This window comes from Cadophora gregata, assembly GCF_030347475.1.
Source record: "Cadophora gregata isolate MNR1 chromosome Unknown scaffold_3, whole genome shotgun sequence".
NCBI classification, from domain to species: Eukaryota; Fungi; Ascomycota; class Leotiomycetes; order Helotiales; family Ploettnerulaceae; genus Cadophora; species Cadophora gregata.
Window position 1 is genome coordinate 213,278 of NW_026695926.1, and position 271,725 is coordinate 485,002.

General features: G+C 36.5%; 47 protein-coding genes across 49 annotated transcripts; 21 read left to right on the forward strand and 26 right to left on the reverse strand.

Annotated features, from left to right (window-relative positions):
* Window positions 1-18,776: 18,776 nt before the first annotated feature.
* On the reverse strand, window positions 18,777-20,449 carry ONS95_008661 (uncharacterized protein; the record flags this gene model as incomplete). Its single annotated transcript, XM_058502204.1, has 4 exons — window positions 18,777-19,107; window positions 19,168-19,610; window positions 19,682-20,060; window positions 20,121-20,449. 4 exons carry the CDS (start codon window positions 20,447-20,449, stop codon window positions 18,792-18,794), a joined length of 1,467 nt encoding a protein of 488 aa, XP_058361131.1. The 3' UTR covers window positions 18,777-18,791.
* A 1,656-nt stretch (window positions 20,450-22,105) lies between these two features.
* Window positions 22,106-22,837, reverse strand: ONS95_008662 (uncharacterized protein; the record flags this gene model as incomplete). The annotated part of the gene is made up of 1 exon (XM_058502205.1): window positions 22,106-22,837. The coding sequence occupies one exon, from the start codon at window positions 22,835-22,837 to the stop codon at window positions 22,106-22,108; it is 732 nt and encodes a 243-aa protein (XP_058361132.1).
* Window positions 22,838-23,404: 567 nt separating this feature from the next.
* ONS95_008663 (uncharacterized protein) lies at window positions 23,405-24,204 on the forward strand. The gene is made up of 3 exons (XM_058502206.1): window positions 23,405-23,499; window positions 23,571-23,822; window positions 23,878-24,204. The coding sequence occupies exons 2-3, from the start codon at window positions 23,580-23,582 to the stop codon at window positions 24,073-24,075; spliced, it is 441 nt and encodes a 146-aa protein (XP_058361133.1). The 5' UTR covers window positions 23,405-23,499; window positions 23,571-23,579; the 3' UTR covers window positions 24,076-24,204.
* Window positions 24,205-58,242: 34,038 nt separating this feature from the next.
* On the reverse strand, window positions 58,243-60,080 carry ONS95_008664 (uncharacterized protein). Its single transcript, XM_058502207.1, has 2 exons — window positions 59,930-60,080; window positions 58,243-59,860 (listed from the first exon to the last, which is right to left on the reverse strand). The coding sequence occupies exon 2, from the start codon at window positions 59,526-59,528 to the stop codon at window positions 58,716-58,718; it is 813 nt and encodes a 270-aa protein (XP_058361134.1). The 5' UTR covers window positions 59,529-59,860; window positions 59,930-60,080; the 3' UTR covers window positions 58,243-58,715.
* A 1,945-nt stretch (window positions 60,081-62,025) lies between these two features.
* ONS95_008665 (uncharacterized protein) lies at window positions 62,026-62,346 on the forward strand (the record flags this gene model as incomplete). Its single annotated transcript, XM_058502208.1, has 1 exon — window positions 62,026-62,346. One exon carries the CDS (start codon window positions 62,026-62,028, stop codon window positions 62,344-62,346), a length of 321 nt encoding a protein of 106 aa, XP_058361135.1.
* Window positions 62,347-85,615: 23,269 nt separating this feature from the next.
* Window positions 85,616-86,526, forward strand: ONS95_008666 (uncharacterized protein; the record flags this gene model as incomplete). Its single annotated transcript, XM_058502209.1, has 2 exons — window positions 85,616-86,029; window positions 86,290-86,526. 2 exons carry the CDS (start codon window positions 85,616-85,618, stop codon window positions 86,524-86,526), a joined length of 651 nt encoding a protein of 216 aa, XP_058361136.1.
* On the reverse strand, window positions 85,834-89,193 carry ONS95_008667 (uncharacterized protein). The gene is made up of 2 exons (XM_058502210.1): window positions 88,857-89,193; window positions 85,834-88,797 (listed from the first exon to the last, which is right to left on the reverse strand). The coding sequence occupies exon 2, from the start codon at window positions 88,774-88,776 to the stop codon at window positions 86,803-86,805; it is 1,974 nt and encodes a 657-aa protein (XP_058361137.1). The 5' UTR covers window positions 88,777-88,797; window positions 88,857-89,193; the 3' UTR covers window positions 85,834-86,802.
* Window positions 89,194-89,571: 378 nt separating this feature from the next.
* On the reverse strand, window positions 89,572-90,519 carry ONS95_008668 (uncharacterized protein; the record flags this gene model as incomplete). The annotated part of the gene is made up of 1 exon (XM_058502211.1): window positions 89,572-90,519. The coding sequence occupies one exon, from the start codon at window positions 90,517-90,519 to the stop codon at window positions 89,572-89,574; it is 948 nt and encodes a 315-aa protein (XP_058361138.1).
* A 194-nt stretch (window positions 90,520-90,713) lies between these two features.
* Window positions 90,714-92,245, forward strand: ONS95_008669 (uncharacterized protein). Its single transcript, XM_058502212.1, has 2 exons — window positions 90,714-91,238; window positions 91,301-92,245. Exons 1-2 carry the CDS (start codon window positions 91,146-91,148, stop codon window positions 92,078-92,080), a joined length of 873 nt encoding a protein of 290 aa, XP_058361139.1. The 5' UTR covers window positions 90,714-91,145; the 3' UTR covers window positions 92,081-92,245.
* Window positions 92,246-95,586: 3,341 nt separating this feature from the next.
* Window positions 95,587-96,599, reverse strand: ONS95_008670 (uncharacterized protein; the record flags this gene model as incomplete). Its single annotated transcript, XM_058502213.1, has 2 exons — window positions 95,587-96,236; window positions 96,434-96,599. 2 exons carry the CDS (start codon window positions 96,597-96,599, stop codon window positions 95,587-95,589), a joined length of 816 nt encoding a protein of 271 aa, XP_058361140.1.
* Window positions 96,600-98,541: 1,942 nt separating this feature from the next.
* ONS95_008671 (uncharacterized protein) lies at window positions 98,542-100,540 on the reverse strand (the record flags this gene model as incomplete). Its single annotated transcript, XM_058502214.1, has 3 exons — window positions 98,542-98,900; window positions 98,946-100,440; window positions 100,490-100,540. The coding sequence occupies 3 exons, from the start codon at window positions 100,538-100,540 to the stop codon at window positions 98,542-98,544; spliced, it is 1,905 nt and encodes a 634-aa protein (XP_058361141.1).
* A 566-nt stretch (window positions 100,541-101,106) lies between these two features.
* On the reverse strand, window positions 101,107-101,567 carry LSM3 (U4/U6-U5 snRNP complex subunit lsm3; the record flags this gene model as incomplete). Its single annotated transcript, XM_058502215.1, has 4 exons — window positions 101,107-101,147; window positions 101,219-101,255; window positions 101,303-101,395; window positions 101,445-101,567. 4 exons carry the CDS (start codon window positions 101,565-101,567, stop codon window positions 101,107-101,109), a joined length of 294 nt encoding a protein of 97 aa, XP_058361142.1.
* Window positions 101,568-101,765: 198 nt separating this feature from the next.
* On the forward strand, window positions 101,766-104,355 carry ONS95_008673 (uncharacterized protein). Its single transcript, XM_058502216.1, has one exon. The coding sequence runs from the start codon at window positions 101,946-101,948 to the stop codon at window positions 104,292-104,294; it is 2,349 nt and encodes a 782-aa protein (XP_058361143.1). The 5' UTR covers window positions 101,766-101,945; the 3' UTR covers window positions 104,295-104,355.
* A 2,485-nt stretch (window positions 104,356-106,840) lies between these two features.
* Window positions 106,841-108,398, forward strand: ONS95_008674 (uncharacterized protein). The gene has a single exon (XM_058502217.1). The coding sequence runs from the start codon at window positions 106,889-106,891 to the stop codon at window positions 107,993-107,995; it is 1,107 nt and encodes a 368-aa protein (XP_058361144.1). The 5' UTR covers window positions 106,841-106,888; the 3' UTR covers window positions 107,996-108,398.
* Window positions 108,399-108,914: 516 nt separating this feature from the next.
* ONS95_008675 (uncharacterized protein) lies at window positions 108,915-110,238 on the reverse strand. The gene is made up of 2 exons (XM_058502218.1): window positions 109,739-110,238; window positions 108,915-109,598 (listed from the first exon to the last, which is right to left on the reverse strand). Exons 1-2 carry the CDS (start codon window positions 110,120-110,122, stop codon window positions 109,101-109,103), a joined length of 882 nt encoding a protein of 293 aa, XP_058361145.1. The 5' UTR covers window positions 110,123-110,238; the 3' UTR covers window positions 108,915-109,100.
* A 5,938-nt stretch (window positions 110,239-116,176) lies between these two features.
* Window positions 116,177-120,164, reverse strand: ONS95_008676 (uncharacterized protein). The gene is made up of 3 exons (XM_058502219.1): window positions 117,031-120,164; window positions 116,680-116,952; window positions 116,177-116,529 (listed from the first exon to the last, which is right to left on the reverse strand). The coding sequence occupies exon 1, from the start codon at window positions 119,148-119,150 to the stop codon at window positions 117,288-117,290; it is 1,863 nt and encodes a 620-aa protein (XP_058361146.1). The 5' UTR covers window positions 119,151-120,164; the 3' UTR covers window positions 116,177-116,529; window positions 116,680-116,952; window positions 117,031-117,287.
* A 90-nt stretch (window positions 120,165-120,254) lies between these two features.
* On the reverse strand, window positions 120,255-121,807 carry HNT3 (aprataxin-like protein). Its single transcript, XM_058502220.1, has 2 exons — window positions 121,287-121,807; window positions 120,255-121,236 (listed from the first exon to the last, which is right to left on the reverse strand). The coding sequence occupies exons 1-2, from the start codon at window positions 121,372-121,374 to the stop codon at window positions 120,485-120,487; spliced, it is 840 nt and encodes a 279-aa protein (XP_058361147.1). The 5' UTR covers window positions 121,375-121,807; the 3' UTR covers window positions 120,255-120,484.
* Window positions 121,808-122,624: 817 nt separating this feature from the next.
* On the forward strand, window positions 122,625-124,704 carry ONS95_008678 (uncharacterized protein). Its single transcript, XM_058502221.1, has 3 exons — window positions 122,625-124,147; window positions 124,252-124,387; window positions 124,440-124,704. Exons 1-3 carry the CDS (start codon window positions 123,732-123,734, stop codon window positions 124,638-124,640), a joined length of 753 nt encoding a protein of 250 aa, XP_058361148.1. The 5' UTR covers window positions 122,625-123,731; the 3' UTR covers window positions 124,641-124,704.
* Window positions 124,705-126,246: 1,542 nt separating this feature from the next.
* Window positions 126,247-128,587, forward strand: ONS95_008679 (uncharacterized protein; the record flags this gene model as incomplete). The annotated part of the gene is made up of 5 exons (XM_058502222.1): window positions 126,247-126,309; window positions 126,399-126,532; window positions 126,608-126,876; window positions 126,924-128,070; window positions 128,149-128,587. 5 exons carry the CDS (start codon window positions 126,247-126,249, stop codon window positions 128,585-128,587), a joined length of 2,052 nt encoding a protein of 683 aa, XP_058361149.1.
* A 901-nt stretch (window positions 128,588-129,488) lies between these two features.
* Window positions 129,489-130,587, forward strand: ONS95_008680 (uncharacterized protein; the record flags this gene model as incomplete). The annotated part of the gene is made up of 4 exons (XM_058502223.1): window positions 129,489-129,755; window positions 129,803-130,134; window positions 130,213-130,360; window positions 130,408-130,587. 4 exons carry the CDS (start codon window positions 129,489-129,491, stop codon window positions 130,585-130,587), a joined length of 927 nt encoding a protein of 308 aa, XP_058361150.1.
* Window positions 130,588-130,645: 58 nt separating this feature from the next.
* On the reverse strand, window positions 130,646-132,237 carry ONS95_008681 (uncharacterized protein; the record flags this gene model as incomplete). Its single annotated transcript, XM_058502224.1, has 3 exons — window positions 130,646-131,405; window positions 131,904-131,946; window positions 132,003-132,237. The coding sequence occupies 3 exons, from the start codon at window positions 132,235-132,237 to the stop codon at window positions 130,646-130,648; spliced, it is 1,038 nt and encodes a 345-aa protein (XP_058361151.1).
* A 612-nt stretch (window positions 132,238-132,849) lies between these two features.
* ONS95_008682 (uncharacterized protein) lies at window positions 132,850-133,773 on the reverse strand (the record flags this gene model as incomplete). The annotated part of the gene is made up of 1 exon (XM_058502225.1): window positions 132,850-133,773. One exon carries the CDS (start codon window positions 133,771-133,773, stop codon window positions 132,850-132,852), a length of 924 nt encoding a protein of 307 aa, XP_058361152.1.
* Window positions 133,774-134,545: 772 nt separating this feature from the next.
* On the reverse strand, window positions 134,546-135,310 carry ONS95_008683 (uncharacterized protein; the record flags this gene model as incomplete). The annotated part of the gene is made up of 3 exons (XM_058502226.1): window positions 134,546-134,819; window positions 134,882-134,952; window positions 135,011-135,310. The coding sequence occupies 3 exons, from the start codon at window positions 135,308-135,310 to the stop codon at window positions 134,546-134,548; spliced, it is 645 nt and encodes a 214-aa protein (XP_058361153.1).
* Window positions 135,311-136,975: 1,665 nt separating this feature from the next.
* ONS95_008684 (uncharacterized protein) lies at window positions 136,976-138,892 on the reverse strand (the record flags this gene model as incomplete). The annotated part of the gene is made up of 3 exons (XM_058502227.1): window positions 136,976-137,793; window positions 137,845-138,245; window positions 138,300-138,892. 3 exons carry the CDS (start codon window positions 138,890-138,892, stop codon window positions 136,976-136,978), a joined length of 1,812 nt encoding a protein of 603 aa, XP_058361154.1.
* A 422-nt stretch (window positions 138,893-139,314) lies between these two features.
* ONS95_008685 (uncharacterized protein) lies at window positions 139,315-142,641 on the forward strand. Its single transcript, XM_058502228.1, has 3 exons — window positions 139,315-141,267; window positions 141,374-141,572; window positions 141,663-142,641. Exons 1-2 carry the CDS (start codon window positions 140,049-140,051, stop codon window positions 141,451-141,453), a joined length of 1,299 nt encoding a protein of 432 aa, XP_058361155.1. The 5' UTR covers window positions 139,315-140,048; the 3' UTR covers window positions 141,454-141,572; window positions 141,663-142,641.
* On the forward strand, window positions 142,303-143,159 carry ONS95_008686 (uncharacterized protein; the record flags this gene model as incomplete). The annotated part of the gene is made up of 3 exons (XM_058502229.1): window positions 142,303-142,437; window positions 142,496-142,641; window positions 142,751-143,159. 3 exons carry the CDS (start codon window positions 142,303-142,305, stop codon window positions 143,157-143,159), a joined length of 690 nt encoding a protein of 229 aa, XP_058361156.1.
* A 1,839-nt stretch (window positions 143,160-144,998) lies between these two features.
* ONS95_008687 (uncharacterized protein) lies at window positions 144,999-147,073 on the forward strand (the record flags this gene model as incomplete). The annotated part of the gene is made up of 4 exons (XM_058502230.1): window positions 144,999-145,077; window positions 145,153-145,294; window positions 145,350-145,644; window positions 145,694-147,073. The coding sequence occupies 4 exons, from the start codon at window positions 144,999-145,001 to the stop codon at window positions 147,071-147,073; spliced, it is 1,896 nt and encodes a 631-aa protein (XP_058361157.1).
* A 2,107-nt stretch (window positions 147,074-149,180) lies between these two features.
* ONS95_008688 (uncharacterized protein) lies at window positions 149,181-153,578 on the forward strand (the record flags this gene model as incomplete). Its single annotated transcript, XM_058502231.1, has 5 exons — window positions 149,181-149,513; window positions 149,559-151,225; window positions 151,281-152,750; window positions 152,798-153,240; window positions 153,328-153,578. 5 exons carry the CDS (start codon window positions 149,181-149,183, stop codon window positions 153,576-153,578), a joined length of 4,164 nt encoding a protein of 1,387 aa, XP_058361158.1.
* Window positions 153,579-153,948: 370 nt separating this feature from the next.
* On the forward strand, window positions 153,949-154,366 carry ONS95_008689 (uncharacterized protein; the record flags this gene model as incomplete). Its single annotated transcript, XM_058502232.1, has 2 exons — window positions 153,949-154,007; window positions 154,057-154,366. The coding sequence occupies 2 exons, from the start codon at window positions 153,949-153,951 to the stop codon at window positions 154,364-154,366; spliced, it is 369 nt and encodes a 122-aa protein (XP_058361159.1).
* Window positions 154,367-155,393: 1,027 nt separating this feature from the next.
* ONS95_008690 (uncharacterized protein) lies at window positions 155,394-156,220 on the reverse strand. Its single transcript, XM_058502233.1, has 2 exons — window positions 155,838-156,220; window positions 155,394-155,785 (listed from the first exon to the last, which is right to left on the reverse strand). The coding sequence occupies exons 1-2, from the start codon at window positions 156,013-156,015 to the stop codon at window positions 155,490-155,492; spliced, it is 474 nt and encodes a 157-aa protein (XP_058361160.1). The 5' UTR covers window positions 156,016-156,220; the 3' UTR covers window positions 155,394-155,489.
* A 4,223-nt stretch (window positions 156,221-160,443) lies between these two features.
* On the forward strand, window positions 160,444-160,800 carry ONS95_008691 (uncharacterized protein; the record flags this gene model as incomplete). The annotated part of the gene is made up of 1 exon (XM_058502234.1): window positions 160,444-160,800. The coding sequence occupies one exon, from the start codon at window positions 160,444-160,446 to the stop codon at window positions 160,798-160,800; it is 357 nt and encodes a 118-aa protein (XP_058361161.1).
* Window positions 160,801-162,015: 1,215 nt separating this feature from the next.
* MEP5_3 (Fungalysin/Thermolysin Extracellular metalloproteinase 5) lies at window positions 162,016-164,463 on the forward strand. Its single transcript, XM_058502235.1, has 3 exons — window positions 162,016-162,531; window positions 162,581-162,972; window positions 163,027-164,463. The coding sequence occupies exons 1-3, from the start codon at window positions 162,175-162,177 to the stop codon at window positions 164,396-164,398; spliced, it is 2,121 nt and encodes a 706-aa protein (XP_058361162.1). The 5' UTR covers window positions 162,016-162,174; the 3' UTR covers window positions 164,399-164,463.
* Window positions 164,464-164,552: 89 nt separating this feature from the next.
* ONS95_008693 (uncharacterized protein) lies at window positions 164,553-169,122 on the reverse strand (the record flags this gene model as incomplete). Its single annotated transcript, XM_058502236.1, has 5 exons — window positions 164,553-166,049; window positions 166,101-166,639; window positions 166,715-167,417; window positions 167,627-168,449; window positions 168,614-169,122. The coding sequence occupies 5 exons, from the start codon at window positions 169,120-169,122 to the stop codon at window positions 165,099-165,101; spliced, it is 3,525 nt and encodes a 1,174-aa protein (XP_058361163.1). The 3' UTR covers window positions 164,553-165,098.
* Window positions 169,123-171,002: 1,880 nt separating this feature from the next.
* ONS95_008694 (uncharacterized protein) lies at window positions 171,003-173,102 on the forward strand (the record flags this gene model as incomplete). The annotated part of the gene is made up of 1 exon (XM_058502237.1): window positions 171,003-173,102. One exon carries the CDS (start codon window positions 171,003-171,005, stop codon window positions 173,100-173,102), a length of 2,100 nt encoding a protein of 699 aa, XP_058361164.1.
* Window positions 173,103-173,490: 388 nt separating this feature from the next.
* ONS95_008695 (uncharacterized protein) lies at window positions 173,491-173,820 on the reverse strand (the record flags this gene model as incomplete). The annotated part of the gene is made up of 1 exon (XM_058502238.1): window positions 173,491-173,820. The coding sequence occupies one exon, from the start codon at window positions 173,818-173,820 to the stop codon at window positions 173,491-173,493; it is 330 nt and encodes a 109-aa protein (XP_058361165.1).
* Window positions 173,821-175,699: 1,879 nt separating this feature from the next.
* ONS95_008696 (uncharacterized protein) lies at window positions 175,700-177,548 on the reverse strand. The gene is made up of 2 exons (XM_058502239.1): window positions 177,106-177,548; window positions 175,700-177,052 (listed from the first exon to the last, which is right to left on the reverse strand). The coding sequence occupies exons 1-2, from the start codon at window positions 177,238-177,240 to the stop codon at window positions 175,886-175,888; spliced, it is 1,302 nt and encodes a 433-aa protein (XP_058361166.1). The 5' UTR covers window positions 177,241-177,548; the 3' UTR covers window positions 175,700-175,885.
* An 11,703-nt stretch (window positions 177,549-189,251) lies between these two features.
* ONS95_008697 (uncharacterized protein) lies at window positions 189,252-192,371 on the reverse strand. Its single transcript, XM_058502240.1, has 2 exons — window positions 191,568-192,371; window positions 189,252-191,518 (listed from the first exon to the last, which is right to left on the reverse strand). The coding sequence occupies exons 1-2, from the start codon at window positions 192,253-192,255 to the stop codon at window positions 190,134-190,136; spliced, it is 2,073 nt and encodes a 690-aa protein (XP_058361167.1). The 5' UTR covers window positions 192,256-192,371; the 3' UTR covers window positions 189,252-190,133.
* A 2,388-nt stretch (window positions 192,372-194,759) lies between these two features.
* On the reverse strand, window positions 194,760-198,044 carry AGC1 (mitochondrial aspartate-glutamate transporter agc1). The gene is made up of 3 exons (XM_058502241.1): window positions 197,328-198,044; window positions 196,062-197,255; window positions 194,760-195,999 (listed from the first exon to the last, which is right to left on the reverse strand). The coding sequence occupies exons 1-3, from the start codon at window positions 197,514-197,516 to the stop codon at window positions 195,250-195,252; spliced, it is 2,133 nt and encodes a 710-aa protein (XP_058361168.1). The 5' UTR covers window positions 197,517-198,044; the 3' UTR covers window positions 194,760-195,249.
* Window positions 198,045-201,506, reverse strand: ONS95_008699 (uncharacterized protein). 2 transcript variants are annotated; one of them, XM_058502242.1, is made up of 3 exons: window positions 201,163-201,506; window positions 199,929-200,996; window positions 198,045-199,757 (listed from the first exon to the last, which is right to left on the reverse strand). In XM_058502242.1, the coding sequence occupies exons 1-3, from the start codon at window positions 201,172-201,174 to the stop codon at window positions 199,182-199,184; spliced, it is 1,656 nt and encodes a 551-aa protein (XP_058361169.1). In that variant the 5' UTR covers window positions 201,175-201,506; the 3' UTR covers window positions 198,045-199,181. The 2 variants fall into 2 exon arrangements, with proteins under 2 accessions (XP_058361169.1, XP_058361170.1); XM_058502243.1 differs by having other exon boundaries at window positions 198,045-199,167; window positions 199,218-200,996.
* An 862-nt stretch (window positions 201,507-202,368) lies between these two features.
* On the reverse strand, window positions 202,369-202,731 carry ONS95_008700 (uncharacterized protein; the record flags this gene model as incomplete). Its single annotated transcript, XM_058502244.1, has 2 exons — window positions 202,369-202,376; window positions 202,431-202,731. 2 exons carry the CDS (start codon window positions 202,729-202,731, stop codon window positions 202,369-202,371), a joined length of 309 nt encoding a protein of 102 aa, XP_058361171.1.
* A 1,211-nt stretch (window positions 202,732-203,942) lies between these two features.
* ONS95_008701 (uncharacterized protein) lies at window positions 203,943-209,127 on the forward strand. Its single transcript, XM_058502245.1, has 2 exons — window positions 203,943-205,608; window positions 205,675-209,127. The coding sequence occupies exons 1-2, from the start codon at window positions 204,652-204,654 to the stop codon at window positions 206,887-206,889; spliced, it is 2,172 nt and encodes a 723-aa protein (XP_058361172.1). The 5' UTR covers window positions 203,943-204,651; the 3' UTR covers window positions 206,890-209,127.
* A 1,594-nt stretch (window positions 209,128-210,721) lies between these two features.
* Window positions 210,722-214,772, forward strand: ONS95_008702 (uncharacterized protein). Of its 2 annotated transcripts, XM_058502247.1 has the most exons (8): window positions 210,722-211,624; window positions 211,684-212,353; window positions 212,509-212,600; window positions 212,650-212,823; window positions 212,892-212,913; window positions 212,973-213,114; window positions 213,171-213,387; window positions 213,487-214,772. In XM_058502247.1, the coding sequence occupies exons 2-8, from the start codon at window positions 212,089-212,091 to the stop codon at window positions 214,300-214,302; spliced, it is 1,728 nt and encodes a 575-aa protein (XP_058361174.1). In that variant the 5' UTR covers window positions 210,722-211,624; window positions 211,684-212,088; the 3' UTR covers window positions 214,303-214,772. The 2 variants fall into 2 exon arrangements, with proteins under 2 accessions (XP_058361174.1, XP_058361173.1); XM_058502246.1 differs by having other exon boundaries at window positions 211,604-212,600.
* Window positions 214,773-215,440: 668 nt separating this feature from the next.
* On the forward strand, window positions 215,441-217,154 carry ONS95_008703 (uncharacterized protein). The gene is made up of 3 exons (XM_058502248.1): window positions 215,441-216,171; window positions 216,229-216,306; window positions 216,399-217,154. Exons 1-3 carry the CDS (start codon window positions 215,902-215,904, stop codon window positions 216,900-216,902), a joined length of 852 nt encoding a protein of 283 aa, XP_058361175.1. The 5' UTR covers window positions 215,441-215,901; the 3' UTR covers window positions 216,903-217,154.
* Window positions 217,155-217,290: 136 nt separating this feature from the next.
* ONS95_008704 (uncharacterized protein) lies at window positions 217,291-220,803 on the reverse strand. Its single transcript, XM_058502249.1, has 6 exons — window positions 220,356-220,803; window positions 220,011-220,306; window positions 219,892-219,960; window positions 219,494-219,841; window positions 218,530-219,443; window positions 217,291-218,476 (listed from the first exon to the last, which is right to left on the reverse strand). Exons 1-6 carry the CDS (start codon window positions 220,497-220,499, stop codon window positions 217,584-217,586), a joined length of 2,664 nt encoding a protein of 887 aa, XP_058361176.1. The 5' UTR covers window positions 220,500-220,803; the 3' UTR covers window positions 217,291-217,583.
* Window positions 220,804-222,499: 1,696 nt separating this feature from the next.
* On the reverse strand, window positions 222,500-223,381 carry ONS95_008705 (uncharacterized protein; the record flags this gene model as incomplete). The annotated part of the gene is made up of 1 exon (XM_058502250.1): window positions 222,500-223,381. The coding sequence occupies one exon, from the start codon at window positions 223,379-223,381 to the stop codon at window positions 222,500-222,502; it is 882 nt and encodes a 293-aa protein (XP_058361177.1).
* Window positions 223,382-224,603: 1,222 nt separating this feature from the next.
* On the reverse strand, window positions 224,604-225,298 carry ONS95_008706 (uncharacterized protein; the record flags this gene model as incomplete). Its single annotated transcript, XM_058502251.1, has 2 exons — window positions 224,604-224,905; window positions 224,965-225,298. The coding sequence occupies 2 exons, from the start codon at window positions 225,296-225,298 to the stop codon at window positions 224,604-224,606; spliced, it is 636 nt and encodes a 211-aa protein (XP_058361178.1).
* Window positions 225,299-226,042: 744 nt separating this feature from the next.
* Window positions 226,043-228,138, forward strand: GPI12 (N-acetylglucosaminyl-phosphatidylinositol de-N-acetylase; the record flags this gene model as incomplete). The annotated part of the gene is made up of 4 exons (XM_058502252.1): window positions 226,043-226,262; window positions 226,352-226,454; window positions 226,537-227,420; window positions 227,485-228,138. 3 exons carry the CDS (start codon window positions 226,043-226,045, stop codon window positions 227,069-227,071), a joined length of 858 nt encoding a protein of 285 aa, XP_058361179.1. The 3' UTR covers window positions 227,072-227,420; window positions 227,485-228,138.
* Window positions 228,139-271,725: the final 43,587 nt, after the last annotated feature.

A 271,725-nucleotide genomic window follows, 5' to 3' on the forward strand; every position in this document is an offset into this window, starting at 1 on the left:
TTAGGACTAGTATATAAAATAAAAGTGGGTCTGATTTTTTATATTATATAAGGTATATTAGTAAGCTTACTAAAAGCTTTAATAATACTAAGAATACTAAGAATATTAAGGATACTAAAGATACTAATAAGGGTATACCTTATAAGAGGTATTATTAGGCTTATATCGCCTAATTAGGCAAGGCGGCGGCTTACCTCTATATAGAATTTACCTAAATTAAGCTAAAAACACGCTAGCGAATTTTTAGCGTGGATATTTATAGCGTAAGAGCTTTAGTAAAGCTAGTTTTAAGGATATATATAAAAAGTATATATCTTTTTAGATTCTTAGTTAAAATCTATATTAGTCTAACTATTTTTAGTTAGTATAAAATCTAAAAATAAAAATAATTTTTAATTTTTAATTTTTAATTCTAGTTATAAATATTATACTTTTCCTAATTAGGTTTAACTTATATATAAAAGTAGATCTTATAAAGGGCGCCTAGGGCATATAAGGCAGCCTCTTATTTTTTAAGCTAATATATAGCGGCCCTTTATATTTTAAAGCCGCTTTAAGCGTAAGAGGCTATTAAATAGCAGAAATAGCGAAAATAGCAGGTAGCATATACACTCGGCGCTAGAATTTTTAACTAACAAAACTTTTAACTTAAGAGATAATAATAACTTTAATAATAGTAAATTATTTAAAGATAATTAAAATAATACTTCTTAAGTATTAATAGAACTTATTCTTATTTATTAAAGATATTATAAAAGACTTTTACTTAAGTAGCGTATTAATATGTTCTCTAGTACCTTTAATAGCTTAAAATAATATATTTAATCCGCCTTAATAATTAGTAAGCTAGATATTAATACTAATTATTACTTAAGTAAGAAGGTTTAATAAGTTATATATATAATTATACTAAAAGCTACGCCTAAAGTTATTTACTTTCTTATTTTAAAGTTAGTACTATAAAACTTTTTATAAATATTAAAAAAATACTTAGTTACCTTAGTAATATTTATAAAAACGCTTTTAAGTAATAAGACGCCGAGATAGTCTTAAATAAGCTTTAATAATAGCGATTAAGTTATTTATTAAGTACTACTTAAAGTTTTTAAAGCTTATCTAAGATACTTATATCTTATTTATTAAAAGTCTTATTACTTATCTCTATAACTCTTTATATTTAGCATTTAAGTATTAAGTAGTTTATAAGTTTACTCTTAATAGAAGTTTTTAAAACTTTATATTTATAGTAGATTTTTTAGATAAAAAAGTATATTATACTTAAGAATAATATTAGTAGATTATAGTAATTACTTAAGCTCTTATACTTATAATTCGCCTTTTAACCTTTACTTTGCTAAAAGAAAAAGGCTTAGTTACTTTTTCACCTTTTAATAATATTCTTATTTTTATTATTCTAACTTTTATAATTATACTTAAAGTAATTCTTTTACCTTTTAAAGCTATTACGTATTATAACTATAAAATGATAAGATATATTACTAAAAGCTATCTAAAGCCTTATATTATAACTATTATAAAAGTTAAAGTATTAGAATATTACTTTAATATTAGTCTTTTCTTTAAAAAAGAGAAAGCTAATAACTTTAAAAAATACCTTTAAAGTTAAAAAACTTAGAACTTTAAGAAAAAACTTCTTTTTAAAGTAAATACTTAATCTTAAGGATATTAATATATATTATTTAATAAGTAATAAAAGTTTTATTATCTTTTAAATGTTATTTTATAATAATATAAGAATTCTCTTATTTATACTTTTTAACTTTAAAGTAAGCGGTTTTATTTTTATTAATACTTACTTTACTAAAGATCTTATAAGGAAATTCGATATAAAACTTACTCTTTTACTTAATTATATATAAGTAAAAAGCTATAATAGATAAGCTAATAATATCGCTTTTTATATAATCCTTTTTAATATCTTAATTAATTAATATATATAAAAAAACCTGTTTATACTTTTAAATCTAGGAAACTACGACATTATCTTAGAGTAAACTTAAATAGCTTATTTTAATATTTAGTTAAATATTAAAATCGTTATCTTATTTAAATATATAATAAGGATATTCTTAGGGTTCTCTTTTAACTAATTTAGTTTTCTTAGGATATCTTACAACTATTAGACTCGTTATAAATATAAGCGGCTAACTAATAAGACGTATTCTACTAATAAGTTATTATAAATATAAAAAATATTAATATACACCCTTACTATTAAGTAATAATTCAAGTTATAAAAGATATTAAAAAAACCTATTCTTTTAAATACATCTCTTATTAAGTTTTAATACTTTTCCTTATCCTTTTTAATATATTATATAATAAAACAAGAAGCCTAAAAAAATACTATCAACTAAAAAAAATAAGACTAATAATATTAAGAAAAGTAAAAGCCTATCTAAGAGCCTTTTACTTCGACTTATAATAGTTAAATATAAAACTTAATCAGATAAATAGAAAAAGAACTATACGACTTTACTTTATATAAGTCTTTTATTATAATTTTAAAAGATATTATATTACTTTGTTAGTATCTTATCTAGAAAAGAAGAAACCTTTTAAAAATAGATATTACCGAGATTAATATTATAAGATTCTATTATATTATATAGCTTTTTAGATCAGAATTCTTTATAGTAATATTAAATATATTAGTAAAAAGATCTAGCTCTAGATAGCCGCCGGCTAGCTGCTATAGGCGCTATTTTCGCGATTTTTAGCCTAAGTTATATATTAATAAATTCAATAACTAATAACCCTTAAAGCTATATATACTAATTTAAATTAATAACGTAGGCGCCTAGGGCGACTAAGGCGCTATAGGTGCTTATAAGCCTAATTAGGACTAGCGTATAAAATAAAAGTGAGTCCGATTTTTTATATTATATAAGATATATTAGTAAGAGTATACCTTATAAGAGAGTATTATTAAGCTTATATCGCTCGATTAGGTAAGGCAGCGGCTTACTTCTATATAGAATTTATCTAAACCGAGTTATAAGTACGCTAGTAAATTTTTAGCATGAATATTTATAATATTAGAGACTTAGCGAGACTAGTTTTAAGGATATATATAGAAAGTATATATTTTTTTAGATTCTTAGTTAAATTCTACGCTAGTCTAACTGTTTTTAGTTAGTATAAAATCTAAAAATAAACATAATTTTTAAATCTTAATTTTAATTAATATTATTATATCTTTCCTAATTAAGTCTAGCTTATATATAAAAGTAGGTCTTATAAGAGGCTCCTAAGGTACCTAAGGTAGCCTCTTATCATTTAAGGCCGACGTACGACAGCTTGTTATATTTTAAGGCGCCTTAGGCGTAAAAAGCGATTATTTAGCGAAAATAACGAAAATAGTAGATAGTTTATATACTCGGCGCCAGGACTTTTTACTAATATAAATTAATAAGGCTATTGACTAAGTAGCTTAAAAAGCTAAATTATAAGAGTTAATTAAACTTAAAGGATTATATAAGAATATCTTAGAAAAAAAGCTCTCTTATTAATATAAAAATTTTATTAATATCTTTTTAAAAGTAATTATTAACTCTCTCTTAGATTCTATCTTAAGTTTAAATTATAAAATTAAACTTAAAAAAGCTATTAATTAAAAGTATAGACCTTTATATTAATAAAGTAAGCGAAGCTTTAAGTAATAAAAAAGTACTTAGAGAAAAACTTAGATAAAAGCTTTATTATCCTCCTAAGTTATGTTTTATTTACCTACTTAACTCTCTTTATTAAAAAGCTAAATAAAGGTTTATATTTTTATATTAATATAATAGTTCGGTATTTACTTAGTATAACTACAGAAGGCTATATTTAATCTCTAATAATCTAGAAGTAGGTATATTATATAAACTAAGAAGATAGTTACTAAGTATTAGAATACTATTTAAAGTTAAGTATAAAACTCTTATGTGATAGTAGATATATTAGTCTTATATAGAATCTTTATTTCTATTAGATCTCTTAGATCTTAAGATCTATTATATAACTAAGCTATAACTTTCTATAGTCTAATTATTATAACTTATAATACTATAATAATAAAATACTAAGTAATATATATTCCTTAGACTTAATTAGCTCCTATAAGTTCTTCCTCTAGGAACTACCTTCTTAGGAGTATATCTACTCTTAGAATATTTTCTCTTAGGCTCTAGTAGGCTCCTAAGCGCGTTCGTAATAATTAACTATTAAAAGCTAAATAAGATTACTTAAAAAGATAAGTACTTCTTACCTCTTATTAATAAGGTATTTATATAGTTAAACTAAACTAAAAAATTTACGAAAATTAATATCTAAAGTATATTTTACTAAATCTGTATAGATCTTATTTTTAATAAATATATTACTTTTTATACTTATTATAAAAGTTATAAATATAAGGTAATATCGTTCGGCTTAATAAACAGATTAATTGAATTCTAATAATATATAAATAATATACTCTTTAACTACTTAGATAATTTCTATAGTATTTACTTAGATAATATTATTATTTATTTGAATAATCTCTTAAAATATAAAAAATATATTAAAAAAGTACTTTAGTACTTATAATAATATTGACTTTTTATAAATATCTAATAAAAATAAGTTCTATTCAAAAGAAATTAAGTTCTTTAGCTTTTATATTATTATTAAAAAGATTAATATTAACCTTAAGGTAATAATATAGATAAATAACTAAAAACCTTTTAAAATAATCCGAGGTATTTAGTTATTCTTAGGATTTTATAACTTCTATTAGAAATTTATTCCTAATTATAATAAAGTTATACTATGCGCGATAGTATTAAAAGCTCTTCGAGTAACTTGAATTAATTAATTCTGTTCTAAAATTATATATAAAGGAAATAAGGGAAGTACTCCCTTAGGTAGTATAGAATTACAGAACCGAATTAGGTATAGATCAAAAGCAGATAGCTATTCTTATATTATATACCTCTTAAGTAAATAATAATAGGAGCGCTACCTATTATAGTTAGCTACGCTAAGCGAGAATAAATAATTAAGCTAACTTATATAAAGCGTAAATCAGGTAAATAATCTGAGTAATATAAAGCTACGTCTTTCTACCTTTATAAACCTTAAGCTTATAATAAATTTCTAACTCTTAATCTGCTTTTACTAATTAAAATCCTTTAAATATAATAATAATAATACTATTACTACTAAAAGTAATAATAATAGCCCGCACTAAGTAACTTATTAGTAGTTATACTACTTGTAAGTCTATAAGTAAATCTTCGATTTATATTTAAAGCTTTATAAAACAGTCTTTTAATTATAATATAAGCTCTATTAGTCGCTTCTAAGGCTATCTATAAGGCTACTACTTTAATACTAGCTACTTATATAATTAGAATTACTATTATAATTCCAGCTGTAGGTACTTCTAGTCCTACTAAGGCCTTCTCTTAAGGTACTATAAAAGTAGCTACTTATTATAGCTATATAAAAAGCGCTATATAAAATAAGAGTTTAAGAGGCTACTTTAATATAATTAGTAGCTTTCGCTACTTTAAGTGCGCTAATAATAGCTATAAGTATATTACTACTCTTACTAAGATTATTTCAGCTTTTAAGGCCTATTAGGATACTCTTATTAGTAGTACTACTAAGGCAGTAAGTAGCTTTCTCTATAATAAGCTATAAGCTTTTATACTAATAGCTCTTATTAGGAGTTAACTTTACTTCGCTAGGCCTTTATTAAGGTAAAGAAAGATTATAGTATTATTACTTATAAGAGCGATAAGGGAAAGAGTAAGGCTAGTAAGTAGTTGTTTTATAGATTTTTAAAGGTATTTACTAATTTAATTACTTTTAGTCGAAGTTAATAAAGATAATAATAAGAAGGGAGTTAATTCGTAGCTCTTACGTGATTTAGAGGCTTTATTTATAGGTAAGAAAGTTAGAGAGAGCTCTAAAGGAGCTACTACTACTACTAGAGGAGTAACTAGCTATAAGGTTAAAAGCAAAGAGGAATTAGTAGCTACGGGTGCTTGTATTAATGAGCTTTATAGTATTATTAGTAGTACTTTAGCTGTTTTAGTTAAAGAAGCTACTAGTATCTTATACTAGTAAGCTGCTTCCCTTTAAGCTTATAGGCTTAAGAACCTAAAGTTACCCTTTTAAATTTTAGTTATATTTATAGTTATTTAAGGGCTTAAGATCTTAAAAGGCTCCGGTTAAATTAATAAATAATTTTCGAATATAAATAGAAATCTAGATACTCTTATAACTTATTCTTTAATTAACCCCTAGCTTAAGTGCTTTTAAATTAAAAGAAATCAGATAATTATATAAGAAACTTGATTTAAAATACTTAGTTAAAGAAATATAAAGGAAATATAAAAGAGTATAAGTATAGAAGCTATTTTAAAATAAGCTCTCTAATTAAGTTACTCTAGTTAAGAACGTATATCTATTAGATTAATAAGAGTAATAAAAGCTTCGAATTTCTACTAAGAAAAGTTTTTAGTAAGTCTATCCGTAGGTATAAAAGTAGTAAGTAAGTACTTTATATTAAAGCTACTTTATTAGAATTCTTATTATAGCTATATATTCTATATATTAATATAGTATAACTTAGTAGAGATATATTTATTCTTATTAATAATTAGCTAAATTATTTATATATTATTATAGAAAATAGTTTAAAGTACTTCTAAATCTAAATATAACTCTATAAAGAAATATCTAAGAGCTATTATCTCTTTTACTATTCTTTTTACTCTAAGTAGCTTAGCTTAAGTAATAGAAGTAGTAATAGTATCTTAATAAGTTGCTCTCTAAAGGATTAAACTTCTAAATAAGATAATAATATACTTTTAAGAAGAGTATCTTATTTCTAAATTATTAGCGAAAGAAGTATCTAAAGCTATAATAAGCTAAGAGCTATATAATTGATAGCTATAGATTATAGCTAAAAAGCGTATATAAAAGAGATATCGAATCGTCTAATTAATAATAGCTAAGTGCTCTTTTAACAGATTTATAAGAAAGTATAAGAGCTTAGAAGCTATAAATATTATATCTGCTTATAATATAATAGCTATATAAAGTACTAATCTGACTTTCTCTTAATATTCCTTAATTTCTCTAGGAGTAACTTATTTAAGGTTTTTAAGAAGTTCTCTACTTAAAAGTAAGATAATTAAGTAATTTCTAGTGACTAAATCGAATTAAAAAATAACTTTCTTAATATAATTATTATATACTAGAGCTATTATCTTTACTTTATAGTCTTTAATTATTTAAACCCCTAAGAACTACTCTATCTGCTTTCCTCTTATAAGCTTATATATCTTCTTTAAACTATTTATAATTATTTATACCTCTTAAAGTATTATAATATAATAAAGAACCTGAATATTATTAATATAAAAGACTATAAAAATAGTCTATTACTTATTAAAGAAAATATAAAGCTCCTTCTTATATAGAAGTAACTATAAGATTCGTAAAGTAATTATAAAATCGCTAAACTAGAGAGTAAGTAAATCTTATAGATTATATAAAGCTCTATTAACTTCTATAAGTATCTTATCTTATTTAAAACTATCTAAGAGGTAATATTATACTTAAGTAACTGAATTATCTTATTTAGTATTAATAAAAGTATTAACTATATTAAACTAAATTATTTCTAAATCGAATTATATTATAAGCGCTATAGTAATTCTAAAAGAATAAGTAGCTAAGGTAGTAGTATATATTAATAAGATTAATAAATCTGACTATAAATTACTATGAATTACTACTTAAGAGTAATACTTAATTAAGTATCTATCTATATCTACTTTATAAGTAAAAACCTATTTAAGAGGAATCAGCTATTCTATTATATATAAGCTCTTAATTACTCTTTAGTAGTTATATAATTCGAGGTTTTTAATCTTTATAATAGCTCTAGCTTTAAAGTACTCTCTAAAAGAGTAGTTTTTAAGGTCTCTCTAATTAAGTAGCGCCTTTAGAAGTTATGATTAATAAATCCGTAAAATCTTAACTAGTTATTAAATATTAATATTATTAAGAACAAATACTATAATTATAGTATAAACTACTCTTAAATCTTTACTATTATTTTATACTAATTCCTTACTAAGCTAAAAGGTAGCTAGAAAGTCCTTTAAGTGCTTATAGTTACTTATTATAAATAATACTTCGGAAATTTAATCTTTTATAGTAGTAAAATATATATTATAGTCTAGCTATATTAAAGGTTTTATAACTCGAGTCTTTCGACTTTTACTACTTGATTATAAGTATTATCTCTTTTTTTTTAGTAGTTCTAGGAGCTCTTAATCTTAATTAGATACTAAGAGTAATAAGTATTATTCTATTCTTAAACTCTAAATCTATAAGATCTTTAAAAGAATTCTCTTTTTTAGTTACTTAAAGGGAAGCTTTTATAGTCTTAGGGTCCTTATAAATAAGTACTCTTATAGACTTTTTTAGACTTCGCTCTAAGTCGGGTAGCTCTTAAGCTTATAAAATAACTTATAAAATTAATTTATATACGCTTATATTAAGACTCTCGGGGTTATTATTACTATATAAAACACTTCTTTTAGTTACACTTAAGCTACTTAAGCTTACTACTAACTATTTTAGTATATTAATACTCTTAATTAAGACCTAATTAAGGTACTCACGAGTTAGAAGTCTAGTACTTTTCTATAGAATTACTCCTGAGTTCTTATTCTTAAGTACTTATATAGAAGGCTTAACTACTTCTATAAGGTTTATATTTATTAGCTCTATTGAAATAAAAGGAACTAGTTACTTACTTTTTAAAGCTATAGGATTAGATTTAACTATAGAAAGTAATTTTACTCTCGAGCTAATAAGCTCTTTTACTTTTATAATACTTAAGGCTTTACTTAGTTACTCTCTTTCTAGTAAAGTTACTAGTTAAATTTCTAGCTATATATTATCTATACTTAGTTTATATATTAAATCGAATTTAGCGTCCTAAGTACTTAATTTATCTTCACTTAGTAACTTAGCTACTTCTTTAAGTTACTTATATAGCTAGCTAACTACTCTTTTAATATTAAAAGATATAAAGAATAGGCTTTTATTAAAAGTAATATTCCGAGTAACTATTATATACTATAATTAAGGCACTTAAATTTAGTATATATTAGATAAGATATATCTAATTAAATAACTGATATACGCTCTTAGATTAACCTTAAAAAGCTTTCTCTTATAAAGAGCTTCTTAATCCTTTACTAAGAGGTATACTCTTAAACTTTAAGTATATACCTTACTCTAATTAGGTCTTAAATTAGTAGTAAGCTTAAAAAGCAGTTATAAGTTATACTACTTGAAATATTATTAAAACTATAATTAAAGTACCTTATTTAAGCTCTTTTATTCTTTTTAAGCAGATAGACTTATATTATATAAGTAAATTATAGCTAGAATCACTTCCGACTAAAGATATTAAAGAAAATTAGCTTATAAGTATATCTTAATTAATTTTTTGATTATCTTTTTACTAGTACACTCTATTCTCTTATTTAGTTTATATATATATAAAGAGGTAAGCTCTAAGTTGATTCTGTTACTCTTTACTTAATCTTTGTATTAAGTTACTCTTATAAGGCTTATTACTAAAGTATTATTATCTTAGCGGATTTTATAAATAAAGAGGCTATATTATTATTTAGTTTACTACTTGAATAGTTCTAAAGTATTATAAACTACTCTTAAGCTTTTACTTTTTAATAAAAAGCTAAAGAAAACTCTACTATATTTATTTTTAATTAAGAGGACTTAGTTACTTTTATCTTACTTAGATTCGAAATTAAATAGATTTTAAGATATTTAATAAAAAAGATAATTTACTTTCCTCTTTAATAATTATTAACTAATAACTTATTACGCTATTATAAGAGCGTAATACTTATACTTTACCTTTTTAAAGCTAAGTATTTCTATATTATAAGTATTTTCTACTAACTTTTTAAGTGCTTTTTTCCCTAAGTAGCTTACTTTTAAGTACTATAATCAAGTGTTATTAAAGCGTAGCTTTAAATATTATTAAGTTAATTAAAAACTTTAATAGATACTTCTCTTTAGTATCGGAAATATTAATAAGCTAGTCCTTATATAATTAAATATAATATAAGCACTTAAAGGGACTAAAGAGTAATTAAAAGGCTTATATTTAAAGAAAGCTAAGTTAAATTAATATTCTAACTTCTTAAGGATCGAACTACTTTCTATAGGCTTAAAACGTAATATATAATTAAACCTATTATACTATACGCCTTATTTTAAGAGCTACGCCTCTAAGATTATATTAATATTAAATCCCTTAACTATAGCTACTTTAGTTAATTTAAGATTAACTATATTTAAGCTAGCTACTCTATTAAGAGCACCTTTAAATAAGTATATACTCTTACTCTTAATTAAATAACTTGAAGTCCCGGCTTTAATTATATTATTAATAGTTACTTTTATAAAGCTTCTAGGAACTAAAAGCTCTACTAAACTAACTAAGTAAGTAACTACTTTATTATTAAATAAAGTACTTACAGAAAGTAAGTAGTATTTGAAATCCTATACTATATATACCTTAGAGGTAGCTATAATATTATTAAGTAACTAAGGGCTAATTATTACACTTATAACTTTTATAAAGTATATAAGATATAATAAAAGATAAGTTAATTATAAAAGTATAAAAGTAGAGGAATTTAAAGGAAGTGCGTTTAATAAGCTATTTATAGATAAGCAGTATTAATTTCACTTATCTAAGGAAGAGCTAGTAATTTAAGAGACTAGAAGTATCTTCTAACTATATCTATTAGCCTTTATATATAATTAAAGGAAGCTTATTTAAAGGGTATTATATATTTCCTTAATCTTATTAGTAAAGAGAAAGTTTCGAAAGTTACTCTTAGTAGAACTATTAAAAGTATAATGTAGATAATAGTAATTGATTAGCTTACATTAATAATTTCCGATTTTATATAAGTAAATTCTTTAAGAGCTATTAAAGTTATTTTAAGAAGAAGAAGAGAGATTCTTAAGAGTATCTGATCTATTACTTAAGGTAGTATATAAGCTAATATACTTCTTTCTAGAGGAGCTATACTTTACTTAATTAGTAAGTACGCTAATAATATTACTATAGTTAATTAAAGATAGCTACTTTTTTTCTCTTCCTTTAACTATAATATTCTTCTAAAAGCTAGTAATTTCTAATTATACTTACTCTAGAGTTATCTTCTCTTAAAGTACTTCTAAGAAGTTTAAAGTAGCTATAGAACCCTTAATTATATTAAGCTTATAAAGCTTAGCTTTAAAATAAGCTACTCTTTATTCTTAAATTTATTCCTAAGGGTTTACTTATTAAGAGTGTACTTTCTTTAAGATATTAAAGTAAGCTTATTACGCTCTTAAAAGCTCTAATAGCTTTAATAGTATAAAATTCTGTTTTAATACTCTTATAAGCTATTAAATAGTTCAATTACTACTATATTCTAGCTTATATTTAGTAACTGCGCTTATATAAAGAGAAGTCTTTATATATTCTTAAACTTACTTTATAGCTACGTTATATCCCCTTATTTTCTTAGTTTAAACTATATTTAAAACTAAATATTCTATTAAGAGTAACTTAAAGCTATTTAAGATATTTACTATTAATACTTTAGTAAAAGCAGCTTAAATCAGCTTTATACTCTTATTTTCTATAATATTCTTTTCTTATTCTACTTACTTTTTAACTAATATAGTTACTTCTTTTTTATTATTCTTATTATTAAGAAACTTCTAAATTATCAGAGGCTTTAGTTAGCTATTAAGAGAGCTAAAAGTATCCTTTATATTAGAGTTAAGTACTTCCTAAGTCTTATTTAATTAATAAAAGTCTTAAAAAGCTTAAAACTACTTAAGCTAAGTACTCTAATTATTCCGAAGAACGATTTCAGTTAATATTTAATCTAATATATCAAATCAGTTACTCTTGAGAGCTTAAAAGGGATTAAAGAATTAAAGAATTAGTTATTAAAGCTTCTTAAAAGAAATACTCGCTCTTAAGGTTAAATTAAAGAAGTAGTATAGAAAGTAGTAGTAAAAAGTCTTATAATAAGTACTTAAGAGCTCTAAGCTTAATTCTAATTAGTAGGCGCAGATTAAAGAATACTAACTTAATAGCTTTATTATAAAGCTTATAACTACTATACGCGATAGTATTAAAGGCTCTTTAAGTAACTTGAATTAATTAATTCTATTCTAAAATTATATATAAAAGAAATAAGGGAAGTGCTCCCTTAGGCAGTATAAAACTATAGAACCGAATTAGGTATAAATCGAAAGCAGATAGCCGTTCTTATACCACAAGTTATTAAACTACTAATAAAGCTTATTAAAGCCCTAGTCTTATTTAAAATAATACTAGTTTAACTAGTTATATTTTAAGCTTTAAAAGATATTATTCTATCTCTTATTCACTTTAAATACTATAATATATTATAAGAAATATAAATTAAAACTAATACTTCTAATAAGGTAATCTTAAAAGTATTATTATAAAAATATAATAATAATTAGTATTTAGTTATATTATTATTTAAAACTATAAACCTTATTAAACTTAACTATAATATCTATAATAAGGAAATACTAATAATCGTATATTCCTTAACTTACTAAAAAGTAAAGTTAATATTATAAATAGGATATTAATAGTTCTAAGTGTTTTTAAACTATGAAGTACTAGAATACTTTATAACTACTAAAAAACTTATAAGATAATAAACTTATTAATCGGAGATTTTAATAAACTTCTAGTTTATTATTATATATCGCCCTAAGAACTAAAATATAATAATAAAAATATTATTATAAAAAGAATAAAATATTAATAGATAAATTAAGATAAAAAATAAATTATATACTTAAACCCTAATTTACTTAAGCTAGCTAGAGTTATATATCTTAAATAAACTAAAAAAGCTTCTAGACGTATATTATTTAGCTTTAGTTAAGTTTAAGTTAGATAATAAGACTAACTTAGCTATAAAGTTTATTTATATTAACTAAACTTATAAAATTCTAATAGTTTAATAAGAAAAATTAAAAAAAAACTAACTTATAGTATATTCTTTAAGAAAATAGCTTACTATTATTTAAAAGTCGATTATAAGTCCTTAATATAAATAACTTATATATACGACTTATTTAATATATTTATAACTAAGTCTTTATAGCTTATTTTAAAGAGTCTAAGACGTTTAACTTACTTCGTACTAAGTATTACTAGCTAAGTATATTTAAAAATATAACTAAGTTATAAGAATATACTGAGGTATACTAAGGAATCTAGGAATAAGCTAAAGGATCTAAGTAAGATAAATCTAAGTAAAATATATACTAATACTTATATTCTAAGGAATCCGGATAAAGTATATACTAAGGGTATATACTAAGGAATCCAGGAATAAGCCGAAGGATCCGGATAAGATAAATATAAGTAAAATATATACTAAAACTCGTATTTTAAAGAATCCGGATAATAAGATATATACTAAGGGAATATACTAAGGAATCTAGGAATAAGCCGAAGGATCCGGATACCTAAAATACAAGGAAATCGCATGTGATATAGGGATCCGGATATAGATATATAGACTCAGTTTCCCCTTGAATATTAGACTATTATCGACACCAATTTACATAGGTTTATATTAAACTACTTAGCTTATAATCGTATAAACTATTAATAAAATAAGATACTAAAGTACTTTTACCTTTTATTAATTTTTTAACTACTTATAGTAATACTTAACTATAGACTTTAAAAGTATATTAAAAGATAAGTTTAAGTATAATTCTATACTTATTATAATAAACTATTTCTCTAAAAAAAAAAATATTAATCTTCTACTTTTTTATACATATAATTTATAACTTAGCGTAGTTATTTATTTTTAACTATTAGAAGTTTAATAGACCTTTGGAAATAATAATATTAAATAAAAGCTTATAGTTTATTTTCTCTTTTTAAAATAAGTTCTACTAGATCTTTAGTATTAAAGTTAAACTCTTTATTATTTATTACGCTTAGATAAATAATTAAACAGAGATTATAAACTAATACTTAGATTAATACCTTTAGCTTTTTATTAACTATTACTAAAATAATTAGTCTAAGCTCCTATGATATAAGAACAGCTATCTGCTTTCGATCTATACCTAATTAGGTTTTGTAGCTTTATATCGCTTAAGAGAGTACTTCTCTTATTTCTTTTATATATAATTTCAAAAATAAATAATAATTGATTTAATTACTTAAAGAGCCTTTAATACTATTGCGTATAGCAGCTCTTACTAATAATAAATTATACTTAGTTAACTTTATTATATAGGTCTTTAGAAATATCTTCGTACTAGTTAAAATAGAAGTATAAGCTAAAAATAAGTTAAGATAAAAATAAGCTCTAACTAAAGGCCGAGTAAATAATTACTAAGAAGTTAAATATTATTAATATATAAGTATTCACTTATAATTATAAGTAGGTCTAAAGGAAAGCTTAAGAGTTCTTTTATAACTAATAAGGAAAAAAGTAATAAGATATAAATAAGTTATATTAAGAAGTCGATTAAAAGTTAAGTAATTCTATATAAGTTATAATAAGAAATTAGAAAATATATTACTTAAAGAAGAAACTAGATAATTAGTAAATAAGCTTATTTATGTAAAGGTAGTGGTAACCACTTCTTTACTATACCTGATTAGGAAGAGTCTAGAGCTCGGTAAAGCTCGGTAAGACTCGGTGGAGCTCGGTTAACTCTGAAGGGGTTTACTGACAGTTACCCACTTAGTTATACGTAAAGGGAAATAGCTCTACGCTACTACAGGAGTTTACGTTAAGTTTTACGTTAAATATAATTAGTCCTAATCGGGAATAGCCCGGGGAATTTGTCTATATAGGCTCGAGCGCCCTCCACGGAATCGAGGGCTCCTTAGCTTGATATTCGCGCTAATAGAGAGGTTATCACCTGATCCGTGGTTATTTCGCTCACGTGCTAGCTAATGCTAAACCGTGCTATTATAATTTAAAGTCTTTAATAAAGAAGGTTATTTATTTTATTTAGATTTCCTTACTTTAATTAATATCTATCTTATTTTCTCTATAGATAAACTTTAGTAATATAATATTAACTCGCTTTTTAAATAAGTACTTTCAAAATAAAAACTTATTTAAATAAACGTAGAATAAAAGTAAGAAGTCTAAAATATCTTAAAAGTATATCTTAAGTAAGATAAAACCCTATAGTACTAAGTTAAATAAAAAGGATTAAATCTTAATCTTAAATTCTACTTTACTAGAGACTTTATAACTTATCTATATAAACTTCGAGATTTCTATTAAGTTTACCTTATAAAACTAAGACTTTTTAAGTTACTTTATAAATAGTTAACTATATAAGAAGTAAAAAATAATAATATATATAATAAACTAGTAGATAATACTATAATATTTAAAGTAAATTATAATAAATTTTTTTATAGTTTAAAGATAAGTCTTCCTTAAAGAGAAGAATAATATAATAGACTAATTATAATAAGCTAATCACGTAAGTAAAGCTAATATTATAAGGCTATAAAGCTAGAGTTATATAGCGAACTTAAGATTAGCTTAGTTTATTAATAGTTATATTTCTTTTATTTATTCTTAAGGCTTTTTAAAAACCTCCTTTTCTTATTATCTTTTCTACTTTATATTATAGCTACTAATAAATATTTATTATATTATTATATATACTATATTCTATATATTCTATATATTCTATATATTCTATATATTCTATATATTCTATATATTCTATATATTCTTTTAAAGGGTAAAAGGGAGGTGTCCTATATATACATAAGATATAGTCTATGTACGATCACGTGACTCGGAACGTAACAGCTATTATACTAACACTTTATTTCCTTATATTATATTTATATTTTCTATTTTATTTCTTTTATAGTTATTAAAAACCTTTTGTTTTTAAAAGAAGTTTTACTAGTATTAGTCTATAGACTTATATTATAGAGATATAAGAGGTAATTAAAAGAGATAAATAATCTTAGTTAAAGGATAACCCTCTTTTAAAGGCTAATTAAGGGCTATTTAGGAAGTAGTATATATTCTAACCTTTAAATACTTTTTATAATATATATTTGTAAATGTCTTTAAACTAAACCTTTAATTTTAATATATATTAATATATACTTCTTATTTATTTACTAGTATAATACTAATAGTAAGCTTAAGTAGAAGGTAATTAAAAGGTAAGTAGTAATCAGATTATAAGATTTCAGTTTAAGATAAGATATCTAGGTAGTAATATATATATCGTTTAAGATTGTCTTAAAATAAAGAAACTATTCTAAGGCGGTCTGAGGAACCTTTTTTAGACTAGAGACTGTTCTTAGAAAAATCTATCCTAGGAGCGTTAGGAGATAATCCATTTGCCCCTACCTTTACCTCTAAGGTACCTTAGAGGTAAACGTAAAGGTAAAAGAATAATCCTAGGATTATCTATAGATAGTTCTTTTTTAAAAAGCATTCTCTTTTATAAATATTCCTTGGATTATCTTAAAATAGTTATTTCTTAAGAATACTTCTTATTTCTACTTTTAAAGTAAGAGCTTTTTTATTTATTTTAAATAAGGGAATAACAGTTGATTTCTCTTTACTTTAATTAAATACTTAGTACCTCTTATATAAGATTAACTCTTACTTTTAGTTTTTAAAAGTAGTAAAATTAATCGATTTAAGAAAAGTTCACTTTATAAAGTTAATATATAAAGTATAAGTAGATATAGTTTAAGAGAGGTTCTCTGATTAATAAAAATTCCACTAAGTGCAAGGCACCTAAGTAGTAATTTTAAATCGTCTTAAATCGTCCTTAAGTAAAAAACCGTCCTAAGGTAATCTCAAGACTATATTCTTAGTAAAAACTGTTCTTATAAGGAACTGTCCTAGAATCGTCTAGGGACGGTTCACTTGCCCCTGCATTTTCCTCTAAGGTAGGAAGATGAAGAGCCGAGGCGCGACGTAAATCCAACCAGTCTCAGTGCTATAGCCAAGTGGCTACCTACCTAGGTAAGGTAAGGTACCTTATTTTGCTATCGCAGCAACGTGACCTGCCTGGTCAGGTTCAAATTATGAATGATGAAATGAGCGAGCGATGAGAATCAGGAGGACACCAGTACTGGTTTGAACTCACTGGATAGTACTTGGAGCTATGTTGTTATTTCTCGCATAGGGCGACGTAGTTTTAAGTGTCCTTTTCGGTTGATATTTCTTAGGAATCTGAACCAGTCACGAGCTATGATCACTACCGTATCCTATAACTCTCTTTCATCTCTTTGAGAGCTTATATAGGAGCGTATCTCGTTTTTCTGTCTTCGGGTAGCCCCTTACATTGTGAGTTGACTCTCGTTAATATTGCGCGTGCGGTAGCCCATATTTCTTCTGTTTGCTTCATGGCCCAGACAGTCGTGCCTACGACCCAACTGGGTAGATTCAATCGATGAAAAACATAATCAGATCAATGGTACTTTCTAGAGGATGGCAATCTTCGTTGTCCCGAACTTTCTGGATACCACTTAGCTTGCTGTGAGGTTGGAACGGTCTGGTTCGATGGTTGTAGTTTCGTGATTCCTGAGGGTAACATTAGACGACAAGATATATTTCCGGGGAAAACCTAGGTCTTTTGGAAAGTGCACAGTCTTTATAGCAGTATCCGCATGCTCTGAGTTGTCGTGTTAAGATGGGCCCGCCTTTATTACCTGCCTTATCCGAAAATCCTTTTTACCTATATCTTTTGATAGTAGAGGCCAGAGCACAGTTTTGGGTATCTCTAAACTCGCAATTATTCTATATGTACGATTGTAAGACCACAGACCTTCGGGTATCTGGTAGTCGACACTAGGGACTAGCAACTCGATCCTCGCTAACAGTTCAAGAGATATAGCCGCTCCTAGAACGAACCTCACCACTGTTGCTTTATTATATACTTTTCTCCTTCTAGGTTTTTGTATATATATATATATAGTAGTGATTAAAGAATCTACTATAGTGTCTTTGGTTCTTTACAGTGTAGGGATAGGGTTGTATAGCTCTCGAGTAGCTTACCCCCTCGCTGTCGAGAGCTCAAGGCACTAGTTCCTGCCAAACACCTTGTTTGCCTTTTTGAAGACAGATAAACGCACAATTAGAAGAGTCCTATACTAATATTAAGAGGGACTACATATTTATTAATCGTGCCCCTAGGGAGATCAGGGAGGCCCACAAGAAACTCGGCTAGCAGCTTAAGGCTGCGATAAAGAGCTTAGAAGATAACCTCTAGACCGAACATAGGAAGGATTACTTCTATACCCATAATGAAATGATGAGGAGGCAGTTGAATAGGCTGCTGGACGAAACAGCGGAGGAGGCTGCTCAGCCTGACATCGAACATCAGCTCGATCAGCAGCACAGATACAATTGCAGCTAGTCCTTTGCGATCTGTCCAAAAACCTTAGTCCTCAAGCCATCCTCGCTCGAAAGGTCTCTGCAATAAATCTCCAGATTACGCTCGCCTCGCGAAAAGAACTCATAACCCGCCAGCGACGATATAATAATCCGTAATTTATAGGAGTGCGATAAACCGAGTTAAGATGTCATCAAATATACACTATCGTCGCCTGCTCGAAGAATTCCTCATCGAAAATTGCGCTTTCCATTTCAAAGCTCATCTTTCCCAACTGATATAGCATCCTCAATACTCCTTTGCTCCGGTTCTATAAGAGGTGCTATTTGCTCATTCACACTGTTCGTGCTGATAAACCTAGCCAGCTGCTCCTCAGTCAGAAGCTCGAAGAATGTACCATCAAAATGCACCTCTTTGTTATCACCAGCACGAAATAATATAAGCGTAGGGTACCCAGTAATTCGCACCGGCACATCATTAGAATTGACATCAATCTTCGCCAACGTAACCTTGTCTGACATCTTGAGTTGAGCATATCTTTGTCCTAGCTTATCCATAACTTTGTGCAGACTATAAATCTCAATTAGCCATGCCTGAGCCTGCAATATCTTCACGAGAGGAAATGCTTACGCCAAGCAATAGTCGCACCATGGGACGGAGAATTCGACAAGTACATCTCTTGACTCGTCCATAACACAATCTTCGAAGTTACTGCCTACCAAAGTAACCACGGATGACGACTCCGACCATAGCTTTGGCGCCGGATCCGATCTTATAACGGGACTCAGTGAGTTGTTGAGGTATTGCTGGACAAAAAGTTCTATGGAGATAGAAGAAAGGGTATCTACTAATAACGGATATACTCGGGTATTCTGTACATCTTCAATTGCAAATCCGCGAGTTGAGGTTTCTCCGAGCCCGAGGACTTGTCCTCTCTTGGGATAATCATTGGTGTTCACTGACAAGAACGTGATTTTATCTTTGGTTCGGTTGGCTAAAGGATAGAGTTGCTCTACTAAGTCGTATTTGTCGTCCAGGGAATTGGTGAGAATGAAAGCAAGTGGCTTGCCAACCTTTAAGAAACTTTTGGTCAACCACTAACCACTCCAAAAGATCAAATATGTTAAAGTAGAGATATACGTACCTCTACAAGGTCATCATACAAAATTGGGTCCATCTCTTGGATCAAGGGTGTGGTCGCTTTTTCCAGGAAGTTCTCAATGGCTTCCTGTGAGAATGAGTCTGTGTGGATTGTTTTTTTATCGTCAAAGGGCTTGTAAACAATAATAGATGGCAGAATAACGCTTTCTAACTTGGCAATGCACTTAAATGTACACACAGCGAAGGCGTAATGCGTGCGCAACTTCGCGGCAACTGTTTCAAACGTGGCGCGCGAAGCAGCATCATCAGCTTCAAGAAGAGCTACAACAGTGATGGCAGTGGGATCTTGGAGATCATAGCCTTTCAGGCCTGCAAGCTCCGCGACAGCTGGGCTAAATTGTCTCTTCATGAAAGATGTAACCCTATCTCAAAATAGTCAGTCTAACGAAATGATTGGCCTAAGGGGTTAAAGATATTCATACGATAGACTGTTCAAGCGTTCACGATACTTGGTCATTGTACTATCACCGACTGAGAGCATCAAAGCAGGGACAGCAAAGATGTGATTTTCGTCACAGATGACCGGATCCTCGGCACAATTGACCATGCCGATAATAACTTCCATGTCTAGTTGTGTCTGCTCCAGCTCATTCACTGCAACATCACACGCTGCGCATCCTCCAGCAGTGAAAAGGACCAAACTTGATCCCCCATTTGATACAAACTCCTCATATCTCGTCTGGTCGATGGAGGTGAGAGCTGCGCTAGCAAGGGACGTCAGAAGACACAAAATGAACACAGAAGCAAACATTCTGATACAACACACAAATGATTTAGAATAGAGATAATGAACTATGTAAAATAAAAAGTATCTCAAAGTGGAAAGAGGCGATGGAATATTAGTTACGTATAAATGAGGGCGGTTTGAATTTTTTGTTTATCATGAGGACCAATTCTTCGTCGTTTGACAACAATTCTGTACTTCTGGTTGCATTATTCTCTCAATACGAGCTTCCATCCATAGAACTTGATTCCTAGAGAGCTTCCCAGCGCTTGAATCACCCACGTGTGAGAGTGAAACTTTCCAGACCCTAGTCGAGGCTGGCGCGAATTCTCCCGAGCCAGAAAGTTTCTACTATCAATGGATCAATTACTAAACTGCTTTAGGTTCCGAGTATGAATATGCTTTAGCTATAAAGTATTTAAAAATTCTTTGAAGATCTGTTACATAGCGCGTTGTTGATCATTTAGGTTTCACAAGTGGCACAGGATCAAGCATACTTTTTAAAAACAAACGTTATTCAGTGTGCCGTATGCGGCAATCTTAGTCGAGGCTCTTAGTTAAGTTATTCTTCGAGATCAAGTCTAATCTTAAACCTTTACTTACTATCCCTCCCCCTAAACAAACGTTAAAGGTGGACTTTTGTAGGCTAAATACCTGGAAGGCGTATTCTAACTAGTAGACGACTCTAGCGATACTTAGAGCACGAGCTAAATTCTGGTTAACTATAAAAGTAAGGGTAGCCATAGAAGGTTCGAGATAGAGTTAAAGCCTTACTTAAGGCTTAGTATTAGTATCCTTATTAGATAGACGCCTTAGCTAACTACCTATCCCTTCGTCCGCTGAGATACTGCCTAAGCTAGCAGGGAATAAGAAGTAGGGGTTTCAATTGATCACATCACTGAACGATAGTTGAGCCTCATCTCCCGGCGAATAAGAAGGCCTTGTTCAGCTTCCCCTGCTAGCGCAGGCAGTGTGACGAAGGCATACGAGGTCTAGTTTTCATAAGGTTTAACGTTTGTTTAAAGGGGGGATAGTATAAAAAAGAGTAGCATCGCTTGTTTTAAGTTTAAATACTTTTATTGTGCCAGTAGAGCCAATGAGATATTTCCACTATTAGCAGGAGCAAAGCGAAAAGTTATCTAATGAGTTTCTAAGCGAATGTGTAAGGAGCTTCATTATCTGCCGAATAGCAGCCCTCGTCTGACTACCTGTGCTAGCGGTGGAAATGTCTCGGCGGACGACAGGATAAGTCCTCATTTGCTAGTGACATCTCTGTGCGAACGATCTTAGCAGCAATAGAATACGAACAAACTCAAATAGTCAAGCACGCATTGAGGTTGAAACTAGTCTATGGCTGACAATAGGTATTTTTTACGCTCATTAGGTACCGACGCCGGCCGGTGTGGAGCTAGTTGCTACCTGCAGACCAGCGGGCGGTTCCCCGAGGTTATCTACTGGATAGCAAGTATGAATTGAAATCGATTCTGTAGCTTATTGAACTAAATAGGTTCATCACCAAGAAAGAATGTATCCGCTTCAACCGCAATAACTACAACAATGACTCAGGTAACAAGTTTGCCCAAACCCTGCTTGCTTCCGCACCACGTGCCTCCTCTCAACCTTCTGAACCTCAACCAGCCAGTTCTTCCTCTCCAAGTTCCCTAGACTCTGGATCCCAAGTCATCAGGGGAGACCCCCTTGACGACACGCAATCTTGATTCCCTTGTCGAAATAGACCCCAACACCAGGAATGAAGCTGGCAAGGGTTTCGGCAATGGCACCAGCCTTTCCACAACCACCTCCCCCGTTACTATTGCTTTCAGACGAGAATCGTGCCTGATAAGCGTCGGCTCGGAGTGATCCATTGTCATTATAAACGTTGATTCGGACAATGGAAGGGATCTTGTGACCCCATTGAAAACCCTGACATTCCAACGGACCCGCGCCTCTACAGCGGCCATTGCTAGGGCACAATACACGGGCCCTTGGCCCACAGGCGGCCCCCGAGTTGCCAGGAACTGATTCCTGCCATGTAAATCCAGAGCAATGATTGTAGACAGGGTAAGACTGCTGCTGACCCGCAACTTCAACAGTGCGCCACATTGACTTGATCAGGGCGTCGCGCATTTGCCAACCGTTGACCCGGCCAACAGCGCCCCACTGGCCGTCGAGGATGACCCGTGTTGAAATTTGAGGCTTCTGATGGTCGCTGTTGCAATTCCAGTTGAAGACCTCACGAGTGACGTCGGAGAGACCGCCACGCGAATCTGACATATCGTACATCCTGTTCCAAACACTCCAGAAGGTGTCCAGGTCACCGAGGTCAACCAGTGCGTCGGTAAACGATGCAGTCATTGAGAATTTCGCAGAAATTATGGTGGCGAAGGCTAAGCAGAGGGCTGAGGTGAGCTTCATGATGTAGTTGATAGGAACTAGGAAGATGGCAAGTGAAATATGCTCTGGTGGACTGACTTGTTGACGAGTAAGTCACGGAGAGCGAGGTTGGAAGCATACTTAAGCATTATTGAATCCTGAGCTCAGGAGCCACAGAGTTTGCATAAAGATGTGGATTGTAGGGAGACTACGGAGGCCTTCCCCACGCCTGACTTTGTCTACGTGCCTCCCTTATAGCCGATAATTGGACGTCTCCTTTCCATGCTTTCTTCTAATCAAATAAGTCTTTTTAAAATAGTTGCCTGCAGGGTTTAGAGTATCATCCATTGTTCTCAAGGTATCACCCCTCAGTCTAGACTTGTAGCTCATGCAACAAACAAGGCAATCTCAGCTGGTGTCTTAGACACTCGAAATAAACTTTGTAATATTGTAGAAGACTTCTAAAGAATCACGCGATACGACGATAGTCGGTCGATGTAAAGTTTTCTGCGGAAATTGGTTGATCTGAGACGAATAAAAGGAAAACGTGCCAACTCTCTTATCTCAAATAATGTCGGCGAGCCCGTGAAAGAGAGATCAAACAGGCCCGAACAGACCAGTGTTAACACTAAATAATTTCGACTATTCGAGATGTGAATATATAAGTCATTGATTCTCTTATCTCTTTATAGTGTTCCATCCGAGTAAGTCGATAAAGCTTCGAAATAGACATTGTCCCCGAGTTCCTGAAACTTATCCTCACTTCAAAGTACAGCTTGCCACCATGACCCCTCTGTCTATTGCCTCAGTCCTTCTGGCTGCTGTTATCAGCGCTTCTCCTGTCGTTGAGATCCGACAAACCTTCATTGATACACAATCAATCAAAACCCTTCAAATTACGAATATTGATTGGCAACGAAGCAACAGCACGATCAACGCTGTTCAATTCCAGGCTACATTACCTGATACAGGTGAAACATGGAGATGTACTAGTTCTGATAGTGCCAATACTGAAGGATTCGTTCCGGTATGAGGCATATCATGCCCCTATATGTGATGTTACACGGCTAATGCGTAGACAGACGAATATTGATCGCTGTGCCAAGGGAAGTCCCATGACTTTCACCTGGGATGACAATCATCTGCGCATTTGGTTGACGACTGGGGATAAATCTTATGCCGGCAGCGTCGAAATTAGCCCCCTCGGCGCCGACAAAAAAGTGGCGTCCTTGAATGAGATTGAGGTCACGCCAACTACTACTCCCAATGTAGATTCATAAGCATCTTCATCGCTTTTGCTATCAACTTTTATATGCAGTCACGTATCATGAATCGGGGGATTGGGCTTTTGTATGCTAGTTATTAACGGTTATTAATGGAAAGAACTGTGAATCGTTACTACATGATGATTACAGGTCACAGTGCTTCTTAGTAATATCCAAGATGCAAAAGTTCAAATACAGGTCCAAAGTCTGTCAGAGTGTGCCTACTGCGAAAGCGTGAAGGATGTTGTTGTTGTTCTCCTATCCCTTTAAGTGCGGTAAACATAGCTATCCAGGCCATGCCCCTAAAGAGAGTTACTAGAGTAATAATCACTATAGTATTATTATAAAGGGAAGAGCACTATACTTAGTAAAGCTCAGGCCCTAACAGAGCTATAGACTTACTAAGCTAAGGACTAGATTCAGGCTTATCTATAGCGCTCTCTAAGCTATATTCTAAGCCGCACTTAAAGGGATAGTCTTATAATCTGATCTAATAAGAATATATATATATATAGTCACTTTAACTAATCTTAATCTACTAACTTTAAAAAAGAACTTATTATTAGTCCGTAGACCTATACTATAGAAATATAAGAGGTAATCAGGGGGTATAAGTAATCTTAGTTAAGAGGTAGACCCTTTTCGGATATAAACCGGGAGTTATTTAGGAAGTAATATATATTCTAACCCTTAGATATTCTTTATAATATATACTTTTAAATACCTTTAAACTAAACCTTAGATTTTAATATATATTAATATATACTTATTGTTTATTTATTAGTATAATACTAATACTAATTAGTAGTTATCTTATACTATAGAATAAATAAGTTAAATATAATAGAATTAACTCTTAAGATAAAACACTAAATCTACATTAGTAAACTCTTATTAATAAGTAGAGTAAGCCTTATAAAATAACTAATAAACTCTTATTAATAAGTAAAATAAGTTCTATATTACTAAAGAATAATAGCTACTTTATAATAGTTATTAAGATATCCCTAGAGTTATTTAGTTAGATATTTTTAGAATATAGAAAATATCTCTAGAATACTTATAAATCGCTTTTAATATAATAATAACTCTAATAGACTAAGTTATAGAATAATCTAAAGTAAAAGTTAAAAGTAGTGAAACCTTAATATAAAATTGAATACTAGCTTTTAAAGTACTTTTAATAAGTCTTATAAAAACTAATATTAATAGTTTAGTTTAAAGATTTATAAATTATTCTATAAGGAAAAATATCTAAAAAAAGATACTATTCTAAGACTTCTAAGAGTACTTTCTAAATTAAATAGTAAAAGACTTTAAGAAATTAATAAATAATTAATAATAGAAACTATAGAACTATCTCTTAAAGAACTAAGTCTATATTTAATATTAGAAAAAACTATATATTACTAACGCTTTAATAATAGTAGTTTAAGTATAAGAGAATACTTAGCTAAATAAATAAGAAACTAAGCTATTACTAGATATATAATTTAGCTCTTTTTTAAATAAGATTTAGAATTATAATTAAGAAAGGAACTAAATATAATAAATACTTTATTAAAACTCGCTTAATATATTATCTTTATCTATAGAGATTATAGCTTCTAATAATATAAAAATAAAGTATTAGAATAGCTAAGGGAGAATATAAATAAGCGATTTCTTAAGAGGCTAAGTTTTATTTTAGTATCTAAGTACTTAAAGACCTTTATATATTAAACTCTTTATAAAAAGTAAAGATCTCTATAGAGCCTCTTCTCTTATTAATATTAAAAGAGAGGAATTATTTCTAATAAAACTAGAGAGATAATATACTAATTAGCCTTTAGTATAAAAACTAAAAGATAATAATTTACTAGATCTTACTTTAGCTCTTATAATATACTTAAGAGATAAAATATTACTCTTTTTTTAAGTACTTAACTAAAATAGTTTATATTTAGAACTTATTTAACTAAGTTAGTATATTATAGAACTAATCTCTTTAGAATAGGTAAAATTACTTATAAGTCTTAATAATATATATACTAAGGAGCTTTAATATAGTAAAACTAGAGATTATCTTAATAAGAAGCTTTATATCTTTATTAATCTTTACTAATAAGTATTAGTAGAGTTTATACTATAATATAAGGTATTTCTATTTATACTTTAGGATAAAGCTTTATTATACTACTACTAGTACCTCTAGAATAAGAGGTACTTATTTAATAAGCTAATATAAGCTACTTATAATAATTATAAGATAAAGGAGAGAGCTAATTAATACTTAAGTCGATAGTTTAGTATAACTTTTTCTATATTTTAAAATAAGCTACTTTAGAAAGGTAAATTAGCTCTAATATAGTTAAAAAGCTTTATAAGAGAGCTATAAAGTATCTAATTAGGTCTTAAGGATAATAGTATATAAAATAATAAAATATTATATAATAAGCTAGTATAAGGAGTTTTAGGGAATCCTTTATTTAAAATAGCTTTATTTAAGTTACTTCTAATATTTCTTATACTAATAAATAGCTTTTATATAGCTATAAGTATAAAGATAATATAAGATTTCGGATCTAGATCTAGGAGATATTCTAAGAATAATCTAAATTAGTTCTAAGTATATATTATAAATAATAATACTTACTACTTAGATTAAAAGATAAAGTTCTTCTTAGGAAATAAATAAGAGAATAGATTTAAAGTATTCTTAAGTTATATAAGATATATTATCTATAAGAAGATAAACTACTATAGTAATTATTACTCTAACTAAGAATAAGTAGCCTTAAAAGTAAGGTATTTTATAAAAAAGAAAGCTAAAAGTGTTAAACTTATAGAAAAGTCTTATAAAGTATATATAATATACTTTAAGAGTAAGAAGTTAGACTCGGAGCTTAATCAGGACTAGTTCAGAGGACTTAGTAAAAATTATAAAAAGGATAATTCTAATACTTTAATAAAAGATAATAATAACTATTCTGATAATACTAAAGTAAATATAAAAGATAAAGATAAAGTAATATACTTTATTATTATATTCTATATATTAAAAATAGAATATAATATAAGGTAAGTTCTCTAGTATCTTAAGGAGCGTAGAGCTATTTATATCCTTTAGAGTATAATTAAATAACTTAAGCTTAAGATAATAATAGAAGCTTTTATTACTTAGTAGTTTAAGATAGTTTTTTAAGGCTTTTTAATTAATACTAAAGTATTAAAGAGAAATATAAGTAATCTTAATTAGTTATAAGCTTTATAATAAATCCGGAAAGTTATATTTAATAAAAGAGAAGTAAGATATTATTAGATCTAATTCGGAACTAGTATAAGAGTTATATTAGGAACTATTATAATTAATATACCTATTAAATAAATGGAATTTATAATTATAGATATTAATATACCATTCTTAATATACTTTTAATAGTTTAATTAACTAAGGATTTACTATAATAATCTTACTAATACCTTAGTTTAAGGGGATATTAAGCACTTAATTATCTAAAAAAAAGTAAGTATATATAGCTTCTTTTAGATTAATATTACTAATTATTAGAGTATTCAGATAGAAATTTATTAGCTTATTATCTTATAGAAATAGAAATTTATAGACTCTATAGGCGATTTAGATACTTATTAGTATAATATTTATAATATCTTTTAGATTAAGTAAGTTATATACTAGATTCTAATATTATATAATAAGTAAAGAAAATATATAAGTATTACTAGAAGTATATAAACACTTTATATTAGTTCTAATTTAGACTCTATAATAATATTAACTTTAACTATATAATTTATATTAATATTATAATATTTAGCGATTAATATACTTTTTATATAGTTAATAAAGTAATAAGATTCAGGGTAATAAAATAGCTCTGAAAAGAGTCCGGTTTAATATCTACTTAATTTATATTTAATATATATAAGACTATATAAATCGATATATATTTAGAACTACTTAACTTCGTAGTTTATAACTATAGAATGAACTTTAACTCTAAGGAGTTTCGAAGCTTACTTAAGTTAGTTAGAACTATTCTTAAACTTATTCTAGTAGAAGTATATTATTCTATTAATAAGATAGAGAAATATTACTATTTATTCTACTATACTTATAAAATTATTATAGAAAAATATAAAGATCTTAATACTAAGAAACGCTTATAAATAGTTATTAAAGCTATAAATAATATAACTAAACTTAATAGCTTAGTTCTTATATTACTAGTTTTCAGTATATATCCTAAGATAATAAAATTAAACCCTTCTAATCTATTAGTTAAATAATAAGTAGTTATTATTAATAAAGCTATAAAAGCTATATATAAGCTTTATATTATATATAAAGTTAATAATATATTAACTACTTAAAATAGCCTTAGAACTACTTATATTTATAATCTTCGGATTAATAATAAGGTTCTTATTTAAAAGGAAAAATCTAAGAAATAAGAGAGACCTTATAATTTCTTAGGGATAAATAATAAGGATTATAAAATTAATATAAAGAATAATAGAATATATATATTCTATTTTACTTCTATTTAACTATTTATTATAGATAATTCTAATATTAAGCTATAAAAAGAAAAGTTACTAGAGAATTCTTAATATTAAGAATAACTAACTTAAAAGATATCTGAATTAGTACTAAAACTTATTTATATTAAGATCCTATTTATAAAGTAAATTAATAGACTACTAATAATTAATAACAATTATAATACTAAGATATATATAATATATAATACTAAGGTATTCTTAATAGAAAAGAAAATAAGGGATTAAGAGCTTTTTATTTAGTTATAATCAGAGAGTAAGATTATAACTTTAAGACTACTATTCTAAAGATCCTATTAAGTAAGATATAAAGCTTTTATTAAAAAAGGTATTTTTATCTTTATTTATAAAGATAACTCTAGAGTAAAAAGCTAGTATATCTTTAAGTCTAAAATAGTAGATAAAGTTAAAAATTAAAAAAAAATAAGCTTATATAAGAAATCTAAGCTTATTATTTAATACTTTAATAATAAAAGTAAATAAAAGATCTTAACTTAATTACTAATAATCTAATAAATTAATTAAAGACTTATTATATACTTAGCTATAGTACTTAGCTATTTAGAATATATCTAAAATAAGTCTAAATTAAAGCTAATAATATAAGATATTACTTAAGCTTATACTTAAGTAGTAATAAAGCTTCTTTATAAGATATTTATATAGCTACTAAAAGAGATTACTAATAAGTTTCTACTTAGAATAATATTTATAGTAGTATTTCTATTATATAATATACTTAAGTTTAAAAACTACTAGTTTAATATATACTATAAGTATCATATAAGAAGCTTTTAAATAAAAATATTAACTTATAACTTATACCTCTTAGTAAGTACTAAAGAAACTAATAAGTTCGGAGTTATAAGAATATAAATAAATAATACTTTTATTCTAAGAGATAAGATATTCTTAGTAAGAGAATAAGAAGTAATTAATCGAGCTAGCTTTATAACTAAGCTAATATAAGTCTTAAATTAATTTGAATCGCTAATATTTAATAAATATATTATTTATATAAAAGAAGATAGCTTCTATATATCTTAGAAGAGTTAAGGTATAAAGCTTAAATAAGTTAATATTACTAAGGGAGATTATAAGAAAGCTTATATAAAGTAATAAGCTTATAAAGCTTACTTTATAATAATCTATTAACTAGAAGCTATATTTAACTTATTAGTAATAGTATAGTATTAAAATCTAATACTTAATAATATTAAGGCTTTAAATATATATCTTAAGTAGTAAATAGAGAACTAAGAGAGAGGTTTATAATATATTCTTATAGACCTAAATTCTATAAAGATCTACGCCTTTATTAATAGATCTTTTATAAATAATAAAGACCTTAGCTCTTAGATTAGTTTTATACTAGTAATTAGAACTAAATTAGAGAAGTTTTAAGAGTTCTCTTTATTTAGTAACTTAATATATATAAGTTCTATAAAGTATAAGAGAGTTATTTAAGTAGTACTTACTTCGGAATTATATACTATAGTAATAGGGATTAATATATTAATATCTCTAGTGACTATAGTTAATATAATAACTAATAAGTTAAGCTTTCTAAGGCTTCTTACTATAGTTTATACTAATTCTCTATCTCTTTATAAATATATTATTAAACTTAATACTATAAAGGAGAAGCGTTTAATAATTAATATTATAGTAATTTATTAATTATATAAGTATAGAGAACTAATAGAGATATAATAGATTAATAGAGTAAGTAACTTTACTAATGCTATAATAAAGGCTAGTTTAAATAAGGCTCTTTAAGAGTTTATTAATACTAACTAGTTAATAGTAAAAGTAAAGGGATAAATAAAGAGATTAACTAGAGTTAATTCGGACTTATAGTAGAAGTATTTTAATATATTTACTTATTTTTCCTATATTAATTTCCTTATAACTCTCTTTTATTACTTATTTATTTCTTTATAGTTAAGTAAGATATAATAATAAGAATAACTTTTATTTTAAAATAATTACCTTTTAATTTAAAGCGCTAATAAGTAGCTTTATAATAATACCTTAATAGGGATTAATTACTAGTTTTACTATAGAGAGCTATTCTCATATAAAAGTATAGAAAAGATACTATTATAAAGAACTAATTATAAAACTAATCTAAAATAAAGCTGAAAACTTCTTACTTTTATATACTATTCTCTCTAGGACTATTATTAGTAGTTTCTCTTTTCTCTTAAGAAGAAGGAAGTAGAGAAGTTAGATTAGATACTAGAATATTATTATTACTCTTCTTTACTTTAAGAGGCTAATTAATTAGTATAAAGCTAGAAGAGCTACTACTAAAACTAAAGTTAGAACTAGAATTACTAGGACTACTAGTTATACTCTCTTTTAAACTACTTTTAAGAGTCTTATAAGTACTTATCTTTTTATAACGTTTTAATAGATCTGAATTCTTTAGTAGAACTTTTTACTTCTTATTTATAATTCTTAACTACTATAGTACTATAAGTATTTTTTATAATATAAAGTATTAGATTATATCTAATAGAAGAAGGTAAAGAGATTTAATTAAGAAAAAAAAATACTTATTATATTCTATTTAGTAATTCTAGCTATCTTCTTATATATAATATATATCTCTACTAATATAATTTCTATAGCTAATAGTATATCTTTTAGTATAAGAGTATTAATAATAGTAATAATATTCTAAAGAGTAGTACTAGCTTCTTTAAGGATATCTTTATCTCTATTAGTAAAAGTATTAGTAAAAGTATAGTATTTAGTAGTTATATATATTAGGATCTACTTTCGTTAGTTGTAGAAAGTTATTATTAAAGGAGTTATAATAGTAATTTAGATAGAGGATACTTATAAGTTTATATTTATTCTTATTCTTAGTATAATACTAGTATTTCAAGCTTATAAGACTAAGGTATTTATATAGCTTTAAGTTACTATTCTTCTAATAATTAATATATCTTTAGTATTATATACGAAATATAACTAAGAGAGCACTAGGAGAGTAGGGAATTAGCACTAATTAGTATTAGTAAAGAGCTTTATTACTATACTAGCTCTTAGAATAAGATATATTTACTCTTAAATTACTTAATTTATTTAATATTTTTTAAAGAAATCTTATAGTTAGTAAGAATCTCTAAGGTAAATATTATTAATTCTAAACTTATAATTATTATTATTATTATTATTTAATAAAGAAAAGAAGAGGTTTTAAAGGAGAGGTTATTTTTATATAAATAGATATACTTAATTCAAGCCTAATTTAGATATAATATAATATTATTTATTATTATTACTTAGCTATTACTATTATCTTCTACTTCTATATTATTAACTACTATTAAGTGAAATATTAACTCTTTAACTCCTTAGAGCCTTATATTAACTTAATAATAATATTATTTAATTCTCTATAAGTTTATATATATTCTTTATATTCTAAGATATTATTTAGTAGTAAATTACGATTTATTTATATTCTTACTTAATAGCAGAAGTACTTTCAGATAATAACTAGAGATATTCCGGCTATTAATACATATAAGTTAGATATTTATTATTTTATTATATCTTTAGTTCTTTTTACTATATTTATATTCTTTATTATATTTCCTTTATAATTATTAGAAACTATTTATTTCTAAAAGAAGTTTTACTAATATTAATCTATAGACTTATACTATAGAAATATAAGAGATAATCAGGGGGTATAAGTAATCTTAGTTAAGAAGTAGACTCTTTTTAGATATAAACCGGAAGTTATTTAGAAAGTAGTATATATTTTAACCCTTAGATATTTTTTATAATATATACTTTTAAATACCTTTGAACTAAACCTTGGATTTTAATATATATTAATATATACTTATTATTTATTTACTAGTATAATACTAATAATTAACCTTACCTTACTATATAATTTTATACTATAGGGTAAGGATTACTTATATTAAGGATAAATATATATATATACTTCCTAAATTACCTCTGGAACTAGAAATTAAAGTTATTCCGATTAGTAAAGGGATACTTTAACGTAACTTAGTACTTACTAAGAAAACTTATATTTTATTAGTATATTAGCTAGATAGTATTAAAGATATTACTTTAGTTACTACTATAATAATATAATAAGAAGTAATTAGTAGAGTTAAGGTATATATAAGATATAGAGTCTGATAGATTAGTATAGGTGCCTATGGTATATTATATATAGTTATTTATATAAATTTTAGTAGTAATAAATACACTTTTTATTTTAGGCTCGCTTAATTAGCGTATGGCGGTTTAGCGATTTCCGTATAGCGATTTAGCTGTGGCCCTTTTATATTATTTATATAAGATAAGGTAATATCCGAGATATAATCTAGTAAGACTTTATAAATAACTTAGATAAATTAAGTAATTAAGTTTATAACTCCTTATAAAAGCTTAATTATTCGTAGAAGACTAATAAGTATATAAATAGGGCTATAGCTAAATCGCTATACGAAAATCGCTAAACCGCTATACGCTAACTAAGCGAGCCTAAAGTAAAGCATATATTTATTACTACTATAATTTATATAAATAACTATATATAATATATAATAAGTATTTTATACTAACTTATTAAAATCCTTATCTAAATTAAACTCTATATCCTAGGTATATACCTTAACTCTTCTAATTACCTCTTATTATATTATTATAGTAGTAATTATAGTAGTATCTTTAATACTATCTGACTAATATACTAATAAAATACCTTATATATAGGCTCTCTCTTAATAAGTACTAGGCTTATATATATCCTAGTGTCTAAGGTCTAGCCTCTGTATTATAAAAGTAATTAAAGATAAGTTAGTTTCTACTAAATAGCTTACTTAAGAGATATAAAAGCAGAACTTAAAGGTAGTTTAAAAAATAAGAGATTCTAATAAGTACTAGAAGAAGCTATATATAAGTCTCTACTAAGAGCTTCCTTTAGCTTTCCTTTACTTTTTACTTTAAGAGAGTTTAAGAGTAGAAGTATTTAAAGTATAAGTAAAGACTTAAGAGAAGTATCTAATTCAGACTGATTATAGTACTAATAAGAATAAATATCACTTAAAAGAACTACTTTACCTTCTTACCCTCTCTTCTAAATAATATAAAGGTAAGGAAGATTAAAAGCTTATTATATAATATAAGTATAGCTATTTAAAGGTAGCCCTTAGTATAGTAACTTGCTAATTTCCTAGGTAATTCTTATAAGAGCTTAGCTATAAATAAACTAAAGGATAGTAGTAAAAAAAGGAATATTTATATTATATCTTAGTTATAATTACTACTAAGTAATAGTTAAATAAATACTAATATACTAAGTAGTTTAAAAAAGCTATATTTTAAGAAATATACCTTTAAGATCTATATACTTATACTATAAATATAGCTTTAAAGTAGTATAATAACTCTTAATTAAACTAGAAATAATAACTCTAAAGTAATATAATTAGTTAACCTAAAAGATTATAAGCTTCTTTTTCTATAAGAGCTAAGTACTTTTATAATAGCTTATTACTTAGAGTAAGAACCGGACTCTTATCTCTTCTAATTATTTATTATATTACTTCTCTATTATACTAATAAGTAGTATATTCTAAGAGCTAAGAAATACTTGAAACTTCAGATAATATACTTACTTCTTATTATCTTCTTTAATAAAAGTAAAGAAGAACTTGTTAGTCTTTATTAATATATTTATATTAATATACTAATAGTAAAGAAAGTATTAAGAATTAAAGAATTATATATCTAAACACTTAATTAGAGCTAGTTCCCTATCTATTATAATAGAAACTAGCTCTATAATAGTATTCTTAATTATTAAAGACTAAAGTTAACTAATTATCTAAGAGTAGTTAGCTTAAGTCTCCTTAGATAAAAACACTAACTCTAGCTAAATAATTATATTATTTCCTATTATTCTATAGATATTTAGTAAAGATATATTAAATCTATTTATTTTATATATATAATCAAGTAATAAAATATCTGAATTCTACTTCTAAAGCTTAAGAGAGGTAAAGTAAATAAAAAAGAGTTATTATAAGAAGCTACTTTAAGAGTAGTATTAAGGATAAAAATCATTAGCTTATAACTCTTATATAAATTATTAGCTTTAGAGTAGTTACTTATTTATAAAGTATTATACCTCTATTAACTATTAAATAGGTATTTTCTTACTCCATTATTTTATATACTCCTTTAATATAAGATTCGAGATATCTTTAGAAACTAAGGTAATATTTAAGTCCTACTTATATAAAGTTAATAAAATCTAAGTATTTAGTATACTAGCTTTAACTAAGGTATTAATAGAAGCACGAATCTCTATAGAGATAGAAGTAATTCTATATACTAGATAAGTAGTAGAATCTACTAAAGCTATATAGTTATATATTACTTCTAATACTTTTACTTATTATTCGCTAGAAATCTTATCTTTTATAAGTATAAGATATATCTTATAACTATACTTTTTAGACTTAGTATTTTATTATCTTTTAGAAAAATAAATATTTTTTTACTTTTTTCTTAAGTTATATTTACTTATATGATTATAAATAAATAATATACGAAATAGTTTTATATCTTATATTTTAAGGGCGTAACTATTAGCTTTTATATAAACTTAGTATATAGTAAATCTAGTAGTAATATTACTATAAACTACTATAAGAGATATAGAGCTATAAGCTTAAGACATAGAAGCTATAATTACTATAGAAAAAGTAGTAATAATAGAGTTATATTAAAGTATTTCCCTTAGTAGTTAGAATAGCTTTAATTTTCAGTTCTAAGAGTAATTAGGTAATTATATAAATTTATTCTTTATATAAGTTATCCTTACCTTATAGTACAGAATTATATAGTAAGGTATAGTTAATAAATAATACTTACTAAGTTACTAGAATTTTAGCGTATAGTAGTTTAGCGATTTCTATTTAGCGATTTAGCTGTAGCTATAAATAGCTATTATATCTCTAGATTTAAAGGCTAGCTTAAACTAGTTATACTTAAAAAATAAATTAATAAGAGATACTATTATTAATCTTATAAACTTATTAGAGAATTAATTAATATTTAATAATATATTTATATCTTGAATTATAACTTTATTTATCTTTATTATAGTTATAATTAATTAATAGGACCTCTTCTTTTTCTTAGTTACTAAGAACTATTTATTTTAATAAGATCTATAGTAAGGTTTAAAGATTCTTTATTTAAAGTATTTCTTTAGTATAGTATTTATTTTTTCTTATAAAGCTTTTAGAACTAGAAATAACTTCTCTTATTATACTTTATAAGAGATAATTTTAATTTCTAGTAGTAATAAGACTTTATATTATATTTAGCTAAGTTTTATTTAATTAAAGACTAAAGTTATTTCTCTATTTAAAGAAAGTCTAAAATAATAACTCTCTTTCTTATAATTATAAATATTTCTTAATTATTAGTAAATTAAACTTTTCTCTTATAAGTTAATTTCCTTTTAGTAAATCTGAAAACTATCTAGTAATAAAGTCTCTAAATAGCTCTCTTAGTACTAGTAGTCTTACTTTCTTATCTCTTTTAAATTAATTATCTACTTTATTAAGTTTATTTTTATTCAAGTTTCTAAAATTAATAAATTAATTTTTTTTATATAATATATTAATTTTAACTAATTAATCTTATTATATTTATCTTTCTTTCTTTTACTTTCTTATTAAAAAAGAATATAAAGTCTTTTTTTTAAAAAAAAATATATAAAAATCTTTAACTTTTATTCTTATAATCTTAGATTATAAGTCTTTTTCTTTTATTTTTACTTATTTTTTTTATTTTTTTATTTTTTTATAAACTCTATAAACTTCTTAGTACTTAATAAGAACTAGTAATCCTAGCTTATTAGTTTCTAAATTAAAATAGAACTCTTCTAAGCTTTCTTTTATATTAGTACTTACTTTAATATTATATATATTAGTTAAGAGTTTTCTTAGTCTTCTTTAATCTTTATAATATCTCTTATAATAATAACTTATTTAATAGAATCGCGATTAGAATTTATAAATATTACTATTATAACTCTAGTTCTTAGGTATTTAAATATAAGCTTACTTTTTAAGATAACGAGTATACTTAGAAGAATATTATAAAATACTTCTTCAATTATTATAAAATCTATATAATTCTTAATACTACTAATATTAATTAGTAGTATATTCTTATTTAACTTAGAAAGCTAAAAGTATTACTAGTCATAGTTATAAAACTAAGAGCCTTTTATATTAAGATTAGTAGTTAAGTTATTTTTATTATATATTTATTTATAATATTTACTTCTACTCTATAGTTAATTATTACTTAGGTTCTAAGCTTTACTTTTATTATAACTTAAACCTTAAGTATTTATATTATAAACTCTAAGTAGTTTTAAATAATTTCCTTATAATAAGAGATAACTATAAAAAAGATTTTTAATCTTCTTAATTCTTTACTAAGGAATTTAATAAAATAAATAGCTCTAGTAATAAATTAGTTTAAGCTTTTAGATATATTAAATCTAATTCTAGTATTACTTATAAGTATAACTTAAACTTCTAATTCTTCTTTATATAGAACTAAAAGTATATTATAATTAAGTATCCGATCTTATTAAGCTTAAAGTTTAAATAAATCACTTATTTTAATTCTAAGTTCTTATTTTATAATATTAGCTATTATATCTTATTAAGTATTAACTAAGATATAAGTGTTTAGCTACTTTTCTTATTTTAGAATAACTAAGGTTTTAGTTTTTATTAGCTTTAAGAGATCTTATAACTTTATTTCTTATATAATCTTAACTATTTATATTAAAGTATTATTACTTAGATTATTTAGTATTATCTTCTTATTAGCTTCTTTAACTTAGCTTAACTCTTAATTAGCTTTTTTAAGGATAGTACTATAGTTCTCTTCTCTTTTAGTTTAATTCTTTTATACTTTTCTTAGAAAGCTTTATTATTTTATTTTTTCTAAAATAACTTCTACTAAGACTTTTACTTTTTTAATTAATAGTTCTAAAGGTTTTAAAACTATAATAAGATTAATTTTTATTTCTTTAAATATTATAAGTTTCTTATTTTAAAGTATAATAGTTACTAGAGTATTAGCTAGTTTATTTATAATCTTATACTTCTTTTAATAAGCTTTTTTAGCTTTTAAGTTTAAGTTATATTTAGTTCTAATAGTACTTAAGTAAATAGTAGTAATCTAAGATTATCTTACTTTCTTTATAGCTAATTAAGTATCTTCTTAGTAAGAGTTAACATAAATTTATCTATACTTATTAATATATATAATATTATTATTTATATAGTATTTAAAGATTAAATAGTTATTTTAGTATTTATAAGAGAGTACTTTAAGTTAGTTATTATAAAAGTTATAAACTAGAGACTTATTATATTCTACTATTCCGATTCTTATAGTTCCTTTAAGATTAACTAGCTTTTTACTTCTTATATCTTAGAGGCTATATTCTATATAATAGTCGCGATTCCGTATAATTCCCTAGCTTTTTTATTTAAACTTAAGTATATAAGAGGTATTACTTAGTATTTATTAGATTTATTAAAGCTTAAAGTTTATAATACTAATCTTAAGTTCTATTATTTTAGATATTAGATCTTTAATATCTTTCTTTTTTATTACTAGAGCGCTATAATTAATAAATAAAATAATAGTTAGTTATTTCCTTATAGCTTTTATAATAGTTAGTACTTAGGTATATTTTTTAATAAGCTTATAAATCTCTTTAATATATTTAGTAGTTAGCTCTTTCTTATATTATAAGGCTTTAATAGTTTACTTACTCTTAGTAGCTTTAAGAATAAATTCCCGGAAAGTCTTATAATCCTTATAAATTTAAAGCTTAAAATTATTTACTTTATAATTCTTAATAACTTTAGCTCTTAGTTTTTTAAGTAACTTAAGAAGAAATAGTTATTTTTAATTTACTTTACTAAGAACTTACTTATTAAGTAAAGCTTTTAATACTTAAAAGTAAAGATAATAGTATCTTTTAAAATTAAATATATTTCACTTAGTTATAATAAATTCTTAAAGGAACTTTATAATATCCTGAATTTACTAATAATTATACTTCTTAAACTCGACTTTTAGTATAATAACTAAGATAGCTTATAACTTTTAGTTTTTTTATTTAGGAATTATTCTAATAATATTATAATAGATATTATTATAATAATAAAGGAAATAATTAATATACTTAGATTCTATAATAAAGTAATTATTATAAATCTCTTTGTATCTTTTAAAGAAGTTCGAAATATTAGCTTTATAAAAGAATAATATCTCTTTTAATTCTAAGAATAATATCTTTTCTTTAAGAAATTAGTTAAAGTCTTAAGTAGTAGATAAATTAGCTATATTCTTTAATATTATACTAAAAATAAGAATTATAGATTTTCAAGTATTTTAAAATTCTATTAATAAATTAAAGGTAAAGGATATATCTAAAGAGATAAAAGATAAATTAAAGTAAGCTTTAATTAGTTCTAATCTTATTTTCTCTTAAATTTTTAAATTTTTAAAAGAGAAGAATAAAAACTATTTAAATAAAGAAGATATATATTAATTCTTTAATATTATTATTAGAATTTATTACTATATTTAACTACTATCTAACTTATAATCTTAGCTTATAAGTTACTTTTAGTATTTACTATTAGTCTTATTAATATAAAAGATAATCTACTTCTAATTTCTTTTTAGCTATTTATGAAGTAAGCTAAAAATAAGTAGTATTATTAGTAGGAACTTTAAAATTAATAAATTAAACTACTAAAATACTTCTTTTTATATTATGTCTTAGTTTTCTAAGTTAAAGCTCTTTATAAGCGGATTCTTAACTAGATAATATTACTAAAATAAGAAATTCTATAAGCTTTTAATTATTAACTTTAGTTTCTATTATTATAAAATATTAAGCTTAATAGTAATTAAAAGATACTAAATAATCTAATAAAATAATAAATCTAACTTTAGAAATAAATATAAAGCTATTATTAGATTTCCTAAGGGATTTCCTTATTTACTAAGGTTATTTATTCTCTTTAAGTTAATCTAAAGTACTATTTATTTTTAAAAGTATTAATATAAACTAGTAATAATTATTTTATTAGTTTAATAGTAGGGTAATTTAAATAGGTTAAAGAGTTATTATAAAATTATATAAAGATAGAATCCTTTATAATTTATCTCTTTATATTAATTACTAATATAAAAGCTATATAAAAGAAGGAAGTCTAAGGAGGTAAAATAAAGAAGTATTAAAATATACTTAAGTTAGAATGAAGAGAGAAAAAGTCTTCGATTTTTTATTATAATATTAAATAAAGGTTCTTATAGATAATAAATATCACTAACGTAGAGTCCAACCTGAGGCCTTAAGGCACTAACTAAAGTAGAATAAAAGCTCGTTCTATATTACTAAAGCGTATTCTAATATAAGTTCTTTAAGAAGATTTATAAATAAATATATTTTTACTACTTATATAATTACCTCTTGATTAGCTTATTCTGTTATACTATTTAGTTTATATATAATAAGAAAAAAGAGCTTAAGCTTAATACTAAGCTTATTTACCTATATCTTATAAATCTTTAAATTATAATAATTACTTTCTCTTAATTATATTTAAATTTATAAATTAAAAGCTTAAACTAAGTATATACTTAGTACTTAAAGCTTTTAATACTTTTAAATACTTTATTATAACATTTTAATTAAATTTTATAATTGATAAGTAGTTTATTATACTTATATTTAAGTATTAAAAGCTAAAAGCAATTTCTAAAGTATTTTAAGAAGTTAAATAAATTCGAATTAATCTTTTAAAATAGCCTTATTAATCTTTACTTTAATAAGTAATAAGATATAACTTAAGTAATATATATTAATATATAATACTTATATTTTAAGTGTCTTATAATATTAGTTATTTTTATTTCTTTTAAAGCTTCTATTAGCTTTTAAAAAGTATATAGATCTAATTGTTTTAACTATAGATATTATATTATTTCCGAATCTAAGCGGAATTTACTATAATTATAAAATAAATAAAATACTTAATTTCTCAGATAATTTATACTTATAAATACTATAATACTAAATTTATTAAATAAGATATTATAAAAATTAGAAAAGTAAATTAAATATCTATTCTATTTAAAGAATATAAAGTTAAGTTTATAGATAAGTTATTAGACTAATAGTTAATCTTTTATAAGTTAACTCTTATTACGCTATCTAAGTATATAATCTATTCTATTCTAAATATAAGCTTTTTACTAGTATTATACTAGTAAATAAATAATAAGTATATATTAATATATATTAAAATCTAAAGTTTAATTTAAAAGTAGTTCTTTTCTTAACTAAGATTACTTATCATTTTTAATTACTTTTTATACTTTTATAATATAAGTTTATAAACTAATACTAGTAAAACTTCTTTTAGAAATAAAAGATTTCTAATAATTATAAAAGAAATAAAATAAAGAATATAGATATAATAAAAAGAATTAAAGATATAATAAAGTAATAAATATCTAACTTATATATATTAGTAGTTAGAATATCTTTAGTTATTATCTAAAAGTATCTCTCTTATTAAGTAAAGATATAAATAAATTATAATTTATTATTAAGTAATATCTTAGAATATAAAGAATATATATAAACTTATAAAGAATTAAATATTATTATTATTAAGTTAATATAAGATTCTAAGAAATTAAAAAGCTAATAGTTTATCTAATAGTAATTAATAATATAAAAGTAGAAGATAATAATAATAACTAAGTAATAATAATAAATAATATTATATTATATTTAAATTAGGCTTAAATATAATACACTTATTTATATAAAAATAACTTTCTTCTTAGAAACCTTCTCTTTTCTTTATTAAATAATAATAATAATAATAATAATAATAATAATAATAATAATAACTATAAGTTTAGAATTAATACTATTTATCTTAGAGATTCTTATTAATTATAAGATTTCTTTAAAAGATATTAAATAAATTAAGTAATTTAAAAGTAAATATATCTTATCTTTAGATATAATATAATAATAAAGCTCTTTACTAATATAAGTTAGTATTAATTCTCTACCTTTTTAATACTCTCTCGACTATATTTCGCGTATAGTATTATAAATATATTAATTATTAAAAGAAAAGTAATAAAGAACTATATGAATTTAAAAGTTTTAGTAGCTTAAAATATTAGTATTATATTAAGAATAAAAATAAATATAAACTTATAAGTATTTCTTATCTAATTTTTATCTATAACCCTTTTTTTTATAATTTTAAGTTACTAATAAAAGTAGATCTTAATATATATAGCTAATAAATATTATACTTTTACTAATACTCTTATCAGTAAAAATTAAGCTATTATTAAAAAAGCTATTACTACTTTTTAAAATATTATTTTTATTACTAAATCCCTTGTATTTAAGATAGTACTATTAGTTATTATAGTTATATTAGTAGAAATATATTTCTTTTATAAGAAGTTAACTAGAATTTTAAAATAAAATATTATAAGTATTTCTTTTACTTTAATCGATTTTTTTTACTTTTTTTATAAGATATAATCTAATAGCTTATAGTATAAGAGACTCTTATAGCTTTATAATACTTAAGAACTATTAATATAAAGCAGAAAGGTTTATTAGATAATTCGGCTATTATAAAGCGTTCTAGATTAAAGATAAGTACTTATAGTACTTTTAAAAGTAGTTTAAAGAGAGGTTTAAGTACTAGTCTTAGTAGTTTTAGTTTTAGTAGTAGTAATAGCTTAAGTAGTAGCTTTTTTAGCTTTATACTAATTAATTAGCTCTCTAAAGTAAAAGAAAGTAATAATAATACTTTAGTACCTAATTCGATTTCTCTTCTTTTATTTAAAAAAAAGAAAAGAGAATCTACTAGAGTTAGTAACTTTAATATAAGTAATATATAGAAGTAAAGAGTTTTTTATAATACCGCGTAGTATATAAAGTATAAAGATCTCTCTTTTACCTCTAGCTAGCTCGGCTATAGCTATCTCCTTTAGGAAGTACCTTAGCTAGCCCTTTTTCTAAAGTATATAGCTTTAAGGGCTTTTAAGCCTTTCTCTTTTTTATAGCTTTAGATTCTTAAGAAATAACTTTTATCTTTATATACTATTAATTAATATATAAAGTAGTACTTCTTATAATATCTTATTTTTATAATACTAGTAGTTATATTATTTAAAGCTCTCTTTTCTATATCTAGGAAAATAGTAAATATCCTCTTTTTAAATTTATTTATAATATATTACTATAAGATATAATACTATAATATTTAAGTATAAGTTATTATAAAGAAGCCTTATATTAAGCTTAGCTTAAAGAATAGTATTCTCTTTACTTATATTAACTTTAATCTCTCTTCTTCTAATTCTTCTAACTTCTTTTAACTCTTTTATTATAACTTAAGTCTTAAAAAAGATAATACTTCTTTTAAAGAGCTTACAAATAAAAGATAAAGTGCTTTAGTAAGATATAAAAGAATAAGCTAATAAACTAGTTGCTAAAAGTAGTAATATAATATACTTAAGATTTCTTAAAGAAATAGTATAGCTTTATATAAAAGCGTGAGCTTATAAAAATAATATAACTTCTTTCTCTTTTCTTATTATTAAGATTAAATATTTATAAGTTAAAATAGCGAATATATAAGTATAATATAAAGCTAAATTATATTACCTTTATAAGAATAGCTTATATTAAGCTTACTCTATTACTTTTAAGTCTCTAGACTCTTATAATAATAGCTCTTTAATAAACCGAACTTTTATAAAGATATCGCTTACTCTTAGTAGCTTCTCTTAAATATTAGTTACTATATATATTAAAAAAATCCTTAACCTCTAGAATTAACTTTCTAATAAAGTTAAATATAGCCTAAGGTTATAAGAAGCTTAAATATAAAATAACTTTTAATATTAAGCCTCTTATTTTATAGATACTAACTATAAGAAGGATTAGCTATTAAATTAAACTAAAAGTATAATAAGAACTTACCTTAAGCTTATATTTTTAAAGCTAACTTTTAATAATAATAGTACCTTAGTAGAAACTAAAGATCTTATTAAAGAAGTAATCTCTTTTCTCTTAAACTTTTATAAGTAATAGATTACGTAAAATAACTATAACCTACTTATTATAAAGCTATTTATAAGTTTCTAAGAATTCTATTACTAATTCTAAATATTAGCTTAAACTATTAGAATATTTAATAAGACTATCTTATAAATAAACTTTTAAGATAAGCTTTTATTTAAACTATATTACTAACTATACTTAAAATATAAGTATTATAATACTTTTAGAGAGTAAGTAATAACTATTTAAGCTAAGAACTAAAGATAGATAACTAAACGAATTATTTATATTATATAATATAAAGCCTTAGTTAAAGCTATTAAAACCTTAAGACTTTTAACTTAACTTATTATAATAAATACTATCTCTTATTAAGTTAACTCGAATTTACTTATTATACTCTTTTAACCTTATACCTTTCTTATATATACTAAAATATTATATATTTTAACTCCTTTAGTTCTCTTTTAATACTTTATATTATATACTTAGTATATAATTACTTTAGCTATAAATACTATTAAAGTAAAGACCTCATATTTCGATAAAAGCTTTAGTAATAATAAGGAAATATATAAAAACACTATAGTTAAACTACTTCTTCAGTCTATTACTTAAGGAAAAGAATAAGCCTAAGTAAAAGCTTCTTCTTAGATCTTATATAAGATATATAATATTTAGACTTAATAAAGCTCTTTAAAGATAAATCTTTTATTATTATAGTAACTCTCTCTTAGAATAGCTTATTATATTAATTACTAGTATTTCTTAATTTTAAAACTAATAGATATTATTTTATTAATTCTTTTTTCTTAAGTCTCTTTTCTTTTTCTTTAAACTTTTACTTTATTATTTATTAACTTCTATTTTAGTTAAAAGATATAATAATACTTTTAGTAAAGTAATTTCTTATTATACTATATTAAACTTAATTATAAACAAGTATTTATAAACTTATACTTCTTTTTTTAATTACTTATTTAAGAAACTATAAAGTTATCTTTAAATAAGAATAATTAACCTAATATAAAGTTCTTATAAATACCTTATAAAGATAATTATATTAGCTCTAGAACTACCTACTTATAGTCTCTTATAGTTATAATATTCGAATATAAGATTTATAATACTAGCGAGCTTAATAATAATACTAGTAAGATATTAATTACTAGGACTAGAAATTAGATAAGTATTAAAGTACTTAATAATAATAGACCGCTAATAATTCTCTTATTATTATTAATATTCTAGTAGCTTTTTAGTTAAATTCCTATATAAACTAAAAAGAATAACTTTTAATACTAATAGAGCCTTTATTAAATTCTTTATAAAATAAGGAAAAGATAAATAATTTATTCTTTACTTTTATAAAAGATAGCTATAATAAAATTTTACTTCTATAAGTATTATATTATTACTCTTATAATTTAGCTTTAAGCCTAAGTAAGTTATAAAGAAAAAAGATTAAAAAGAGCGAAGATATCTTTATATACTTTTTAAAAGAGGTAATTACTAATTCTTTCTCTCTTACTCCTTCCGGGAATTATATCCTTTCTATAAATATATCTATAAATCATATTACTTCTCTTATAGCTTCTCTTTTAAATATAGCTCTTCTAAAGTTAATATCTATAAATTATATCTCTTCTCTCGTAGCTTCTCTTTACTAAATATAGTAAGAGCTAACTAATACTATACTTATATCTATATCTATAAAAGCCTTATTCTTCTTTTAACTAAGATATTTCCTTAATAATAGTACTAGTTAATATAAAGATAGTATTATTAGTATATTATAATTAGTTAGTTTAAAAGTATATATTATAAGTATAATTATATTTTATATAATATATAAATATAAATCAAATAATAAAGTCTTTATAATTATTTTATATAAAATAAACTCCTTACTTAAGAACTTAACTTTATAAAACTAATATACTACTATTATTTCTAAGTTAACTATTAACCTTATCTCTTACTATTAGATATTATTATAAGTTACTTAATAATTACTAGAATTAGATATAAAGCCTCTTATTCCTGCGAAATACATAATATATATATATATTTTCTTTAAGTTAAAAAGTAACTTTCTTCTTTTATATTACTTATATAATTATAAAATTAAGCTTAAAAAAGAAAATAAGAAAGGCCTTAAGTATTTCTTTTTATATAAGATATCTAGTAATAAGCTTAAAGCTACTAAGAAGTATATTATAAATAATTTAAATAAAAGCTTTATTAAGCTGTCTTAATCTCCTTCTACTACTTTTATTCTCTTTATTTAAAAAGCTAATAACTCTTTTTACTTATATATTAATATTAAAGTACTAAATTCCCTTACTTGAAAAGATTAGTACTTTTTACTTCTTATTAATAAGACTCTTATTTATATCTTAAGTATTAAGATCTTTATAAAGTTAGATATTTAATAAGCTTTCTATTATATTTAAATAGACTTAGCCTTTAAAGAATATATTACTTTCTATATTTAATATAAAGTATATAAGTATAAGATTCTTTTCTTTAGCTTTATAAATAGCCCTACTATATACTAGTACTATATAAATAATATACTTTTTAATTACTTTAATAACTTTTATATTATATACTGAAATAATATTCTTATTTATTTAAATAACTCTACTAAGTATTACTTCTATATAAAGAGAGTTCTAAAAAGACTTGCTAATATTAGCTTCTAAGTAGACTTAAAGAAGAATAAGTTTAATATTACTTATATAAAGTACTTAGGCTTTATTATTTCTATTTCTAGCTTTAAAGTAAACCTAAAGAAAATTACTATTATTTATTAATTGTAATACTCTTAAATTATAAAAAAATATATAATTCTTCCTTAGCTTTTATAACTTCTATAGATACTTTATTTAAGACTATAGAATTATAATAAAACCTCTTATTTAACTAATAAAGAATAATATTCCTTTAATCTTTTCTATAGACTATTAAGCTACTTTTAATTATCTTAAGTATACTTTAACTAGTATATCTCTCTTTTAATATTATAAGTAAGACTTACTTTACTTTCTAAAGATAAATATAAGTAATAGTATAATTATAAGTATACTTTCCTAATAGTATAATAAAGATTAGTTTCTTATTACTTTCTTTTTAAAGACTATACTTTTAGTTAAGCTTAACTATATTATTTATAATAAAGAGATACTTATTATTATTCGCTCTTTTAGCTACTAGTATATAGAGCTTACTAGCTCCTCTTAATAGATTTATATACTAATAGATTATAAGGCTCTTAAATACTTTATAACTTTAAAATAGTTAAATACTAGATAAGCCTACTAAGCTAAGCTACTTATTAACTATAACTTTATAATTACTTACTATCTAAGTATATAAAACCTCTTTATAAATACTCTCTTATAGTAAAATAAGAAACTAGATATATAGAATATTACTAAGAGAGGCTAGCGCTTATAATAGTTTCTTTAGTATAACTAAGTTAACCCTAATCTCTTAATAGTAAACCCATATTTTATATAGCTTACTAATACTATAATCTTCTCTTTAAATATTATAAACTTCTTTTTATTTATCTCTGTAATCTACTAAATCCTTAAGATAAATAAAGCTACTATTTCTTTTTAAGCTTTATAAAAGTAAGCTCTTTTTAATACCTTAGATAAGCTTACTCTAAAAAAAGACCTTCTTCTTTATAATAGCTACCTTATTATACTTAATATAAATTACCTTTAGACTTTTCTTATTTAAGAGATATATAATAGAATTAAGATAATATATCTTAGCGCTTAAAAGATATTATAACTACTATTAACTTAATATTAGTAATATAATATACTAACTACTATATAATACTATTATATGAATTATTATACTTACTATTAAATATAAGTCCTTAGAAATAAGAAGATTAGCTTCCTTTACCTCTTATTAGTACTTACGCGCTCTTAGAAGTATAAAATTATAAACTTTTACTTATTCTTTCTAAATAAATATAGTTATAATAATATACTTATTATTATTAATAAGTTTAGTAAATAAGCTATTTTTATTCTCTATTAAAAAAGTATTAACTCTTAGAAGCTTATTATATTATATATTTATTATATTTATAAGTATTTCGAAGCTTTACTTAGTATAACCTTAGATAAAGAGCCTTAGTTTATTTCTACTTTTTAGAAGTAATTCAACTTAATCTTAAGCTCTTAATATAAGTTATTAATAGCTAATTACTTATAGATAAATAGCTAGACTAAAATATATAACTAGTACTTATAATAATACTTTTAGTTTTTTATTAGCTACTATTAAGATAACTAGTCTGAATTCTTACTAATTATAAACTATACTTAACTTATATTATTATATAACTCTTTTAGTAGTTTATTCTCTCATAAAGTAGTCTATAATTATACTCTTTAAACTATATAGAATTAGAAAATCGACCTCTTAGATTTAGTTTCACTAATAAATAAGCTAAATACTTATTAAGCTGCTAAATATATCTTATATTATTAAAAAGTATAAGATATAGTAAAATCTTATTTATTTTAGGCCTAAGACTATATATTTAGAGCTTATAATAAATCCTGTTATATTATAGACTTTAATATAAGCGACTTTATATAGCTTAATACGCGGTATTATAATATACTCCGGCTTTCTTATTAGTTAGATAACTTTACTAATAGTTCTTTTAAAGTCTTAGAAAAAGTATATAACTTATATAAGTTAAAAATTCTATTAAGTATAAAAATCTATAATATCTTTCCCTTTAATAAGTTATATTAGTACTTAAACGACTTACTCTTAAGATAAGTCTAATAATACTTACTACTTATTAATATAATAGATAATAATAAATAAGAAGGTAAAACTATATTAGCTTATTAGAAATAATATAATAACTTATTATATAAAGTCTCTTAGTTAAATAAAGATATTAACTTTATATAGTACCTAATATTTAACCTTAAATATATATCTTATAAGCTCTATGAATTCTACTTATAATATCTTAAGTAAGCTAGCCTCTTAGTTATACTCTTAAAGTAGATAAAAGCTTAAGAAGATAGTATTAATAACTATAATAAGTTAAATAATAATAAGAAATTAAATAGATACTTAAGGATAAGCTTTTTTAAATAGGGAATTAATATAATACTACGTAGTATATAAAGTATAAAAATCTCTCTTTTATTCTTAGTTAGCTTAGCTATAGTTATTCCTTTTAAGAAGTACTTTAGCTAGCTTTTTTTCTAGAGTATATAACTTTAAGAGCTTTTAAGCTTTTCTCTCTTTTATAACTTTAGATTCTTAAGAGATAACTTTTATTTTTATATATTATTAATTAGTATATAAGGTAGTACTTCTTATAATATCCTATCTTTATAGTACTAGTAGTTATATTTTTAGTCTTATTTCAGATTAGTTTTATAATTAGTTTTTTATAATAGTATTTTTTATACTTATTATAATAAAACTAGTAATTAGTTCTTATTAAGGTATTATTATAAAGCCGCTTATTAGCGCTTTAAATCAGAGGGTTATTATCTTAAAATAAAAGTTATTTTTATTATTATATTTTACTTAATTATAAAAAAATAAATAAGTAATAAAAAAGAGTTATAAGGAAATTAATATAGGAAAAATAAGTAAATATACTAAAATACTTCTATTATAAGTCTAAATTAACTTCAGTTAATCTTTTAATTTATTATTTTACTTTTACTATTAACTAGTTAATATTAATAACTTCTTAAAGAGCTTTATTTAGATTAGCTTTTATTATAATATTAGTAAGGTTATTTACTTTATTAATCTATTATATCTCTATTAGTTCTTTATATTTATATAATTAACAAATTACTATAATATTAATTATTAAATATTTTTCTTTTATATTACTAAGTTTTATAATATATTTATAAAAAGATAAAGAATTAATATAAACTATAGTAAAGAGCTTTAAAAAGCTTAGCTTATTAGTTATTATATCAACTATAATTATTAGAAATATTAATATATAATTTCAAAGCGAGTACTACTTAAGTAACTCTTTTATACTTTATAAAACTTATATATATTAAGTTACTAAATAAAAAAAACCCTTAAATCCCTTTTAATTTAGTTTCAATTACTAGTATAAATCCGATTTAGAAGCTAAGGTCTTTATTATTTATAAAAGATCTATTAATAAAAGCGTAAATCTTTATAAAACCTAGGTCTATAAGAACATACTATAAGCCTTCTTTTAGTTCTCTATTTACTACTTAAAACATAGATCTAAGGCTTTAATATTATTAAAAGTTAGGTTTTAGTATTATATTACTATTAATAAGTTAAATATAGCTTTTAGCTAATAAATCGTTTCAAAGTAGACTTTATAAGCTTTTTTATAATCTCTCTTATTAATATTAATTTACTTAAGCCTTATACTTTAACTTTTTTAAAATATATAAAAACTATTCTTTTTTATACTAATTATATATCTATTAAATATTAATAATTCGAATTAGTTTAAAACTTATATTAGTTTTATTATAAAGCTAACTTAATTAATCACTTTTTATTCTTTTATTAAGAATATCTTATCTTCTAAAATAAAAGTATTATTTATTTATATTCCTATAATTATAAACTTATTAGTCTCTTTAGTACTTATTAAGAGATATAAGTTATAAGTTAATATTTCTATTTAAAAGCTTTTTATATAGTACTTATAATATATATTAAACTAATAGTTTCTAGACTTAAGTATATTATATAATAAAAGTACTATTATAAATATTATACTAAATAGATACTTATTAGTAATCTCTTTTAGTAGCTATATAAATAACTTATAAAAAAGCTTTATTATTACTTAAGTATAAGCTTACGTAATATCCTATAATACTAGCTTTAACTTAGAGTTATTTTAAATATATTATAAATAACTAAGTACTATAATTAAGTATATAATAAGCTTTTAACTAATCTATTAGATTATTAATAATTAAGTTAAGATCTTTTATTTACTCTTATTATTAAAGTATTAAATAATAAGCTTAGATTTCTTATATAAGCTTATTATCTTTTTACTTTTAACTTTATCTACTATTTTAAACTTAAAGATACGCTAGCTTTTTACTTTAAAGTTATTTTTATAAATAAGAATAAAAATACTTTTTTTAATAAGAGCTTTATACTTTATTTAATAAGATCTTTAAAATAGTAGTCTTAGAGTTATAATCTTACCTTTTAATTGTAGCTTAATAGAAAGCTCTTAATTTCTTATATTCTTTTTTATTAAAAGCGCTTTAGTATTATATATTATATATATCTTAGTAGTCTATTAATCTATTTTATAAATAAGATCTTAATATAAATAGTTTTTAGTATAGATTTAAGTATTTTTTAAGTTAATTATTTTTAATATTAAATATCTTTTAGTAACTTCTCTTTTTATTATTTAATACTAAAGTTATTTATAGTAAATAGTCGAATAGAGATAAAATAAAATATATATATATTACTATTTATTATTAATTTAACTTTGTAATCTTTATTATTTATTTTTAAGAAATTATAAGGTCTCTCTTATTTTTTAAATAAAGGTTTTTTTTTTAAAAAAAAACCTTATTATTAATCTGAAAATTATGAATATAAGTAGTTTTAAGGCTATTTTAAGTAGCTAATATATTATTAACTTTATATATAATATAAAACTTATATATAGCTTTTATAGCCTTTTTAATAGTAACTACTTATTATTTAACTAATAAATAAAAAGTATTTAATTCTATTATTTTAAGGTATATACTAAAACTAGTAATATAATAACTAAACTATTTAGTCTAGTTATATTATTTATAACTTTAATAGCTATTTATAAGTATCTTTTAGTATTAAGATCTTTATATTTTTTTATAACGATTTTATAAGTATAATAGAATAAATAGTAATATCTTTTTATTTTATTAATAAAATAATATACTTTTATTAAAATAAGTTTAAAGATAGTTCTAACTAACTTAAGTAAGCTTTAAAACTTTTTAAAGTTTAAGTTTATTTTATAATTATAAACTATAAAGTTAAGTAGCTTTAAATATATATTAATTTATATAGCTTTAAATATATTAAATATTAATTAGGTAGATATTAAACTAAAGCCTTTTTAAGCTATCTTACTACCTTAAACTTTATTACTTTATTAATTATATATAAAGTATACTAATTACTATATATTATAATATTAATATAAACTATATAATTAAAGTTAATATTATTATAGAGCCTAAATCGGAACTAATATAAAGCGTCTATATACTTCTAGTAGTACTTATATATCTTTTTTACTTATTATATAATATTAGAATCTAGTATATAACTTACTTAGTTTAAAAGATATTATAGATAATATACTAAAAGGTACTTAAATCGTTTATAAAGCTTATAAATCTCTATTTCCGTAAGATAATAAGCTAATATATCTCTATTCGAATACTCTAGTAATTAGTAATATTAATCTAAAAGAAGCTATATATACTTATTTTTTCAGATAATTAAGTATTTAAGATTCTCTTAAACTAAAGTATTAGTAAGGTTATTATAGTAAATCTCTAGCTTATTAAGCTATTAAAGGTTTATTAAGAATAATATATTAGTATTTATAATTATAAATTCTATTTATTTAATAAGTATATTAATTATAATAGTTCCTAATATAACTTTTATATTAGCTTTAAATTATATCTAATAATATCTTATCTCTTTTTTTATTAAATATAACTTTCTAGATTTATTATAAAGCTTATAACTAGTTAAAACTACTTATATTTCTTTTTAATACTCTAGTATTAATTAAAAGACTTTAAAAAACTATCTTAGACTATTAAGTAATAAAGGTTTTTATTATTATTTTAAGCTTAAGTTACTTGACTATACTTTAGAGGATATAAATAGCTTTACACTTTTTAAAGTATTAAAGCACTTACTTTATATTATACTCTACTTTTAATATATATATTAGTAAAAAAGTCTAATATCAAGTATATAGACTAACTCGCTATTTCCGCTATTTTCGCTATATAATCGCTTTTTACGCTTAAGACGGCCTTAAAAACTAAGATACCGCTATATATCAGCTTTATAAGCTCTGGGCACCTTATAAGTTATATATAAGACATACTATTATATATAAGCTAGGCCTAATTAAGAAAGATATAATATAATTAACTAGAATTAAAATTTAAAAATTATTTTCATTTTTAGATTTTATATTAACTAAAAATAGTTAAACTAGTGTAGATTTTAATCAAAAATCTAAAAAGATATATACTTTTTATATATATCTTTAAAACTAGTCTCGCTAAGCCTTCAATTAATACTATAAATATCTACGCCGAAAATTCGCTAGTATATTTATAATTTAATTTAAGTAAATTCTATATAAGAGTAAGCTAGCACCTTATTTAATCGAGCGATATAAGCCTAATAATATTCTCTTATATAATATTATCTTACTAGTATCCTTAGTATCTTTAGTATTTTTAATATTACTAAGGCTTTTAAGACTTTTAAGCTTACTAATATACCTTATATAATATAAAAATCGGACTTACTTTTATTTTTATACGCTAGTACTAATTAGGCTTATAAGCACTACTAGCGCTAAAGGCGCCTAAGGCGCCTATATTACTAGTGAAAATTACTACTAATAGCTTTAAGAGTCGCTAGCTATTAAATTTATCGATATATAACTTAGATTAAAATAGCGAAAATAGCGTCTCTAGTAGCTAGCCGGCTATCAGATAGAGCTAGAATTTTTTACTAATATAAAATATAATAATAAAATATATTACTTTATTTTTATCTTCTCTTTTTACTTTAGTATTATTAGAGTAGTTATTATTATTTTCTATTAAAGTATTAGAATTATCTCTTTTATTACTTTTATTAAGTCTTTTAAATTAGTTTTAATTAAACTTCGAATCTGATTTATCCTTCTTAAAGTATATTATATATATCTTATAAGTACTTTTTTATAAGCTTAATATTTTTAGCTTTTAATTTTATAAAGTACTTTACTTTTAAAGCTACTTATTTTTAGTTAAAATAATAGTTATTATAGTAATCTATTTTTTATAAATAATATAACTTATATATCTTAGAAAAGCTTTAAATTTATTTTTAAATTTATTTCTTAAAAAGAACTTTATCTTTTAATCTTAGTAGTAAGTATTACTATTTATAATATATACTTAAGACTAATTCGGATTATTTTCGAAGTATCTTTTAAACTTAAATTTGAAATCTTATATAGTTTTTATACTTATAGCTACGCGAAGATTATTTATTAATATAAAGAATATTAGAATCAGCTTAAATAGAGTTATTGTAAATAAGAAATTTCTTAAAACTTCTTATATTAGCTTATTATATAACGTTTTATTATTTTATATACTAGTACTATTATTTTTAAATCTAATTAAATACTTTATAGCTCTCGTGCGAAGCTTTTTAATTATATTAAAGTTAATTTACTTTTTTAAAGTAACTTATTTTAAAATATGAAAAAAGTTATATTAAATTATTTACTTAAGTATTAATAAGTTTTCTTTTTTATCTTAAAGTATAAATAAAAATACTTTATATTATAATATAAACTTTACTAATAAAAATTAATAAAAATTAATAAAAATTAATAAAAATAAATAAAAATTAATAAAAATTAATAAAAATTAATAAAAATTAATAAAAATTAATAAAAATTAATAAAAATTAATAAAAATTAATAAAAATTAATAAAATTAATAAAGATATAAAGCTTTTTATTAAAATAATCTCTAGCTTTACTATATTAAAGCTCTTTAGTATATATCTTATTAAGACTTATAAGTAACTTAGCTTATTCTAAAGAAATTAGTTTTATAATATACTAACTTAACTAACTAGGTTTTAAATATAATTCGTTTTAATTAAGTATTTAAAAAGAAAATATCTTATCTTTTAAGTATATTATAAAAGCTAAAGTAAGATTTAATAAACTATTATCTCTCGGTTTTTATATTAAAAGCCGATTAATATATTATTTTTCTAGCCTTATTAGAAATAATTTCTCTTTTTTAATATTAATAAGTAAAAAGGCTTTATAAAGATTCTCGCCTTTTATAAAGAGTTTAATATATAAAAGTACTTAAAAGCCTAAATACTAAAATAGAACCTAGTTATTTAAGAGATTATTTATTCATATTTTTCCTTAGCTATTATAATACTTAATTTCTATATTTTTAAAAGCTATAATCTTTATAAATAAAGATAATATATTAAGCTAGTTTTAATAAAGTATTTATTATACTTAGCCTCTTTTTAGATTATAATTCTAAATCTTATTTAGAAAGAGTTTAAATAGTAAGTCTAGTAGTAGCTTAGTTTTTTATTTATTTAACTAAGTGTTCTCTTACGCTTAAACTACTATTACTAAAGTATTAGCGATATAAAGTTCTTTTTAATATTAAATATAAACTTAGTTTTTTTTTAAAAAAAATAGTCTTATAGTTCTTATTATTACTTATTTATTAACTTTTTAAAGTCTTTTACTATTTAATTTAGAAAATACTTTTAAGAGGCCTGAAATAATATCTTTTTTTTAATACTTTTTCTTATAAAATAATCTATAAATCCTTAAACTAAACTATTAATATTAGCTTTTAGAAAATATTTTAAAAGTATTTAAATACTAGTGTTCTATCTTATATTAAGGGTTTACTACTTTTAACTTTTACTTTAAGTTATTCTATAACTTAATTTATTAAAGTCGCTATAATATTAAAAGTAATTTATAAGTATTTTAAAGGTATTTTTTATATTTCGGAAATATCTAACTAAATAGCTTTAGAGATATCTTAATAATTATTATAAAGTAGCTATTATTTATTAGTAGTATATAAAACTTACTTTACTTATTAATAAGAGTTCGCTAGTTACTTTATAAGGCTTATTTTACTTATTTATAAAAGCTTACTAATATATATTTAATATTTTATTTTAAAAGTTAACTTTATTATATTTAACTTATTTACTTTATAATATAAAGTAACTACTAATTAGTATTAGTATTATACTAGTAAATAAATAATAAGTATATATTAATATGTATTAAAATTAAAGGTTTAATTTAAAGGTATTTAAAAGTATATATTATAAAAAGTATTTAAAAATTAAAATATATACTATCTCTTAAATAGCTCTTAGTTCGTATTTAAAGAGAGTTTATCCTTTAACTAGAATTACCTGTTCTCTCTGATTACCTCTTATATTTCTATAATATAAGTCTACGGACTAATAATTATACTATATAGTCTAGCGATTTAATCTACTAGACTCTTATTAACTAAATCTATATATTATAAGCGAGATCTAAGTCTAGCTATTAAAGCCTCTTCTATCTTTAATTAGTTTATATTACTAACGCTAGATATCTATACTCTAGCTAAGGTAACTTAAAATAAGAAAAATAATTTAGCTCTATTATTAACTCTTAATTAGTTCGATTTATCTTAATTTTCTATAAAAGTTATATTTCTACTTAAAGAGCTATTATTATAACTACCCTAAGTATTATATTAAGAACTTATAGTTTATATTATTAATTAGCTACTAAAATCATAAAAATCAATTAATATTTAATTAAGATATTATCAAGTAATAGTATAAGGTTTTTAAAGAGTAAGTTAATTATATAAATAACTCCTTTAGTATATAAGCTTAATAAAAGCTCTTTCTACTATTAGAATATAAAATAGCAACTTTTATATTATATACTAGTATATCTTATTCTATTATAAAATAATAACTATTATAATAAGTACTAAAATAACTCTTTTTAGCGTTTCACGCTATAAGTTAAATATATATATTTAAACTTAAGGATTTAATTAGTTCTTTTAAGAAGTCGCGTGTATTAAAAAATAAGAGCTATAAAAACAGTCTTTTTACTACTACTAGAAGTATACTAGTAGACTCGTTTAGCTTCTCTAAAGTAGCTCTTATTTGCTATTATAACATAATAATATTTTTAAAAGAGATATTAGCTCTTATAATACTAGCTAATAGTAAATAAGATACTAGTCTAAGTTAGAAGTATTTTTAATAACTAGTATAACACTTAATACTTAGATTATATAGCTAAGTTCTATGACCTAGTTAGACGTTTAGAGTTAATATAAGTATATTAAGTAATAATAAGCACTTATCTGCTTTTAGCTAGTCTCGCAATTATAACTAATAATAAAGCTAAGCGATTCTAGCTTTCAAATAATACTAAGCTAAGTATAGTCTTATAACTCTATATAAGTTATCTATTGTTATATATAAGTAAGTAGCACTAGTAAGGTAATAATAGTAAGAGTTGAAAAACAAAGACTTACTTAAGTAATAAGTATAAGTCGTTAGGATATTATTATATTATTACTAGTAGTATAATTTAAGCTTAATATAATATAATAGTATAGTTTAGCATTAGCTAGTATATAAGTGAAATAACTACAGATCAGGTAATAACCTCTCTATTAGTATAAATATTAAGCTAAAGAGCCTTTAATTTTATAAAAGGCACTTAAGCTTATATAGATAAATTCACTAGGCTATTCCTAATTAAGACTAATTATATTTAATATAAAGCTTAATATAAACTCCTATAGTAATATAAAGCTATTTCCTGTTATATATAATTAAGTAGATAACTATTAGTAAACCTCTTTAAAGGTAACCGAGCTCTACTAAGCTTTACTAAGCTTTACTAAGCTTTAGACTCTTTCTAATCGAGTATAATAAAGAAGTGGTTTATTACTACCTTTATATTATATAGCTAATAATATTTTTTTAGAAAGTTTACTAGTAAAAGAATTATAAGATATAATCTATCTTTTTATACTTTATAATAATAAGAATAGTCTTAGAGCTATATAATATAAAAAACTATTTTAAACTTTAAATAATACTTTTAAAAAGTATTAAAGGTAGTTCTTTTACTTAGAAGTACTTTTAATAAGGATAGTTATTAGATAATATCTTTAACTAAAGCTACTCTCATGTTAGGTTAGTCTATAAATAGAGATAGTCTTTTATTTTAGACTATCTAAAGAGTATTATTTTATTAAAACTATAGTAAGATAATTTAAATACTCTTACCTTTACTTTTAAAATAGTTATAAGATTAAGATCGGGTTTTATTATTATAAGATTAGTAAAATCAGCTTAAACGTCTTATATTATAATTATACTTATTTTAAGTAGGGTTCTAATAAAGAAAGATACGTTTGTTTATATCCTTTGTTTTAGTAGGGGCCCGCCAAGGCGCTAAAAGACGAGACTGCTACTCCAGGGGGTATATAAAAGGTATATATATTCTCAGGCATGCAATGATTTTATCACTGCCTTACTGACATCCCGACGTTGATTGTACGTAGTCTAAACGCAAGAGAATAAAGTTGAAGACATCAACTAACACATGACAGAGACAATGAGACACTTTCTAAAATTTACATGTGTATCTTAGAAGCTATCTCATGGACGGTTCATATGTGGCGGAATCACCCATTTTCAGCCTGCAAGCAGCAATCTGGGCCGTCTTGATGCCAGTCATCTCGAAAATTCGCTCCAGGCACTGCACAACCCAGTGTAATAATTCTGGTGCAGCTTCATTCATGGAGCCAACTATTTCCAATGGCCATAACCACCAATACGTCGCCCCAAGCCGGGGAACGTCCGTTTGATCGAAATTCACGTTTACAGCTGAAGGACGATAGCACATGGGAACCGTTGCACAAATATCTGCGACCAGCTTGTGCATCTCTAAAATTGGAGTTTTGTCGAGAGTGTCTTAGTACAAGACACTGCCATCCGCGGCTTGCAATGGTGGCAATCCTCTCATTATGCCGTCAAGAACAATCCGCGAGGCTCTCACCTTGTTCCAGACGTGCATTGTGAAGGTTGACAAGTAGATATCGCAGCGGGAATCCCACCAATGACTTGACTGGTGTTTATTTTGATGCTCCGAATAGGTCCAGCATGGTGAACTCGACTGTGCCCATTTACGGAGGTCTTTTTCAAGGGAACTCGCGTCCAACCGCAATTCTTCCTTGCTATATGGCTTGCTAATTCGTGCTTGGATCTCGCACAGGCGTACAAGCAACATATCCGCTTCGTCAGCCTTTCCAAATCGTGTTGGTACCGAACGGCAGTCGGGCAAGCTTTTAAATACTCCCGAGACAGACACTTTGGTCTGTAGGGCATTGACAATAATCTGACTACGAGTTTGTCGGAAAATGCGGGCGCCAAACTCAGTACGCAAATATTCCTCTCCTCGTTGCTCAAAGAGGCTTCCGAGACCATACAGATGTGCTCTCCATGCCTTCGGACAGGAAGCATCGTAGCATGCGAGTATTTCGAAGAAGCAGAGGAAAAGAATGGCAATGAAAGTGGTGTCCTGGCCAGCTGACCCGCCAGTCTGCCATTGTTGGGCCAGACCGAGTACTGCTACTCCGTACTTTTTCTGCGCCTCACGAAGAAAATATTGAGATCTTTTCAAGCGTGCAATGGCCATGGCCCCAGCGCATTGTACGCTGAGCTTCGCGCAATCATCTTTTAGCAAGTCATTGAAGCTTTGTGGAATCCAGAAGAGGTTGCTTCTCATTTCTACGGCGTCATTGCAGGTGAAATTATTTGCAAAGAAGTCGACCAAGCCGGTCTCCTCGCAAGTTCTAAGCGAACGGCTCACCGTAGACTCATCAGACAAACTGCAGCTGGTAGCTTTGCTTACACTGGTGGCGTTTAAGGCTTGTGATATAGAGTCATGTCTTGTGCGTGTGGGTGTGGACGCTGTGGTTGAACATGCGCACTTTCCTGAGCCTTAGCAATGACTTTTTGAGACTGATCTTGAAACATGAGCTCCGTCACATCACGATAACCTTCGCAATGTCGATTCGCTTTCTGGCATTGCTGACAAGTTGGCTGCCCACGATTGCACTGCAAAAGCCATGTTATCGCGTGTCTCTCTCTTGATAATTCCATGAGTCGCTGCTATAATGGACATACCTTGATCTTCCTCCGGATACAGGTCAGGCAGCCCTTACTCGGACCTCCGACATTAACCATACTGCTATTGATCCCAAGACTTGTTTTGCTGTTATCCCTTTTTAATTTGGGGAGCGAGCTGTCAAGAATTACTCAGAACATAGCATCGAATCCTTCCCAAATTCTACGTGAAGATAAGCCCGCCATTAGTGCTTACCTTCACGTAATTTATACACGCACGGTGTCCAACCCAAAGACCCAACTTGATTTGGGGGTCCAACTTCTTAGCTTTCAACAAGTCAAATAATTCAAACGAGAATCTGCATAAGTTAATTTGATTGTTTCCTTCCCCGAAAAGCTATTGGAGTTAGGAGGTTCTATTAATACACGACATGACTGGCAAAGTGCGTGGAGCGTCTCGACTGCACTGTGCTCTATTTGTACGAGGGCACCGGCAGGAGTGGATCCTGGACGATGTCAAGAGTGACAAGCTCTCGCCTTCTCGTGATCATGGTACAATCCATTGTGAATAAGTAGTTGATACTTTCCATTCAGACATCTTGCTAGTCGCTGAGCTTGCGACACAATCAACCTCGCGTACAGTACTGAGGCATGATAGGTGTACGTGAAAAGTAATGCCGTATGCCCTCCGGGGTTTTGTATACAGATAGCAACTGTATCCTGTCTGCAATGTATCTATATTTGCAATAATAATATAATACAGACAAAACTTGTATAAAACCTCTAGTAATTTTGTTGGAAAAATACAGATAATTAAGATTTTAGTAGCTCAGATCTTTGCATTGCCTTCTTGCTTTTTCATGTTTCACTTGAAATACTAACTACCTACCTTTTAAATTACTCGAAAGAGGGGGAAAAATAAGGAGGAAAATAGAAGGGAGCGAGAAAAGAAAAGAGGGGGAAAGAAAGGAGGAGGGGGCGGGGGAGGGGGGGGGCGGGGGGGCAGAGAGCTTACCTAGAGGGACAGAGAAGAGAAGGAAAAGGGAAGGAATGTAGCTTCATTAGTTATTAAATTCTAATAAATACAAATAACAGCTGTGCTTTGTTTAGGTTACAAATAATATCTAGACTTTTACTTTGATTCTTCAGATAATGATTAACGCCTGATACCCTAGGTAGAAAAAATACAGATAGTTGAGTAAATTAAAGGCAAAGACACGTTAAAAAGGCCTGTTTATAGATCGTATTTGTACAAACTATAGTCTGTGTCTATATAAAAACCTCATAGGATGTCTCGATCCGGTGTTTGCCTACCAAAACTGAGCCACAGTAGGTCAAACCTGTAGCACTAGTAAATCTGAGTGATCATTTGGCTATTTGTATCCAAAGCTGCGACCAGGGAGTTCAAATGGAAGGTCCCCTAGTACTAAAGCGTGGATTCAAGAGCGGCGAATGAAGGGCGGTAGCGAGTTAATTCACTCCAATGCACTCTCTGGATGGTACATGTCGTTAAAAAGAGAGTTCTGTTGTGCACATTTTAAGATGTGCCTTGGAAGAGACTGATACGGAAGTACGATTAAGAGAGAGAGCGAGCCATATTCTGCTAGATACACAATCTCTATCATCAAAAATATCTCGCATTTAAGAGGGCTTTGGGGTGCGATACTCCATGAGGCTAGCCATGCGATAGAAACCTGGTGATATTGCTCTGGCGGATTGATTAATAATAAAGATAGCCATTGATACGCTCTGTCCCTACTTACAAGTCCCCCTTGTTTTGCGCGGGCTGGTAGCGGGTTACTATGTCAGAGCTTTACGTACTGTGTTGGCCATAAGCTGGAGACGGACAAGCAACCTCTCCAAAACCGCTCCACCCCCCGCTTATGCAGAAGGAAGAAGATATCCATTCCAATAGCAAAAATCACTGGACGTAAACATCCTTCAACTTTTTCACCTATCACAGGCTAGAATTAGAACAGACCTCCAGTAGTGCGAGTGCAGCTGTGTCTTTTTACTGGCGCAGTCGTCAGCACTTCTTGGACGATAAATATCCACAGGTAGCACTCACCACGCACTCGAAATTCCAACTTATCCCTCTCCGTTTACATGACCTGCTACGTATAGTTGATCTTGAATCCATATCTTCGCAGATCAAGATGTGCTCCACCAATTTCGCTGCGTACATCGAAGCCTTACGAGCACATCCTTTGGCAGTGAAAGCAGCACCCATGCCGCCCTGTCCACTGGCTAATCAAGTAACGATTAAAACACATTCCATTGCTATCAATGGTGTCGATCGCATGATTCAGCAGACGGGCATGATAGTCCCAGAGAACGCCTACCTATTCATTCTTGGCAATGACATCGCTGGAGAAGTCGTCGCGGTTGGTAGCTCTGTTTCAAAGGTCAAGCCAGGAGATCGTGTTGTTGCTTATGTGGACAAGGGATACTTTCAATTATTTACCACAGTTGAATAGGCGCTCGTGGCTATCCTACCCACTATAGTAGCACGGGTCTCTATTCTTATGGAAATTTTCTTTATATATATAGAGAGATCTCTATAGAAAATCTTTCTATAAGAATAGAGACTTGTTACTTATAATTATAGAGAATATTTCTATAATTATAGATTTTATACTATATAAAATAAAATATAGAAATATCTATAATTCTATAAATATAGAAATCTTTTCTATTAAATTATTATTAAGCTTTTCTTTATATTTTTAGATATATATAGAATTTTTATATTTATAAATTCTTAGAACTCTTATTTTAGCTCTTATATTTATATACCTTATTCTATTAGTCCTTATTATTAAATAACTAATTATAATCTAATTAATCTTTAACTAAGTAAACTTCTTTTTATTCTTTATATATTTTTTTAACTTTAATAACTTACTTATTTCTTTTTTTCTTTACTAATTTATACTTCTTAACTTTCTTTTCTATATAATTAACTAATCTTATAATTATTTCTATTAGTAAAATAGTAATTTTATTTTCTATATTAGTATTATATCTTATTTTATAATATTTAAAGATATAATACTTTTTAATTAAACTAATAATATATAGTTGAATTAATACTATCAGTATAAGGTATTATTAAACCTTAGTAAATATTATTACTTAACTAAAGTAATAAATTACCCTCTCTACTAGTAATATTTAAGTCTACTAAATAAATATATTCTCTTGTTTATTAAAGAGTATATTAGTAGAGTTAAAAGTAGTTCTAATAGAAAGCTTATAGTATATATAGTATTTTTAGTAAAAGATAACATACTTAGTAGAAATTTCCTCTTTTAGAGCTTAAGAGTAAAGGCTTTAAATTACTTATAACTAAGTCGTTAGTATTTCCTTTTTTAAAAGTATAAATTTAAAGTATTAAGTTTATAGAATAGATATATTTAGTAAGTAAGAATAAATATCTTTATACTTAAAGTACTCTAGAAAGTAAAGAAGAGACTTTCTTTTAATTAGTATATTATTAAGATATTTTATTATAATAAGTTATTTAGTTAGGCTACTATTAATATTAGACTTTAACTTAACTAGCTATTTAATTATACTAATATATCACTTAATAAGAATAGCTTATTAAGTAATTATAAGTCTAAGTCTTCTAATATAGTTAGTTATATTATTATTAGTTAATAGCTAGAGATAGAATATAAAATATACTTAAGTAGAATAGAGTATAGAAATTAATAATATAGTTCTCTAGTCTTCCTTTCTTATTATTATAGTATAAGTCTTAATACTTAAATATAAAAGCCTTATAGTTCTATTATAACTATTATAGTTATAACTTAGAAATATCCTAACTCTATACTTAAATATAGATATTACTAAGTAGTTTTAAATTCTCTAAGTATAATATATATTCCTTACTTAAATATAATAGTATAATTATATAATTACGAATTAATTATACCTCTTATTTTATAGCCTTAAAACTTATATAGTATTTAGAGATATTATAAGGTCTTTATTTAAGTAGAATAGGAATTTAGTCACTTATTATTTTAAGTTATTCGCTAATATCCTTCTATTTATATATAAGAATAAGAAAAGTAATATTCTTAGTATCTTCTAGTAAAGTTCTAGTATATTTTATACTAGTAGTAATATAAGTAGTTATAGTATTTCGAATCTTCTTAGCTTTCTTTTTAATATCCTTATCCTTAGCTTCCCTTAGTATCTTAAAGAGTTACTTTATAATATTCTTAAGTACTATATATATTAAGTCTAAAGGAAAGCTATTATTAAAGTATAATATCTTAATTTTTAATAAGCTAAATATAGAAGTTATTTTATATTTTTTCCTTTTTTTATTCTTATAAATACTTTCTTTATACTTATCCTACGTAATAATAAGCTTTTAATTATTTCCTTAGGTCTTAGAGTTCTTTTATTTATCCTTACTAGTTAAAATATAATAAGTCTAAGAGCTAGGTCCTCTTTTTCTTAAAATATAATAATATAAGTAGAAATAATATAAATTACTTAGTTATTTTATTCTACTTATAAATACTAAAGCTCACTTATTAGTTAAGAATATAATAGGGAATATTTTAAGGATAAAAATCTTTATATTTATTAAATTCTAAGTATTAAGAATACCTTAACTTAAGTTATAGATCTTAGTATTAGCTGAACCTAAGAATAAGTTAAAGTTCTTATATAGTAAGAGACTAAGAATTAAGAAGAGTAAAAGCAGATTCTTATTTTTATATTATAGCTAAAGTAAGAGATTATAATTAACTAATATAATAAGATAAGACAAATAACGATTAGATATCTTTAGTATTTATTTACTATTAGCTAGAAAGCTTAATATAATATCTATTAAAGTAGTAATATATTAGAATTAAGCCTAGTATAAGAGAGGGTATATATATAATACGAAGAATCTTTTACTCTTTAACTCCTTATATTATTCTTTATTAAAAATATCTATACTATTAGTTTCTCCTCTTATTATTCACTTATTAAATATACTTTAATATATTAAGAATATAGACACTAAAGGTCCTTTATATTATAACTATAGTTACGTAGTTAATAGTATATATAAGAACTGTTTTTATAGTATACGCTTCCTTTTCTAGAGATAATATTAAGGCTTTATATAGTATAAGTATTCCTTTAAGTCCTTATACTTATCTTTAGTGTAGCTTATATAACTTAAATTATAATAGTTGTACTACTCTAGTTTAATTTTAGTATAAACTTAAAGCTTCTCTTTAAGTCTTTATATAAATAGAAATTTTATACTATAATATTTCCTAGTAAATATAACTAACTATTTTTTTTATTTAATAGTTATCTCCTTAATACTTTTAATTTAGTTAAGTATTTATAATATATCTATTCCCTTTATTAGTATATATATTTTTAATATAGAAATATACTAACTATTAGAGAGATTATAAGGAGTTTTATAGACTACTAGATTATCTTTAAGTTCTAGTCTACTAAGAGGTTTATTACTATTATTATTTTCGTTCTCTTTATTATCTTTATTATTTTCGTTATTATTATTATTATTATTATTATTACTAGTGTTAACTCCTAGATATATTTCTTATTTTTACTTTACGAATCTCCTTATTTTATTAATTCTATCAAGCTATAAGTCTCTCTTATCTTCGGGAATCTATCTTATTATATTATTTAATATCTATTAGAAATTAGTCCTTTTATTTATATAATAAGATAAGTTATCTTATATATTAAATATATATCTACGTTTCTTGTTTTTTATATAATACCTCTACTTAGTTATCTAAGATATAATAGTACTTAGAAAATATAAATAATAGTAGCAGATCTAATATTCCTAAGTATTAAATCTTATAACTACTTAATTCTTATTCTAGTAAGTAATAGCTATTATTCTCTGTTTAATACTACTTTTATACTTAATATAAAAGTACCTAGAGTAGTTAGACCGGTTTAATATCTTACTTATTTTACTTTATTAGTAATAATACTATAGTTCTAATAGTATTTAAGTTAAGGCACTTTATTTTATATTTAAGGATTAGAAGCTAGAACCTAATAGAGCTTAGATACTTATAGATATTACTAATAGCCCCGCTACTAAGACCACGGTATTAGAGAGGATTCTTTTTACTATACTAGTATACTCTAATTTAATATAAATTATTATTATTACTAGTAAGTTATAAGTAATTATACACTTAAGCCTGTTTTCTTAACCTAATATATAGTTCTTTCGACTTCCGAATACCTTTACTCTTATATAATAGCTTTCTCTATATATTACTACGCTATTATTAGTAAATAACTCTTCTTCCACTTTTTTTTTAAAAAATAGTCTTTTATTATACTAAAGGACTTAATAGTAAAACAGATTTAGTTAGTATCTTTATATAACTATTTTTTAGGAGCTCTTATAATAATACTTAGAATACTTTTTTATAAAATCTAGAGTACTCTTACCTTAATTTATTAGAGTAGTATATCTTTTAAGATTAATAGATTAGTATAATTTTTACTATTTCTAGAATTAATAACTAATATAAGATATTAGTATAAGTCTTCTTATTAATCTATCTAATATAAGAAAAGTTATTCTAGATAATAGCTACTATAGGCCCTTTAATATATTCTGATATATTAATATAAATAGAGTAGACTATATTCTTTTAGAAGAAGTTATATTTTATTAAGATATCTCTTAGTTTTTTTCTTATATTAGTAGTATTACCTAAGAGTAGTAAGTATAAGTTATTTAGTATATATTATAAGATTACTAACTAATAATATTATACTATCCTATCTTAGGTCTTAATCTAATAAAAGTATCTATTTTATTTAAAGTAGCTTTAATATATAAAGGACTTTTTAATAGAATAGTTATCTTCTTTTTCTTATTAAGAAAAAAGTCTGCGAGTTATAAAATACTTTTAATAGTTTATTTTATTTTACTAGTCTTAATATTAATAGCCTTTAGTAGCTTTATTATATAGACTTTATTAATATACTTCCTCTTACTTTTTACTTAGATTAACTTTAATATTAGTAGCTTCTACTACTTTTGCTATATTAATTAGTAGTTTTACTATATAAACTTTATTAATATACTTTCTCTTAACTTTTCACTTAGACTAACTTTAATATTAATAACTTCTACTACTTCTACTATATTAATTAGTAGCTTTATTATAGAGACTTTATTAATATACTTTCTCTTAACTTTTCACTTAGACTAACTTTAATATTAATAACTTCTACTACTTCTACTATATTAATTAGTAGCTTTATTATAGAGACTTTATTAATATACTTTCTCTTAACTTTTCGCTTAGACTAACTTTAATATTAATAGCTTCTAGTAGTTCTACTACTTAATTAATATAGTAGTATTATTTAATTATAAGGATCTTCTTACATTTAAGCGAGATATCTATATAAGGTATTTATACCCAAGCTTAGTAAGATCTAGTAAAAAAGTAGAGCTCCTTTAGATATTAACTAGTATTATTCTCTTATAAGTAAATACTTACCTTATTATATATTAAAAATATATTCTTACTTTACTTAGTATATCTTCTTACTTAAAAAGAACTTTGATTTCTAGTCTAAGTCTAACTACTAGACGCTTTAAAATATTTCCTTACTTAAGATTAAGTAAAATAAATGAGTTTATATAAGTCTAAACCTTTCTTATATAGTTTAAATATATCTAAGCTTACTATAAATATTCTTTAGTAATAAAGTCCTTTTTTAATATAGTTATTAGTATAATTAAGGTTTTTATAAAAGAGAAGTATATAGATCTATAGAATAATAATATAATAATATAATATTAAATATCTAATAACTTACGAGTTAGACTATACTAAGCTCTTAAAGCTATTAATTCTAATATTAAAATATTCTCACTAAATAGCTAGCTAGTAAAAGAAATATATAATTATTACTCTAAGTTCTTTAATAGCAATTAGGTTAATAATAAGCTAGTATAAGAGTCTATAAATATCGATAATATAAACCTATTTAAGCCCTAAGAGCAAGTAAAAGCTATTTAAAGTAGTACTAATAATAATAAAAAAAAAAGTAAGTTCCTTATTATATCCTATTTTATATATTATAGCTAAGCTATATAGACACTTATATAAGTTTCTTTATACCCTAGCGTTCTTTATAGAAAGTTAATTATAAGATATATATCGATCTTATAATACTTATTAAGGAAAAAGAGTTAAAGCTTAAACTTCTCTAACTCTACTTACTATAGAATAATAGTTCTATTACTTTAAATATATCTTTTAGCTTAATATTAAGTAAAGTAATATCTACTCTAATACTAGTACTAAAAGAAAATTAAGTTAAAGTAGAGAGTATCTTAATTTCTATAAAGCTATATATTAATAAAAGTATAAGCTATAATAACCTTAGAAATATTTATATTAATATAATAAGATAGAAGACTATCTATAAGTAGTATTCCGAGAATAGAAAGCCTCTTTAAAAGTCTATTACTAAGAAACGAACTACTATAAAGACTAAGAAAAGGACTACTATAGAGTAAGAGAATAAAAATACCTAGAGAATATTATGGTAGAGTAGTATAGTTCCGGGTCGGAAGATAGTTAGCCTGTTCTATAGATCGTATAGATAAGCGTAATAGCATGTAATAAATATATTATCTTCTCTCTCTTACTCTTACTACTTATTTAGTTAGTAGTCTTTTATATCCCTACTTACTATATACCTTAATAGTACTACCCTACTTCTTTATATTAGTAATTAATATAGAGAACTAAAAGTAAAGTAAAGGAATAGTTAGGATATAACTAGGCTAATAGTAAAAGTAAGAGTTAGAATTTTATCACTTAGTAACTTAGTTATAGTAATAAATAGATACGTAAGAAGTAGCTAGAAAAAAAGAGCTTTAAGAGCTCTTATTTAATAGGTAAGATATTAAGAAATAGCGAAATATAAGTAAAGAGAGCTAAGGAAGTATAGAAGGGAAAGTTATTATAATAAGCTTAGAAGATAAGGTTACTATAGTAATAAGAAAGGTTTATATAAAGAAAATAAGTAAGAAATAGATAAATATAAAAAGAAAGCAGGTCTAATATAAAAAGAAAGCAGGTCTAATATAAAAAGAAAGCTTACTATAGGGTATAAAAGAGATATAAAGAAAAAGGGTTAAAGAAGTCGAAGCTATTAAAAGAGTTAAGTCTAGAAGTTATAAGGAGTATAATTACTACGCTTTTACTAGTAACTCTAGCACTTTTAACTCTAGTAATATTAAGTATACTATACCTTATAAGTAGATACTAAAGGTTTAAATCATTTACTGAATTCCCTAATATAACTATATTTCTAAGAGATTCTAAGAACTAAAGAACACTAGGTATAAAAAGAAGCGATATAGTAGAATATATTTAAGTCCAAGAGGAGAGCTATTAAGAATTAAGAACTATAAATTCTAAGATAGCGGAAGTCAGGTATATCTTAGTTATACTAGCTCTAGGTATACTAGGCGCGCTATACTTTAAGAGAGCTAATATTACTAAGTTCTTAAAGTAATATACCGATTAGTGTAATAATACCTAATTAAAGGATATAGACTAAATTAAAAGGCTCCTTTAATATTATAATCTTACTATTAGTTAGTATATTAAGATACTACTAGAGTAGATAAGTAAGAATTAGGAAGAATTAATAGTCTCTTTATTAGAGGAATATAAAGATTAAGATACTTTTTAATAAATAAACTCCCGATTATTCCTTAAAGCTTTAAAGTTAAAACTATAGACTATAGAAAGTAATATAAAATAGTTTATTTAATAATTTACTATAATCTTAGTTACCTTAGTAAAGAAGAGCTAGTTAGAAAATTATACTTAAGGAGTATAGTTCTTAAATAAGTTACTAAGAGATATTTATAAGAAAGTTATATATAAGAATAAAGTTAATATTAATAAGCTAGATATAATTAAGTTTAATAACTTAGTTAAGATAGCTACTAAGATTTATATATCTAATAAAATAGTCTAAAGGTTTTTTAATAATCACGTGAAGTAAGAGGGCCTTAGTAAATTAGTAGATTCACTTAGTTAAGTACTTATTACTTTTAAAGCGAAGAGTTAGCTAGTTCCTTTTATTATTAGCCTAAGGATTATATCTATAGAAGTAGTAAAGGAGATAACCTAAGTATTTAATACACTAGCACTAGCTATAAGAGTGTTTTAAGTTCTATAGGGTCCTAGGGGAAGATCAGTATTTAACTTACTTAGTAAGGGAAATTAGTTAAGAGCTTACTTAGTAAGACCTAGTAATTAAGTTAATCTGTCTAAACTACTATAAGAGGCGTACTTAAGCTAACCTTAGTATTTAAATAACTCGCTAATTAGAGTATATACTATAAAGACCTTTAGGGATCACTAGAATTAATATTTCTACTATTTAAAAAATAAGTACTTTTATAAGAATTACTCGGATTTCCTAATAAATATAAAGAGAGAGCTCGTATATAATTATTAGAGCTAGATATATTATAGGCGCGCTAGTAGTAAGAGATAGTTAGTCAGGTAATGTAGGAGAGTCCTAGTAATAGAGGCTATATAAGTTAATTAGAAAGGAACCTTGATATAAGGAACTAGTAAGAGATAAGTTAAGAGAAGTAATTTAATAGTACAGCTAATATAGGTACTATAGTACCTTATAAATAAGGCTAAACCTATAAAAGTAATAGTAGTAAGAGTAATAACTTAAAATAAGTTAGATATTAAGGAAAATAAAAGAGATTAAAAAGCTATAAGAATATTAAAAGCTAGAAGTAAAAAACCGAAGAGTAGAAAGAATAATAAGTAAGTAAACTTAAGGAAAGTATTAAAAAAGCGAGTTAAGAAAGAAAAAGACTTAATAGCTTTAAAAGTTCTATAACTTAAAAAGTAAAAGTAAAAGGATCTAATTAAAGAGGTATTAAAAGAGAGAGTATAGTAAGAAAAGATTATTAAAGAAATAAAAATAAATAAAAAGTAGACTAAGAAGTTAAAGAAAGTTAGTCTAAGAGTTACTAGGAAAATAAAGTAGTACTTAAATATCCTAAAGTAAGAGGTATAGCCTCTAGAGCTATTAAATAAGGTCCTAAATAACGAACTAAAGGGTATTACTAGTAGAGAAGTATTTATATACTTTAAGCTTTTATAGAAACTACTTTTTAAAAATATAGCTATAGTAAAGTTACCTTAGACTACTAAGAGAAGAGTTAAGAGTAATTAGGCTAACTTAGTATTAATAAAGTTAGTAAAAGTAGAGAAGATATTAAAGGACTCTTAAGTCTTAGTAATTAAAAGCCTAAAGGTTAGGGTCTAGTTAAGGTCTTTAACTATAATAGCGCTTATTAATTATAAGTTAGAGGCTAATCTAATAACTTCTATAATTACTTTAAAAGCTAAGCTCCCTATTTAACCTGACCTTAATCTTAGAATAATAAGCTACTTAAGAGAGTAAGAGAAGTTCAAGAGGTTATATAAAAGAGTCGCTATAGAGATTAGAAGTATCTCGATAGTAGGGAGTTTCTTTACTTTAGTATAAGTAGAGAATAATATAGTTTTAAGATAACTTTTTATTATAGTAAGTCTCTTATTATTTTCTTATAGTAGAGGTTATTAGTTTATTATAGTTATAAATAATAACTAAACTAAGTAAGTTATAGTAAAAGTCGCAGATTTAATAAGGTCTTATACTAAATTAGATATTTTCCTAGAAAACGCTTAGCTAAGGCTATAATAGTAAGCAGTTCTAGTGATAAATCTACTAAGAAGAGAGGTAAGTTAACTAGTGTATTTAACTTACTTAGTAAAGGAAAAGTAAAGGTATTTTTAGCTATAGTATTTACTAAGTTAGATAAGAAAAGAGATAAGAATACGATTCTTTTAAAAAGTATAGATTTAGTTATACTTTTATAAGTAAAAAAGGTTTTTCTTACTATTAGAGTTTAAAGTACTTATAAAAAGAAAGCTAATAAGGTTATTCTAATTTAAAAGAAGATTTCAGATAAGTTAAAGCTAAGGAGAAAGCTAAACTAGAAGTAAAGGCAATTAGAATAAGAGAGAGTTAAGGGGCTTATTAAACTATCTTATAAATTCGATAAGTAGATAACTCTAAAGTTCTTAGAGTTATTACGTAAGATAAAGTTAATACTAAAAAGAATAAAAAAGATAATAATTAGAGGAGGATTATAGCTATAAGAATATAAGCTTTTAGAGAAAATACTATATAAGCGCGAGGTTATAATAGTATTTAACTTCTTTAAATATAGAAGAATATATAAAGATATCTACTTACTATAGGAAATTCGTATTATTCTATATAAAGCTTAATAAGCGCTTAGATTCTTAGTATTAAAGTATCTATAAGAATATATTAAGGATATACTTATAGAGAGGCTTAAGGCTAGTACTTTAAAATATATCTATAGACTATATAAGAATTAGTAGTTTTTAGTTAAAAAAAAGAGTAAGGCGTATTAGATAGTAAATACTATAATAAAGTATAATATAGTAATAATTTAGAACGCTAACTTATTACTTAATATTAAAAAAATATCAGAAGATTTTACAAGGTATATAATTACTTCCTTAATAGACTTCTTTTTTAAGTACGATTAAGTTACTTTATACCTAAATAGTAGAGACCTAACTGTATTCTAAATATTACTTAGTCTCCTTTACTATACTACTTTAGTTTAAAGGGTAACTAACTTTATTATATAATTTTATAAGGTTAGAAAAGTAATTCTAAAGGACTATAAGCTTAAGAGAGCTAGGATATTTATTAATAATATTCTTATTTTAAGCTTTTACTTAAAATATAATAATAAAGAGGTTAAGCCTAGTATTTAAAGATATATCTTAAAGTACTTTATTAATTTAAATATAGTCTTAGCTAATATAAAAAGAGTAAGAGCTATAATTAGCTTTAAGTTATAGTTTAAGGTTAATAACTTAAAGTTAGTAAGTTATATCTATACTATAAAAGGTAAGTTACTAGATAGTAAAAAGGTAATAAAGATACTTAACTAGCGGGAATACTAAAATATAACTAAAGTTAGAGTGTTTCTTAAAGTCTATAGCTATTATTATATCTAGATTATTAATTACACTAGAAAAGCTAAGCTACTATACTTTTTACTTTAAAAAAAAGCGAAGTAGAAATTTAAAGATATTAAAAAGTTCAAAATAAATACACTAAAGTTAACTTTAATAATAGCCTTAACACTAGTAAAGCTAGATATCTTTAAAGGAAGTAGCAAAGTAATTCTAGTAGTAGATACGAGCTTATAAGAATAAGAGATAGTCTTAATATAACTAGATCGTAACCTTAAGTGTTATCTTATTAAGTATAATAGCAGAGTATAAATAGTTATTAAAAGAAACTATAATACTACTAAAAAGAAGTATTATAAGGTTCTAAAGGCGTTAAAGAAAGTCTGCGAGGTTCTAATTAGCTACTACTTTATCTTAGAAATAAATACTATAGTTCTAGTAGCGTAGCTTAATTAAGAGATATTAGACTTACTTAAGGCTTTAGTTATAAGATAGATTACTTAGATATACCTTTTCGATTTTAAAGTACACTATATACTAAGAATAAAATATACTATAATAGATAAGCTATCTAAGTAACTAACTACTTAAAAGGAGTTAGATATTAAGGCTCTAAAAGAGGATATTAATAACTTTATAAATACTTAGTTTAGTTAAGTTAAAGTTAGTATCTAGATTAAGAGAGTAATACCTTACTTATAAGAGGTATAGAGTTTAGATTTTAAGCTTATTACGAAGTATCTTCTTATACTAAAGTAACTAAGTAAAGTTAACCTTAAGGACTTTAGGGGATTTAAGTAGTAAGCCTTAAATTACGCGATTTAAGATAGAGTTCTATATTATTATACTAATAAGGGTCTTCTAATAAGATAAGTCGTAGATAGGAAAAGGAAGTAATAAATAATCCTTAAATCCCTCTATAAGGATATAAGTTATAAAAGATAAGAAAGTACTTACTAAAAAGTTATAGAAAAGTATTTCTAAGATTTACTATACTCGGATATAAAGGCTTATATAGTGATATATAAAGCTTATTAACTTCGGGACTCTATAAGAATAAAGGAAGCGCTTTATTCTATATAAACTAGCGCTTTATAAGCTAAAGTAAAAATAGATATAGTATATTTACTACTAAAGTAAAGAAAACGCTACTTAGTTATAATATAAGATAATCTATCTAGATAAGTTAAAGCTAGAGCCCTAGCTAATATAACTTTAGTAGCTATCGCAGATTTCCTCTAAAAAGATATAATATATTACTATAGAATCTTTAAGAAGCTAGTTATTAATAGAGAGCTAGAAAATAAGAAGTAGATAAAGAAGCTTACTTAGAAATATAGAATCCGAAGAGTAATAGTATTAGCTTATTATACTTTAGTAAACAGAATAGTAAAGAGAAGTTATAAACTTATTATAGATGCCTTAGTGAAAATAACAAATAAAGGAATAGGCGATTAGGTTAGAAATCTATATACATCAGCAAAAAAATCTAGCTCCAGGTAGCCGCCGGCTAGCCGCTAAAGGCGCTATTTTCGCTATTCTAGCCTAAGTTATATATCGATTAATTTAACAGCTAGCGACCCCTAAAGCGGTATATACTAATTTAAATCGACAACGTAGGCGCCTAGGGCGACTAAGACGCTATAAGTGCTTATAAGCTTAATTAGGACTAGCGTATAAAATAAAAGTAAGTCCGATTTTTTTATATTATATAAGGTATATTAGTAAGCTTATTACTAAAAATACTAAGAATACTAAGGATACTAAGAATACTAAGGATACTAATAAGACTATATCTTATAAGGGGGTATTATTAGGCTTATATCGCCCGATTAGGCAAGGCGGCGACTCACCCCTGTATAGAATTTACCCGAATCGAATTATAAGCTTATTAGCGATTTTTTAGCGTGGATATTCATAGCGTCAAAGGCTTAGCGAGACTAGTTTTAAGGACGTGCGTAGAAAGTATAGGTCTTTTTAAATTCTCGGTTAAAATCCACGCTAGTCTAACTGTTTTTAGTTAGTTTAAAATCTAAAAATAAACTTAACTTTTAATTTTTAATTCTAATTAAAAATATTATATCTTTCCTAATTAGGTCTAGCTTATATATAAAAGTGGGTCTTATAAAGGGCGCCTAGGGCGTATAAGGCGGCCTTTTATTATTTAAGGCCGACGTACGACAGCCTCTTATATTTTAAGGCGCCTTAAGCGTAAAAAGCGACTAAATAGCGAAAATAGCGAAAATAGCGGGTGGCACGTGCACCCGGCGGCAGAATTTTTTGCTGATATATTGTACTTTTAGTAGATTACTATACTATTAAAAGTATAATAAAGTATTTACTATTTTAGATATAATATAAGTTAAAAGTAGTTCTACTAGTAGAAATAAGAGTCCCTACTTAAAGAGTTATAGATTAAGAGAATACTTAGATAAAGGTAAAGACTCTAGCTTTTTATATAAAGTAGATTTAGATTAAAGATAAGGATTTAAAGAAAGTAACTGTAAAGTAATATAAGATATAAGTAATAAGTAAGAATAGGTTTAATACTAATTATTAGATTTACTAAGCGGAAATTAAAGTAAGAGATATTATTCTCTTATATAATACTAAATAAAAGGTTAATATATCTTCTAAACTAAAGCTTAGCTACTAATAGCTTAGCTTATATAAAGTTAATATAGCTATTACAGAGAAAGGAATATATATACTCTTAAAACTCTATAACACTTAACTTAATAGCACCTTTTTAAGGAATTAACTTAAGGTCTTTCATAAAAGGGACTTTATCTAAGAACTAGTTAAAGTTAATAAGGGATTTAATAAGTCCGAGCTCGAAAGTCTAAGTAAAAGAGAGGACGTAGTAGCTAGTAATATAAAGAGCGACTTAAGGAGTGATATCTTAAGTACTACACTAGTAATAAGAAAGTAAGCTAAAGTAGAAAGTAACTTCTAAGAACTAGAGGAAAGGTAAGTAGTAATTCTAAAGAGTAAGTATATAGCTATTATAATTAAGTAGCTAGGCCGTGAGATAATTTAACTTACTTAGCAGGGGAAATAAGATAACAGGAGTTCCTAAAGAGGCTAGGAAATATTAAGTAAGGGAGATAAGTTATATTTACTTATTAGGTAAAAGAATAAGTAAAGTTAAATAGTATTAATTCTTATTTATTAATTACTTATAATAATATTAAAGTCGAGTAAAGAGAAAAAGAAATAAGTAGTATTATAAGCAGTACTTAAAGTAGTTATTATATAAAGAAATTAAAGGAAATAATTACTCTAAACGCTAAGTATACGACTAAATAAATCGATACATATAATAAAAGTAGCTAAAGGGACTTATTAAACTAAGGGGGCAGTATCTTCAGCTATTTTATTATTATTAACTTCTATTTCTTTACTACTTTTACTATTACTATTATTATTAGTACTATAGCTAGCTAAGAGAGGAAAGTACTTACTAGTAATAGTTAGATAAGCTAAGGGAAAGCTACTTAATCCGCTACGCTAAGTAATAATAGACTTAGTAACAATTTAATAAATATATCCTTTAAAGTAAGTTATATAATAATATTTACTATTAATATCTTAAGTAAGAGCGCTACTAATATAACTAATATACTTAAGATTAAAGTATATCTAATAAGTAATAAGGTAAGACTAAGTATTAGCAGGGTTAGAAGTACTCTTATTATAAGAGTATTACTAGAGATACTTATTAAGAAGTAACTTAATCTTAGGAAAATAGTTAATAATAAAAGTAAAGGTAGTTATAATAGCTTTATAATAAGAGCGAGCTTAGTATAATCTAGTAGTAGTTCTGGAAGTAGTTTTAAGAGCTTAATATTTAGTAGATCTTTTCTTCTTCTTCTTCTTAGAATAGTTACTATTATCCTTATTCTTAATATTATTAATATTAGTATAAACCTTAGTATCCTTATTACTATTAATAGCTTTCTTTAAAGTAAGAGTAGTCTTAGAGGACTAAGTAACTTAAAATATAATTTTCTTAGAGGTTATAAAAGTAAAGGCAGTAGTAGTAGATACGGACTTATATTTAATAGTAGAGGTATTACTTTTATTAAAATTATCTTAATCTAGGGCGTTATCTATATACTTATTAGTATCTTTTGACTTCTTTATAAAGAGAGTCTCTTTCTTAATAGTATTCTTAACGCAGATAGCACTAAGAGTAAAAGAGTCTTTAAAAGATAAGCTAAGAGTCTTTATAAGTAAGTTAGTTAAAAGCTTAGACTTAATATACTTCTATAATTCTTTCTTTTTATAGTTATTAAAAGAGTTACTACTACTAAATAAGTGCTTATTATACTACTACTTATAACTATTATACTCCTTTATAGAGATAAAAGTTAAGTCCAAAGTATCTGCGTTAGATCTTATAGTAATACTACTATAAAGAAGTATATTATCGAACTCTATAATAAGATTATCTAAACTAAGAAAAGTATAACCTATAGACTTCTAACTAAAGTATATATAAAAATAAGAGAGAAAATTAATTCTCTATTTATTAGATACTTCTATCTTAGTAAAAGCTTACTTATTAAAAGTAAGGATTAGAAAGCTAACTATATAATCTAATAAATATATAGTCCTATTAGCTCAGATAGCTACTATAATATCCTAGATATAGATTATACTAAGAGTTAAGCTATATAAAGAATACTCTAAAATATACTAAGTAGAGATAGTCTTTAAAAGTAGTACTATTATAATAAAAGTAATAGAGGTATAAGTTAAAAGTATAGAAAGCATAAGGAAAGTAATAAAGTACGAGAATAGTAATAATAGTATAAAAAAGATAAGTAACTATAAAAAAATAGTTATTAAAAGAAAAAGGAAAATTTAAGAAAATAAAAGCACGAGAAAGTTTTTTATATTAAGTAAGTAGTAATAGTAAAGCTATAGAGTAAGTGAATTTAGTAAGAAGAAGTATAAAGTAGTAGATAAAAAAGTGAATTTTAAAGGGAAAAAGTGAAAGATATAGAGAAGTATTAGTTATTTATTATATATTAGTTACTAGTAAGTAGTATAATAATACGATTAAAGAAATAGTAAGTTATAAGTTACTAAGCGAGGTATAAGAGCTTTTAAAGAGAGATTTAAGGCGTTAAGGATTTTTCTAATTCGAAACTTTTTAACTTTCTTTAAAAATAATAACTTCCTTATATTTCATACTATAATAATTAGATCACTATATAGATATAATAGTTCGCTATAGATAATAGCAGAAGTATAAGTATAAGCTTAGTTAAAGTACCTGCGGAAGATAGATTACTAGCTTTTACTAACTTTAATAAAGTAATTATATACTTAAATAAGATCCTACTATAGGACTAGTATAATACCTAGTTAAGAGTCTTAAAGAATATAATAGTATATTATAATAGAGCTAAGGAACTTATTAAGTAGGTATATAAATACATAAAGAAGTTAGAAGTATTCTAGATCTATATATTTAAAGATAAGTTTTATTCGTCTTAGATAAAAGTTCAAGTTATAATTATTAATAATATAAAGAAGAGAAATAAACTTAGTAAAGCTTATAGTAGTATAATAAAGAATTAGATAGACCCGGATTTACTAGCCTAGCTAGCGATTAAGTTAAGAGAATTTATAAGTTACTACTAATAAGTATCTATAAAAATATCTATTAAAGAAGCTAGATTATAAGTTAACTTAAAAGTCTGGAAAAGAGTCTTAAAGCTATTATATTAAAGTATATCTAAAGTAAAAGAAGTTACTATAATAGATATAACTTATATAATAAGCGCGAAAGTAAGAGAAAAGGAAGTAAGGAAATTAGTAAGAGAGAAATAGAGAGGTATTAAAATATAAGTTAGTATAAGAGGATTTATAAAAGAAGAGGTATTTATAAAGGAATTAAAGAGTATACTTATAGCTATAAGTAAGAAGGGAGAGAGCTCTAGTAGCGCTAATAATTTAACTCGCTTAGCAAAGGAAATTATTATAAGTAGTATAATAGCTCTAGTTCTTTAACCGCGTTAGTCCTAGCGTTAAAAGGAAATAAGCGAAGCTATGAAAAAGTTTAAGTTTATATATAAAAAGAGAGCTAAGATTAATAAGGAAGAAATCGACCTAGTTAAGAAAGAGCTAGAGGAATAAGAGAAGTAAGAGATAAAGAAGGAGGATAAAGATATATAAAAGTATAGTTATAAAAAGAATATAACTACTAGTTAAAAAACTATAATAAAAGAAAAGAAAGTTCTACTAATTATAATAATAATAAAGCTTTTAAGTAGGATATTAGGATTTTAGCGAGTTTACTATAGTTACTTATAACTGATAGTAGGGTATATAAGTCTCTATATAAAGCGACTTTTAGAAGGTTTAGCTATTAAGAGGCTATATATTATATATAATAAGAGATTAAAGATCGAAAAACTAAAAATAGACTTAGAGACTTATATTTAGTTTTATATAGCTAATCGCTTTTCTCGCTTATTAAATAAGCTTAGACCTTATAAATTTCACTAAAAAAAAGAGCTTAAACTATTTAACTATAATTAGAAGCTAATTTTAAATAGTTAAGATCCGATAATCTTACTATAATAAAAAGAGAATAGATAAGTTATTCGCTACTTTTTTAAATAGTAGTTCTACTCCCCTCTTAAAAAGTAAATCTATAACGAATTAAATATATATTAGTACTACTTATAAGAGATAAATAAACGTAAGAATATCAGATAGCTATAGAATATATTCTTTTTAGTAACCTAGTAACTTATACACTAAGACCTCGCCTACTATATATTATATACTACCTTTTATCCTAATAAGAAATAAAGGCTAGTTAGTTACTTTTACTACACTAAATATACTATACTAAGTAATAAGACCTTCTTCTATTATATTAATTTAAATATTAATAATATACTTACTACTAATTATAGCGCTACTATAATTTAAAGTAGTATCTTACTAAACTAAGAGAATAAGGATAATTACACTTTCTACTATCTAGGGATATAGTATAAGCTAGGTAAGTAGTAGGCGTATATTCGTAAGTAAAAGTAAGATATGAATTACTATGTTTACTAAATTATAGACTAAATATTTACTTAAGAGGATATAGAGGTCTTAAGAGTAAATTAAGTTAGAACTTCTTATAGCCCTAGAGATATATAAATTATACTACTAAAAATTCTATATAAGTTAACTAAGCCCGTGATAAAAGTTCACCGGACTATCTTACTATAATTTATTACGATTTAAGATAATAAGGAAACATTAGAGGTTATAGAAAGTAAGACTTAGAGAGACTTAGCTGACTCTTACTAAGATTTCACTATACTATTAGCTACTTTATTAAGCTTTATAAATTAGTATAAAGTAATTCCCTTTTAATTTACTACTATAATTAAGCTTTCTGAGTTAGGGGCTCTATCTAATACTCTAGTTACTTAATAATAATAAAGTTCTCTAGTAGTAATAGCTTAGAGAAATATTCTATTAAGGGAGGATTAAGTAATAGCTTATAGCTTTATTAATAAGTAGAGAGCTAAGGTACTAGTCGTAGCTATAAAGGCTTTTAAGATAGTAAGAAAAGTAGAGAAGAAGGCGTTTAGAGAGAAGTCCTTTTATTACTTAAAGGAAGCGTTTAGAGAGAAGTCCTTTTACTACCTAAAGGAGGTATTAGAGGCTATAGGCGTCCTAATAAGAGAGGTAGAGTGCGACGCCAATTAGCTAAGTAAAGAAGTAATAGAGATCATATTAAAGGAGGGCTTATTATTTATAAAGGAGGCTAAGGAGTATTTAGCAGTAAGTATAGGTAATATAATAGAGATAGATAGTTAGTAGGATTCTTAGTATATATTTCCTTTTATTTATATAATACTTCAAGGGATATAGTTAAAAGGCGACTACTTATTTAAATAGAGATATATATAGTAAGGTAGTGTAGTTCCAGGTCAGAAGATAGTTAGCTTATTCCGTAGATTATATAAATAGGCGCGATAGCGTATAATAAATATATTATCTTCTCTCTCTTACTCTTACTACTTATTTAGTTAATAGTCTTCTATATCCCTGCTTACTATACACCTTAATAGTACTACCCTACTCCTTTACAATATAAGAAGCTAAAAAGCTTAAGAAAGACTAAGCTACTTTCTTAAAGGAATAAAGAAATACTATAAATAATAAGATTATTAATCTTATTAATAGGCTACTTTTACTACTAATTATAAAGGAATATAAAAGTATAAAGAGTAAAAGTATATAAAGATAAGAGAGTACTAATAGTAAAAGTATTTAGAAAAGAAAAGGAAATCAGAAGAAGTAATAAGAGGTTTATTATATAAGTTCAGACTAAGTAAGAGATACTTTTAAGTTAGTTTATACTATTATATTTATATTTTTTTTTAATAGGAAATTAAAATTATAATCTAAAGGTACTTAATATATCAGATATCTAATTAACTGCTTAATTCCCTTCTCTTTATAAAAAAGCTCTCTTAAGGAACTAATTTATAATAGGAAAGAAACCCTTTTAAGAAACTGATTTATAAAAAGGGAAGTAGTAAGTATTACTAAAACTAATATACTAAGGCTAGTATTAGGATTATAGTTATAATTATCTGATTTAAATATAGTCTTAATTAATACTAAACTTAGTTAAGACTTTTCTAATAGTTCTAATAGAATACTAAAAAAGTATAAAGCTCTATTTATTTAGACTACTATAATAGCTCTCTTTTACTATAACTTCGATAGGATTACCTACTCCTTAAAGGAGAGTAAGCTTAATATAGCTATTATATTAAAGTTACTAGGAAAAAGGGCGTAGAGCTCTACTTATTTAGATTATTATAGTAGCCCTCTCTTATTATAACTTTAATAAGATTACTTACTCTCTAAGGAGAGTAAGTTTAATATAACTATCGTGTTAGAGTTATTAAAGAATTAATAAGTACTTAAGTATATTAGTAAAGCCTTAAGTATATTTAGCTTTAGATAAGATTAGTCTATTTAACTACTTAAGCTATTAATAGAACTAGTTTATATAATTAAAGTTAAAGTCGAGTATTAGTAGTCTATAGAGAAGTAAGAGCTTACTCCTTTACTAAGTAACTAAGCTCCTTAGCTGCCTCCTAAAGCTATTTAAAGTTAGAAAGTTAGTAAGTTAAAAGGTTAGTATATAACTCTAATAATAAATAGAGATAGTAAAGGTGATAGTGAAAGCGATAGTAATAGTAAAGTTATAATAAGTAATTACGTTATAGCGATATATCTTATAGTACGATTAGCCTGATTTAGTTAATCTTTAGCGTAAGCTTATTATATAAGTTAACCTTATCTAAAGCTTATTAGCTGTTCTTAATATAAGTTAAAGGTAAATAATAATACTTAGCTAGATAAATAAAGCTTATAAGGCTAGTAAGTAATAGTAAAAGAAGCTATTAATACTCCTTTATAAGGTTAAGTAACCTCTTTATAGTAATAGGAGGTTAAGATTACTTATAGTACCTTACAAAAGGATAATAAGAGATAATACTTCTAGTGTTATTATAAATAAGCCTTATAAGTTATTAATATGCTAAAAGGAACTAGTGAAGTAGTCTTAGATTAGGAAAGACTTACTTTAAATAGTAGTTAACTTAATTAGGAGGTAATATAAAAGAGTACTTCCTAGAATAACTATAGCTAAAGTAATTACTCTTCTCTCTTTATTAACTTCCTCTCTTTTATATTATATAGTTATAAAGTCGGCGAAGTAGCCTTGAGTTATAGAATCATAGAGCTAGTAAAGTAGTCTTAGGTTAATAAAAGAGATAAACTTATAAGAGTAATTAGCTTAGTTTTAAGTTAAAGTAAGAGATTACTATATAAAGTAACTATAGCTAAGTTAATTACGCTAAGTTATAAAGCTATTATAAAGTTATAGAGCCGGCGAGGTAGCTTTAAATAATAGAGCTAGTAAGGTAGCTTTAAATAATAGAGCTAGTAAGGTAGCCTTAAATTAGATAGTAGTTAGTTTAATTAATAAATAAAGTAAGAGAGAACTTCCTAAGTAAGCTAAGGCTATTAAGTTAGTAGTTTATAACTTAATAGAGTTAAATAAGAATATTCTTAAGAGACTTTTACTCTTTTACTTATTTTCTAATAATATAAAAAGATCGCAAGGAAAATAGAGTAGCTTAATATTAATATATAAAGTATAATATTTCTTTATATTACTTTTAGGATATAATAATATAAGGCTTTTAATAGTAGAGTTAATTATTTACTAGAGAGTAGTAAGAGAATTAAATATTAAAGAAGATCTATTAATACTTCTATTTAGTATAAGAGCTTAAGTAGATAAAGAGAAGAATTATTAACTAACTAGCTTAGAAAAGTTAAGTATAAGAAAAAGAAACTAAAGGAAATATAAATTAAAGGAAGAAAGTACTTAGCTTACTTTAGAGTTAACTTTATACTAAAGTAAGAATTAAATCTCTTTAATTATATATAAGGCTAAAGTTAGTAATATAAGAGACTATTATAAAGAAAAACTAAGAGCTAGCTTAAAGTTAGCTAAGTTAAAGTACTAAAAGTAAGAGAGCTTACTTATAGATATTCTTAAAGTTAAAGTTAAAGTTAAAGTTAAAGTTAAAGTTAAGATTAGAGTTAGAGTTAGAGTTAGAGTTAAAGATAATAGTAAAATAAGTACTAAATATATAGGAATACTATTTAGATAATAGTAAGAGTAAGAAAGAAAGTAGAATAAAATACTAAAAGTTTAAAACTATAATAGAAAAGGAAGAAGGAAATAAAAGTAGAGATTAACTATAAGGTTAAAGTATTATTAAAAGAAGGAATAAAAGTTAAAGAAAGAGGTAGAGAAGGTCTTTATATAATTATAGAGGTAGTAAAGCTACTACTTTAGTACTAATAAAGTAGTAAATAACTAAACTTATAATTATAACTTACTAAAGTAAAGATATCTTTAACTTAAAGTAAACTTAATTAAATCGCTTATAATACTTAAATCCCTTTATATATAATAATAGAAAACTTATATATATATACTTATAGTATTTAGCTTTTATTTAATATAAATATTACCTTTTTCTATTATTAAGATATAAAGTTATTAAATATATAAGACTAACTTATCTAAGAGAGTTATTTATAAAGTCGCTTTAGTTATAATTATTAAGTTAGCCTTATTTAATAAGTTATTAAATACTTGCATGCCTTTATATTATTACAAATTATAAAGTACTACTTTCTAAATACTCTTATATTAAGAAAGCTATATAATATTATTTTCTAGTATATTATATTAGTATAATCTCTAGAATCAATTATTTTATATTATTTTATATTTCTTAGTTAAAAAATTATATCTATAGTATATTATATTATTATTTTAGCTGTTATATTTAAACCTCTTACTTTTAATTTTACCTTGTAACTTCTATATCTACTACCCCTTTATATTATCCCTTTCTACTAATTTCTATATTATTATATTATAAAGAATTTTAGAATTAATTATTTTATATTATTCTATATCTCCTAATTAAGAAATTATATCTATAGTATATTATATTATAAAGATATCACTATTTCAGTTATTATATCTAAAGCCTTTACTTCTATTTATAGCTTTAGCCCTATATCTCTTATATCTACTACTTCTTTAATATTCTTCTTTTACTAAGTTTTTATTATATTATATTATAAAAATTTCTAGAATTAATTATTTTAGTTCTCTTTATATTTCTTAGTTAAAAAATTATACTTATATTATTCTTTATTATAAAGATATATTACTTTAAAAGTATTATTCCGTATAGCTACTAGCTACGAACTACCTTATATATTATATCTACTTTTATATTTCAGCTTATATATAATAGAAATCTATTTAAAAATACTAAAAAAAAATATATATTACTTAGAATTTTAAACTTATTAATAAGTCTATCTTATACTTATAAGTAAAGTAAGCTAAGTAAGTAAGCTTAAAATATTAACTCTTTAACCTTAGGTTTATTTATTATAATAATATATTAGCTAATTAGTATAGCTACTAAGTTATACTACTAGTTCTTATTATTTTTACTTAAATTATATAACTTTACTTTATATTTAGCCTAAGAAAATTCTTATTATCTTAACTCTTTACTCTTTATATTATTATACTAATAAAGTATAGTTATATCTTCTATTAGTTTTATATTATCTTATATACTCCTAGGATACTCTTTATTTAATTTTATATATTTATATACTTATATATATCTATTCTATCCTCTTCTTATTTCCTAGTTAAGTTTCCTTTATATTATAGTATATATATACTAGACTATAGAGATTCTTTCTATAATTATAAACTTTTTCTCTATAGTTATAAAAAAACCTCTTATAACTATAGAAGTTTACTTTATAAGATAGGGTTTTATTTATAAACTACTCTTATACTATCTATATAATAGATCGCACTTTCTATTAGTATAGAAGGAACTCTATTAGTATAGACAGATTCTCTATACTAATAGAGAGAATCTCTATACTAATAGAGACGTTACTACCGTAGTGACCTGAAAACATCATATGCACCCAAGGAAGCGTCCTGCCGCTTACTCTTTGTACAACGGCAGTGATGTTGTTCCAGCAAGACACGCTGGCACTGGATTTCCCTCGAGTCGAGCCTGTTCCAAACGGCAAAGTCGTTCTCGTATGGGGAGGTGCCTCAGCTGTGGGAACCAATGGTATTCAGATGCTCAAAGCAGCTGGGTACAGAGTCGCTGCTATTGCAGGTTCTAACAATCAACAATACTGTACAGACCTGGGTGCAAATTACGCTTTTGACTATAGAAAGCCAGGTGTGGTCGCCGAGATTATCCAAACCCTTAAAAACGTCCCATTCGCTGGAGTTTTCTGTGCCGTTATGGCGCCAGAGACTATAAAAGCTTGCGCTCGAATCGCTTCTCAGCTAGGCGACAATTCCAAGAATAAGGTCGTAGTAACTTCCTTGGCGCACTCGATGAAGTTTGAAGGCGAGGTTCCTGAAGGCGTAACTATTAGCTACTATACAGTGTACCCCCCTGTCCTAACGTTAGTTTACTACTCGTGCCTTAGCAGCTGCTTTTACAGTGCTAAAGGAGCTTCTCCTTATAATTGCTCTATTAATATATTAAAAACGCGTCATGCTATCCCCTTATTACTTTTTAAAACAGTATGAAATCCTTCTCTTTTAAATATAAATAATAGATAGCGTCGCCTTATAGTTTAACGTTAGGACAGGGGGGTACACTATAAGTCTGATTCATCCAGTTTCCTTCATCAGCCCTCGTAATGATCGGAAATCTAGGCTGGGCCGACTCGTTGAAGGACAATGAAGTCGGACCTGCTATCTGGGACAGATGGCTCACGCCCGCACTCGAGAATGGTACCATGAAGTGCAGACCTGAGCCTGGGGTTGTCGGTAAGGGCCTAGAGAGTATCCAGGGAGCATTGGACCTCCAAGCCCGAGGGGTCTCCGCCAAGAAGCTTGTTGTTGAAATTGTCTGATTGGCAGAGGCAAATTTCATGCTATGTACATTTGTAGAATCTACATTCATCTCTCAAGTCTGATAGCAGACATCCGCCGCGTTACACTACTTATGTATGCTGAAGTAAGCAGTAGTAAACATGGCGTGCTGTTGGACTGGAGCTATTTTATTAGTTGGCAAAGCGCGATATCCAATTAAATTTCATTCCAAAGTGTTTGTGAAGGACCCGAACCAAGTAAAAACAACATCAAGCATACAGATTTTTAGAACTGTTATGATAATAAAAGCAGGGATATCAGAAGTTCGTGCTTTCTTGCCACTGTGACGTGAGGAAGTCCAGGGTCGTAGCTGGGAAATCTTGCCATGCTTCATCAAAAGTATATCCGAAATCTGTTGGGGGTGATCCATTACCAATGGAAAGCGTATTGGCGGTCTCCGATTGAATTAACGATGCGGTCATTGTAGAGTAATCGTCCTGCAAAGCTGGCGTGACTATAGCCTGGCTCTGTTCGTTTCCTTGAAGACTATGTCTCGGGTCTTGCAAAGAGAGTTTGAAGGAAGTTAACATCTTGCTCAGGCCGCCTGCGATGTGTTTGGTGAGATGCTTCTCACTAGAAACTGCATGTTGAAATAGTGATATTACCCTTCCCACGAGATCCTCCACTGCGTCGGGGTTGATGCAGAGACCTGCTAAGGGAGAATCAGAGACACTTTGAGTCGGACTAGCTCTCCATTTCAATGTTACTTTGAGGAGAAAGACGGCTGAGAATGTCAGCATGGTATGAGCGAAAAGTGGCACGCCTATGATGTTATTTCGTATATCCGGCTCATCGAGGACGAACGATAGGGTTGATATTGCAGACGAGATAGCGAGATTGGCAGACTCTTTACGAGAAGTGGAAAGAGCTGCCACGCTCTCAGGACACATGGCACGGAGGGCTAGAGAGTTGAATTGGAACTTGGCAAAGTAGTAGTGCAGTGTCACACCTTTCGAAGGATAAGAGTGAACATATTGGTTGCTAACACAGCGTGGTGCCCAGGTATTGCGCCACTGATCCAATTGTATGTTATATTGACGAAGATGCTCGAAATCGTCCTCAATAACTGGTTGATCGTTATCTGTTCCGAATCGTCGAAACATGGTGGAATGAAGGATGAATAGAGCGACTTGGGACATGAGTCGTACATCCCCCGGTATGGTTGTAGGGTATTGAAGAAACGCTTCAAACCCAGTAATAGCAGCGTCTTCGTAGATCATTGGTGGCCTCCCGTACGTAGTGCTAAATTGGTGATCACACACATACAGTAGCAACCAGAGCTGAGGTCGCTCATAGCTGTCGGATTTGCCGCGAGAGATTCTTAGAAGGCTTTGATGAAGCCCCATCTCCACACCAAGCCGTACAGCAAGTCCCGACAGCCTCCAACTCAGATCTGGAAGCCAGAATGCGCCAATACAAAGTCCACGGATGTCGTCCATGGTACATCGTCGTTTGATCGTAGCTTTCTCGACAAGGGAAGTGTACTCCTCGTAGCAAGCTTCTAACGCACCGCTTCGGCCAGGAATATGCAGAGCCGCAACCGTCAGGATGGCAGCCGATAAAAGAGATGACGATCTCCTAGCAGATTCGAGAGTTGAGTGTTTCATTACCACTCCACCCCAGAGAAGTTGATTCATGGTATGGTTGAACGATTCAAACAGACTCTCAGCGACATCAAGACCAAGAACACCCCTAGCAATGAAGTCTGATTCAAGCAGATTGTCCTTCTGAAGAGTCTCGCACGGCTGGTCAGTTCTCAGGGTTCGAATTCTCGTTACTTCATACAGGGCATCCGTTGGAGCAGAAACAATCCGGCCGCCATCAAGATCTGGTTCCCTGGAATTTTCTCGAGTTGGCTCTGCTGTCTCAACCGGCCGGCTCGTGACTAGTGGGCGGTTGCCAGATCCATACTTCCCGAGGTTTGGAAGACGTAAGTGGCGGAGGACATCTGACATTGCAGCTTCAAGTCTCGAAGCTTGAGCTGTTGCCGCATCTTTCCACTGAGTGTCGTCATCGACGAATTTCTGAAGAGAGTTGTTGGTCACGCAGGGGAGGTTCTGACGGCGACATCGTCGACATTTGCCTTGGTCGTCATCAATCTGGCACTTGATCTTGTGCTTCTTACATTCAGAACAGGCTCGGCTCTTGGTCTTGATGGGAATGTCGTTCCCAATGCCGTGGTCGTTCAAAGATGAGGGCTCAAGGTCCGCTTCATTGAACCGCCGCTTCATAATGGCAAGTGGAGCTGAGTTCTTGGGAGTGGATCAGGATATAAGAATGGCAAGAAACCGATCTATACCGGAGCACCTACGACATTCTGGTCTACTATGGTGTTGTCAGAAATGTGGTCTGGGGCTTCGAGGTCGTCTCGGGATCAGGAGCGCGCGTGGGATTGGGTGGAGATGTATCGTTGATGTCGAGACGGGTAGAATCCCGAGGTTGGGCAATGTCTCTTTTAGGTGAGATCTTATTCCCGTTGGCGCGATCTTTGAGAAGACATAGAACCTCTTGAAGCAGGTGCTTTGTCGCAGGGCAGGGCATGGTCATGCCACTTCAAAGATTGTGACAGTGGGGGAAGCGGAGTCGGATATCCCCTACGCTGCCGTTCGGAATGGATCCAATAGGTATAGGTACATTTTAGGTACAGGTACTAAAGCTAGCGCACGTGCCTTGTAGTATAAGTACCTGACAAAAGTGTGTTAAAAGGCAGCTTAGGTAAGATAGGGGTGGATTAGTGGCCCACGATGCTGCCGTTCGCTAAAACATACAGTACCTGGTGCTCCAGAGAGGAAGGCTGGCCATGGACTGAAAATTGCTGCACAATAGCACACATCCATGCATTGCTCGGAAAGTACAAGATACCTAGTGCAACGTTCTTCGGAACTTGTTGATTATATTTCAAGGTATCAACTGGAAGGGTTCATTCTACCATGTACAATAGATACCTGCTGTGATCCTTCCTATTGTTAGTACGTGTCTTCATCCTGTCTTCGCGGAGTCTGCCCTTTCCTTCCTTCTCTCCACGCCTATCCCAAGCTTTTCTTGTAATCCGCCACTGCTTGTTCACACGAACCATCAGACTGGAAGCCCAAGCTATATGCATACTTATTATCAAACTTATCTGCCCAACTCCTCAAGATAGCCTCAGTCGCAGGATCAGTTTCCTCCTTAATATACTGCAGCCTATCCGACCCAGCCACCTTCTCCAATGCATTCATCATATCTTGAATTGTTACAGACAGCCCAGGCATATTGACCTCTCGCACATGAGCCGGCAGCTTTGAAGACTCAAGCTTCAACGCATGCACGAGGTTCAGAACCAGCGTTCTCGGCGAGCATACCCATGACGCAAACGAGCGATCTTTCAGTGGAATGACGCACTCTTGTCCATTCAAAGGTTCTCTGATCATCCCGCTCAGGAAGCTACTCGCCGCAGCTGAGGGCTTCCCGGGTCTGACAGTGACGGTGGGAAAGCGAAGGACAATACCATCAATGAACTTCCGGCGAGTGTAATCGTTGACGAGAGTCTCGCAGACGAGTTTAGCCGCCCCATAGGATGACTCTGGTGTTGGTCTGACCGTCTCATCAACGACCTTGGGAAAGGGACGGCCATAAACGGCTTGACTTGAGGCATAAATTATTCGGATTCCCGGCTTTACAGTTCGGAATGCCTCGAGAAGTCTCCGAGTTGAGTCGAGATTGGCCTTCATGCCAAAGTCGAAGTTGGCTTCTGAGCCAGAAGACATGATGCCATGGAATACAAAAGCTGCGTCTAGCGAGTCGTCGACCACTGTGCTTGTGTCGGCACAAAGATCAGCTTGGACTGCTTTGGCATTCTGAGGATATTTGACACCCTTTGGAACGGGTGGCAGGACGACATCTGTAAGCACAACGGTGTAGGATTCATCGTTTAAGAGCACTTCAGCTAGGAGCTGCCCTATAAATCCTGCTGCGCCTGTGATGAGGACTTTCATTTTAAGAGACGAGTTCTGAAGGTTGTGAGTCGGGTGGTAACGATGGACCGATGAAAGATGAAGAACCGACGGTGGTGAAATCTGAGCCTGAAGATGTTCTGCTTAGGAAAGTGTTTTAGTCTCCTGTAATATTCGAAGGGATTTAAAAGAAATTGGAGTGAGTAAATGAACGGTTTCATTGCATATCTCCGCATCACATCTCATGTCGTGGTGTAAAAGCAGAACCTTATCGGGAGAACGCCGATCCCCACCACAGTATTCGGCATCCCTCCGCCCCGTGCCCCTCACAACCTGATAGACCCTCCCTTACGGGAGGTATATACCCCTCTTTTGTGGAGGAACATCGTCGAGTCAGCCTGCCCACTCGGAGGAAGTCCGATTTGTCCCAGTTTATGACGATGCTTCCGCGACTTTTGATTCTGTTGTTGGATCGCATTTGTATTTTGAGTTTTAATTCTTGATGTGTGTAACCTTTAAAAGTTCCTCTCAATCCTCTAACCTATTTCTCCCCTCCTCCTTCTTCCTCTTTGTTTACTTCCCAATCTCATCATTTCATCCCGATTCCGCAATATCACTTAAATTTCTTGGAATTCGGCCGAGGACTCGAAAATCCATGAATCCTCTTCATGGCTACCACCAAACCACTCTCCGAGAACAAAAGTACGGCTATCCTCGATGCAGCTGAAAAGGGGGGGTACGGCATCATAGCTGTATGCTGCGTGAGTCCATCATTCCTCCCCATATCAAGCACACCTCCAGACTCAGCTAACCCCAACCTTAGTACAACCTTGAAGAAATCGTCGCCACGGTTCGCGCCGCAGAATCCAGCTCCTCACCAGCAATGGTCCTCCTCTTCCCCTGGGCCATGCAAAAGTTCTCGCACCTGCTCGTCAACCTTGCCGCCGACGCCTGCCGCTCAGCCAAAGTCCCCATCTCACTGCATCTCGACCACTGCCAAGACGTCGAGATGGTGAAATACGCTGCATCGCTCCCTTTCGACTCTATCATGATCGACATGTCGCATTATGAGAAAGATCAGAACTTACGCCTGACGAGAGAATTGACTGCGTATTGTCACGAGAGAGGTATTGCGACGGAGGCTGAACCGGGACGTATTGAGGGCGGTGAGGATGGTGTGAAAGATACGGCTGAGCTTGAAGGCATCATGACGACGCCTGAACAAGCTCAGGAATTCATCGACACTGGGATCGATTACCTCGCTCCTGCATTCGGTAATGTGCATGGTGCGTACAGCAGTAAAGGACCGCGTGCACATCTACAGTTCAAGCGGCTCGAGTCTGTACAGAAAGCGTCGAAAGGGAAGGTACGCTTGGTGTTGCATGGAAGTGGGAGTTTTACGGAAGATATCTATCGGGATTGCATACAGAGAGGAGTCTCAAAGATCAATGTTAATGCGCAGTTGGTTGAGCCGTGGGCGGAAATGATGGAAAAAAGGAAGACTTTCACGCCTCTTACGGAGTTGGTGGAGGATAGTATTGAAATTTTCCAAGAGGAGGTGGTAAAGTTGATGAAGATGGCAGGCAGTTGTGGGAAGGCTTGAGAGAGTGGTGTACCCATGTAGGACATGGTTCAATAAAAGTTGGGACCGAAACCGAGAAGTGTTTTGTCGATATGCTTCTAGCTCTTGTTGACGTCTCGAGTCCCCTGTGTAGAACAAAATAGTACTGCGCCTTGAGTAAATGAAAAATACGGGAAGCTAAGCGATACAGTATTGCTCGATGTTGATTTCAACCGAAGCGAGGTGAGAATGTTGACAAGGGGTGTCCCAATCAACGTGCGGACGCAAATCCATCTCCAGAATATTTACCATCTGAAGGTGCCTCTAAGAGCTACAGCTATAGAAACCCCCAGAGCCCAATGCCACAACAAATCAGCTGAACCTATTCAAGTAGCCCTGGAGACAAAATTACCTCACCTGCGACTATGGCATCAATTGCCAATATGCCAGAAGCAGAGCCAATTAGTCCTTGGGTAACGATTAAGCAAGCCATTCAAGAAAATGCCGAAAGCAGCACATGTTCTCTTCAGAGGAAGGCAGTCTAGTCTTTACAGCACCTGGACTGATTGGGATGTTCAGATGAGAGGATTTTCGAGAACAAGCAGCTGGGTTACGAGATACTCAAAGATGTGGAACGGGCATGGGCGGACTGGGAAGACCAGGGATTGAGGGACGCAGAAGCAGCATATCAAAGGATCGAACATGGCTGAAGTTCTCATTCTGGAAGCACCTCCAAAAGTCAGACTTTCAGAAGAGCAAGAAGCAGTCGCACAACTAGGCCTCCTTGGCCACAACATATTTCTCACGGGCGCGGACGGCTGTGGGAGGACCGTCACAATAATGGAAATTATTAGGCTCGATTCAAAGAGCGAGGTACCAAATATCAAGTCGCATGCCCGTCAGCGATTGCCGCTCTACCGTTTGAGGGCCGAACCATGCACTCCTGGATGGGCTGGAAAACTGATTCCATGCGTACGACCTCAAGAGTCTTGAAACCAGCTCATTACACCCCAGAGCGGCTGGAGGCATGCTTTCAAGTTCGAGGTGCTCATAATCTGAAAACTTTCTGTTAGAAATATGGGGATTGTAGGCGTAGACTTAGTACTGTAGGCTATACTACTAAGCACGCTACCCCTTTTTATAGGAGATTCTCTCTCTCTGTAGTAGCTCCTTATACAACTGCAATTCTGACACTTTCAATGGCTGAAAATCAATTTCGGAGAGGACGAATCTTGTTCTACAAGAAGTTATCTTCCTTGGCGATTTTCACCAACTGCCTCAGTCTTGCCGTTCCAGTTCTGTCTCAGATGTGGTAAAACCATGGAGGAGTTGAAAGCAAAATTCAAGTGCAGATGTAAGCTTTCCTTAAAAGTGTTTAAGGAGGGCGACAAGTGGCCTTTAAAGCGCCAGTTTGGCAACAGTTGAAGTTGAGACATATTCTACTCGAGAAGATCCACAGACAGACAAGTGCTGTATTCAAGAACATCCTCGACCAGATTTGCTACATCAAGGGTTTAGGAGAAGAAGAGTGGAAGATCTGGAAAGAAAGAAACAGCAGCCGCTGCATATCCGCGCAGTGAGGCTGATGCCCAACGACAAAGCTGTCGATAACATCAACCAGCGTGAAATTGCTGCCATAAAGAGACCATCTTTGCAGTGGGTCGCGAAATATCGGTACGTAAGGTGGTATACAGCTCTCCCTGGTGACAATCATACCGATCCGTGGTCGGGGATCCTCTCCTTCAGACGATATCGATTCCCGGGATCATTGGAGCTGAAAGAGGGCGCAAAGGTCGTGCTTCTAGAAAACATCAACATCAATAAGGGGCTCATGAACGGCTTCCAGGGAGTAGTGATAGGATTTAAAAACCATCAAGGCAGTGTAGTTAATAGTTTTGCTATTCTTAGTAAAAACATAACTAACTAAGGTTTGTTTTATAAAGACTTAGTAAACTAACTATAGTTTGTTATTAATAGTTAAAACCGAGGTTTGTTTTATTAGATTCTTAAAAACGGGTTAGTTTATAAAATAGACTGAATTTAATTTTAATTTTTTTTAGTTAATTTTTTTTATATATATTTAAAAAGATTATTATAAAAATAAAATATATAATATAAGACTTAATTACTTTATATATATAAATAGTATCTTAAAAGATTTATTTAATATATTTATTATAAAAGATTATTAAGATAATATAACCCTAGCTTTTTATAAGGTAAGTATTAAAAAATATATTAATATATTTTAAATCTTATAATAGGAAATAATTTATTAGATCTTATATATTATTTCTTCTGTTTTTATATTTTTTTTAAATACTTTTTATTTTAATTAGAAGTCTAATTAATAATATATTCATAATTATTTTATAACTTAAAATACTTTAATTAATATTATTATATTAAACTATATATAAATAAAAGGTTAATTATAAGATTTTTATTAATTATATATTTCTTTTAATATAATATTTTTATAAGAATTTTATAAAATTTATACTATATATAGTTTAAAAGTTAGTTTTTAAAAACGACCTCGTTTCATTCGTTTTATACTTATTAAAACGGACTGTAGTTCGTTTTTAGCTTATAAAACTGGCGTTAGTCTATAAAGCTAAAAACGGGGTCGTTCAAACGGCTGTAAACTATTGACTACATTGCATCAAGGCGTAGAATACCCGCCCTCTTCCAGTCTCGTCACAGAGAAAGCCAAACAACGCGGCCCTGGCCCTGCAACTAGATACGAGACCTTGGCGCCCCTGTTGTCATGTTCGTGAACGGGGGCATAATCCCAGTCAGAGCAGTCAGTCGAATATACAGCCCAATCCGGAACAAATGAGCAGCCGTATCTAGCAAGTCGTATCAACATCCTGCTGAAACAGGGGGAGGGAGGGACGCACCATCCATTTAAGGCCAGGCATGACTTTGAACTACATCTTGGTCTCCTCAAATGATATGTTCGAGAAAGGTCAGCTTTATGTTGCCTTGCCGAGAGGAACAAACATCGAGGGCGTGACTGTGACTGGAAAGAAACGCTAATAACTGTCTTCCGACCAGAACGCGATTGAATTTCATCGGAACACTAAATGGGAGACTTTTTGGAAGCAGGTGCTGAGGTTTGCTCACTTGGCCTGGAGGTCTCGAAGGAGACCCCGAAACTCGGAACATATCAGTACCCGCCAATGGACGACGAGGTGATGTTTTGGGATCCTCTACTTCTTCCACCTTTTAAAACTGGAATACGAAGTTGGTGTGTGCACTTGGTCGAGCGAAAATCCTTGAAAGACCACATTTCATAGATTGATGGTCTCGACGCAGAGGATTTACTGGGCAAAGTTTACGGTACAGAGGCATCCGAGGAGCCGGAACACATGGAGACTTCCAAGTACTTCTTGGGAGGCAGATGAACGGCAATGACCAAATTATTCTATTCTTAAAAGTACACCATTACAGGTTCCCATAGAATCCAACTCAAAAAAGATCAGAGGTATCATTGCAGTCAACCACCAGTCACAATCGTAAACCTACTCCTCGACACATCCCATCTAATCCTTATGCTTATGTAGCTTCTCTTTAATCTTCTCCTTCAAACTCTTCTTCTCCTTATCATGTCCACTCCCAGTCCCATCCAAACTCTTCTTCCCCTCACTACTTGTACTTTTTTTGGGGGTACTCGTCTCTCCCACCTTCGGCTCAGACACAGATGCAGGACTAACTCGCTTCTCTTCCAGCAAGCCCGAACTTCCTACCTTCTCTTCACGGAGTCCTCCGTCTCTTTTTACTGGTGCGCCAGTGAGAGGTGGTGCTGTGCTTGAGCCAGTAGTACCGGTCATGCCATTCTCAGCACTCTTCTCATCAAACCCCGTCGTACCCTTCACAGCACTGGCTTTCTCCTCTAGACTAATATCCTTATTCTCGCTGCCAGCCCCAACAAGACCAGTGGTACTGCTATCGGTAGGATCACTCTTGCTGAATGTCAGAGGCTTAGACTCAGTCGACATGTTCTCTGAGGGGAGCTTTGCTTGATCGGCTGTAGCGAGGAGATTTGAGGGGGTTTCGCGGGATTGGCATTCTGATTCTGGGAGGAGGACGGCGGCTTTGGGCGGATCAGCTGAAGAGGACTCGGTGGTAACGGGTTTGGGGTTAGAAGTTAGGGTTGATTTTGAGGGGAGGGAGGTATTGGCTGTTGTGTCCTCTGTGAGGACGGAGGGGTATTTGTTAGCTATATATCCTTGATTTCTTTTGAGTTCTTAACTGTAATAGGCTGGAGCGTGAAGTCATCACGATTGGGCAGCGGTGATCATATAAATAAGTAAGAGTCACTTTGAAACCGAAGTCAGCGTAGCTCTCTCTTCTCAAATGGTTCCTCAAGGGCAAAGGGGCACTCACTACCGACGTTTCCCCTGTCATAAGGCTCACCACTCTTCACATCACCCAGCTCTCCAGCAACAGGCTCTTTTCCCAAAGTGTCATTCCCATCCTTCTTCTCATCTGGGTTTGTTCCTTCACCCCAAATAGCACGGGACGCAGCAGTTGTGATGTTGGTTATGGTCTCCATTTTCCTTCTTTACTTGAATGTCCTGAGCATGCAGGAGCGAGGACGCGTATTGCTAATTAGCCTTGTGATCTGGTATTTGTTGTTGTACAGTGAGGTAACTTGTTCTCGGTTTTGAGGTTGAGAGAGAGGTTGAGGTAGGAATGAGAATATGGAGTGCAAATGGAAGAGAACTGCTCTGCTTTATGAACGAAAACGAAAACGAAAGGGCTCTTATCATAGCCTGTCGCTATGGCCATTCACGCAATCAAGGCCTAGGTACAGTAAGGTAAGGTAGTAACGTAGTGGACAACGGAACTGACGTCGTTGTGGCAGGTGAGGTGGGGTCAGTTCCATCTTTCGCAAGGTTCCTCCCCTCCACTCGCACTTCCCGTCCCTTAACTGCCCAGTGCCCAGTGCCCAGTGCCCAGTGCCCAGTGCCCAGTGCCCAGTGCCCAGCCGCAGTTGGGGTGACATGGCCTCGCATGGGCAGGCGAGGCAGGCTGAGGTCCAGCAGTGGTGATCGAAACAGTGGAGTGCAGGGTAGTTCCCGTTAGGTTGGCTTGGGCGAATTTGCGACGTGGATGTGGACGTGGCACATGTCCAGGACCCTGATCCTACCTCCTAAGGTACAGTACTGTAAATTACCTACAGTACTCGTACCTTCACCGAGCCTCCCACCCAACCCAGTTGCCATGATTCAACCAGGGGAAAGTTGGCATCGGGAGCCAGACCGAGGCGAAAACCCAGGTGGATCCCTAGTACACACATAGGGAAATATATATATATATATATATTAATTTTAATTAAATACGATCGAGAATCCTGGTTTGTCGATACTTGGCTGGGGTTGGATGTCAAGCTCAGCTTATCTTGACCCTGCGATAGGTAACGTTAGGTAGGGTAGGTACCTTTTAGGTATCTGCCTGTCTGCCCCTCCAAGCTCTATCCAACTCATCGCCATGACACAACTTTTAGTACCTAGGTAGCAGTGCCTATACCTACCTACCTACCTACCTATGTTATTCCAAATTATGTCTATGCATCTATTTACCAGGTAACAATTAATGGCTTTATTTCCATGTACTGTACTGTAGATTGATGGCTACGCCGACTAACAGAATTTCCCCGCAACCAGGTCTAAGGTAAGGAAGGTCTCAGGGCACTACGACTCCGCTCCGTTTCGTTTCAACATGTACAGTAGTCGAGACAGTACAGTACAGTGATGCATCCTTGAACAATGACGCACATGCACCCTCGTCATAACACCGTCATTCCCGCGCCGGCATGCTGTACTACTGAACGCCACTCGAGCCACTCGAGCCACTCTACCGCCTACGCCTGCGTAGAGTATTAACCTTACCCCACGGTCCACGGAGTAAATTATTCCAGCTGTGGCTGTGCAGGACATCTGGGCTCCCTCCCTGGACTCTTCCATTGTTCTTGTTTCGCTTTCAGACAGACGACAGACTGACATAAAGACGTCAATATGCATGGCTGTGAGCATGTGAAAGACGTATTATTGCAGGAATCATGGACGGCATGTGATGGAACGGCCCGGCCACATGTCAAACCGCAGACTTAGGCAGACATTAATAGCATACTCGAAAACGGTTTCGTCAGGCAACGGGTCGCATCAGTGGTTACTGTCACACCTACATTAACTAGCGGAAGTACAGTAGAGGTGGAAGTCTGGTTCAGTATCAGATGCAATAATGTAAAGAAAGCGTAGAATTTAGAGGCTACGAATTTTACTTGGACGGGGCACTCCCGTCATACAAGAAGCGCCACGCCCACACCCATGCAAACCTACCTCTATTGCAACTCCAAAACTCCATGTCCGTCAGCTGAAATCTCCATGCAATGAACTATAGCACTGTGTTGCCCATGGCTTGACACGGCAGCAATAGCGAATGCGCTCCAATCGCCAAATAACAGGAAAAGAAAATAACAAAGAAGATACTCCTCATGCCCTGCTTCCAGCCTGCCCAAGCTGCTCCTCAGCAGGCTGCCCCTCCTCCCAATTACCGCCAACTTTGCCGTTCTGATCCTTAACAGCATCGGGGTTCAGTGGCTTAGTAAAGTCATACCCGACACTTTTCACGATCCCTAGACCTTTCGTCCGGCCTTCCCTAAAGAGAAGTCGGTCGCCTGGAGCGAGGTACTCCGGTCTCTGGACGAAGCGGAATGCGACGAGTGCTCGGTCCCCAGTTCGGATGTACTGGCGATCAATGTCGATGATCGCACAGGTCTGTGAGACTGGGCCGACATGGAGCATAGCTTGGTATTTGGTTTTAATGGTGGTTGCGTGTGAGAGGATGAGGACTGTTGATCATTAGTGATACTTGAGAAGCCGGGTTTTAGTCTTACCTTCAGCGACGAACTCTCGGTACACCTTGGGAGCGCTCTGCTCAAGTTTTGGCAAGACTACCATCCCCTTTCGCACATCTTTCCGCCTGACACGTTTCAGCGCGAAAGACGCAGACTGTCCCGCTGATGCAGCTGGCACTGGTATTCGTTTCCGCTCGATGGATCTGATACTGGTAGTTGTGAACTGGCCCAGGGAATCTGGACCGATCAAGACCGTATCGCCTCCGTGAATGACTCCGCTTTTGACGATACCAGAAACAACGGTACCAACGAATGGCACCGAAAATGTATCATTGACGTGGAACTCGAATGGAGCTTCAGCATCGTAGTGGCCATGATGTGGGAGAATATTAAGGAATGCTCGTACGAGATCCAGAGACTCTCCTGTGACATTGGAGACTTGGAAGATAGGGCATATCCGCTGGGACACGAACTGAGTAGCGGTATTGATACACTCTTCCTTATTCTTGATGAATATAGGGATTTTCCTCGCTCCAGGACTTTTCAGAATCTTGGTAATTTGCTGCACAGTCTGCTCTAAGATTTGTGGCGGACAGATATCAATTTTGGTGATCACAACCATGACTGGGACATTCAGAGCCAAGGCGATACCCAAATGCTCTTTGCTCATACCAATGAGACCGTTGTTGGCAGCCACCATCAGTAGACAGTAATTCGGGCTTGATGACAAGAGCCCAAAGACTGTGGTTCGAAGGTAACGCTCATGACCAGCCAAATCAGTGAAAGTGATGACTTTGGCAGCGCGTTTGCCAATCTCCTCCCAAGAGAGTTTTCGCCCAGGGACTTCAGCGGTGATAACCTTGCCCAGAGTGTCGAACCCCATGATCTCCATTCCGACGGAACTAGTTCTTCCACTCTCAATCTCATGCTTGTGGCGAAAAAGGTTGACACGAGCTTTCCCTCGTCCATCATCCAGACCTCCTTTGACTAAGACTCCCAACATGGTACTTTTCCCAGCATCAACATTTCCCACGACTGCTATTCGAGTCTCAACAACCTCTTCCACAGTTGCTGGGTGCTGTCTGACCAGTATTTTCCCACTGCAATCCTTCTCCTTCTCGTTGGCCGCACTCTCTGCTTCCTCCTCCCCACCAACGTGTTTCGTGAGTAGAACCTGGCAATCCGACCGTACTTCCTTCGCAGCTTCCTTTAGTCTCTTGACAGCAACATCCCACTCATCTTTCGTCAAAGCCATAGACTCTCCATTGTTCTCGAACCCAATTTCAAAAATAGTCTCGCCATGTCCTTCTTCTATTCGTCCTTCTAGCAAGTTGACCAGTGTTGTAAAAGGGTCCTCGTCGTGGTTTAGGAGGAGCTCTTTTAATCGCACAGCTGGAGAGGCATCTGCCAGGTCCAGGGAGTCTAGGATGTCGAGCTCAGAGTGCTCTTCAACGACTGTGGACACGGTTGATGCGCCGGGTGGGTATCGCAGCTTCTGTTGTTTCTCGACGTAGTCTGCGAATTCGCTCAAGGCCTGGGTCCTTGTTAACTTGAGAATCCTCAAATCGAGTAGATGCAAATACCGTCTCGCCTTTCCGCCGCTCATGTGGAAGGTGTTTGGCCTTTGTTGCCATGGTGGGGTAGTTTGATACTTTAGTCTTCGTATCCAGATGTTTGAGTGGCTCTTTAGTGTATGTGTAAGATCATCTGGCTGGTATGCAGTGAACCCACTTGAATTCAGTCTTAGGGGAATATCGATGTCTATAACTTGCGAGCGTGGACGAAGAGGGGGGATGTTGGGTGTTAATATGCTTTAGGATGACTCTTCCGGGGAAGGAAAAGAGGAGAGCTTTATCGATAACGCTGCAGGAGTCGTTGAATCATCACATGGAGCTTGAGTCACTGGAGGTATTTGAAACATCCTGGGACTGTGCCCTATTATCATTCATTTAGTTGTGTCTTCTGATTTCCATTCATGCTAGATGACTGTTTATGGGCCTCGATGGAAGCTCATTGTCTCTGCATTGCATGCAGTACATTGACATGCGAAAGAACCGTTGGTGTACCCCGCCATCCACTACCATGCATCAACAACATGCATTATGCGCCTCCAATGGTATTTTTCCATGTCCTTGAAATGCACCAAAGTCTATTACCACTTCTTCTTCCCATTTTGCTCGATTTTCAATGCAGGATGCGATCATGATGGTCCTTGAGGAGAGATGAGTACCACGCTGTCGCCTATGCAAACAGTCAGTAAATACTGCTCAATTTGGCTCGCTGCCCTGAAGCACAACACCATTTGAACATACCTCTTACGAACAACATCTCGGACTTCTTGTGAATTGTCTATTGGTGTACTTTAGCAAAGCCCCCCTGCGCATTTGTTGTCGTACCTTGACGGTCTCCTCTTCATCCTCGTCCTCTTCCACGACATAGATCGTCTCCTCCACATCTCCTAGTACCAGATTGCAATGGCTGTCATATGCCTAAGCTTCATCAGCAGGTATTTTGGCCCTTGTGGATGGCAATACTGACATGGAGTCTGCCTTTCAACTCTCTGTCTCCCCTCAGCTTTACAAACACAATCTCGTCCAAGCACAGGCGCACAAGATCAAGTGGCTCTGCGGGGGCAGAAGCTCCGTCGTCGGCGTCAGCCATCCTGTATAAAAGTGGCGGAGGATTTTGATTAAGGCTGTAGTTGTGGTAGTTGTGTTGACCTGGCTTGACTGATCTAGAATCCAATCCTTGTGCTGCAGCTCAGCTCACGCGTAAATTTCGAGATGTCGGTGGTCGGCGTTATGTGCCCGATATTTGAGGTGTCAACTTTGCGAGTTCATCGCAAGTCAAGGTTCAAGTTCTCCACCGAAGCTTTGAACTTCATCTGAATATCAACACGAACTCAATTTGCTCTTCTCCACTTGAGATCCACTCTCCCCTCTCCACTCATCTCCTCCACTTCCGTCTCCGCCTCCTCAATTTCCCCGGATTAACAATTGACTTCAAAGTCAAAATGTTGATACACCACAATCAAAGCCCATGAGCGCGTTCCTTCTTAAACTGGAGGCAATCGAGTCTCGAATAGCTTCATACTCCTCTCCATGTGGTATACAAGGTCGTGTCCATGGTATTCGATTTCGACAATGTCTCCACAAGTACCGGCTTCCAGCTGTGAATTCACGACATTCATCTGCAACTAGACCGCCAGAGATTAAGATACGCAGATACCAAAGTCAAGCTGAAGGAAGGGTGGAAAGCCCTTGGAAACCTAAGTTTGATGCTTCAGGGACAGACACTGTGGCATACAAGGACCGGGAGAATTTTAGTTCTGGCTTCAAGGAGCTCGAAGGTTCAGCAGACACTCTTAACGGCAGTGAGGAGCCTGTAAGCAATAACCCTGGATCGGTCTCCATTGAACCCATTCCCGGCCCGGTGCGAAAAACATGGCAGCGAGGCATCGGCTACTATGTTAAGTCACAGGTACGCCCGTCAAGGAGGGCAGAGGTGGGTGCTACTGGTGACGTGTTACCAATACTGCCTCATGGAGCTCGAGATGTACCTACAGCCAGCATTGAGCAACAGAAAGAGGCTCTTTTTTCGGCCTTGCGGACCCGAGATCCTCATGCCGTCATGAAAGTTATGCTGGAGTTGGCTGCATTCGATAGTAGGGAGCCGTCGGCACTGATGTCACTGCCCCCGTCAGCTTTTTCCGAGGTTCTGCGTTGCATGGATCCGAAGCACTTTCTCACCCGTCATTCGCAAATCTATAAATCAGCTGGCCCATACACAATGAAAGTTCTCGGATTGGATCACCATTTCCAGAAAGAAGACTATTACTACTTCTGCAGCATTTTTTTGGCTCAAGTCAAGGACGTCATAAATACTCGAAGGCCATGGTGGCCGCTAGCTTTATCGGATTACAAGTACCTACTCAAGTGTGCCTGCTCCATTGGTCATGCAAAAGCAGCAGAGGAAATCTGGCGGAGCATGACTCTGCCATATACGGAGTGGACGGTTGATGGAACACAGATCAAGCGAGAGCCATTGGATCCAGATTTGGAATGTTACAATCTGTTTCTGACCGTGATGTGTTGGCGAGAAAATAATAACCCAACTCAGAGATATCGACTGCGAGTAATACCGCTCAATCTTGCTCCACGCCACCGGGAGGATATTCCAAATGAGCTCAACGGCCATCGCGTTGGGTCTAATCATGGTATCAAAGCCCAGGTATCTAGGGTCTTTCGGAGAATGGTTCAGGCTGGAATAGCTGGCAACGAGGAGACTTTCTGTTTGTTGATGACTGCGTTTGCCCGCGAGGGTGACATGCTCGGTGTTGAAGCGATTCTCAAGAAGGTTTGGTCGATTCATGTCCCTGCTCTGATGGCTGGGAATGAGGCAGAACTTCTACCGGCTACGAACTACCTTTCAAGCTCACCATTCTACCCTTCGAAACACTTTCTATTCACCATCTGTCACATATATGGCATAAACAACCGTATCCCAACCGCTCTATCGCTCATCGATTATATCTCGCGCCAATATTCACTACCAGTGCCCCTCGAAGCTTGGGACGAATTGCTCGAATGGACTTTCGTCCTATCCAACAAGACCATCCTTCGCCGGAAATGGCGAGGTAGAGATGGCATCTCACGAGACATCGGCAGGCAAATCGGTGAGCTCCCACCCGAAGCCGTGAGCAACCTCTGGCAAACCATGATCTCCGAACCATACAACGTCCAACCAACCATGGAAATGTACGACAGGTATATGACGAACCTCCTGTACCGCCAACGCTTTGGAGAAATGCAGACTCGCATGGAAGAAGCCCGGGAATTACTAAAGAAAGATGTTCGCAACTTGACAAGGAAGAACATCGCTTTCAAAACTTCCATGCGACGATCTACCTCAAGTATCATAACCGAGAAACGCGCACGAGACGCAGTCTTAGCCCTTCTTCACGTGAACCGAAATCGCCAATATATCAAACGATGGGTCCGTCTCCTCCTCACACGGGGCTCCTACACACTCAAGAGATCCGATTCTTGGTCTTCGCAAAATGTCCCTACTATTCTGGAGAAATGGTCGCTCTTCTTGCCCAAGCTAGTGAAATACTCCATACAGACAGGTCATGTGGTTCTTGATACGCAGGTTGAGGGGAATCAGCGGCGCAGGCATATACGACGAATCAACCGCGGCCTGGGATTTGGGAGGAGACCTGTTTCCAGGACCAAATCTTGGCATCAAAAGGTTTTCAAAGAGAGGAGGATTTTTTCTTTTGGGGACCAAGGGACTGTTGAGACTGGTGACGCGAAAGATAGTGGTGGTCCTGCTGTGCAGAGTACGAGTGCACATGGTCTTGATGATGAAGACGATGATGAGGATTGATGCATATACCGTGTATATATCACTGAAGTATAAGTGTTAATAAAAGTACAGTGTACAGTATAAACTCTAGCCTCTTCCGAGCACTTTCTTTTTCGTCCACGTAATGCAGCACCAGTGGAATCCTCGTAGAGGTTAATTGCACTCCACAAGTCCTGGTTTCTGCGAGGGCTGCCTTTGCTTGCTGTGTAGCCTGAATATCACTCTCTGATTGAGTATCTGTTGCTTGCAAACCCCAGTCTCGTTGCCATCGTCAGGTCACTGGCATGCTCCTCAGAGCAAAGCACTTCTGGCCCAGTCAATACTTGAAACCCCGCTATGCCTTCATTGATTCTTCTAGAGCAATTACTCCAGCAGCTCAGGAGAAGTGCATCAACAGATCGTAATAAGAATATCTTCATGTCAGTGTGGCAGTCAGCCTGCCAAATGGCCGAGAAACAGATACGAAACTGGCTTTCGACTGTCAAGTTGGCGGTAACACGCCATCTACGTACTGAGCCCTGAGCCACGGTCATAAGAAACCGAGAGGATCCTCCTCAAATTGTGATCAACTCGCTGTGCTTCTGTTGGCATGTTGCAGAAAGCAGAGTGTGTCTCAAGCTCGCAACACATCCAATCCGAAATGCGAAATCGCCCTAGGATCAACCCCCCATGAATTGTATAGCTCGATATCCCCAGGGTACTGGGTTTACAACTGCAGCATCCTATCCGCAATCTCCGCATCAGCGGTACTAACCTCCCTATTAACTGTGTGATTGTTGCTAATGTCTTCCGCCATAGCAACGATTTGAGACTCTTCGGTGGCTGAGACGTCAACTTCTTGGATTGGTTGCGAGACTTCGGTCTTCTCAACCACACTGGTGACGATGGGCTTGAGATCGCTGCCAAGTTCTTGTCAATTACTTCCGTGTTTTTTCTACAGTTCTGTATTATTCTGGTGAAGTTGGAGGGCAAGGACGAAGATAATATGTGGACCTATGATAGAGCGCTATGTACTCCACGATTTGCTTGCCAAGATCAGTGTTTAGACAAAGTAGAGAGCGCAAGGTCGATTGATATCAGCATGCAGTGTAACAAGACTTAAGTACTTTCCAAAAACCTGCTAAAGACACTTTCCGCAAACGAGTATCATTTCCAAAGAATATTGAACAACTCTGAGTCTTCAGTATTGGAAGGTGTGAATACTCTTAATGAGATCGATGAAGTTTCAATATAAGCACAGGGATAAGTGCCTGATCTGCCCGTCTGGCAGTATTGTACCATTGATAAAATTGTTGGCTTCTGTGGGCCGGTACTTGCATCATTGCCAGAATGACTCTCAACCACAGGGAGATACAGAGAGACGTAAATCTAAAACCATCCCACTCTGGGATAGTGTCAAATCGTTCGATTAATTAATTATAAAGGCTTGGCGGGGACTGTCCTCGATATCTTACAGTGTGGTTTGAGCATTTCAGCAGTTGGCGCAAGTTGCGCTACTCAATGTCCTTACACTCAAGGCTGGTCAGTTGATCATAATGGCGAGCAAAGTTGAAGCCAAACTTGCCATTGGCATCTTCAATGTAAGGTATGGACCACGTGAGAGCTTCTGGACTAACCCGAGCAAGAAAATAATCCAATAAGTCAGCAAGATCAAAACGTCGACACTCAAGCTCCTGTGATACCGACGAATGGGCGTTTGATGATAATGCCATCGAAAGTTCGCATTTAAACACGAATATCGACACATTCCAGCTCTAGAAATTCAACAGTATCATAATGAGATTGAGGATCTCGATGCGCCAAGAGCAGTCCGGCACTGCTAACTCAGCTCGAACCGCCTACGAGCTGAAGATTATGATGGCTGCGTACTCATGGGCAACCATGCTGAGGGTGGTTTTGATTCACATTATATGCCTGTGCTAAGGAATCACCTCACACATGTCTACAAAGTTTTAGCATCTATGAGTAATGACCGGTTATGGGATGTAAGCTCGACTCAACCACGAGGCGATTTATCGACATCGAAACAAGCACCACCTCAGCTCCCCGCCCGTTCAAGAAATAACTAAAGCACAATACCAATTCTTCAAGAGTCTATGATGAGCCCAATGTAAGTGTTTGAAGCTGTTTGGTTATTTGATGGCAGTGTTCCAAGCGGTCCACTCGCGATCCGTTTTTTGAAACAAGCCTGGAACTCAAACTTCTTTCGCGAAACTCTTGCGAGCTCAAACAGCGGTGATGCTTGCAATTCGAAGTAGTGATGACACCTACGTACGAAAGAATAAGACGAAAAACAAAAAATTCCCTGTACAAATTCGAAGCTTTCTACACAAGCTCAGGTTTCATTCAGTCAGTGAACGGCCCATATTTTGCTCGGCTTTTTAGCGAGGATTAAGCGAGCAAGCCACGCGGCCATTGCGTTGTTTGGACCAAAGAAATCACGATCTTGACTTGACCAGGTATCGTAGCTAGATAAATTGCCGAGGGGCGTGGGGCGCAACGTGCCGAGGGACACATGTGATGCCTGCATGAGGCAAAGGCGTCTAGTTTAACTATAAACCAGTTATCAACAGCAAGTCTAAGATCGCAGCACAACATGTCAACACACCATAAACATGGTGGCAAAGACTTTCACCACAGCCTCAGAAGCGGGTAATGTTACTACCCATATGGGCACAACTGTCTCTCAAAATTCTAAGGACTCGATGAAATCAACATGGAGAACGTGGGACAGGAAAACCTGGAATCGTGAACAAAAGATTATGGATCTTCTCGGCTTGCACCCGACTGATCTTAATCGGGACGTGCCAGTCTTTGCGAAGACCGACAAAATGGCCTACGTTCCTCATCTAGAGGGCCATAAATGGATTCTATTTCACGCTCTGTGGCCTCTCTTAGTCCACCAAACATATATTTACATCACGGGAAAGAATATGCACTGGCTCGCTGCCTTTGCCTTCTACTCCATAACTTACAAATTCAACGCAATTCGCGAAATCCACAAGATGCGAGAGTTGGGTCATCAATACGGCTACCTCGATGGTGACAAGCATGAGCGAGACCAAGTTCCAGATTCTCGCACGAAAGAGGTACTTCACTCGCTCACTTCCACTGCAACGATACGCCCAATCGTGAGTTGTTTCCTGGCATACGCAACGAGTCAAGATCCCTTGTCGACATTCAGCTGGTATCTTCCTCTGGAGATCGGTGCGTACGGGGTCATATTGGATTTCTGGTTCTACTGGTACCACCGTGTTATGCACGAGAACGAGGCCCTCTGGCGATTCCACCGAACTCACCACCTCACCAAGCACCCGTCACCACTCCTCAGTCTCTACGCCGACTCGGTACAGGAGGTCTTCGACATCATCGGCATTCCGATAATCACATACGGGACAATGCGTTTAATGGGTCTGCCCATGGGCTTTACGGACTGGTGGATCTGCCAACAGTACATTGTGTTTACCGAACTATGGGGTCACAGCGGTCTAAGGCTGTACATCACGCCACCTACGACTCTCACTCCTGTGCTAAGATTGTTCGACGCTGAGTTGTTGACGGAGGATCACGATCTCCACCACCGCAAAGGATGGAAGAACAGTCATAATTACGGCAAGCAAACTCGACTTTGGGATCGTTTGTTCGGTACATGTCACGATAGAATCGAAGCAGTGGAGAGCAATATTGACTGGGATACCGCAGTATCGTTGTCACTTTGGTAATATCTTTGGGCTCGATTCTTTCGGGATTATTGCTTGGTATGGCTAGGATTTGGCTTCCTGTTGTAGCTGCATCTTCGCCCTACGGGCAAAAGGGAGAGATCTCCAGGGGAAAATGTTTGGATTCTGCGTTGGTGTACGCGGGGAAGCAGGGTGCAGCCATGTGAAGCCGAGGATTGTGATGAGTGCTGGCGTTACAGTAAATGATGGGTCGTGGGGCAGCGCTGTCGATCATCTAATTGGGCATGGTATGTATTTGGTGTATGGGACAGAGTGTATCAAATTTAGCCGAAGCTCGGCACCTGCATTGTTTTGCTTTGTATACTACCACCACGAGTACCCATTTTGTAGTGATTATAGCTATTGAACGATATCATGGTTACAATACACTATATCTATTATGGCGGAAATTCGCGAAATTGGTGAGACAAGAAGGAAAGAATGTGTTTCGAGATGAATCCATACGTGGGAATGTTTAGACAACTAGCATCTTCTTCTCTTGTAAGACTCCGCGAGAAATCGGCTTTGTCCGAAGTTCATTATATCGAATTCCGACGTAAATAAAACAATGATACCAGATTTTTTCATACTTCAAATCCACACATATTATTCTCTTACCTTTTGATGGAAGCCTCTCATTGTCAAATGTAGTTGGGCATTTTGAACATGGTAACAAGCATTTATTGGTATGTAGCTCGTCACCTCTGAATGATTCTTCGCGGTCAGTTCTATGGGGAGTCCATCGAGGAAAATATGGCAGGGGCTTATGTTCACCTGTTTCAATCAGCAGCTGCATACCTTTCCGACTTGTTAGGTGCTGGTTCTCGGATTTTATTCAGGCATCCTAATCTACAAAAGGATAACCCAGAGAAAGCTCATTCAGACACCATTGTCACTACGAAATATCAATAAGCTGCTTTGATTTCAAGACAATTGATTTCGTTCCATTCTTGTTCCTATCTAATAATGCCCCGTTAAACAGCCCACTAAAGTCCTATGACACAAAAGTAGTCATGTAACAGAATCAAAGTATGTGTCCGACATGTTATGATATTAATCTGATTAACATCCAAGTTTCATGCACCATTACATCCATTGCAGACCAGATTTACAGGAGAATGGCGAGAGCAAGAATGGCAAAGATACCAGTCAAGCCAACCTTGACGGAGGCCCCACTGTTGGGGCTGACCTGAATTGGACCAGTGGACGTGGGATAAGCACTTCCTGTGCTAACAACAACAGGTGCACTGGTTGTTGTTCCAGTTGGGTATGGAACAGCAGCTGTTGACTCAGCACTCTTGGTGGAAGAGACAGCGGGAACGGATCCCTTCGAAGTGGATGGGGATGTTTCTTGGGGAGCCGAACTTGAAGGAGCATTTGTTGCTGAGGCAGACTGGGTGGAGGACTGGGAGGCTGGTGCTGAGGTAGAGCCTGATCCACCCACAAAAGTGACTGAGCTGGCGCAAGAACCGTCAGCGGTCTTGGTAGCGATAGCAGCCTCGAAAGCAGCATCAATGCAAGAAGCTGCAGCATTTCCCCCAGCTTTAGCTCCCTCGGGGGACCCGGCGATCAAAGCAGCGGCGAAGTCGGAGGATTCAGTTCGGAGCTATATGTGGTATCAGAATTGCAACTATACAATAAACGGTACTTGAGAACATCTCAGTGAGTTAAATAAGTGAGGTAGATAGCTACCCTTTTAAAACGGGCTCATGAGTATCACAGGATGTATGGAATTGGGAAACCAACCGAAGCCAAGTTACCAGCAACGACAAACTGGACACCAGCAGAGGTGAATGCCGCATCCTTCGACACCACAGCATTGAGAGATGTAACAATGTTTGGAATGAGACTCTTGACAGCAGCTAGAATAGATTGGGCCTCAGAGTCAGAGACTGAAGTGGTAGCCTTCGCGTCGGTGGTTCCCTTCTTGATCGCATCCGAAAGACTGCTCTCAGCAGCGATGAGTGCCGCAGCGCCGCTGATATCGTTAAAAGCATTGACAGCGGTCGTCAGGCTTTGTGTATCCGAGTCGATAGTCTTGATATCGGCGAGGACAGTGGCTGCATCGCGGGCGAGGATAGCAGCATTACCAGTAGCGGCAAGTGCAAGAATGACAGCGGAGGACTTCATTTTGAATAAGCGGTTGAATTCTGCGGAACGAAGGTAGGCGCTGAGATTTTATTCCGAGTTGAAGCAAATGCAGGTGCGACGAGTGAGGAGTGAGGAATGAGGAATGAGAGAAGATTACGATGAGGGGGGGGGGGGGGGGGGGGGGCGCAACAGCTCCTTGAAGAGCGCCCTTATAGCAATCTTCCATTAGTATCGAGGTCCACAACTCGAGCACGAAATCTTCTTACGGAACGAAAACCGAAAATCATGTGCTCGCCTCGGTTACGCTGAGCTCGCAATCTTCGGAAATTGCGTTGTATTGCATACCGGTAGTTGATGCTCGATACGGAAATGGGTAGTCAGAGCAGGCCCTTCTCACCCCAGACTATTGCGGCGAACTTACCTGTGTTGAACTCTACAGAGCCAGAAGTTGCTATCCCACAGCCAACTAAGTCTGAAATGGCTAGATCTCCTTCTTTACTGTGGTGATGCTCAAATTGCGGAGAAGAGAAGCAGGGACAGTTCCCCAGATTGCCCAAAGAACGCCCGTTCTACACAAATATCTCCATCTTCTATGGAGCGCATAGCAACATGGAAACCACACTACTGCAGATATTCAGACATGCAGCCATGTTCCAATTAGATAATTTCTCGTCTACTCGGAGATTTTGCCTTGTTTCTTGCTGATTGAGGAAAGGACAGGTGTTGGGAAGAATTCAGCATAACCAAGATTTTGTACAAGTGGAAGGTCTAGTCACGAGGGCTACTCTTCCACATTTTTCAGGACTATAACTAACTTTAAATGTTAAAGACTATAGCGTCGTAAATTACTTTAGGAGTCATTGTGCTGAGACCCTGAACCGTGCCTTGTGCTAACCAGCTTAGCATACCGCAGACGAACTATTAGTATCTTACTCGAGCCTCGGGACGATCTTCTGTACTTTGGCTCATATGCAGCTCGTGAAAGCCGAATCCAAGAAATAGAAGCAAAGATACAGCCAGAATCGCTGTAAAAAGGGGTTAACGACTCTCATTTATACCAAAGCCATCAGAAATGTCCCACCTCGCACTGCGATAGACGCTTCTGAATTGCACAGAGCATTGTAGCCCTTTGGAAGGAAACAGCCAGCGAGCACAGACTCAGGAAGCCTCGGAGGGCAGTGGAGGGACTGATCCCCACAGCAATTTTAAGCTTTTCCTCTGATGCGGAGAAACATTCCGTAGACTACTGTAATTTACTCCATTCTCTGCAGCACAAGGATGTTTGTCGATTGAGTCTCCGTTAGTGCTGATTCAAGTCACGAAGCCAAACGAATGAAATGGCCTGCCCCTGTTGTTTATTGTAGCCTGAAAGCTTAGCGAGCACACCATCGCTGCACAAACGATCCAATACAGTTACTCGTCCGAGAGATTCATAGTCACAAGGCACAGGTATGCTCTTCTTTTACGAGGTGAAAGAAAATCAGGGGGCAGAAAGGCGCAACTGAGATTTGTAATTACGTACTTTCACGTAATTCAGTACTACACAAGAAATTGCAGTTTTATTCCTTGCTTGGCGCATTTCCGAAATCCTGGTGTTCTAGGGGTCAGGATGCGGCATGTCAAGACACTTGACTTTTCCCAGCAGGAGTCCGCTGTAAGTGAACATCTACAACAGCACCGACGTATGCAATAATTAATGCTTCCCAGGCAGGACAGCAAGGACAGCGTATGAGAAATATGCATTGGCAAACAAAGACCACGACTGGAAGTCTTTGAGCCAAGCAGCGAGTTTCAATTTACTTTTTTGATCGGAACAATCATTCCAGGTCCTTACGTGTACCTCCAAGTGTGATCTTCTAGGCAATGTCTCCAGTGATGTTGAATTTTTACGAATATGCTCATCAATCCTTACCAACATTCACATTCACTCTGTCGGAGGGATCTGGCCACCTCTTTGGCCTTCCTTCCCCAAACATGGAAATGATCGGGATGAATAAGACGAAACCACCCAAAGGACCCTTATAAATCTCAAACGTTCTCTCAAATAACCCATATTCGCGATCCATCCGGGAACATCAAAGACCAACAGACATGCAATGATAGAGCGGAAACTGCCAATATCAACCAGAGCAGGACCTGCCATATGGGGATAGTGCTCCAGAACATATACAACTCCGATAGAATCGGTCGTAAGCAACCATATGAAATGAATCGTAGTCCAACCACGAATGTTGGCCAACCATACTTACCCGGCTCGTCACTCTCGAGCCTGAACAAGATTTTGCTAATCAAAGATATGACGATCAAAGATATGACAGTAGATGGGATCAAGTTGAGAGCCTGCATCTCAGGATCTCTCCTCCCTCGTCGCTTGGCTGTGAGGTCGGCAAGACTGTCGGCGAGAAAGCCAGAAATGAGGAAACGGCAATGGCAGAAGTTAGCACCGAAAACAGAAGGAAGCCAAGGGCCACGGCCATGGTTCTGCGAGAGGCTGAGGGAAACCGTGTATCTGCAATTAGGGTTACTACGATTTTTGCCAACTTGAGGAGCGTGACGAAGACAATGTGAGGATAGAAGAATATCCGGAGTGTATGGACAAATGCCAACTGCCCTCGTTGACATAGCTGGTCCTCCCCATAAAATTAATTTTCGTTTCCAGGAGTGAGGAGCATGTTCTGTGAGGTCGATGGGAGGCCGTGAGCGGCCACGGGATATACCCTCTCAAATGAATTGTAAGTAGGCAATCAAATAACATATTGGAGGCACACATACTCATTTCATTGTCAGATCGGTAGTAGCGAGTTTCCGACATGAAGAACAACACGCGATCCAGGAAACTCCAGCTGCGATCGCTGTAATGAAGTAGACCCAGTTCCAGTTCACACGAATGATCATCCAAGGGATAGCCATACGCAGGACTACGATTAGAAGCCCCTGGATTCAAAAAACTAAGCTGATGGCCTTATTCCGCTGGTGTAGGAATACCATATCTGATATGACATGTGGAACCAGGCTCTCGACCGTTCCTGCAACAATAGCTCGGATTGATCTGGCACCAAGAAGCGAGGTCAAAGAGGTGCGTGTGTTCAGCCCGTACCGTACCCCCAATAGCAATGAGCCTAGGGCGAGAACCCACGGGCCGTCCAAATTTTGTGGCCAAAGGCATGAAGAGAATATTGGATATTCTTATTATTAACAACGTGAGATACGACAGGACGGAGGAACTTTCTCAGATTGGTGCTCCGACGTTCTGATTGATATCTTCGAGTGCCTTTAAAGAATTAACGTCCTCTGGCAAGTGGATGTATCGAGGGATTTTTTATGATGGTGGATATTCACCTATCGGTGATATTGGACTACGAAGACATGGCTCCGAGAATAATTTCAGCAGCTGCCACCATTACATCAACTGGTATGTCGTCAGCAACTATACTGACCGATTAGATAATAGAGCCGGAGGTTCAAAGACAAAGAGATCCAATCGCTGCGCATGTTCGCCATTTAGGTAAGTTTGGGGGATCCGAGGACATACATATCATCAGCATTTAGCAGTTCAAAAAGGAGAGCTCATCACTACCATTTGGATCATCTGTTAGCATCACGATCAAGTTGAATTTATTGCCCTGATGGAGCGCTGCAGTATGTAATCGATCGACGCGATCTTCATAATCAAATGAGGGTTGTTTCTTGAGGACATTTTCCTGGCGAGAGCCCGGCTCAGGTGAGAATCTCCTCGACGACTCCATGTTCGCAAACGGTAAACTCAAATCAGAATATTGCAGCAAGCGAAGCAAAGAGTTTGAAGGAGCAAATGTGATTTCCCTCAATTGCACAAATAAAACGAGGGACCAAAGATGGACGTTTCTCTTGGGAGAGCTTCCACCTGAATGACAACCATGACCTTAGATACCGAGGGAGCTTACTCACTTATCAAGAGCTAGCTGTTGATCACAAAAAGGTTGGATTTTTACTGTTTAGATACTTCGATCCTGTAGCTTTTTCCCCAAAGCTATTTTCGTACATTACAAGCAATAAGGAAGTTGCTTGCTCCCCACCTTCACTCCACATGTTTCACCCCACAACAGGACACATTAGAGCAAATGAATATAGCATACAGGCTCACATTGAATCCAATCTTAGGTCTAAAGCACAGGGCTCACACCTTGCAAGATTGTTTTGGATTGCAGCTGCACTAAAAAGTCGAAACCCTGGAGTGGCATGATTTCTATGACTAGCCAACACGGCACTAGTCATGTACTGTTGATAGAAGCTAGGTAGTTGTAGGTGAAAGTAGGGAATTGACAGAACAAAGTGAAGTGTGTTCGTTTGTACTGATTCGGACTTCTGTCAGTGACAAGGGACCCATTGGGTCTGGAATATAGTACAAGCTGAAGTGTCCTTAATGTCTTCTGATAAATCCATTCCTGGCGAGGCTGTCTCCATACCAAGGTACTTTCCATGGCATGTGATGCTTGCTATGTGATTTGAGTCTAGATCACGTCATTCTGATCCATTTCCCGTAAAGCTAGAGCGACTGGGAAATATCGTCTTCTGGTGTATTAACATTCCCTATCAACCATTCCTTACAGATAATATCAAATTCACTCGCGAGGCAATCGATGTTTACATCGTCATGAAGTCCTCACTGTTCACCATTGTTATGGCTGCCAGCGCTAATACCTCGTTGTCTTCCATCTTTGCCCAGGCATCACAGCAAATTTCCTCAGATATTTCCCTCGGATATCTCTACAATTGCCAATGATGTGAAAGCATTAATTGATACTATCAATGCTTCTAAGTAAGTTCTCTGTGAGCTTTTCTTCCTTCAGGCTCCTCTAGTGACTGAATTCGCCGTACCTGCCTCGCCCGTGTTCTCGATTCGTTTGGTAAGCCGCAAGAAAAAAAAAATAGAGACTGACCATGTATCAATGTTCAGAGGAAATGCTGCATCCCCAGGTTCCAGTCATGTAAGCCGAGAGCAAACTCGACGATTCTAACAAGCAGAGAGCTACAGATGCGAAGGGAACCTGAACTCTTTTGTATACCGGCGCAACCTTGATTGGGCGCTGTAATTCCTTGATCCCAAAAATCATCCCCTCCGTAAACGCTTTCGTTGGACAGCAGCCAGCTTTTGAGAAGACGGGTCTGGCGGAGGTTGCTTGAAACGATCTGAGCTCCTTGAAGGCTGATACTGTACCAGGGTGTTTGCTAAGGCTCTGATCTCAACCGCCACTTCTGCTTCAAGGGCAGCAGCAAGTTCTGCAAAGGTTTATAGAAATGGAGCTTTCTCGAGTGCTGTTTCCGATTCTACGGCAAAAAAATGCGGCGGAGCAACACAGGTCACTTTGCGTCAGACCCTTCTGGAAGCTCAATCAGTCAGCGGCAATATCTGGTGGACAGACTGCAGCGACGATAGTTACCTGCTATTTCCGCCTCGGCTTCTACGACTACATCATCGACGAATGTAGCTGTACAAACGAATGCGTAAGTGAATTTTCTAATGTTTTTGATCTCTGTGCTAATTCCCATAGTGTTGCATTTCTGCGTATCTTTCTGCCCTTTGTAATTGTGCTTGCCCTACAGGTATCATTGCTAGCACCCAATCTGTGCAAGTCGTCCGGTTGTGAGATCCATACGCGAATCGCCACCAGGCTTGGAGATTGAAACGTCTGAAGTGTCAGATGGGACGATATCACTCTTGAAGGAAGACTTCAATCAGAGCGCACTTTGAATACGGCTTCTGGGTGCATAATTACAAAGTTCGTGATGCAATTGCAACTCCATGAATCTCTGGTTTCAAGAATATTGGGGCTTGGCGATCGCGGATTCCGTATTCCACCCAACTCTAAGGCTCGATTTTGGGGGGGGGGGGGGGGGGGGGGGGGAGAGCAGTTTAAGTGATTGAATTGCTTGCTGCGGTTTTATTGCCTTTTGATGACCTCCTAGCCTCAGTCATGCAAGATACTCAGCAATACCTAGCTCTGGATACGCCAAAGCAGGGATTGGTGTATCCTAACTTCATGTCTACCAACAAGCCCAATTCCCTGTCATAGTTTTACATGGGTATCTAGAAGAATGAAGGACAGAGAGATACCTTTGTTCCTGGACCATGCAGAGCGAAGTTGAACTCGGTTGCATGATCGGAGAAGTAAAGCACTTCCTCACGGAGAAGACGTGGATTATCGAACTCAAAAGTAATATCAGCGATGGATTGGGAGAGTGTGCTGGTATACATAGCTATTTTCGTCACCTGAGAAAAGGGAGAGGTGATATGGCGCCGCCACAGCATAGATATGAGGGCGACGAGGAGCAAGATGGTCAGGATGATCAGGATGAGTTTGCGACTCATTTCTATTTTTGCTGCTCATTTTCTAGACTCAAGAAACGGTGTACCTTTTTATGACCTTGGGGAGATCCATAATTGATGCGTGTGGATGTACCAAATACTGTGTGAACATGAGTACTGGAATACTAGAATCAGGAGAGGAGTGAGAGATGACCTGACTTGTGCTGTCATGCCGGACAATGGCGGGACCAGACTGCCAGAATTGGTTTACGCATGTAAGCACCCAAATCAATTCCCATATGATACATACTGTTACATTGCTGATAGCATAAGATGAGGAGGATAGCAATTTTCGGCGAGAGATGCTAATGAAAGAGGCTATTGTTGATCTTACAAAGGGGCGTACTGTGCAAGGAGCAAAGTTTCCCTGCGCGTCCTCCTTATCCTGGTCTCCCGGTCTCTATAACGGGAAGGTCGACTACTTCTGCAGAAATGGCTCTTCACATTTCAAGAAGAATTATGTAGGGCTTAGATGATGAATGGATTGAGCAGAACTTTGAGCAATTCCTCATCCCACCTGGTTCTTTCAGCTTGTATCATCAGTCTCCATCTTCTGCTCAGTGATCGATCACTAAAATAGACACCAGTCTACAAAACATACCTGGATCGCAGTATCAATTCCAAACGTCCTTGGCAAAGGATGCTTTCATAAATATTCAGTCCTGAGATCTACTGTCCATTTCAGTCAAAACCCATTCTTAAAAGTCCCTTCTCGCCTCACGTCGTCCCTCATCCGTCTGCTTCGCCTGCCGCCTAAGAACAGCATCCATTGCATCCATCCCTAAGTACCTCCAGACCCGCACTCTTCTCCTGATCCCCCTCACTAAGTCGCGAGGTCGCATCATCCTTCCTAGGCCCCTATGGCATTTCCATGTTTCTAAAAACCTCGTGAAGATGCGGTTGGTCTTGGAACATCGGCTCACGATCCTGACGTAGCCGCTCTTTCTTCAAGCGCACCTTTTGCGTATCCTCCAGATTCATGAGCATCGTCTTGGAATCATCCAGTTTCGTTTTGCTCGACTCTGTAGATGATACGAGATTTTCTTGGACATGAGTCGATCTTTCTGGCTTCATGACGAGAATACTAGGATCCCAATCGTCCATCTGTCCCATGTTCATAATCGAAGCGGGTTGGAATTTCTGCTCCGCTAGAACGTAATTCTCCTCCAATAGCTTCCAATTAACTACTCCCTCGGGCCTCTCCTCAATCCGTGGTCTGACCCAGGTATCATCTTTTACGAAGTCTTCAAGGTTGTCTGCAGTCCACGTCTGCCACTCCTCATCAGCCTTAGTCAAAATATCTAAGTGTCGGTACACGCTCAAGCTATTGCTCATGTCTTCCGTACGGATCTGGGCTTTGCCGCCCCATTTTACAAGACCTGCTGTACCAGCTGGATACGTGACATTCAGGGCTTCAACTTTACGGCCTGTGCTGAGACTGTGCATCAACGAGACGGAAACTTCGAATTTGCCCAGCTTGGTGGCGAAGCCTCCTTGAGCATAACTCAGCCACTTGGTGAGTTGGGGAGTGACTTCCCACGTCTTTCCAAGAGGAGTAAGGAGTTTGATGCCTAGAATACCTTGCATGAGGACAGTGGTAGGGCCAGCGGCCCATCCGTGAGCGTGGGAATTCCGAGCTGGGGACCAGTAGGCAGGGTAGTGCACGTAGCCATCGATTCTGTAGCCTTCCAGGAGGGTCGAGTTGGTCATTCCTGGACCGTCAAGCATATATCCCCACATGAGTTCGATGAGTTCTACAGCGGCATCATTGTTGTTCGCTGCGCTGTGGGCCAGCAATTCGAAAGACGATGCAAATGGAGAAATGACGTTTGGGAATTCTACGGCTGGAGCGCCATACTTGATCCATCGCTTCCGTAGATTCTCGGAGACATTGTATGCAACAGAGTCAGATGTGTAGACATTCGACATGAGGACCCAGCTGTTGCCGTCTTGAGGCAGGACCTTCTCAGGTCCATTGCAGCCACGTCGTCCAAGATTGTCAGCATAGAGACCATCCTGCTCACAGTACAGGATCGATGAGATGCCTTGTTGAATCCTGGCACGCGTGGTTGACCATTTTTCATCGTTTGATGAGGTGCTCTTGCCAATCCATTTTGCTAGTTTAATGCTGTTTCCAAGCACTTCGTAGAGAATCGCTGATGCCTCGACATTGTGACCCGTCATTCCTGGCCGAATCCAGTCGTTTGTAGACGACACGTGGAGAAGTCCTGTGCTATCGACCTTATTGACACTGATAACTAGTGCTCTCAAGTAGGCATCCCACTTCGGTTTCAGCCAGTCTAGATCTCCAGTGTACAGAATGTACTCAAAAGTTCCGATCAAAGTGTGAAGATGGTATGTATCACTGAACTCTCCGAAAGCGCCCATAGGCGGTCCAGCATATGGCATAGATCCATCGGAATATTGTCGTTCATAGATAATATCCAACGCATTCCTCACAGCCAGCATGTCGTAAGTGGAAACAGCAATTCCAGGCACGGCGATAGTCATATCTCCTGGCCAGACCATTCGATCTCGCTTGGCTCCATCTGTAGTCACAGTCTTCCCATGCGCAATGGTATAGTTCGAATACCATGCCCCGCGCGGGGCAGTGTTGTGATCAAAAAAGCGATTGAAGTCAATCAGGGATCCTCCTTCTGTTGGATCCAACGTCGAAAGCTGTAGTGTCCAAGCACCTGCATACCAAACACGATTCAGCATCGAGGAGGAACTGTCGAAATATCCAGTATATGCCCGGCCATTCGGATTTGAGGGGAATGCAGTACAGTTGACCCAAAGTTTCGAAATGGTAACAGCAGGCTGTTTCGACGTGTCGTTCTTGGAAGGGGAGCTCCATCCTAAGTATTTCTGGCCAAGTATGCTATACCAGGATTTTTTCTGCACAGCAGTATGCTCTCTCTTTGGGGCCAAGTGCCCATCATGCCAGAGGTATCCTCCCTCCGTAGGAATGTCAGTCTCGGGTATGAAGACCGTCAGGTACTTGAAAGCCCCTCTGGTGTACCCTCCACCCACACAATTCGTGCCCGTCGTATTTATCGAGAATGCTAGAGGCAGGTCGCGTGCTTGCGCATCGCCAGTCGCGTCACATTCGCGACCTGTGAAGAAGGGAGATTCGGAGTATGCGAGAACAAGGTAGGGATGATTCTCAATTCCTTCCACTTCGAAGCAAACCCTGAATCCTGTCAGCAGAAATGCCTTCCTTCTCTAGCAATCTGTAGCACTTACTTCCCAGCGATATTCTCCTCAAATTCGAAAGTGATCAAGCCTCCAGTGCTGATCACCCAACTTATGCCCTCCGTCTCGGAATCTTGAAGGACAGCTTCTGCACCCGAAACCGCGCCCTCATAACCAAATATCCTCACGGGCGTAATGTGCGACTTGTTGACAGGGGCACGTATGTTGCTCTCCCAAGGGCCAGGAAAGATGGTATCTAGGGGTAAGGACTCGTAGTCTGGGCCATCGTATTTGGCAGCTTCCGCAAATGATTCGCCAAGGGAAATTGCGCCAATGATGAGAGCAGAAGAAGAGAAATGCATGGCGTTGAAAGAAATGCTGGATGGAAATACAAATGCTACGTGAACATGATAGGTACGCTCTGGAGTCAATAATGTAGTAACGAGGAAGTGGGGAGAGGAGATCCGGGGAAGCTGTCTTCAGGTTTAGGTATTACTGTATTGTGGGGAAAGGTGGGCTGGAGGGGTCAGACGACTCCAAGGGTCTTGGGCTCGGAGGTCATCCTGCAATTTGGAGCGCCAGAGCACCAATGAGCAGCCAGCAACAAGCACGCTCAGCCAAATTTCCGTGCACGAGTCATGGAATTGAAGACAATCCGGGGGCACGAGTAGGTGACACTATCAGCAAGATATTTCAACACGACTGCCACCGAGATATGTCGGAAACAATTGTCCGAAGTGCCGTATATGGAGTTGGTTGTGTCATCGTCATGTCGACTGATGCGGGTATCTTGTGGGGAGAAAAACACATCGATCCACTCTATGCCACATCTACACAGACCGTTCAAATGGACCTTGCCCTCACTCTCTCTTCCACGCATCAAACTCCTCCTTCAAATGCTCTTTTAATCTTGCAAACTTGTTCCCAAAGTTCATCCCACATCTCCAGCACAACATGTCACTATTTAAATACCCCTCCTTCGCAGGATGCCTCCTCACATCATCTTTGCTCAGCGGGAAATTCTCCAACTCAACAAAGAAGGGCGTAGCAAAACTATTGTAATGCTTCCTATGCTTCATACACTCCGAGTACCGATCCACACTCAGTACGTGGATGTGTAGATGGTTCATACTGGGATGAGCATGAATCCCGACCTTGACTTCCTTATTCCAATCCCTTCCAATAGGCATATCCTCCGGCCTGTGAATCTCCACCTCGCCATTCAAAACTTTCTCTCGGGGTACGTCCTGCACAGAGTATTTACCGAATTGACGCTGCAGTTCCTTGCCAATTATATCTCGAAGCTTTGTAGCTTGTTCCAGTACGCTGGCTAAGAATTCTGCGTCTTCGAAGGCATCGAAAGGATGCTGCAAGGTGTGTTTTTTCGACCGGGGAAGTAGTAGTGCGTGTACGCTCGACTTCGGATATAGATCGTTGATTGCGACGAAGCTATCGTCGTAGGAGATTATGCGTGAGGAGTCGTAATTCTCGGGATGGTCGATGTAGGCACCCAAACCGTCACGTCGATCAAACGCATTTTTACTGTAGGGCTTTTTAGAGATTTTTGTTGAGGGGGGAGGAGGAGCTTTTCGTTTGCTCATTATGGCTGAGACTGTCTGCTAGTCAGTGGATGAAAGCAAAGAGGATCGAGGGGTTATATACATGCGTTGCGCGGCTGAGATGGCGAGGCTGGCGAGGCTGAAGCTGCTGTCCCTTCTGTGATTGCATCTTGAGGCGACTTTTTAGACATTGTAATCAATGGTGTGAGTAGAGACTATGATGAGCCATGAGCTACTGCCTAGCCGAGACGTTTCGCTGCGAGGAACTTGAAGCTGTCTGGTCGTCGCGAAAAGGAATCTGGGGGGTTTCAGGACCAGTTCCACTGTCGAGAAACTCCGAAGATTTGCCGTTCCGCACTGTACCCCAATTTCGCTTAAGAACTATGTTTACTTTCCAGCTATCTCCAACTTCACGAGCGAGTCTGTGATAACGGATTATTTTCTTGATTGGGCGACTCTCATAGATCCACCCCGCTCGGGCTAGTAGATAACCTCACTCAGACATATTTCATCTTGGACGAGACTATTTATCTTGACCGGAGACATTTGACGTTGTCTGCCACGTTGATCTGCATTCCAAGAGTGGGGTGCATACTTCCAATACACTTTAAAGACGATCCAAAGGCTTTGGATTCAATTCATAATCTAATGCTCTTCTCTAACTTGCTCGAGTATTGATGTGAATTAACCTCTCCGTGGGCGTGTAAGTTATCAGGTCCACATACTAACAGTAACACCATTGAATACATACCAGGCATGACAGAGTAAGCTATATTTGTATTTGATATCTTCTTTCACATTGACACATCTTAATGCACGGCTCGGAACTCCACCTCCTATCCCAGAGACTCCGACTAATCCGACTTCTCACGACCCTTGAAGCCGCGGAATCGACAGAATCCTCCCAGAATAATGTATCAGTCCCCCTTCGTGGCACTATCCTCTTGTTCTGGAAAATTGGCCCTCAACTGGCGCACTGAGGAATCCTTCCTCAACAACCTTATCCAATTCACAACACCCATCAAAATTTTGGGATTTGCAACCTCTAGTAATCCACTTCTTCAACTCCCAGTCTCCAAACCCAAACAGCATCCCTGTACTCTACCTCCATCGGTTGCCTGGCTCCATGAATGAGATCAGTAATGCTCTCCCCCTCCTGACTCAAGCTTCATTCCACGTCATTGCTCCCTAGAGAGACAAAAGAGGGGGAAGGGGGTAGAAGAGGAATCATATAAGAGGATTAAAGTTTAAGTACTCCTACACGAAACACGCTTTGACAAAGAAAAAGGAAGAATATCTATATTTATGGAATTATCTCCATGCTAAAAGAGAGAGTCTCCATGAATATGGAGATTATTTCCTTGATTATGGAGCGTTTGCCACCGTAGTGAGCGAAACAGGAACATGAAATAGTGTAATTCAGGGGTGCCGTATGGATGCTCGGAGGCAACACGGAGTAGTACGAGCATGCGCTTTGACTGACTTGGTCCTGTTTTGTTTTGTTCATTCCATACGCTGCTTATTATTCGCTTAGGAATGGTTGAATTTCCAATAGAAACAACCATCCAGCTTGACCCAGACGGGAACCAATCAAGCCCCACGGCACAGCAACGGCAAGCAACAGAGCAACTCCAGCCGAGCTAGCCTTGGAGCTGCTGCTTTAATCTAGATGTTGCCCGGGGCTTCTGACCTCGAACTCTCGGAATTGAAAATATCGCTGTAAATCTACGGACCACAGAGAAACTGCTGGCCAAATCCGCTAACTCGTCGTCAATAGAAGAAGTCTCGCTTATTGTCTTAGTATTCTATTCATCAGATGAGAAATAATGAGGAGAACGCAGCACCCTTCCAGATCTAGCCAGAACTTTAAACCCGGCTCAAGCACGACTGCCAGACACAAAAGAATACCTTCTCCACCTGGCACTCGTCGGACATCAAGCCGGACGGGCAGCGGAGCCCCAGTGCCAACTAGAAACAATGTGCTTTTGGAAGGGTTTTCGTTTGAACCCACAAGGCGGCCGGGCGATAAAGCAAAGCGTTAAAATTGTGCTCGATTACGGTACAACTTTTTCCAGCGTATCATATATGGTCCACAGCCTCGGCCTCGATGAGGAGTCTTTGGAGCTGATGTGAAAACGATAAAGATGTACGTTGCAGCCACTGATTTCTGTATTTGGCCATGGATCTAGGGATTTTAGAAGTCAGTCACTGATATTCCTCATATAGGACCCGAATGAGCCAAGCGGCTTCGCAGAACAAGTTCCTACTGAGTCCTGGTAGTGCGTGATCATGCAACTTGAAAGGTTCTTCATTTCTTCGCGAGTACCTTACCAATAGAAACAACAATACGCCAGCTCTACGGTGCCTCTAAAACGGAAATCTGTAATTAACCAGTTCGACTCACCAGAACTCACCAAGACTACAGAAATCGTGTACCCAAACAATTCAACGGCAAGCGGATTCGCTCCTCCTGATTATACATATCAGACGAACGGAGGAGAAGGAGAAGAGGCGGAAGCAGTCAATAAGAAAGATTCTGGAGCCGACTATGACAGACCAAGAGACTTCCTTTGGGATTATTCGGTATTATCTCGGAAATTTCAGTACCGCCACAACCGAGATGCGTCACTTATCGTCCAAAAAACTCAAACTCTTGCTCCTCAGTACATCATACACTGGAAGCACTAGGGCAAGATTGCAAGATCAAATCAAAAATCTCCTGAAGAAAAAAATCATTCGGAAGTACGGGAAGAAGGATGAGCCAGATATGAGGGACGTACAAGACGTCATCATCGATTATTTGACGGGGTTACTCCAGCACACCAAAAGCCAGCTCGTCATACATGAGGGGTACACTGATACCTGGAAAGTTGAATTCGATGTCGCTACACCCGCAATTTTGTCTCCCAAAGCGTCAAGGATCTTGAAGACCGCCATGGAGGCTGCTATTCCGGTCACCGGGTTGTAAGTTCACTTTCAAATCCTGTCGGACCTGCTTTGATGGGACTCTTCGTCTTGAGAACTCAGATCTTCAACCTTGTTATTTGTGTCGCTAACTCAATGAACAGTGTATCGTTGACAGATGGGGAAAAGTCGGGACAAGTCATTGGGGGCAGTATTGACAACTTATTCATTGCACCTGAGCCTGAATGTGGCATGACTTGGTTGCTACATAACCCCCCACCAGCCCATGAGCAGGTCATGGTAAGTTTCTTGCCCCTTATGCTTATTTAGCTAAGCTAAGAGTGTTGTATAGGCTGGGAACGTGATCAACTGTATGAACTATGGTGGGGGAACAGTTGATTCAGTCGCGTATGAGGTAGGCCGTGACTACTTACTCCGGCTGGGTGAACAGATCATACCGCCTGGAGATAAGTTATGGACGATCAACTTTGTTCAGGTTCAACAAAAAACATGGCTAGGTAACACCGTAACAGTTGTGGCGGCAGCTATCTAAATAGAATGTTTGAGCAATTTGCAGCATATAGACTTCATCATGAGGACTATTTATTCTAAAATTGGTACGCTTCTGACTACATCGTTGATAAAATATCAGTAGTGTTTGAAATGACGGACAAGAGATTCAAAGACGTGACCAAAACCCCACTGTCACTAGGACATTACGAGATCCCCAATTTGAAGAGTGACATCAGCAGAGGTCTCTTGGGTCCAAATGCCAAAGGCTTCGATGCCAACCAACTGGTGATGAACTGAACGAGTAAGTAGAGGTGTAGAAACCATCTGAGCAATCTAACTCTGCTGTTAGGAAGAATTACAAGGAAATTTTCGACAAAATAATAATGAGAGTTTGGAAAGTGTTGAACTCTCAGCTGGATGTTGCTGCTGAAAAAGGAGGTCGGTCAAGGTAGACCATCAAAAACAAAGAGGTCTACCCTCTTGGTAACAATTCAATTCTTCACAGGCCGTGTTACTCATTGGAGGCTTTTCGGGCGCGCCTTCATTGAAGAGTTTGATCAAAATTAAATTGAAGGAATACGAGAGCGAACACCAGCTCAATTACGAAATCAAATTGATTGAAGATTCTCGCAAAGCGTGAGCATATTTCATATACCATGGCTATGATCGATGTCTGGCTTGCCCCTCCTCGCTAAACAACCAAATAAACATGGATGGATTCGGTCCAGATCAGCAAGGTGCGGCATTATTCATACCTAGGTACTCGAGATACCTTACTGTACTGCATTTGGAATACGCCAATCGGGGCGCAGCAGAGAGCCCGGATTGAGGCAAGCAGATTGATTGGCTTCCAAGCTGGAGAGCCTGGGAACCTGGAGCTTGTTCGAACTTCACTTCGAAGTCCCAGGTCCCAGGTCAGGTGACTCAGGTCCCCTCAGCCCGGAGTTTTCGTAACATCCGGATTACTCATTCCCCCGCCACAAGCACCAGAAGTAGATTGAGGAGTAGTCGTACCCAGTGGACTCCGGTTAAGATGTGATGAGGTTGAAGATTCCTACCGTAAATTTACCTAACGTAATGAGTGATATTTGATTTTCTCACGCCCGGCTGTCTTGAGACCATATCGAGGCGTAGATAATTTTTTGTATTTAGTTATTTCCCCAGGTAAATGTAGTCGGGCTAGGTAGGGCCGCCGGCCTACGCAGCGCAGCGTAACTTACCTAGGTAACTTCGTAATGTACCTTACCTCCTAGGTACTTTCCGTACGAAAGTACCTTAGGTATTTCCTTCGCATGTGTAAGACGGCAATATCACGTGCTAGCCACCCGCTCCCTCGCTTTGAAATCAAGCTCCATTGAAGCCCACACCATTGGTCAGCCCCGTCTGCCTCCCGACCCGACGTGGACGTCTTCACCATACCCACCTGCACCCTCGCCACCTAACCTTACCTACAGTACTGGTACAGTAAATTACATACATTTATCGGATCTTATCTTAAACCCACATCACAACCACAACTCCGCCGTCCGTCCCCTTTCCAACTCCCTCCCATCCCATCCCATCCCATCCCATGCACATGCACTCACAGGCTTACCTTAGGTAAACCTGCCAATTTCCTCCATCAAGATCCAACCCACAACGCTGCCATGTCGGACGCTTCACCCGAGAGCTCGGCAGGAGCCGGTTCTACCGTCACGCTCGTGATCAAGGTACACAGCCCACAGCCCCCTGGCCTGATGTTGCGTCCGTTGTGTTCGTTATGTTATGTTACGCCAGCCAGCCAGCTGATGACATCCAGGCTTGTGATATGTGCCGTAAGAAGAAGATACGATGTGAACCAACAGGCCAAACATGTGTGCAATGCCTCAAATACAAGACCTTGTGTCACTTCACGCCGATTAGCACGAAGCGTGCAGCACGGAAGCCAGCTGGGTGAGTGCAACACAGCATCTCGCTTCAAAAGAGGCGGGGTATACTAGATAGAGATTGAATGCTGATCAAACATAGACATAAGCGAGTTGAAGAATTGGAGAAGCGATTGAAGAGTATGGAGGAGAGTCTGAAGCGAGCTACGGCAAAGCTTCAGCAGCCGCAGTCGAACGGAACCGTTGAGACGGCTCTGGCAAGGAGGGACTCAACTGTCCGGATTCTACCTGACGAAGTTGGGTCGACGTCATTCTTAGACCAAATGCGCGAGGACTTCCCCATTGATGTAGCAGTCAACATACCCTGGGACGAACCCCACCTACCAGATCTGGATATGAATTATTCTACCGGTATGTTTCTGCATAGTAAGCCCCCATGACTACGCTAAGCGAACTAGGCCCTCTTATCACAACACCATACGGTTCCAAAACAATGCCACCGTGGAACATGAATCCCATGACCGATCTTTTTTCACGCAAAGTATTCAGACCTCTCCCGCCGAAGGAAGAAATGCTCAAACTCATCCACATCTCCCTGCAAGGGGTCAACGGTGCATTCCCTCTCTACGACCAAGACTCTTTCGTCAAGAAACTCGATGATTTAGAGACTAGCATCCAGGAACCCGGTTTTTGGGCCTCCTTGAACGTCGTGCTAGCGCTCGCCTATAGATTTCGTATCGCCGTGGAGAAGGAAGGGAGCATGGAAGAGATAAATGCTTGGAAGTTCTTCCAAAACGCGTTGAGCGTCGTGAACCAACTCACTCTCCTACCTCCCTCTCTCATCTCCACACAAGCCTTGATCGGCATGGCAATCATATCACAAGGAACTCCAAATCCCGCACCCTATGCCTTCCTCAGCTCAGCAGCCATGAAGATGGCCCAGCAGCTCGACCTACATCGAAGCGCTCGATACCAGGCCGCCCAATATCCCAGTCTCAGCGCGGCCGAAATCGAGCAGCGCACGCGCGTCTTCTGGATAGCGTACTTCATGGACAAAGACATCAGTTTGAGGACAGGTCGACCACCTATCCAAGAAGATGATGACATGGATGTCAATGAGCCAAGCTACTGCAGGAACGCACCTGCTGGCGCCAATGAACACAATTTTTTCAAGTTACGTATCGACCTTGCTCGCATCCAAGGAAGAATTTACAGACAGCTGCTTTCAGTACCAGCGAACAAACAATCCGTTGCTGAACGAGTAATCGCAGTCCGAATGCTCGAGGCTAGTCTTCAGGAGTGGAAAGCGACTGTGCCGATCGAGTATCAGCAGGACTACTACGCAGTTCCGCCTCCTGCGATAGTATTCGAGATGACGCCTGCGCTACACTCGGTCATTCTACGATTGACGTATTTCCATGCCTTGAATACAGTCCATCGCTTCTCCACGCCGCTAAACCACTGGCAGAACATCATCGAGCAGCCTATGCCGATGGACCCAAATATGAGCCACGAGCCGCCTGCGCCAATCACATGTATCGAGGAGGCTCGGAAGGCATTGAAACTATTGCTAGTCACACCACAAGGGGATTTTGCTTGTATATGGTAAGCTTTCCGATCTTACCGCACTGCCACTTGACTGGATATACATGAATGGGATCAAAGACTAACGCAACAACCCAGGGTTGTCCTCCACATCTTCGTCTCAGCAACCACCACCCTCCTAGCTCACATCCTTTCCAATCCTCTTCACCCCTTCGCCCACTCTGATCTCCAGCTAATTGAGCCGCTCCTCAGCCTCCTCGGTCTTCTCTCCTTGCAAGGCAAAAACGCAGAAGTCGAAGGCATGTACGAGAGCTGCCGGACGATGTGGGAGCGTGCGCGTAGGACGGTGTGGGAGGCGCGAGGAAGTGGTATTGCGTATGGAAACGAGAATGGATTTGGAATTGGAAATGGAAATGGACTTGGTGTGCCCGTGAATCTTACACCGATGAACCTTACTCCGACAATTAGTGCGGGGAAGTGCGGGGAAGTGAAGGAGAGTTTGGAGGATTTTATGAAGAGGATTGAAAGCATTGCGGGAGGAGGTGAGAGTGCGTTTGAGTTTGAGTATATAAATTAGCGAGGTGTTGAGTTACGCTTTCATCTCGGGCGATGTGAAAAGAAAGTGAGCAAGATAGTAACGTTGTCCCAAACAAAGAAAGCGAATCAAAAGACTCTCGTACAGCTCGGTGGGGAAGCGGCCCAAAGAGCAGTGAGGTGTTGTGATGGAAGGATATCTCCATCAGACAACGAATTAAGCCCAAATAGGTGCGAGGTGTCCCTGCAGCTTCATTTGATCACATATCAGCAGAATACCAACATCAGGGTATCCCTTCCACTGCGAAATGGAACGTTTTGTCGGTACACGCAGAAGTGGAGCAGAACACCCTGATCTGGCTTGAGAAGCGAGGTAATCCCCAGTTGAAGTGAGCGTTCTATAAGAAAAGTATATCTCGATTTGCTCGCTAAGCTCGCTTCTCATCTCTACTCCACCGGGATCCAAAAGGTTAGCCTAGCTTCCACGCAACGCGCATCAACCGGGAACCAAGAACTTACCGCCAACTTTTCTAATTTAAGCCCATCCTCGCTTTGCCAATATCTCCACCCATGAGTCCTTATCACGTATTGCACCATTTAGAGAGTAATTACTCTCAACGAATCCTCAAACACGTCCACTAAAGCGGAAAGAAGTGTTTAGTGAACCAAAGTCCTTATTCCAAATGCGGATTATTTCGATGAGGATTTATTGTTGATTTCGCAGCATGATCCATTTGGGTTAGCGTTCCGACGAGCCTGAGGCTTGGTTGCACACGAGATCCCACACGTATGATGCACAGTTCAAGAAAGAGGATATAAAGCCAAATAGAAGCTCTTTGATGCACATTGCATCTCCAACTGGACCTCCACTCCCAAGTTTTTGCAAACTACCAACTCCAGATCATTAACTCAGCCCAACCCTCCAAATCACAAGCACCTGAACCATGCCCTCGCAATCTATCCTCCTCATTGGCGCAAGCGGCTTTGTAGGACCATACTTCAACGCCGAGTTCTTGGCGCAGAAAGTCAAGTTTGCACGTATCGCAATTCTATCCGATGCATCCAAGATATCCAAGTTCGAGAAAGAGGCTGCGGCGGGAGTCGAGATGGTCATGGGGAGTTATCTTGAGCCAGGATCTTTCAAAGGTCTTTCCCCATATTTATACACGCTCAGGCTCACATACAGCGATGGTTTCCGATTCAAAAAGACAGTGTACTGATTGAATTGCGGTGATGGAGGTTTCTCAACCATCATCAGCATGCTAGGCAACGTCCCCATGAAAGTACAACCGCAAATCATTACAGTAGCGCCGCCATCGCCGGTGGAGTAACACATTTCTACCCTTCCGAATACGGCTCCGACCTCTCCCAACCCGTAGCACTGAAGCAGCGCTATTTCCGGGACAAGCAGACCACACGGCGCCATCTCGAGAAAGTAGCCAAAGAGCACAACACTTTCGGATACACGTATATAATGAGCGGCGGCTTTTCCGAGTACGCGGCGCATCCAGCATTTGGTTTTGTCAAGGAGAGAAAGTTGGACTCTTGGGGGAGGACGGATAAATTGCAGCCGTTTGCGGGCGTGAGAGAGTGAGTTGCATATCCACGGTCACAATATCTTGTGACGAGGCGTGCTGCCTTGAAAGTTTTGACTGATGATGTTGACAGTGTTGCTAAATACCTCGTCGCTTCAACCCTCACGATACCCTCACCAGGCACAATCCTCGCCTCCGACAGCCAAGAACGCCAATTCAAGATTCCCACATCAGCATACACATGGGATGAGATCGTAACTCTCATATCCCGTCTCGAAGGCGTGGGTACAAGACTGTGCATCATTCCAATGAGGAAGCATATACGCAGACGGAGAAGTATGCGAAGGAGGGAGATGTGGGCCAAGAGTTGGCGTGGGATCTGAAAGCTTTTCTGGGAGATCCAAATGCGGTTCAAGTGCCAAAGCCTTGGGATACGAATAAGTTCCCTGAGATTGAGCCGGAGGAATTGGAGGTGAGCCTAAAGAGGTTCTTGGATGCGACGAAGTGAGCAGTTGGGATTTTGGGTGTCCGCCGGGAGTGGTGATTCTATCAGAATTTTAAACTTGTTACATGTAGTAAAGTCTAGTATTGTATTTCCACTCTTTACAAGCGGTCACCCGCTTATACTTCTCATCAAAAATTTCACCTACCCAAAACAGATTCCCAGCAACCAGCAACGCCTCCATCCAACTGCGAAGGCCCAGCCACCTCCCTGCGAAGAGCATCAAGTCGAGGAAATCCTCGGTGTCGTCCAAGCTCTCAGATGATACAGCGCCCAAAGTCAAGCACCAGAGCAGCAAAGGCTTGTGCAAAATCCAATGCTTGTACTTCTCTAGCCTGCAGAGGATGGTATGTAGCTTTCGGGAAAGTGAGGCTGTATCCATGAATCGATTGACGTGGTGAGGGAAGCCTCGGGATGGGAAGTGATCGTAGACTGCGCCAAGAAGCAACATCCCGGCTATTCTGCAACATTCTTGTATCAAATTGTCTGCTGTCGTGTTTTCGACTGGGATTGAGATCTCGTCCAGTCGACTGACGAGCGAGAACACTGCCGCTCGATTGACGACCACGGAAGGGCCATTTGAGGTTCGGTGGCTGAAGGAATCAGATTTGAGAGTCAACATCAGTGTCGTCATGTCGTGGAATATTGGTAGTAGAGGATATTCGTTCAGGAAAGAGTGTTTCCAAATGCTATGGTCTCGATTCAACGCTGGTGGGATCGGCCACGGTAGCGCTACTGAGGGCATGCTCGAATCGTCGGGCACTTCAAGTAGGGGAAACATAGTATTTAGCTTGTCCAGGAAGCATGTTGCTGCAACATCGATGCTAGAAATTGATCAGTCCATGCAATGAGACAAGATGAAGGTAGCCTGAAAGTGACTAGAAATGTACCAGCCCTGACATAAGTTGCCTGAGCATCGGATTGTTCACCAATGCGCCAACCCCACCTCTTCTCTTAATGATCTGATACAAGGCAGCCATATGCATATCATACGTTTCCCAGTAATAGGTTCGATGCTAGATCATGCTCAATCATTTAATCCTAACAGCCTTCAAGGCAGACACTCACACTAAAGCAAGCAAAAGCGAGCACGGTCCCAATGATACCATCGCTGGTTCCGAGGACAGGATCGTCGAGTCGTTTTCGAACAGAGTTGACAGCGCGTGAGTGAAGAATCATAGACTGTGGACATTCAGTGTCTCTACTGAGTCCATGTCTCTACTGAGTCCATGTCTCAGATTGTGCACATGGAGCGCAATGTGGGACAATATCTCATTGAAAAAAGCCGTTCAAATTCCCCAGTCGGAACCCAGAAGTCTTACATGTCTTTGAAAGGCCACAATTCAATATCAGGCGATGTATTGACTGATATCCTCCTGTCAGTAATCTTCTTTGGAGAACAACTGGAAGTGTTCGCTTACCATGATCATCCAAGAACAGCAACTCCTGATCCAGAGGTGTAGGGTAGCAAGCAAACGGGTCCATCCGCCCCGAGCCCAGCGACCAAGCAATGGCGACAGAAAATTTTGAACTGTGGCTTGACGAAGCATCTGGGAAAGGCGTCTCCACAATACGCTTGCTTTTGATCTTGGCTTTCTGGCCTGACTCTTCGAGAGGCGTAATCTTCTTCCGTCTAGATATGCCTATATCCTTCATGATATGTTTTCGAACATTATGTAGATGCTTCTTGTCAGTGACTCTCCCAGTCTTTGTAACCTCAACAAAACAAAACTGCAGGGACGGTCACGGGGGCAGGCATGAGCATGTGACTATCAAATGTATCCTCTGTTAATGACTTCTCAGCAGCAGTATCAGCTTTCACCATGACTTGAACAATGATATCGATCGTGACAGAATTGAGAATACCACTTTCAACTTTCAAATATGATGCTTTAAGGAGAGCTCTCGCCGTGAAACACGTAAGACCCAACGCCGACGACTGACAATGCTTTGTCAGCCCAAGGTCTGTACAGTAATCAGCGGACGCAGCCAAGGATCCATCCAACCAAGATGTTGGAGTACAGAGATAATCTAATCGGGATTAATACAGAAAGAGCCTCACATACACACCACTCGGGACCACCAGTCTAATATTGCCAAGCAAGACTGCATCTTCAGCCACACTGACTATACGGGTCCATTGTTTCCCAAGTATGTCCCCTCCAAACGATATCCCTGTGAAGTGTCGTCTCAGATCTAGTCTCTCTGTGCCTCTCTCATGCCGTCATGATAGAGCGATATTGCAAAGATGACATGCTTGATTTTCGATCATTCCGTCCGAGGAAGGTACAGGTCAAACAGCCAAGGAGCGTTTCTTGGTCTGTAGCTCAAGTCCATAATCGCAGCATTTACCATGAGAGTCTCCTTGCCATATTTGATCGAAGAGCTGCTCTTTTCCGGATAACTATTCGGTAGGTTACTCTGATCTTCGATCGCTTCCTTCCCGAAGGCCTTGTCGTTATCCTTCCATTTGACGATATGGGCACCATAGGCTTCATGAATATGGCCGAAGCAATAAAGCAAGGGACGAGCGCGGCTGACAGCGCGGAGTAGTGCCTCACATCCAACGTTGCCATCAGCAGTCAAATCCAGGATGCCTTTTGGTGGGCCATGGGTCATCATGATATCGACTCCTGGGAAATCTGGAATCGGGTTCTCGGTGATACACTCAACATTTGGAGCGACATGCTCGGGTGGGTTGAACCGGTCCTCATTCCGCTCGTAAGGGAAAGCCCAATCGCAAAACTCAGGCTGATACGGAGATGTGTAAATCTTGAACTTGGCGCCATTACTGAGTGTGAATGTATTGACACCCTCGACAAGATAGGTGACGCCTGCTTCCTTGGCTAATGGACCTGTCATGATCTCGATAGCGTCTTCAGCTTGTGAACGAGTTTCTTCGTCTGTATCAGATTCGAGTTTCCTCTCCCAGTATTTTTTGTCCAAATCCAAATCGTGATTCCCAGCAATGACAAGCTTCAATTCCGCCTCGATCGACCCCAACATGTTTAGCAGCTTCTTGTATTTGAGTGGACCGCCGACGGAGGTCAAATCTCCGCAGTGGAGCAGGACATCACATCGCGGAGTTGGCAAGCGGAGAGGGCCATTTACCTTTTCGGCCTGTCCGAAGTGGAAGTTGTGAGTGTCGCTGATGATCATAAATCTCGTGGATACTACTGTATTGGAAGACATCGCGGGATTCGCTGATTGGGTCTTTCCGAATCGATGCTGATACCTTCCTTGCTCCCTACGGCGAGGAATGACACCCTGGATGTTCGATCTGATTACTGATTACTGATTACTGATTACTGATTACTGATCGAAGAAGTCCGATAGAGTGACGACAGCCGCCAGCCTGGCGGTGGTCTTTGGAGTGTGGGTTGAAGGATTGATGGAGGAAGGAGGAAGGAGGAAGGAGAGCTTGCGACCACGACTGTAGTCTGGAGCAGGCAGCCGCATTGAGTCAAGGCAGGCGCGATAATATCTCAAGGCCACAATGTACCTTATCTAGTAATTATAACGTAGGTAAGGAAAACGTTACAATTCCCATGAGAAGGACCACTCCGCTCGTCGCCTGCCGAGAATTTTAAAATTGCTCGCGAGGATACCCACCTATACTACCTTTACAATCCAATTCTGAAGCACGTAGTGAGAGAGGCCCCCGTCAATTCCGATATGACACGTGACCACCGGAGCTCACCCCAGATGGCGGTGGATGTCATCATTTCTCGGCGGAGTTTCGACCGAATCACTAATCATACCCGTAGCTTCCGTGTATATAAGATGTAAGACGGAAATTGCTGGCTCTCTGGATGCCTTCTTACTTCAGCAGCAACAGACAAGTGTCTCCCTCGTCTCACATTCACGGCATCACGTGTAGTCAGCTTCCATCAGTCTTGCGTTCTCTAGTCACCATATTGAGTCTATGTCAAGAAAAAGTGATGGAGGTCTGCTACAAAGACGACTACTTTCCACCAGTGGCTTTTTGCCAGCTCGCTCTCGCCTCGAGAGCCTCAAACCACTTGTTGACATTGGGGTACTTGGCAAAGATATCTGCAAAGCCCAGTCCTTTGACCATCTTTCCGTATGGCAAGTGGAAAAGATCAGCCAGAGTCAACTCATCTCCAGCGAGATACTTCTGTTTGCCAAGAATGACCTCGTACACAGCAAAGGCATCATCGAGGCTAGCGGCGTGTCGCTTGACGGCTTCCTCATCGGTAGCGCCGAGTCCCTTCATTCTATTGATATTTTTAGCACTCTTACATCTGATCATGTCATTGTTTACAATGGAATTTCATACCCCTTGAACATCTTCTCAAAGCAGATAGCACTCGCTGGGCCATCGAAGTAACTCTGCTCGATCGAGCAAGCCTACAAACTCCCATCAGCATAATTTTTCACCTTCCCCGCACGTTGCCATCGAGCATACCTGCTCAAACAACCCATACGCCTTCAAATCACCCTCATCAGGAATGAGCTTCGTTCCCTGACCAGCATACTTCTTGGCAATGTACTTTGCAATGGCACGACTCTCAAACACGAGATATCCATCGTCGTCGAGAACAGGTACCTTTCCGAATGGCTGCAGCTTCAAGAACTCAGGTTGCTTGTGCTCTCCGGTTGCGAAGTTGATGGCGCGGAGTTCGGCCTCGACGCCCTTCTCTGCGAGAGCGGTGAAGACTCTCTGCGTGCAGGTAGAGTATGGTGAGCCGTGGACGGTGATACCCATTTTGTATGTTGTGTGGATCTTTCTTGTTTGGGGAGTTGAGGTTGAGGAAATTGTTGTTTGATCCGTACTTAAGAGAGTCTTTTCAGATTGTCTTTATTTTAGATTCGTCTTTCGATTCACTTCTTTTATATTCGCTAGCTGGCCTTCCTCGGCCGCCCACAAAGTATTTTCTTCGCTTGTCCCACACAATGCGGGCAGAGTGGATACATCGCGGCCACCAAACTGCCATGCTTACAATATCATGGTTTCTGAGAAATACCTAGGACACGGATACCCCAAGTACGAGCTTTAGCAGCTCCAGTGGAGCGGAGCTGTTTTATCCTCCGGCCTAGCTTCACGGCAGAGTGATTTGGCGACCGTGCGAGTTCCTAGTCAGATCTTACGATATCTTCTATTCCCCGGGCCGTTCATATGTCAATCCCTCACAACGCTCCTGCTCATTACCAAGAAAGGTTGACTTTGAATATTGTTGAATGACACAGCAGCCGTATCATCTCAAACCAACCCATTATTCATGTCTTGCACAAGATCCGGAGACGGACTTGACGAGGCGAGTCAGCAAGCGGGTGGGATCCGTTCATGCTTTACTGAACAGTCAACGACGACAAGCTGTCAACATGGGAGTTAGATTGGTCTTCACAGCCGAACCAAGCGAAACACATGCTCTGGCTGAACTTAACTTGTTTAACTTTGTTCCAGCTTCGCAATATAGAATAATGTGCTGAAAATGAACGAAGAATTTCCGGCTCAATATGCCTCATGTCCACCCTGGCGCCCAGCCCCGTACCCCGCCTCCTAGTGTAAGATTAGCGAGTCAGTACCCCACCATCTCAACATCATGCTGGTCTTGCCTGTGCCGGAACAAACTCACAAGTAAACAATCGCTTTTAAAAGCTGCGCAGACTCATCAACCTGCTGAACGATTCGAGTTGTGACTAGGCTCAAATTTTCGAAAACCCCCCCTCTCGCCTTGCGTCTTGCCTTAAAAAAATATGTCCTTGCACATTGCGCCGCATCCTGCAGCCTTCCCTTCTTCCCGTCTCTCATTGTACAATCACTCATCTCACCATCCACTTCCAACATCTGGGTGCACATCCTGACCAATCTCATCGTAGTCCAACCAAACGAGGGCCAGGATTCTGCCCGAAAAGGTGCAGGGTCTGCTCGAGGGTGAGCCTAACGAAATCGAAGGATTGTTTTTGGGAGAGCGTGGCGTCCATGTTTCGCAGCTAACTGTGTTTTGGTCTCGCGTATTTCAGTGCGGTCTGGAAATGAGTGTGTTGAGCGAGGGCGATTTGCTTTGCTTGTTCGGCAAAACTTGGTTCAGTTGATTCGGCGTGCAGAGGGGTGAGCGGTGCATCATGTCCTGGAGGAAATGTTTGCGGTGCAGAAAATTGGAAAGCTGAGGTAGGAGAGGGAAGAATTATATGTTGCTCGGGGCGCTGCACGCTGGCTAGGCTAAAGGTGATGAGTGGGTCCTCAATATTGTTTCATTTGGAAGCAGACAGGAAGTAGTGGGCTACGAATCTAATTGGGGTATCTCGAACAAATCTGTGGGATCTAGCTATACATTGCATCTTTCCGAGCCGCTCATCAACCTTATCCAAACCGCACTCACACAATAGTACTTCACAGTTGCGTTGGGAGGCAGGCAACGTACGGCAATCAAAATCGCCTCTTGGCCTCAGCGGCTCTATGAGCCTCGGCCTCTCTCTCCAGACGTCCCTTCCTCCGTCGTGATATCCCTCTCCTCTGCACATGTTTATTCAACCACCATCTGATACTGTCCCGCATAAGGAACAACACAGTCACGACCGCAACTGGCACAGCAATAATCCAGAAGTAACTCTCTCCATGATGAAGAGCCGGGAACGGCTCGATATTCATCCCAAAATAGCCAGTGAGGAATGTCATGGGCAGGAATATGATCGTGATGTTGGTGAGCTGTTTGAGAGTTTCGTTGGTGTATGCTGTCATCGTGTTGAAGATCAGGTCAATCATATTGTCACAGGCGCGGCGCATCTGATCAAGAGACTCAGTAATAAGAATAATATGATCTTCAACATCGCCGAGATAAGTTTGTGCCATGGAGGACAAGTTGACTGTCTTGGCGGACTTTGTGGTATCGCTGCGTGCTCCAAGGCCGGCTGTAGCGCCTTTGTGGTCTCTGAGTGCATTGATGAGGTTTACAATTGGGTTGACGAAGCCTCTGAAAGTCATGATCTCACTCGTGATAACGTACAACGAAGTCGTGTGCTTGAGATCTGGTTGAGTCAGGACATCAAGTTCAAGGTCGCCGATGACATCCTGATACGTGGTTGCGACAGGGATGGCAAGATCGATGATTGCATCTAAAATCGCCTGCACGATCATCGAAGCATCGCAAGATTGCCGGAGAATGGTATCTGGAGTCCGAAGTCGTTGAAGTATCGGCTCCTCAATATCGTCAGCGGAGGTTTCAAAGAACGAGATGACAGTGTTATCTGGAATAAATCAGTACCCGGTCTCTGGAAATACTTGGAAGTGTAGCATACCAGACGTCAAGAAGATCGAAACTTGCTCCGCGCTTACGGCATACTTTCTGGATGTCAGGGGCGAATGCTTCTCCATGAACTCCATGCGCTCCTTGTTCGGGCCTCCATGATACCGTTGAAGAGTCTTCAGATTTTGCAAATGAGGTCCACTGACACCTTCGGTGTGCCCAGTAACAAAACCATTAGCAGGATCGTGCACTCCGGCGATCATGTTCTTTTCTTGGCGTTTCCTCTTTGACTTGGAACCGGAGAACAAGCTGTGGACAAATTTGCCGAAGCGGCCTCTTTTTGGTCTCCTAATGCTATCCATATCTCCATCGTCCGAATCACTATCTTCAGCATCAGGGTGTAAGTGGATCAATTTTTGTAGTGTAAGGACCATGAAGGTATGGTCGGCGTACCTAATTGAGGCGGTTAGCAGATTATCACAAAATCGAGGTTTCGAACATGAATACCAATCGGCCTTCGTTCGGTTTGCTGTGTTTATCATATCCTCAATTGCCAGCCGATGTAGCTTCTTATATTGACCAAGAGCCTGTATGACATCCCAACTCAGTCCATTAACATTTATCCAACGACATTTCACCCACGAGTCTTGCTTTTCGTCCAGAAATTTTATAAGCTGTTCATTGTCCAGTTCATACCCAACCATATTCTCCTCGCTGAAGTCTACAATTGTGATCTGACACTGTTCGTGGAAGGTAGGGACTTCGGTTCTACCACCGTTGGGCTTCGAGGGATCGAGTCCAGGTTCTTGACCTGCCTGCCAATTGGGGCGCATTGGGGTAACGTCGACTGTCGCGAAGGACTTTGCCGTGTTCGCACGATTGCGGCGGCGAAGCATGGTTGGTGATTGTGTTATTCCCATGGTTGGATCGGATGTGACAGAAGTGCTTCGCCTGAGTTTATCGTCATTTGTCCCGGTATGAGGACGAGGTTCTCCCTCCCCAGCCTCCAGGTCAAAGTTGACATGTGTGGGAGAAGTCACTGATTCGACTGTGGGGTCGTCCGAGAAATCTCGTACAGCTGGTGGGAAAGCATCTGCCATGGCTGGGAGGTATAGATATTATATGCTATTGCTTTTGGCTGTGAAGATTCTGTGAGGAGAGGCTATATTGTTGAAAGTCTTGGTTTGGTATGCCCCTGTACTTGAAAGAGAGATTCACAAAAAGAATCAATTGTGTATTAGGAGAGCAGTATGTAAGTTGATCAACAATAGAGAAGCAAAGGAAGCAATATTTAAAAGAGACGGAGACTGGGCAGGTGCGTTCTATGTTGTCACATCACGTCTGGTGTTTTCTGTTGTTTATCTTTTTGTCCGATTTCAGCCTCGAATTCTCCAGTCACGACGTCAAGGGCCAAGCTTATTTGAGGCGGGAGCTAAACCATATTGGAGCTGGTGAGTGGGGTCACCCGCCCCGTACCATGAACCTTACTTCCAGATTCGCTTCCATTCATTGTCTTCCTGCCAAAACAATTAATGGTTGTCTTACTTATCTGTTTTGGCTTCCTATCTATTCTCACGATATCTTGTTCGATGAAATATTTTTATTCTCGTATGTATGCGCGACGTTCAAAAAGTCATATTTCACTCTCCTTGATGAGATCAGTTTTTTTTGATTTGGCAACCCCAGGCGGCATTAGCACTGGCTGAACGCTTCGAAAAAGCTGTCGATGATACGAAAAATGATTCGCACTGCTATTCATGTGCGCTTGTTCTCCCTGAAATCTCCGCGAGCGAAACCCATTCGAGCCTGCTTATCCCTGCCAACCTGTGCTGTGATGAATACCAAGGACACCAGCCATTTTCGCAGTTAGGGATGCCCATCAATCAAGATTGCCGCGTTTAATTCATCAAGTGTTGTCCCTAGGCACAACAACACTCATTGTGCCACCAAAGGTGGGGTTGTGTCGATCATCTGGCTTTGGTGGGGGTACCATTGACCATCCGTTACCAAGACTGACCCATTCACTGACACGCTCGGATTGAAATTGTTCACGGGAGTTGCCCAATCCATCCGTGTTGAACGAAGTTACGTTCTTCAGGAGGTCTCTCTATTCAGAGAAGCCGTCACCATGGCTCCTTCAATAGTTCTGGATTACAACTCCTCCATCCTCATCATAGGTGGCGGAACTTGGGGTTGCTCTACAGCCCTACCATCTCGCACGACGAGGCTACAAGAGTATATCAGTCCTCGATTTATATGGGTTCCCGTCACCAATTGCAGCTGGCAACGATATTAAGAAAATTATCGAAGAAGGCAAGCAATCATTCCTCACTCTTGCTCATGGGGTCCAGTCTTATCCCTGAAAATTTAACAGGTTCATCAGCAGGCGAAAACGATGATTCCCTTGCAGACACTCTTCGACGTCTAGCGACAGGCAGATGGCTGCACGATCCAGTCTTCTCGCCCTACTACCATAACACCGGTTACGCCATCTGTGCTCATACACCTGAGGGATTGGAACAGTTGACCAAACATGAAAAGATCCATGATAATCCTGAGTTTGAATGGATAGATACGCCTGAGAAGTTTCGCGCTATCATGCCAAAGGGCGTCCTCACCGGAGACTTTCCAGGATGGAAAGGAGGCTTCAAAAAGACAGGCGCAGGATGGGTCTTCGCCCGTGGGGCATTAATGAGTACATTTCATGAAGCACAACGCCTGGGCGTCCAGTTCATCACTGGCCCTCAGGGCGACGTCAAGACATTACTCGTAGAAAATGGAGACGTCGTAGGTGCTGAAACTGCAGACGGTACTCATCACCGAGCTGCCACTACCATCCTCACTACAGGCGCTACAGCACCTGGTCTCCTCGATGTGAAAGATCAACTACATCCCACCGCTTGGACACTCGCTCATACCAAGATGAGCAAAGAGGAATGTGCGCTTTACAAAGTCCTCCCCGTACTCTTTAATGTCGAGAGCGGCTTCTTCATGGAACCGGATGCCGAGAAAGGCGAATTGAAAATTTGCGATGAGCATCCCGGCTACTGCAACTGGAGTACTAATACCTCTGGCGAGAGAGTAAATATCCCATTCGCTAAACACCAAATAGCCAAGGAAGCTGAAGCTCGGGTGCGCGGATTCCTCCGTCATACTATGCCGCAACTTGCTGAGCGTCCTTTCTCGTTCGCGAGGATATGTTGGTGTGCTGATACGCCTGATCGGAATTTCTTGGTTGATCGACATCCGGAGTCTAGGAGTTTGATTTTGGGGGTTGGCGGGAGTGGACATGGGTTCATGCATATTACGAGTGCTGGGGGCTTCATTGCTGATGCGATGGAAGATTGTTTGGACGAGAAGTTGAAGGACGCTTTTAGATGGAGGCCAGAGACAGCGGTAAATAGGGATTGGAGCGATGTACAGGATAGAATGGGAGGACTGAATAAGGTTATGGATTTTGGGGATGTGAAGGAGTGTAAGTACTTGCTAGACTCCATTCTTACTTTAGTTTCGCGCACGGCAGATGTCTGGTCCTAATCCTTGAAATCTCAGAATATCTCTGCTAATTTTGCACCGCCTAGTACAGGGACGGATATCCAACCGGATCGGCGGTACACGGTTTAAGATGATCGATCCAAGCACGCTCAGAGTCATAGAATAGCAAGCCCCTAACAGCCTCGCTTAACAGTCACCTCTAGTACAAAAACATCACCATCAATAAAACATGCACTCAGCCTACACCAATAAAGCAAGAATATCCACGTCCTTCAAAATTCAGATGTATGTCATTTCATCATTATGTATTAGGTTAATACGTCAACCTTAGGGGAGATTGTTCACCAGTAGAATAAAGACTGAAGTACATTTCAGTAATTGTTTACCAATGTCCAGACTCTAAGTTAGGCTAGCTGGAACAACGAGAACAGATTTTAAGATGGCGATCAAAACAGCACAGTTGGGTTTTTCTGTTTTTCCTACAAGACTAGGTAGCTACTGACATTGAGCAATTGGCCAAACACCAGGTCGCAAGAGTGTCTCTGAGCAATCTGAAAGCGCTATGAATAAGGTCACGTGAAGCAGATTTTTCCGAGCAAATCCACACCTGCACGGGTCAGCATCGCGAGAGAACCTTCTTTATTTTCCTTTTTATCCGTCAGTCGATTCAGGAATTATCCCCTCAATGTGGTTCAACACATGCCAAAATGCAGAATGAATCGGATGCATTTATGATAGAGACTGAATTGTTCCCAATCACTCTGCCGTCCCGAGTCCCTGCATGGTAAGCAAGGAAATAATGGGATAGTGGCGATCTCAAAAATCAGCAATACAAAGGGGTCCAGGTCGTTCGTATTTCCCCCTGCTCACACGTTCCCCTTTCTCCAACGTGTTTGATAAAAATTCACTTCCGTTCAGTGTTCTATTTTCTATTTCTCTTCTCCTTAGCTCAAACGTTCAATAAACACTCACCTGCAGAGACTTTGTTTGCCACCAAAGCTTCGACCGCGTCGCAATGTTTTCCTCTTCCACCAGCAACATCCTCGCAACCCTCTCCCTCGCCAGCATCACCCTCGCGCAAACCAGCACCGGCAATCTCTACATCCCCGGTGCAGACACGCAGTCTCTCATCGGGCAGGTCATTGGTACCGTATGTACATTTTCCCTCCCCTTCCGTGCGCGAGACACAGCTCTGACAGTTGACCCAGGCGTCCTCTCTCACTACCTACGCTCTGCAATGCGTCACCCCAGGTGAAGAGTGCGGATTCCCCGGACAGTTCACAGTCACGGAGAATGCAGCGACGGCGAGGTATACCATACCAGCGGAGAATGGCGACGATGGTGTATTGGCCTTGTGCGTTTTCTCTCCCTCTGCCACTACCTTTCCCATCCCCAATTCCCAATTCTTCAGCTCGCGCTTTGCCTTCAATCAAATTCAAGCTAAGATATCTGTAACACCACAGCACTGCCCGCATAGACTGCTCTCTCGACTCAACTGTCTCCGCCGTCTGCATCCAGTCCTTCGGAGGCAGTGAAGCAAACTTCCCTGGTGTGTCAACAGAAACCTACACTGGTACCGACTTCCAATATATGCCAGTGCTCCTCACGGCGGGTGCGGCTCCTGGGACGGGTCGTACGCCTAGTTCGACTGCGGCTTCCACTACGACGAGTGCTGGAGCGAGTTCGCAAGCTTCAACATCAAGGTCAGGATCTGGATCAGGAGTGGGTTCGGGGAGTGTTGCGCGAACAGATACGGGTGCACCAAGTGCAGGGTCGAGTACGAGTACCGCTGGAGTTCCTACAAACACCGGGAATAAGGCGTGGGTGTTCGGTGGTGCGGCTGCGGTTGGAGCGATGGCTTTGATGGGATAGGTGTTCAGGAGTTTTGGTTCTGGGGGATGATCTGACAGCTCAGACAAGCAATCCTGTGTATGACTCCAGAGATGGGATTAGTGGCCACCACAAAGTAATCCAACCAACCCGGTCGACGATACTATTGTGGCGATGATGATGATGAACAGATGATCTGGAAGAGATGGCGAATTATCACGGTATGGTTGTCTTCCGGGTTCGTCTGACATCGGGCATTTTTGCAACCAACACGGGAACACCCTCATCGCGAAATCCCATGATCTGGGGATTGGGCGGCGCGGCAGCGATTACTGGCCCGACGGAAAAGACATGGACTCGATGATCAGTCTTGGAGAAGAAATTGGCATTGAAAGAAGACCTCTTGAGAGATCTCGTGGTTCCTTGGATGGATGTTGGCATCGAAACAAGACCTCTTGCCTCTGCGAGCCCAAGACAAATCGAATCGATAGGCAATGCAGGCCTTCTTCATCCCTCCCGCCCATCATGCACAGATACGTACAGTACATGAAAAAATGAACAAAAAGGAAGGAAATCAGACCTTCTGGAAGCCCTCACAGTCTCACAGCTCAAAGCCAGAAGTCTGGCAAAGCAGCAAGTTACGGCGTCACCATCATACACGTGGGCGCGGACTCTCGAGGATCTTACAACCGCCAAGCAGCGAGTGAGTGATCCTACCTGTGCTTGCCAGATTATTGGGCGCGTTAATCTGAAGAAGCTCAGCCGGCCGAGTGGCGAGGCAGTTCGATATTCGACTCTCCTGACACACTCCTGCGCCTGAAGCAGCGGATTAATAATTCGCCAGTCAGTAAGTACAGTATTTGCAAGTGCTTTCCCATTTTTTCCACACTTGCACGCACTACTACTGGGGTCCAGGGTCCCTAAGGGGAAAGTCCTGGAGGCCTCGGTCGGAAAAGAAACGTCTAGGGCGGGGCTCCCGGCGAAATTGGCCAGGGTCCTGGCAAGTTTCTTAAAGTACTCGGAGTCGCAGTACGAGTAGGTACGGAGGCTCGAGGCTCGGGAGGTACTCTGGCAGCGGAGCGATGGGGGTGGTTTGGTGGTGTCCGCTGGATCTCGGACTCTGGGAGGGTTCAGGGCGTCTAGGGTGGTCGATTCGATTGGGTCTGCCTGCTACTGTACTGTAGTGGTGGATCCAGTGCGCGATGGGGGTCCCCTAGGGGGGCGAGGGAGGGGGTTATCGAGGGTATTATTACAGTATTAGCCCCGTCCCTGGCTGACTTCCAAGCCTTGGCGAGTCGCTCCTCGGACATGGGTGCGATGACATTCCAGCGATTCCACCAGCTCCCCGTCGCGCCCATCCACCACTCACAACATGGACATGTGCTGTCGTGCCCTGTCGTGCCCTGTCGTGCCCTGTCGTGCCCTGTCGTGCCCAGCCTTGCCCAGCCTCGCCCAGCCTTGGCCAGTCTTCAGTTTGACTTCTTCTCTGCCCATAGTGCCTTGGTATCCACGCCACATCCCGCAATCTGGCCCTCCCTCAGTGCGAGAGTTCTCTGGAAAGCAACCCACGTGGGTGCGTGCTCTGCTCTGTGTCGTCGAGGGGAGAAGCGAGAGAAACATTGATTTTCCACGCCTTCAGGTAGACCGACCGTAGACCCAGGGAAAAAGAGTGCGGCGAGCTGCGCTGCATGAAAAACCATGCGCGAGTAGTGCTGCACTCTATCTACCTACCTTCCTACCTACCTACCTACCTTCCTAGGTATATATGAGCCATGGCCGCTCTCTTGTCATTTTCTTCTACCCAGTCTTCTGGAAAACCACACCGACAAGGGCAAGCTCATCCCAGGTTATTCAGCCAGAACTCCACGATAAGCCGCCAAAATGGTGATGTCCGATTACACTTATGTTTTTGCCATTGGCACAATGTTTGCGCTGCTCGAAGCGTATAACAATGGTGCAAGTACGTCTTGCCCTCTATTATCTATTTATTGCATGCACGAGACTGAACAATAATGCTGACTTGCGGCCTGAACAGATGATGTGGCCAACGCCTGGGCTACCTCAGTCTCCTCCCGATCCGTCACATACCGACAAGCTATGTTCCTGTGTTTGATCTTCGAAATGACTGGTGCTCTTGCCGTCGGTGCCCGAACTGCTTCTACGATTAAGAACGGAATGTTAGTACCACTGGACGACGGGCTGGATGATCTCGGCTAACAGTATCAACAACAGTATCCCAATCAAGGCTTTCAACGGCGACGCTGATGTCCAACTTCTCGCTTTTGCTTGCGCCTCTGCTGGTGCCGCTATCTGGGTTATGTGGTGTACTCGCAACTCTGCACACGTTTCTTCGACTTACTCTTTGGTCTCATCCATTGCCGGTGTTGGTGTCGCAGCTGTTGGCGCGAAGAATGTAGAGTGGGGCTGGAGCAAGGGATCTGGTCTTGGTGCCATTTTCGCCGGTTTGGTCATGGCTCCTTTCATCGCTGGAGCATTCGGTGCCATTATCTTTTCGCTCATCAAGTTTGTAAGTGATCTTTCCGGTCTCATCTGATACATTTGCTGATTTTCTATAGACTGTCCACAAGCGAACTGACCCCGTGAAATGGGCCGTTTTCACCTCCCCATTCTTCTTCCTCATTGCCGGAACCATTTGCACGCTCTCCATCGTCTACAAGGGTTCCCCAAAGCTCGGTCTTGACAAGAAGCCTGCGTGGTTCATCGCATCAGTCACTCTCGGTGTTGGTTTCGGACTCTTCATTCTTTCCGGACTCTTCTTCGTCCCATACGTCTTCTGCAAGGTCATCAAGAAGGATTACACCCTCAAGATCACCGATATCTGGCAGGGACCCGCTCTCTTCACCCGTGTTCCTCCCTCCGACGCCGCTGAGGCTCGCGTACCAAACTACAACGTTATCCAACACGATGACGAGGAGGACACTGGTGAGCTCGCCGCACCCGGCACTCTCCCAACCAAGAACGTCGACATCGATGCCATTGAGAAGTCTCCCGCTGGAAGCGACAAGGACCTTGCTGTCTCCGACAACGAGAAGTCCCACCACCAGACTCAACCTATCTCTGCCCATGCCGCCGGTAACACCAACCTCGAGAATGCCATCGCCGGTGACAACCCCAAGCTCCAATACCAACTCCTGCTCCGCCGCGCCGAGGAGAAGCACCACTCACAGCTAAGACAAAGCCGCGGACCTCTCGGATGGGCCATGCGAACACTTTACACCCACCGCAGCGGCGCTGGTGAGATCTACGAACTCCACAACTTGAAGAAGCTTATGATGCGTCTCCCCGCCTACGTCGTCGTCGCAGGCCTCTACGGTTTCTACTACGACATCCATCGCGCTCAAGTCGGTATCCTCGGTACCCCCGAAGGCCGCAGAATGGCCGGTGTCTACGACCACGCCACCAAGTACCGCAACGAAGTCGAATACCTTTACTCCTTCGTCCAGATCATCACCGCCTGTACCGCCTCTTTCGCCCACGGTGCTAACGATGTCGGTAACGCTGTCGGTGTCTGGGCAGGTATGTACGGTGCCTGGACGACTGGCAAGACTGTCGCGTCAAAGGCTGACGTTCCGCTTTGGCAAATCGCTGTCATGGCTCTCACCATCTGTTTCGGATTCATCACTTATGGTTACAACATCATGAAGGTGATGGGTAACAAGATCACCTACCACTCCCCATCAAGAGGATCCAGTATGGAGATGGGTGCTGCTATCACAATTCTGATCTTCTCTCAGTACAAGCTGCCAGTGTCCACGAGTATGTGTATCACAGGTGCTACTGTTGGTGTTGGTCTCTGCAACGGCACCTACAAGGCTGTTAACTGGCAGCGAGTCGGACTTCTGTTTTTCTCATGGGTCATGACCATCCCTATTGCGGGTCTCATTGGAGGTTGCTTGATGGCTTTGGCCGTCAATGCGCCGCATTACGGAAATTAAACGGTCCTGTTTGGCCTTTCGCCTGGTTGCTGATGTGCTGACGTGTTGTTCGAAAAGAAGTTGTGGGTTTTTGCTCACTCGCTTGTTTACTTTGTCTGGGGTTGGGTTGGCTGCGGGTTAGATGATGATACACCTTTTCGTTTTGTTGTCTTGTACGATTGACATAGCATAGCCAAACATAATTCACTCATTCCTCGACCTTGTATTCGTATATGATTCAGGGTCGAGCTACTGAATATTCCTGCTATAATTTTGCCGTGATTTGTACAGCTTGCGCAGTGACTTATTTCCTTTCATACACCAGACTTTATACTCGGTCGACTTCTCCTTGCTACTGATTTACTTACTTCCTCCTTTGAATCCTTCCTAGGAACGATTTTTTCCTGCACTAGAAGTGAATTGTATATAACATCCTGCGAGGCCTTACTAATGATCTCGCCCTTCGCAAAAGTAAGGTCTCTCTCTTTCTTCAACACTTGACCAATCGTGCACACTTATCAGTGCACATCCACCGAATAACCCCTTCCAGGTCCGACACTGGACTATAATCCCAGATTTCAGTCCCATTGCCATCATAATACCAGTCAAACAAATAAATACATTGATCGTCTTTGTCCAAAATCGAACATAAAAGCCCGTCTGGCGGAAATAAAAGAAGACCCATTATTTCCTTGAAAACCCTCAGATTTCTAATTCAAAAATGGGGATTCCTCCGTCTTGAAACGTATAATTAAATACGCAAAGCACATTTACCAGCCATAGGCCACAGCTTTCCTCTTACTTCGGTGCGAGGCGACTTTGTTCGGACGATGTTGGAGATGTTGGAGGGTGGGACTTTGAGATTTTTGAAGGGAGGAAACGAAGGCTGGGGGTATATGTGCAGGAGTAAAATCCGGTTTGAGAAAGAAAAGAATAATCGAATTATGAATATAATCCGACTGCTCAAAAAACAACACCTCAACTTAATTGAGATTTTATAAAATACAACGACAGCGAGAATAAACCTGAATTTGAAGCTTTTCAGATTCCAGGCTAGAAGTACAATATTTTGCTGGATCCTAAACTTTTGAAATGTGAATGCAAATACCACAATGGAGACTGGACAGGACATGTCCTTGGATCGCCTCGCCGAATTGCAGAGGAAGAGCTTCTCCGCAGGGTAGCAGGAGTCGGTTCTTCGTATTCTCTATACTCGGCGGAAAATTGGACTGGGAGAGGAGAAGCTGGGCATGTTTACTACTAGTGAAGCTATATCGTCTCTTGTTACGTTGGGGTTGACTAAGAATACTGAATAATGAGAACAGTTCTGAAGGAAGTGAGGCTCACGAACGACTGGGCCGGTGAAGGGTTTTGGCCAAGCGTAATTGGGGTTCGTGTCGAGTATCATAGTATCTAGCCCAAGTGTTGAGAGCGCTAGAAAAAAAAATATGTAGAGGCAGATGTCGAAGGACTGTCAGCTCGGTACACAACCTAGGTCAGTCAGTGCTGTTGGGGCTTCTTCCATACGGCTTGCATTTTTCATTTGAAGTCGTCGTTGAAGATGAACTTGCTCTATTTGACAACCTCCAGTAAGTATTTGGAGGCTGTTGCACATGAATGGCACACAGCTTCATTGAGCTAGGTATTGTGATCTAGCTTTATAATAAAAGCTGGGATGCATATGAGCATGGAAAATACAGGTGACAGCTGAAAGGTATCCATGGCGTTCGCCCCTTCTGCAAGAATAAGCACTTGGTAGACAGGAGAAGGACCAAAAAAACTGACGACTGGCTGTCCATAGTGTATAGTGGAAAAAGAATGGTGAATATTAATGAATCTGTGCCTAGGTAAAGAATAAGATGAGTTGAGGTACTATCTTCCGTGGGATATTGAAGTCTAAATAAAGTTCGTCCAGTCAGCTCCACAATTTGCCGAATGACGCACCCACCTCAAAGCCCACAGGACAGCGATCTTTTTTGGTGGACGGGCACGATTCTAGGCACGATTCCAGCCTCGTCTCGAATCTCTGGAGCTATTTTTTCTCACTAGCCAGATCATATCACGACATGCTAATTCCACGATAAATATCATATCTACATGGAGTACCGACATACAGTTTGCACTGTCAATGAAGATGGTCAAGAAGGGACAGGCAAAGGGTCCGAAACCAGGTAGCGGGGGAGGGGCCAGCAAGAAAACATCACCAGCAACGACAACCGGCGATGACAGCTTCATTGTTTTCTCGAACTCTGACAAAGAGCCAAAGCCGAGGAAACCTCCTGCCGGACCGTCTGCGACAGGCGCGCCGGCTCAGAATGGCCCTGCGCTGGCAGGAGAGGCGCCACAAAGACCGGACGTGAAGAAAATAATTGGCGGGGCGTCATGGACGGGGAAATTGCCTGTTAATATGTTATCTGAGCATTGCCAGAAGCAGAAATGGGAGAAGCCTGAATATACCATGGTAATGAAGCCCTGACCATGCCTATATCACTGCTAATGCGAACAGTCTAAAACTCCAGAAGGTTATTCGTCAATGGTTATCCTGAAATGGAAGAACCAGAAAACCCATGAACTCGTGCAACTTCAGCCCTTCAAACTCCCACCTAGCCACAAACACCTCGCTGCGAAACCTACTGCGCTCGAAGCACGACATTTTGCTGCGACGTACGGCCTCTTTCGAGTCTGCAGCATGCGCAATATACATATGATGTTGCCTCCGGACTATCGAGACTTGTGGAAAGGAGAATTTGAGGTCTTGAAGAAAGAGGATGTTAAGGAGGGCCGTGGGTGGATGTACGAAGCAGATCCATTTGCCGCTCTGCGAGAGCGAGAAGATGCCAAAATTCTGAACGAGAAGAAGCGCGCAGAACGAGAGAAGGCCAAAGAGAAAGCTCTGAACACACCGGGAGGACCTGGCGGCTCGAATTTGGCTCTGCGGAGCAACGGTGGTGGCGGGACCGGTGTTGGAGCCCACAATATCCACAGAGGGTGGGTACGAGTTCCCAAGATTGAGATGGGCAAAAGAACACGAACGAATGTTGAGAATCTGATAAGGAGATACGCCATTTGGAATCCGCATGATGTCAAAATGTCGCAGTTCCAGAAACATTCCATTGTCAATGAATTCAAGAACCTCGAATTTCGGCAAAGCCATATTGAGGAGGCAGTTGAAGAATGCAAGGATAGAGAAGAAACGCTCGAATGGCTGCTAATTCATGTCCCTGAGGATGACTTACCTCGATGGGCTCTGCCAGAAGGCTATGTTGCTGGAATCAGTATGGCTAGTAGCGATCTCAAGAGAGAGGGTGCTATCAAGCGTCTATCTGAGGCCGGGTATGCTCTTGATCTGTGCAAGCAGATGTTCGATGCGAACGGAGATGAAGGAAAGGCAGCGGAAGCCTTGCAGCAAATTCTTGTTTCTAGTGGACAGGACACTGAAAAGCCTCAAGATGAGGATTCTTGGGATTCGGAAGAGTCTAAAGAAGCATCCGAGGCTATATGGGAAGAAGAAATGACGAGTCTCCAGTCTGTCTTTGGCGACAAATATTCCCGACAGTCCAAGGATGTGTGCAGAGTTGAGTTCAAGCCTGCCAACAGGGGCCGAAATACCGAAGTACAACCTGTCATTCAGATTAGACGAACGCCAGAGTATCCGCAGAAGCCTCCTGTTATAGCTGTTTACGCCGCCTTGCCAGCTTACATCCGCTTGAGCATCATGAAACAAGCTTTGAATCATGTGGAGGACAACCTACTGGGCGAACAAATGTGTTTCTTCCTTATTGATTGGGCAGAACAACATCTTTACGGCATTGTTGAACGTCCCGGAAGACTAAGAGAAGTTTCTGCTGCTGCTTCTACAGTAAGTGAGGTAAGGCCGGTACATAGGAAGCGACAGACAATCACAAGGCATCCAAGGCCGATTGACTGGGTTTCAAATTCGAGGAGCAAAGATGACTGGATCAGACGGCAGACAGATCCTAAATTACAGTCGAGAATCCAGCAAAGAAAGACTCTGCCTGCGTGGGAGATGAGAGAAATTATAATTGATACCGTCAACTCCCATCAAGTCACAATCATTTCCGGCGAGACTGGTTCTGGAAAGTCTACACAGTCGGCACAGTTCATTCTGGACGACCTGTATCAAAACTCGTTGGGTGACTCTGTTAAAATCATGTTAGTAACTCCTTTCCAAATTGGTGACCTTCTGGCCTTCCTCTAAGAATCCTAGCTGTACACAACCTCGTCGTATTTCCGCCCTTGGTCTTGCCGATCGAGTCAGTGAAGAACGATGCTCGTCTATCGGGCAAGAAATTGGTTATATCATCCGTGGGGAGTCCAAGACATCACATAACACGAAAATCACTTTCGTTACGACCGGCGTGCTTCTCAGAAGACTTCAGACTTCCGGAGGTAGCAGCGAAGACGTTGTGGCCAGTTTGGCCGATGTCAGTCATGTGATTATTGATGAAGTTCACGAGCGCAGTCTCGATACAGATTTTCTACTAGTCCTCTTGAGAGACGTGCTCAAGAAACGCAAGGATCTCAAGCTGATTCTGATGAGTGCAACGCTAGATGCCGGAGTCTTTGAGGACTACTTCAAGAGTAATGGCAGGGTTGGCCGGGTGGAGATCAGTGGTCGTACATATCCTGTCGAGGATTATTACCTCGATGATGTTATCCAGATGACAGGCTTCAATTCAGGTCGCGGTGGACGGAGAGACGAGGATGATGCAGACACTGCTGGATTGGATTCTGATGTTGCGGCCGCGATACAGAGCATTGGAATGAGAATCAATTACGATTTGATCACGCAGACTGTCAAGGAAATCGATGCCGAGTTATCACATCTGAAACAGGATGGTGGTATCTTGATATTCCTGCCTGGTGTCGTCGAAATCAGCAGAACCATGGATGCTCTGCGGTCAGTTCAAAACTTGCATGTTTTACCACTGCATGCATCTCTTCAGTCTTCAGAGCAGCGGCGCGTGTTTCCTCACGCACCATATGGCAAGCGAAAGGTTGTCGTCGCCACGAACGTAGCTGAGACCTCTATCACGATTGACGACATCGTAGCTGTCATCGACTCTGGCCGAGTGAAAGAAACAAGCTACGATCCCCAGAACAATATGCGGAAGCTCGAGGAAGTCTGGGCATCACGCGCAGCATGCAAACAGAGACGTGGCCGAGCAGGTCGTGTCCAAGCTGGAAAGTGTTACAAGCTCTACACTCGCAATGCTGAGATGTCAAAAATGATGGAGCGGCCCAAACCTGAAATCAGGAGGGTCCCTCTGGAGCAGCTGTGTCTCTCTGTTCGCGCGATGGGTATTAAGGAAGTTGCAGCGTTCTTGGCCAGTGCTCTCACACCACCCGAAAGCTTGGCTGTGGATGGTGCGATGGACTTGCTTGGAAGAATGGGAGCTCTTGATGGAGATGATTTGACTGCTCTTGGTCGACATCTTTCAATGATACCAGCTGATCTCCGGTGTGGTAAGCTCATGGTTTACGGTGCTATGTTTGGCTGTCTCGATTCTTGCGTGACGATTGCCGCGATTCTGACAGTGAAATCTCCCTTCGTCTCTCCACAAGACAAGCGAGAAGAAGCCAAGTCAGCAAGAGCGAAGTTCGCGAAGAACCAGGGCGATTTGATCGGAGACTTGAAGGCTTTCGAGCAGTGGGACGAGATGGTCAGCAATAGAGGGTAAGTTGGACAATACGGACTGAGTATACGCATGCTAACAACACCAGCATCCGGCAAGGCGAAATCCGCAATTGGTGCTCAGACAACTACCTCTCGTACCAAACCCTTAACGACATCTCCTCAAACCGCACCCAATATCTGACATCCCTCCGCGAACTATCTTTCATCCCCTCTTCCCCCGCGGCGCTCTTGGCCCTCAACAAACACAGCTCCAGCACATCTCTCCTGCGTTCTCTATGCGCAGGTGCTTTCAACCCACAATTAGCACGCATCGATTTCCCCGACAAGAAATTCGCACCTTCTGTCTCTGGTGCTGTCGAGCTTGATCCTGAAGCTAAGACCATCAAGTACTTCAATCAGGAAAATGGTCGTGTGTTCGTGCACCCTAGTTCTACGATCTTCGATGCTCAGGGGTTTCCTGGGAATAGTGTATATATGAGTTATTTCAACAAGATGGCAACGAGTAAGGTTTTCATTCGAGACCTCACACGTACGTAATACCTCTCATCTCCCTACCCTCCTCTCCATTTCTTCTCTCTGCAAATTTGAATATAAATTCCAATTTAACAATAATCAGCATTCAATGCCTACACCGCACTTCTCTTCTCAGGACCCATCAACCTCGACACTCTCGGCCGCGGGCTCATCGTCGACGGCTGGCTGCGTCTCAGGGGCTGGGCTCGCATCGGCGTTTTGGTTAGTAGACTTAGAGGTATGCTTGATGACGTACTAGCGAGGAAGATTGATGAGCCTGAAATGAATTTGGCGGGGAACGAGGTTGTGGAGGCGGTCATGCATTTGGTGGAGTTGGACGGGTTGGATCAGTAGGATCACTCTGGCCGGGCGTCTGGTAATTGGATATATCGTGCTCGTAGATTCAGTGATATCTGTTTGGATTTATAGCTTGGAGAACAGCTTATAGAGGCGATAATTTTCAAACCAGATGGCGTTTTTCGAACGCTTTACAAACGCCTTTGGTGGCTGTGGTTATCAACGTCCTAGCTAGTCAGCCTCGTTTTTCGCGCTACGCCCTCTGTCTCCCTCGTGATGCAGCTACAAGCTGCAGCCACTGCCAGGGCCAATCATAGGGCATCACGACGACAATCTCAACCTTCATCCAAATACCAACTCGTTTTGAGGGCGGTGCTGAGGGCGATGCTGAGGCGAAGCAAATACTGGAACAGAATGCGTACTCGATATGGGCATGCCTATAAGAATGGTCCTCCCTTCTTTTGTTGCTCTCAGCAACGACAAGATGTGAGTTTTTTTTTTTTTTTGTTTTTTTTTTGTTTACTGACAGTCACAGGTCATTTACCACAGCACATAAAACAGGGGCGAGCCTTACCGGAGAATTTACTTCTACTTCCAGTAACCACAATAATCCAGCAGGCGGCCATGAAATTTACGTCTTGCCTGATAGCCTTCGGATCTACAGTACTCCCACCAGTAACAGCGTCTTCGACAACAGCCTGGACTTGCCAGTAGCCCAGGAGAATTTCGCTCCCAATCATGTCCTGACCCATACCCATTCCTTTCTCGCCGGCTCAAAAGGACTGGGATATGTCGCCGACTTCGACAACTTCAACGCTGATTTTGAATACATATTACCTGCCTAATACCTCTTTATTCAACCATTTCAATGATGCCGTCGCCACTGGAACTGAAACTTCTTTGGATCTATTCCGTACTACACCCAACACTGGTTGGTTTCCACCACTCTATGACCCTGGTTACAACTCAAGCCAAGCTCTTATGACCCCTGCTACAACTTCAGGTGTTTCACAAATGTGCACACGGTGTGGCCAGTACGATTCCACACCAAGTCTCGATGGCGTCACCTTCCCAGCACCATCAGTTCCGATAATGGCACCCCTATCTGGTACCGTATTGGATGCTCAATCCATGAGTGACATACATTTAATTGAGCGAGCTCGCCCAAACAGCCCAGTCCTCATGAACAGCAATGCCAGCCTCGACGTACCTCTTGAATCTCTAAGTAGCCGTGGCTCCCCAGACATTGCTATTAGTCGGTCGTCACCACCATTGATGCGTAATGTTTGAGTTCCATGCACCTTTCAGGGCTGCAAACAGACCTTCAAGCGCAATTCTGATCGCCATCGTCACGAGAATAGCGTTCATTGGAATGTGCCTGGGAGCTATCTATGTCCTGTTGAAGGGTGTGCTAAGAGTCTTGGGAAGGGATACAAGAGGGCTGATAAGGTCACTGAGCATCTGTGGAAAAAGTATGCTGACCTTGGCTATACCAAGGCTTGAGTACTGGCTCAGCTGAATAACCCATTTTGATAACAATGAGTTGAGTGGTGTTGGATGGTTGATAAGACAACTGGAGGTCCTGGCATGAATTTGTTTGGTTTTTTGGTGCTTGATCTGATGAATTGTTGTGCTACTTAACGGTCATTTTGCTTAATGACCTGCCCTGAAAGAATCAGAATTGTATTTCACATTCGTGCATTTTTCGGTTTGGTAGAGCATAAGTGGCTTCAAGTAATTTGACGTTGATAGACTATTCTATCGGTCCTCTGATCAACCCCTTTGGAGACCTAGGAATTAAGCATACACAGCACCTCCGTCCCATTTAAACGTAGCACGCCCCTCAATAACTACGAGTTTCATTCCATAGCTCTGACGCTATTAAGTGTACCCCACTACCCCCAAAGCCTGCCTCCCCTTGATTTCACACACCCCACCGCATCGCACAAATTCACCTACTCCTTCACCCTAACCAACCCAGCAATCCTTATCCCAACTTCTAAACCGAAACCTCTTATCATCAACCTGCCTTGTATCCTCCACCGTAACATCATAGAACAAACACATCGTATACCGACTCTCAAACAAGATACTCTTACACTGGCCACGACCCACTTTGGCGTCACCGACATCTGCGCGGCATTGCTCTACACAGACAAGTACATTGGAGCCGACTTGTTGGTGGACTAGTGCGGTGGCGTTTCCTGGACCAGGTTTCAGATCGGAGTTGGGGATCGAGCAGAGAGGGTAGCCGTATGGGTAGACTAGTGGGACGTGTTAGCTTGTGAGGAGGGGATAGAGAGAGAGGGGAAGTACTTGGAGAAGATGTTGCGGATGCAGAGGAAGTGGTTGAAGTTGGTGATCTTCCTTTCTTGGTCTTTGTCATCATGATTGTGGATGGGGTGAAATTCAATACAGATTTGTCTCTTGTGACAAGCTCGCCATGAGCAGCGAGAACGACTGCGGCGCTGAAGAGGAGAGCGCTGAGCTTCATATCGGAACTCTCGGCCCTTTATTTCCTTGACAGAGACGAACAATGATCAAGATGTATATCTGCTGATGATGATAATTTTGGTGATATAGACTTGCGTTCTTAAGCTGTTCAAAGAGTGAAAAGAAATCGGAAGCTTCAGTGCAAATTCTTTGATCCGAACGTTGATACTAAGGTAGGCGCGGGAGTCTTGTTGCGGAGGATGCTCTTTCCCCACTCAGGTCAAATCATCATGACTTAGTTTGAGAGACAATTGAAGCTAGCTCAATATCCAATCGAATCATATGTCAGCTCACTCATCGCTTCTTTCTCGCAGTAGCGTCAAAACAATGTCTGCGAACAACCCAGTTTTGCCGGGTGGGTCCCGAAAATTGCAGGCGCTTTGGGTGGTGGTGGCTCTATGTGATAAACCATTTATATTGGCAATTCATACTCAATCTATTACCACGTAGCAATGATTATATGGCATTGCTTCTTCGTACTTTCTTGTACTCCAAAGAGGTCGCTTGCACAACCATTGTTTACTTTCTGTGGTGCTAAATTCACGAAGCGAAGGTGGACGGACTTACCCCGCACTGCGTGAAGATTTCAGCACGGGTTTGAGACGCAGCACGCCAAGTAAATAAATTCAGCCGTTCAAGGAATGGAGGATCCGATCCCATCCTCAAGCCATATGGTCGGCCGCATGCATCTACTCTTTTCGACATCAAGTTAATGCATTGTTCCGCGACCGAAGCGCGTTGGATCATCGCACGGGGGGCCTAAGGTAGAGGCTAGGAGGAAGCTGAAGAGTGGAAGACGAGTCGCTGAACCAATCGTGGGTATGGACGAGTGAAGATATCGCGTCGAACTGCCCAGGGACGAGTCAAGACTCGCAGCATGACGGCTTAAACCGGGACGAAGGAGAGATAATGGAGTAGATGGACACATACACGGATCTTTGCCATCTGTACGTTCCTCTTGGTATCCACGACTCTGTTCGAGCCGGAGCTGACTCCAAGCAGGAGCAGTATACACATCAGATCATTCGGCCGACGGCGACCATACCCAATTCCACTCTTCTTATACTAAGGCCTCCTGACCAATCTAAAGCCATTCCCTTTGCCCGGTTTTAAGAGGTAGGGACACCTACTTTGTGGAAAATACAGAAGAAACAACACGATAATGATACGAAGCCTCCTTTGTGAGGAAGGAAGGACAATATTTGAAACACGCGCAAGCTCTTGTCGAATTCTTGAGGAAAACATTAACATTATTATTGGAGACGCATATTATTGTTCTGGGCTCGGAAGAGAATCCCCAGTACGGACGGGAGGAGGAAAAGCTCCTTCTTGAGCTGCCCGATGTGGGCGCCGGTATAAGAAGGAGCTTTAAATAGGATCTGGCGGGAGCTTTCTGCTTTTTTGACTTCGGGCTTCTTTTGGAACCACATTTGTTTCGTGTATTGTCTTGCGCGGTCGCTGGACTGAAAGACTACTTTAGGGATGTCCTTTGGGAACGGAAAGCTCGAATCTGCATGAGATCTCGGGCGGCTCTCTCGGATGACGGCTGGATAATTTGGTCAGCTGTCTTCCGAACGAATCTCTCGGGATGTCATGAATTTCAATCTTTCCAAGGGCCAAGGGCGAGGGGGCAGTAGTTGTGCTGGCTGGAAAGCGAGAAGACGATTAGTAGAGCCTATCAGCCTAGGCTTGTCTCCCAGCTGTACCATATTGGGGAGGATTAAAAAGAAATCCAATGCTGAGATAGAGATGGAGCAAGAGCAAAAGCATGCATACTTGTCTATCTTTCGGCTCGAGCTCTGGCGTGATATGAAAGCTTGTACCAATGCATTACACAGTCCTTTGTGTACATGCCCATACATAGTGCAATATGAAGTGTCGAGGGACATGTCTCTGCTCATTTTGTGTAAATTCTAGGCAGGCAATCCCGAGAAGTTCCAGTCTCCCTAGCCTCTTGACAGTAAGCGACTTGGCAAGGAAGCGGAATTTCGGTTGTAAACAAAGAAACTCACATCTACCTACGTGGGCAGTCTATGTATGAAATAAGCCATGTCCAATGGACGAGCTGAGGTAAGTCTAGAATAATTTTCATGAATCATAAGACATCTGAAAGGCTTTCTGATTGTGGTTAGCAACCATGTCAAAGTGTTGTTGGCGAAATTAGCGATGAGAGCCGGCTTTCACATGTTCGCACCACCACGAATTATTACTAGTGGAGCATCTTCTTTCTATATTTCTGGCAAAATAAGACATCTTACATCTTTCCTCGCTTTATTTTCAATGCGAAACCTCTCAAAAGCAAAAACTTATGACCACCATTGTTTCGAACATCTCAGACGCCGCTCAATTCAATGTACCCATTTTAAGCGAAGCAAATCGAGGCAAGCAACCTGTAACACACGTGTAGGAGTCAACTCGCCCATGGAAAGCAATGTCATACTCGATTCAGAGATTCAGGAAATCTTGGGTATGAACGATGCTGACGCGCCAAGCAATTTCCTAAGAATGAATTTTTCTAACATGGGCCAGCCTGCTCCTGTTGAAGATGAAAAATACTGGGGCTTGGTGAATGAAAGCCTCCAGCACACAGAGTATAACACGCCCTGTTAGTTCTCTATAGTGAACATCACAGACTCTCTCCGATCGGTGAACGTGCTTGGTGGAACTAATAAATCGCAGCCGAAGGCCTGCTACTGTAAGTGCACGGGCTCCCAACTCCTTAGCTGTGGGCATCGATCCTGAGCATGCAAAAGACTCCTACTATATCAATCAAGAGGAAGTGGGCCATATTCAAGGAGAATGCGACAGCTGTATTGCGGATCACAACAAAGCATATACAGGCGGATAAATGGTCTTCTAGGTGTTCCAAGAGACTCGGCTGAAACCATGAAACAGAGGGGGTCTAAGCGTAGAGAGGATAACTTGCACCTCTTTCCCTTACTCTCTTCCTTTCTCACATGCGTTCGCTCTCAGTAAAGCTTTGATTTCGAATTCGATAACTTATTCCTTCTATTGTTTCTATTGAGTTAAGTATTAATCGACTTGTTTGATTAAGCACGCAATTCTACTGATCTCTTAGGTCCGAATCAGGCCATATCGCCTTATACCTTACCCCTATTCACGAACCTCTCTCAATTTACGTCAGGAAAGCAAGGACTATCTCTCAGCGTGGTTTCCTACCTTATATAGGAGGTTTCCTACGTCGGTAACACGAATGCGAGAGTGAAAGGAGGTTACGGATATATCGAAAGGCCTTTGTGCCGTGGAAGTTACTATGGATATCAGTTGGAGGCTATACACCCTCGGGAAATCCCTTTGCTACGTAACACCCTTAGATTAGGCCGCTGCTGTGTTTTTGGGGGTTCCTTCGTGCCTTTGGCTTGTCGTTCCGTGTTTTGGGTGGTTTATAGCCCTCGAGCTCGCCCCCTCACTGTCGAGAGCTGAAGGCACTAGTTCCTGCTAAACACATCTTGCTTACCTTTAACTGAAGTGAGACGAACGCACGATTAGATGAAACAGAGGGGGTCTAAGCGTAGAGAGGATAACTTGCACCTCTTTCCCTTACTCTCTTCCTTTCCTACATGTGTTCGCTCTCAGTAAAGCTTTAATTTCCCTACCTACCGTCCCTTTAGGTTTCTGTATATAAAAGTGATCAAAGAATCTACTCTAGTGTCTTTAGTCCTCTTTAGTGCAGGGATAGGGTGGTTTGTAGCGCTCGAGCTCGCCCCCTCACTGTCGAGAGCTGAAGGCACTAGTTCCTGCTAAACACATCTTGCTTGCCTTTTATTGAAGTGAGACGAACGCACGATTAGATGTACGGAATTTTGTGTCTCTATAAGAGCCTCTACCACGCCCGGTACGGAGTCGCCCTTATAGCTGCATTTGATTGAATTGGGCGACAATGAAATGGCCCAGAAAGTAAAGAACAGGATTTTAGCCGACAGAAGTCTTTTCGTCGATTTACAATAAAGCCTTGATTTCGAATCAGATCATTTTGCAAGAGTTTTCAAAGGTAATATGCTCGGCAACAGCCAAACGTGTCCAACAACCCCCTTATCCATCAGTTCGCCCTGTCCTGTAGACTAAATACCTTGCAAATGGTCACAGTGATCCGCAACTACGCACGGGTTGGTAGAATTAAAGACGACAATCTACACACCTATCTAAGTACAGGTGGTCCATCCGCGTGTTTGTGTTGCCCCGAACGGGGCCCATTAGAACCGCCCGATTTATTCGAATTTGAGGATGCTCAGGCTGACCATTCTATTAAAAAGCCGCGACACAACCGATGGCACCCCATCAAAGACGGCGTCTTCGGTCGCATCCTAGGAAAGCGAAACATAGCCTAAGCACTCGCCGACATCCTGGAAAAGGACCTGCTCTATCTCCCCAAGATCTTCACCGGGTGCATGAAGAAAGAGAAGCCGAAATGCTTGGGCTGATTATTAGGAAATTGATAGAGCGATGGTACTGGACGGACGTTTTCTGGGGTGGGAATAGAGATATCGTCCTGGTGGAGAACTTGGCCGAGACTAATACGACGAAGGATAGGAAGAGAAATAAGCGGGAGATTGGGAAGATTTTTCAGTGGTTGGGAAGGGGTGTTGTTCGGCAGGATGAAAGGAGAGAGGAAGAGATGGTGGAGATGCAGAGGAAGTTTGAGGAGCAGCAGGAGGAGGGAGGCAAGAAGGAGGGAGAGAGTAAAACGGAGGAAAACGAGACAGAAGGGGAGGAAGGAGACGAGACTGGAGAAGTTGAGACCGAGGAAGATAGGATCGAAGGCTGAGTGCTCCGAATCCTATAGAAGACAGTAGAATGCTTCAACTGTTTCCTTTCTTCAGCAGGGAGACAATTTGGCTACCGTGGTGTGTCGAGATACTAAGGTAGCAAAATCAGATTTGAGATTCCAGGCTTAACACTTGATTGTTTACAGTACCCCTGCCGGGTTTATTTTGGCGAGCGGGCAGAACCGAAACCTAACCATATCAGTTGAAAATGTGCTTAACTAAGTAACTTCGAATTATTCTCAACACGAGAATATGAGAGAAATTTCTCGAAAGGCTCGCTACATGTATCCTGCCCTGAAAAAGCTGCGTTGTGGTATGACAAGATCTATGTAGAAAGCCAACAGCAGCCTTCGTCAACGTTGTCAGCAAAGCCTCGTCGGAAAGTTTCCCTGAGGACTCTGAAATCCTCATCTCCAGCTCAGCTCCCCTCCCTTCCGAAGCCGTTAAGATACTTAAGTGACTGCCAAGGTTCTAGTTCACGTAATGAACATCCAGTCGTAACACCTGCCGAGCTAGTGCATGCGAAACCAAATACTCTGTATCTCTAGGATAACTACACAGGTTCATGACGGATTGATTTCTCAAGGAAGATCTTATTCCCTAAGTCTTCGAAAAATGGGAGGGCCAACAGTATGTGCCCCATGGGAGCGCTTATACGGTACTTACCTGCCTAAAGAAGGAGCTGCCGAGACATCAAAAGCTTGGCCATCATCCTCCGCTGCAACTTAGCACGCACGATTGCGACTATTGGACTTGGTACTGCAGCTGACTGAGGGGTATTTTTGTTATCTGCCCGTCGCCGGAACTTTCACAGTTGCCTCAATTGGCCCTCCTCTTGGCGATTCAGGGGTAAGAGCCACGATCGTCTTCGGATAATAGTCTAGCTTCTCGCTTGAGGATGAACGATTACAGGCAGTGGGATGATTATCACGCTAATTCAGGACGATCGACAAGGGGTGATTGCAGATGGTCCTGGAGAAAAGCTCCTTTTGAATGATTCATAGAGGAGGGCTACGATGAATGGAGCAGGTAGTAAACAAGTTATTGTTAAAATGCTTGGCAAGGCTCTGAAGGTCGAATTTGTCATGTCTGTCAATTTGTAGACACTATCAGATGAGCATTATACGTCTTGGCTGCTGCACAGCCGACCTTCATGAGGAAGCTGACAGGCGGAACAGACTTGGAATGGATGCTGAGATGCTCCGGCTGCTTGGTGCAGCTATTCACAGCTCCAGAATATCCGTGTCGAGGCCGAAAAGAAGATTATTGTTAATTTTATCTTTTGTATAAGAAGGAAGCGATGAGACCTCTTTCTGTTTGAAGTAGTCGTTAAGTTTTGTCTATCTGCAACTGAAAGCCGTGCAGCTACCACGATGCGTCTTATTTCTCAGACCGCCATTGCGACCTTGCTCGCTGCCAATGTTCTTGGACATTCGCACATATCTTCTCCCAGAAGTCTCCAAAAGAGAACTGTAGACCTCACATCCTACAAGCTGGGAGTTGGCGCTTCGTACATCAATAACGTTGTGATCGAAGAACAGCAACCCGCTTTCCGAGCTTTCACCAAGCCCACATACGTTGATACTGCTACAACCCTGGTCAAGTCGAAGTTCCCCAACGCTGAGTTCCGCGTGGTCAGCAACTATGTATCCGGAAACGGAGTCGGACATGTTACCTTCAAGCAGACTGTTCACGGGATCGATATTGACACCGCTGATGCCAATGTTAATGTAAGTGTCATCAGCGAAGCCACCATTCTATGCCTTCTAATTCGATCAGGTTGCCAAAGACGGGTCGGTTTTCTCATACGGAAGCTCTTTCTTCACTGGAACTCTTCCGGCCGAAAGCCCATTGACCAAGCGAGACCAAGTTGATCCCGTTCTGGCTCTCCGCGCAGCTTCAAACGCCCTTCAGCTAGATGTGGCTGCTGAGAGTGCTCAGGCAGTCCCTGAAGCCGAGGTCGAGAAATATACCATAACAGGTTCTTCTGGAGCACTGTCGGACCCCAAGGCTAACCTTGTCTACTTTCAAACTGGAGACACCTTGAAACTTTCATGGAGAGTGGAAACCGACATTGGTGATAACTGGTTGCTGTCTTACGTTGATGCAGTCACTCCTGAAAGAGTTCTTGGCGTTGTTGACTACGTATCTGATGCGACCTACACTGTCTAGTAAATTCACTTTTCTGAGGGTTTCTTTGAAGAATATGCTGATTCGTGTAACAGCCCCTGGGAGATCAATGACCCCGGCCATGGAGGTCGAACTATTGAGACTGACCCCTGGGATTTGAAGGCCTCTGAGTTCACATGGCACGGAACGGGTTTCACCACCTTCAACACCACCCGTGGCAATAATGGAAATGCCCAAGCAAACTGGGAGGGCGATTCTGCTTTCATCAATGATTACAGACCTTACGAGCAAGATCTAGCTTTCGAGTACGACTTGGATCTCAACGGAGTGGATCCTAAGACATACGCCAATGCATCTGTCACGCAGCTGTTCTACACATCTAACCTGTACCATGACTTGCTCTATGTCCTTGGTTTCAACGAAGTTGCAGGAAATTTCCAAGCCAACAACAACGGGAAGGGTGGTCTCGGAGGTGATCCAGTCACTTTGAATGCCCAAGACGGCAGCGGAGTAAACAACGCTAATTTCGCGACTCCAATCGATGGACTGGTGCCAAGAATGAGAATGTATATCTGGAACTACACCTTGCCAGTTCGCGATTGCAGTTTCGATGCAAACGTCGTCATTCACGAGTACACTCACGGTCTATCTAACCGTCTCACTGGCGGAGCTTTGAACGGTGGGTGCTTAGGTACCACCGAGGGCGGTGGGATGGGTGAGGGATGGAGTGATTTCATGGCCATCGCTATTCACATGAAGACCTCTGATACGCGAGACACCGACTATCCCATGGGTGACTGGGTTCGTGGCCGTCCGTTTGGAATCCGAACATATCTGTACTCAACCAGCAAGGAGACCAACCCCATGGTGTACTCTACCGCCTACAACAGCACCCTCGTCCACTTCATCGGCACCATCTGGGCTACCATGCTCTACGAGGTCATGTGGAATTTGATCGACGAGTACGGCATCACAGACGACAGACAACCAAAGTTCATAAACGGCGTTCCAACCGATGGTCGCTTCCTCACCATGCAACTTGTCGTCGATGGCATGAAGCTTCAGCCATGCCGCCCCAACTTCATCAACGCCCGTGACGCCATCCTAGATGCCGACAAGGCTCTTACTGGAGGCAAGAACCAATGTCTCATCTGGAAGGCCTTCGCCAAGCGTGGTCTCGGCGCTGATGCTAAGCGCTCTGCTGACCCTACCGACCACTTGTCTCGAGTGGACAGCTACAACTTGCCGAATGGTGTTTGTGGCTGCACTGCTGATAACTGCCTCCGCGCGCTGCGTGCCACGAGCCCTGCTGGGAGATTGGCTGAGTCCCAGGCTTTCTGCAAGGACTTCACGAAGACCGTCATCACTGACGTTAGGGTTGTGAAGCCATACCTGACTTCGAACTGTGCGGGCAATGTTGTGTCAAGAGTCAGCTCTGCTTGTGGATGTATCCCTAGTGACAATTAGACGTAGATAGAGAGCAGAAGGACATAGAAATAATAATCATTGAAAAGTGTAATGTTCAAAATGAGCTGATTAACGACACTTTTTATTACCTTCTTGTGTGAACGTTCGTCTTCGTTTGATTCCATTTTTTTTGGTCTGCTACTGAGCAGAGCTACTGTATGTCAATTGAATGAAACTCAAGGATACCAGAATTTCCCTGTTTTGCGCACCAAATCACGAGCAGGTACAAGGCCAGAAAGAATTGTTTCCCATAGGAACTGCGATCAGGCATGATATAAAAATTGAAGAATGAGCTGGGCTCAAGAAAGACTTTTATTCCGCTCCATGGTTCTGCCCTATGGATCATAAACCTCTCAATATGCCGAAGCGGGAGATCTAGCAGCCAAATTTCTGCCGTGGAATATGTATGGCCAGGAAATCCCGATATGCCTCTTTGATGCTCGACATGGGCTTGACGCTTTGATTCCTGTGAAACATTGGAAGAGTGGGAACGGCCAGAAATGAGGTTTCATACAGCCTGAATAGCGCTCCAAACGATCTGAGAGTGTGCAGTCCATAATTAGAGATGATTGTACGATGCACGACTTTGGAACTCCAGTAGTTGGAATTCACTGAGAACATACCTCATTGGTTCGTATTATTTCTGATCATTTTGATAAGTCTGCCTGGACAGACATGCGAAGACCACGTAATCATATGTTCACGCACCAGTCAAGTCAATGGTGTCTCCTTCAGTCCCATTGATCCGACATCTCTTGGGGCAGCGGGATGTCGAAGTAGTTGGGTCAATATCTTCATCATCGTCGTCTCTCTCTCGTTTCGGTCTGATTGGGTCATCACTATTACCTCGCTCGCTCTTGGGCCTGACCGAGGACAGGCGAAGATCACGCCTTCTGGCAGTTTCAGCAGCAAGTCGAAGTTGAGTATCGTATGCATCCTCTGCGTCGCGTAGCCGACGCTCTAGATCGATGATTTTGTTTTTCAGATTTAGTCTTTGAGTGCGGAGCTGAGTATTGGCGGATTCTAGATGCTGAAATCTGGAGAGAGAGAAATCGACATTCTCCCCATCATCCGGCTCGCCTTGTTGCAGGTTCGAAATCTTGGTAGTCAGCTCATCGATCTCCTCTTGTTGAGTCTGCAGCTTCAAATTTGATATCCGGAGATCCTCATCAAGTTTCTTGATGTTGGCATTGCCTTCATCGATCTGGCGAATTTGTGCCAAACACCGCACGGTTGCAGTCTCGAGCTGCGCAGCCAAGCTCTCATTGTCTGAACTTGCTTGAAGTAATGCGTCACTCTTGATTCGAAGTTTCTCTTTTAGGTTTTGGCTTTTTTCGCGATTCTCAGCAACAGCTCTATCTTGCTCAACACGCTGCTGCTCGCTGGCACGAAGACTTTCTCGAGTGTGCTGGAGAAGCTGGTCTTTGGCTTCCAACTGAAGCTGAGTCTGCGAGATCTCTTCCTCCATGTTGCTCTTGTGTTGCTGTTGGCTGGCTAGTGCATCCTTCTGCAATTGGAGTTGCGATCTCAAACCCTTGGCTTCTTGCTGCTTTTCTGTACATTGTGTAAGCAAAAAGTTGCATTCTGATTTGAGAGTTGCTAAGTGCTGATCCTTTTCTTCGATATCTGCTTCGAGTGAACGAATTTTGGCCTGATATCTTTTAGCAGAACGTTGCAACAAGCATTTACGGAAGGGACTTACGCTGAGCTGCTCCATCTCTCCATTTGGGCGGTTTAATGATCGGGCCCGTGGAGATTCAGTGAGAGGAGCAACGGGTGTGACAGAGCGATGCAATGGTCTCGGAGACAACCCGCTATTATTTACCAAGTTGCGATGTGATGGACATGGCGATGGAGAGTGGCAGTGCATCGCATCTATAGACGACTCATCATCATCACTTACACCATAAAGGTCTCCCATGCCAGAGACTGTAAAATCATCTTTTGTATCAACACTGGCCCGGGTCGGAGTTCTTCTCCGAGCTGCGCAAACAATTCTCGTTCTTGATTCATTGACAGGGACCTGAATCGTCTGTGGCTTCAAGCTTCTGGGAGGGAGCCCGAAGAATGCTTGAAAATCGTTTCGGGCGATCATGGGGAAGTATGCTTCATCCAGATTTAATCTGCTAAAGGTTGCCCCAAAGTCCTTTTGAGACACCACCTTTTCAGGACAGCCACATGGACTGCAGGTATCATTGGTAGAGCTATTGGATCCAACTGATATTTGATGATCGAATCGGTCTGGTTATTTGTGACAATTAGTCCATACACAATTTTTAAGCTGATAGTAGTATGGGTGAGACAGGCAATGCTTACCTGACAAAAGAAGATCATCTCTCCTACCAGAGCAGGTGCTCTCTCGATGAAGGGTGATTCTGCATGTGGGATCTAAGCCGTACAATCTGGATAGCACGTCTCCATCCAAGTCCGTCCATGACACCACAATGGTCTCAGAGGATGTGTCGTGAATTGTAGATGTAACCATGATTGGCATCTGACGAAGGTTCTCACATAATCTTTGGTAAAGAGAGCTATCAGACTCCGGAGATTCGATCTCCTTCATCTCGTCGTGTCTCTTCAACTCATCCAGTACGAGCTTGTATAGATCAGTGACGATATGGTCACACGAGAAGTGATCGGCATCAGAATACTGTCTACACGCTTGCCGCGAAAGCCGACATGGTGCAAGTCGATGACCTTTGTGAAAGTCCAACCACTTGTCATTGATCTGTAGATCGCATCCACCCAGAAGCAAGTCAAGGTTAGCTTTGACTCCTGACTTGAAGATCAAGTTTAGGTTTTTGGTTCTTGAATCTAACGCAAGAGCAGCTCTCAGCGCTCGTTCCACGCCCAGTGAGTACGTTGTTGTCGGGCAGTGTGTTCGAGTAGCTTGGTCCAGCAGGTGACATTGCTGCTCTCTCGGAGTTCGTACGAGCCCATACTTCCGGAGTGGGTCCCAGACCAGGGAGTCTAACTGTTCAGGCCTCTTTTTCAAGCTACTTCTGATAATTTCGACGTCCTGCAGAGATGTCAGCACAAGTTGATGGCCCATAAATGAGAAGATAGGAATAAACTTCCCCTATCACCATTCTTGCTGTCATGATAAAAACAATCCCTCGCAACATCTAATTTCAACAAATATTGCCATATGGTTTCCGCAGTTTCCTTGGATATATAATCCGCGACTCCGTGGACGTCGGCGAATTTATTCTCTCGGAGCATTCCTACCCACTCTTTCTCGACGTGCCTTTCCAAATGAATGGCTTCTGCCCAGATCCCTGCAAGGATTCTTGCCTCCTCTGCTGGATTGATGAGTCTTTCTCGGTCGCGGTTGATGTTTCCTTCCAAAAGGTTGTAGCCGAACCTGAATGGTTTCCCAGATGACTTCCCCTCCAGTAGGAATCCCTTGAGAAATATCCTGTTTCCATAACTGGGATCCAGAATGAGGCTACCATATTTGGTCTGGATCAATTTTGAAGGGCGATTCAGGTCGATGCAGACTTTTATCCAAGTCTCAAAGTCCTCCCTCTCAATTTTGAATCCATGCCCACGAATTCTGCCGATTCGGACTGTCACATCTTCCCAGATGTTGTTCTTTAGCCCCCTGGGCTTTCCTTGGGCCATTCTTTTGTCGTGTGCATCTATCTGTTTCTGAAGGGTGGTAATTTTCATGTCGCTCAGGAAACAGTAAAGCATGCTTTCATCTCTACCTCCGAACTTCATTGTCCAACGAAATTTGGAGGCTTCGTACTGAACTCTATATCCACATCGAACCATGACAAGTGAGGCAACCTTGAATCCTTCACCATGTGTGCCAGCTGCTTCACGATTGTTCTGCTTGGTGGTTTCTCCGATGTTAAGCGCCCGCCTGCTCAATTGTGCACCGAAATTGGTAAACTCTAGAACGCCATTTTTGAATTGAATGAAGCCAAGCAGTTTATCAGTGGTAGGATGGCGTGCCTCGACGATGTAAATATCTTTTTCGAAGCCTTTCACGATAGGTTCGAAGTCTTTCTGCCGCAAACCATTGGTTTCAACGATAGCATCTTTCCTGGAGCGAAGAGCTGTCAGCACTCAATTGAATAATTGGCTATACTAAGTCCCGTAGGGTATTCTAGCCTTACATGGAGAGTGTTGCGTATGGATTCCGTAACTCCAACCATCAGAGAAACTCCAGAATACACAGTATGCGTGATTCATGAACCTGAAACTTACCAGTTTTGATAAAATTCTCGAATGGCGTGAACAGGCTTCCAGCTTGGCACATAGATCCTCGTGAGTCCAAGAGGTTGTCTACCGCGTCGAAGAACATTATGATCATCATAGTCCAGATCGAACTGGCCCTCATCATCCCAGTTCTCATCTTCGGAGTCAGAGTCGAATGGATTCATCTCTTCGTTGGCGGGTGTGAGTCGAAAGCAGATTATGTTGGAGGCAAGGCTTAAGATCTGAAATGAAGCGTATGGAGATAAGGCTGTAAATTCACCCGATGCTTGCGCAAACACATCTCTCTCCGTAGTAGTGAAATATAATGTGATGAGATGACAGCCAGCGGCAAGTGTATCTTGATTTTGGTCGCTGCCTGAGTGTGAATTGAAAGGATGTGCGGGCAGAGTTGGATGTTGGATGTAGAACTGGTGTATCCGCCAAGCTGCAGGGATAAGGCAAAGCAGGAGTTGGCTGGTTGTGTTGGGTTGGCAACCTGCAGGCGTCAAGGATTTCATCCTTGTCAATCCTACCTAAATTTCATTATCACCTACCCCAAATATAACATGGGCTGGATCTGCAGACTCTGCCTTCGAACTGGAAGACTAGCTTTGCACCATTATTGATACCAACGATGTATCGGTGAGAACAGCCTCTCATTTACCTCGCAGCCAGCGCACGTTCACGACCTGTTCAATGGCAATTTTCAACTGCGCTTCTCTCCCAGCTTCTCTCCATATTCCATCGATCATGCTTGCCTGCCAATTAAATAACAATGCCTGTTCGTCCTTGCACTGGACTCATGCGAATTGCCGTCAGTATCGCCTCTTTCTGAGAAATATCTACGATTTAGTCATCATCACCTGTGGCAGAGCGGCGACTTTGGCTTTCTCCCACACATAACCAGATCCACTCGCTCGAGAGGTGGAACTTGCAAGTTTCCATGCCATTTCGTCGGAGCCGTATGCACTCTCCGTAAAGTATTGGTACATGGCGATGGAACTGTGGTCACTGGTCATCCTTTATTTTCCCAAACCATAAATCCCCTCCACTCCCAAAATGCCAACTGCAGGCTCATTGCCCGCGTTAGTGGACATTGAAATGCTACAGTAGCACCACAACTATGACCAATCACAGTATAGTTACTAGTTATCGTTGAAGGAATCTTATGGCGGCGAATCGTCAAGATGAGCTACATGCTTAACATTGCGTGCGACATTATCTGATTCAGCAAACTCGACAATTGGAGGTGGTGGACTGGGTGTCGAGAGCCTGTAATTGATGGAAGCATAACCGATCAATCGGCAATGCGAGAATTCAAGCTCAGTATAGAAACAAGAAATTGGACTCTTCGGGGAAAAGAGGGGGCTGTGGTCATAGGTCGCCACCATGCCCCTACGCGGATGTAACTTCTGAGATTTAGGTCAGTATATTCCGTAGCAGGAATCTCTTGCCGGGCATGCATGATCAAATACTTCCCGTATGAGGTAGATGGTGTTGCCGACGTTCATGTTTTAAAATGTATGAGCTTCAGGCGCGGGACAACTTGTGATATATTGGTGCACTTCATCCGTACAGGCTTGGCCTCCGAATCGTATTGACTGGGCCGTTGTTCAGTGAATATAAAGCTGGTGGGATACTGTGAACGATGAAGGAATGTGTGATGATCATGATCATGACGCGATCGAGGTTATGACTTGGCCATCAAGCAAGGGCCCCTGTTTGAGTGGATAACTACAGTATGGTAAGAGCGACCTAAGGTACACCTGCAACGATGTCCGCTAAGCTTTCGGAATCCATAGAGTTACTACATTGATCTGAAGGTGCTTACTTGTCCTGGCTGCGACGAAGAACTGAACACACCCAGTGAGAGCACGTGATTTAGCGATCCTACCTATCTTACCTAAGGTGAGGTACCTAGGCAAGGTACCTTAGGTACTTGGGCAGTTCAGTTCAACGCGTCAATCCTATGACATGCTTCTGCCGCAGCTCAGTGTGATACTGAATGCGATTGCGATATATACCTAATAGCTCCTCACTGGAGTCGAAGTGCACCTGCCTACGTAGGAGTAGGTAGGTAGTACCTAGGCCTATTTGAGGAATCATGAAGCTGGCTCGCTGGCTGGTGGGCAGAAAAGATCTCACCTCACGCGGATTTACAGTAGGGACGGGGGGGAGGGGGGTCGATTACTGTAACCTTACCTAGTGGCTTGGCAAGTACTACTAGTAGGTCGAGACAACCGCATGCGCATGCCACCTGCACGCATCTCGATTCCAATTACCGTACCTTAGGTACCTACCTACCTACCTATATCAGATCACCAGATCTGCGCATCAAAATCCAACGCCAACTTACGAGTCAACACCATGCTTCAGTACTCGCATGGAGTAAGCAATAATGCCTACAGATAATCCAATTTCTCCGCTGGGGCCCATATCAGGTTACTCCGCAGAGTTTGTCAGGCTGGGTGTGAATTCCACATCATCCATTCGTGCTTCTGCAGCATCATCTTCTGTAACGAACAGTAAATCTGTAGAAGCCGAGCTGCCCTACAAGCCGCTCGACTTCGATACCTACGAGATTCGCCTTCTCCGACTAAAATGGGCTCCTGCTGAAGCAGACATATCGTGTGCTCTGGAATACGCTTCTCTCATAGACCCGGGCCCATACATTGCTCTATCCTACTGCTGGGGAGACTTGAACAGAACCAGACTGATGAACATTGGTGAAGTTGAATTCAACGCCACCGAAAACTTGGTGCATGCACTTCAAGCTGTTCGGAAGCTGAGGCGCCAGACAGGAGATGGTGACTTCACAAGACTATGGGTAGATGCGGTTTGCATCAACCAAAAAGATGCACAGGAACGAAGCCATCAGGTGAGGAACATGCGTCAGATCTATTCCAGAGCCCAGGAAGTCCTCGCGTTCGTTGGACCGTTCAGAGATATCCTTGATGCACTTGACACGGAAGCAAGAATCGTAGCGAAGGCTCGGTTGAAGATCATTCACGGAACGAGCGACTGGGAGAGGAAAACATCATCACCGATGTCACTGCGGGAACAACGGTTGCCAAATCCAAAAATTGAAGCTCTGGAAACCCGAGGGCAAAGGGACTTCGAGGAGTATGATGTCTTCTTCAGCGAGCCGTACTGGAGACGAGCTTGGGTGATTCAAGAGATTACTGTTGGTGCGCAAGTCAACGTTCTTTACGGCGACCTGGAGTTTCTCTGGGAAGATGTAGCTGCTTTTTTTACGCTGCTGAAAAAATCCGAGAGGTCCCAATTGTTTCCTCGATTTCGGAAGACCCACGGGCTCGATCACCTTTTGGAATTTCGAGCGCGCTTTTTTATTAAGCGGTCCCCGATCAGCCTTTTCGATGCCCTCAATCTAAGTCGCCGAGCCCTGGCAACTGATTCTCGAGACAAGATATTTGCCCTGCTGGGACTCTGTCATGATGGATCCACTTTCGTGCCAGTGCCCAACTATAGACAGTCACTCGAGTCGATAATTGCGGATATGAGCAAAAACATGATGACGTTGAACAAATCACTAGATGCCATCTGCCTTCGAGGGATTTCTCAGGACCAGAGCTCTCCTCCAGTGCCAACCTGGGCCACGAACTGGCAACGGCTGTGGATCGGGGGCACGACTGTTCAAGAAGAGGTCATTTTCAGGAATCAGGACATTGGGAGGGTCAATCCAATTCGGGAAGGATCAACAAACCGTCTTCTCAAAGTTAGAGGAACACGCATTGGTGCAGTGACTCATCTGACCTCAGCAATGAAGCCTCACGTCAGAGACAATTCGCCGCTGCCAGACCGAGCGCCTTGGATTTCCCTGACGGGTACATTGGCAAAAGAAATACCAGAACTCGGCAACCCATCTCCAGATGTATCGAGGTTTTATTCTGCTATATGGAAGACGCTAACCATGGGTTTGTCAATGAAAGGAATGTCTCCGCGACAAGCTGAGCTGTGTTTTTCAACACTCTGGATGCCATATGGAAGAGGCTCCATACACGATCTGAACCTCATAGAGTGGATTGATCGGAATGCATTCTTCAAAATTGGCAAGTGGACTTTGCGCGAGTGGTCACAGACGGGGAATGTACCTTTACCACCGAATTCATCAGGCCGCTCCTGGGCCGACAACCTCTTCCCACTTGCTAAAGCCGCCAAGAACGAAGCCATTGTTGAAACAATGACTTTGAATATCGACCCCTTCATTGATGTCTTGAGAGACGTTCTCGGCAGTGGTATGAGGCTTGCATGTCTGGACACTCGCCAATATTTCATCTGCATGGTCCATCCTGATGCGCAGGAAGGCGACAAGGTCTTCTGTCTTCAAGGATGTACCGTTCCTGTTATCCTGAGGAGAGACCCCAATCCCGATGTTAATCAGTACACTGTGGTGGGGAGCGCTTACTTGGATGACGCTCTGCAATGGGGACGCGGGGGACTGGTAAATACCCTGCTAGAGGATTTAACACTATGTTGAGCCTACACAATGTGTCGACTTTGAGAATCAGGTAAAATGTCAACACTGGTACCGTTCAGTTTATGAGTTTTCAGATCCTCGTGGGTAAGTCTGACTTCTACCAGATTCTGTGCGATATAATATTCGTCTATTTTGAGGTTACCTTTAAGCAGATAAATCAGTGGACAAATATGAGTAGGGTATGTTCTATATGCTGGATTATCGTACTCGCCGATGTATGATGAAAGTTCTTACACCTTGGACAATCATCTCCGATCTTTCAGATGAAGGCCTTTCCAAATAACTAGCTCTCTACCCTCTTGGCATCTGTACCTTCCTCGCTGATTGACTGAGCTGCATTCTCAACATCAGGTTCCTTTGGCGCAAGGTTCTTCCTCACAATCTTCCATTACAGTCCTGCAGCACCAGGAACAGAAAGACAAGCCATGATCAAAGCAACCTGAAAGCATGCCCTCAGTGAATCATTGTATGCCTTCAACCCCTCACTCCGCAATGTAAGTGGTACTAGATCAATCAGTGCCGTCATACCGGTCTTTTGGATCTGGTGTGGATCGAGTATGTTCGTCCCAGAAAGGTTGGCTAAGTGCTTCGCAAGCTGATTATCAAGTACATTCTGCCCAACAGATACGAACACCGCACCAAAAAGCTGCTGTCCGAAAAACATCAGCGACGCGCCGATTAGGACGTCTTGTCTCGACAGCACATTTTGCGCTGCCATGTTTTGGAACTTGAGTCATACTGCCGAGTGCGAAGCCGTAGATGACTTGATATCCCACCCACTTTGCTGTTGAAGAGTTCACTTCCAGCGTGATGTGGATACCGGCGCCGATGGCTGAAAGACAGGATCCAAAGATCGCAAACGGTGTGTAGTATCTGATGCGCGAGACTGAGATACCGGTTATGACTGAGGAGATGAAAATTAAAAGGAGCAGGGGAAGGAGATCTGTCCCGCTTTCTAGAGCCGAGTCGCCTTTTACTGCTTGGAACCAGAATGGAAGGTAGAATGCTGGGGTTTGCATTAGTATTCGGCACTTTATCGCTTCTTATGTATGTGTCGATCGAACTTACCGAACAGTTGTGTTTGTATCCCAACGCAAGCGCTCAACCAGAATGCAGAGAAGATACTGCGCTGTATGAAGATCCTCGGCGGCACGGTAGCTTGATCAGGTTTCCAGATCTGAATCAGCACAAAGGCGAGCAAGAGAGCGAAGGTAACAGTTAGGAGTCAAATAATGCGGCCCTCATTCCGCTGAACCTGGTCAGTCTTATTATCAAAAATTGAAAAGAGACCTGTCTGTACTCACAGCGTAGGTCGTACCGCCCCACTGCAAAGCCAGGCACAAGCACACAATTCCGGGGATCAGAGCCAGCATCCCAAGAGCATTCAGTTGTTTCACCTTACTCTTCAAGGAGACATTTGTGTTCGGTCGATCCGGGATATCAAGGAGGAAGGGGACGAGAAAAAGGACGACTCCGCCGATTGGCAAATTAAGATAGAAACACCATCTCCATGTTGCCTGGATAGTACACCGACAAGAAGACCTGCAATGGACGACATTCCGAAAACAACACCGAAAAATCCTTGGACTTTAGGTCGTTTGTGGCGGGGAAGTGTGTAAACGATGATGACCAACTGGAAAATTTACCATTAGCGACAGTCTAATGTAGATACGATGACCCTCCCCTCGATTTACTGCGACTATGTTAGATTCGAGGAAAGGAAGGCACAACTCACAACTCCCGACACGAAACCTCCAGCACCCAACCCTGCAACCGCTCTCCCAACAATAGAAGCAATCGAGTTCCGAGCTGCACCATAGAACGCCGAGCCAATCTCAAACAACATGATGGACGCCATGAAAGTCCATTTGATGCTGAATTACGCATATATCTTCCCGAAAACTAGCTGAAAGGCACAGCTGGTAATCAGGTATGCTGTACCATACCACTCAATGTCGCCTGCGGCGTTGAAATCGTTGGTTATAAGAGGCTTGGCGGTTAAGATAATGAGCTTGTCTAAAGAGACAAGGAGCATTCCCACGAACATGCTTGTTAGCAGGAGGACGACCTTGAGAGCCGCTGGGTAACTCATGTCGTCGTCTCCTGGACGGCCTAGTTGGGTTTAGGAGACGGTTGACGGCTTGGTGATCCTGTCCTTCTCGTATCTTTCAGTAATTTTTGTATCTGTATCGTTTATTACCGGTTTTGGTGGTGCCGGCGCAGCACTTGTTGTCGCTCTATGGTGTTCAAAAGACATGTTGACGTTACTCGCTTCGCTCAAAGTGATTTGATATTAGGTGAAGGAATAGTTTAAGACAGCTGATGCAACAAAATAAACGGAGAAGAATTCAAATATTCTATCACGATGATTTAACCACGTCTAAGTGTTTCACCAGCTTTGGAGATCACTGGGAAGACATAGTCGTGTTGGGGCAGTTGGAAGACCAACACCTGGCAAACGAAAGCAGCTAGCTTCGTACAGTCGGATACAGAATCATGTATTCTGATGCCAATTCCTCGTTCTCATCCGGATCTTGATGCAGCACAGGAAATTAATCGCAATCCAACAAGCCAAGGTTATGTTTTGTCTGACTTTTGTTGAATCAAGACATTCATTTATTGTGTGTAGAGTCAAGCTTTCTAAGGAGCCTTCGACAGGAGCGATTCACGTCCGCTGTGGAACATCGATGCATTGAGCCGCATCAAACATCACTCTGCATTACCAATCCAATTTCGTTTTACAAGCGATTTGGTAAGCAATTAATTCTATCCTCTCTGACATTTCAAAATGGGTCTCTGGCAAAAGCCTCCTCCACCTCCTTGTAAGCATCATACCCATACAACCATCTCTGAACCCTCGGACATGTCCAGCGACTTGGGAAATCCGCCCTCAACTCCTTACCCAACATACTCAGCATCAACTCATCCCTCTCCTCCTGCTCCTTCCCATCTGGCAGGTGGAAATCATGCCTTTGCTTGAACGTTTCTCTCTGAATTCCCTCACCCCTCTCCTTCCTCAACGCCTGGTACAACTTCGCACACTTCTTCAACTGCTCCTCCTTTCCCTCCCCTTTCCCATTGACCTTTCCAAGCAACGCACCAACGACTGCCCCATCCTCAAGACTCGAGTTCGCACCCTGCGCCAAATACGGCAACATAGGATGACAACAATCGCCCATCATCAAAAACGTGCCTTTCTCATTTGCCCACTCCGGCAACGTATCCAGCCACATAAGTTTCCACTTCGTGACCTCCTTAACCTGATTCAGAAACCTCCTCAGAATCGGATCCCAGCCAACAAACAGCTCTTTCATCTCCTCGAGATCGCCATCCACTTTGCTCACTCCAGGGGGTAAGTTATCCGGACACAGAAGCACGATATTGTACACATCGCCCGCGCGCAGAGTATAAGCAACAACGTGCGTTTCTGGTCCAGCCCAGAAATTGACAGTGCTGTCTCTGATGAATTTCTGTAATTCAGGAGCGTCTGGCCCCGTGAGATCATTTGTGTTGATTACAATACGGTAGGCTAGATCGCCTGTAAGAATCGCAGGGCTTGGTTTTCCCAGGAACTGAGACCGGGTAGCAGACCAGAGTCCATCAGCACAGAGAATGACGTCGCCGTCAATTACCTCGCCGTCTCGCAGCTTGACTTCGACATTTTCGAAATCGACGGAGACAACCTTAGAATTGAGGCGGACAGTGACGCCGAGTTCTTTACATCGCGCTGCCATCGCTCGCTGGAGGTCCACGCGGTGCATTCCCCAGTATGGAGAGCCGTAGCGTTCGTCGATTTCCTCTTGGAAATTGGGCGTGTGAGCGAGGAGCTTGGTACCGTCGTACCGGTGGACGGAGAGGGCTACGGGGAAGGTGGCTTTTGGCGCGAGCTGATCGTAGATGCCCCAGGGTTTGAACAGCCGGGTTGAGTTGGGGGTTAGTTGGAGTCCGGCCTGAGGAAATTATGAGTTTCAGGCATAATGGTGATGGAGAGAAGACGACTTACGCCTATTTCTAGGAGTTCTTTTACGGACTCAAGGATTGTGACTCGGTGGTTTGGGTTGGCTATTTTGGTTGAGACGGCAGCTGAAAGACCAGCTAGGCCAGCGCCGATTATGATCAGATGTATTGATTCGGACATGTTGGTTTTTTCTTCGCCCGTCTAGATCCGAATAAAGCCAAATATCACAATCAAGAGGCCCCCTCCAATGACTTCAGGTCAATTGAAGTCCTGGTAAGCACAATTTGTCCAACCCAGATATCTCAACCCTCTAGGAAGCGGGGTATATTCCGGCTGTATAAATGCTTTTTTGCAGGAACAAGACGGCTGAAAAGTGTATCTAGAAAGAGTAGGAAGATAAGTTGAGATGATCACGATGCAGTTCCCCACACAGACGATGTGCACCTAACGCATATATATGTTGGAGATAGGGCGGACTCGGGGTTCAATGAACGCGAAAATGTGGGATGCGGGTGGCGGGGTAATTATTTATGTGGACCGTCCACAGCTCGGGAGGTCTGATGTGGACAGTCTCGGCTCAGTGTTTCGGCACAGTATTCGGCAGTGTTGGTGACGGATATTTGTAATTGTAGCTCAGTTATGCTTGATATGGCTATGAAGCTATTCTTTGACAACGATAAAATGAGCCGTAGGGCAGTCGTGAAGTGTTTTTGTTTTCGCCAAAATTAAGTGGGCAAATGATGCTGGTCAATAGGTACCTAAAGGGGCCGCAAGATTGAGGGGCTCGCTAGCCGAGAGTAAATAATGCCACATGGAAGTCACTGATTGAGCACCACCAGAACAAAACATAAAGCTCTTGACAATGATTGAAATCTTTCTCATAGGCTTCTTAGATCGGAAAGCCTTTATAACTGTAGATATCGTTTCTACCTCAACCTTTGTGTTTCAGCGGTCCTGTTCGGAAGAAAACGGGATTTGATAAGCACTTTGGGAGATGGGAGATATTTACTCGCTTCCATGAGAACCTGAAGCGGACCCAAACGAATTAGCATTTGGCCAGAAGCAATTTCTGAGAGTCGGGAGTCCCGAGAGGAGAGAAACCAACTGAGGACTGGCTTAACGCTTCCGCCTGAATAGATCTTTAGCAAGTCGGGAATTCCGAAAGCAGATCTTAACCTTGCCGCCTGAGGCAACCAGCTGTAGCTTGGCTACTACATTTTGCGCTTTTCCGAACACTACGGTGGCAACGTGTCCATATCCATGGACGATTCTACCATGCCCATGGAGGGTTTGTCTATACCTATAGAGGGTTTGTCTATACCTATCAATAGATAGGACAAACAGGGACCTTGTTATGGATAAAACCTTTACTTTATAGTATAATTTTCTATATTATAGGAAATTTCTCTTTTAATATAGATAAAATCTCTATATTTTTAAGGTTTATCCCCTTAAGCGGTAGAACGCCTTTTAGCGTCTTGGCGGGTTCCCTACTAAAACTCAGGGTAAATAAACTATATAAATAACCTAAATAATTGTTATTCTATACTATATAAAATATAGTGCAAGCTTATATAACCTATTATTTCCGATTCTACTAACTCTGCAACTACTCGGCCGGCTTTACTACTTATTAAAAAGACCGGAATAGGCTCTATACTTATAGAATTACCTAATTTCCTTCTTTTAATTAACCTCCTTCTATATCTTACTCCCTTTAATACTTAGGGTATATTCTTACTATTTTTCTTTAAGGAAATTATTCAGATTATTATAAAGGTAGTGGTAACTATATCTTTACTATACCCGATTAGGAAGAATCTAGAGCTCGGCAAGCTCGGTAAGACTCGGTAGAGCTCGGTTAACTTTAAAGGGGTTTACCGACAGTTACTCACTTAGTTATATATAAAGGGAAATAGCTCTACGCTACTATAGGAGTTTACGTTAAGTGTAATTAGGCCTAATCGGGAATAGCCCGGGGAATTTATCTATATAGGCTTAAGCGCCCTCTACAGAATTAAGAGCTCCTTAGCTTAATATTCGCGCTAATAGAGAGGTTATTACCTAATCTGTAGTTATTTCGCTTATATACTAGCTAACGCTAAACCGTGCTATTATATTATATTAAGCTTAAATCACACTACTAGTGATAGTGTAATAATATCCTAATAACTTATACTCGTTACTTTAAGCGAGCCTTTATTTTTCGACTCTTATCGTTACTACCTTACCGGCGCTACGCACTTAGTTATACGACGAGAGACAACTTATATGAAGTTATAAGACTACGCTTAGCTTAGCGTTATTTGAAAGCTAGAATCGCCTAGCTTTACTATTAGTTAGAATTACGAGGCTAGCTAAAAGCAGATAAGTACTTATTATTACTTAACACTCTTATATTAACTCTAAACATCTAACTAAGTCACGGGACTTAGCTATATAATCCGACTACTAAGTGTCATGCTAATCGTTAAGAATACTCCTAACTCGGACTAGCGTCTTATTCGCTATTAGCTATTACAAGAGCTAATATCCCTCTTAGAAACATCGTTATATTATAATAGCGAATAAGAGCTACTTCAGAGAGCTAAGCGAGCCCGCTAGCGTGCTCCTAGTAGCAGTAGAAAAGACTGTTTTTATAGCCCTTATTCTTTAATACGCGCGGCTCCCTAAAAGAACTAATTAAATCCTTAAGTTTAAATATATATTTAACTTATACGCGTAAAACACTAAAAAGAGTTATTTTAATACTTATTATAATAGTTATTATTCTGTAATAGGATAAGATACACTAGTACGTAACGTAAAGGTTACTATTCTATATTATAATAATAAAAAGAGCTTTTATTAAGCTTATATACTAAAGGGGTCGTTTATATAATTAACTTACCCTTTAAAAACCCTATATTATTACTTAATAATATCTCAGTTAAATATTAACTGATTTCCGCGATTTTAGCAGCTAATTAATAGTATAAACTATAAGTTCTTAATATAATACTTAGGGTAGTCGTAATAATAGCTCTCTAAGTAGAAATACAACTTCTACGGAAAATTAAAACGAATCGAACTAATTAAGAGTCGATAATAAAACTAAGTTATTCTCCTCGGTTCAAGGTACCTCTGCTAGAGTATAAATACTCGGCACTAGTAATATAGACTAATCAGAGGTAGAAAAAGCTTCTATAGCTAGACTTAGGTCTTACTTATTATAGCGAGATTCAGCTAATAAGAGTCTAGTAGATTAAATTACTAAACTACGTAGTATAATACGAGAGTAAGCTAAAGAGAATCGCTTATTATAGTAAGAACTATAAGAGCTAAAAAGCTCTAACTCTAACTCTAATCAAGTAAGAGATAAAAGCCTCTTAAGGTATATTCGTGAAAATACACTTAGAATAAATATTATAGAACGTGCTAGAGGTAGGCAAAGAGATAAGGAAAAAACGCTTATAACGCGTATTATAACTCTATCGCCTAATCGACTAATCAGAGAAGCGAACGCTATAACTCGCTTTATAACTCAAATTCAAAGAGAGCTTCCTAGAGCGTCTCTACCTCTAATTTCCCTTGTAAATTCCTCTTTTATTAGAGATACAATTAGAGCTACTATTATAGGGGCCCTTAACTAGTTTCCTAGATATAATAATAAGCAGTGTAAAACCGGAAAAATACGTGATCTAAAGCCGCTTATAGATAGCGTAGACCCTACGTTTAAGCGATAGGAATTATTAATTATTTCTAAGCTAAAAGTAAATTAGGACTACTTTAACGATAAGTTCGCTTATATAACCTATATATATAATATAACAGTAGGTAAAGTATAAGAAGCCTTATTTATAAGGCACGATACATATAGTAGGGATCCTTATATATACTATACGGAGCTAATAGCTGATTTACGTAAGATCTTTGTTATAAAGTAAATATTAATATATAAAGCTGAATACAATAGCTTATATATATTATCTACTAACGATTTTAGTAATTTTAAAGCTAAATTCCTACGCCTTACTAATAAGGCTAGAAAGCCTAGGGATCGCTTAAAAGACTACTTTTATATAAAGTTATACTCTGATCTTAAAGCTACTATAAAACCTATAGTAAACTTTATTAATAGATTTAACGAGTTTTACTAAGCTATGCTAAAATCACACGAATAAGAAAAGCTAATAGCTAATTAAAGAAGAAAAGAGTCTATTATTATAACTAGTAGCTCTAGAACCTCTAGATCAGCTTATAGAGAGTAAAGAACGTAAAATCGTTATAATAACAATTATATAAAAAAGACTACTGAAAAAACTATAGCTATTATAGCTATAAAGCCTAATCAGGAAGTACGCTATTATAAGTGTAATAAGGTAGGGCATTTATTACCTTAATGCCCTAAGCCTAAATCAGGTGATCTTAAAGAGCTAGATTAAGAGGAAATCGATAAAATCAGCTAATTAGAGAGCGAAGCTAATTTAAAAGAAAAGGCTTAAAACAAGATTCTCTTTTAGGCGAATATAGTAATATAATAGATCTAACTAACTTAGACCTATTAACGCTAATAGGCGGTCTATACTTTACCTACTTTTATCGCCTTAGTAAAAACGGATATTCTATCTAATTACGCTCTTTAATTAATATAGGCGCTAATAGCTTCGCCTTCCTAAATAAGCCTTTTACTAAGAAATTATAATATCTCTTTAGCGTTACATCTTAATAGTTATTATAGCCTATTATAATAAAAGGCTACGACGGAATTACTAATAATCAGATTATATCTTATCTCTCTCTCTCTTTTACAATTAATAAGCGTAGAATAGTTAATATACTTTTCTTTTTACTAGAATTAGGTAATTATAACTTTATTCTAGGCTGTATTTAGTTAGAGTACTTTAAAGTATTACTAGATATAGTAGGAAAAGCCTTAATTTAGCCTAGCGAGCTTCCTAAGAGTATTAGACTTTTTTACAAGGAAATATTAATTAGATAAGAGTAACTTAAAAAGAAGCTAATTAATAAAAATTATTAAGATAATATTAATCGACGTCTAGAGGCTTAAGAGACTAAAGAGCTTAAGCTAGTACTTATCGCTATAAGCGAGAAAAGAAAGTAAAAAGCGAATCGCCCTAAATTAGTAGCTAAAAATTCGTTTAAAAGCGAGCTACGTGAATAGCTTAAAACTATAGAAAGAGAGTTATTAGGATTTTCTAGTTCTAGCTCTTATAAACTAGTTACTTTATATTATAATCTACTTATCCTATTAAAATCGAAAAATTCTACTAGCTCTTCTCTAGATATTTTTACTATTAGCGCTACTGCTTTTAGTTAAATAATAAATAAGGATAAAAGGCAGGGAACTAAGCTATTTATAACTAGCTTATACGAAATCGATCAGCTATTAGCTGAGCTTTCCCCTAAAGATCGAAGCGAAATAATAGTAAAAGTACCTGAGTTTTTAAAGGACTTATATAATACTTTTAGTAAATAAGAGTCTAATAAGCTACCTCCTTATAGAGACTACGATTATAAGATAGTTCTTAATAAACCTTATAACTTAAAATATAGTTCTTTATATAATATATCATAGGAGAAGCTAGTCTTAACTAAGGAGTACTTAGAGGATAATTTATATAAAGGCTTTATAGAGCCTTTAAACGCTCCCTTCGCTTTACCGGTCTTATTCATTAAAAAACTAAAGGGCAGCCTACACTTTTATATCGATTTTAGGAAGCTAAATAAGATTACGTGAAAAAATCACTACCTGATTCCTTTAATCGATAAGACGCTAGCTTGTATTAGTAAAGCTAAGATATTTACGAAACTAGATATTTAATAAGCTTTCTATCGAATTAGAATAGACCCTAATAGTAAGGAGCTAACTATATTTAGAATACGCTATAGAGCGTATAAGTGTAAAGTGCTACTTTTCAGTCTTATAAATAGACCCGCTACTTTTTAAAAGTATATAAATAATATCTTATTAGACTATTTAAACGTTTTTTATACTACTTACCTTAATAATATTCTTATATATTCTGAAGATATTAATAAGCATGAAGATCACGTGTGAAAAGTTATTAAAAGGCTAAAAGACACCGGCTTATAAATCGATATTAAAAAAAGCGAGTTTTTAGTTATATGAACTAAATACTTAAGCTTTATAATTATAACTAAAGGAATAGAAGTCGATTAAGATAAAATCTCTATAATAAGAGACTGGAAAGACCTTAGCTTAGTATATAGAATATAAAGCTTTTTAGGCTTCTGTAACTTCTATCGATAATTTATAGTAGACTATAGTAAAATCGCTAAGCTACTTATTAATCTTACGAAAAAGGAAGTATAGTTTAAGTTTAATAATAGCTGTAAAGATATGTTTAAAAAGCTTAAAAAGAGCTTAATTATAGTACTTATACTATATTATTACGACCCGGAATTAGAGACTATAATCGAAACTGACGCTAGCGACGGCGTAATAGTAGGGATATTATCTTAAAAATACTTAGATAGCGAATTTTACCCTATAGTGTTCTACTCTAAGACTATAGCCTTTGCTAAGTGTAATTACAAGATATATAATAAAGAGTTATTAGCGATTATAAAATCGCTTAAAAACTGGAGATCTGACCTAGAGTATACTTACTAGTATATAAGGATCTATACTAATTATAAGGCGCTAGAGTATTTTATAATAACTAAAGCTCTAACTAGTAGATAAGCGCGTTAAGCCGAAGCGCTAACTGATTATTATTTTATTATTAGCTATTATAGAGGTTCTGAAAATATTAAAGCTAATATTCTTATAAGGGACGAAAACGATACTAAAAATCAAGACGCTATAAAAGCAAAGTATCATCTAAAATCGTTATTATAACTCGATTAAGTTAAAGAGGCTATAAAAGAGGATTTACAGCTAGCTTCTATAAGTACTATTATAGACGACTCCTATTTCGTTAATAGGCTTTTAAGAGCTAATAGATAAGAAAAGTCCTACGAGCCTCTAAGGATAGAAGTAAAAGAAAAGCCTTATAGTAACTTCTCGCTTAAAAACGAGCTATTATTATATAAAGGAAGACTATTAGTCCTTGATATTACTAACTGATGATATCAGCTAATTAAGAAGGCTTATAATCAGATCTCTACAGCTTACCCTAGTAGAGATAAGACCTATTAGCTTATAAAGGCTCGATATTATTAGTCTAATATACTAATTAATATTACTAACTACGTTAATAGGTACTACGATTATTAAAGGACTAAAAAATCGACGGATAAAACGCCGGGGTTATTATAACCTTTACTGATTCCTAAGAAGCCTTAGCGCGATATTAGTATATATTTTACGGAGCTACTAAAGGATCGACACGGCTACGACTACGTAATAGTAGTTATAGACCGTTTTATAAAGTAATCGATTTCTATTACTTGTAATAGACGAATAAACGCTAAGCAAATAGCTGCGTTATTTATAAAATATATCTATTAATACTACGGCGCCTCTAATATAATTATAAGCGATAGAGGCTCTTAATTCGTTTCTAAATATTAGTAAGAACTATATTACTTATTAGGAACTAAATTAAAGCTTTTTATAGCGTATTACTTGTAAACTGACAGTTAAACAGAGAACTATAATCGCTACTTAAAATAGCAACTATAAGCGTTCTTAAATTACTATTAAGATAACTAGTCTGAAATACTACTCTTATTAGACTACGCGTAGTTAATATTATTATACGTTAGCCTAGGGTAGCTAAGTCCTTTTAAAGTACTTAATAGCTATAAGCTTAAGATGTCCTTTAATTAGGAGTAATTATCTAGCGAAGCTACTAATAATATTAGAAAAAATAATATAGCTGCTATAACTAGATCTAAAACTCTATTAAAGTCCTTAAATTCAGGCGCTAGTAATAACGCTAGCTCGAATAATTATTAAGTGTTAAGGTCGACTACTTAACACTTAAGTGAGGAATATTAAAGTAAACAGATATCTAAACTAGATTCTACGCTAAGTAGGACTACTTATACGCCGGTGCGGGAGCTAAAGGGTAGCTCTACTGTGAAAAAGGGTAACTGAAGTATAAGGGAAAGTAGCTTTACGCTATATAATAGGAGCGATATTAGGTTACCGGATTCCACTTAGACGTTAATTTCACACTAAAACACGGTAATTCCCGTGTTAAATCTAGGATCCGGATCTAATGACGAACCTCGCTTAGCTCTACTACTGTTTAATACTAATACGTAGTGTACTAAAGATAATAATATAGTTATATAATATAAACGTACTTAAAGGAGTAATGTAATAAATACCTTATAGTGTATATATAACGTAATAGAGCGTGCGAAAGTATATATAAGTAAAGCGTAAGCCTCTTAAAGAGAGTATACGAATCGTTCGAGATAAGATATCGATTTTACTATAGGAGATCATGTATAGTTATATATAAAAAACCTTAAGTTAATATAGCCTTTAAAAAAGCTAGACTTTATTAAGCGAGGTCCTTATAAAGTTATATAATAAGTAGGCTACGCCTATGAGTTAGAATTACCTCCTTCGATAAAAATCTACTCTATTATTAACTCCTCTTAATTATAGAAAGTATATAAGCGAGCTGACGATAAATTAAATATCACTAACGCTATAGATAATATAAAATATAACGAAGACGAATACGAGCTAGTTCGTATATTAGCTTATCGTTATTATAATAATACGATATAATATTAAGTAGAGTGAAGAGACTACCCCCTTGATAATATATAGTACGATATAAACGGCTTTAGTAATTTAGCTAAAGCTATATACGACTATTATAAAATTAACAGCGAAAGACCTCTTAGCTAATTAAAGCTCGCCTTTAACGCTTTATTATAAAACGACGATTTTACTTTTATAAGTAATAATCTTATAAGTGAATCAGAGGCTAAGGATTAGCTAGAATAGCTTATTACAGCTACAACCCTAGTTGATAATTCAACTAATATCGACAAATTAGAGCTTAGATTCCCTGCTCTAGAGCTTACGCTATAATAAGCTTTAGAAGCTAGTGAATTAGCTTCTTTATTACCGGCGTATTTGCTTCACCTCGCTAAGCTTATAGCTTGATTCTTCACTAAGCCGGACGGCGTAGCGAACCCCTTTTATCAGGTATTTAATGAAAAGCTCTTAACACTAGACGCTTATAAGTCGAATTATAAGCTACAAGGCTTAAAACCTAATAGAGAGCGTATTACAACTTATATACGAGCCTAGAACTGAAAACTCGTCGAAATCGCCTATATTATAATACAGATAGAAAAGGCTTAGCGAAAAGCTAATCCTAATAAGAAATAAGCGGTCTAGGAATATCTGGTAAATATATACTATTTGCAGTTATAAGACTACTAGCGTTAAAAAGTACTTTATTTTATTTACTTATTAGTTTGGTTTTATACTTGTTTTTACTTGCTTTTCATCTCTAATATATAATAGTCACTTCTACTTTATTTTTTTAATCGTTTTATTACGCTTTTAGGCTTATAACTCGATTTTTTTAAAGGGGGAGGTGATATAAAGGTAGTAGTAACTATATCTTTACTATACCTGATTAGGAAGAATCTAGAGCTCGGTAAGCTCGGTAAAACTCGGTAGAGCTTAGTTAACTTTGAAAGAGTTTACTAATAGTTACTTACTTAGTTATACGTAAAGGGAAATAGCTCTACGCTACTATAGGAGTTTACGTTAAGTGTAATTAGGCTTAATCGGGAATAGCCTAGGGAATTTGTCTATATAGGCTCGAGCGCCCTCCACGGAATCAAGAGCTTCTCAGCTTAATATTCGCACTAATAGAGAGGTTATCACCTGATCCGTGGTCATTTCGCTCACGTGCTAGCTAACGCTAAACCGTGCTATTACAATTATCTACTAGAATACGAATTAGTATATAGATCTTAAAATTAAAGCTCTAAAATATAATCCAGACTTACTTCTATATACCTAGATCTATAGCTAGTACCTTATAATAATACCCGAAGTATATAAATATATTAGAATACGTATATATATAGGAATCTATTAAGAAACCTAGTTAAGGTATTATTAGAGAGTAGGGGATAATTAGTAGCCGGATTACCTTATTTCAATTGTTATAAGCCTTTAGAGGTATAAGGTAATCTATATAGCGTTCCGTATATATACTACTGATCCGGATTATGAATTTAAGGCTGTTTTTAAAAGAGTAAGCCTGATTTCTTTATATCCGGATAACTTACTAACTACTTAGATAGTTAGAGCCTTTAAATACTTATATTTAAAGGGTTTCTTAAGCTTATTAGATTCTAGGGTATAACGTAGCTATTAATAAGACTATAATCCGGTTCTAAGGTCGTTCCTTTAATATACTAAAGATTCCTAGTAAGCTAATCGCTCGGGGATATAAGATATAGGTCCTAGCTTAGAAGAGCTACTTTTTAGACTAAGTTTTCTATAGAAAAGGGAAGAAATCATCGAATCCGGATATATTAAAAGGTTCTTAGAATATTCCTCGCCTTATAGTTTTCAGTAGTAATTTATTATCTGCTATTTATACTTACCTTATAGGGAAGCTTCCGGATAGAGGTAAAGGGTTTCTAGTTTACTTAGATAACTTATTTATAACTACTAAGCTCTTAAAATATAGTAGAGAATATAGCTAAAGTACTACTAGTATATATACTATAAAATCTAGTATTTTAAAGCGATTCAGGGATATAAAAGCAGAGAATAAGAGAAAAGATTAGATTCCCTAGGGCTATCTCTTTATAGAAGTAACTAAGGATAACTTAATTAATATAATAGCGTAGAAAGATAATACTTTAGTTCTTTCTATATCTACCTTTTCTAATAGATAGAGTATAGTAGAGAAGCTCTATAAACGCCTATCTAAAACCTCTTTTACTATAAAGACCGCTCGGAAGCCCTTTGAACTAAATCCTTAAGCTATACTTACGATTCCTAAGTTTAAGGATAAGTTTAATTACTAAATAGGAGGTATAGATTAAGGAAATTAACTTAAAAGGCTAAATACTCTTAAATAGCTCTATCGAAGAGGTAGCTATTAAGCCTTAACTATATAGCTCTTAGATATAGCTCTTATAAACGCTTATAAACTCAGTTTCTACTCTTAGGTGCCTCTAGAGAGTAAATAAGTTAATTAGACTAAGTTCTAAATAGAAGTTCTTAAGGAATATTTCAGATTTACTAGGGAAAACTATAGAAAACGTAAATCGTCTTTGATATCTACTATTAAAGACCCTAGGGAGCTTTCCTAGGTAATTAAGTATATATTAGAGCGATTTTAAGTTAAAGGGAATTATATAGTATATACGAAGAAGAGAGTATCCTAGCGAGTGCGAAGGAAGGTTCTAAGGGAGCTTTCTATTAATCTCCCTTTAAATATTTAAGGATCCGGATATAGGAAAGTCTTAATATTTAGCTATAAAGTCTATAAGGTCATACTCTATAAAGATAGTAATTGCTTTACCTGGTATTATAGTAAATAATAGAGGCGTTATAGCGATTCTCTGAATACCCTCGATTTTTAGTGAGGATTCTGACCGCTAAGGCGCTAAAAGGCGTTACCGAACCACCGCTTGAGGGGATAGGTAAAAAGTAAAAGAGTGTTTCGTATAGGAGTAACTTATAACAGTTGAACCTTATTACCTCATATGATTCTGCTTTCTCGCCCCTCCCTCTCTCTTACTTTTCCCCCTCTCTCACTTTTTGCCCTCTCTCACTTTTCCCTTGTTTTCTTTTTTAAGGTAAGTAAGTCTCTCTATATTATAACAGGTCTCTCTATAGTAGGTAGGTCTCTCCACAGTAGGTAGGTCTCTTCTCGGTAGGTAGGTCTCTTTATAGTAGGTAAGACGATGATCATAGAATAAGAGGAAAGGAGGGGAGGGGAAAGGAGGGTAAGGAACAAAAAGAAATGTCTATATCTATAGAAATATAGAATTTCTATATCTATGGAAATATGGAATTTTATATTTCGTTATTGTATAGCACTTTCATAATAAATATTACAATTCTCCTATAAACGTTAGTGGCCGAACTCCATAAATATAGGGATCTTATCCATAGGAATTTATGGATAAAATCCCCATATTAATGGAGTCCGTTGCCACCGTAGTGGAACTGGCAACCTTTCAAGCTTTTTTGTAAGGTAATCAATGGCGGCAGCTCTTTCTGCAATTTTTTTTTACCTGAATACTTTGTTACTGTAGTCTAAAGTCCAATGGCTAAAGGAGTCTAGAAGCCAATAGGGGCCAAGAACTATAGACCCCTTCATCAAGCATCTGTCTGCGTTGTAAATTTGCTTGGACCATACTGCTTTACAAGAAGAACCTGGTGCTGTATAAAGAAATTTCTTGCGTTCGGTCTCGTCGTGTCTCCGACAGCACACATCCAACGAATGTCTGTGTTATGATCCTCTTGGTGCTGAGATTGGTCGTACCCTCAAGAATCCTATCACATGGGACCTCAAGCTTGTCTCTATACGCTAGACCCTGTGCGATTTCTCTGCCAATTTTGCAACTGTGCGGAAATGAGATGTCCTTGCTCTGATGATTGATGACCATAGAGTTGTATAGATGCAGAATTGACCTATACTATCACGGAGGGAGCATTAGAGGAGAATAATGATAGTTCACGCTTTCGACAATAGAACTGGTACCTTTTGGCCTGCGTAAAGATACGAATACTTCCGTCAACAGTTAACAATTGTCTGGCGAGGAAACCTTCTGACATTTGTTTACCCAGCGATTGGTTTAGCGAGCTGATAATCCGTGTCCTTGACAAGACTACTGTTCGCGCGAGTGACAGGGCATCTGGTCGATAAGAAATAGCAACTCGCGCATTCGTAGAACACGAGGCAAAATGAAGATAAACACATCATGTCTCTAAATTCATCTATCAATGTTATCCACCTGTAGTATTGCACAAGTTGTTGGTTGCTTGGAGTCAAGCCTGTATTCAAGTCCCCCCCGAACGCCAACCCATGCAGCCCATTTTCGACGCCTATAATGCACCACACTCCTACCCAACCCGGCCGGATCTCAAGTCATCACTCCATATGTTCCCAGTCCGGAGTAACGACGAATTTTCCCATAATCTGTCCCATGCTCAATGCTCTACCTTCAGGAGCGCCTCCACCAGGTGGACCCTTCTCGAGACTGTCGACGACGATTCCAGTGGTGAGAAATCCTGCGTCAACTCCCCGTCCGACGAGTAGGTTCACACCGCCCCATGACAGCTCGACTCTGCCACTCTTACGTACAATGAGCTTCCCGATCCAGCCTTCTTCGTTCACATATGGAGGGCGACCGTTTTTCACCTCTTCCTTCTTGACTTTGTCAAGTGGGACGGCTTCCTCTTCTACTTTAATGGGAGGTGCTTCACCGATGAGATCACTACGGTCCTTAAGCTTGCCTTTACTCTTTGAAGATGGTTCAGTGCCTGTCATCTGTACATCTGCATCGTTGTACTTCGGTTTTTCTGCCTCGGCCTGAGTAAGATCGATATTCTTTCGTGGGTTGCCGTCGACGGGATTGTACAGTTCAGGTAGAACGGGAGGGAACTGGAAGAGGTATAGACGTCCTGATCTGTGGTCCTCAGGTTTTGACACATCATCCATCATATTATCGCCTTCAGCATCCTTGCCTTTGCCACTAGAATTGAGATTTCCTTGCATGCCCCCGAGTTCTTTAGCGAGAACTTCGACATCGAGAAGATGGCGCGCGTACTCTGCTCTGTCTTCCTCGGTTTGGAGAACTGGCTTCTGATCACGCTTTTTGTTGCTTCTTCTTGCTTTCTTCTCGTCCTTGGCGCCTGGAATGGCATTGGCTGATATGTCATGGCCAGCTTCAACCCCCGGAGACAACTGGCGATTCTTGACTTTGCGTTTGGAATTTGGAGATATTGGATCAACTTCAGCCAAGGGGTCCGGAGTTGTGCCTCGGATTGCCACTGTGAGATCGGGTTCTGACTTGATCTGAATATCATCTCCAGGATCTCCTTTCGTAGAGTCTTGTTTGATTGCTGGACGAGCAGAACGCTTCTCGTCAATCTCGATCTGATCACCGTCGTCGGGCTGGGCTTTGACGGCTGGGCCTGTGTTGACAATTGTGACTCGTGGTTGATGCTCATGTCTGTCAAGACGGACTGGTAGCATACCTCGTTTCCCACGACTGGATCGCGGAGTATCTTCATCGTCTGAGACTAAATTAATCAACTCAATATCCACCCGAGGTGTATCATTGTCTTGTCCAGGATAGCGAGGGTTTGGAATGTAATCCCCACCGCTGTAATGGCCCCCTCCTCCACCACTCCCTCCCCCTCCTCCACCGCCAGAACGCGAACCTGGATCTCTCTTGTAGTCTCCCACAAAGCCTCCAGATGGACCAATTCCTCCACCCATTCTAGGGGCGCTGAATCCATTAGGAGCTCTTTCTGGAAGACAGTCAGTACTGTCGTAAGTTAATTGGAAGTATGAGCTCACTTATAGACTCCGGTAGAGCCCCAAAGATTCCAGACCCGCCTCCACTTCCTCTACTCATAGCAGGCCTGCCCATTACGTCCCCTCGTCCCCTTGCAGGTCTACCTCTACCTCTATTTGCTCTGGCCTCTGCCTTCGCCGCGCAGGCCGCAAGCCCAGCCAAACGCTCTTGTTCCTTCTGTGCAAGCTCAGCACGCTTCGATGCATCACTTCGAACAGCCTTTGGCTTGAACTTGCTAGGTGCCTTTGGACCTCCTCTAGCTCCACCCCTACCGCCTCTTGTTGACGGTCCACCTCTGACCGAAGGCTGTGTACTAGGCTCGGTGCTCGCAGCGCTTGTAGAAGGAGCATCTGGGTCCATCTTCAAAGGAGGTGCAGTTCGAGGAAGTATAGGGGCATGGGCTGGGCGCGCGGGTGTGGGTGCAGGTGTTTCGGTAGGAACTGTCGCTGGTGAGGAATTGGGCGAAACGCCATCTTCGCTGAGTTGCGGAGTGGAGACCAAGGCAGCCGGTGCTTGCGAAGAGGATGTTCCAGCCACAGATTGATCTGCCTGATCTTCTGCACCTAGCGGCTCTTCTTTTAGAGCGGGAGAGCTCACAGAATCAGGTGCCGCATCTCCAGCCTTTCCACCTCGAACTGCCTTTGCACGACCCCGGCGGGCGGGTGCTCTGCTTGCAGATTTTGGAGGCATTGCAGTACTTTGATTTGTGCGGTTTCGCAAATTGAATGTCACCGCATTGATGGACAGTGGAGTGCCTCACAAGGTGAGTGAGAATCGTGGTGTGGCGGATGAGATCAGCTCGAGGCTTTCAGATGGTGGGGGACAACTTTTTCAGCCTTGAAGGACCCACTGGTGACTGATTGGAGGAGAGCTGGCGAAACATTAATCCGCTCCGGACATCAAACTGTCTACGAAGTAACAACTCGACCTGCTCTTTTCATGCCTGTCACTTTTATTTCATTATTATTCATAAGATGACCGTTTATCCTTTTGACACAGCCTAGGCTTTGCGTACACATAAGTTCTATACCTGGGTTGTTGGCGTGATTGAACCAAGTTCTTTCTTTACAGTTTGTGGTTCAGATGAATAATGGCAGCAGCGGCCAAATCGAGTACATTAAGTTATAACTTAATCTCACGGAATCACAATATTCATGTAGAACAAGATTGAAGGAGCATATCCTTTATTATACTCTACCCGGTCGACTATCTGCTGTTGGTTGCAATTTGTGAATGCTAGCATACTTCGCTTACAGCCTTGGCATAAGTAAGGTAAACACTCGAGGTTTTCTTTGCAGATCAACAGCAGACGCCACAAAAAAGAGCAACAGCAACGACACTCTCAATTTGCCTCTATATCGTCACTTCAAAACACCACAGTTCGGTGTTTACAGTTGTACGGCCCTCCACAACCTGCTTACTGTGCCGTCCTTCGAGAAACGGCGTGTCAACAAAGCCCGAGATCTTCAAGCTGATCCACGATACCTGACCTTTGACTAGACCTACAATTCAAGAAGTCCTCGAGATCAGTGACATACTCATCCATGATATCTTCACCACACATGAACGAAGATACCTCTCAATAAGTCGCAGGCCTGTCATCGAGGGCCATCCCCCGACCTGATGCAGTGATGGTAGGCAAACCAGGGAAGCCATACCGAAACCATTCATAACCACAGTGGCGAGCAAGGCTGTCCAACGCACTTATTTATAAAGAGTCGGTCAGATGCAGCTTTCTAGGACTTTCTTCCACTGGCAGTCCGAAACGTGATCGACAGCGTCTTTCTCTGTAATGAGGAACTCGCCTAACATGACACGGCCTGTCACCGTGATCTGTATATGTTATCGGCAAATTTGCGAAATGGACTTCAAGAAATTTCGAGAACTTGCCGGCAAATAAACACAAATGCTTCGAATACCCTATATGCCCTGAACATATTCATTGCTGAGTTCAGGAAGATGTGGTCTCTCCTGCACTCCAAGCCCGATCATCACAACATATGAGTCTATGAGCACTACAGAGAATGGGGTTGGGAGCATGGGCATGAAGCCAGCAAACTTCAGCAATTCCGCTGTGAGACAAAATCGCTGCTGGAGGATGATGTCGTTCGTACGTCGTGGACTACAGGTATACGATCTGCCTCACTGCATTGCTTGTTTCTGTCCCCAACCTGCACGCTCTCCGGCAACATCCATTGACGTGATATTGAATTTGCGGCGCTAACTCGAGTGACGAAAAAGTCTTCGCGTTTGAGGATGAAGTCTGATCTCTTGGACTTTTACGCGGGGTCGGAAGATTCGAAGTCAGCACCATGCCCTTCGAAATTAATAGTTGCGAGATCACCCGCCAATCAATTGAAGGTGCTAGGGCAATGTGAAAAGATCTCAATGTCTTGATAGAAGTTAGCTCCGTGGTGGACAACCTACATCAGATGTATCAGTCTCAAAGCATACTGCGATAGAGAGAACTATGATCCTGCTAGTACGCTAGTGGCCTATCCTTTAAAGGAAATTTTTTTTTTTTGGCTACAGTAATGCAGTAGTAGGATCTTGCTGCAGAGAGATCATAGAACGCGTAGAACCTCCGTGCAGGCAGATCATCGCTGCTTCCTTGACACTTCCGGACTTCATTAAGCTAGAAAAGTGTTCGCGAGACATGTTTGCTCGCGATAGCGATACGTGCTTGACGATTGTTTACTTCGAGTTGGAGAGGTGCTCCTACTTCTGGACCGCTTTACCAACTCCTTCCTCCCACGTAGGACCTACGAGGAACAAATTTCTATTTGGCAGGATAGCAAGTCTCGGCAAATCTGTCTTTAAGACATCCGAATCCTGATCGTGAGCTCCGGGAGTGCCATTCCAAACCCTTGAAGTCTTTCGTACGCAGACTTGAATCACTTTGTTGCGCTCTATAGAATTATCTATAAGTCGTTGGAAGATTACACGAGGCTGTTGAGCCGTTCTCAGTACTCAAAGCTCGAGAACTACTTGCTGGGAAATTCGCTAGATAAAACTCTGCCTAAATAACCACTCCACTCTCTTGCCAATAACCATCGATGGTTCATTTACTTACAAGTCCTCTTATTCAAGCTTAAGCTGAAGCTCAACGAGTACGATTTTTCATGAGTTTATATGTGGTTTTGTTGTTGAAAATGGGAAATGATCCATCATTCACAGGGATAGAGTGCACTTGACGTTGTTGTAAGTAAATGTTCATTACTCCTGTTCCATCTCTAACATCTTATCCTATCCTCTACCAAGCCTACCATGCGTGCGTATATTCTACTCAATTCTACTCTACAATAGCTACAGAAGATAAGAAGGGGTACCCATACTTTTGCACACGGGTGCAAGGACAGTGCCGTAAGTACTAGTGGCTAAAATAGGAGAAATAAAATAAGCAGAACCCGAAAAACGCCAGATTACCTGCCTAGTGACAAGCCCGTCCTATGCATATACGATCCCACTCTGCAGCCTGTCTACCTTTCTCCGAGCTGATCTGTCTTTATTCCAACTGTACTCCAGATGCCGCCACCATACTGCCGGTTGCGAACGGTCAACGGCCCACATATCTCGGCTGTCCACCCAACGCTGGGTCTGCTTCACAACCTCTCCCACCTCCACCACACCTCCTACTCGACTCAACTCGCAGTCTTCTCGTTCTAATTGACCTCACGCCTGTCCCTACGAATTCGCAACCCCACCACCACCTCCCACAATCTTCGGCAGCATCTTCCACTTCTCCTTCCCGGGCAATCCAGCCCCAGGGCGTCCAAACTCCCCATCCAAATCCAGAATAATCTTCAACGCATTCCTACTCCTTAAATAACTCAGAGGCCCTTCCTGGCCTTGTAGTGCCGCGCTCGAACTCGCAGACCCAACGCCCATATGCGGCGCCTCTTTCGCCGTCGAGCCAGGCATAGGGAGTAAGCCCTGCAGGACTTCGTATCCGGCAAGCGTGAATCCGAATTGAGGACTCGAGCGCAGGATACGAGCTGGTCCGCCTTTGAAGAACGCTTTGAATCCTTCCTCGCGGAAGACAGTTTGCGCACATTGTCTGAGCGACGTGTATGACGATTCACCCTTCCTGGCTTCGACTTGGAGACGGGTTTTGATGACATCGCAAGGAGTAGTGAGATAGGCGGCAGGCATGCCGGCTATTGCTCCCGCGGTGAGGAGTTGCAGGATACCGAGAGATTTGGTCTGTGATTCGCCGAAGTAGTCGCGCTTGAGGTGGTTGTAGGTAGGGAAGTAGATGGCTGAGAAGGGGACATCGCGGAGGAGGCAGGCGGAGGCGCCTTTGTAAAGGCCGACGAGACCGAGGTTGCGGACGATCCACATTGCTGAGCGGCGGCGGGCGCCATCGACGGACTTGGCGACTTCGCCTTGGACTTGGAGACGGATTTTGACGATTTCGAGGGGGTTGGTGAAGATCTGTTTTGAAGAGATGGGTGGTTAGCGAGGATGAGGTAAATAGAGTTTGGGGGAAAACGTACGACTTGGCATGCACCTGCACTTCCACCGGCTAGAATCTCATGAGGAATTCTAATTGATCCGTCTTTGCCGGAGAAATGTCCTCGAACGAGATCGTTGACAGTCAACTTGATAGCCTTTTCGGGAGCGACACCAACAAGTTGAGGCAAGACACCAGAATACAAGCCCTTGAAACCCTCGTTCTTGATTACCTTCTTGGCGCAATCGAGAGAATTTTTATACAACATCTCTCCTACTCGTGATGATCGCTGGTTTTGCATTCGGGTTTTGACCAGATCAATTGGATACACCATGAACGCACCAAACGCACCAGCCAATGAACCCAGAGCGAAATGATGTGCTGACTCCAAGACGTTGTGTAGGAAGCCTTGGCCGGCTGCCTTGACTTTTGCCACATTCGCACTTCCAGCCTCTGCGAAAGCGTTGTAGAGCGGGTTACGCCATGAAGCGTCGAGGACCTTCGCAAAATCGGAGAGGCCAAGTCGTCCAGATGGCTCGTCGAGACTGGCAAAGTGGAAAAGGATGTCTGCCTCCATCGGAGTAAAGAGGGAGAAACGAGTTATGCGCGCGGCTTCATTGAGGAACTCCGTACGTGTGATCTTGCCATCTGTACTTTGCGCCGTGGCTTGTCGAATGATCATCTCCACGAGGTCCATCTCCCTGATAATGTTCTGGAAAGCACGAACATTGGCGTACGATATCTTGCTGCCGGTCGAGATGTTGCAGAGTGTGTGGAGGTTCTCCAAGAGATGATCTGAAAGCTTGTGTCGCGACGTTTGGAGGATGATGCGTTGGAACTGCTCAGGTTCTATATATCCGTCTCCGTCCTTATCGAAGTAGTGGAAGGCTTGTCGTATCCTCTCTCCTTGTAGCCCTCGAAGCATCTGTGAGAATTGGGGATATGTAAGATCATGTCGTCGCTTCTTCCCTCCACTGTAAAGAGTCGCCCATTCGCAATTCCAGTCAAACGGTATGCTATCCGGTCCCTTGTTCATCTCGTACAGCTTCTTCAAGTCATCATACTTGACGGTTCCGGTCTGGTCGACATCGAATAACCGGAAGGCAATTTCGTACTCGGCGTCTGGTTTTGCGAGGAGGTTCTCGAAAGTCCCCCAGTCAAGGAGGTTGATCTTGCCCGTATTCTTCCTGTCAGCGACTTTGAATAGAATGGCATATTGTTCGCGTTTGATCTTATGCTATATCCACAAATGTCTCATCAGTCACTTGCTTTTCGTAGAAGGTACAACGTGGGCGAACGGCGAACTCACGTAATCCTCCTTCGGCGGCGCAACCGCGTTAATGAACTCCTCCTCGCCCATGTACAGCTCGCCAGTACTCTCATCCTTCTTCGCGTTTTTGTCAAATATGTCCTTGGACTGCGCCGATAATTGGGCGTGGACTTCTGTGCCGAGGAGGGCCTCTTTCACCACCTCCTTCGCTGTCGAGAGATCCGCCATCCTGACGTTTCCAGACTCTCCAAGGTGTCAAGCTCAACCGGGTGGCTTCAACTTAGGTAGAAGACTGTGGGTTCCAATACTGACAAGAAAGAAGTTTTGGTGGCTGCTTAAAGACTGAAAAATGGGTCAATTGGCCGACGGCGGCGGCGCAAAAAGCAAGGTTATTAAAATCCACAGGATGCGCCAATTGAGCGCTCTAGCTGGATCTGGCTCCTTGGAACCTGTATCCGTGTATTTTAAAGCGTATTGAATCTGGGGAAAGTCGGGGTAATCGTCTGAGTGTCTTTTTCATGAGCTCTGTGGTGCAGTCCTCCCTGGCTTGTGCTGGTGACTGCTAGCTTTGGATGAGAGAAATTTGTCTCTGTCGGAATTAAGTCGGAAGACCTTCCTTGTTCTTTTGGCCCCCTTAGCCACTAGGCAGGATCGGTGGTCGATAAGATTGGCTGCTGTGCCGTATGGCTCGGCCAAGAAATGATCCGCTCCGCTGCCGAGCCCCTGAAATGCCATCCGAACATGCGAGCCAATGAAACAAGCATTTCCGAGAACTGTGTTTGGGGATTGTTTGGTGAATCATCAAGATACAATTCAAGAAAATCAGAGCTGTGTAGCTTCTTCTATTTCGCGTGCAAAGCATACACTGTTGAATATCTTACCAGACCAGAATAGCTGAACAATAGGGCTTGGCAACAAAATACGAGTTATTGGATAGTATGATCAGGATGAGCTCAAGTGGCGCGTTGTTACTGGCGGTGGGATGGCATGCAATAGGGAAGAACGATTTTTCAGAGAGCATTACAATAGCCTTCAAAAAGCGGGCTACCGCAATATGCCATCACACCTCACAGAAGGATGGGAAGAGATGTATCTATAGAAGTATTATTAACCTCTACTCTAATTAGTATGCACACTTCCCTACACTCCTTTGGACGCCCGGGAACGCCGGACATCCAGAGATCAAAGAAAGCGTCTGGCAATTACACGGTATTTCTCGCAGAAGGGAAGGAACAAAGGCAATGCATTAACCGAGCAAGCGCTCTGCTCTCTATTTTCACCATTACCCCCAAGCCCACAAGCAGGTGAGCGATGAAGCAGAAAGGGAAGGTCGTGGTCTCGTCTCATCGTGGTATCGTGACGCTGGAAATGCAGAATGCTTTTGGGGGACGAAATGATCGTTTCGGATCTCGAAGGCGAGTTCCAAGAAGTAAAGGGCATGTGGAATCGAGAATCTGGAAGGGAAATACCCATGGCTTTTGCTCTGTAGGTCCGGATCCAGATACAGTCAAGCAGCCTATGCCAATCTGATGGTCGATAGGGAAAAAATCGATATCTGGTCCAAAAATATACAGAGAAGGGTAAACGAGGATGAAGTTCATCTCTGAGAGACAAGCATTTCCTAACGTTGGAAGAAAGGATCCCGATCAAAGTCCTGACGGGAAGGAAGGGATGGACGTGAGTACATCGCCGGAAGACGGAAGCCCTTGGCCATTTCTGCCTGAACGAACTGGGAGGCGCGCTTGTATCGGCGATCCGAGTATTTGTCAAAAACAGCAGCATGGTGCTTGAGGGGGTTCTCGCAGCACTCCATCATCATAGAAACGATGGGCTTGAGCTGTGTCCAAGTATATCCGGAGTAGTACACGTGGGCTGGGGACTGTGAAGTGTTAGTTATAGCTCTGAGGATAGAAGAACGAAAATGCTCACCCAGTCACCCTTCTTCAACATGGTACGGGCAAAGCAGTGGGCACCAGCAGCGACATAGCTGGGGGGGCTGCCGACGAAGCGTTCGTCCATGACAGTCACTTCTAGGAAGTATTTCGCTAAGGTTCGAGTTTCCAAATCATAATCATCCGCCTTGCTAATACGTCGAAGAAAACTCATTGGTCCGGGCCATCCAAGCTCAAATTGCAACATACTGAGCATGAATCGTTCGGCCTTCAAGATCTCATCAACCGTGTAACCTCCATCTACCATGTAGACGATCTCATTTACAGAAGGACAGTTGATCTCCTCGTATTTTGCAGCAACGAAGATAGCGGTGGCACCAACCAACTGCAACTTGCCTAAGGAGACAATCTTGCAGGATAGGAAGCGGTCAATGTAGTTGACACAGAGGAACAAAGTCTCTGGGAGGAGGGAGAAGCGATGATGGACCTGAATCAGCCAGTCCATGAGGACGGACCGCATGGACCACTGAATCTCGGTCTGGGTATCCATGTAATTGGCGTTAGGAAGCATCTTGTTCTGACGCGAAAGACTGGTTAGCTTTGATCCAAGGAACACAAACAGTGCGAGGACTGAGGTAAACAAAGGCGCCATTAATGGCCAAGGGTGGTCACATAACAGGCCTTGGCTACACAGGGACGCGTTTACCAGGGCAAGGGTGCAAGGGGAGAAGTTTGGTGCGTGTCTTACCTCAAGCTCACGCATGTATGCGAAGATCTCGTCACCATACTCGGCCACCATACTGGTATCCCAAGCCTCATCCTCAATCTCCTCCATAGTGCGAGCGCTCTCTACAGCATGCTTGGCAGCTGCAAGCTCTCTGCGAACATTGAGAGTAACCTTGGGAGCAAGGACGGTGGTAACACCTCCAGTTGTATCTCCTCGGCTTCGAAATGAGTGTGCAGTGGTGTACCCTTGCTCATCATAGACCTCTTCCTCGTCATCCTCCCAGTATTCCTCCGGTTCTGGAAGAGCTGGAAGCTTGCGCTGCTCTCTATAGGTACCAGCAGCGTATGGGTCGAGAACAACTGCTGATGCGCGGACTTCCTCATAAGCTACATATTGCTCAATAGCACCTCCGACCTGGCTCTCTGCAGCATCCTGGTAGACTGCATCACTGGTGTTGTTGTCAGATACTGATGGGTAGCTGGGCACCATATTGCGTGCAGCCTGAGGAGCTTGTTGCATTTGAGCATGGCTCTTGCGAGTCTCCAAGGACTGGTGGACCGGTGCAATAACCGAGACATCTTGTCTAGCAACTGTCTTGACATTAATTTGAGGGGCTACATTCTCTGAATCCTCGTCCTTGTAGATTGTTGTAGCCTTCTTCGAAAGAGTGCGCTTCGGGGGAGCAGGAAGCTGTCGGGTGTCCGAGAGAGGGACCTTTGAAGTAATAGGATTGGAGATGGGGTCGGCAGAGGTTGTGGTATTTAAGGCGATCTTAGATGCAGCAGTATTAAGGGGGCGTTGTGCAGGGCGGAGGAGGGTAGGCTTTGTGTCGAGGGGAATAATAGGCTTGAAGATTTCATGGATCTGTTTGGATGGGATGGCGGAGTCATCATGGACAACTGGAGCTCTGACCGTGTTGCTGACATCGCCGAAGGCCTTTCTCTTGGGCTCGCCCTTATTTCCGCCGGCTGGATGCATATTGTTGAGTGCTCCTGTGGACTTGTGTCGCTGGTGGAGGGTTTGTTTTGATTGGATCGGAGCTGTATTCTCGTCGACTTGAACTCGACCCTTCTGGCCAGGACGCTGCGGCTAGAGGGGGAATATATGTTAGTTGTGTGTTGGCGCAGAAGAGATCTAACGTGGAAGGGAAGTTGTCAAGGCAATGGGTGAAGAATGTGGCGGAGATCAAGCGCGAGTTCTCGAGGTGCCTTGTGCCAAGAGGTGAACGAACAATAACAAGATCGACAAAACTTACTTGCGCGTTCATGGCGTAGCTATGCAAAGTGAATTAGAATAGCAAATGACCAAAAGCTAGTTGGAATTGTAGGGCAATGTTGCTGCAAAGATGCTCGATGGGTGTGTGGCAAATATCGCGTCCCAAAATTCATAGGGGTTCGAGAATGTCGGAGGTAGCTCGAGATAGACTCGTGTTAGCAGAGCTGCGCGGTACTCCTGATAGTACGATGCAGATCACAAGCCTCCCATGAGAAGTGGTGATGGTATGGGATGGCGACGGAGATTGTGGTGAAGAAGAGTCGAGGTGGAGAGGAGGGAGGAGAGGATGTTGTTGTGTTGTGTTGTGTTGATGGAGGACGGGATGAATGTGGAGTGGAGCAGAACACAAGATACCTTATTGAATTGGAAAGGCATGGGCCAATTCCATTCGTGGCTGCCGTGGTAACAACAACAAACCGACCGGGGTGTTGCTGTGGATCGTGCGTGCTTATGTCACCCGTCTGGTCCGAGCTCTGCTCGCTTCGCGTCTTCTCTGCGCGTCAACAACAACACTGCATTTTTGATATTCTGCGATAAAATCTCCAAATGGGTTTTATTTAACATGCGGCCTTTTGGAAACTATTCCTAGATATGCTAACAAGAGCTTGCATATAGTTTGAATTGTGTTCTGAATGTTGTATGGAATTGCGCTCTTTGTTCATGAATTGTTGCATCGACAGGGATGCGCGAAATGCAATGACGCCCTGTCACATGACTATAGTGAACTCTTCAGTTTCTCCGCTTTCTCATCCTCATTCATCCAGATCCAAGTGCAATTGCACCGATATTCAACGTTGTGCTTGTTTTGAGTCAATTCGCTTCATCTGCTGAGTTCATGTTCGTGTTCGATTGACTAGAAGACTTAGCCGCTCGGAACACGGCTTGTCAGGAAAGCAGCTATCTCTCAGCCAAAGCCGAGCCCAGCAGTGCCCCGAACGATGGAATGGGGGGCTTGAGCATCTATCTCTCTATTCGCTTTCCCATCCTTGATTATCACATCCTTCCACCCTAAATTCTCTGTTTAGCTTCCCGAAGATACTGGAGGATGTCAAGCAATGCAGCCATTGGCGGTCGCAATCAAACCGCGCTTTGTACCTGGCTGGCTCGTCATCCAGTGCTGATTTACCAGAATCTGAGGGTTCTTGCGCTTATGGCGCACACCACATGTCCTATCAGCACATCGGCATCAGCTGCCTGTGAGAAATTAGAAATAAGAAAGGGCGCGACCAGCCTCCTTTGTTTACGGACCTGCGCGAAAAGTAGTCGAGGTCCCAGGACTGCCGGCCAGCGACCTGTCCGAAGTTGTGGATGCTGCAATAGCCCATTGGGTCGTCGTCATCAAGTCAAGAGTTTGGCTGGGTGAGCAGAGGAGAGTGACCACCAACAGCCCACCAATATCTAAAACCCAAACCACAACCCTGTAGAGCAACCACAACAATCGATCGCGGTACATGTCACAAGGTACACAGGGACCGTACCAGGAAATGAGCCCGAATCGAAGTCGAAAGACGGTGTTCGCTTCAGCTCCAACTTCTGTGATCACAAGCATCCACTCCACTCATGATCAATTGCTCTTCTCTGCTCGCCTCTGCATCCTTGGCCGTCACACTTCGACAAAGCCCTCATGCCGACTAATAGCTGCATCGCAGATCCACCAGTCATGAGCACCGAAACAGAAACTACCAGAAAATCGAAGCAACCCCTCTTCATCATGGCTGGAACCATTTGCCTGTCTCGGCACCGCCCAACTATTGCACTACGGGTAGGGTAGACTTGCCAGGCCTTACAGCCTACAAGATCCAAGCAAGCAAGCATAACGATTACTTGAAACCACCGGCCTAGCCAGCGCATATTGTACGCATCAGCATCCTGGAGGCGCACTTGATAATTGCAGCTGCAACTCACCGATACCTCAACAGCAGACCAAGCTAGCCTCGGCGCCTGATAGGGTCGCATCTTCCAATACCATACGGTACCTTTATGGCCAGCGGGTCTGCCTGGGACACGACCAGCAATCCTGGATTGACTTGACTGGCTGCACTTAAAAGCTTCGGATTACTTCCAGACATTCAAACGATTGCATTTGAGCGTTCCTCGTTACATCGATGTCCCTCCTCACCACATCCCTGATTCAGACGTTGGCGTATGCCATCATTGGTTGCGGATCGCTCTCAATCAAGCACTTGGCCACTGCTTTCTGAGATGTCTCGACCAGCTTTATTGCATCCTTCCAGATTGGAGCACAGGCACGGGTTATTCGTGCTGTACTTTGGAGTAACTACGCTATCCAGTAAAGAACGCCAGACGAAGTCGCATGCGCTCGGGGAATCTGATCGCATCCCGCTTCTCTCAGAGTCTCGTAAACACATCTAGCTGGTCTGATATCTGGTGCTGTTTCTAACACAGCGAGAACTCCTCCGAAGACGGGATCCACGGGAAGACTCGGCCAACGAGGCTTTTTCTCACAAATGTCTCCATGCTTGAGCTGAGAAAGCATGCGCAGAGTGATAAAGAAATCTGGGTTTGGCTCTGATATTTGTATTGTTTTTTTTCCTCGTCTTTAGTCGATGTACCTTATTAGGACATACGGTGGGATGAGGATGCGAATTGAGGCACAGGATGATACACAGACATGGAAGTCTAAAATTGCAGCACATTAGATATCTCTAGAGAAATGATGTATATTCAAACGATTTTCGAGACTATTGAAATCACATTCTTTAAAATATGTAGTTGGGAGAGTTATGATGTGTATTGTTAGTGTGTGCATAGCATAACCTCGTGTGAAGCGTGGGCCATCCTACTTCTCCGCTTCCTAGCCAGCTAGACCTCCATCTCTCACTCACAACCATCTCAAGGCTCGAGGAACGCAGAACGAACGCCAACAACTTACTTGTAAGTCTTTTAAACCATCGATCATCATCTGGTAGACCATCTTCATCTATAAAAGGGCTGAATTTCTCTCCGATTCATCTGCTAATACTGTCTGCTTGTCGCAGGTTCTCGATCGATTGAACGACCGCCGAATCCCAATGTCTGCATGATAGACCCCTAACGGCATCCCTTTCGACCAGCTGTAAGTTGTTTTCAATATTACATCGTATGCGATCAAGGAATCGCACTGTTTTATATCCCATGAGACCTTGCTCTCCTGCTGGGTCTGCTGCTCTCCTCCTTGATCAGCCCCGAAGCGCCAGGGAATGCCGCGCACTCCACAATCCCATCATTTCCTCCTACCTTCCATCAAATCTTTCTTTAGTATCATACCCAAGCATATCCTCAAGCATACTGACCACATTTTCTATTCAGTTCGAGATTTCGTACCACAGTCGTTCTGTCCAGCTTCGTCCCCCTACATTTGCGACAACCGGCCCCATCCGCCAGCACACAACCTTCCCACCTCAACCCACAGCGATCATTTCACAACCAGTGACTGCAATCGTCCGAGAAATATTCTGCTTGCAAGGGAATGGAACTTCCCAATCTTCTTTCTGGCTCAGAATCCTCAAACGCACAAATTCCTTTTCTCGGCGCCGACGCTCCTCCTTCGACTCATTCGTATCCGACCCGGAACACAATGACAGGCATGGACGTGGGAACTGGCAACCAGAGAATGGCTACACCACCAGCTCTCTATGGGGCTGCTCAATCCAGTACAACAACCCCACACTCTACAAGCATGTCGCCATTTGGAAGTCCAACACCCAAGAGTGTCGCATTCGAGCTCCTTTTCCCCGATTCACCCCAATATCGTGCGCGACTACCCATGAGGGTCCAAATTTTTCCACATGATACCACAGACTCGATTGTAACAACAGTCAAGAATTTCTATGGCCTCTATGCTGGTCCTGGCGGTGCCAAAGGGGTCAGTTTTGAGGATGATCAAGGAAACACTCTCATTGCACGATACGAGAACCTGCGAAACAACATGGTCGTATATGTTCGAGTAATTGAGGAGCCAGCACCAGGAGCTAGCGCATATGGTCCAGCATCATATCACTCTGGCTCACCAATTATGCAGCAGGCGTACTATCCTGGCGATGGTCACCACATGCCTCCTCCCCAACCAGCACAAGCGCTTAGTTATGGTCAGCCTCTCTCCAGACCAACCTCGAGGACTTCTAGAAAGCGCAGTATCTCTCCAAATGGCGGTCAAGGTCGTGGTCGTCGAAGCGCATCTGCTAGCACAAACCCGCCACCCATGAAGAAGAGCCGATCGCGATCGGGCTTCAAGAGCAGAGGATCGAGCGCACATGGCAGCTTTGCAGACAATCACAGTGATGGCTTGAACGGATACAGCAGCGGAGATGGAGCACCTGGCTCGGTTTCTAGCAGAACAAAAAGTGAGCACATTGGAAACACAGAGATCAGTTTGGACAATATTGTGGAGGGTGGGAGACGCAAGCGAGCGAAATTTGAGAGCTCAGTATGTCGCTTCATTCTCCCTCGATCGACTGCCTGCTGGAATCGAGTACTAATCTAATGTCTCTAGGAATTACCTTTGTTTGCTCCTCCGCAAATGCCAGCTGCCACTTCGAACTCTTCCGTTTCACCCGCTCGTCGCATGGAGCATCAGCGATCAGCATTTCCCTTTACCAACCCTTCACACAACCCGTTCTCGAACCCACAGCCTCTGCAATCACCGCAGAGTTACAGCAATGGTTTTGGTCAACCTGGGATGTACACTACACCGGCCCCAGGTCGTCGCACAAGAGGAGCTGCAGGATACCCACCAAACCGCCAATCAATTGGCAGCACACCTGGCGGCAACAGCTCCGGTATACTTCCTACACCAGATCCAACTGTTGGCAGTTGTGTTTCTGAGGAGGACAAGGATGTAGCACTTCAATTGATGAGATTGGGCGAGATGTCAAATATCTCCCACGGACGCACTTCCGCCTCCACGCTTGACGACACATTCAGCGGCAAGGCAGATGCTGCTTCCTCCACAGGAGCTACTTCTGATAGTGAGAGTGAGAGTGAGCCTGAGCTTCCACCTCCACGTCGCATGAAGCGTGAAGCCAGCCCAATTCTTCCACCCGGTCACGTAAAGAAGTTCCGCCAACACTTGGATGATATCTTGCCCAGCCAAGATAGCACAGAACCAAGTGGAGACGAGGGTGACTACGAAGATGGCCGTGACGAAACATTCAAGCCTGGTTTCAAAGATGACCCCATGGATGTGGATGACAAGCATAAGGGGTCCAAGTCTAAGAGTGTACCGATAATGGGCAAGCCCCGGACAAGCGCATCTGGAGTTAAGGTCAAGTCAAAATTGAAGACCTCACGTCCAGGCCAGGTCAAGTCAAAGAAGTCAGTCAGTGCTCCAACCAGCGCCAAGCCAATCTCTCCAACATCCTTGCCTTCGCAATCGCGCAAGACCTCCAATGCATCTGCACTAAATTTCCAGAATCAGCTCGGTGAAGATGAAGAGGATCTTTCATCCAAGCCCCGCTGTCAGCGATGCCGCAAGAGTAAGAAGGGTTGCGACCGTCAGCGCCCTTGCCAGCGATGCAAAGATGCCGGCCTCAGCGCAGACCAATGCGTCAGTGAGGACGAGGGCAATGGTCGCAAGGGCCGGTATGGACGACACATGGGTGTACCCGTCAAGAAGGATGACCTTACAGTGGAGATGGGCTTCTTGCCGCCGACAGCGACAGCTGGCGGTCAAGGCAGCCCAGATAAGAGCAAGAAGAGAAAACGGTAGTTGGACGGACGAGTGGGTCTCAGCCCCGGTACGAGTCATTGCCCCGAGCTTTGATCGGATTTTGACAGCACTTCATTCGTGCATTAACGATTATCTCCTCTCGTCGCACTACATCTCTCATTACCTCCCGGTACACGTCAACACAAAAGCCCTTCATGGACCTTATCCGGACCCTCTTTCCTCAAAATTTTCCTTCCGCATACGCACTTCAGCTGCCGAGTCTGGGGTACTTGGCGTTTTGCTCCATTTAATTCTGTTAGGGCTAACAAGTCCCAGCATGGCGTTTTGTTCGTTCGTACTTCCTGTTTGTTTCCGTTTCGCTCAAGTCGAATTAGTCTGTTGTAATTTGGTTTAGTCAAATCCTGGCAGTACGTATTGTCTGGTCTATCCTTTGAGTTGGGTTACTTGAAAGGGAGGAAGAGGGATTAGATCGGGAGATCGGAATGGAATGGCAGGGATGGGAAGAAAGCGGAGGCCGGTATACCTTACCTTACACTCCTTTATGATTGACGCATGAACATATTATACGATTCTCCTTATTTGGCGCGTGGCTCTGCGTTGATTCGTCTGTGTTTGTGTCGTTGATCCTATGCATTTTCTTTGGCTTCCTGTTGTCTCCTTCTCTTTTTTCAAAGTGGCTGTTAGTTCATGGTAGGGTGTGTCGTGCATATTCTCGTGCAAGGGGATCTGTAGTGGTCGTGGTGGATATATCAACTTCTGCGCTTGCAATCAGTAGCAGCAGCCAGTATTTCTCGTTCAGTTCTGCTCAGTTCTGTTCTGTTCAATTCTCAAATCCTTGTTTTCCAAGTGTGCGCTCTAGGGTCTGGCTGGCTGGTGTGATCTCAATCCAGGGCTGCATTGGATGGTTTGGACGTGGGTGTAAAGGGAGGTGGATATCAAGACAGCAAAACAAGCAAGCTGGCGGGTCGAGATACAAAATGGATACAATTCGATGCAACAATGCACTCAGCTGTGTGTGGGGAGAATCATAACGATCGGTCGACAAGACCAAAAGATGAAAGGAAAGGAAAGCAAAATTGTTTGTTAGCAGTTGTGAGAGTTTGTGTCTCTTTCGGCAAACAAACTCAACACAAAACAAAACACCCCCAGATGACACTACTTACACACATACCCACAACAAAAAGCCACAGTACTGTAAATGGGAATGAGGAGTCTAGGCTGGATCTGGTTCGGTTTGATTGGTGTGTTGATTGATTTGGCTTGGCTTGGTTTTGGGAAGGGTTTGGGAAGGTTTTGGGATGGGATGGGAATGGGAATGGGAAGAACTTGTTCTTATATCGGATTACAGAATATCAAATCGAAATAGGAATGCATACCAATCATTCCATGGATTCATTACCCTTCCGTTGGTCTCAATACCTAAATACCTATCTGCGTGGATGAGAAGAGCTCCCAGTTGGCTATGTCCGCATCAGGAGCGCTTGTAAGCTGACATGATCATTTGAAGCATACATGTGATTCATTAAATATCCTGGGCGGCACTCTGTGGACACAATCTACCTCATAATATCGAGTCGCATCGCATCCCCCGTCCCATCCAAATACCATCAGCTCACCCTCCACCTGTACCACACAAATACATGCTTACCCTTTACTTCCCTCTCCCCCATTAGGTATCCCTCTCTCTACCTATCTCCTACCACACTTTCTCACTGTACACCTATCTTGAAAGCCAAAAGAAATTAATCCGCCACCCTCCGCATCCTGCAAGCCAGAGGTCTGGAGTCTGGACTCGGGAGAGACAGGGATGGAGAATTGGAAAATGTTGGATAGTGAGCGGGGTAGTCCCGCGTTCCATAATTCGGACGGCGGGAGATACAGTAAGAGGGAATAAGGCTTGGCAGGAGCGGAACTTGTGGAACTGGGCGGAAGGGAGCGAGGGAAAAGTGGGGCGGAGGAAAGCGATGGACGGATCCGATGTAAACATCCCGAAGAGGCAAGGTAGGTGAGGAGCCTGATCTAGGTAGACGCTTTGGAGGCAGGATAAAAAAGAATGTTTCTCCATGCGGTTGTTCAATTACGAGGACGTACACTTTACATCAGAGGGAAGTGTGGGTCAGGTACAGACAGGTACAAGCCCCGTCAATTTGGAGTTGGTGCGATGATGGTTTGCATCCGGTATTCCACTAGATCTCAAGTTTGGGCGGTTCCTGGTATGACATAATTCCAGATCTCAAAGGAGCCGACGGGAGGGGATTCGAGCTTAGTGTAGCCAAATTTCATTCTTTATCAAGGTTCCAGAATACAAGACAGCTTTCAAATAATTCAAGCATGACAACATTAGGAAAGTTGTGAAATGAATTTTTGTAATGATACTGAGGTTAAGCTCACACCAACTCCACTAACGGGACCAAAAGATCACAATATTCAGCGCAAGCTGAATACGCCTAACTCGTACTATACCGACAATTGCCACGTGCCCTTACAGTACTACTGTATCGATCGAGACCATTTTGTTGAAGGTTTGACAGTGACGGCAGAGGTTATCAACTGAGTCACGAGCACCCTTTGCTTGGAATGCTGTTTGTGACCTCACCATCCTAGTCGATGACCTTGTTCATTATTCTGTAGATGTTCTGACGGCGTTTTTGGCTCCTCTTGTCAGCTTTTATCATCAGATTTGTCTCGATTCTTAGAGGCGCATTAGGTCCCAGTTGCAAGAGTAGCAATGAAGGCCGATTTCAGCTCTTTCTCAATTCTCAACACTGATAGTAAACTGCGATATTCGAAACTCGAACCCGTTAAGATGGGACCTAAAGCTCCAGCCAAAGGCGAATACAGGCTGGGGAGATTCTGAGATGGCTGCATCACTCATTCGTGTGCCGTCGAGACAATGACCAGTCAGTCATCGTGAGGGAACTTAGTCGAAAAGATGTAGTGTGAGCTGGAGAACACTGGAGATACGTGGTGAGTGAGGCGGAAAAATATCATGACGAGGCGATTTTGATGGAGGCCTTTCAGAGTGTCTAGCCACAGAAGACGTACGAGTATTAGAAGGATTGGCGCAATCTTCCGCTGGAACCTAAAGAAGTGAGCGGGCTTGGTGGAGCACATAGTAGAGAAGTCTCATCTACAGAAGTTTTCGAAGGCCTGCGAGAGCGATAGTGACTCTAATCTAGTCAATCTATATCTGGATAAGCCGAGAAGAATGGGAAATATAGCACATGATGGCACGAGCCAGAAATGTCCTTTATCTACTCACCGAAACTTGACTTATTCCCAGGTCTGCAGACAAGCAGACAATATTTTATTTCCTAAACCAAATCTTCTTTCAGTACTCATGGCCAGCTCAGCGTCCATTCAGTACACCCAACGAACTACTTGATAACTCTCAGCCAGCTAGCGTTATCCTTGCACTTGAATCCACTGGGGTTGAAACTATGAATAGCCGTGCAGGGGGAAATTCCAGTGCGACGGAACGGGACGATCACCCAAATGAAGGCATTATCGGCGATTGAGTGATTTGCAGCAGGTCAGTAGAGCTCCGCTCTAGAACTTAGCATGGGGTGAAAGTCTAGACGAAAAGACAGATCAAGAGCCCCGTGAGGAATGCACAAAAAAAGGAAAAGCACGGCGCAAGTTTAAGTGTACTGGACATGGCTGGACGGCTTTGAGCCCCTCATCTCTACTCGTCTCGAGCACATATCATGTAAACTTGGGGGAATGCGGGGTGGAAAGTCAAAATCGGGAGTCAAACCCGGCGTGAACTTCCAAAACAAAGTGCGGAGAGAAGACCGCACATTTGACAGCTGCATCAGCACCATTGTCAATGAATAATGGCAACCTTTCGCGAAACTGAATTATTTAACAGCTCACATCTATCGTCTCATGTCCTTGCAAAGAAACACAAAATTCTCCTCACTTACTTACTGGGCCTGTCCAAGCCAAGTTCATGTCCAGCCAAGGAGTCGGCTGCAGTCAAAACAAGAACCAGCCCAGAGCCCAGCCGAAGCTTCATCGACTTGGAAAACGCCATCTGATTGGACACATCTAGCTATGAACAGAACCACACGTGATATCTAACCTCAACAGGAAGGTGTTTAACATCGGGATGCAATCCTCTCCTCATATGACCATGACCTTCTGAGTTCCCGAACAGCCAGCATGAAAACGGTGACTCTGTGCGTGTGTGGCTGCAAGCCATAAGCCATACCGCAAGCCCTCGGTCGGCAATTGACGGGATCATCCTCAACTGCAAAGCTACAGTAGTACTGTACAGTGTACGGAGGTACAGTACAAAGGTCCCCTGTCGTGCGTCCATGCCACCATACACCTTTGTTTCGTCAATAATCACCGTCGGATGCGGGGTGCAAAAGCTGGGGTTCGAGGCATTCAGTTCCATTCGCTGCTGCATCCCTATCTCGAAATGTTCGAAATATGATTGGATTGAAGTGTTGATGCGGTTCTTCATGGCTGTCAGGTGTCTGTTGTTCTCGGGCCAAGACTCGGCCAATTCGAACTCTGATGCGGATAAGAGAAGTGGGGAGTGGGGCAACCGACGTAAAAAATTCTGAGATAGCTGCGGGTAGGAGGAGGCGACTCGAGCACCAGTCAAGGGGCAAGAGATGGATGGGACATGCGCAGGAGATGGCGGGGGAGACGAAGTCAATTCCATGAGAAGGATATTCGGTACTTGTTGTCGACTAACCGGGTTGACACATAGGGAGAGATTAACTACTTCCAGACTACATAGGGACTGGCAATGAAGATCCAAGTAGGTCAAGGATGCAGGTCGTACAGCAGCAAATACACAATTGAACTAACTGTACGTAGGCATAATAAGAGGGGTCAACTCCCCGGATTTATGTGAGCTTTTTTCTCTTCTTCCCCTCACTCTTCTCCTCTTCTACTGCACTCCATCATCCCCTGCGCGGCTCCTCCACATACGCACCTCTGTCCTAATTCGTGCATCGAGGCACCCCATTCTTGAGAGCTTTCACGAATTGAGACTGGAAGGCTGAAGATCAAAAGATCTGCTGCTTGTGTAGCTTTGCATTGAGCTGTCTAGAAACAGTCCTCTCTGCCCCTCTCGCAGTATATCAATCAACGGACTGCCAACTGTAGACGACAGGGGCTTTGTCCTCACCTATTTACGAAGCTCTTTCTCTCAACCTTCATTACACCATTGCTCCTACCACCAGATCCTCTATCTTTCAGGAACACTACCGACTATCGACCATGGACACCAACACTAGCACCAGACCCGACACAATCGACCCCTCCTCCTCTCCTCCTGCCGAGCACTTTGCCCCTAAAGACAACTTCGACCACACGAAATCCATGAACGAAGTTATCCACAATGCGCGGAATGCTACCGATAAGGAACATTCTATGACTTTGTGGCAAGGTCTGAAGCTGTATCCGAAGGCAGTGGGATGGAGTGTTCTGATCAGTACTTGTATTGTTATGGAGGGGTATGATTTGTGCTTGCTGAGTAGCTTTTGTAAGTGGGAGGTATTTATACATAGGGAGCGCGATGGAACTTGATGGTTGGTTAATTGGTCATTGAGAGGATCCATTCCGATTGAGAGGGAAGAGCAGGTGGAAGGAGTGACTGTTGTCGAAGGCAGTGTTGACTTCGACTAACGAACATCACAGACGCTTTCCCTCAATTCAACCGCAAATACGGCAAGCAACTCCCCAACGGAGATTACCAGATCCCCGCTCCATGGCAAGCTGGTCTCAGCAACGTTTGTCTTCCCCTTCCTCCCCAACATGACAATCTGACGGACCAAACAGGGTGCCAATGTAGGAGAAATTATCGGTCTCTTCATTAACGGTTACGTCTCAGAACGCTTCGGATATAGATATACGGTCATGACTTGCCTTACCCTGATTATTGCTTTCACGGCTATTTTCTTCACGGCGCAGACGGTTGTGCACTTACAGGTTGCGGAGGTGCTTTGTGGCATTGTGAGTTATTCCTCTTCTTCCTCCCATCTTTCTCTCAGATGTGGAGACCAGGTGCTAATGTTTCACAGCCGTGGGGTGTCTTCCAGACTTGTGAGCTTTGGTTGCAGAATATGAGATATGGAGAATATTATTATTGACTCAATGTCTAGTGACCATTACATACGCTTCTGAAGTCTGCCCCGTCGCTCTCCGTGGCTACCTGACCACCTACGTAAACTTCTGCTGGGGTCTCGGACAAGTCATTGGTATTGGAGTTGTCAAGTCCATGTTACCTCGTAACGACGAGTGGGCGTACGTTTCCTCTTCCCATACCCGCCTCTTGAAGCAACGAAACTGACATTCAACAGTTATCGCATCCCCTACGGCCTTCAGTGGATGTGGCCCGTTCCTCTTCTTATCGGTGTAGCTCTCGCTCCTGAATCACCATGGTGGCTTGTCCGTAAAGGCCGAACTGAGGATGCGAAGAAGGCTCTTTTGAGATTGACAAGTTTGAATAAAGAGACGGACTTCGATGCTGATGAGACGATTAGTATGATGGTTCATACTACAGCTTTGGAAGAGAAGGTAAATTTACTGCTCCCCAAATATCCTTTTATCATCACAAATATCCCAAGCTCTAAAATCTGAAGTCCTTTTTGAAGTAGCCTCACTAACAACAACCAGATCACCAAAGGCACCACTTATCTCGACTGCTTCAAAGGCACCGACCGCCGGCGCACCGAAATCGTCTGCATGGTCTGGGCAATCCAAAATCTCTCAGGAAACTCCTTCTCCGGCTATTCCACGTACTTCCTCCAACAAGCTGGTCTCGAGACCTCCAAAGCCTTCGATTTCTCCCTTGGCCAATACGGAATCAACATGGTCGGCGTCTTCGGCGCCTGGTTCCTCATGTCCTGGGGAATCGGTCGGCGTGCTCTCTATTTGTATGGTCTCTGCGGTCTCTGTGCCATGCTTTTCATCATGGGTTTCCTCGGCCTCGTCCCTGAAGCCCATCGTAAGCAGAGCTCGCTGGCTACTGGATCCATCATGTTAGTCTGGGCGCTGTTCTACCAGCTCTCCGTTGGCACAGTCTGCTATTCCCTCGTCGCCGAATTGTCCACTCGTCGCCTCCAAATCAAAACCGTCGTCCTCGGCCGCAACCTGTACAACGTCGTCGGCATAATCTGTTCCGTGCTCACTCCCTACATGCTCAACCCAGGCGAATGGGACTGGGGCAATTTCGCAGGATTCTTCTGGGCGGCAATCTGCTTCTGCTGTATTGTGTATACGTACTTCCGGGTTCCAGAACCAATGGGTCGCAGTTTCGCGGAGCTGGATTTACTTTTTGAGAGGGGCGTTAGTGCGAGGAAGTTTAAGACGACCGATGTGGATGTGTTTGCCGAGGAGGTGGATGAGAGGACTTTGGGCGCGTATGAGGAGAAGCTGGAGGTGAGGCATTTGGAGATGGAGAGTGCTGCTGCTGCTGGGGTGAAGTCGTGAAGTCATAATTCTTGAAGAACGGATTAGCGATGGACCGGCGGTGTTAATGGGATAGTTGGCTAATTCGGATTGCCTTTTTATTGTAGGGTCGCCCCTTGGCCTGAGCGCCAGCCCTATACTGCTTACTTAACTTTAATATTCTTGTAAATATTCTTCTCGATCTTTACATCATTTTCTGATGTTTATTGCTTTCAAGGTCTCACGACGATGATGCTACTTCTGCGGGCATTACTTGAATTATTGCTTCGCTAATCAAACTATGGGTATAAAGTCGGGGATTTTGGCTTCAGCGTAGCTTCAAGTAGCAGACAGAAAAGGTGTCAGAGAGGGGTGGATTAATAGTTGGGTGTACGGGGAGATGGATATGTGACAACTCCAAGCGAACGGGGAGGGGGTGAATGTTGGGCGGCTAGTGAGGTGGCAAGAAAGATATAGTATCAGAATATCACAACCTATAATTGGACATTGACATATAATTTACGATATGTGGCTGATTGTGCTTTTACCCTGCGCTCATAGCCCAGATTTTCAGTACAATATCACAAATGTTGGAGAATGATACAGAATGAAGTAGAGACGATTCGTTTCTTTTTGCCACAGTTGAAGTGTAAACAGCAGCTTTGCGGGCCGGTTGATGGGGTAATTAATTTTTTTTTTTTTTTTTTTTTTTTTTTTTTTTTTTAGAATGCTTGATTGCACGCACGTTGGAGGCTACACAATGCTGAAAGTAGAGTTTTCTTGGTTACAATTCGCTCTCAAGATTACAAAATTGAGTGAGACTTGTTAAAAGAATTTCAGATTAGAGAATGAATCTTTATTGAAGCACAAGGAGCCTTCCAGTGTCAAAGTTGTTCCAAACAAGAACGGTGAAAGGGATATTTTGGTTCAAGCGGCCGCTTCGGGTGAATTTCCTATTCAGGTAACACTTACTGGCTGCAGGCCAGACACCTACAAACAACTTTAAACCCGGATGTGAGACGGAGAATAAACTGGACGGGCTGTAATAAATGATTGTTGATACTATTGTGTCTGTGAGAGTTTCTGCGTGCAAGGAAGGGCTTTCGCATTAAAGCGGGGCTGCCGGGTTTCAGCGCGGAAGCCAAAAGGCTTCAGAAATGTGACGAAAGACTTGGCAATTCCTGATCTACATGGAAATTGAATGTTCTCCATATATAGTCTTCCAAAAGCTTCTCTTGACTGTTCAAGATCTGATACTGGCTCTGGGTTCTCCCCAGAGGCAAAAGGGGATCTCCCACCTAGATGTGCTTGCCGCTCCTTCATGATAGCAAGAGAGTAGGAAGTCAAAGAGGGAGAATACACAAATTACCAAGTTCCATATGTCTCTGGGTGCCGTCAAAGATTTTTGGTTGGCGAATATTGTTTAGCGTTTTCAGACATGCAGCACAGGAGACTGAACTGTCGCTCTCGCATCTCCGAAATCAATTCCCTCCTCTTTTCCAGCAACGACCTTTCCTCCCACAATAACAACAACACCAACAACGCCCTCCAGAACTCGGTGCAGATCCACACCGAAATCTCAGTCTATCTCCAATTCATTGTGCTTTCCATTTGCCCTCGCGCACAAACGACTCTCTGAAAATGAAGCCCATCGATACAGGAAGCCCGTCTCAGTCGAGCCAGTCGAACGGCACGAAGCCCCAAACTCCTAGTTCAGCAAGTCGTCATCAAAAGTCTAAGCCGAAGCCGGGCAGTCTAATGTCCTCATGGGGTCCTAGGGTACGCGAGAGAGAAGCGAAGCAAGAGTGCGAGGTCAGGGAGGCTCAAATGAATCTGAAGGAGGCTAGGGCCAGAAACTCCACGTCCATGGCCCCCATCGAGATTTCTGACGATGAAGGTAGTGTTAAAGAGGTACGCGAGCCCTTGGGTTCTCGCACGTTTTGATATTTCAGAGACTGATTTGGCTAGGTTTCCTTGAAGGATTCTCCTCAAAGTTGCCGAGAAATAACTGCCCAGATGCTCTCAGAACCAGCGAAGCCAGAATCTGTGAGTCTTGAATCAAGTAAATCCTTATCAGGACAATTAAATTCTCAGTTTATCTATTTGTCAGGCAAGCTACCTAACAGTCACTTCTTAAGGCGTCCCGATTTGAAAGCCCGTCGCTGTTCGTTTCTCAAGACAAGCCTCGCTCCGAGAGCCTGTCCCTGTTCCTCCCTCAAGATGATCGCCGCTCCGAGAGTCCATCTTTGTTCCTTCCTGAAGACGAACCACGCCGCGCAGAAACGGCTTCTTCACTCTCTCGTCCTGGGAAGCTCCTGAAACCATCCAGCATCCATTCGTCGATCTCGTCACCCCCTCTCCACCTCTTCAAAGGCGCTCTGGTCTTACGTCCTCCACTCCTGCTACCCGCTCATAACGCACACTTGCCGCTGAGCCAAATACAAAGAAGTCTTATGAACCAAGAACGCACCGCCGAGAGCGTGAGAGTTCCGACGAATTGCCACCTAAGAAAGTTACCCATAGTAGTGCTCAAGTCGGTGGAAAGGCTACTGATGGAAAGGCCACTGGTGCAAAGCGAATTAGAGCTGGTACAGGCACCAGAGTGGAGACAACAACAAGAGAGCTATTTAAGGGTACTTTAGTGGAGTCTAAGGCGAAGGTTGCCGTGATTGAGAAGGTCATGGAAGTGTATGATTACTTTCACTGAAAGGGTGGACTTAGAACAAGGCTATGGAGGAAATTGCCAGAGGGATATGCTGAAGCGCAATTTTGGAAGCTTTTCTTTAATGTGTACCTGATGAGTAAAGCGCTCGGAAATAGAGATGCTTTTCCGCGTTACTCGAGAACAGCGAACTTCATGTACGGCCAATCAGACCTGGTGGGAGAACAAAAACGCATATTTCTCTTCAACCACAATGCTGAAATTAAGTTTCTTATTTCTTCGTATAAGGCTGGTTTGGTGAAATCCTGCTTGAGCCTTGAGATGTCATGAATAATTGGATGGGCTGGAAACAATCTCCATCAACAATCATCAGCTTCACTTTATGATTCACCAAACCTCAACATTCAAAGGTTTATACTTGCAGAATCTCTTCAACACAACACAGGTATTCATGATTGATTGCAAATGTTCGAGAAACATGTTTAGTTAATGCGAAAGTCGGGGCTTTTTGCATCACGCAGAAAGAGTAAAAATGGAGGTATCTGAGTAGATTCTATCAAAAATGAGACACAGAAAGTAAGGAAGTATTGTGCTTCTGAGGTTTAGAGTAACAATGACATTAGATTATCATGCTACTTCCACATATGAACATGTGTGCTGTCTATGACATATCCATATAAAATGGAGGAGTTTCGAAAGTTTCATACTCTCTTCCACGGTTTGGATCAGCAAAAGCCTTCGCCAGTCTCAACACCATCTTGTACACGCCCGACTTCACAACAGTCTTATCCGATAAAGTACCGTAAAAAGCATTGGCGTTGTAGAAACCAGGTAAAATTCTTGCTTCCCAATTCCACGGGAATCCCGCCACTGAGCCAGCGGTGGCAAGACCAGCGGCAAAAACAGGGTTGGTGCCGTTAACGCTGACAATGTCAAAGCGGATAGCCTTGGAGGCCCAAGTGTTGGACCAGTAGTAGACTGGGACGCTTCCGGCTGAAGGCTTATACGAATCAATAGATCCAGAGGATGTCTTTCCGGGGCCGGAATATGGCACGATGCCCAAGGCATATTCATTGTCATAGAGGTTGAGAGTAGGATCCGCGATGGGGATGTCGTTCATTTTGGTGGCAACACCGGCATAGGGTATGCCAGCAACCTCTCCAGATGAGGAAGTGACTTTGATAAACCCACTGTAGACCGGGACAAGTTTGCTGTTTAGGCTTTCATCTGGAGTGACGTTGATGCTGACTCGCTTCTTTGCACCTGGGGCGATGGTCAAAGTTGAGGGGGAGATCACAACAGTTGAATACTTCTCATCCATCTGGGGTGGGAATGGGACTACGCCGAAGTTGCCAGCAGTTCCGTAGGAATTGTCGAAAGCGTAGCTGTTTGCAGCTGGCTGGTGACTCAGAATGTAGGTCGCCGATGTTTTGCCAGTGTTCTCGACGTAAAAGGAGGGGCTCTTGACAAAATTGGCCGTGTCGTTGAGTGCCACGTTGGCCTCTGAGATAGAAATTCCTCCTCGAACCATTTGGTATGCATCAACAAGTCCGGCTATTGAAGTGTTAGTAACAATTCATTTATTGCAAGGCTATGTAGAAACTCACATCCTTGCTGCGCAACCGAGGCCAAGAAGGTGGAATTCTTGGTTCCGTCGTTGAAGTTCAATGGGTTTGCTGTTGCTGCAAGAGCGCTATTGATCACTTTGGGATTGATGCCTTTGCCCTTCGCTTGCATGTACAGTGCAACTACTCCAGCAACAAAGGGGGTTGCCATAGAAGTACCGGAAAGGACTGCGTAGCTACCTTCAGATGTAAGGTAAGTTGACAAGATCGAGCCTCCTGGTCCCGACACGACTGGCTTAATGGTGTTCTCAGCCGACAAGCCGTAAGAAGAGAAAGTGCTCATCGTGTTACCGCTAAGGTTATTCACAGGTCCTGGGGTATCAATCTTCAGAATGGGGTCTTTTCCAAACGTGGCTTGGACCTTGTGACCACTTGCTAGCTGCTTGACGAACTCCTCTCCAAGGACGTTGGTAAGCATAGCTACTCCCAAAACGTCAGCGACGGTGATTTGAGGAGAGACAGGTATTGCGACGTTATTGTAGAGAAAGACGTATTGAGCACCAGCGGCAACTGCATTGGCAACCTTCGTATCAAATGTGCAAGTTCCTCGGCGGATAAGAGCAATAGTACCCTTCAAGTCCTTTGTGATCGGGTCGCAACCATCATTCGTCACTTTACTGTCCAGACTGGTGGCAACGATCGGAAGGCTGGTGCCGGAGAAATTGCCTACTGCCAGGTTGTAGACAAATTCGATAGGTGCGCCGCCATCAACTGTGTAGCTTGCGATCGTCGCTGCACTGGGAGTGTTAGTGTTGTCTACAGATCCAACTGCAGTGACATCGGTTCCTGATGCAGCTGACGATGCATAAAACATTCCATCCTCGCCAGCGTTTCCAGCGGCAAGCATACATGGTGTTCCAGCTGCGACAATGGCGGCAGTGGCTGCAGACCAAGGACTGATGGGTGAATTAGCAGGAGACTTCGAACGACTAGAGCTCAGACTTACTCCTCAGGCCAACCGTTGTTGCTGCCAATAGAGGACGTGATTAAATCGACGCCATTGTTGTGGGCCATGATAAATGCCTGGATAAGAATGTCTGTTGGTGCATTGTCTTCACAAGCAAAGACTTTGTACATGTGAAGTGTTGCGTTTGGAGCAACGCCCAAGATGTAAGGATCATTTGAGGCACCGATGATACCTGCAACATGAGTTCCGTGTCCGAGACAGTCCATAGGATCATCATCAGCGGCTGGATTGCCATTTGCATCGTAGTCACCCACGAGATCGTAACCATATGAAATTTTGAATCCAGGACCGATACCACCACCAAGTGCTGGCAAGTTGTAATCGATACTTTCTTGTGTTAGTAGATGATCAGCGTAATTCAAAGTTGCAGCACGCACCCCGTGTCAATGATTCCGATTGTGATTCCACTGCCATCGAGTCCCTCGGCTTGCAACTTGTCAACGCCACTAAATCATATCAGCATTGTAACATTGATTGACAGTTCCGGTTGGTTTACGTCATTTTATGAGTGGTCATATCATCGCTGTCCGCTACTGCTCGGCCTTTCAGCTTCGCAGCAGACCATAGCTTCGCAACATTTGCCACATCACCGACTGGAGCAGCTCTTTGGTGCAGCCTGACAGGAGAAATGCTCTTGACTTGAGTGAAGTTTCCGATAGTATCGAGATGTGTATCATTGACGTCACGGAGATGGAATGAGGTTCCAGCAAAAATCGCAGGATCGAATGTCTGGCGAGTGGTGACTGGGATACCATTGGCAGTCAAATTCTGGTAGAAGTTGGCTGATGATGGCTGAAGGTATTAGTCGAGCTCTTTCTGTGGTGTTTAGAGTTCAACATACTAAGTTTGACTCGAAAGTAACAATATAGGCACCCGGGACAACCTTCTCGCTTCTTGGACTCGCTTTGTAACCACTGGGAAGTGTTACAGCAGAAGCGAGCGATGCTGCTTGAAAGAAGAGGGCGGTTTTGCTTGAGAACAACATCTTGACGATACAGCTGGAGACGCAGTCGCTGATGGATCTGCTACCAAGGGCGAGTCACAGTATCTATAACATTTTTACCCCTCGAAAGAAGAGGAATTTGGCACCGAGGCACTTGCATCCCCACAGAACGACACAATACGTTATCGCAATTGTCGATGGTGATCTTCACACTTCGGAAGCATATCCATGGATCCTCTTGGTCACTCACCAATATTTCCTGCATACTGACCTTCCCATTGGAGGCAAGATGCAACTCGATGCCACCATAGCTGCCCGATGCAGAACAATCCATGGAATAACGTTCTTCGCACGCACGCGGAGACCAGGGGAGCTTATCTTATTTGCTTGGCGAGCTACTCCAAACACAGAAGGTTCTCGTCAATGCTCGTTAAGGTTGGTCCGTCCCCACTCTGTACCTGCATAAAAGTAAATACCCCCTGATCCCAACTAACCGAATGAAGACAATGGCCGAGGGCATCTGATGCGAATTGATGTCCGCTCAGCCGCTGTTGCATTCTGTGGCGGCAACGGTAACCAAGCGGAGCTAACTCTCCTGTGGAGCAGGAATTGCAGGATAACTTATTTGGTTTTGTAGAATCAAGCAATGCAGTCTTTGAGCTTATGTCGTGCTTCTCCGGTGGACATGCTTTGACAGGTTTTGCTCCAACTATTCTGCGCACGCTAGGGGCACGAAGCCTCGCTATTTAGCAAGGCTTTGCGAACTCGAGGTTTCATTAAATCTGTCATAGGGGTTTCACGTGGGCTTCTTGATCCTAATTGCTGGTATTCAAGAACTGAAGCTTTTGATTATTTTCCATCCAACTGTACACGCCTCCATATTCCTTAATCTCTCCTTATGTTGGGTTACCTTCGTCCAGAGAAATGGAGACTCCTCTATTACTGTCAACTGAACCCAAGCCACACCCCGAGTACCCCAGGGGGGTCATGCCAACTATTGGAACCCAAGTCGCCACCACAGATTCTTGAACTCCAGACATTTAGGATCCATCGTGGTCCAACCAAGTAAATACTAATGAATATACCTTCAAATGGGACGCTTTTGATAAGGAATAACGATGAAGACTCAGTCTTCATCGCTAGATAGTAAGAGCCCAGTATGGTGAGCGCTGTATTCGGCCATGTACCAGACAACGGAAGACCAAGGTCAAAATCAAAAACAAAGCAGCCAGGCCAAGAAAGAGACGACCAGCCTTAATAACCAAGCAAGAAGCGTCACCCAAGAAATTTAATGCCAATCCACCATCCAAAATCTTCATTATCTTCCGGAATAAGCGCTACCACATCTGTGGAAGCACAGAAGAAGCCGCACGCAGTGGGAACCCCTTAGGCACCTCCACGATACCAGCTATGATACATAGTATTATGCTAGACTACAAAGAGACATCTCCCCATGAGATATGTCTCACGCCTCGGGTTCTGTCACAGTCATCAGGTGATATTGTCTCAAATAAGGGCGGATGATGAGAGTGGTAAATGGTATGAGAGAGGCTCAGAGGACGAAGACTAAGATAAAGACAGAAATGAGTATGAAGACGAGGATGTCCAAATGTCTGGGACGTAGTGAGCAATTATATATAGGAAGTCGATGATTGGGAGGGGATTCGGGCTGTTGTGTTCTAAGCGACACGGTTAGCAAGAGCGGTTCTGTCACTGTCACACGACAACTTGCTTTATAGCTCGAAAGGTGGGAGAAGTATCAGTAATATTCTATTTGCTATTTCTGATAACCTATTCATGTGCAGACCCAAACTCCAAACATGCAGCCTCTGGAAACCGAAAACATCAATGAGAACGCCAAGTTGAATATCAATGAGCCAGCCGAGATCTCTAATTGTCAAAAAGAGTGACCCGCGCGAAACAGCCCAAATGCAGATGAAAAAAAAGTCATTCTATCATCTCAATCCTTCGCCCTCATCCCCTTGAATCTCCACTATGTTCTCCGATAACATCTCTCGATCTCACTCAATTTCCTCCCGTTCCTAGCTCCCACCCTGCTCCCCGATCACACTTTCTAATTCCTCAACTCTTTCCTCCGCTCTCCTAAGCTTATATATCAATCTACTATTACACTCTTCGAGCGTAGAAATCTGTTTCGAGAGCGAAACGATGAATTTCGCACTAGATGAGTGGAGGAGTGCGGAGGTAGTAAAAGGTGTGTTTGGTGTGTTGACTGTGGATGGATGCGCAAGTGGGCCGTCGGAATGGATTGAAAGGTCGGAGATGGTCTCCTCCGAATAGTCATCGTCGGAGCTGGGGATGTCGCGGTGGGGTGAGCCTAATCCGCCACGGACTCGAGGCTCATACTCATCCTCCTCCTCCCCATCACCATCCTGATCCCCAACATCACCCGAACCGGCTGGACCATATCCCTCCTTCGCAGGTCTATGCAGAGTTTTTGACCGGGCAGAGACTGGTTTATGAATCTTGTGACTGGGGGCGTCTTCAATGTCGATATCGCTGTCGCTCAATGCAGGCTTGGGGGTGACCTTGTCCCTAGGCCTGGGCTCGGGCTGGGGATTGACTTTCTTGACTTCGCGAGCTACGCCTCTGGTTCCTCGAATCTTGAATGAGGAGATTTTGGGGGTTTCTTCACTTCCCGGGAGATTGGTGGCTTGTGCGCTTGCGGGGGAAGTGGATGGGGAGTGGGAGTGTTTGTTCTTGCCCTTGTCGTTGCTTGATTCAGTCGGAACAGGCTTGGATTCTGCATCTTCTGTGGCAGGATCTGGATCAGATTGGTCGGCGCCACTTTGAAGAGATGGAGTACTCTCTAGTCTGAGTCCTGACGCTTCGCCGTTCTCAGATGGGGATACTCCGTCCTTGGGAGATGGTGCTGATGTCTCGATATGAGAAAATCCTGCCATTTCAGCGTTGGCGTCTGTCCCTTGATGGACGGTGGGGAGATCTTTTACTGGGTGGATTGGTCGATTAATGAGATCGATAATGTCGAGTCCGGAACTGTTGCTTGCAACTTTGTTCGAATTTAAGACTTCTGATTCTGGGAGGTGAGAGGAGGTGTAATTGTCTGTTAAGGAGGCTTCCTCATCTTTGTGGAAGTTGCCAGTTCGGGGTGGTAAGCTGGTGGACTTCACAGTTGACTTGACTGTTGAGATTTTGGGTCGGATTGATTTCTCGGGAAGTGATGGGCTGGCTTTGTCTGTGGAGCGTGTTTTTTTGGTTGGAGTTGGGGATGTCGATTCTGAAGGTGGACTCTCCCACCAAGTGGGGCCTGGCTCCTTCATATTTGGCGTACAAGATGACTTTGAGTTAGTAATTCAGAGGGGAATGTCTGTGTTTATATGCTCCTCGCCCACAAGATCTAACAAAGGAAGAGGCGAGCATTGGAGATGGAACAAGGAACGATACAATTCATGCAGAATCCAAGTGTCTTCATCTACATGGAACAGTTACCTGATCACATCTTTTTCAATGAAGAGTGCAAGAATCACCTGGCAATGAAATGGAAGATGTTCTTCAGAGGCTCTAAAGGAAGTAAGGGGATGCAGAAAGGCTGTGTATATGACCGACAATGTCCTCATTGTTCATCATCATTGATTGAGATTTGATGGGAAATCTCGAGAAAGACGTTAGTCACCTAACAAAGGTGATGGACGTTCTGAAAGAAATCGTATTCTGGCAGGCAGAATCAAAGAAGGTCATTGTTTAGAATAGGCACCATTCAGGAAATCAGGTGTACTACTCAAATGTGGTTAAGTTCAAAGAGACATGGCATGTACTGACTTCGCGCTAACTGAAAGAGCTTCAATAATGACCGAACCTGTACGGTAAACAAACAAGCGAGGGGGCATCACATGATCTAGAAGGACGTTCCAGTCTTGACAAGTGGAGGCAAACAAACTTCAGCAGCACAAAGAAATTGCAAGACATCGAGCCAGAGTATCTTGGGATAAGGACCCCATTCCGTTTAGAACCGAGGCTTTACTAATCCGGGTTGATGCTGCTATGTTATTAGGACTCTAAATACCTGTCAAGGAATAGCCATTGGGAAAGTGGGCGGATGGTCCCATGCAAGGCCCCCGAGATGTATGTTTCCTTTTTCTATCTGACATAAGTACATACAGTATCTCACAGATAATTGTATCCTCCCCACTTCAGAAAGACTACACACCACAGCAGACTCCCCACAGCAGGTACTAGATCCAATTCGATAACAGACCAAATCCATAGACACCCAAGCGGAGGAGATTGTTTCATAACAGCATAATATCCATGCATGTTCGTGATGTAAATGAGATAGCATCCGGCTGAGACCGAGCCAACAAAAAATAGAGTCTGGTATGTTATTTTCAAAGCTTTTGGAGCGAGTGGAGGGATGACGGGCGATGGTGTCGGATGTTGATGGAAGAAGTACATTAGGAGAAAGATGACTACGACCGATATCGTTAGCCGTGAATCCAGTCAGCATGGGAAAGAGGAAGAGACATACCCGGAAATGCCTGCAAAGCCCTCCACATAATATCCTGCCAAACAATACTATCTGCACCATACTGATGCGAAATCAACACATCCAACGTGAAATGCAGCATCGTCAAACTTATACTCCATAACACCGACTCGCCCAATCTGCCGACCAATGCTTCTGTATCCGCTTCTTCGCCGGCTCTGCCTTCCAGTGAAGAGCTGTCGGCTTGCCCATCGTAGGTTTTGAGGAGGCCGCGCTGTTCGGCGATGTCGAGGAGGGTTGCTTGGGAGGGACCGGATCGATCAGGTTGGGATAGAGGGATCTTCTTGGGGGTCTTTTCCTTTCGATGGCGCGCCATTGTGAGGGTACTTTTCCTGCAGCTGCTTAGGCTTGGATCTATCTTGAAGTCCCTGTCGCTCTCCTCGGAATGATCCTCGCTCAGTCCTCAGTGTATCTATCCACAAGTATACACACTTCTTTTTGTATAGGCCTTTCGCTAGCAGATTATAGTCCTCCTCCTTTTCGCTCGAGCCAATATCGTCAATGGGTCGCCGCTAGCTCCTAGAGCTCTTGCTCAGATGCCTCGGTGTCGTGTGCCTCTTTTGCCCAAGAAACAGCTGCGGACAACAGTCAACCGATGCCTCGTCGTCTCTCAAATTCGCCTTCCTGATCCCCTTCAACCTGGTTCTATTCGCCTTGGCTGTCTAGATAAGCTGCCACTGGCCACAGCTGAGGTCGCAGCAGAAATATAAGGTTGTTTGGGACTCAGGCAGTGCAGGGCAGTGCATCTGTGGCCCAACTTTAAACCCCCCGGGCTATCCGCTATCAGGGCTAGTTCCCGCCGTCACCCCTCGCTAACGGGGCCTAACATTTGCGCCCGCGCCCCTCGCCCTCGGTCATTCAATTGGAACTCTCGCCTCGTCTCGCTGATCCTCTCCTCTCCTCTCCTCAATGCCAGGTGGCTTCACCACCTTCAGTCGCCCCCTTATCCACGCGACACCCTCTCTCCTGCAGCAAAACAACAGCAGAGCACTCAAGACCAGACCTCCGCAGTCTGCCAACATTCCACGCTTCCCACTGCCTCCGCTCTTTCAGCGTAGTCATGCAATGGTTCACGCTCCTTGCGATTCCCCTCGTTGCCATCACTGCATGGCTATACACCGTCAACATTGCGCGCAGCCGCTTCCCCAAACTGCGCAACAAGCGCATATGTCTTCTGATCGCGCATCCTGATGACGAGGCAATGTTCTTCGCGCCGACCCTCCTGGCATTGAACAATCCAGAGCTGGGAAATCATGTCAAGATCCTATGTTTGAGCAGTGGTACGTCACCTCTTGTGTTTGTGCCTGGCGCACGAAGTAGGATGGCACGCGATGGCGATTGAAGGACCTCACTAACACATTACCCCCAGGAGACGCAGACGGATTGGGGGAAACGCGCAAGAAGGAATTGGTCAAGAGCGGCATGGCATTGGGTCTGCGCAAAGAAGACGATGTGTTTGTGGTTGAAAACCCGTACGCACCCACACATCAACCCCTCTACCCCCACCTCCACCTCTTGGACCACAACTGACAAATGTATTGTTTTCTTCCACAGTGACTTCCCAGATAGCATGACTACAGCCTGGGATAAACAGAAGATTGCCTCTCTTCTCTCGTCAGCCTTCGCGCCGAACCTCTCCAACCCCATGAAGAATAAATCTGCAGATGCGCCAACCGCCACAATCGATGTTCTGATAACCTTCGACGCATCAGGCGTCTCTTCACACCCCAACCATATCTCCCTATTCCACGGCGCACGTCATTTTATTTCCTCCCTCATACACAATCGACCTGGCTGGGGCTGTCCGGTTGATCTATACTCCCTGACTTCGGTGAACGTGGTGCGGAAGTATACGAGTTTCTTCGACTCGATCATTAGTCTGCTTGTGATTGTCGTGAGCAAGAAACAGATGAACGAACACCCTTCACCTCTCCTTTTCTTGAGCGGCATCAACGAAGTCCGCGCCGCGCAGTCCGCAATGACGAGTGCGCATAAGAGCCAGATGCGGTGGTTTCGTTGGGGTTGGATTGGGCTCAGTCGATATATGGTGGTGAATGATTTGAGGTTGGAGAAGATAAGCGGAGCATAACAATGAAGAGGCTGGGATTTTTGGTCGGAGGAGTTGGATTGGTCCGGATTGGTTGGAATTGTTCTGGACAGGATTTTGCTCGGCTGAGCTGCATTTGCATTGCCAGCACAGCACAGCACAGTACGCATATATGCATGGTAAGGCGTGGTTTGTATTCTTTTTCGGATGGTGTGTATATACCCTACATAATGCATAAACCTCTTCATTCTCCCACGATAAAGTGGTCGAGATTCTGTAAAGCCCTGCTCTCCTTTTTACCTGCCCGAGCCTATAAATATATCCGCATTTTCTAAGTAATGGAGCAAGTTCTGTCTGCTAGTTGCGAATTCTCTGTATAAAGAGAGCTTGGGTATGGTGATCTCACTTATTCTTCCATCAACTACCAGCTTCTCCGCTAAGATTCTCCACTATAGTTGCAAGATATGTCACTCCTTCGTTATTGCCGAATTAGTCCATTGTTTGGCCCTGGACAGCAACATTCTACGCAATTACTACTTGGTGTTAACTTCAAATTTTGTATTTCTGTTTTGTCGTGCACCCGGCGTACCTGCGGCACTCCCTGAGGTGCTCTAGCCAACTAGAGCTGCTTACGAAGTTATCCCATCAACCGCCACAGGGACATTTTAGCGTCGTTTAGTATTCGCTTAAAAGACATACCTTCTACAAAGCTGGCTCGGCTGGATAACAAGAATTATAAAATTAGGAAAAGTTTTTACTCTTAGTAACATATAATATTTTAAAGCAGCTGAGCTTTACTGTGAAATCTTTATTGAATTCTATTAACAATTAACTTATTGGCAGGTTAGCAACAAGCGGTATGGCCGCTGTGAAGCTGAAGCTTCATCCGAATCAATTTTTTAGCAGCTGCATGTAGCGAATTCCCAGAGTCTAGATCTTTCTCGTTTTGAGTGAATCCCAGCGATCGCCTGGGTATATGCTTAGTTCTGCCAAATGCTGAAACAAGCTGGATGCTCATTTGTCACGAGGCATACCTGTACCGAAAATCAAATCTGTGGATAAGGACTTTCCTCGGCGTCGTTGTTACTGGGTATATTCTTAAATCTACGTATATAAGCTATGCTTCAGTTTGGCGTGATTCTCCAGTTAGAACGCCGCGCCTGTTTGATATACTATAACTTTTTTATTACTAATCCAAATTTTATAAATGTTAGCTTAAAAGAAAGCTTAATAATAGCGTATTAATGTAATAGCACGGTTTAGCGTTAGCTAGCACGTGAGCGAAATAACCACGGATCAGGTGATAACCTCTCTATTAGCGCGAATATCAAGCTGAGGAGCCCTCGATTCCGTGAAGGGCGCTCGAGCCTATATAGACAAATTCACCGGGCTATTCCCGATTAGGCCTAATTACATTTGACGTAAAGCTTGACGTAAACTCTTATAGTAGCGTAGAGCTATTTCCTCTTGCGTATAACTAAGTGGGTAACTGTCGGTAAACCCCTTTCAAGTTAACCGAGCTTTACCGAGTCTTACCGAGCTCTAGACTTTTCCTAATAGGGTATAGTAAAGAAGTGGTTACTACTACCTTTATAATTAATTTGTATAATATAAAGAAGTAAGGTAGTGCTGTTAAAGTGTATAGTAAGTAAGGATATAAAGGACTACTAACTAAATAAGTAGTAAAAGTAAGAGAGAGAAGATAATATATTTATTACGCGTTATCGCGCTTACTTATATAATCTATAAAATAGGCTAACTATCTTTTGACCTAAAACTATACTATCTTACTATATATATTCCCCTCTAAATAAATAGTCGCCCTTTAATTATATCCCTTGAAGTATTATATAAACAAAAAGAAACATATACTAAGAATCTTACTAACTATCTACTTTTATTATATTACTTACACTTATTGCTAAATACTCTTTAGCTTTCTTTATAAATAATAAGCTCTTTTTTAACGCGATCTTTATTACTTCCTTACTTAACTGATTAGCGTCACACTTTACCTTTCTTATTAAGACGCTTATAACTTTTAATACCTCTTTTAGGTAGTAAAAGGACTTCTCTTTAAACGCTTTCTTTTTTACTCTTTTTACTATCTTAAAAGCCTTTATAACTATAACTAGTATTTTAGCTTTTTACTTATTAATAAAGTTATAAGCTACTGCTTAATCCTCTCTTAATAGAACGCTTCTTTAAGCTATTACTGCTAAAGAACTCTATTATTATTAAGTAACTAGAGTATTAAATAAAGCCTTTAACTTAAAAAGCTTAACTATAGCAGCGAATTAAAAGGGAATTACTGTAACAGTCCGGTATTTACTTATTGTAAATACAGAAGGCTATAATTAATCTCTAATAATCGAGAAGTAGGTATATTATATAGATAGAAAGATAGTTACTAAATATCAAAATACTATTTAAAGTTAAGTATAAAGCTCCTATTTAGTAGCAGATATACTAATCTTATATAAAACCTTTATTTCCTTAGATCCTTTAAGTATAAATCTATAGATCCTTAAATCCCTTCTCTTATTATAAGATCTAAAGATCTAAGGATTTATTATATAATATTAAGTTACTAAAACTAGCGCTCTTAACTATAGTACTTAGATTATATAATATATATAACTATTATAGTACTATAAAATCCTAAAAGAGGAGTTCTCTTAAGAGCTTTTCCTTTTTAAAAGACTTCTTTTAAGAACTAGTATCTCTTTAAGCCTATAGTCTCTTACCCTTTTCTACCTAAGAATCTTTAGGCTCTTAAGAGAATCCCCCTAAGAGCACTAGGCTCTTAAGCAGTCTATAACATTATCCCCTCTTCTATACTAGCGTAGTCCCTACACTTAAGTATAACCTAAAAAACGTTAATAGCTACTAATAGCTATCTTTCTTATCTATTATATTTAGTATTATAAAGAAATTAAGTATTACTTAAATAAAGAAAAAATAAAGTATCTAGCTCACGCTTTATATTAAGCGTGTCGCGTAACTTATAAAGCCTTATTTTTTCTACTATAGCCTTTCTTATACCTGCTTTTTAGATTTATCTATTTTAAAAAGATACTCTAAGTACGTTCACTTAAAGCGTTACGATTATAATATCTTAGGGTATATTAAAAAGTTCATTCTTAGATAGCTTATATACTAGTTAAAGATAGAAAAGACTATAACTTCCGCTCGTCCCTTAACGCTTCCCTTTAAGCTTATTAAAAATAACCCTAACTCTTAGTTCCCTGCCTTTAAGCCTAACGCTTATCTAGTATCTTTCTTTAAGGGCCGAGTTCCTGACCTTAAGTCCTCTTCCTTTTAAGTAAACCTAGACTTTATTAATAAAAGTCTTAAAGAAGCCTAGGATAGTAGAGATTAGACTTAAGTTCTTAGGTGTTTTCTAATTATAAGTACTCTTTTTATTTAATTAAATATTTTAGCTTACTATAAAAGTTCTGATAGTTAAGGATAGCCTCTACTTTGTACTTAGCGTTTGGATTAATCAGTTGTATTTTAGTAATAAAAGCTAGTAGTGCTCCTAGCAGTACTAGTTTAAGGAGAGATATATAAAATACTAGGTGAATATTTATTGTCTTTAATAAAGCTAGTTAATAATTAACTAGTCCCTTAACTTTAATAATTTTAAATAGTCCTAGCTTCTTATGATCTAATTTATAACTTAGTCGTTTAGTTATAATATTCTTTCTAAGTAAGTAGACTTTATCTCTCTCCTTAAGTATTAGTCCTATACTACGCTTTCTATTGTAGTAAATCGTAGATCTTTACGTAATAAAGAGAATATTAGCTAATAACTCTTTATAGAGCTGTTTAAGCTTACCTACCTATAGTATAACTTCTTACGCGGTACCCTAACCGGCTATTAATAGGTTATATACCGTAGGGTTATACCTATAATTCGCGTAAAATAATAATACTCTAATAATCTCTTAATCCGCGCTATTATATATAAACTAGACAAGTAGGAGTAGCTACACTTAGTCGTCTTGTTTATAGTTTATATAATATTAAAGATAAGTCTCTATTATCTAGTTGATTCGTTTTATTTATATATTAGTTTAAGAATAGAATACAGTTAATATTTTCTGTTTTATTCCTAAGAGCGTAATAAGAGTTTTCTAGAACTTCAAGGTGAAGAGCTTATCTTTATCTAAGATAATCTTTTCTAGTATTCCGTAGCTTATAAGAATTATCTTAAAGAATACCTGCGCTATCATAGGCGCGTCCTATATTTTAAGTACTAGTACTATATACACGTACTTTATAAATCTATCTGTTATTATATAAATCAAGTTATATACGATTCTTATAACTAAATCTTTTAAGGGTAGTAATTTAACTACGAAATCTAAAGCGATTAATTTTTATAAGCGAGGTAGTGTTATTAATAACTTTATAAGTCTATATAGAGCGTAGTGAGATACCTTGTTTTAGATATATATATCGCACGATACTACTACGTCTTTAACTACCTTCCTTATTTCCAGAAAGTAGTATTCTTTAGATAGCTTAAATAATATCTTAGCTAACTTTTAATATCTATAAGTAAGTAGCTTATAGAAGTCCATAACGAATTTAGCTTAGTCCTAAGTAAGTATATATATTTGTCCCTAGAATAGGAGAGTTTCTTTTAAAGAAAAAGAGAATCTTTCGCCTAGTTATTATCGCTATTTAGCTATAACTAAGTTATTAGCGTAGCTTTTCTAGATTCTCTTTATAACTAGCTATCCTATTATAGCTAGCTATCAGCTATTAATAACTAATAAATCGCTATTTTTCCGTAGTATAGTATAAGATTCGTGAGTCTTATTTATAAGATATTCTAGTTTCTAGCTTAAAGCGTTAGCTTAAGTATTTTCTGTTCTCTTAATATAAGAAATTTAAAGCTTAATAGTAAAGAGAGTTTCGTATTAACGGACCTAACATTAGTTTAGTTCTTTAGTAGTTATAAAGTAAATAAGATTTTTATAGTCTATTAAAATCTGTACCTTATAGGCGGCGCCTTTAAGGTAGACCTTTTATTTATATACTATATCTACAATTACTAGTAACTCTTTATTATATATATTATAGTTAAGTTCCGCTAGTAATAGTTTCCGCGAATAGTAAGTAACTAATTACTATCTTCCGTCCTTACTTAGCTAGCTAAGTACGACTCTAATAGCGTAGTCTGAAGAATCTGTCTTTATATATATTTCTTTATTTAAGGTAAAGGAAGTAAGAACTAGTTCTATAATAAAGGCTACTTTAAGTGCCTTAAATGCCTTTCGCGCGCTATTAGACTAGTGAAATTACTTATTCTTATAGGTTAACTTTATAAGTAGCCTAGCGATTTTCGAGTAGTCTTTAATAAATCGCTTATAGAAGTTAGTAAACCCTAAGAATAATTGTATTTTTTTAATATTCGTAGGCCTTATTTACTTAATAATTACTTTAATCTTTTTAAGATTTATAGCTAATCTTATAGTAGTAACTATATAGCCTAGAAAGATAATCTTATTTACGTGGAAGTTATACTTCTCTAGTTTAAGTAATAGGTAAGTGTCTTTTAGCCTTTAAAGGATAGCTGTGATATCCTTTATATATTACTCCTCTAATTTAGAGTAGACTAGTATATTATCTAAATAGTATATATATATTACGTCTAAGTAAGGCCGTAAAATATTATTAATTAGACGCTAAAATATGGCTAGTATATTAGTTAAGCCGAAGAGTATAACTATATACTTATAGTAACTAAAATAAGTACGAAATACTATTTTCTCTTCTTTACCTTTAGCTATCTTAACGAGGTTATACGCTTCTTATAAGTTAAGTTAAGTGAAAATCTTAGCTTTAATAAGTCTGTCCTGTAGCTCCTTAGCTAATAGTAGTATATAATAATCCTTTTTTATAGTATTATTTAATTAACAGTAGTTGATATATATTTATTATCTACTATCTTTCTTTTCTATAAATAAGATATTACTTCTTTATAAAGATTTAGATTCTTAGATAAATCCTTTTACTAAGTTTTTATTAATATATTACTTAATTATTATTAAGTCTATCGCTGAATATTCCCTAAGTGATTAAAATATCAGCTTAGTACTTAGTTTTAACTCGATCTGATAATTATAGTCCTAGTGTTTTAGTAAGGCTTTAATACCTTGTTTTTCCTTAAATAGTACTATAAATTTCTTATATACTAATAGTATATCCTTTATTAGTAGACCCTTATCTTAGTGTCTAAGCTCTTCCTTAGAGGTAACACTAACCTCTTAAATACTTACTACTTCTGTTCTTAGTGGATAATAGTAGTCTCTATAATAACTAAACTTAAGCTTTTCTATCTGCTAATTAATAATAGGGTTATACTTTTCTATTTATAGTAATCTTAAGATAATATTATACTTTTTAATCCTAATAATATCGAATTAGATTATTTTAGAGTGCTTAGTGATACCTATATAAACTGAGGCGGTCTAAACCTCGATTAGTCTATTAAAGGCGACTTTACTATCTACTAGTACTAGATAATATCTCTTATCCTTTACTTTAGTTAATAGATAGTGCTCGAGTATAATAGTAAGAGATATAAAGTTCCCTTGTGCTCTAAAGTCTACTATCGCCTAAAGCTTGACTCTCTTAATTTTAACCTCTAATATAAGATACTTATCTCTAATAATAGTAAGCTGCTACACGCAGAAATACTTCTAATATACACTATAATTAAGGATATTCTCTTATACCCTTTGATTACTATAGCTTAGGCTAACTTTATATATAAGCTTTACTCTAAGTTTAGTATAAGTTACTAGGTTATATATCTCGTAATAGTAACGACTATTATTATTAATATAGACTTATATCTTATAATATCGGTTTTCTGCTATTATTTCCTACTCCTTGCTTACCTCTAGTAACGCGCTAGTGTTAAGAGTAGCAGTGTTTTAGAGTAGTAGGTGCTATTTAAAAGTCGCTAGTCCTTCTTAACTACTAGCTATTCTCTATCTAATCTGCTTATATTTCCGGTAGACTACTTCGTACTTTACTTCTTATAGTAGACCCTTTAAACTAATAAGACCTAGTTTTTAATAAGTAACCTTAGTAGCTATATTAGTCTAGTAGTAAGTGTTATAGCTAACTTAGTATAAGCTTTCCTCTCTTTAAGTAACTTTTTAAGTTTCATTTACTTTTAGTCTTAAGAGTTTAGGTTAAGGTAGCCTTAGTTCCGGAGTCTATTCTAGTTCCTAGGCCTTCTTCTCGCTATCACTTAATATTAGCTCTGTGTTATCGTCTAGCCTAAAGCTATTAACGTCTTGATATATATAATCTTTAAAAGGTATACTAACGACAGTTTACTTAAGCTAATCCGTGATACTTGCGGAATCTTACTTACTATTATTAGAATCGCTTAACTAAGTATAGATATAATTCTCCTTAAGCTTGTTTATAGTTATATATTAATATACTATAGTAAGTTATCGTGTTAGTTCGTTATAAGAGCCATATCTTATTACATTAGCGTGTTTCTTATCTATCTACGATTTCTTTTATTAATAAAAGCTAGCTATATAACTAGGGAGGCTATATTTAAAGTATAGCTTCTTCTCTCGCTGCTTACTTATAACTTTCTTAGATAACCTACTACTACGTAGCTTTCCCTAATAACTTAGCTTTTAGAATATCGTATTAAGTTCTATTTCCCGAAAGTAGAATAGTTTCTTATTATTACTCCCTCTCCTTTAGTATATATATATTCTAGAGTAGTATTAGCTTTTTTTCTTAAGTGCTCTCTTATAATTTTAGTTATTAACCTTAATAGCTATCTTAATAAGTTCTTACAGACTAGTAAGCGTATCTAATCTTACTATCTTATCTTTCACTCTATCCTTTAATCTCTTATAGTACTATACCTAAAGGATATCGTTATTTTAGCTAGTTTAATTTACGAATTACTAAAAAGCAGTAGTATATATAGTTACTAACTTAACCTGCTTTAAGTTTTAGATATTCCGCTTAGTAGTACAGTTCTAGTTAATATCGCTAAAAACGCAGTTAATCTTATACTTAAAACTCTTAAAGGTTATAAAGATCCTTTAAGATTCTTTAGTTATTACTATAGAGACTCTTCTGTCTTTAGTTCGGTTCTAAATATAGTCTGAGAGGAAAGTCTTAATCTAGTTAAAGGCAGACTTATAGAGAAAAGATAAAGCCTAAAAGACTTTATTAGTATCTATAGCGAACTAGTGACTATTAAAGCTTATATAAAGTTTAACCTACGTAAAGTACGCTCTAAGCTTAGACCGGTCTTTATTATAAAGATCCAAGGTAGTAATCTTAAGTATATTTTTTATATTAAAGACTTTAATAGAAGCCAGGTTATCGTTTAATAACGATCCTTTAACAGAGGATATATTATCTTTATAAGTCAGTACTTTTAATAAGAAAGTACTTAAAGTGTAATAGTCTGGTATTTACTTATTATAAATATAAAAAGCTATAATTAATCTCTAATAATTAAGAGGTAAGTGTATTATATAAATAAAAAAATAGTTACTAAATATTAGAATACTATTTAAAGTTAAGTATAAAGCTCTTATCTAGTAGTAGATATACTAATCTTATATAAAACTTTTGTTTCTTTAGATCCTTTAAGTATAGATCTATAGATCCTTAGATCCCTTCTTTTATTATAAGATTTAAAGATCTAGGGATTTATTATATAATATTAAGTCACTAGAACTAGCGCCTTTAACTATAGTACTTAGATTATATAATATATATAACTATTATAGTATTATAAAATCTTAAAAGAGAAGTTCTCTTAGGAGCTCTTCTTTCCTAAAAGACTTCTTTTAAGAACTAGTATCTCTTTAAGCCTATAGTCTCTTAGCCCCTCTTACCTAAGAGTCCTTAGGCTCTCAGGGGAATCCCCTTAAGAGCGCTAAGCTCCTAAGCGGTTCGTAACAATTACTTTATATCGATTTGTAAGGCTTGACAAGGTAGTTAAGAGTGTAATAAAATCTTAGTAAAAGTTAGCTAGGTCCCTTTAAGTTTTACCTTTTATAACTTTTAAGGTTTTTTTATTATCTTAAATCGTAATAAACTATAGTAAGATAGTCTAGCGAACTTTTATTACAAGCTTAGTTAACTTGTATAGAATTTTTAGTAACGTAATCTGTATATCTTTAAGGCTATAAGAAGTTCTAATTTAATCTACTTTTAAAACCTTTATATCTTTTTAAGTAAACGTTTAGTCTGTGATTTAGTAAATATAGTAGTTAGTATCTTACCCTTACTTGTAAACACGCGCTTACTACTTATCTAGCTTATATTATATCTCTAGATAGTAGAAAGTGTAATTATTCTTATTCTTTTAGTTTAATAAGATACTACCTTAAATTATAGTAGTATCGTAATTAGTAGTAAGTATATTATTGATACTTAAATCGATATAACAGAAAAAGGTCTTATTACTTGATATAGTGTATTTGGCGTAGTAAGAGTAACTGACTAGCCTTTATTTTTTATTAGGACAAAGGGCAGTATATAATATATAGTAGGCGGGGTCTTAGTGTATAAGTTATTAGGTTACTAAAAAGAATATATTTTATAGCTATTTGATATTTTTACGCTTATTTATCTCTTATAAGTAGTATTAGTATATATCTAATTTATCGTGGATTTGCTTTTTAAGAGGGGAGTGGAACTATTATTTAAAGAGGCAGCGAATAACTTATCTATTCTCTTTTTATTATAGTAAGATCATCAGATCTCAGCTATCTAGAATTAGCTTTTAATTATAGTTAAATAGTTTAAGCCTTTTTTTTAGTGAAATTTATAAGGTCTAAGCTTATCTAATAGGCAGGGAGGGCGATTAGCTATATAAAACTAAACGTAAGTCTTTAGGTCTGTTTTTAGTTTTTTGATTTTTAACCTCTTGTTATATATAATATATAGCCTTTTAATAGCTAAACCTTCCGGAAGTCGCTTTGTATAAAGATTTATACGCTTTGTTATTAGTTATAAGTGACTATAGTAAACTTACTGAAATCTTAACATTTTACCTAAGAGCTTTATTATCACTATAACTAGTAGAACTTTTTTTCCTTTATTATAGTTTTTTAGCTAACAGTTATATCTTTTTTATAGCTATACTTTTATATATCTTTATCTTTCTCTTTTACTTTTTACTTCTTTTATTTCTTTAGCTTCTCTTTAACTAAGTTAATTTCTTTCTTATTAATCTTAGCCTTCTCTTTATATATAAACTTAAACTTTTTTATAGCCTTGCTTATTTTCTCTTAGCGCTAAGACTAACGCGGTTAGGGAACTAAAGCTACTGTACTACTTATAATAATTTCCCTTGCTAAATAGGTTAAATTATTAGCACTACTAGAGCTCTCTCTTTCTTTACTTGCAGCTATAAGCGTACTTTTTAATTCCTTTATAAACACTTCTTTTTTCGCGAATCCTCTTATATTAACTTATATTTTAATACTCTTTTATTTCCTTCTTATTAATTTCCTTATCTTTTCTCTTTTTACTTTTACGCTTATTATATAAGTCATATCTATTGTAGTAACTTTTTTTACTTTAAATATACCTTAATATAGTAGCTTTAAGACTTTCTTTTAGACTTTTAAGTTAACTTGTAATTTAGCTTTTTTAATAGATATCTTTATAGATATTTTTTAGTAGTAACTTACGAATTCTCTTGACTTAGTCGTTAGTTAAGCTAGTAAATTTAGGTCTATCTAGTTCTTTACTATATTACTATAAGCTTTATTAAGTTTATTTTTCTTCTTTATATTATTAATAATTATAACCTAAACTTCTGTTTAAGACTGATAAAACTTATCTTTAAATATATAGATCTGAAATATCCTTAACTTCTTTATATATTTATATATTTACTTAATAAGTTCTTTAGCTTTATTATAGTATATTATTATATTCTTTAAGACTTTTAACTAGGTATTATATTAGTCTTGTAGTAGAATCTTATTTAAGTATATAATCACTTTATTAAAGTTAGTAAAAGCTAGTAATCTGTCTTTTATAAGTACCTTAACTAGGCTTATACTTATACTTTCGCTGTTATTTATAGCGAACTATTGTATTTATATAGTGATCTAGTTATTATAGCGCGAAATATAAAAAAGTTGTTATTTTTAAAGAAAGTTAAAAAGTTTTAAATTAGAAAAATCCTTAGCGCTTTAAATCCTCCTTTAAAAGCTCTTATACCTTGCTTAGTAACTTACAACTTATTATTTCTCTAATCGCATTATTATACTACTTGCTAGTAACTAATATATAATAAACAACTAGTACTTCTCTATATCTTTTACTTTTTCCTCTTAAAATTCACTTTTTTATCTATTACTTTACGTTTCTTTTTATTAAATTTACCTTTTTTATAGCCTCGCTACTACTACTTACTTAATATAAAAACCCTTTTATACTCTTATTTTCTTAAATTTTCCTTTTTCTTTTAATAACTATTTTTTTATAGTTACCTCCCTTTTTTATATTATTATTACTATTCTTATACTTTACTACTTTTCTCGTATATCAGCAAAAAAATCTAGCTCCAGGCAGCCGCCGGCTAGCCGCCAAAGGCGCTATTTTCGCTATTCCAGCCTAAGTTACATATCGATTAATTTGACAGCTAGCGACCCCTAAAGCGGTATATACTAATTTAAATCGACGACGTAAGCGCCTAGGGCGACTAAGACGCTATAAGGGCTTATAAGCTTAATTAGGACTAGCGTATAAAATAAAAGTGGGTCCGATTTTTTTATATTATATAAGGTATATTAGTAAGCTTATTACTAAAAATACTAAGAATACTAAGGATACTAAGAATACTAAGAATACTAAGAATACTAAGGATACTAATAAGACTATATCTTATAAGGGGGTATTATTAGGCTTATATCGCCCGATTAGGCAAGGCGGCGACTTACCCCTGCATAAAATTTACCCGAATCGAATTATAAGCTTATTAGCGATTTTTTAGCGTAGATATTCATATCGTCAAAGGCTTAGCGAGACTAGTTTTAAGGACGTGCGTAGAAAGTATAGGTCTTTTTAAATTCTCGGTTAAAATCCACGCTAGTCTAACTGTTTTTAGTTAGTTTAAAATCTAAAAATAAACTTAACTTTTAATTTTTAATTCTAATTAAAAATATTATATCTTTCCTAATTAGGTCTAGCTTATATATAAAAGTGGGTCTTATAAAGGGCGCTTAGGGCGTATAAGGCGGCCTTTTATTATTTAAGGCCGACGTACTGTAAAGGTAGTGGTAACCACTTCTTTACTATACCCGATTAGGAAGAGTCTAGAGCTCGGCAAAGCTCGGTAAGACTCGGTAGAGCTCGGTTAACTCTGAAGGGGTTTACCGACAGTTACCCACTTAGTTATACGCAAAGGGAAATAGCTCTACGCTACTATAGGAGTTTACGTCAAGTTTTACGTCAAGTGTAATTAGGTCTAATCGGGAATAGCCCGGGGAATTTGTCTATATAGGCTTGAGCGCCCTCTACGGAATCGAGGGCTCCTCAGCTTGATATTCGCGCTAATAGAGAGGTTATCACCTGATCCGTGGTTATTTCGCTCACGTGCTAGCTAACGCTAAACCGTGCTATTACACGTACAACGGCCTCTTATATTTTAAGGCGCCTTAAGCGTAAAAAGCGACTAAATAGCGAAAATAGCGAAAATAGCGGGTGGCATATGCACCCGGCGGCAGAATTTTTTACTGATATGCTTTTTACACTCTTAACCTGTACCTTTATCACTTTTATTATAATAGCGTTGCTTTTAAAGACTATCTTTATCTAGTATATCTTAAAGCGTTCTTTATACAGCCTAACCTTTAGTATAGTTTATATCTAAGACGTTATAGTAGCTATCTGAGCTAATAAGATTATATGTTTATCAGACTATATAATTAGCTTTTTAGTTCTTGCCTTTAATAAGTAGGCTTTTACTAAGACAGAAGTATTTAATAAACAAAAGATTAATTTTCTTTTTTATCTTTATATATACTTTAGTTAGAAATCTGTAAGTCACGCCTTTTTTAGTCTAAATAATCTTATTATAGAGTTTAACGACGTACTCTTTTATAGTAGTATTATTATAAGATTTAATATAGATACTTTAGACCTAACTTTTATCTTTATAAAAGAGTATAATAGTTACGAGTAGTAGTGTAATAAGCACTTGTTTAGTAATAGCAACTCTCTTAATAACTATAAGAAGAAAGAATTATAGAAGTATATTAAGTTTAAGCTTTTAACTAACTTATCTGCAAAGACTCTTAGCTTATCTTTTAAAGACCTTTTTACTTTTAGTGTTATCTGCGTTAAGAACACTATTAAGAAGGAAAAGCTTACTAAGAAGGAGACTCTCTTTATAAAGAAGTTAAAAGACACTAATAAGTATATAAATAACGCTTTAAATCAGGATGATTTTAATAAAAGTAATACTTTTATTATTAACTATAGGTCTATATTTACTATTACTACTTTTACTTTTATGACTTTTAAGAAAATCACGTTTTAAGTTATTTAGTCTTTTAAGACTGCTTTTACTTTAAAGAAGGCTATTAATAGTAATAAAGATATTAAGGTTTATACTAATATTAATAATATTAAAGATAAAGATAATAGTAACTATTTTAAGAAAAAGAAGAAGAAGAAATCTACTAAGTGTTAGGCTTTTAAGACTACTTTTAAAACTACTACTAGACTACGTTAAGCTTATTTCTGTTATAAGGCTATTATAACTACTCTTACTTTTATTACTAACTATTTTCTTAAGATTAAGTTACTTTTTAATAAGTATATTTAATAATACCTTTATAATAAAAGTACTTTTAACTTTGCTAATACTTAGTCTTACCTTATTATTTATTAGATATACTTTAATCTTAAGTATATTAGTTATATTAGTAGTGCCTTTACTTAAGATATTAATAGTAAATATTATTATATAACTTACTTTAAAGGATATATTTATTAAATTATTATTAAGTTTATTATTATTTAGTATAGCGTATTAAGTAGCTCTCTCTTAGCTTATCTGACTACTGCTAGTAAGTATTTTTCTTTTTTAGCTAGCTATAATACTAATAATAATAGTAATAGCAAGAGTAGTAAAGAAATAGAGGTTAATAACAATAAAATAGCTAAAGACGCTACCTCTTTAGTCTGATAAGTCCTTTTAGCTGTTTTTATTATATATATTAATTTGTTTAGTCGTATACTTAACGTTTAAAGTAATTGTTTTCTTTAATTTCTTTATATAATAACTACTTTAAGTATTACTTACGATATTACTTGTTTTTTTTTTCTCTTTACTTAACCTTAATATTATTATAAGTGATTAATAGATAAGAATTAATATTATTTGACTTTACTTGTTTTTTTACTTAATAAGTAAATATAACTTATCTCTTTTACTTAATGTTTTCTAGCCTTTTTAAAAACTTTCGCTGCTTTATTTCCTTTACTAAGTAAGTTAAATTATCTTACGGCCTAGCTGCTTAATTATAATAACTATATACTTATCTTTTAGAATTGCCGCTTATTTTTTCTTTAGTTCTTAAAGGTCGCTCTTTACTTTAGCTTACCTTTTTATTACTAGCGTAATACTTAAGACGTTACTCTTTAAGTCGCTTTTTATATCACTAGCTATTATATCCTCTTTTTTACTTAGACTTTTAGGCTTAGACTTATTAAATCCCTTACTAACCTTAACTAGTTTTTAAATAGAGTCTCTTTTATAAAAGACTTTAAGTTAATTCCTTAAAAAGGTATTATTAAGTTAAGTGTTATAAAGTTTTAAAAGTATATATATTTCTTTCTTTGCGATAGTTATATTAACTTTATATAAGTTAAGCTATTAATAGTTAAGCTTTAGTTTAAAAGATATATCGACCTTTTACTTAGTATTATATAAAAGAATAATATTCTCTGCTTTAATTTCTACTTAGTAAATCTGACGATTAATATTAAACTTACCTTTACTTATTACTTATATTTTATATTACTTTACAGTTGTTTTTTTTAAATCTTTATCTTTAATCTGAATTTACTTTATATAAAGAGTTAGAGTCTTTGCCTTTATTTAAGTATTCTTTTAATCTATAACTCTTTAAGTAGGGACTTTTATTTTTACTAGTAAAACTACCTTTAACTTATATTATATCTAAAATAGTAAATATTTAGTCGTACCTTTAATAGTATAGCGATCTGCTAAAAGTATTATATATAGATTTCTAACTTAATCGCTTATGCTCTTATTTGTTATCTTTACTAAAGCGTTTATAATAGGTTTATAACTTTTCTTTACTATTTTATTTATTAGGGTATAATAGGCTAATACTACTACCCTTTAGATTTTATATTTCTAAGCGAGCTCTTTTACTTACTTTTTGTTTTCTAGCCTTTTATTAATAACTAGCTTTTTAAAGATTTTATAGTAATATATTATATCTTCTTAAAGGAAATCTATAATAGCTATTAAAGTCGTATTAGCTAACGCTTTAGCTTTAACTTATCTAGATAGATTATCTTATATTATAACTAAGTAGCGCTTTTCTTACTTTAGTAGTAAATATACTATATTTATTCTTACTTTAGCTTACAAAGTGTTAGTTTATATAAGATAAAGCGCTTTCTTTATCTTTATAAAGTCTTAAAGTTAATAAGCTTTATATGTTATTATATAAGATTTTATATCTAAGTATAGTAAGTCTTAAAAATACCTTTTCGCAACTTTTCAGTAAGTACTTTTCTATCTTTTATAGCTTATATCTTTATAAAGAGATTTAAAGATTATTTATCGCTTTCTTTTACTATTTACAACTTATCTTATTAAAAAACCTTTATTAGTATAACGATATAAAACTCTATCTTAAACTATATAATTTAAAGCTTATTACTTAAATCTCTTAAAGTCTTTAAGGTTAACCTTACTTAGTTGCCTTAATATAAGAAGATACTTTATAATAAAGTTGAAATTTAAACGTTATACTTTTTATAAGTAAAGTATTACTTTTTTAGTCTAGATACTAACTTTAACTTAACTAAACTAAGTATCTATAAAGTTATTAATATCTTCTTTTAAAGCTTTAATATCTAACTCCTTTTAAGTAGCTAGTTACTTAGATAGCCTATCTGTTGTAATATATTTTATTTCTAGTATATAGTATACTTTAAAATTAAAAAAGTGTATCTAAGTAATTTATCTTATAACTAAAGCCTTAGGTAAGTCTAACGCTTTTTAATTAAGCTGCGTTACTAGAACTATAGTATTTGTTTTTAGGATAAAGTAGCGGTTAATTAGAACCCTACGGACTTTTTTTAACGCCTTTAAAACCCTATGATACTTTCTTTTAGTAGTATTATAGTTTCTTTTAGTAGCTATCTATACTCTACTATTATACTTAATAAGATAACGCTTAAAGTCACGATTTAACTATATTAAGACTATCTCTTATCTTTATAAGCTTATATCTACTATTAGAATCACTTTACTACTTCCTTTAGAGATATCTAGCTTTACTAGCGTTAAGGCTATTATTAAAGTTAACTTTAGTATATTTATTACGAACCTTTTAATGTTTTTAAATTTCCACTCTACTTCCTTTTAAAGTAAAAGGTATAATAGCTTAGCTTTTTTAGTATAGTTAATAATCTAGATATAGTAGTAGTTATAGACTTTAAGAAACGCCTTGACTTTAGTTATGTTTTAGTATTCTTACTAGTTAAGTATCTTTATTACCTTTTTATTATTTAGTAACTTACTTTTTATAGTATAGATATAACTTACTAACTTTAAGCTATTAACTTTAAACTATGACTTAAAGCTAATTATAGCTTTTACCTTTTTTATATTAGCTAAGACTATATTTAAATTAATAAAGTGCTTTAAGATATATCTTTAAATACTAAGCTTAACTTTTTTATTATTATATTTTAAGTAAAAGCTTAAGATAGGAATATTATTAATAAATATTTTAGCTCTTTTAAGCTTATAGTTCTTTAAAATTGCTTTTTTTACCTTATAAAATTATATAATAAAGTTAGTTGCCTTTTAAACTAAGGTAATATAGTAAAAGAGACTAAGTAGTGTTTAGAATATAGTTAAGTCTTTATTATTTAAGTGTAAAGTAACCTAATTGTATCTAAAAAAGAAGTCTATTAGGGAGGTAATTATATACTTTGTAAAATCTTCTGATATTTCCTTAATATTAAGCGGTAAGTTAGTGTTTTAAATTATTACTATATTATATTTTATTATAGCATTTACTATCTAATACACCTTACTTTTTTTTTAACTAAAAACTACTAATTTTTATATAGTTTATAGCTATATTTTAAAGTGCTAGCCTTAAGCCTCTTTATAAGTATATCCTTAATATATTCTTATAAATATTTTAGTACTAGGAATTTAAGCACTTACTAAGCTTTATATAGAATAGTATAAATTTCTTATAATAAGCAGATATCTTTATATATCTTTTTATATTTAGAGAAATTAAATGTTATTATAGCCTTATACTTATATAGTATTTCCTTTAAAAGCTCATGTTTTTGTAGCTATAATCCTTCTTTAATTATTATCCTCTTTATTCTTTTTAACGTTAACTTTATCTTATATAGTAACTTTAAGAACTTTAGGGTTATTTATTTATTAAATTTATAAAGTAGTTTAATAAGCTTCTTAACTCTTTCTTATTTTAATCGCCTTTGTTTTTAGTCTAGCTTTTTCCTTAACTTTAACTTATCTGAAATCTTCTCTTAAATCAGAATAACTTTATTAGCCTTTTTTTATAAGTACCTTAAACTTTAATAGTAGAAAAAACCCTTTTTACTTATAAAAGTATAACTAAATCCGTACTTTTTAAAAGAATTATATCTTTATCTCTTTTCTTATCTAGCTTAGTAAATACTATAGCTGAAAATACCTTTACTTTTCCTCTGCTAAGCGAGTTAAATACGCTAGTTAACTTACTCCTTTCCTTAGTAGATTTATTACTAGAACTACTTACTATTATAGCTTTAGTTAAGTGTTTTCTAGGAAAATATCTGATTTAATATAAGACTTTATTAAATCTATAACTTTTATTATAACTTATTTAGTTTAGTTATTATTTATAACTATAGTAAACTAATAACCTTTACTATAAGAAAATAATAAAAGACTTACTATAATAAAGAGTTATCTTAAGACTATATTATTCTTTACTTATATTAAAGTAAAAAAACTCCCTGTTATTAAGACGCTTTTAATCTTTATAGTAACTCTCTTATATAACTCTTTAAACTTCTCCTGCTTTCTTAAGTAGCTTATTATTTTAAGATTAAAGTCAAGTTAAATAAGAAGCTTAGCCTTTAAGGTAATCATAGAAGTTATTAAATTAGCCTTTAACCTATAATTAATAAGCGTTATTATAGTTAGAGACCTTAACTAGACCTTAACTTTTAGGCTCTTAATTACTAAAACTTAAGAGTCCTTTAATATCTCCTTTACTCTTACTAACTTTATTAATACTAAGTTAGCCTAATTACTCTTAACTCCTCCTTTAGTAGTCTAAAGTAACTTTACTATAGTTATATTTTTAAAAAGTAGTTTTTATAAAAGCTTAAAGTACGTAAGTACTTTCTTACTAGTAATACCCTTTAGTTTATTATTTAAGACTTTATTTAATAACTTTAAAGGCTATACTTCTTACTTTAGGATATTTAAGTATTACTTCACTTTTTTAGTAACTCTTAGACTAACTTTCTTTAACTTTTTAGTCTATTCTTTATCTATCTTTATTTCTTTAATAATCTCTCTTTACTATACTTCTTTCTTTAATACTCTTTTAATTAGATCCTTCTACTTTTACTTTTTAAGTTATAAAACTTTTAAAGCTACTAAGTTTTTTTCTTTTTTAACTTGCCTTTTTAATACTTTCTTTAAGTTTATCTACTTATTATTCTTTTTACTCTTTAGTTTTTTACTTTTAGCCTCTAATATTCTTATAGCTTTTTAATCTTTCTTATCTTTCTTAATATCCGACTTATCTTAAGTTACTACTCTTACTATTATTACTTTTATAGGTTTAGCTTTATTTATAAGATACTATAGTACTTATATTAGCTGTACTATTAAATTACTTCTCCTAACTTATCCTTTACTAGTTCCTTATATTAAGGTTTCCTTCTAACTAGCTTATATAGCTTTTATTACTAAGACCTCCTTATATTACCTAACTAACTATCTCTTATTACTAACGCGCCTATAATATATCTAGCTTTAATAATCGTATATAAGCTCTCTCTTTATATCTATTAAAAAGTCTGGATAGTCTTTATAAAAGTATTTATTTTTTAAATAGTAAAAACATTAGTTCTAGTAATCTTTAAAAGTCCTTATAGTATATACTTTAATTAGCGAGTTATTTAAACGCTAAGGTTAGCTTAAGTATGCCTTTTATAGCGGTTTAGATAGATTAACTTAACTATTAGGTCTTATTAAGTAGGCTCTTAACTAATTTCTCTTACTAAGTAGGTTAAATACTGATCTTTCCTTAGGACTTTATAGAACTTAAGATATTTTTATAGCTAGTACTAGTGTATTAAATATCCAAGTTATCTCTTTTATTACTTTTACAAATATAGTCTTTAAGCTAATAACAAAGGGAACTAGCTGACTTTTTGCCTTAAAGGTAATAAATACTTAGCTAAGTAAATCTACTAATTTATTAAGGCTTTTTTACTTTACGCGACTATTAGAAAACTCTTAGACTATCTTATTAGATATATAAATCTTAGTGACTATCTTAACTAAGTTATTAAACTTAATTGTATCTAGCTTATTAATATTAACCTTATTCTTATATATATCTTTCTTATAAATATCTCTTAGTAACTTATTTAAGAATTATACTTTTTAAGTATAATTTTTTTAACTAGCCCTTTTTTACTAAGGTAGCTGAGATTATAGTGAATTATTAAATAAACTATTTTATATTACTTTTTATAGTTTATAGTTTTAACTTTAAAGCCTTAAGGAACGATTAAGAGTTTATTTATTAAAAAGTATCTTAATCTTTATACTTTTTTAAAAGAGAGACTACTAGCTCTTTTTAATTCTTACTTATTTACTTTAGTAATATCTTAATATACTAACTAATAGTAAGATTGTAATATTAAAGAAGCCTTTTAATTTAGTTTATATCCTTTAATTAGGCGTTATTATATTAATAGGTGTACTATTTTAAGAACTCTATAATATTACCTCCCTTAAAGTATAGTGCGTTTAGTATACTTAAGGCTAATATAACTAAAATATACTTAACTTCTGTTATCCTAAAATTCGTAGCTTTTAATTCTTAATAGTTTTCTTCTTAGACTTAAATATATTCTACTGCGTCGCTTTCTTTTATACTTCGTGTTCTTTAGTTCTTAAGATCTTTTAGAAATATAGTTATATTAAGGAATTTAGTAAACGATTTAAACCTTTAGTACTTACTTATAAGGTATAATATACTTGATATTACTAGAGTTAAAAGTGCTAGAGTTACTAGTAAGAGCGTAGTAATTATACTTTTTATAACCTCTAGACTTAGCTCTCTTAACTACTTTAACTTTTCTAACTTTTTTTCCTTATCTCTTTTTTACGCCTTACTTTAAGCTCCTTTTTTATATTAGACTTACTTTCTTTTTATATTTATCTGTTCTTTACTTGTTTTTTTTATATAAACTTTTTTTATTACTATAATAATCTCGTCTTTTAAGCTCTATATAATAACTTTCCCTTTTATACTTCTTTAGCCCTTTTCACTTATATTCTACTATTTCCCGATATCTTACTTACTAAATAAGAGTTTTTAAAGCCTCTTTTTTTTAGCTGCTTTTTACATGTCTATCTATCTTTATAATAAAGATACTAAGCAATGAAATTTTAACTCTTACCTTTACTATTAGCTTAACTATATCTTAACTATTCCTTTACTTTACTTTTAGTTCCTTATATAAGTTACTAATATAAAAAAGTAAAGTAGTATTATTAAAGTGTATAATAAGTAAGAATATAAAGGACTACTAACTAAATAAGTAGTAAAAGTAAGAGAGAGAAGATAATATATTTATTATACGCTATCGCGCTTACTTATATAATCTATAAAATAAGCTAACTATCTTTTAACCCGGAACTATACTACCTTATCATAATAAATTTTTAAGAAGTTTAGATTATTAGTTCTAAATATATAGTATACTAAAGAAAAACAGTAAAAATCAGAGGTTTTTGAAAATTAAAGATCCTTAAACTTAAAGATTAATTAACTTTATAAGTATTTTACTAAAACACTATTGGTCCGCAGACCTTTACTATAGAAATATAGGGGGAAATCAGGGAGTATAAGTAATCCCGGTTAAGGGATAGACCCCTTTTAGATATAAACTAAGGGTTATTCGGGAGGTAGTATATATTCTGACTTTTAAACACTTTTAATAATATATACTTTTAAATACCTTTAAACTAAACCTTAGATTTTAATATATATCGATATATACTTATTATTTATTTACTAGTACGATACTAATATTAATTAGTAGTTACTTTATATTATAGAACAGATAAGTTAAATATAATAAAGTTGACTTTTAAGATATAACACTAAATTAATATTAGCGGGCTCTTATTGAAACTAAGTAAAGTAAGCCTTATAAAGTAACTAGAGAACTTTTATTAAAATTAAGTAAAGTGAGTTTTATATTACTAAAGAATAACAGCTACTTTCTAACAGTTATTAAGATATTTCTAAAGTTATTTAGTTAGATATTTTTAAGATATAAAAGATATATTTAAAATATTTATAAATCGCTTCTAGTATAATAGTAACTTTAATAGATTAAGTTATAAAATAACTTAAAGTAAAAGTTAAAAGTAGTAAAACCTTAATATAAGAAGGAACGTTAGCTTTTAAAGTACTTTTAGCTAGTCTTATAGTAGCTGATATTAATAGTCTAGTTTAAGGATTTATAAACTATTTTATAAAGAAAGGTATTAAGGAAAAGATATTATTTTAAGACTTTTAGGAATATTTTCTAGATTAAATAATAGATGATTTTAAAAAAAATAATAGGTAAGTAATAATAAGAGCTTTAAGATTATCTTTTAAAAAATTAAGTTTATATTTAGTGTTAAAAGAGATTATAGATTTCTTAGGTTTTTATAGTAGTAGTTTAGACGTAAGAGAATACTTAGCTAGATAAGTGAGAAACTAAACTACTACTAGACTTATTATTTAGCCTTTTTTTAGATAAGATTCGGACTTATAATTAAGCAAGGAACTAAGTATAATAAACACTTTATTAAAACTCGCTTAATATATTATCTTTATCTGTAGAGATTATAGCTTTTAATAATATAAAAATAAGGTATTAAGATAGTTAAGAAAGGATATAGATAAGTGATCTCTTAAAAGGATAGGTTTTATTTTAATATTTAGACTTTTAAAGACTTTTATATATTAAACCTTTTATAAAAGGCGAAGATCTTTATAAAGCCTCTCTTTTTATTAATATTAAGAGAAAGAAGTTATTTTTAATAAGACTAAAGAGATAGTATACTAATCGGCCTCTAGTATAAAGACTAAGGGATAATAGTTTACTAGATCTTACCTTAGCTCCCGTGATATACTTAAAGGACGGAATATTACTCTTTTTTTAAATACTTAGCTAAAATAGACTATGTTTAAAGCTTATTTATTTAAGTTAGTATATTATAAAACTAATCTCTTTAAAATAGGTAAAATCACTAGTAAGCTTTAGTAAGATATATACTAAGGAGCTTTAATATAGTAAAGCTAAAGATTATCTTAATAAGAAGCTTTATATTTTTACTAACTTTTATTAATAAGTATTAGTGAAGTTTACGTTATAATATAGGGTATTTTTATCTATACTTTAGGATAAAGCTTTATTATACTACTATTAGTACTTTTAAAATAAGGAGTACTTATTTAACAAGCTAGTACAAGCTACTTATAACAATTATAAGATAGAAGAGAGAGTTAATTAATACTTAAGTCGATAGTTTAGTATAACCTTTTTTATATTTTAAAATAAGCTACTTTAAAAAAGGAAATCGGCTTTAATATAGTTAGAAAGCTTTATAAGAGAGTTATAAAATATTTAATTAAGTCTTAAAGATAATAGTGTATGAAATAATAAAACGTTACGTAATAAGTTAGTATAAGGAGTTTTAAGAAATCCTTTATTTAAAATAGCTCTATTTAAGCTACTACTAATATTTTTTATATTAATAGATAGCTTTTATATAACTATAAGTATAAAGATAATATAAGATTTTAGATTTAGATCTAAGAGATACTTTAAGAATAATCTAAATTAGTCTTAAATATATATTATAGATAGTGATACTTATTACTTAAACTAAAGAATAAAATTCTCTTTAGGAAATAAACGTAAGAACAGATTTAAGGTACTTTTAAGCTATATAAGTTATATTATCTATAAGAAGATAGACTATTATAGTAACTATTACTTTAACTAAGAATAAGTAGCTTTAAAGGTAAGGTATTTTATAAAATAAAAAGCTAAGAGTATTAAGCTTACTAAAAAGTCTTATAAGGTATATATGATATACTTTAAAGGAGAGAAGTCAGATTTAGAGCTTAATTAGGACTAGTTTAGGAGACTTAGTAAAGATTATAAAAAGGACGATTTTAATACTTTTATAAAAGATAATAATAACTATTTTAATAATATTAAAATAGATATAGAAAATAAAGATAAAATAGTATACTTTATTACTACGTTTTATATATTAGAAATAGAGTATAATAGAAGGCAAGCTTTTTAGTACTTTAAGAAGTGTAAGGTAATTTATATCTTTTAAAGTATAGTTAAGTAACTTAAGCTTAAGATAATAATAGAAGCTTTTATTACTTAATAGTTTAAGATAGTCTTTTAAGGTCTTTTAATTAATATTAAAGCGTTAAAGAGAAATATAAGTAGTCTTAATTAGTTACGAGCTTTATAATAAATATAAAAGGTTATATTTAACGAAAAAAAAGTAAGACGTTATTAGATCTAATTTAGAGTTAGTATAAGGGTAGTATTAAGAACTATTATAATTAATACACTTATTAAACAGTTAAAATTTATAATTATAAATATTAATATATTATTTTTAATATACCTTTAATAGCTTAATAAGCTAGAGATTTACTATAATAACCTTACTAATACTTTAGTTCAAAGGAATATTAAGCACTTGATTATTTAGAAAAGTAGCTATATATAGCTTCTTTTAGATTAATATTACTAATTATTAGAGTATTTAAATAAAGATATATTAGCTTGTCACTTAATGAAAACAGAGATTTGTAGACTTTATAAGTAATTTAGTTACTTATCGGTATAACGTTTATAATATCTTTTAGACTAAATAAGTTATATGCTAGATTTTAATATTATATAACAAGTAAAGGAAATATATAAGTATTACTAAAAGTATATAGATACTTTGTATTAGTTTTAATTTAGACTTTATAATAATATTAACTTTAACTATATAGTTTACGTTAATATTATAATATTTAGCGATTAATATGCCTTTTATATAGTTAATAAGATAATAAAGTTTAAAGTAGCGAGATAGCTTTAAAAAGAGTTTAGTTTAGTATTTACTTGATTTATATTTAATATATTTAAGGCTATATAGATCGATATATATTTAAGACTACTTGACTTTTTAATCTATAACTATAAAACGAACTTTAACTTTAAAGAGTTTTAAAGCTTATTTAAGTTAGTTAGAACTATTTTTAAACTTATTTTAGTAAAGGTATACTATTTTATTAGTCAAGTAGAGAAATATTACTATTTACTTTACTATACTTATAAAATTATTATTGTGGTAAGGTAGTATAGTTTTAGGTCAGAAGATAGTTAGCTTATTCTGTAGATTATATAGATAGGCGCGATAGTATGTAATAAATATATTATTTTCTCTCTCTTACTTTTATTACTTATTTAGTTAGTAGTCTTTTATATCTCTACTTATTATATATCTTAATAACACTATCTTACTCTTTTATATTAGTAACTTATATAAGGAACTAAAAGTAAAGTAAAGGAATAGTTAGGATATAGCTAAGCTAGTAGTAAAGGTAAGAGTTAGAATTTCATTACTTAGTAACTTAGTTATAGTAATAGATAGATATATAAAAAGCAGCTAGAAAAAAGAGGCTTTAAGAGCTTTTATTTAGTAGGTAAGATATCGGGAAACAGCAGAATATAAATAAAGAGAGCTAAGGAGGTATAAAAAGGAAAGCTATTATAATAAGCTTAGAAGATAAGGTTATTATAGTAATAAGGAAGGTTTATATAAAGAAAATAGGTAGGGAATAGATAAATATAAAAAGAAAGCGGGTTTAATATAAAAAGGGGGCTTATTATAAAGCGTAAAAGGGATATAAAAAAAAAGGTTAAGAAGGTCGGAGCTATTAAGGGAGTTAAGTCTGGAAGTTATAAGGAGTGTAATTATTATACTCTTACTAGTAACTTTAGTACTTTTAACTCTAGTAATATTAAGTATATTATACCTTATAAGCAAATACTAAAGGTTTAAATCGTTTACTAAATTCCTTAATATAACTATATTTTTAAGAGATTCTAAGAACTAGAGAACGCTAGGTATAAAAGGAAGTGATATAGTAGAATATATTTAAGTCTAAAAGGAGAGCTATTAAGAATTAAAGATTACGAATTTTAAGATAGCAAAAGTTAGGTATATCTTAGTTATACTAGCTTTAAGTATACTAAGCGTGTTATACTTTAAAGGAGTTAATATTACTAAGTTCTTAAAGTAGTATACTAATTAGTGTAATAATACTTAATTAAAAGATACGAACTAAATTAAAAGGCTCCCTTGATATTATAATCTTACTATTAGTTAGTATATTAAGATACTACTAGAATAGATAAGTAAGAATTAGGAAGAATTAGTAGTCTCTTTATTAGAGGAATATAAGGATCAGGATATTTTTTAATAGATAAACTCTTAATTATTCCTTAAGGCTTTAAAGTTAAAACTATAGACTACAGAAAGTAATATAAAATAGTTTATTTAATAATTTACTATAATCTTAGCTACCTTAGTAAAGAAGAGTTAGTTGGAAAATTATACTTAAGGAGTATAGTTCTTAAATAAGTTACTAGGGGATATTTATAGGAAGGGTATACATAAGAATAAGGTTAATATTAATAAGCTAGATATAATTAAGTTTAATAACTTAGTTAAGATAGTTATTAAGATTTATACGTTTAATAAGATAATCTAGGAGTTTTCTAATAGTCATATAAAGTAAGAGAGCCTTAGTGAATTAGTAGATTCGCTTAGCTAAGTACTTATTACTCTTAAAGCAGAAAGTTAACTAGTTCCCTTTATTATTAGCCTAAGGACTATATCTATAAAAGTAGTAGAGAAGATAACTTAAGTATTTAATACACTAGTACTAGCTATAAGAGTATCTTAAGTTCTATAAGGTCTTAAGGGAAGATTAGTATTTAACTTGCTTAATAGGGGAAATCAGTTAAGGGCTTACTTAGTAAGACTTAGTAGTTAAGTTAATTTATCTAAATTACTATAAGAGGTGTACTTAAGCTAACCTTAGCGTTTAAATAACTCGTTAATTAAAGTATATACTATAAAGACCTTTAAAGATCGCTAAAACTAATATTTCTACTATTTAAAAAATAAGTACTTTTATAGAGATTACCTGGACTTCTTAATAAATATAAAGAGAGAGCTTATATACGATTATTAAGGCTAGATATATTACAAGCGCGCTAGTAGTAGAGGATAGTTAGTTAAGTAGCGTAAGGGAGTCTTAGTAATAGAAGCTATATAAGCTAATTAAAAAAGAACCTTAATATAAGGAACTAGTAATAGATAAGTTAGGGGGAGTAATTCGATAGTGCAGCTAATATAGGTACTATAGTATTTTATAAACGAGGCTAAACTTATAAAAGTAATAGTAGTAAAGGTAATAACTTAAGATAAGTTAGATATTAAAGAAGATAAAAGAGATTAAGAAATTATAAGAATATTAAAAGCTAGAAGTAAAAAACTAAAAAGCGGAAAAGATAATAAGTAAGTAAACTTAAAAAAGGTATTAAAGAGGCGAGTTAAGAAGGAAAAAGACTAAGTAGCTTTAAAAGTTCTACGACTTAAAAAGTAGAAGTAAAAGGATCTAATTAAAGAGGTATTAAAAAAGAGAGTATAGTAAAGAGAGATTATTAAAGAAATAAAGATAAATAAAAAACAGACTAAAAAGTTAAAGAAAGTTAGTCTAAGAGTTACTAAAAAAGTGAAGTAATACTTAAATATCCTAAAGTAAGAGGTATAGCCTTTAAAGTTATTAAATAAAGTCTTAAATAATAAACTAAAGGGTATTACTAGTAAGAAAGTACTTACGTACTTTAAGCTTTTATAAAAACTACTTTTTAAAAATATAGTTATAATAAAGTTACTTTAGATTACTAAAGGAGGAGTTAAGAGTGATTAGGCTAACTTAGTATTAATAAAGTTAGTAAGAGTAGAGGAGATATTAAAGGACTCTTAAGTCTTAGTAATTAAGAGCTTAAAAGTTAGAGTCTAGTTAAAGTCTCTGATTATAATAGTGTTTATTAATTATAAGTTAGAGGCTAATCTAATAACTTTTATAATTACTTTAAAAGCCGGGCTCCCTATTTAACTTAACCTTAATTTTAAATTAATAAGCTACTTAAGAAAGCAGGAGAAGTTTAAAGGGTTATATAAGGAAGTCGCTATAGAGATTAAAAGCGTCTTAATAGTAGGGAGTTTTTTTACTTTAGTATAAGTAAAGAATAATATAGTTTTAGAATAACTCTTTATTATAATAAGTCTCTTATTATTTTCTTATAATAAAGGTTATTAGTTTACTATAGTTATAAATAATAACTAAATTAAGTAAGTTATAGTAAAAGTCGCAGATTTAATAAGGTCTTGTACTAAATCAGATATTTTCCTAGAAAACACTTAGCTAAAGCTGTTATAGTAAGTAGTTTTAGCGATAGATTTATTAAGAAGAGAGGTAAGTTAACTAGTATATTTAACTTATTTAGTAAAGGAAAAATAAAAGTATTTTTAGCTATAGTATTTACTAAGTTAGATAAAGAAGGGAATAAGGATATAATTCTTTTAAAGAGTATAGATTTAGTTACACTTTTATAAGTAAAAAGGGTTTTTCTTACTATTAAAGTTTAAGGTACTTATAAGAAGAAGGCTAATAAGGTTATTTTAATTTAAAAAGGGATTTCAGATAAGTTAAAGCTAAAGGGGAAGCTAGACTAAAAGTAAAGGTAATTAAAACAGAAGAGAGTTAAGGGGCTTATTAAACTACTCTACGAATTCGATAAGTAAATAACCTTAAAGTTCTTAGAGTTATTATATAAGATAAGATTAATACTAAAAAGAATAAAAGGGATAATAATTAAAGGAAGATTATAGCTACGAGAATATAAGCTTTTAGAGGAGATATTATATAAGTATAAGACTATAATAGCGTTTAACTTCTCTAAATATAAAAGGATATATAAAGATATCTACTTATTATAAGAAATTTATACTATTCCGTATAAAGCCTAGTAAGTGCTTAGATTCCTAGTACTAAAATATCTATAAGAATATATTAAAGATATACTTATAAAGAAGCTTAAGGCTAGTACCTTAGAATATAGCTATAGACTATATAAGAATCAGTAGTTTTTAGTTAAAAAAAAGAGTAAGGCGTATCAGATAGTAGACGCTATAATAAAGTATAATATAGTAATAATTCGAGATACTAACTTACCGCTTAATATTAAGGAAATATCAGAAGATTTTATAAGGTATATAATTACCTCCTTAATAGACTTCTTTTTTAAGTATAATTAAGTTACTTTACACTTAAATAATAGAGACTTAACTGCATTTTAAATACTACTTAGTCTTCTTTACTATACTACCTTAGTTTAAAGGGCAACTAACTTTATTATATAATTTTATAAGGTTAGAAAAGTAATTTTAAAGGACTATAAGCCTAAAAGAGCTAAGATATTTATTGATAATATTCTTATCTTAAGCCTTTACTTGAAATATAATAATAAAGAGGTTAAGCCTAGTATTTAAAGATATATCTTAAAGTACTTTATTAATTTAGATATAGTCTTAGCTAATATAGAAAAAGCGGAGGCTATAATTAGCTTTAAGTTATAGTTTAAAGTTAATAGCTTAAAGTTAGTAGGTTATATTTATAATACAGAAAGCAGGTTATTAGATAGTAAAAAGGTAATAAAGATACTTAACTAGCAGAAATACTAAAACACGACTAAAGTTAAGGCGTTTTTTAGAGTTTATAACTACTATTATATCTAGATTATTAACTATACTAGAAAAGCTAAGCTATTATACTTTTTACAATAGATACGCTAAAGTTAGCTTTAATAATAGCCTTAGTACTAGTAAAGCTAGATATCTCTAAAGGAAGTAGTAAAGTGATTTTAGTAGTAAATACGAGCTTATAGAGATAAGGGATAGTCTTAATATAGCTAGATTATAACTTTAAGCGTTATCTTATTAGGTATAATAATAGAGTATAGATAGCTATTAAAAGAAACTATAATACTATTAAAAGAAAGTATCACGAGGTTTTAAAGGCGTTAAAGAAGGTCTATAAGGTTTTAATTAGCTACTAATTTATCTTAAAAACAAACGCTATAGTTTTAGTAGCGTAGCTTAATTAAAAAGCGTTGAACTTACTTAAGGCTTTAGTTATAAGATAGATTACTTAAATACGCCTTTTTAATTTCAAAGTATACTATATACTAGAAATAAAATATATTATAATAGATAAGCTATTTAAGCGACTAGCTATTTAAAAGGAGTTAGATATTAAGGCTTTAAAAGAAGATATTAATAACTTTATAAATACTTAGTTTAGTTAAGTTAAAGTTAGTATCTAGACTAAGAGAGTAGTACCTTACTTATAAGAGGTATAAAGTTTAGATTTTAAGCTTATTATAGAGTATCTTCTTACGTTAAGGCGATTAAGTAAAGTTAATCTTAAGGACTTTAAGGGATTTAAGTAGTAAGCTTTAAATTACACGGTTTAAGATAGAGTTTTATATTACTATACTAATAAGGGTCTTTTAATAAGACAGATTATAGATAGAAAAAGAAAGCGATAAATAATCTTTAAATTCCTTTATAAAGATATAAGTTATAAAGAATAAGAAAGTACTTACTAGAAAGTTATAAAAAGGTATTTTTAAGACTTACTATACTTAAATATAAAAGCTTATATAGCGATATATAAAGCTTATTAACTTTAGGACTTTATAAGGATAAAAGAGGCGCTTTATCTTATATAGACTAGTACTTTATAGGCTAAAGTAGGAATAAATATAGTGTATTTACTATTAAAGTAAAGAAAGCATTACTTAGTTATAACATAAGATAATCTATTTAGATAAGTTAAAGCTAAAGCCTTAACTAATATAACTTTAGTAGCTATTATAGATTTCCTCTAAGAAGATATAATATATCACTATAAAATCTTTAAGAAGCTAGTTATTAATAGGAGGCTAGAAAATAAGAAGTAAGTAAAAAAGCTTACTTAAAAATATAGAATTTAAAGAGTAGTAGTATTAGCTTATTATACTTTAGTAAACGGAATAATAAAGAGAGGTTATAAACTTATTATAGATACTTTAGTGAAGATAATAGATAAGAGAATAGGCGATTAGGTTAAAAATCTGTATATAGTACTTTTAGCGGATTACTATATTATTAAAAGCGCGATAAAGTATTTACTATTTTAAATATAATATAAGTCAGAGGCGGTTTTACTAGTAAAAATAAGAGTTCCTACTTAAAGGGTTATAGATTAAGAGAATACTTAAGTAAAGGCGGAGACTTTAACTCTTTATATAAGGCAGATTTAGATTAGAGATAAGGATTTAGAAGAAGTAACTATAAAGTAATATAAAATATAAGTAATAAGTAAAAATAGGTTTAATATTAATTGTTAGATTTACTAAGTAAAAATTAAAGTAAGAGATATTATTCTCTTATATAATACTAAGTAAGAAGTCGATATATCTTTTAAACTAAAGCTTAGCTACTAATAGCTTAGCTTATATAAAGTTAATATAACTATCGCAGAAAAAGGAATATATATACTCTTAAAACTTTATAATACTTAACTTAATAGTACTTTTTTAAAGAATTAACTTAAAGTCTTTTATAAAAGGGACTCTATTTAAGAACTAGTTAAGGTTAGTAAAGGATTCGATAAGTCTAAGCTTAAAGGTTTAAGTAAAAGAGAGGACGTGATAGTTAGTAATATAAAGAGCGACTTAAGAAGTAATATCTTAAGTATTACGCTAGTAATAAGAGGGTAAGCTAAAGTAAAAAGTAACCTTTAAGAATTAAAAGAAAGGTAAGTAGTAATTTTAAAGGGCAGGTATATAACTATTATGATTAGGCAGCTAGGCTATAAGATAATTTAACTCGCTTAATAAGGGAAATAAGGCAATAGGAGTTTTTAAAGAGGCTAAGAAATATTAAGTAAAAGAGATAGGTTATATTTACTTATTAAGTAAAAAAATAAGTAAAGTTAAATAGTATTAATTCTTATCTATTAATTACTTATAATAACATTAAGGTCAAGTAAAGAGAAAAGAAAATAAGTAGTATTATAAGTAGTACTTAAAGTAGTTATTATATAAAGAAATTAAAGGAAATAATCGCCTTAAACGCTAAGTATATAACTAAATGAATTAATATATATAATAAAAGTAACTAAGGGGACTTATTAAACTAAAGAGATAGTATCTTTAACTATTTTATCGTTATTAACCTTTATTTCCTTACTACTCTTACTATTGCTATTATTATTAGTACTATAGCTAGCTAAAAGAGGAAAGTACTTACTAGTAGTAGTTAAATAAGCTAAGAGAGAGCTACCTAATACGTTACGTTAAGTAATAATAGACTTAGTAATAATTTAATAAATATATCTTTTAAAGTAGGTTATATAATAATATTTACTATTAATATCTTAGGTAAAAGCGCTACTAATATAACTAATATACTTAAGATTAAAGTATATCTAATAAGTAATAAGGTAAGACTAAGTATTAGTAAGGTTAAAAGTACTTTTATTATAAGAGTATTACTAAAAGTACTTATTAACAAATAACTTAATCTTAAGAAGGTAGTTAGTAATAAAGGTAAAGGTAGTTATAGCAGCTTTATAACAAGAGCGAGCTTAGCGTAATCTAGTAGTAGTTTTAAAAGTAGTCTCAAAAGCTTAACGTTTAGTAGATCTCTTCTTTTTCTTTTTTAGAATAGTTACTATTATCTTTATCTTTAATATTATTAATATTAGTATAAACCTTAGTATTTTTATTACTATTAATAGCCTTCTTTAAAGTAAGAGTAGTTTTAAAGGACTAGGTAACTTAAAACGTGATTTTCTTAAAGGTTATAAGAGTAAAAGTAATAATAGTAGATACGGACTTGCGTTTAATAGTAAGGGTATTACTTTTATTAGAATTATCTTAATCTAAGGCGTTATTTATATACTTATTAGTATCTTTCGACTTCTTTGTAAAAAAAGTCTCTTTTTTAGTAAGCTTCTCTTTTTTAATAGTATTCTTAACGTAAATAACACTAAAAGTAAAAGAGTCTTTAAAAGATAAGCTAAAAGTCTTTATAAGTAAGTTAGTTAAAGGCTTAGACTTAATATATTTCTGTAATTCTTTTTTTTATAGTTATTAAGAGAGTTACTACTACTAAATAAGTGCTTATTATATTACTACTTATAACTATTATACTTCTTTATAGAGATAAAAGTTAGGTCCGAAGTATCTGCGTCAGATCTTATAGTAATATTATTATAAAAGAGTATATTATTAAACTCTATAATAAGATCGTTTAGACTAAGAAAAGTATAACTTATAGACTTTTAACTAGAGTATATATAAAGATAAGAGAGAAAATCGATCCTTTATTTATTAAATACTTCTATCTTAATAAAAGCTTACTTATTGAAAGTAAGGACTAAAAGGCTAATCACGTAGTCTAATAAACGTATAGTCTTATTAGCTTAGATAGCTATTATAATATCTTAGATATAGACTATACTAAAGGTTAAGCTATATAAAGAACGCTTTAAGATATACTAAGCAGAGATAATCTTTAAAAGTAATATTATTATAATAAAAGTAATAAAAGTATAGGTTAAGAATATAAAAAGTATAAAGAAAGTAGTAAAGTATAAAGATAGTAATAATAGTATAAAGAAGAAAGGTAACTATAGAAAAATAGTTATTAAAGGAAAAAGGAAAATTTAAGAAAATAAAAGTGTAAGAGAGTTTTTATATTAAGTAAGTAGTAGTAGTAAGGCTATAGAAAAGGTGAATTTAATAAAAAAAAGCGTAAGGTAGTAGATAAAAAAGTGAATTTTAAAAGGGAAAAGTGAAAAATATAAAAAAGTACTAGTTATTTATTATATATTAGTTACTAATAGGTAGTATAATAATATAATTAAAGGAATAGTAAGTTATAAGTTATTAAGTAAGGTATAAGAGCTTTTAAAGAGAGATTTAAGGCGCTAGAGATTTTTTTAATTTAAAACTTTTTAACTTTCTTTAAAAATAATAACTTCTCTATATTTCGCGCTATAATAACTAGATTACTACGTAGATACGATAGTTTACTATAGATAATAGTAAAGATATAAGTATAAGCCTAGTTAAAGTACTTATAGAAGATAGATTACTAGCTTTTACTAACTTGAATAAGATAATTATATACTTAGATAAGATCTTACTACAAGACTAGTATAATACTTAGTTAAGGGTCTTAAAGAATATAATAATATATTATAATAAAGCTAGGGAACTTATTAAGTAAGTATATAAGTATATAAAGAAGTTAAGAGTATTCTGGATTTATATATCTAAAGATAAGTTTTATTAGTTTTAAATAGAAGTTCAGGTTATAATTATTAATAACGTAAAGAAAAGAAATAAACTTAGTAAAGCTTATAGTAGTATAGTAAAGAACTAGATAGACTTAGATTTACTAGCTTAGTTAGCAATTAAGTTAAGAGAATTTATAAGTTATTACTAATAAGTATCTATAAAGATATCTATTAAGGAAGCTAGATTATAAGTTAATCTAAAAGTCTAGAAGAAAGTCTTAAAGCTACTATATTAAGGTATATCTAAAGTAAAAGAAGTTATTATAATAGATATAACTTATATAATAAGCGTGAAAGTAAAAAGAGAGAAGGTAAGGAAATTAGTAAAAGAAAAATAAAGAAGTATTAGAATACGAGTTAGTATAAGAGGATTTATAAAAGAAAGGGTATTTATAGAGGAATTAAAGAGTATACTTATAGCTATAAGTAAGAAGGAGGAGAGCTTTAGTAGTGCTAATAATTTAACTTACCTAGTAAGGGAAATTATTACAGGCGGTATAATAGCTCTAGTTTCTTAACTACGTTAGTTTTAGTGTTAAGAGAAAATAAGCGAGACTATAAAAGAGTTTAGATTTATATATAAAGAGGGGGCTAAGATTAATAAAGAAGAAATCGACTTAGTTAAGAAGAAGCTAGAGAAATAAGAGAAGTAAGAAGTAAAAGAAGAGGATAGAGATATATAAAAGTATAACTATAGAAAGGATGTGACTACTAGCTAAAAAACTATAATAAAGAAAAAGAAAGTTCTACTAATTATAGTAATAATAAAGCTTTTAGGTAAGATATTAGGATTTTAACGAGTTTATTATAATTACTTACAACTAATAGTAAAGTATATAGGTCTTTATATAAAGCGACTTCCGGAAAGTTTAGCTATTAAGAGGCTATATATTATATATAATAAAAGGTTAGAGATTAGAAAACTGAAAATAGATTTAAAGACTTATATTTAGTTTTATATAGCTAATCGCTTTCTTTACTTATTAGATAAGCTTAAACCTTATAAATTTCACTAAAAAGAGGGGCTTAAACTATTTAACTACGATTAGAAGCTAATTCTAGATAGCTAAGATCCGATAATCTTACTATAGTAAAAAGAGAATAGATAAGTTATTTACTACCTTTTTAAATAATAATTCTACTTCTCTCTTAAAAAGTAAATCTATAATAAATTAGATATATACTAGTACTACTTACAAGAGATAAATAAACGTAAGAATATCAGATAGCTATAGAATATATTCTTTTTAGTAACCTAGTAACTTATACGCTAAGACCTTACCTATTATATATTATATACTGCCTTTCGTCTTAATAAGAAATAAAGGCTAATTAGTTACTTTTACTACGTTAAATATACTATACTAGGTGATAAGACTTTCTTTTATTATATCGATTTAAATATTAACAATATACTTACTACTAATCGCAGCGCTACTATAATTTAAAGTAGTATCTTACTAAACTAAGAAGATAAGGATAATTATACTTTTTACTATCTAAAGATATAGTATAAGCTAAGTAAGTAGTAGGCGCGTGTTTATAAGTAAGAGTAAGATACAGACTATTACGTTTACTAAATTATAAACTAAATGTTTACTTAAGAGAATATAGAAGTCTTAAGAGTGAATTAGGTTAGAACTTTTTATAGCTTTAAAGATATATAAATTACTTTACTAAAAATTCTATATAAGTTAACTAAGCTTATAATAAAAGTTCGCTAGACTATTTTACTATAGTTTATTACGATTTAGGATAATAAAGAAACCTTAGAGGTTATAAAAAGTAAGACTTAAAGGAACCTAGCTAACTCTTACTAAGATTTCACTATACTCTTAACTACCTTATTAGGCTTTATTAATTAGTACAGAGTAATTTCCTTTTAATTCGCTATTATAGTTAAGCTTTTTAGGTTAAGGGCTTTATCTAATACTTTAGTTACTTAATAATAATAGAGTTCTTTAGTAGTAATAGCTTAAAGAAATGTTTTATTAAGGAAAGATTAAGTAGTAGCTTATAGCTTTATTAATAAGTAAAGAGTTAAAGTACTAGTTATAGTTATAAAGGCTTTTAAGATAGTAAAAAGAGTAAAAAAAGAGGCGTTTAAAGAGAAGTCTTTTTACTACTTAAAGGAGGTATTAGAGGCTATAAGTGTTTTAATAAAAGAGATAGAGTATAATATTAATTAACTAAGTAAGGAAGTAATAGAGATCGCGTTAAAGAAAGGCTTATTGTTTATAAAGGAAGCTAAGGAGTATTTAGTAGTAAGTGTAAGTAATATAATAAAAGTAGATAGTTAGTAAGATTCTTAGTATATATTTCTTTTTATTTATATAATACTTCAGGAGATATAGTTAGGAGGCGACTACTTATTTAAGGGGGGATATATATAGTAGGGTAGTATAGTTCTGGGTCGGAAGATAGTTAGCTTATTCTATAGATCGTATAGATAGGTGTAATAGCGTATAATAAATATATTATCTTCTCTCTCTTACTCTTACTACTTATTTAATTAGTAGTCTTTTACGTCCCTACTTACTATACACCTTGATAGCACTACCCTACTCCTTTATATTATAAAAGAATATAAAGATCTTAATATTAAGAAACGCTTATAAATAGCTATTAAAGCTATAAATAATATAGTTAGACTTAATAGTTTAGTCTTTATGTTATTAGTCTTTAGTATATACTTTAAGATAATAAAATTAAATCCTTTTAATCTATTAGTTAAACAATAGGTAGCGACTATTAAGAAAGCTATAGAAGCTATATATAAGCTTTATACTATACGTAAAGTTAATAATATATTAGCTACTTAAAATAGTCTTAAAACTACTTATATTTATAATCTATAGATTAATAATAAAGTGTTTATCTAAAAGAAGAAATCTAAAAAGTGGGAAGGACTTTATAATTTCTTAAGAATAAATAATAAAGATTATAAGATTAATATAAAGAATAGTAAAATATAAATGTTTTATTTTACCTTTATTTAACTATTTATTATAAATAGCTTTAATATTAAGTAAAGAAAAGAAAAATTACTAGAAGATACTTAATATTAAGAATAATAAACTTAAAAGATATTTGAATTAATACTAAAACTTATCTATATTAAGATCTTATTTATAGAGTAGATTAACGGACTATTAATAATTAATAACGATTATAATACTAAGATATATATAATATATAATACTAAGGCGTTTTTAATAAAAAAAGAGATAAGAGATTAAGAGCTTTTTATCTAGTTATAATTAAAGAGTAAGATTATAACCTTAAGACTACTGTTTTAAAGATCTTATTAAGTAGAATATAAAGTCTTTATTAAAAGAGGTATTTTTATCTTTATCTATAAAGATAATCTTAAAGTAAAAGGCTAGTATATCTTTAAGTTTAGAATAGTAGACGAAGTTAAGAGTAAAGAGATAATAAGCTTATATAAGAAATCTAAGCTTATTATTTAATACTTTAATAATAAGAGTAAACGAGAGATTTTAACTTAATTACTAATAATCTAATAGATTAGTTAAAGACTTATTATATATTTAGCTATAGTACTTAGCTATTTAGAATATATCTAGAATAACTTTAAATTAAAGCTAGTAATATAAGATATCACTTAAGCTTATATTTAAGTAGTAATAAAGCTTCTTTATAAGATATTTATATAGCTACTAAAAGAAATTACTAACAAGTTTTTACTTAGAACGATATTTATAGTAGTGCTTTTATTATATAGTATACTTAAGTCTAGAAACTACTAGTTTAATATATACTATAAGTATTATATAAGGAGCTTTTAAATAAAAACATTAACTTATGACTTATACTTTTTAGTAAGTATTAAAAGAACTAATAAGTTTGAAATTATAAGAATATAAATAGATAATACTTTTATTTTAAGAGATAAGATATTCTTAGTAAGAGAATAAGAAGCTATTAATTAAGCTAGCTTTATAACTAAACTAATATAAGTCTTAAATTGATTTAAATCGCTAACGTTTAATAAGTGTATTATCTATATAAAAGAGAGTAGCTTTTATATATCTTAAAAGAGTTAAGGTATAAGGCTTAAATAAGTTAATATTACTAAAAGAGATTATAAGAAGGCTTATGTAAAGTAATAAGCTTATAAAGCTTACTTTATAATGATCTATTAGCTAGAAGTTATATTTAACTTATTAGTAGTAGTATAGTACTAAAATCTAATACTTAATAATATTAAGGCTTTAAATTTATATCTTAAGTGATAGATAAAGAACTTAAAAAGAAGTTTATAATATATTTTTATAGACTTAAGTTTAGTAAAGATTTACGCTTTTATTAACGGATCTTTTATAAATAATAAAGACCTTAGCTTTTAGATCGGTTTTATACTAGTAATTAAAACTAAATTAGAGGAGTTTTAAGGGTTCTTTTTTTTAGTAACTTAATATATATAAGTTTTATAAAGTGTAAAAGAGTTACTTAAGTAGTACTTGCTTTAGAATTATATACTATGATAGCAGAGATTAATATATTAATATCTTTAGTAACTATAGTTAATATAGTAACTAATAAGCTAGGCTTCTTAAGGCTTTTTACTATAGTTTATATTAATTCTTTGCTTTTTTATAAATATATTATTAAACTTAGTATTATAAAGAAGAAATATTTAATAATTAATATTATAGTAATTTGTTAATTATATAAGCGTAAAGAACTAACGGAGATATAATAAATTAATGGAGTAAGTAACTTTACTAACGTTATAATAAAGGCTAGTTTAAATAAGACTCTTTAAGAGTTTATTAATATTAACTAATTAATAGTAAAAGTAGAGAAATAAGTAAAGAGGTTAAACGAGGTTGATTTAGACTTATAGTAGAGGTATTTTAATATATTTACTTATTTTTCTTATATTAATTTCTTTATAAACTCTCTTTTATTACTTATTTATTTCTTTATAATTAAGTAAGATATTACAATAAGAATAACTTTTATTTTAAGATAATTACCCTTTAATTTAAAGCGTTAATAAGTAGCTTTATAATAATACTTTAATAGTGACTAATTACCGGTTTTACTATAAAGAGCTACTTTTATATAAAAGTATAAAGAAGGTACTATTATAAAGAACTGATTATAAAACTAATCTGAAATAAGGCTAAGAACTTTTTACTTTTATATATTATTTTCTCTAAGACTACTATTAGTAGTTTTTCCTTTCTTTTAAAGAAAAGAAAGTAAAGAGGTTAAGTTAAGTATTAAAGTACTATTACTACTCTCTCTTACCTTAAAGGGCTAATTAATTATAGTAAAGCTAGAAAGGCGAGTACTTAAGTTACTTTTATTATTAAAACTACTATTAAAACTAGAACTATTAAGACTACTATTTAAACTTTCTTTTAAACTACCTTTAAGAGTATTATAAGTACTTATCCTTATATAACGCTTTAATAGACTTGGATTATCTAGTAAAGCCTTTTACTTCTTTAATATAGTTTTTAACTTTTATAATATTATAAGTATCTTTTATAACGTAAGCTATTAGATCACGTTTAATAAAGAGAGATAAAGGAGTTAGTTAAGAAAAAGGGAAATACTTATAGTATTTTATTTTACGATTTTAGCTATTTTACTATATATAGTATAGACTTTTATTAATATAACTTTTGTAGCTAATAGTATATTTTTTAGTGTATTAGCCTTAGTAATAATAATAACGTTTTAAAGGGTAGTACTAGCTTTAAAGAGGTTAGCTATATTTTTACTAGTAAAGGTATTAGTAAAAGTATAATACTTAATAGCTACGTATATTAAGATCTATTTTTATTAGTTATAGAGGGTTATTATTAGAGAGGTTATAAAAGAGACTTAAATTAAAGGATACTTATAAGTTCGTATTTATCTTTGTTTTTAGTATAATACTAGTATTTTAAGCTTATAAAACTTTAGAATTCATACGGTTTTAGATTACTTTTCTTTTAATAATTAATATATCTATAGTACTAAATATAAAACGTAGTTAAGAGAGTATTAAGAAGGCAGGGAATTAATATTAATTAGTGTTAGTAAAGAGCTTTACTATTACACTAGCTTTTAAAATAAAATATATTTACTTTTAAATTACTCGATTTATTTAATATCTTTTAAAGAAATCTCTTAGTTAGCGAGAATCTTTAAGGTAAATACTATTAATTTTAAACTTATAGTTATTATTATTATTATTTAATAGAGAAAAGAAAAGGTTTTAAAGGAGAGGTTATCTTTATATAGATAGATATATATAATTTAAGCTTAATTTAGATATAATATAATATTATTTATTATTATCACTTAGTTATTACTATTGTTTTTTACTTTTATATTATTAATTATTATTAGATAAAACATTAACTTTTTAACTTTTTAAGACTTTATATTAACTTAATAATAATAATATTTAATTCTTTATAAGTTTATATATATTCTTTATGTTTTAAGATATAGTTTAGTTATAGATTATAATTTGTTTATATCTTTATATAATAGGAGAAGTACTTTTAGATAGTAACTAGAGATATTTTAGCTACTAATATATATAGGTTAGATATTTATTACTTTATTATATCTTTAGTTCTTTTTATTATATTTATGTTCTCTCTTTTATTTCCTTTATATTTATTAGAAACCTTTTGTTTTTAAAAGAAGTTTTACTAGTATTAGTCTATAGACTTTTACTATAGAAATATAAGAGGAAATTAAGGAGTATAAGTAATCTTAGTTAAGAGATAGACCCTTTTTAGATATAAACTAGGGGTTATTTATGAGGTAGTATATATTCTAACCCTTAGATACTCTTTATAATATACACTTTTAAATACTTTTAAACTGAACTTTAGATTTTAACGTATATCGATATATACTTGTTATTTGTTTACTAGTACGATACTAATAAACATATTAAAATTTATATAAATTAAAGCCCTAATCTAGCTCTTTCCTTTTATGTTTTTTTTTATAAAGTTTACCCTACTTTTAATAAAGTTATAGTAAGTTGAAAAGTACAGCGTTATTTACCGAAAAATCACGCCAAACTGAAGAATAGCTGTACTACACTTTGAGTCCTTGTTTCGGCAGGAGAAGCAGCAGGATTAAGCATGCGCAGCAGCGACATCACGTGCAATGCTGCGACTGCGCCATTCGAGAGCACACGCTATATTTGGCTCTTTTATGGGACAGAGCAAAGCCCTAGACTCAGCGGGAGTCAGCTTAATCGTCAGCGTAGCCCCCCCACCTACCCTACCAACCCACCCCGTGGTAATCAGTGGAATAGTTTAGTCGCCAGAGGGGGGGTTGGTAGGTATAATGGGGGAAGGAGGGAGGTGGGGGGGGGGGGGGGGGGGCTACGCCGACGATTACAAAACTATGGTGGTAGGTTTTGATGACCAGCCTAGGTCATCATCCTCCATCAGAAAGTGGATGACAACGTGCGGAATTTCCTCACACTAACAACCGAATAATCATTCAACAGCCAGTTTCTGAGGGCAGTCAGCCTGGACCGTCGCTCACCAATTCTGACTGTCGTTGAAATTACATCTGTCGGTATAGTACTATCTCAGTTCAGAGACCTCAAGTTACATGGGGTCGGATACGGTGACCTTTCTTTGTCCTGATGGTCTGCACATAACTCGAGGGCGTCTCCGACTTTGTTCTATTCTTATCATCCCATTTGTTCCTGTCTAAGAGCACAATTGTGAGTCATGATTCTGCTACTGATCGGTCTCCTCTCTTTTGTGCTCTCTTTTCTCCTTTGCTTTCTCTCGCCCTTCTGCTCCTTTGCTTTCTCTTCTCCTTCCTTTTCTCTCTTCCGCCCCCCTCCCCCCGAGCCTCCCTTTTCCCTTCTCCCTCTCTCCATCTCTATCTCCCCTTTCTTCGATCATCCCTATCACCTCTCCTAGTCACCACAGTTATTCAGGTCTCGGGTCTTCTGTCTCTATCATGGATATTATTCCAGCATGCGCAATCACTGTAGGCGGCATCATCTTTCTCTTGCTTCTTAATCGTCTTCACCCGTGCGTTGTTCCATTCGTGGGGTACTTGTCGGTCCTCGTATCCAAACATCTCACATATCCATACCTCCTTCGCTATCATCGATTCTTCGGGTCATAGGGCCGAGCAGGCGTGGATCTATAGACCACTTTCATTGCAATTAATTTCTTTTGTATCAGTTTCATTGTATCTATGTTCTCTCTTAGCATTATATTTTCCAAAACCGCGGAAGCAGGGTTTCGAGGGGGCACTCTCGCCTTGATTACACTCATCCCTCTCCTTGTTGGCGCCTACTATGCCTTGCTTGCAGACCTCCTGGAGGTATCACTGTAGACAATACGCCTCATTCATCACGCTACAGGCGTCGCTGTACCCCTGCTCTGCCTGTTGCACGTTCTCTTTGCGCTGGCCTCGAAGGTCTCTTCTCCCTTAGATAATACTCAAGACCTGTTTGCCGTCATCGAAGGTATCCATCCTTAATCAAACAACGAGTACTAATAACTGCAAAGGGAGGTTCTTCACTAGCCTTGCTCCTTCTACTCGTATCTCCAATCGTCCGTAGGCTCTCCTATGAAGTCTCCCTTCGTACCCATCAAGCGCTTTTACTGCTCTTGATATATGCGATAAGGCGACATCTGCCCTCCGATAAAGCCTTCCCTCGTGGTTATATCTACATCTTTATAGGACTATAGGTGGCTATGCTCATTTTACAGGCTGGAAGTGTCGTTTTCTACAGTGGGATTTCCGCTATCACCTCTCTCGAGTAGCACTTACGCACGACAAAGATCCGCCTGCAGCTTTAGAAGCCTCTGGAGATGGATACACAAGGTGTGTGCATCCCGAAGAAAGTTTCCAGAAGCACAAGGGATGTAGAAGAAATATCCTAGAAGAAGTATCCTCGAAGACATAATTTTCTAGGAGGGGAGATTTCTAGAATAATATCTATTTGTGGACGAGACTCCGACAGGATTATTCATCCGGCATGTGTAGTCTAAGGCGGAGCTCCTCTATCAGGGTATACAAGTAGTCCTTGTAACTCATGAATATCGTGCGGTGATTATCTCAGCTCTCAGACTTCGCTCAGGGGCAGGGGTAAGACAGACTAGAGAGACTAGAGAGCTGATTAGCGTGGTAAGTCTTGGAAGGTTCAGTGATTATTAAGCAAGAGGCCTCTTCGCGAAGCGTCTGAGGTTATTCGGGGGCATTTTAGTGTAATCGTCAAATAGCTTCGGCGATAATTGCTCTTTAAACAACAACTCTTACCTGCACCACAATCTAGTTGTAAAAGTCTGAGATAAAGGTAATAGACTAATCTTTAATCTATCTAGTGATATTATTAAAGTTCCTAATAAAAGTTATCGTATATCAGGTATATAGCTTTAGATTTAAGTCAAAATCTCGCGTTCGTCGAGTAACACGCGTCGTGAAAAGACGCGATTTTTCAAACACTTCAAGATATCTTAACTTTCCACGAATAATAAGTAAAATATCTTAAATCAATCAGATAAAGTAGCTATTTCTCTATATAAATATCTACTTCTTTTTTATATAGCTATTTTTTGAAGATCAGGTATTTAAGGCTATATAATTTAGATTTGATTTCAGCGATTTTAATTAAAATTTCAGAAATTCTAAAATCTCAGAATAAAACGCCGACAAGTCGGAATATCACCTAATATCTGGGATGTAAAATAATCTCCTAAATTAGGGCTTTTTAACAGTGCTTTCGTTTTTTTATTCCGAGTTCATTTGACTACAGGTTTATCGTGTTAAAGTTGATAAGATTCTCAGCTGAATTGCTCGACAAACACACTAAAACGCGCCCGAATGACCTCAGGCTCTCTCCGGAGTTTTACCCTCCTTAAGTCCTAATTAGTCTAAATGCCCCTGGATCCACTGTGGGTACGCTATTCCCCACTAAAAAACGCCTGCCCAGCCTTGATCCACAAAACTCGGAACTTAGTAGAGGTGCCTGAAGACTGAGGTAAGTGCGGTGACTGGGTCTATCTTTACGAAGGTTCTTATCCCCTCAGTTGTTGTATTAAACACCCCTGTACAGAACACTAAAATTAAATGCTTTCTTGTTGTCTAGGCAGTCTTAGCCCTTCGCTTTAGCGCCGTGCCCTGGATAAGTGTGTTTTCGGCAGTAGAGGGGATACCTCCGTAAATGCAGGCTATCCGTGTAGACTTATAAGTCTTCGGAATGTACGCATACTTAGGCTTTAGTAAAAGTATCGTTAGATTTATAAGACACTACGACGTAAAGCTGAATTTGAGATGGAAAATAATCTCATGTTTCACAAATTCTAGTTGAGACACCACTACTCTAGGATTACTTGCACATAACTTGCATAATTCATGATATTTTGAACGATAGCAATTCTCTGGAGAAAACAGTGTCGCTTTGGCTTTTGTTTAAGTGCAAGACTAGGGGCTTCGTACCCGGATCCAGGCGACAAAACGACAGTTATCGGAGGGCTCGGCATTGGCGCAACTCACGGTACCACGTGTTTGGACAGGTGCGAAGTATATTATACTAAAAAGTAATGGGCTGGAAAGTAACACGGTAAAAATTCT

Bases quoted from the DNA above. Each gene is read 5' to 3' on its own strand.
- ONS95_008663 (XM_058502206.1), top strand. From the start codon at position 23,580: ATGACCCCTCTGTCTATTGCCTCAGTCCTTCTGGCTGCTGTTATCAGC. The intron at 23,823-23,877 runs GTATGAGGCATA...ATGCGTAGACAG, and splicing joins ATACTGAAGGATTCGTTCCG to ACGAATATTGATCGCTGTGC.
- ONS95_008664 (XM_058502207.1), bottom strand. From the start codon at position 59,528: ATGAGAAGCAACCTCTTCTGGATTCCACAAAGCTTCAATGACTTGCTA.
- ONS95_008667 (XM_058502210.1), bottom strand. From the start codon at position 88,776: ATGAAGCGGCGGTTCAATGAAGCGGACCTTGAGCCCTCATCTTTGAAC.
- ONS95_008669 (XM_058502212.1), top strand. From the start codon at position 91,146: ATGGCTACCACCAAACCACTCTCCGAGAACAAAAGTACGGCTATCCTC. The intron at 91,239-91,300 runs GTGAGTCCATCA...CCCCAACCTTAG, and splicing joins GCATCATAGCTGTATGCTGC to TACAACCTTGAAGAAATCGT.
- ONS95_008673 (XM_058502216.1), top strand. From the start codon at position 101,946: ATGAGCGCGTTCCTTCTTAAACTGGAGGCAATCGAGTCTCGAATAGCT.
- ONS95_008674 (XM_058502217.1), top strand. From the start codon at position 106,889: ATGGTGGCAAAGACTTTCACCACAGCCTCAGAAGCGGGTAATGTTACT.
- ONS95_008675 (XM_058502218.1), bottom strand. From the start codon at position 110,122: ATGAAGTCCTCCGCTGTCATTCTTGCACTTGCCGCTACTGGTAATGCT. The intron at 109,599-109,738 runs GTTGGTTTCCCA...TACCACATATAG, and splicing joins TTGCTGGTAACTTGGCTTCG to CTCCGAACTGAATCCTCCGA.
- ONS95_008676 (XM_058502219.1), bottom strand. From the start codon at position 119,150: ATGCTGAATCGTGTTTGGTATGCAGGTGCTTGGACACTACAGCTTTCG.
- HNT3 (XM_058502220.1), bottom strand. From the start codon at position 121,374: ATGTCTAAAAAGTCGCCTCAAGATGCAATCACAGAAGGGACAGCAGCT. The intron at 121,237-121,286 runs GTATATAACCCC...ACTAGCAGACAG, and splicing joins ATCTCAGCCGCGCAACGCAT to TCTCAGCCATAATGAGCAAA.
- ONS95_008678 (XM_058502221.1), top strand. From the start codon at position 123,732: ATGACAGACCAAGAGACTTCCTTTGGGATTATTCGGTATTATCTCGGA. The intron at 124,148-124,251 runs GTAAGTTCACTT...CTCAATGAACAG, and splicing joins GCTATTCCGGTCACCGGGTT to TGTATCGTTGACAGATGGGG. The intron at 124,388-124,439 runs GTAAGTTTCTTG...AGTGTTGTATAG, and splicing joins CAGCCCATGAGCAGGTCATG to GCTGGGAACGTGATCAACTG.
- ONS95_008685 (XM_058502228.1), top strand. From the start codon at position 140,049: ATGGGTTCCCGTCACCAATTGCAGCTGGCAACGATATTAAGAAAATTA. The intron at 141,268-141,373 runs GTAAGTACTTGC...TGCACCGCCTAG, and splicing joins TTTTGGGGATGTGAAGGAGT to TACAGGGACGGATATCCAAC.
- ONS95_008690 (XM_058502233.1), bottom strand. From the start codon at position 156,015: ATGAAGCTCAGCGCTCTCCTCTTCAGCGCCGCAGTCGTTCTCGCTGCT. The intron at 155,786-155,837 runs GTACTTCCCCTC...ACGTCCCACTAG, and splicing joins ATCCGCAACATCTTCTCCAA to TCTACCCATACGGCTACCCT.
- MEP5_3 (XM_058502235.1), top strand. From the start codon at position 162,175: ATGCGTCTTATTTCTCAGACCGCCATTGCGACCTTGCTCGCTGCCAAT. The intron at 162,532-162,580 runs GTAAGTGTCATC...TAATTCGATCAG, and splicing joins CCGCTGATGCCAATGTTAAT to GTTGCCAAAGACGGGTCGGT. The intron at 162,973-163,026 runs GTAAATTCACTT...TTCGTGTAACAG, and splicing joins GATGCGACCTACACTGTCTA to CCCCTGGGAGATCAATGACC.
- ONS95_008696 (XM_058502239.1), bottom strand. From the start codon at position 177,240: ATGTCCGAATCAATACATCTGATCATAATCGGCGCTGGCCTAGCTGGT. The intron at 177,053-177,105 runs GTAAGTCGTCTT...TAATTTCCTCAG, and splicing joins AAGAACTCCTAGAAATAGGC to GCCGGACTCCAACTAACCCC.
- ONS95_008697 (XM_058502240.1), bottom strand. From the start codon at position 192,255: ATGCCTCCAAAATCTGCAAGCAGAGCACCCGCCCGCCGGGGTCGTGCA. The intron at 191,519-191,567 runs GTGAGCTCATAC...ACTGTCTTCCAG, and splicing joins GGCTCTACCGGAGTCTATAA to AAAGAGCTCCTAATGGATTC.
- AGC1 (XM_058502241.1), bottom strand. From the start codon at position 197,516: ATGGCGGATCTCTCGACAGCGAAGGAGGTGGTGAAAGAGGCCCTCCTC. The intron at 197,256-197,327 runs GTGAGTTCGCCG...TTGTGGATATAG, and splicing joins CGCCGCCGAAGGAGGATTAC to CATAAGATCAAACGCGAACA. The intron at 196,000-196,061 runs GTACGTTTTCCC...TCTTCAAAACAG, and splicing joins GTGCAGGTGCATGCCAAGTC to ATCTTCACCAACCCCCTCGA.
- ONS95_008699 (XM_058502243.1), bottom strand. The intron at 199,168-199,217 runs GTGAGCATTTTC...AACACTTCACAG, and splicing joins TGTTGAAGAAGGGTGACTGG to TCCCCAGCCCACGTGTACTA.
- ONS95_008701 (XM_058502245.1), top strand. From the start codon at position 204,652: ATGGAACTTCCCAATCTTCTTTCTGGCTCAGAATCCTCAAACGCACAA. The intron at 205,609-205,674 runs GTATGTCGCTTC...TAATGTCTCTAG, and splicing joins GAGCGAAATTTGAGAGCTCA to GAATTACCTTTGTTTGCTCC.
- ONS95_008702 (XM_058502247.1), top strand. From the start codon at position 212,089: ATGGACACCAACACTAGCACCAGACCCGACACAATCGACCCCTCCTCC. The intron at 212,824-212,891 runs GTGAGTTATTCC...AATGTTTCACAG, and splicing joins CGGAGGTGCTTTGTGGCATT to CCGTGGGGTGTCTTCCAGAC. The intron at 212,914-212,972 runs GTGAGCTTTGGT...CTCAATGTCTAG, and splicing joins GTGGGGTGTCTTCCAGACTT to TGACCATTACATACGCTTCT.
- ONS95_008703 (XM_058502248.1), top strand. From the start codon at position 215,902: ATGAAGCCCATCGATACAGGAAGCCCGTCTCAGTCGAGCCAGTCGAAC. The intron at 216,172-216,228 runs GTACGCGAGCCC...TGATTTGGCTAG, and splicing joins ATGAAGGTAGTGTTAAAGAG to GTTTCCTTGAAGGATTCTCC. The intron at 216,307-216,398 runs GTGAGTCTTGAA...TCACTTCTTAAG, and splicing joins AACCAGCGAAGCCAGAATCT to GCGTCCCGATTTGAAAGCCC.
- ONS95_008704 (XM_058502249.1), bottom strand. From the start codon at position 220,499: ATGTTGTTCTCAAGCAAAACCGCCCTCTTCTTTCAAGCAGCATCGCTC. The intron at 219,961-220,010 runs GTAAACCAACCG...GATATGATTTAG, and splicing joins ATGACCACTCATAAAATGAC to TGGCGTTGACAAGTTGCAAG. The intron at 219,444-219,493 runs GTAAGTCTGAGC...TTCACCCATCAG, and splicing joins AACAACGGTTGGCCTGAGGA to TCCTTGGTCTGCAGCCACTG.